At 39.6% G+C, this 218,286-nt stretch overlaps 2 protein-coding genes and 1 long non-coding RNA gene across 3 annotated transcripts; 2 read left to right on the forward strand and 1 right to left on the reverse strand.

Moving 5' to 3' along the window:
• Nucleotides 1-2,136: 2,136 nt before the first annotated feature.
• On the forward strand, nt 2,137-122,995 carry PIGK (phosphatidylinositol glycan anchor biosynthesis class K). Its single transcript, XM_063137268.1, has 11 exons — nt 2,137-2,255; nt 3,979-4,032; nt 6,422-6,513; nt 13,930-14,065; nt 16,108-16,219; nt 18,376-18,472; nt 19,437-19,554; nt 22,250-22,360; nt 28,269-28,441; nt 86,173-86,248; nt 121,532-122,995. The coding sequence occupies exons 1-11, from the start codon at nt 2,157-2,159 to the stop codon at nt 121,646-121,648; spliced, it is 1,185 nt and encodes a 394-aa protein (XP_062993338.1). The 5' UTR covers nt 2,137-2,156; the 3' UTR covers nt 121,649-122,995.
• A 7,754-nt stretch (nt 122,996-130,749) lies between these two features.
• Nucleotides 130,750-209,529, reverse strand: ST6GALNAC5 (ST6 N-acetylgalactosaminide alpha-2,6-sialyltransferase 5). Its single transcript, XM_063137279.1, has 5 exons — nt 209,422-209,529; nt 207,923-208,198; nt 144,482-144,891; nt 138,477-138,584; nt 130,750-132,735 (listed from the first exon to the last, which is right to left on the reverse strand). Exons 1-5 carry the CDS (start codon nt 209,434-209,436, stop codon nt 132,504-132,506), a joined length of 1,041 nt encoding a protein of 346 aa, XP_062993349.1. The 5' UTR covers nt 209,437-209,529; the 3' UTR covers nt 130,750-132,503.
• LOC134406048 (uncharacterized) lies at nt 209,443-217,831 on the forward strand. The gene is made up of 3 exons (XR_010025958.1): nt 209,443-209,762; nt 212,235-212,304; nt 217,748-217,831. It is a non-coding gene; the product is annotated as an uncharacterized LOC134406048 (long non-coding RNA).
• The last annotated feature ends 455 nt before the right edge of the window (nt 217,832-218,286 follow it).

Raw genomic sequence — 218,286 nt, forward strand, 5'->3', positions numbered from 1 at the left:
ACATCCAAATGCAGCGAGTCTCTTTCAATACCACCATTTAAAAGTATAGGTGTGTTAGGTGGCATCTGGTCACCCTAAATGGTTCTTAAATATGTGGAGCTAGCACCTTTGGTATCATATGCAGTTAACTCCAGCTCTTATTTCATGCATTATTTATTTATTTATTACATTTTTATACTGCCCAATAGCTGAAGCTCTCTGGGCGGTTCACAATGGATTCATTATATCAGGCAACTTGTGGCATTCCAGATGTTTTGGCCTACAACTCCCGCTAGCCCAAGCCAACGTAGCCAGTGGTAATGGATGATGGGAACTGTAAGCCAAATATATTTGGAAGGCCACAAGTTGCCCATCCCTGCATCACAACATTCCTTTGAGGTAAGATTGTCAACTGTTTGAATAGACACAGGATTTCTGCCTTTAAGAACAACTGTAGGGGGCACAGAAATAACAAGAGATGTTTACAGCTTCAATGTATATCTATACCAGAAAAAAAGCTGTGTTTATCATTTTGGTCAGTTTTGCAACTATTTGGAAGGGTCATAGATGAGAACAATCCTATTTTACAGTATGTATCTTGATCCTGGTTTTTCACTACACATTCCTCATTTTATTGCACAAAAGCTCCATTGCACACAGATGAGAGCTATTTCTGTGTAAACATAAATAGGATTGGGTTGCACTGTATTTCTGTCGTGGAATGCTTGAGTCTGGGCTGGTGAGCCAGTCTAGAAAAGAAATTAGTGTGCTAAACATAATTCTATATAAAAAGGATTTATCTTTCTCAACCTGATGTCCTCCAGATGTTTTGGACTACAATTCACAGCCTCCCTGACCACTAGCCAATGCTGGCTGCAGATGATGGGAGTAGAAGTTTAAAACACTGTAAGGCACCAGATTGGAGCAGGCTGCCCCACCCTTATGCATTTTAGTGGGGCTTATTTCCCAGTATGTGTCTATTTTGTTTATTTATGTATTACATTCCTATTCTGCCCAATAGCCAAAGCTGTCTGGGTGGTTTACAATTAAAACCACACAATAAAACATAATATAAAAGTTTAAAATTACAGTACAAAACCAAACTAAAAATAAAAATGAAACCTAGCAGCAATGCAAAAATTTAAAATGCTTTGAAAAACAAGCTCTTCACTTGCACTGGAAAGACCACAATGTAGGCGCAAGGAGGGCCTCTGTGGGGAGCTCATTCTACAACTGGGTTACCACAATAGAAAAGGCCTTCTTCTTAGTAGCCACTAACTTCATTTGGTGGGGTTCCCATAGAAGAACCCTGAAGATGAACTTAAGGTCCAGGCAGGTATATATGGGAGATGATCCTAAAGGTAATATAACCCCAAACCATTTAGAGTGTTGAATGTTAACACTGGTGCTTTAAATTAGGCCTGGAAGTGGACTAGTAGTGCAGATGGAAGAGTACTGGCATAATATTGACCAGTGCCCATTAACAAGCTCACTGTCCTATTTTGGACCCACTGATGTTTCTGGACCATTTTCAAAGACAGCCTCACTTACAACACATTGCAATAATCCAGACAAGAGGTTTCCAGAGCATGGATAACTATAGCTAGGGTATTTTTGTCCAGAAAAGGACATCCTTGATATAACAGCCTAAGCTGATAAAAGATACTCTCTATGCCACTGAGTCCACCTGTTCCTCTAAATGCTGGATACAAGAGCAGGCACAAACCTAATCCTTTGTGGGGGGAGTGAAACCCCTTCCGGAATGGGTTGAGCATCAATTAGTTGGGCAGACAAACGACCCACTAACATACCTACATCTTTGTCTGGATTGAGTCTCATCCTGTGTCAACAGGATAAGTAATAAACACATGGGTTTTGAAACTAATCAGGCAAACCAATCAGGAAATTAAAACAACCCCCAATATCATTCTTATCCTCCTTTCCTCCAGTCCAGAATCGCAATGATCCTTACGATCTACTCAGCATCCTCGGCTTTGAATTGATGATCGTTACTTAATAGCACCTGGAAATCGGACCAGCGAGGAGAAGCACGCATTTAAACGCCAGCTGCGCTTTTCATGCCGGCATCGTGGGCTTTAAGAAGAACAGGAGGAGGAGTTTCGTAGCGGCCTGCAGCCAATGCGGCTCCTTCTTCCTGTTCACGAGAGCTGTTTAATATGGCTGCCTCCATCGTGGCTCGCTGTTGCCTTTCTCCAGTAACAGTAATAGCTCTGTTGCTGAGCTGCTGTAGTTTAGGGATCGCTGATGGAATACAGGTACGCGACGGGGTGGGTGTGGGGATGGCTCTCTTAGCGACTTGCCCCCCGGGGAGATAAAAGTCTTTTTTTCCTTGCCCGCTGTGCGTATGTGTTCTCTTCGAGGGTTTGTCCAATGTTAGTCCTACTTAAGGGTAGACCCATTGAAATGAATGGGACTCAAAGCAGCCATGGCGAACTTGTCCCATTCGTTTCAATGTTGTTGTTTATTCGTTCAGTCGCTTCCGACTCGTCGTGACTTCATGGACCAGCCCACGCCAGAGCTTTCTGTTTCAATGGCTCTACTCTAAATCGGACTAACGTTGGACGCAACCCTTGGATAATCGTTTCCAGTGGCCCTCTTTTGCTCTTATGAGCAAGTTTGTGTGACCCTGGAGCAATTTCTTCTTGGTTGAAACCGGCCTGACGCTTTCCGGCCAAAAAGAAAACCTAAGCACAACAAACGATAACAGACAATGATAACGATAATGATGGAAACGCATCCTGTGAAATCCTGTGAAAGAGTAGTTCCGTGTGTACCAGAGCCGGTTCTAGCTTATGGAACTTGCCTTGGAAGGGTCCTGATCCTCCTCACTCCTCCCCACCCCGTCCCTCCACCCAATCCTACAGGACAGAAAGTGAAGAAGAGGGTAGTAGTGGGTTACACCTGGGCGTAAGGAGGATTGACCGTCTTCCCATGGCTTTTCGCAGATGGGGAGTTATCGCCTCTTCCTGGCTGCTTGTCCTCCCCAACCTGGGTGGCTCAGAGGAGAGGACTGTTCCCCTACAGCTGCCGGTCCGATCCTGGCCAGTGCGGCGGGTTCGCACAGGGAAAGTGCTGGCAAGTAGTGGCTCATACAGTAAACCGTAATCCTCCATGCTGATCTGCACCTGAACAAGCGGAGGCAGTGGCTGTTCCTCTCGTTCACTGGGTCCTCCCCTGCCACGTGACCCCCAAAGAGAGGTGACACCCCAAAGGGGAGGGAAAGTGAGCTATGCAAAGCCATGGACACTGTACCCTTATGCATCCGATGGGATTTATTCTCTAACATGCCTGTACAGGGACTTTCAAAGTACAGGGACTTTCAAAGTAATCAGGGGGTGCTCATCGGCAAATTAATCAGGCAATTAAAACAACACCCAGTATTCTCCCCTGGTTTCCACCATCCTAGTCCAAAATTTCAATGACCCATACTATTTATCCAAAATCCATTCCTTGCCCATTCTTCTTCACCGCACAGGTGAAAAAGAGGGCAAAGAAGCAATAGGAGGCAGTGACTTCTCGTGCTAGGTAGCAGAGGGCTGTTCTGGAAATCTTATAACTCTAGTCAAGCAATGCCTTTCGAGAATTCTCATTGCTTATTTCTATGCACACTGTACATTTTTACTGCTTCTTCCATCCTAATCATCAACTTTTCACATGATGAAGCTATGTGCATCTTTATGTCTGACCACCATTAAAATGGATTATTTGGCTCCCTGGCTGAACTGGATTCTTAATTTGGTTCTTAAGTGTTTGTTTTGTTTTTTATTCTGAATCCTGGAATTACCCGTACTGTCACTCATAAAATTGGATCCACTGGAATTCTTGGAACTACTGCTAGATTTTTTAGCTTTTAATAAACTGATTTTAATAAACTGATTATAAAGGATATAAATCCTTCCAGATATGATTCAATTAAACAACAATCAATGTTATTGCGTATTTGTTATCCTACAACTATTTTGTACATATTCCCTTCAGGATCAAGCAGAACAGTTTTTTAGAAGTGGACATACAAACAACTGGGCAGTTTTGGTAAGTTTCTAAAACTTTTCTCTTCTCTGTTCACTTCCTGTGTAAGTGGCTGCCACCAGAAAGAAATATTGCCTGCCTCTTGGTGCATGGAATTGGTTTTGCCTTTTGCACAGGGTTGGTGGATTGGAATGGATTGAATTGGATCCCAGACCACAAAGCAGCAGAGAAGCTTAAACAATTGCAATTAAACACTTTTAAATCAGTATCTGTTACCAGTGCTTTTAAAAAATAAAAGCTAATGAGAAAAAATATCCCTAGTATTAATCTAAACTGCAGCTTAGTAAAGCTGTGTGTTTAGGTCTAGGTTTTCCCAATGCTAAAGAAATTCTGAAACAGCGCTTATTGGACATCGGAATTCCGCAATGAGGAAGTTGAGTCCTAATCTTAAACTGTCCTCATTTAGTCCTGCAGATAAGACACCGTTATATTTTCAGCAGCTCACAAACCCTAAACATAGAACTGCCTTTTCAAGAGCACATCTCAATGTGCTTCTTTCTGTGGTTCTAGAAGGCCGCTTTAGGAGAACTCCATACCATAATCGAGTATGTATCTGTGGAGATGGTAACATCTACACCATTGCCCACGTGCTGCTATTTTGTTCTTTGTACAGAAATACTCATGAAGAGTTAGTAACCCCCTTATTATCGCCTTATCCAGGGTGTTCAACTGATTATTATGTGAACTTTTTCTTGAGGATTGCAACAGGATGGTTACAGCAAAAACTGCGAAATTTTTAGCAGTTGCTATTAAAATGAGGGCAGCAATTGCACCCTGAGTTTTAAATTATATAATTTTAGTCTTAACTATATTTAATGGTTTATTTGTTTGGAGACACTGAGTTTTTTATGTTAAGGACTTTGTTTTTTCTTGAACTCTGGACATTTATTGTCTGTTTTATGCCTTATGTTCAGTTAATTGTTCTAAATTGCAATGGCCAGTGGCTTGGTGCAAATAACATTTTGGTTTGATTTAATTTAAAGCTGTGTGTACACTATAGCTTCATTGCAGTCTGTGCACATGGAAAACTGCACACTGAGCACAGATACTTTTGAGTTTTTACTGCACGAACTTGTACTAGTGAAGAGTGAAACTTTTCATCAGTTTGAAATGAGGCTTGCTCCTTAATCGTAACAAGCATTTCCTGAAAACTTCAAAGAAAACCAACATCATACACAATTATTTTTTCTGCACCCATGTAGCTCTGTTGGCTTACAGCCAAACATTTAATTCCACTGCTTTTTCTTACTATACATATATAATTGTTTGTGGTTGACACTGATCTAGTTTTAAGAAGTGGTTGTATTTTAGTATGGATAATTGGTGTAACTGTTTTAAATTTTGGTTGTAAATTGCCTTGAATCTTATTTTTAAGAGGCTGTGAAGAAATGCCATGTATATGCTTTTGTTCCTCTGTAATGTTTCCTTTGTGTGGCCTAAGGCCTAGTATTATTACTGTGTTAAAGGCCTGTATAGTAGATGCTTAGTGGCATTTTGAAAGGGGAGAGAGAGACATTTTGAATATTTACAGATAGGGCCTGAATCAGGTAAATTCAATTTTGATTGGCTGGGAATTCTAGCTAGGCGGAAAAAAGCGGTTTGGAAAGGACAGGTAAGTAGTTGACAGATGAGTCAGTTAGTCTGTGGAGAATGGGGAAGAAGGTCTGCTGTGGATGTTGTAGAAAGACTAGCGGAGGAGAAAGTGAATAGTTAACCCTTGGATATTAGCCTGTCCAGTGAGGGCACTCTGAAGGGGAGGGAAGAGTCTGCAGGACCCTCAGGATAACTTGTGTCCTGGCCTCTCTAGTCTCCTGCCTTCTCTGTCCACCAGATTGTCCCCTTTCCTCCTCCTCTGAGGTTGATTTTCCAATCTGTTTTTTCTGCATTGGCTGCGAGGGGCAGGGGTTTGGATCTCTGACTCCCCCTTCTGTCGTCAGAATGCTCTCTCCAACCTCAGAGGGGTTCCTGAGCCATCCTATGGTCTCCCCCCCCCCCACACCCGGGTACTATACAGTTGTTCTCTAATTTGTTTATTAGTTCATCTGTTTTTGAGTGTTGGTGCCCATCTCATGCCTTAACCTCTGGCTCCTGGAAGTTTGAAAGTATTCGAAGATACTTGATGGCAGAGGAAAAGGGTCAGCTTGAGGAATCTTGAGTTATAGTTGCAGACAGTTCCTAAGGCCTTGAAATATAAGTATTTGCTGGAAATAAGAAATACCAAGGGTGGAATTGCCCAGCGAAGGAACAGTTTCCCCATAAGTGATGGCAGCGCTAGAGAGAAAATCCCCTGTATGTCATAGCAGCTTTGGGAGTGGAAAACCTCCTTAGAGGCGGATAACGTTTTAAATTAATAATACCAATAATACATACATATTTTTCTTAATCCTTTTAGGTGTGCACATCTCGATTCTGGTTTAACTACCGTCATGTGGCCAATACTCTTTCAGTTTACAGAAGCGTCAAGAGACTAGGAATTCCTGACAGGTATGAAAATTTGGAGAGTTGACTTCGGAGAGAAAAGAGAAGAGCTAAATTCAGCATTTGCGATACCATTGTTCAAATCTGCCCATGTTCCCCAGAAATGAACTTGACATGCACAAGAGCGAGTTATGCCCTTCTGCTGCTCCTATTTATTTCAGTGTTTTTTGTGTAGATAACAGGGGCTGTGCTCTTTGTTTTCTTTTCACTGAAAGAGGACCAGAGAAAAAGATTCTAGTGTTTCACAATTATTCCTTTAGCTTTTGCATGCTACTGGAGTGCTAACAATAGGTGTAACATCCAGCATAAGCCTGACTTAGAGTAACCGAGTGAAATAAATGGGAATAAAGTTAATCTTTATTTAAGTCCCATTCATTTCAGCAGGGTTTACATTGGATTTTACCCAAGGAATTTGGCTGTTCTCACTGTTGCATATTTATTAACATCAATCAGTAAACACATTTGCGCAAAGGAAAACCTTCCCTTCACTGGATTGAATAAATGGAAGATATACTTTATTCTAAGGTCAGGATGAATGCTGCACTCAAGGACAAAATGAGGATAAAAAATAAATGTGCTCTTCCACTGAGCCATAGCCCTTCTCCTTTCCATGAATGAGGGTTCAATTCATGCAGCCTCTAAACTTGAGGTATTCACTCTTCCAGCCCTTTACAACCCATCATATCTTATTTTTCACAATTGGTCCTCTTGCAGGCCATGCCTTTTTATATACCTTTTACCTTACTAGAGCACTGAAGATGACCTATGGTTGAGATGCATTTGGTTACTTTTGGTATTGAATTACAAAATTGTACGCTTTGGTTAGATTTTTTGCCAATGTATGATGACTGTATGTTTTTAGCCTCTAGAAGTAAATTAGCATTAACAAGCCTTTTGGATATAGCTTATTTTCACCAGTTTACTTATCCCAATTGATTAGTTATTTCTTGGTTTTGGGTTGAAATATAAGCTTAAACAGATGACAGTGCAAGAAGATGTTTATGTAAACTGGTAATATGACTTCTGCCTCAAATGTTTTTGGCTAAAGCTTTGTTTACTTCAAGTCTGTCATTTATGATTACAGCTAGGATAAAGTGGGGAAGCACTCATTCTGGATCAATTAATCCTGAATATAATGACACAATATTGTGAATATACCCGGAGGGGATTTCCCAAATAACAGATGTTTTTAACATTTTGATTATCATCTCAAAATTTCTTCTACCTTGAAATAATGTAGTAATTATTTTAATAAGTTAGTTTGTCAGAAGCATGACCATTGATTATTATTACTTTTTAACTGGGTGACAGCTTTAATTAAGAGCGATTAGTTTAAGTCCAAACTAATTCCCCAAATAACAGATATTGGCAGCCCAATACTGTTTGATTATATGCATTTAGATGAGAAAGGCTGGATTCTTGATGCAACCCTATGTGGTGAGATTTTAATATGTTAGTTAAACATATTTGTTTAAAGGTCCCCTGAACACTCTTGCTTTAAGACCTCTGAGGCTTGTGATGCTTCCCACTCTTGTGTTCTAGTGGTCCGTTCACCCACTGTTCTCTCCAATGTATTCTCTTTTCTTCCATGGGTGAGAGTGAGGGGATGGGCAGACGGATCGTTTGGGCACTGCCTCACTGCCTTAAAGCAACAAGCAAATACCAAGGCCTCACTTGCAAAGGCCACTTCAAGATGTTGACCTCTACATATTGAAGGTTGATCTCCTGATTAATACTTCAAACTGGAAGGGTTTATCATTGTTTTTCATAGATTAAAAGTAGATTACTTTGTCTAAAGAGTTATGTCTTGAGAGAGAAAATATTCTAGAATTTAATTATAGCTTACAGTGGAAAGTTTTTAGAGGATTAATAACTGTGACTAACTTAAAGGCCTGTGTGTGTTTGAAGTCTTGGTAAGAAACAGGACAGTCAAGCATATCATATTTTTCATTTTGGTTAAAGCTTAGTCCTACAAATGTGCGGAACGAATTATGGCTTGGATCCAACATGATATGCTGTGAGAAAAAAGGCACTTACACGTGCACAAGGCAGCTTCCCAATGTCTGTCGATTTCATATTGCATGTTCCATTCCACATCTGTGCTGGAGGATCCCTCAGTCCTCAAGAGTGGTTTTTCAGGGGTCGCAGGGGGCTGCAGGGAGAAGGAGAGAGTTGGAAAGCTATGTTGAGTTTGCAGAGTTGTGCTCACATATCTTGCGATTCAAGCATATGTGTTGTGTTTATTCTGTAACCAACATTTTATAGGGGGCATATTTTGGATTGAGCAAGGGCTGAAGGATCAATAATAGCTCCATCCAGTTACTGATTCCTTTTTGAGCTGAGGCAGAGGTCTCTATAACCTTGTCCTCTTTGTCACCAGCACAGACTTTGATGCACACTTGTTGCTGAGATGGGGATTAAGGGGAAGGTTTTTGTTCAAGTACAAATATTGCTGTGCAGAATTGGAGAGGGTAATTTTACGTGGGCTTAGACCAAAGTTCCTGGAGGCAGGTTAAATCCCTTGGCTGCCCTTTGCCAATCACTACTACTAAGTACCCAGTTGTCTTTACAAAAGAAGGGGTTTAGGTGCTGGAAGTCACATTTTCTGACCCAGCAGTCTTATCCCACAGTTCATGCCGGTGACCATGTGACTCAGAAGAGCGGAAGTCTCATGTTTGGAATCTTATCACTAGGATGTATGTTCGGAGAACAAACCTTTTATTGATGCAAGCCAATATACACAGAGTAAAATAGAATGCTGCCCTGAGTTTAGCCAATCACAATAATATTATCCTCCCTGATCTTTCTTGTTTCAAGCAGAACACCACAGATTTGGTGCATGCCAAGAAATACAAATAAACTGATGCCAGGATGTATCGCAGAGTATCAGTATGCTGATAAACCCCAGTTAAAATTAACAGGAAAGGTGGCTCTTTTGTGTAAGAGATAGATGGAATAAAAAGACCAGTGTTTGAAAAGCTGCTAGTACACTAAGTCTACTACAAAAATGCAAGGAAAACTTTTGTTACCAGGGGAGGAAAAAGTGTGATTCTTCTGTAATCTTAAGTAGGCCCTCACAGCTTGATTTTCTTTATGGAGTGTAGTGAGAAATGATGGTTTAAAATTTAAGTGGAGGTGGCCAGTACAGGTAATGTCCTTAGCTGCACGTTTTGCACTGATATTTATTTATTTCATTTATATCCTGTCTTTTTTCCTCAAAGGAACCCAAGGCAGAATACATAATCCTTCTCTCTATTTTATCCTCACAACAACAACCCTGCTGGGTGGGTTGGGCTGAGATTCTGTGACTGGCCCAAAGTCACCCAGTGAGCTTCGATGGGTTAGTGGGGACTACAACACAGATCTCATGACTTGTAGTGCAACACTTTAGCCACTACACCACACTGGCTTTCATAATAGCTACAGCTGCATTCTAAGCTTAATGAATGGTGTTGGAAAGATGCATCTCCACACCCTTTCTAAAAGCAAAGAGGGTTCAAAGGGGCAAGTGTAGTTTTTGAGGGAGTGGATTCCATAGTTTGGGAGCAAAACAGGAGGACATCCTTTCACACACGCCTGGCACTATTAAAAGGGTCTCTCATGCAGATATTAATACCCCGGCAGGTTCATAAGATGAGCATACCAGGTCCTAAGCCAGAGCTCTCCAAACTTTTCATGTTGGTGACACACTTTTTAGACATGCATCATCTTGCGACACAGTAATTCAATTTTACTAGCAAACCAGAGGTTAAACTAACCCCTTATAAGAGATTCGAACACATACATAAATTGTAATAATGAAATGTATGGGGACACAACATATCTCATGAAAACCTTTCATTTATATTTTTAAAAATATATGATTTGCAAGATAACATACATTTCCAAGACTTTTCACATTGAACCAATTTTGTCGAGCTGCAATCGAGCGGCAGTTGAGATAGTGTTCAATCAAAAAACTGGACCCATGGAATTTCTCGAATGCGTCACTTCAGGTGCAGCCACGTCACCGGAAGTGACATGGAATCAGCTGTTTTGACTCAATTATGCATACTTCGCATGCGCAGTACCTGTATGGTCCCTCAACCGTGGTGTGCATACACGGATACGATGGAAGGGGAATATACTAGTGCACCATACTAATCGGTACCTTTGCTGCGTAAAAATGCATGCAAGTTGGTATTGCTTATTTTACATAGACTCAGAGGTTTCTCGTCACGTTTGCGTGACACACCTACACACTGCAGCTGACACACTAAAGTGTCGTGACACACAGTTTGGAAAGCTCTGTCCTAAGCCATTTAAAAGTTCAAGCCAACACCTTGAATTGAGCCTGGAAAGGAATTGGCTACTACCCATTGCAGGTCTTTCAAGATAAGTATACTATGAGCCCAATACTGTGCACTGGTTAGAAGCCTAGCTGTCACATTTTGCACCAATTGTAGCTTCCATGCACTCTTGAAGGATGTCTAGAAGCTAAAAGAGCACATTGCAATAGTCTAAGTATGATGTAACTAAGGCATGGATACCTCCGGCCAAATCTGTGAAATATATTGCATTTTAGTCAATTTTGGATTTTCAATTTTGTGGTTATTTTGTTTGCTGCCATGGGTGTATTATTACAGAAAGGCAGCACAAGCATGCTGAAAATGAAATCTGAAAACCCTACTTATTGCCATAGTCGCTCCAGATGGAACTAGCTGTTATGGGAGATGTGCGACAGTCACTGAAAAGTGCAATCCAGCGCTGCCTCCACTTCTCTTTCCTGGTAACATCAAATAATCCAGCATTTGGTGTGATGTTGCTATCTTGCACACACTTCTGAACTCCAACCAAACCCAAATGCTACTGTGGTGGGATGGTGAAATTTGAAACACAGTGATCTCGTGTCACACTTTTTATTTCCAAGAACTGAAGAAGAGGAGGTGCTAGACTTCTGTTTTCGCAGTTAGTCATGCATGTACCATAATATCTAGTTCCGGCTTCATAAGAATGGGCCATAAATCACTTTTATTGCCATCATGCCACCAAAGATGAATTCAGCCAGTATTAATTTTTGTGTTTCAAACAATAGCAATGCTATTTTCTTTTAAAATTTAATTGATTAGGATCATTAAGGGCTTTTTTTTTAATTAATAAGACTTTCCATCTAAATGCAGGTTTTCATCAGAGCTTCAAAGAAAAGTTGTCTTGCCATTTAACAATAAGAGCAATTAGGAGAAAGCTTTTTAGTTCCAGGCATAACCGCCTATGATTTTTGCTTGTTGACATACCGCATTATGTTCCCACTTTCCATAGTGTCAGTGTTTTTTTATCTTTCTTTTTTTTCTTTTCTGTTATGAAACAGAAGAGGATAAAATTAGATTGCTTCTAATAATTAGGAATACATCCAGTATAATGATAATGGCTATTTGGAACATTATTTGGAACATAATAGAATGGCACAATGTTGGACAGGTGTTCCAGAGCAGCAAATTCCAGGTTATCAAACTTAAATTATTTCCCTAAATACAAAGAGTCCAATATGGTTAACAACCTAATATTTGAGGAACAATTCCACCCAAATCTGTATAATTCATTTATCTGCTTTTATAAGACTTTTGTATTTTTTTGTGAACTGTGAACCACCCAGAGAAATTCGGTTATTGGGCAATATAGAAATGAAATCAATCAATAATTTACATTTAGGATTCTAAAGAGCCTGAAGGCAATCAGGTGTGACCAAGTTGCGTAAAGGCATGATTTGTAGATCTCCAAATTATAATTTAATAATTTAGTCAAGTAAGTCCCCAAGGCTGACAACATGCCACAAAATTTCCCCAAGATCTGGAGGGGAGTTGGATGTGGGTGGGTAGGGGCGAGGCTTCCCAAGTTTTGCCAAGACAAAACTGGCTGTGTTTGTTCTTGTCCCTCGCTTGGGTTGAGTAAATCAGAAGAAAAATGTACCAAAGAAGTAAAATGTGTCTACACAAATTATGGTTTCACTTTCAACAGTCAGAGACTGTGTCTTGTGGGGTTGTTGTGTGACTGTGCATAGTTGCTCACAGAGTCTCATTCAACTGATTTGGCATTTGACAGTTCACCACTCCACCTCCTGGCCAAACTGCTTTGGTGCAGTGATCAGGGACTAGCTTACATGTTGCCCGTCAGCTGTCTGTACCATCTATTTTAGTTATATCGTGAAAGTAATAGCCATCTCTCTCTCTCTCTCTCTCTCTCTCTCTGTGACATTTTTCACAGTACTGAGTGCTTTACATTTATTCTGGATCCTTCCAAGAAAGTTGAGAGACACCTCTACCCCCACACTCCAGTCTCCTGCCCTTGTATTCTCTTCCTTTTTCACTTGGACAGGTTTATTGACTTTACCAATGGGGATAGTGAAGCTGAGATTATGTCTGTGTATTCTGTCTTAGAACAAATGCTTCAGGCCCTAGAAATGGCTTTTGCTTGGAAGAAGGAAATTGCGAATTTGTGTGCATGTGTGTGATGGTTTGTATTAGGGGAGGGTATGGACAAAATGTTTATTAAAAACAAAAGCATTAAAAATGTTATTGATACAAGCTGAACTGAAAGAGACATAGGGCTGGACCATATTTTGTGGTCTAGCATGGATCTAAACATAGGTTTCCCATTTCTATACCGCCCAAAGCTTTGGACAATATAGAAATGCAATAAATAAATAAATAAATAAATAAATAAATAAATAAATAAATAAATAAATAAATAAATAAATAAATAAATAAATAAATAAATAAATGTTCAACCCTGATGCCATCGTAGGAATGTAGGAAGCTGTTTTAGACCTGGACAGATTATTTGCCCGTCTAGTTCAGCATAATATGTTCTGACTGACAGTAGCTTTCCAGGATCTCAGGATGAGATCTTTCCCATCACCTGCTACCTGCTCCTTTTTACTAAAGATACCAGGGACTGAACCTGATACTTCCTACATAAAAAGCATATGTTCTACACTTTGTTCCCTCCCTACACGAATGCCATGCTAGTGATGCTGTAGTGATGTAGCAAGCTGAGGCCAATGAGCAGAACAAACACAACTGCTTGATATTTGCAGATTTACTTTCACTGTGAGGTAGCCACCTTTAAAAACAATGACACAAAACTATTTCTATTCTGCCTTTAGTTTTTGTGAACTTTAGAACTGACTATGCTGTCTTTGTCCAAATAACATTACCCTTATTAACTTTTAAAGGTTGTTCCTAGTTCTCTCTCTCTCAGTGTTAGCTTTTTCACCAAAAGTCTTGCGTATAAAATAGGATTAAAATGGCTAAGGTGGCTTTCAAAAGAAGCAGACTTTTTAGGTGTGCACCGTTTGGCTACCATGTTTATTATTATTATTATTATTATTATTATTATTGGTCAAAATCAGATTGTATAACTTTAATTTCTTTTCCTTTCCATCAGCCACATAGTCTTGATGCTGGCAGATGACATGGCCTGCAACCCACGGAATCCAAGCCCAGCTACTGTGTTTAGTCACAAAAACATGGAACTGAATGTCTATGGAGATGATGTGGAAGTGGATTACAGGAGCTATGAGGTTAAGTATTAAGCAAATTCTGAATGTAGTGTTTGCTACTTGGTGTGTTGGGACCCAAAGCAAGAGGGATTTGCTCTCAGAGACAATAGGTGAGTGTTGAACAACATTCAACCCCCCAAAACTTGAACAACTCATTTAAGAATTATATTAACATGTTTTTGTAACAAGTACATGTAATATTTGGAAGAGGACTTTACAATAACAATTTGGCTGTCGTGTGTTACAGCATTGCTATGTTGAAAAAATTATTTATTTATAATATTTCGAGGCAGCCTTTCAGGGCAGGAGGCCTCACAAGGAGTACAACAATAACGTTCAAATAATAAAATTCATGTAATAAAACTGATTCGATAGTAAAACCAGCAAGCATTCCAAGAAACAACAAACACCAGCATATGAAGCATAAGACAGAACTTACAACACAATTGTAGCTACAACCCAGTCTGAGATTACATAATCAGGGGAACTTCATGAATGAATTATTTTTGAGTGTTCAGAATAAGTAGCATCTGTAAATATTATTCTGCATTGATATTTAAACTGTTCTTTATTAAGCTTTGTTCACATTCGTTACCAAAAGTGTGAATAGCAGCTTTTGAAATTAGTTATATGAGTCTTGAAAACAAGAGTATAGAAGTTACTAGCACACACAGAACATATGCTAGTTATTTTGGCACATTGGTGTCAACATTCTTTCTTTTTTAATTTTTTTTAATTAATTTATTTTATAATACACAAACCACATCCATACTTATTCTATAACCCTTCCCGTTCCCTCCCAAGAATCGACATTCTACCAGCTCACAATTCTTTCCTTGTTTGTCACCTGGAGATAATTTTGTTTTATTTTAGGGGAACCAGGCAAGGGGAATAATACAAGCCTAACAGTTTTAAAATACGTTTTTGTGAGAGAACATGCCCAGATTAGTATTTTTATCACACAAAGAATTCCTTATTGGTGTGAGGTCTTACTGCTGTATGGGTGCCAGGAAAAAAAGATGATGAAAGATTAGGGTGGGGATAAGCCTTAGGTCAATTGACTTCTCTTAGTGAGAGTATGCGCATCCTTGAGTGTCGGAGCTATTATTCAGCTTAATGGGAAGGCTGGAGATAATTCAAAATTACATAGAAAATGAGGAAGTTATTTAGTAATGAGAGCACTTTAGCACTTCAAGTGCTCTGATAACAAAACCTTCAGAATACAAAATGTTCTTCCCATCATTTATAATTGGGCAAAGTTATAAAGTTCTGACCCAGGGTGTATCTTTTAAAGGACCTGCTATAAGAATTTACAGGTCCTTGAGCAAACAGGAGATGCATCCTCTTGGCATTGAGATTAAAGTATATACTTCTGTAGGAAGAAATCTACAAGAAGCTTTTGTTTAATTTTAATGTCTGAATCTTTATCTGGCTTGGAAGGGAATCGATCTGTCACGATGTGCGTGTTGAGATTTTTATTTTAGTTAACAGCTGTCACAAGCCTGATTACGTGAGTGCTTTTTGAGCCTTATAAATCTGTTTTCAGGACTTACAGACATGGTGTTTTATGGATATATATTTTTTACTTGCTGGCCAGATGGACAATCTCTGATCAGATGCCTCAGCCACTGGAATCTTATTTTCTCCGAGCCTCTCAGGGATTTTAAGCCTTAAAATATATGTATTAACATTTTGCCATGGTAACGCATAGGAATGTTGCTGGTTAAGCAAATGCGTAAGTCGATTCACGCAGATAAAGCCACACAGTGTGACAGGTGTTCAAATCAATGGAGGTATATTAGGAAGATTAGAATGGTGATAGACATGTGCTAGATAGCATAAGTTTCAGTAATAAATTTTTATTACTCTTTAGAAATAAAAAGTATTGAATTAAATGAATAAAAAAGAAACTTCATGCTTGGTGATAATGAAGTTTGGCAATGCAATCCGATGTATTGATCTGTTAATGAACTATACTAGGTATTAGTTCATGTTTTATTGGGCAATTATTTTTAAGAACCCTGTCTGTATACTAGTTAGAAAGGATGCTTTTCTACGTTTAGGTTACCGTGGAAAATTTCTTGCGAGTATTAACGGGCAGAATCCCCGCAAGTGCACCTCGCTCAAAACGTCTGCTCTCTGATGACAGAAGCAATATTCTTATATATATGACAGGTAATTGTATTTTCTTCAGTGCTTCCCATGGCATTTGCTGGAACACATTTATAGCAGTATCTGTCAAACAGGGCTGTTTCATTCTGTACTATTCTGTACTTAACCTTTCTGTATGGCTTCTTCTCCAATAGGTTGACTAAACTTATGAAAGTGATGTCAGACCAATTGCAAAATAAACCAAACCTGTTTTGTTTTATCAAGTCAAGTTAAATGTTGAATATGTTTTTAAAAATATAGAAAAAAAGTATTTTTCAAAATGTTGATTTTGGTGGGCTTTTTAAGTGCAAAGAGTCACATATAATGTAGCCGTGAATCAGAAAGCCATTGTTAATCATCATCGTTATGTATAATGAATGTTAACCATTATGCATGTGATGTCTACCAAGGCCCACAGCTAGATAGGCCAAAGATTATTTCAAATTCAGAACTGAAGTTCTGAAAAGAGACTGCATGAACTCTTCAGAGAGAATGGGGTAGCAGGGGGAGAGCTAGTACACTAAATTTTGGAGAAAATTGTTCACTCCAAAATGGCTACTGCCTGTCCTTCATTCCCTTGACCCATGCATAATACAAAAGGTATGAACTCCATGTTAAAATATTTAGATATCTTTCTAGTTTAGTTTTGAGGATCTGCTATATGCTATACTCTCATTCTGAGAGTATAGCATTTAAGCTATATGCTATACTGAGAGTGTGAAGGAAGGCTGGGGTCCACCCAACCTCCCTGCAAGGTAGGCTCTGGGCCAAATGCTTGGTAACCCAGATCCTCATCTCGCTAACTCCATACCAAGACAGTATTAGCCAGCTCTTTGGAGAATAACCACACACACCACAAGTTAAGGACTGAAGCAGGTTTATTTACACACACTAAATCTAACACGTAAGGCCCCAGTCAGAAGCACAACAAAGAAATGTAAAGGGAAGGAAAGAGGAGGGGGGATGAGGGGAGAGGAATAAGGTAGGTTTTAGTAGCAACCGAACACTAAACACTTAAAACATTAGCCCACCATAAATCACGCCACGAAGGCGACAAGTCTTCCCTGAGTGCCCAGGCACTTAAAACACAAAAAACCTTTCTAAAACGGAGCCATAACCCAGCTTGCCAGGGATCTCCCATTCCACACGTGTGTAGTTCCAGGGAAGATGGCTGGGCCCGTGTTGCCCACTCCTTTATCCCTTTTTGGGCCCGTCAGTACCATGACCCGTCCTAACCAATCCCAAGCCTCACTCAGGCCTCTGGCTCCCCCTCCCTTGCGCATCCCCCCCCCCGTTTGCTTTTCCCACAGTTGAAGTGAATCAGCACCCAATTAGCACGACCTTGAGCCAGGCTGATAACTTCCCAGGTGCTGTTGTCCAGCTTAATGAGCTGTTTTCTCAGAGATGGATGTTGAGAGCTGTTCTCATAGACTCCCCCCTCCCTCCCTGTTGGGAGGTCTGAACAAGACCGCAGCCATCTTGGCCGTTCTTCACAGAGAGTATAGCATATATGCATATAGCTATATGCTATACTCTCTTTTCTGTAGTGGCACCCGCTATCTGGACAACCCTCCTTCTTGCAGTTCAGGAGGTGGAAAATGTAACATCTTTTAAACGCCTACTGAAAACATATCTTTTCGCACAGGCTTTCCTGGACTGTAACTTAGGTTTTGGTTTTATATGGCATTTTTAACTTTTAAAGTTTTAAATTTATTCTGAATTGTTGTATTTTATAGTTTTAATTGTGAACTGTCCAGATAGCCTCAGCTATTGGGCAGTATAAAAATGTAATAAATAAATAAATCCTATACTCTCACTTGTCATGCTGGAAATGTGGGACTGATAGATCTGGCAAAGTACATCCAAGGTGGGCGCTGTTGAATGTAGAGGCAGTGGTGATGTTTCAGGGGGCAAATGAATAACATGGACTCTAATTATTATTTTTTTAGCCTACTTTGTCTAGGTCATGGGCTTGCTGAGGTTGGACTCTGATGGGCAGAGCTATTCTTCATGTATTTCTTTCTCTCCTACTGCTTAACTCCTTTAATCCAGATTCTGAGTGAAAGGGAGTGTTTATACATAGTTGGTTTATACAATGTAAGATGCATTGTTTTGAGGGTTGTTTTTTTAAGAAAAATTCTTTCAGTGGGTCAATTTACTTTATGTTTTTTCTCCACAAGGTCATGGTGGGAACGGTTTCTTGAAATTTCAGGATTCTGAAGAAATCACAAATGTAGAGCTTGCAGATGCCTTTGAACAAATGTGGCAGAAAAGGAGGTAATCTCTTATCCCTGCCTTTCCAAATAAATTCATGTATTGACACACACAAACACAAACACACACACATTTTTACTATCACCTCTAGTCCAGTGAAAATCAGTGGTGGGCTTACCCATTTCCAATTAACATAATCATTATTCCCTTGAAGTTGCTTCAGATTAATTTCATTGGATCAGGAATATATCCATGGGCCTTTGTTAACATGCAACAACAGAATAACTTTTTAAAAGCAGAAACTAAAGTGTGCCATGTATCTAAAAACCTCTAATTTTCTAGCCTTTTCAAAATGACATTCAGCTACTCTCCTAATTACTCAAAAGTTCATTTTCCCCGATACACCTTATTGAGAAAAAATATTCATATTGAAAAGATAGAGCACATTAAAATAGCAGACATACTGTACATGCAAATCTGGGGGAAAACTCAATAATTAACAAAGAAAGTAACTAAGTAATTTTCTATCACAATAAATGAGAGAATTATTTACATCAAATAAAATTTGTTTCTTAAGTTACGATGGACTGTCAGGAGTCTTACAAAAGGGAGAGATTTATATTTCTTTAAGTTGCAATCCTTATTTGTAACATTTAATCCTGATAAAATGGTGCTTGAAAGATTATTATGGTCTGTTAATGGCACAATGTAGTATGGCTTGGGGTGGACTCTGACTTGACTGATGCTTTGAACTAGTTTTTCGTTCATTCGGCTACATAAAATGCCACTGCTGGAGGGTGAGAGGAAGAAACCTGTCTTTTACCCACTAGAAAGGAATGTTAGCTTCTTTCTGAACATTTGTAGCACATGATATTTATTTATAGTTATATATAATAATTATAGACTGTTTAAAATGCCTAACTAGTTGGCTCCTAATCAAGGGTGTAAAAAAATACAAAGTGAACAGTATGAAGAGTGGTCCAGAATGAGAAAGGATGGACATAAAAAAGGGCTTATTTCCTTCCAGGTATAACGAATTACTTTTTATCATTGATACATGCCAAGGTGCATCCATGTATGAGCGGTTTTATTCTCCCAATATAATGGCATTGGCTAGTAGTCAAATTGGAGAAGACTCACTTTCAGTAAGTATCTAGCTTTTCCTGTAGTGTTTAACAACAAAGTAGGTGCAGAGGGTTTGGAATTCCATAATAAAAATGTTTTCCTGATGCCAAAGATCAGTGGCTGATCTACCTAAATGTGTGAGATAGAAATATTTCATTCTGCTGGCAAACATTCATTCCGCTAGTGGAATGAAAGCTTTATTAAATAAGAGGTCTGTGGAAAAAATGAAAAATAGGGCAGGGAATAGATTGCTGGGAATAATGATGAGGTCTCTTGTTTGATCAGTGGAAACATTTCCCAGACATTTATCTTGTTCAAGCATTTAGCAGAAACCGTGCAGTGTCAAACAAGAATGAATATATTTGTGTCTGTGTTCCCCCCTCTCCTAATGGGATTTAGGAAAATACAACGAACAATAAGGTACTTTTGAAACATTTTAGTAAGGGGATTACATTAAAGGGAAAGAGTAGTAGATCACTTAGAGGCAAAGATAGTCTTGAGCTACTTTTTAATGAGAGAGAGAGAGAAACAAGCTTTTCTACATAAGGCTGTTAATCTCTATTTACTTTTGGTTTTATCACAGAACTGAGATCTGAGTAATCTCTAGGTGGTATTGTGGTATGGCAGAATAGTGCAGTTGCACAAGTGGGAAAAGTGTTTTGTTTTGCTTCCACAATACTGCATTTCACTTGCTCTAAAAAATAACTCCCCAAAAGTGCTTTTTAAAAACAGAAGTGAAACGGGAAGGTTGTCATCTAAAGAACCTGTAAACGCCATGAGTAGGAAATGACGAGCACACAATAAATATCTTGTGCATGTGTGTTTCATTCACACAGAAGCCTAAAGGAGCAGTGGCCCAATTGCTTTCTACCTTTAGACTTGATATAGAATCCCCAAATGGATGGAATTTAAAGAAAGGGAGAAAGGTCTGTTAGCCATTTTAGTCACACTGAAGTATAACCATATGCTGGAAAGGAAAGTTTTGCCTCCAGTGATCTAGAACAGTAATCTCTCTCTTCACCCTGAGACCCATCGTTAATCCCAACTGTCAAAACTGTATCTACTTTTTATTGCATGTATAGTTTTCCTACTCATGAGGAAAACTATGATGGTCGGTTATAAGGTGGATTGGGCTCCCATACCTTATGTCTTTAATAGTTGTATTGTAGAGGGACTCTAAACAGGTGCAGTATAGGGAGGTTCTTTCCATGCATTGAAACAACATGTGAGGCGGATGGAGCTGCATGGGCTAGCCGTATCCCCATTGTGCCTGGGAAAACTCTGCTCTTTGTGAATTTGGAGCGTGTTGTGAGGGGCTCTACAGGCATACTAATGTATATGTGTAGAGCTCCTTAATGGGAAGGGGGACCCTCTGATTGGGTCAGGCTCCCCTCTTGCATGCGAGTGGGGTGGGGGACACGGCCACCAAGTGCATGAAACCTTATGCATTCTTTCAATGCCAGGAAGGGGTCATCTGAATCCACTCTTGTCAAGCAGCGATGAGAGAAGGTGCACAAACTGTGTACAAGAGAGATTATGAGAAATCTGTCTTGTACACAAATTTTGGCTTGTTCATTGATTCTATTTCTATCCTGCCATCCCACCCCAAGGGGAAATAACTCTTCCATACATGACAATTGAATTTTAAAAGAGAAGATTTTTTTTTTTGCAAACAGTTATAAGCGGAGGAGAACAGCCAGTTAAAATTACCTTCCAAAGGCTTTAACCTGCCTCCGGGAGATCAGGAATGAGCTTAACTCATGTCCTTCAGGAAAGAGACAATGTGCCATTCCCTTCCCACCCCTCCAAACCCGGCCATCTTTTCCTGTTGGTAACACTCATACCCACCTACCACGACCTTTTCTCTCTCCTATGGGTGGAACAATATGTTTGGGCTTTGTACATTTGGGAAGCCTAACCACAATTTCTCCAGTCAAAATGGCCATGAAGATGAGGGGACGTCAGCTTTGGGGAAAAGAATAAGCTGATAGAATACCACTGCTCTCCCCACATTTCCAGTCAGGGTTCCAGTCCCATGTTGGCAGGGTGGAATATGGTGTTTGTGTTTCAAGAGACACACGCAGTTGTCCAACTACTGCTTCTCCAAGGAAGTAACTCCTCCATTGCCGTTTCGCCTCAGAGGTGGTGGCTGGTATTTCCAAACCCGCTAGGGGTGCTGAACATGTAATTCCAACCTCCCTATCATTTCCTGAAATAACGTCCCTCTCGCATCGCCCTAAATCCTAAACTATAAAAAGAGATTTACAGGAAAAAAGACATAAAGTCCATATAGCAAACTTGTTACAGCATCACATACACATTATCTTTATAGGATTGTATCCTCTTCCATGCAGCCCCAAGTCACCAGCATGTACTAAGTATTGATGAATGAAAACGGGTCCAGCGTAGGCAACTGTAGGGATATTGCCGATTGATTTTTTATATTTGAGTTCTCATTATGACTTTTTAATAGTTAAGCATCTTTTTTAAAAAAATCATGCTTCAGATAATTAGGCTGTCCACAAAGAATGACCTGTAAGCATGGCGTTTTCAAGGTGTCCTTTTGCTCAGTGCTCATTACTAAACATTATTTCTGTCTAGCATGGCTCGCTGGGTGATGCTGGGTGTTGTAGTCTAACACATCTAGAGGGGGTCAAGTTGGGAAAGGCTGCTATATAGCATATCCAATAAGATCTGTGATCATGTTTTCATCAGCATCAACCAGATCTTGGAATTGGAGTTCATTTGATGGACAGATACACGTTTTATGTCTTGGAGTTCTTGGAAGAAATTCATCCAGCTAGCCAGGCCAATATGAATGACCTTGTAAGTATTTGTTAATTTGCTTAATCAAATGTTTACACAACAACTGATGCATAACTATTGTGTTTAATTCATATAATTTTTGTGTAGACTGTTTGACCTGTTTTTTTTAATATATAATCATATCGATCTGAGTGCTTTCCAATTAAGGGCTTCCGTCAGTGGAGAAGGGGCAATTCCCCCTCCCCTCTGCAGCCCATCCTGCACCCTCAAAACCTTCCCTGGAGATCTGGGGCACCCCTTGAACAGATTTGGGGGGGGGCAGGGGGCTGCAGGAGGCGTGGAGAAAAAAAGTACCATCACATTAGTGGACTTCAGGTATGCATTATTTGTGTGTTAATGTAGGCAAGCTGTGTGTATGTGTGTGATTGAGAAATAAGACTTGCTCAAGGTCTACCTAATTTAAGTTTAAATGCAGCATTCTATACACTGCACTGTTACAAAAACTAATCCTCTTTAGCTATGGAATCTTGGAAACAAAACTATGTATTGATTTACTAACATTCTGTACTGCAATTTTGGAAGTTGTTGGACCATTGCACGTAGTTCTGTCTTATAGCTTAATTATTGTAAAAGTGCGTGGCTTTTATACAAGCTTCGAAACAGTTGCTTCCTTTCCTGGGTAAATGGGAACCCTCATTAGCCCTAACTGCAGTTATGATTTCTGCCAATGTAACAATTAATTGCAGGTCATAAAGGGGGTCACAGCTCAGTGGTAGAGTGCATGCTCTGTACATCGAAGGTCCTAGGTCAACTCTTGGCATCTCCAATTAAGAAGGAATAGGTGCAAATGATGAGTTAGGTAGATAATACTGGGTTAGCTGGATAAATAGCCTGGTGGTATAAGATGGTAGCTTGAAATGCTTGGTTCATAGAAGGCATTTACGCTCCACAAGGGAGCAAGTGGGATGGAGCCTGCTCCTAATTGTGTCACTGTAAGTAAAGCAATCAGTAGCATAAATAGTGCAAGCAGGCTTACTCAAATGTAAGTCCCGCTCAGTTCAACAAGTATGCTTATACCAGCAGCTGATACTATACTTATTTATAAATTAAATGTTGTCACTGCCTAGCAGATGTTAGTCCCAGGTCCCTGGTTTATGGAGCCTACCCATAATGACTGACCGGTGCTTTCTGCACATGTTCAGGGCACCCATATGGCAAGCTAGCCAGGACATGCTGTAAAATTGCAACTGATAGCTAGGAGAAACAAAAAATCGGTTCCCTTATATGGCACCGTTTTTTGCAGCAGATCCTAGCACCTAAATCTATGCTCAAAAGTAAGCACTGAAAATGGATATTCTGCTTCACTAGCCATGAAGGTTTAGCGAGATTATATGAAATAGGAATGACAAATACCAGAATGCGTGTCCCTAAAGATAAGGAAAATCTTGTTTCCAAAAGGCTTTAGCATGTTTGGAAGGTGATTTTTCTTGAGCAAGAGATTCCAATGCACAGGCAATGCATTCAAATCCTGCTGTGCAAATTCCAGGGATAGGGCTTAGCTTAAATAAAGCCTTGCTGACATGCTGTTTCAAAAGATATGAGTTGTGAATGTGTGTATAATTTTAAATTTCCAATTAGTTTTTTAAGGGGAGTGGCCATGTAAAAGTATTTGCCAGAGTTACCTTATGGAGGTTGCTGCAACCTTATTGCTAGATAAGACGGCATTAATTTTGCAATAAGCAGCCCATAGCTTGGCTAGTGACACAGAACAGGGTCAATGACTAATGCTCAGCCTTCTCCCTACTGAGAGAATGAAGCTTTTATTTTTAAGTTGTAGCCAAATGCTAGCTTAACAAAGCAAAAGTATGGGATATAAGTTTGACAACAAGACACGTACCAGAACAATAACTTGATCTTGCCATTTTTGAATGAATTTTGGCTGGGACACTTTGTCTGTAGTCTGTGGGATTCATTGGCTTACCAGAAATCAACAGCAGTTAACAACTATGCACGTAGCCATCTGGGGAGCAATATGAGATGGACTAGCCAGTTAGAAACTGTAGACTAGAATTTGCTGATGGTGCCACAGATTTCCATATCCTTCATTTGTAATGGCTTTAATATCCCCTTTATTTTTAATACTAAGAAGAAACTAAGGCAACAATCCTGTGCATGCTTTACTGCCATTAGGCTCTATTGAATCATAGAATAGTAGGGTTGGAAGGGCTCTGTAAGGCCATTGAGTCCAACCCCTTGCTCAATGCAGGAATCTACCTTAAAGCCTACCTGACAGATGGTTGTCCAGCTGCCTCTTGAATGCCTCTAGTGTGGGAGAGCCCACAACCTCCCTAGGTAATTGGTTCCATTGTTGTACTAGTCTAATAGTCAGAAAGTTTTTCCTGATGTCCAGCCGGAATCTGGCTTCATGTAACTTGAGCCCATTAGTCCGCATCCTACACTCTGGGATGATTGAAGATAGATCCTGGCCCTCCTCTGTGTGACAACCTTTCAAGTATTTGAAGAATGCTATCATGTCCATCCGTCCCCAGTCTTACTTTTTCCAGGCTAAACATGCCCAGTTTTTTCAGTCTCTCCTCATAGAGCTTTGTTACCAGACCCCTGATCATCCTCATTGCCCTTCTCTGAACCCCCTCCAGATTGTCTGCATCCCTCTTGAAGTGTTGTGCCCAGAACTAGACACAATACTCAAGATGAGGCCTAACCAGTACTAAATAGAGGGGAACCAGTACTTCGCACAATTTGGAAGCTATGGTTCTGTTAATGCATCCCAAAATAGCATTTGCTTTTTTTGCAGCCGTGACACACTGTTGGTTCATATTCAGCTTGTGATCTACAACAATTCCAAGATCCTTCTCGCTCGTAGTATTGCTGAACCAAGTATCCCCCATCTTGTAACTGTACATTTGGTTTCTTTTTCCTAGGTGTAAGACTTGGCATTTATCCCTATTAAATTTCATTCTGTTGTTTTCAGCCCAGCACTCCAGCCTATCAAGATCACTTTGAAGTTTGTTTCTGTCTTCCAGGATATTAACTTCCCACCCCATTTTGTGTCATCTGCAAATTTTATAAATATTCCCTATACCTCCTTATCCAAATCATTAATAAAAATATTTAACAGCACTGGGCCCACGACTGAGCCCTGTGGTATCCCACTCGTTACCTCACCCCAGTTTGAGAAGGTACCATTGATTGGCACTCTTTGAGTCTGATTTGGTAGCCAACTGTGGATCCACCTTAAAGTTGTTCCATCTAACCCACTTTTAGTTAGTTTGCTGATCAGAATGTTATGTGGTACTTTGTCAAAAGCTTTGCTGAAGTCAAAATATATTATGTCCACAGCATTCCCACAGTCCACAAGGGATGTTACCAAATCAAAAACTGAGATCAGATTAATCTGGCAGGATTTGTTCTTGACAAATCCATGCTGGGTTCTTGTAAACACTGCATTGTTTTCAGAGTACTTACAGACTGATTTCTTTATAATCTGCTCCAAAATTTGCCCAGGGACTGATGTCAGACTAACTGGTCTGTAGTTCCCAGGTGCCTCCTTTCATCCCTTTTTGAAGATAGGAACAACATTAGCCCTTCTCCATTCGTCTGGCACTTCACCTGTCTTCCATGATTTCGCAAAGATAATAGTGGTTCTGAGAGTTCTTCTGCCAGCTCCTTTATTACTCTAAAGTGGCATTTATCAGACCCTGGAGATTTGAACTCATTCAAAGAAATTAGGTGTTCCTTGACTATTTGTTTATCAATCTCAAACTGCAATCCTTCCCCTTTAGCTTGTACTTCACTTTTGCCAGGGGGTGTGGTGGGGGTCATAGACCTGCTTTTGGGAGAAGACTGAGCCAAAGTAGGAATTGAGCATTTTGGCCTTTGTTGTTTGTTATTATTTTGCCATCCTCATTAAGCAGTTGAACTACCATTTCTTTCCTCTGTCTTTTACTATGCACATATCTGAAGAAAGCTTTTTTGTTGCTTTTAGCATTCCTCGCTAGCCTCAGCTCATTCTCAGCTTTAGCCTTCCTGATGCCATTCCTGCACTTCTGCGCTACCTGTCTGTACTCTTCTTTTGTGGCCTGGCCTTCCTTCTACTTCCTATATGTATCATTTTCAAGTCATCTCTAAGCTTTTTGTGGAACCGCATTGGTTTGTTCTGTTGTCTTCTATGTTTTTTACTTGTTGGAATTGTTTGCAATAGTGCCTTTAAAATTTCCTTTTTAAAAAACTCCCACCCATCTTGGACTCCTTTTTTCATTAGGGCCACTTCCCATGGGACCTTACTTATTATAGTTCTGAGTTTATTAAAATCAGCTTTCCTAAAATCTAGAGTAAGTGTATGGCTACACTCAACTTTTGCTTCCTTTAAAATCAAGAATTCAAGTATGATGTGGTCACTTTTTCCCAGAGTTCCTATAACTGCCACTTTATCCTTTGAGTCATCCCTATTGGTCAGTATCAAGTCAAGGTTAGCCAAACCTCTAGTTCCTTCCTCCACTTTTTGTAGGAGAAAGTTATCAGCCATATATGTCAGGAATTTCTTGGAAGGTCCGCTTTGGGCAGTAATGGTCTCCCAACAGATATCAGGGTAATTGAAGTCCCCCATCACTACTACATCACACTTCTTGAAACACTGGCCATTTGCTTTTCAAAAGTTTCATCCTTGTCTTCTCCTTGATTGGGTTGGTAGTAGACACCGACTGTCATGCTCCTTTTATTCCTTGCCCCATTTATTTTAATCCAGATACTCTCAATGGGGCTACCAGGTTCTTCCTCTTGTATTTCCGTGCAGGGTAAGTATTTTTAACATATAGTGCGACTCCGCCTCCCTTTCTATTTTTTCTGTTCTTTTTGAACACATTATACCCTTCAGTTGCTGTATTCCACTCATGAGAGTGATCCCACCAAGTTTCAGTTATGCCCATTGAGTCATATGTGACTTAGTGTATTAAGCATTCAAGTACTAATGCCTATATACTGGGCATTAGTATATAGACATTGAAGACCATGTGCTTTGTAGTCTGGCTTCTTTCCTATACTATTGTGAAGATTATTTTGGGGCGCTATTACAGCTGTTCTCTCTGTTATGGTGCAGAAGCCTTCATCCATTGTTGCCTCCAAGCTTACATCTCCCTCCCCTGTAGCCCTCCTGATGAACTTCTTCGTGCTGTGGCTAAACACATTCTTCCCAGCCCTTGTGAGGTGATACCTGTCCCTTGCCAGCAGTCCATCTTCCAAGTAGTGTAGCCTGTGGTTCTAAAATCCAACCATGGTTTCTCATTGTTCTCACTAAAACAACCATTGGGGAAACCATGTTTGTTTTAGTGGTAAACCATGGTTTCAACAATTTCAGTGTAACAACAATTTGTGGTTTCCCTAAACTAGGACTTGAAGGAAGTAATTGGAGATTGCAACATGGGAAGAAACAATTCTGCAAGCCTGAGGCATAGTCCCAATGGGCCAAACCATGGTTTGGCTTGTTATGTGTGCACAGTAAGGCTGTTATATATGCATGATAAGAAGCATTTATGCCCCAGTATTCTTCCCATTGGGAAATGGGAAACCAGAAGCCCCTGTGTCAGCTCTGGCTGATCTCCCCATTTACTTTTGGGAAAGGTGCCCATCAGAGAAAAAGTTGAGGCAAAGTGACCCACAAGGAATTTAAATGGAAGGTAGAAAGAGGTAGTAATGTATTTGGAGAAATGCCCAATGAATTAAACCCACCAAAATTAATTGTATTGATTTAATTAACATGGGAGCCTTATTTGTGAGGTAGTTTCATTAGTAAAATAGTAAGTGATACTTTAATCTTTGTAATATGTATCTGGCATTGTGATCAAAAACAGAATACTACTGCTTCAGTAATGCAGACCGTACATTCTTGTTTATCAGTATACTATTGGACAAAACACCTGTGAGGACTAATATCTTTTTGTCTCCTTTATAGTTTCAGGTGTGCCCTAAAAGTTTGTGTGTATCTACACCTGGACACCGGACAGATCTGTTTCAGAGAGATCCAGAGAATGTCCTGATAACAGATTTCTTTGGAAGTGTACGAAAAGTGGAGATTACAACTGACACGATTTCTCTGGATCCTAGTTTAGCATTTGCAGAGACCAGGTATCTTGTTGCATGTTTTTCCAAATTTTGATTTTCATAGATTGACAAATCACAAATGCAGACAAATATTTTGGGGTCTGAATTCTTTACCAATGTACAGGTGGACTGAGAATGTTAGCGTATTTATTCATTAAACAAAAAACCTATTGTTTACAAAACAACGTTAAGGCTCTGCAGTTTTCAACCAAAAAGCAGGGAAATTGGGAGTTAAGGCTCAAAAGCCTTAACGCCACATCCTCCCTAAGGGGCAGAAAGTGCAAGTAAAATTCTCATTCTCCCAAAGCAGATAAACCATGAGGATAGGATGGAGAATATGATATGCAGAGGTGACTGTGGGGTTGTGGAAAGCTGGTGACGAACCACTTAGAGCCACCTACTTCTCTTTTTTTTGTTTAGAGCAGCCCTTCTCCAACCTGGTGCCCTCCAAAGGTGTTGGACTACAACTCCCATCATTGCAAGTCAGTATGTCCCATGTTCAGGAATGCTGGGACTTGTAAACTCAAACATCTGGAGAGCAGCAGGATGGGGAACGCTGTTATGTATCCTTTCCAAATACAGGGGCTGCCCAATATTTTTCTTTACATTATAACAAAACAAAAAAGAAGAAGAGAGAAAAGAATTATGGCAGGCCACTGTGTTTACATCTGTTTTACATCTTACTGCAGGGGTGGGCTACCTGGTGGCTGTGGCATTATCACCTCTTCCTAGTGAGAATTCCCCTTCTCTAAGGCCTTTTCACCCCAAGGAGAAACCACCCTTTCTCACACACACTCAAAATCATTCTTTCAAAACAGCAGCTACAGCTAGGAGCCCTAACCATGGGACATACTGACTTGCAATGGTGGGAGTGTTTGAATGAAATGTTTGAAGCTTTCAACTTTATAGCAGTATGGACCAAATTCTTAGGAAAAAAAGGAAAGGAGCACTGTGGGGGGGGGGCAGGGGGATTAAAAGGAATGTATAGCTACAGTACCTATTTCAAGGAGAGGCCTGAAGACCAGGTTATCATGGATTCAGAGGAAGGCTGAAAGAGATATTTGCTGAGTTCTACACCTTGCTTCACCAGTGAGCAAAAAAGCAAACAGGCCTTGGGAAAAGATAGCCCAAAATACTTTCAGAGCCAAAGAAAACATGTTCCAAAACAGAAAAGAAAACTCTTCTTCTCTCAAAAGGGAGGCAAGAACCAAGCTGAATCTGTTTCTCAGAAAGCCAGGCCTGTTTATGAACTAAAGTTTCAATTCCATATCTTCCTTGTGGTAGGGTCTGAAACCAGGCTGCTTACTGGTTAAAGCAAAACTCAACAATCATAAGGAATAACTAAAAATTCATAAGAACAAAAAGGTAAAGGAAGCATGATCAAAAGTGTAGTACTTAAATATTTTTGCCCTACTTTTTGCAGTGTATAAGGCTTACAAAAAGTTGTTAATTGTAGGATTATTGTGCTGGAAAGGAGAGGAAATTCTCAGTAAAGTCTCTCACTCTCCTCTTGGCCAAGGTTCCAGGCAGTTTTTAAAAGGCTACAATCCCCGACACACTTACCTGCGAGTAAGACCATTACACTCAATGAAACTTACTTCTGAGAAGACACTGATGAGTCCACTAAGGAAATGTCTGTGCTAGAGGAGGCAGAGGGCCATTTTATTTTCAACATTCTAATCTAGCTGAGGCAGGAGGGAGGGGGAGAGCAATGCTACTGAGCGTGTTTTGTGCTATGCCTGAAGAAGGCCGCTGTATTCATTCTAATAGGATGAATAAATATTAATTAAAATTCAACCGAAGGGAGTTTAAAAAACAGAAAAGCTATTCAACCAACTAGAAGGAAGGAGGAAGAAGACACCACCAATGGATTAATGAGGCTCATTCCTCCAAATTTTGTGTATAAAAAAATCTCCAATCTAAATTCAGTAATCACAGTGAGTGTGAGAGGTTTTCTTTCCCTTTTCTTCTTTAAACTGCCCTCTTTCCCTCAATCTTTCACCAATCTTCTTAAAATTTTCAGGGTATGTAAAACCAACATTTCTTTCTGGCACATATAAATTTCAGGAAGATTGGTGAAACATTTTCAATTTTATGAATGTTAGAATGACACCCCCCCCCAAATTACCCCTTTATAATGGTAGAATGCTTTCTTTTCTTTTTTTTACTGTCCAACTTTAATTAGGGGGACACTGCCGTGTCTCTTTAAATAAACTGGATTGGCATTAAAATTAGAAAACATGGGGCAAGCTCTTCTGCCACCTGAGGTAGCAAAGCACATGCCCCACCACCACATTGTGCCTCCTCCCCTTACCACTGTTTGTCACCTCCTCCTGCTACCATGTTGTGCCCCTTTATCACTGCTGCATCACACCCCCTTGCTGCCATGTTGTGCCAAACAAGTCAGAGAGCAGGTGAGCTCCCAGGAGAACTGCATCAGCCAGAGGAAGCAGTTGGTGTGGCTCTTCAGAGAGCCAACCAGAATGCCTGGCTCTGAGGGCTTCTTTCCTATGAGCCAGGCATGGGAGGGGTGTCCCAGGAGACATTTTGTAAAAGCCACCATTTTTTGTTTTTAAAACGCTGCTTTTTAAAAGGTTTTCCCCATGTTTAATGAATTTTTGGCATTTGTACCTCTGTTGCTCAGGGTCCACAGGGGTGGAGGTTGTGGTAATGTAGAAGATTTGATATTATATGGATGCAAGGAAGAACCATACAAATGATCCCAATAGAAGCAGGAGTAGGTGTTTGAAGAGATTAGAAGGTCTAGGCCTGACGTTGAACAATAAATTGGTGAACCGTGGCAGTCCATTGTAATCAGACTCTACAGATCACAATGCATGCAGTGTGGTAAAAAGGGGGCAAGGCATCAGGCAGTAGCCAGCTGGCATAGCTGCAGGGATAAGCACAGGGGTCCTTCTCCATGAGCCCCTGCCAAAGGAAGTGAAGCAGGTGGCTACTAGGAGGAGGGCTTTCTCTGCTGTGGCACCCCGGCTGTGGAATGAGCTCCCCAGAGAGGTTCGCCTGGCGCCTACACTGTACTCCTTCTGTCGCCAGCTGAAGACCTTTTTCTTTTCTCAGTATTTTAACACCTAATTTAACTTAAATTTAAATGTTGCTGTTTGAATTCCATATTTTAAGCTATATCAATTTCTGCTGTTGTGCTTTTTGTATTGTATTTGTGTTTTTAGACTGTTGGTTGTTTTATTATGCTTTTTATGGTTTTAATTTTTGTGAACCGTCCATAGAGCTTCTGCTATTGGGCGGTATAAAAATGTAATAAATAAATAAGCATGCATAAGGTGCTGCTAATATTCGGCAAACATCATGGCAGCTAGCAGCTTCAGGTTACAGTGCAGCAGAGACAACAGTGTAATATTACACTAAGTTACCAATATGTTAAATACTAGCCTTGTGTATAGAGAACTGGAAAGGTAATTAGAGAATTCACACATGCATATTCAACACTTGCAGCTTGAAACAGCAACGTGTGAATCATCTGTTAATTTCTACTTTGCTGTGAGGGTGATCTCATTCTGGAATATACAGATTCAGATTACAGGATACTTTGTATGTAGTATTATGTGAAGATGTTTCTAGAAGCCACGGTCTAAATCTTGCCTTTACCTCTTAGGCTGATGTGTATGAGAGAGAAAGAAATTATAGAATGCCCCTATTAAAGTATTTAGCATTCAAAGAAATTAGACTTTCAAGCTACAGGTTGCTATTATTTATGGTTTTGTGTTGCCATCTGTTGGGAAGTGGTGGGATAAACAAGAATTTGGTTGCAGAGGTCCCACCATCCTATAACTTCTGCAAGTAGTCAGATACTGCAGAAATCTTCCTTGATTGCCCAAAAATGATTTTGCACGAACGTCTTGGTTTTGCATTTTTGAAATGTGTGTCTTTTTCAATGTATGATTGCAGTTTTGTCTAGATTGTGTCCACTAATCTTGTCGATGCATTATATTCCTTCATTCTGCAAATATAAATCTTCCTCATAGTGTAAACTAGATTTGCACCCTGCCTTTCCTTCAAAGGGCTCAAGTCTGTGTACATGCTTCCCCTACCTAATTTTACCCTCATACCAAGCTAGTAAGGTAGGTGAGGCTACAAGATAGTCACCTGGTGAGCTACATTGATTCCTGTACTAATGTTGTTCCCCGCCTCGATCCAAAATGAGAGGCGGGTAAGAGATGATGATGATGATGATAACAACAACAACAACAAGAAGGCTGCATAGGAATTCAAACCTGGGGCTCCTCAGTCCTAGTCTAACACTCTGACCACTAAGCCGTACTTATTATATGTTATATTATATATGACATATAAAAACATCCATCTCTTAATGTAAATTGTGTGTGGGGGATGGGAGAGCAGTGCTTCTTCTTCTAATAGCTCTCTGAGTTGCCTCTTCATAGGGGAACAAGCATCCCTATGGAGCCAGTTCCTTCTGATGCTGAAGAGTGGTAACTAAACTAGATATATATATGGGTGCAAGAGGAAGGCCTGTAGCCTATCTGTTTGCTCCTCCACTGCCTGCATTCAACTCAGATCAATAGTAGGTGGGGTTAGGAAAACCATTGCCATTTGATTATTCAGCAAGTTGATGGGCCATGTACACTTTTCCTTTTCTTTCACCCATAGTCATCTCAGCGCAAATGTAGAGGAAGGTAAGAGGCAGTATACTTTTTGATACGGAGAAAATATCCATTAAGGCTTTTCTGAGCTTGTTCGAGGGGGAAAAAACCAAGATACATATATTCCAGTTGCATTTTGCTTGAGCATAGATATGTTGTCGGGGTGGTGTGTGACCAACACAAGATCTCTGCTAAGTCAGACCAGAGGTCAATGCCACTGAATAGGGATTTTGAAGAAGTGGTTGGATTTTCCTAATTTTGAGAGTAATTCCATTTAAGAAACCCATGCAGGGCCAAAAAGAGAGCTCTCCAACGAAGGGAAGAAACATTACTTGTCACTTAATATATACAGATGTGTTCCTTGTAGCAGCTATATTGTTGTAAGAACCAAGATTTCTGTAATGTTTTGTCTTGGGTGGGGAGAATACACACACATCAGTGGAGTTCAGTGCCTACTCAGATGAAAGTCCCATTGAATTCAGTGGGGCTTTCTTCCAGGTAAGTGGGTAATGGTATTGAAGCCTATATGTGGATCTATATGTGTGTCTCAGACAACCAAGCAACTCTATTAAAAACAATTCTAAGATTGTTTATAGCTGTAGGTCTAACCCATTAAAATGTCATAATCCTGTCTTGGGACTCCAGCTTCTTTAATGTTGCATTTTTGCGCCTTGTTGCAGCAGCCTATAAATTGTGTAACCTCTGGAGAAGGAGTGTATCATGCTACATGATGTTATATTGGAAGAGAGCTGTTCTTTATTAATGTGGACAGTTGATATCCATATTTCATCACTGAACTGTGTCTGTGTGTATAAGAATTGCTGGAGGGTATATGAATGTCCACAGTGTCATGCAGTAGAATAAACAGATTTAGAAGTATGATGAATGGGATATAGATGAGTATAATTCTTGTGAGAAAGTTAGCATGCCACTCCAGGTGAATGGTTTTTAAAATAATTTGCTCACTTAATTTTAAATATATGTGGAGTCCCCCCCCTCCAATTCTGATACTTGTGTTTTTTCAAAGACTACTTGCTCTCCCAATTGGTTACTGAACATCTTTACTGCAGTTCTAACCGAGTGTTCCTTGAATCAGTTGGATGCCAAATCTTCCTATAGCATCAGTAGAATTATTATTATTATTATTATTATTATTATTATTATTATTATTATTATTATTTCCCTGCCTCTTCATTTTGATCGAGGCGTGGAACAACAGTAAATATGAAATACATAAAACTGAATTAAGAACATAATATACATTGTTAAAACATCCTAAAAACATCCTAAAATTCCACTGGATAGGCCTGCCGGAAGAGATCAGTCTTGATAGCTTTCTTGAATGCTAATAGACTGTCAAGTTGAAGAGTCTCGACAGTAGTAGTTTATTCCCTCGGCAAAGTATCTCATTAAAGTACCGTATTTCTTTGATTCTAAGAGGCCATCGATTGTAAGACGCACACCAATTTCAGTACCACCAACAGAAAAAAAGCTTTGATTCTTAGAAATAATAAACGCACCCGCGATTCTAAGACGCACCCCATTTTTAGAGTTGTTTAAATGGGAAAAAGTGCGTCTTTGAATCGAAGAAATACGGTACTCTTTGCTCTGCTGAGTGGAAGGGAATCCTTCCCCATTACCCTTATATGCCACTGTTTGTCTTCAAGCTCTTTCACAACAGCTTCTCAAGTTTTCACTACATTTTGGAGGGCACTTCTGCCATTTAGCCATGTCCCCCAACACATGCATGTTCAGTTAAATGCATGTCCTGTGTGCATAGGGGGACTTCATTCATGTGTGCAACTGAAGGTACAAATGTCTAGGGGGTGTGGCCAAAAGGAAGCTTGGATGTCAGGGGTGTGACTTGACTAAATTCAGGAGGACCTTTTGTGAAAGATGTTTTAGTCGCTAGGAGGAGGTATAAGTATGCTTTGATATTTATTAACACTATTTATAGGCTGCCTAACAATAATTGAAAATTCAGTAATGATAAAAACAAAAATACACTGAAGCATAAAAATTCAACTTGCAGAGAGTAAACAGTTCAAAGCTAAGAGCTGAAAAGGCCTGGGAAAATAAAAAAAGTCTTTGCTTGGTGCTGAACTGTCACCAAAGTAAGTGCCAGGTGAATCTCTCTGGGGAGGGCATTTCAGGGCACCACCACTGAAATGGCCTCTCCCATAGCTGCTTTCCATATCTTACTTAATGATGCACTTGGAGAAGAACCTCTGAAGATCTAAAGGTCCACATAGGTAAATCCGGAGAGAAATGGTCCTTCTGGTACTCTAATGCCAAGCTGTGAAGGTCCTTAATGATCAAAACCAGCATCTTGAATTGGGTCTGGAAAACAGACAGGCAGCCAGTGAACTTAGTTAACACCACCTACTTAAGTTAAACATTCACTTTTCTCTCTTTAGTGGAATAGTGCAAATAGCTTGCATATTTTTGGTGTAAATACACTGATTGAAGTGTGGGTACAAAAACGATCTTCTCCACATCAAATTGTTATTCTAAGTTTCAAGGTTAGCTAGAGATGCACAGGATTGATTCGATGTACTTGGTGTCAGTCACAAAGCTACCTCTAACTTTCCAAGTATATAGCTGTGCGCAATGCTGATTGGCTAGCTCTTGTGCCATCACAAAGCTGCCCCCCTCTTGTTGGCCCACTTTTTAAAGTATTGGCCTTCTTCTGAAATGCCCCAAATTTTGAGCATATAAACATGGAAGATCCTTGAAAGAAAAAAAGCATGGGAGAGGGAGCAAATGGGAAGGGTCAGGGAAGGGCCATAGCTCAGTGTGATAGAGCATGTGCTTTTCATGAAGAAGGCCCCAAGTTCGATACCGGTCATCTCCAGATAGGACAAGGAAAGATTCCTGCTTGAAACCCTGTAGAGTCATTGCTGCTAGTCAGTGTCAACAATACTGGGCTAGATGGATCAATGGTCTGTTTCGGTATAAGGCAGCTTCTTATGTTCCTAATGAGAATTCGATCAGGAGGCTGTGTATATATTACTAGAGGAGCAAAGTGGGGAATCAGAGCTCGCTCTGTAGGAGAAAAACCCACACTAACGTTCTTGGCCTTCCTGCATTGGTACATTTACAAAAGTCGCACAGTAATATCTCTAATGCAGTAGGTTTTTATGCAAAATTAGTGACGATTCCCAAATCTTTGAACTCTAGAATCTGCTTTGCTTAGCTGTGAGTTCTATTTATGTGCTATGTATCTTTGTCTCTTGGGTGACTCTATGTTTAAATTCTGAAAGGAGCCTGTGGGGAGTAAAATATCTTAGTTCTTGTACTAGGTAACGTTTTCAAATACTATTTTTTAAATAAAATAGGACTGTCTGATTTCTGTAGCAAAGCTCTGTAGCTTTTCAAAGACATTCTTTGCAGAATTTTAAATAGACTTCAAAGATACTATACCTCTTTGTACTGCATGCAATCTGAAGACATGTATATATGGGCAAAAATGGCCGTGCAACTTTGTGGGCCTGGTAAATAGAAACCATGTGGCTGAATCAATCAGAATATGAGATCAAGGGTGGCATGCTTAACGGTGGAATTCTAAGAATATGTGTTGAGAGGTAAATCCCATCTTGCTCCAAGGGATTTTAGGTGTTGCTCTGTTAAATCTTCCTTTCTGCCCAACCTTTTTTTTTAGGGGCAAGCCAAATAGTCTTGGGCATGCTAGCTAAAGGAGATATCTTCCATTTTCCTCCTGTTCCTTTTTCTTGGGAAGCAGAGCTTAATTTGAGCCAGGCCTTGGCCCTGAAATTTCAATGCCAAGGTCTAGTGCTTTGGTTTTCAGTGCTAGTGCTTTGTTCTGGACAATATGAGGTAACAGTACAACATAGTGGTTATGACCATATCCCGAAGGTCTTCTTTCTAAGAGAGACTGAGAGAAGAGATCTTAAGTTGTCATAGGCAGTGAGACTAAGGGAGGTTTCACAAGTAACGCTAAACCACTGTGTGCCCAAACAGAAAGGCACCCACTCAAAGCACCAGACTCACATACTCCTCTCACCTTCCTTCATATGACTAGAAGCAGGAATAAACCAGAATTCAATTTTGCTTTAGCGTATTTCTGCCTGCTTGTTTTGTTTAGATCAGGAATCATGTTTTAAAATATACTGTAGTCAGCATAGGCGTGCGCAGCACATTTCATTAGGTGGTTCGGCCAGGGATTTTTTTAAAAAAGGGTTTCACAGCACATAACTAAGACAAACCTGTTCTACTTAACATCTTAATGTTAAAATCACTGAAATAAAGAACGGGAGACATTCAATGTATCTGAAATTAACACCACTGGCTATGGAAGTTAAAGAACTATGGCAATAGGGGAAAGTTACATGTATTCCGTTAGTCACATTAGTCACCAGCAACACATCATATATATTTTTATTCTTTTACAGAAAACATTCAGAACTTAGGCCTACTAATTGGTTGCATGAAGGAAGGACTTCTTCACACAACACATAGTTAAGTTATGGAACTCACTACCACAGGATGTGGTGATGACCACCAATCTGGATGGCTTTAAAAGGGGGTTGGATAAGTTCCTGGAGGCAAAGGCTATCAATGGCTACTAGCCCTGATGGTTGTGTGCTATCTCCAGTATTTGAGGCAATAAGCCTGCGTGCACCAGTTGCTGGGTAACATGGGAGGGAGGGTGCTGTTGCACCATGTCCTGCTTGTTCATCCCTGACAGATGGCTGGTTGGCCACTGTGTGAACAGAGTGCTGGACTAGATGGACCTTTGGTCTGATCCAGCATGGTGCTTCTTTTGTTCTTAAAATACATCCACACCAATATCAGGAAAGCTGTCACACTTAAAGCATGTTCAATAGTCAGGAAATTTCTGAATCAGTAAAAGACAGCATGAGTTGGTAAAGCCCATCATGTTCATCTAGAAAGACCACCACTCGTAAGAAAAGAGATGATAAATATTAACGGCAACCCTGTTAATTTTTTAAAATGATGTTTTTAAGAAGGATGAACAGTTATTAGCAATTGTTTCAAAATATACATCATCCCAATTATATCAAACAAATTGGAGAGGAAGGTCAATGGGTCAAAATGCATTATTTAAAAATGAATTACTGTTTTCTAGCACCAACTAGAGTTCCACTTCTTCCTTTGCACTACTCAAGCGAGCGAGCCAAACCATATACCACAGAGGATGACTAAAAACAACTATCTATATCTATGTTGAGAAAGAATTTCCTTCATGACTCAAAATTCCTGATCCCACCCAGCAAAGGTTTTGGGAAATCTCGCTCATATTGGCATAGGTTGAGATATTTTGCTGGTCAAAATTACTATCAGTAGAACTCCAATGGAAATAACTTAATGGAAATGTCTTTGTGACTTTTAACAATTTTACTTTGGGCTTTCAGTCTAGAGAAACTGCAGGTGGATGATATGAAATAACTAACAATTACAGGAGAAGTGAAAAACCCTTCTCCATCCCACACGGAACCTGGTGAAATTTCCTCTTCATCACAACAGTTAAAGCTGCAGGTGCCCTGCCCTCTTTTAAATCTGGTCACTCTAGTATAGTTCCTGCACTTTACCTGTTGTGATGAAGACGGAATTTCACCAGTTTCTCCATATATAAAAATGACACCTGCTGAAATTCCCTTTTCTATGCAACTGTTAAAGATACAGGAACCTTGTCCTCCTTTTCATATGGTCACCCTACCCACCATGCCTATTGGCACAAGAGCTAATAGTTAAGTCCAAAATAAAATCCGTGAATTTGTTGGAAAACCTTAGGAAAATTTAAAGCAGTTCTGTGATTTGTATCACTGTTTCAGTGTGCTGAACTATCCTTGTCATTTTATGAAAGGGGTATGAATTTATTTATTTTTAGTTTCTTCTATTTTATTTCTATGGGGAAAATAAATGTAATGAAGTCCAGAACTCAGATGCAAGGAATGGAAGGGGGGAAATCAAGTCAGGGATTTGGCTTTTTAAATTGTTGAGGGGGGAATTTACAGACCTGATAGTCCCCAAACTTTTTGGCACCAGGGACAAGTTAGGGTTGAGTGGATGGTTTGGGGATGATTCATGCACACTACATTTATTGTGCATTTTATTTCTATTATTATTACATTGTAATATATAATGAAATAATTATAGAACTCACCATAATGCAGAATCAGTGGGAACCCTGAGCTTGTTTTCCTGCAACTAGGTAGGTTAGGCTGAGAGACTGTGTCTGGCCCAAAGTCACCCAGTGGGTTTCAGTGGCCAAGTGGGGACAAGAACCTGTATCTGGCAAGTCCCAGTCCAACACTCAAACCACTATGCCACATTGGATTAGACAATGGCAGGGCCTGTCCCCATAGAAAATGAATGGAGAACCTCCAGACCACAGGCTGGATGCAGCCCCTGAGGGTTGCAAGCAAGCTTCTTTTGCATCCCTGTGCAAGCAAGCTTCTTTTGCTGTTAACGCTGATCACTGATTGGGGATAAGAGGATATTTAAAAGCATTTAACCTTTCAATATCCTGCAAAGAATGGGATAGTTGCAAAGATTTTGAGCAGGGCTTTTTGCAGGCAGGAGAGCTGCTGCACAGAATTAAGATGTGCATTTTACAGACCAGAGACCTGCTTACTTGTGAGTAGACATGCAGAGACTTTGAATTTGGGATGCTCTTTAAAAGTGTTGCGGAGTAATTCATTCAGAAGTCTTGTCCTGCTTGCTTCTGAGTAGGGCTAGACACACAGAGAGAGATGCGCGGGCAGGCAGCGCTGCTTGCATGTGCCCGGTGGCCAGGTAGAGCGTGCTCGCCCAGAGCCCCCTTCCTCCTCCCTCAGCAGCAGGAAAGGAGGCGCTGCACCACCCACTACACTTGCGCACACGAGGAGGAGCGAGCAGCAGGAGGAGCAGGCGAAAGAAGGCAGGGGCAGCCGCAGCTCAGTTTCCCCGCAGTCGAGCTCTGTGCAGCCGCCTTTGGCCCGCGTTTTACACACACACACACACACTGCAACGGGAAGTTTCCCAGGCTTGAGATTCAGCGGTTACCTCGTTCCTCCTCAGTTGATGGCCCGGGAAGAGAGGCTTGCCTAAACACGTTTGAAGAGTGGGCGGGGCTTAGCAGCAGATTAGGGGGTTCTGTTGAACCTGTTGTCTGCACGCCAATGGTAGTCAGTTTCCTAAACAAGCCAACTACAAACACTGGATTTAGGGGTGGTGGTGGGTTGTTTAACAATCTAGAGTTATTTTAAACCACATTTCCTTGTTCCCACATCACAAAAGCCAGGAATCTGCAGAGAGATGAGCAACATAACAACAAATCTTTTGCAGAGCTTATACTTCGCCTGCTGCATGCATATATGTAAGTTTTTAACATTGATGTACAATATGATATTTTTAGGCCTTTAGACTGCATTCTTGTTTTTCTCTTGTTGCTTGGCCTCTATATGTGGAAATTAATGTTTTGCAATAACTTATATGGCTGCAAATTTCATGGATTGTGATATTACTGAGGAAATATAATGCTCTCATTCTGAATGGAGTGGGCAAGAGGATGCAGTTTCTGAGGCAACTGGGCAAATATCCTTTATTTTGCTGTGTTGCAACAGCACTTTCATTAGCTGCTAGCACAACACAGAAAGACAGGGAGTGTGTTGGTCCAGTTTTGTCAGCGATGAGCTAATGTAGTCTCCCCCACGTGCCTCCCACAAGAACATAAATAAATGGGAAGGAGTTTAAGGGAAAATGTTTCCAAAAAATAGTCGTTGTCCCCTCCACTGCAGCTTAGTCTTGGTTTCCTTGTCACTAATGACTACATTTTGAAAAACTGGTTGGTGACCATTTCATATTTGTCCAAACTTTGTACCTCTGGTCTTTATTTTTAATTGCGTGTGCCATTTTCTCGTGGAAACTTGAAAGGAAGAGGTTATGTTCCAGTTTTTAGTAGCTGTTAATAAGTTGTTAATAGCTAGTGTTCTTTAATTTGCTAGAATCAAGTCCACAGAATTGCAGGTTACAATAAGGAACAGATACACGCTAACCCAGTGTAGACATTACGCTCAACATGTTTAGGTGAATGGGAGTATCTTGCTGCCTGGTATTTTTTCTTCCTTTCTTCATACAAATTCTACCCTCCCTTCCATCTTTGGAGCTGTTTTTAGCATTAGACATGCACCAATCTTAATGCTAGCCATTCTTAGCTCAAACTATAGTTTGCAAATATGTTTTCCCCATGGTTGCAAGCTCTCGTTTGCAGCTTACCATCATTAGCTTTTATTTCAATACACACATAACACTAACATAATTTTGAAAAGTGAGGGAGGAGAAATTTGCATGCAGGAGGATAACGGCAGAAGTTTGTGTGGGTCTAACCATGGTTAGGACATCAAGCAACGTTCTGTTGGCACTTGGCATTTTGTCTCTTCTCATTTAGAATTTACCAGCAGAACTCCTTCTATGCTGGGATTGTCTAATGGTTACTCCTGTTACAAATGTTCATATCAACTCAGCTTTCCTTATATTAATGATGCCAGAAAATGCATATTTTTTGGCGTGAGCTCATCATGGTATTCAGTGACGATTAGCTTGGCTTTCTTTGGTATAGATTTCGAAAATCAGCTTTAGTAATTAAGGAACAATAAATCCATTCTTCCCACAGTCAAGTAGGACAAGAAATTGAATCTGAACCATGTTAATGTCAAAGACTTCAGTTTATAGATTCTGCAGGAAATGGATAACAAGTTGTCAGTTTTAGGAAAGAAATGCTAAGGACTGCAGTTAACTTTTTAGAAATATTTTTTTTTAGTTAATTAAAACAAATAGTACAATCCAGTGATAAAGAAGACATAAATTGTTTTAAAGAAGTGAATATGCTAGTTCTTTAGGTATTTTCACTGGGAAATCAGTCCTACCAGGCTCAGTGCAACTTACTACCAGATAAAAGTATATAAAATTGCAGATTAACAGTTGAATCTTTATGCACGGTTACTCGGGAAGAAATGTGCCCCTATGTTCAGTTGTGTTTACTCCTTCATAAGTGTTTTTTAGGATTACAGCCTATGTTTGAAACTCTCATTGTCAAATCCACAATTCTTGCCTTGTTTTCTTCAGTGTGGAAGACTCTATAGACTCTAGTGATGTCTATAATGTACATTTACTACTACATAAATAATATTATTTAGCTTACATTTCAATATGTGGATATAATTTTATCTGGTAAAATTTGAGAAACAGCATCTGAATTGCCAAACTGTTGGATTGCAGGTCTGTTTAACCCCATGTTTGAAACTGGACAAGCATATTCTGGCGAAATGAATTTAAGGAACGTTTGTGAGTCAGGGATGAGCATTTTATTTTTTTAAATGTCGAATTTGCCAAAAGCGCCCAAGGACATTTGCAGCCTACAAAATAATAATTGCATGTGGATATGTAGAAGTGAGGGAAGATCAAATGTAGAGCAAGTCACTCAGTCAAGGTCATGCCTCAGGGAGGCTCTGTCAGATTTTTTTAAAAGCCAAACTGGGTCATGTATGGGTGGGTGTCTTTGCGTGAGTATGTTTCAGATTTTGGACTTGAGATTGGAGCTAATTCCAAATTTAGGCTGCTGGCAGAAGGGCTTTGGTGGCTGCATTTCCCACAGATTATAGTCCTGTCTAGTAATGGAAAGGAAGAGAACTATACGTGTTCCTTACAGCTGCTTTAAAAGCTTTAGGTCAGAATGAGATGCCTATATTTTACCAGAAGATGGCAGTTGTGCCAAGCTAAAAATCTCTGGTCCTTTTTCAAGCACAAATAGTCTGGCAAGCCTGAAGGTTCTAAGGAAATTGCCTGAAGTACAACAGCAAAAATTAAGTCTGTGTTCGCTAGAAATTAAAAATATTTACTATTCAATCACAACCTTTAAGCCCAAGTAGCGGATTTATTGGGAATGGAAACAGTCAAAATTGTAGACTGTTCATTAAATAAAGGCAAGCAAATGATTTAGTTTCACAAGAAGAAAAAAGTGACACATTTTCCAGACATCCCAATCTCATCTTCCAACAGCGTACATAATGGCGGTAAAAAATGGTGGTTGCCCTAGAAAAGCTGTATTGTTGAGTGGTGGGAAGTGAGCAGGCAGGTTGCTTTAGCTTGAAATCCTCAGGAATCCTGTTTCTTCATTTTTAAAATTATGACCAGGACAGCACAGGCTTCTATTGGCTTAAGAGATATAGAACTTGCCATGGAAGAGGCAGAAAGGAGGTCCTGCGATTTCAGCATTGGGACCACTCTTCTCCTCAAGTACTGGCGTGAATAGAAAAGTTGTACCCTCACACTGTCTCCTATGGAACACTGGCTCATAGTAGGAGCTAATAGGAATGGTGTATTGGAGAAATTTAAAATGGGTTATTTTATAGCAGCCTTCCCCAGCCTGGCGCCTTTCAGATGTGTTGTACTACAACTCTCATCATCCCCAGCCAGCATGGCCATAGGCTGAGAGAAGCTGTTTTAGAGCATGATAATTTCACAGAAAAGATCCATGTCTGTATTGATTAGTGAATATCTGGGGACTGACAGATAATGGTTTAGTTTTGGGGTGTGTGTGCTTAAATATGTTGTCAAAAATTGAATAGAATGTTGTGGCATTTTTGTTTGACATTTGGCAATCTTTGCCACACCTGTAGTTTTCACATCAGCTTGCTTTCAGTTAAAGAACATGGAACTTTTGGTGGCACAGTATTTTAGAATTGGGCTAAAAATATTTGTTTAGCAAGTGTTTCTTAAAAACGTGCATGATAATATTGCTTGGCTCTCCTGTAATCTGCTACCGATGTATTTGTCTTTTCTCTTCTCCTGATTGGCAGTTAATTGGTTTTACAAGGCTGCCGTATACAGAACTATGCATATAATGGCAAATGGAAAGTGATTCAGTAGGGAGCAACAATTTTATCAATAGAACAAATACAATTGCAAAATTAATACTGTGCCGTGGAATTTGCATAGGTAAAAGTCAAGGGACATGAGTTGATACAAATGACAGAGAAGACCCTCAAGAGCTTTAAAAGAAAATGAAGGGACTGGTTGGATTTTGAATATACTTTGATAGTGTAGATAGCTGTTACCTTTCTTAATTTAGTATAGAAGATAATTTACTTTGGGCTGTTGTATTAAAAGCTAAAAAGAAAAACAATTTGAGAATCGGAAGTGTAGGTAGTTTTTTTTATTTATTTAAAGCAAGTCTTAATATGTTGATATACTGACATTAGTTTCACACATTAGGTTACATATTGCAAACTTGTGGCCCATGGGAATATATGGTCCCCATGGGTACCCAAGTTGCCCACTGACTTCCTGTCCTCCACCAATGGGGAATTTTATCACTACAACAAATGCATTTGCAAAATTAATACTGTGCAGTGGAATTTGCATAGCTAAAAGTCTCATGAGGAGAGTCAATTGTTTGCAGGCTGGGAGGACTGCTGCTGGGGTTGAGAAGGGTCTACTTTTCTGTGGCCCAACTATAGGAAGCTAGAATCACACTTTCAACGGGATTTCTGTGTGCAGTGAAGGGAGATTTAAACCTATCCATCCTTGCACCATGGAACTGGCGCTCTCTCTCTCTCTCTCTCTCTCTGTGTGTGTGTGTGTGTGTGTGTGTGTGTGTGTGTGTGTGTGTGAGAGAGAGAGAGAGAGAGAGAGAGAGAGAGAGAGAGGGACAGACAGACAGACAGACAGACCTGCTCTGTTTGAGGGGAAAAATAAAATCCTTTCTTCAATCTGCCCTCTTCTATGACTTCTCCCTCATTTCCCACCTTCCAACCAATGTTTTGAAATGATTGCCCTACACAGAGCAAGAAATGGGGCCAAGTCTGCTTTTCCAAATTTGATTCTCTGGTTCCTCCAGACCAAACTTCAGGTCCTGAAGAGGAGGAAAGGAATTCATGATCTCCTAATGTAGAAGCTGCATTCAGGAGTCACTGAGAACCAAGCCAGTCCCTATCAGTATATTCCTGCCCTGATTATGCTAGTGTAACATGGTGCCTTCCAGATGTTTTGGACTATAACTCCTATCAAGCAAGGGCCATGGGTGGATGGGAGCTGTACTTCAAAACATCTGGGGGCTGTATGGGTTGCCTTAGTATGTGTTATGGAATGTTGAGAGAGTTAGGTGGAATGTTAGAAACAGGCTTTTTATGTGTAGGTCCACACGCACAAACATATACACAAAAGGAAAGAGGTATTTTGTAGAATTGGGAGGGAGAAATAGCCATCTTGCTGGACTCACTACTGCATATCCCCCTACCCACTAGCTCCTCAGAGATTAGCTTACATAGTACAGATTGCTAAGTGATACGGCTTACTTAGCTACCACCTTTCAGTATTGTCTTGCTCCAGAGCCGGTGAATGCCCCAGTCAAGGCTCATATAATCCCAGGAGTCACAAAGAAAGAAACCAGGCCAGGCCAGGGTCATACACGAGATTCCAAATATGGTTAGCAGGAGAAGGCAGAGGCAAGGTCAAAGCAGTGCAGAGTTCAGTCCACAGGAGTCAGTCGAATCGAGCATAAAGGCCAGTCATGGGGTGTACAAGAGAGGGTTCTACATGGGTAGCTGAGGTCTAGGAATATGTGAAGATCCTGAAGAGCAGGGCAAAGTGCTATTGTTTGCAACAGAGATCTCCCTTCGGCTGTGCTGATTTATAACTGGTCGTTAATCAGCACAACTAGCTAATTAGGTCAGCGTGTTGCTTTTAAGGGAAGCCCCACTCTGTAGCTTCCTTTTGTTCTTTTGCTGCTCATATCTCAGCCTATGCTGTTCAGAGGGATGAATGATCTTAGCCTCTGATTCCTATATTTGGGGGAGTTAAGGAACGGCACTAGAGAGGCCAGGTTGCTCTTCTAATGGTTCCATGGGAGGACTGTCAGCCGAAGCCTCCAGTTCTTCACCTGGCTCTTGCTGGGGCCTTTTTTGCTGGCTCTCCCCCTCTTCTTCATCAGACAAATCCTCTCCCAGGTAGGGCATGTCATGTATAACAGGCAATGTTTCAAATAGTATAAGCATTCTTTATTAGGACCTTTGGCAAGTTGGAATGCCTGTTTGGTGAGCAGTTCTTTGTAACACATAAGCTCTTGTATCCCTCTGCTGACAGAATCTGGTCAATAAAAATATTACCTTGCCTGTTTTGTATCTCTTTCTCGCTGTTGGATGCAGCTATAAAGGACTGTCATTTTGTTTAGACTTGTGGGGAGAGAAGGTACTTAACTCTCACTATTTTCCTGATCAAAATTGCTCCTTTTAGTAGCTGTTTGTCCTGTGGTAGTGGTATGTTTTCCAGAACTCTGACTTCTTATAAGGTAAGAAATGGAACTGAAGACAATAAGAGAAGCCAGACTGCTGGGTAGGGAAAAAATCTGTCTTTTATTCCTGCCACATTTTGAGGTAACACTTTCTTATGGCACCCATTTTCTGAGTGCCCGCAGCACTCTTTCAACATTCCAAATGTGTTCATTGGCCCCAAACTTTTTGGGACCCCTGTTCAGCTGGAGCTTTTGACACTGATCAGTAAGAGTATAGGGATGACAAGGACATGTATTGTGAAGTGAAAGCAAAAGAGCAGTCTAGCGAGGTTCATCTCTTAATTCTTTCCTTCTAAACAGTTAGCATGTGTTGACATTATTCTTTTTTTGCCTGAAAAAATGGAACTGAGCATGTAACTATATATTCTTAAGAACTGCAGGCTGCAGGCAACCTTAATATTTTTCTCTTTGGCATTAAACCGTAGGCAAGTGCTCTCGATCTTTGCCTGTCTCAATTTTGTGAAAAAGCTTATGCTCTGGTTTTTGAGTACCTAAAAGAATTATCTTCCAGATGGTCAGAATTTTCCTCTCATCATGATCCATTGGGAGAAGCAGCAACTCAGACTGCACTGTGAAATACCACCTACACCATGATTACTATTGGGGTTTTTAGGACTGTAAACTAGATTTAATGTGTAGATCAAACTTCCCCAGCCTACTGCCCTCCAGATGTTTTGGACTACAACTCCCATCATCCCCAGCCAGCATGGCCAGCGGTTAGAGATTGTGAGAGTTGTGGCCCAAACATCTGGAAGGCACTAAGTTGAGGAAGGCTGGTATAGATTAATGAATGAAAACTTAATTGGGGGTTCAAAATTTGCACATTGATTAATTGATGGGCCTAGAACATTTTCCCGTGTGGATATGCAAACTCTCTCCTCTCTTGCCTTTGCCAAATTTGATGAAGAAACTCAAAGATGGCTTTTCATCCCAGCTCGTATTCAAAGTTGACTTTGAATCCCATGATTAAAATATGATGTCTTCGGTGGCTTGGAACTTTTTTTATTGAAAGCTGAGGTAAGAACAAAGCATATAAATGGCAGTAAAAGGCAACTGAAGTTGATTGCTCAATTGAAATAGATGTTAAGATGTCTCTCACTTCTGGATCATTCACCATATTGATGGATTGGCTCACTCTTGGGCAAATATTGGTACTGGGGAAATAGATGAAAGAACTACCATATTTCTTCAATTCTAAGACGCACTTTTCCCCGCATATAAACATCTTTAAAAACGGGGTGCGTCTTAGAATCGCAGGCGTGTCTTAGGGTTTTCTTTTCTGTTGGTGGTACTGAAATTAGTGTGCGTCTTACAGTCGATGGCGTCTTACAATCGAAGAAATACGGGAATAGTAAATATGATCTCTTCCTAACGATGACTAGTAGCTAGTTTCAATTACATTAGTTCCCTCATACACGAAAAACACCATCATTCATTTAATATCCACCATTGGGGTTTTAATAATTACAACTTAAAAGCAAGGTGACCAAATAAAAATCTTTAATGAGTTCATAACTGTTTTCCAAGTGCTTGTAGGGTATCTCCAGAAGTAACAATTAGAGAGATGTATTCTACCAAAGTTGTCTTGCAAGGAAAAGATGTCTGGTTATTTTATTTTGCTCAATATGGCAGCACTATCCAGAATAATGGTTTCTTACAGAAAGAGTATGTGGCTGTTATCATCCCTCCTTCTGGGGCAATTTTCAAGATAACAGTTACTTGATTGGGAGACAGAAGGTTCTCCAGATGTAGTTTGAGCCAAATAGGTTGGCTAGCTCCTGACAACTTCCGTTTTATCAGATTATAAAGTTTTATTCACAGTGAGGCCATGAGAGTGCCTGATAATTTTACCTCAATTTACATGTTGTGCCAGAATCTTAAACCTGACCTCTACCTGACTATTAGCCTAGCATAAACACAAAGAACAGTGCTTGTGTGATCTTGTCTCTAAGACCTCCACAGTTATGGGCTGATTTCAATTTAATTATTAGTGGAGTTAATTTCCATGGTTTTGTTGGTTTATCAATATTTATACTATAACAAAGTTAAAAGCTTTATGAAAAAGTTTTTTCGTTGTACATTGCTTTTGGTATGAACAATGGCATAACTGTTTCCTTTCATTCATCTTAGCAACATAGATGGTGGTTCCCTATTTTAAGGTGAGAAAATCATGCTCTGTCTCATCCAAAGGGAAAAGGGGGGTAAAATATACTTTCTATTGGCATTTTATGCATTTACTGATCTTGCACATAATGTGAGCATTATAGCTGCTGGTAACTTCTGCCCTGCAGCTGATCTATACAATAATAACACGGATCACTCCCATTGATTTGGTTCGCATATAACAACAATCCAAAGTTCGGGTTGAGTATGGGTTATCACTAAATTGTGAGTTGTTGTTAAGTGTGAACTGTGCATTATAGGTTAACCATGAGTTCACAACCCAACAACAAACCATAGGTTCTCTTCTTGGGTTGTTTGTGCTTAGCAACCCATACTTAAACCATAGTGCAGGGTTTGCACGTAACAACAACCCATAATTCAACAATAACCCACGATTCAACAACAACTGTATTCTGGGTTATTATTACATTGTTACATATTGACTCTATTTAAGAGCACATGTAGTATATTATGGATTGATTGCAACATTGAGTCACTGTTGTGCTGAAATATTTCCATAAGCGTCTATGTGGAGGTTCAAATAGTAGAACCAGACCTAAAAGTTGACCAAGATTTGGTATGGGGTTCTTACTAGAATCTGGCCAACTAAAAGCCTGTCTGAAGATAATCTACTTTTCACGCTAAAATTGCAATTTTAAGCATTGGTATCAAGGAAAGCTGCCTCGGCTACAAAAAAGTGTTTAAAAATGAAGCAGACTTCAATCTGAAGGTTTACAGGTTTGAAAAAAGCTACTTGCTTTCTATGCCAAGAAAACACACACCACATCACCAGGTAGTCACAGCAGGCAAGGGGTTGACTTGTGATGCAGACGTACAAAAGCAAGCAAACAAGGTCAAACTTTAAGCATTCTGGGTAACTTGAGTAGGGAATTGCTAAGAACACTCAAACAGAAGTATCATTCATATTGTACCCACTTTGATCATCAAATTCTGTAGTCTGATAATATTATGTATACATTCAAAAGGGAATTAGTGGCTGTGCTTATGAGCAAGGACATGTAGTCACAGTCAGGCAGACCAAATTCAAAATCATTAGCATTTATGCTAAAGTAAGGTTGACTGTCTCTGTAGGGACTAATTGCATTTTAAAAGGATCTGGCTAAATTGGCCAGCAATTCACTTAATGGCTGACCAGGCTACATTAATAACTTTTTGAATTTCAATCCAAATATTACAGACTGTGAAAAGTGTTTAATGCTCTCAGAGTCTTAAGACTTAGACCAAAGGTCAAAGTTAATCTGTGGAGCATATATCCTAGGTGGGCTTTTGTGTTAAATGTCAAATATTATGAGTTGGCAATGACAGTTGTCATGCTTGAACAAAAATCTATGATACTTAGGGTTTTTAACAGCCATAAATCTGTTACTTACAAAATAAGGTGCTTATTCTCTAATTATAGCTCTTTGTAAGTTTATCAGAATTAGCATATGTTAAGAAGAAGGTCTAGAAATTTCTAATGTTGCTTAATTGATATTGCTGTCATTTAATTGGGAATATTTGACATGTTAGGCCTCGGGACATTTAATTGCATACATAGGGCAATGTAGGATATTCCTGCATACTTATACTTGGTTTAACTTGTATCTGCAAAAATGTAGGTGTAAATTTCCCAAATTTGTGAGCGCACGTTCCATGAAAATGGCAGGTTGGGTTAAACATGGGTCTGAAGTTTGGGGAAAAAAATAATCAGGCTCTAGGTTAATTGTTACCTGCCTTTAGTGCAAGGCTACATAATTGGTTCAAGTAAAGCCTCCCCTAGATTTATTTGGATTGAAGTTTTTCCTCTCACTTAAGACTGACTGAAGTTCCATTACTTTCCCTAGAACATCCTGGTGCCCTCTGAAATATTGGACTATAATTCCCAGCATGCTCCAGCAAGTAATGTCTGTGGGATACTGGGAGTTGTCTGGCTGAAAGTTGTGGTACCAACACATCTGGTGGGCACCATAATGGGGAAAGCTGTCAGATATGCAGGTTTGTACATGTGATGGTTTCTGCTTCCATCATTTAACTGGGGAAGAAGACTTTAAATGTATAAATTGCAATTTACCCAATCCCAGTTGAAATGCATTGATTGGGACCAAACAAAAATTTGGTCCCAAATTTGGTCCCAACAGTATGCAGCATTGTGAGATAAGGTAACATGCATTTTTGTCAGCATGCTATAAGTCCGGGGTAGACAGAAAGCAGATCTCTAGTGTACCGGCCACCCCGCTACCTATCAAACTCCCCTGCCAAACTCATGGAACTGGTCTCAGAGTTGGTGTTGGTCCTGGGTGACTTCAACATCCCATTTGAGGCCAGTTTGTCAGGTGCAGCTTGGGAGTTCATAGCATCCATGACAAACATAGGCCTATCCCAACTGGTCTCTGGACCCACACATTCAGCAGGTCACAACCTTGATGTTTTCAGTTCTGAACAGACGGATCTGTGGGCGGAGGTGATAAATAACTCTGTGTTGTCATGGACAGATAATTTTCTGATCTGTGTTTCCATCTGCTCAAATTAATTAATTCTTTCTTTCTTTCTTTCTTTCTTTCTTTCTTTCGTTTTAAGTGTTTTGCTGGGTGTTAGCCATTTATTTGCAAGTATACTTTCTTTGATTAAATAAATTAGTAGCAGAAGGATCCAGCAAATACATTTTGCAGCCAAACTACTACAGGGAACTATTTATAGGTCATGTGACTTCTATGCAGTGGACATTTACAAGGCCTGATTTTCTCAGAACAAGGCATTTTGCTTTGTAGAAACATATAAATGTTTGATTCACATACGTTCCAGAAAAGGTAACTAGAACTTCATGATCAGCTCTAAGTGTTCCATAGAAGCTTCTGAGGATTATATGTCAAACACAAAGGCGTAGACGCTCTTCTTCCAGGATGAACTAGATCCATTTTTTGTACTCTAAATGAGGACTCAAAATTACAAGAAGAATGAGCCACCTCTGTGATGAATTTGCCCTAATTTAATGATCTACTACAGGAAACATGGTAACAACACAGTGACGTGCAACCCTAAACATGTTTGCTCAGAAGTAAGCCCCATTGAGTTCAGTGGTGCTTATTCCAAAGTAGGTCTGCATAAATTTGCACTGTAAATGTTTTAATTAATTGTATGATGTTGCATTTGTGTTGTGCCCCGCCTCGATTCGGAGAGAGAGGCGGGTAACAAATCATTGTTGTTGTTGTTGTTGTTGTTATTATTATTATTATTATTATTAAATCCCACTGAAATTGAGTTTTATTATACACATTGTGTAATAAAATCTATTATACGCATTGTCTCTGATCTTAAACCTGTGTGCATTCAGTGAATGGGAAAGATTTTCAGGCATGGACATTCTGTGTGGATAAAGTTATTACCCCACAACAAATTGTTAGGCCAGGTGTCCAACTGCACATAAGTGCAAAGAGCACAATCCAGCCAAATTTAAGCATTTTTAAAAGTTGCATTGATTTTTGCAGTAGAAAAGTTAACCAGATGTTTTTTACTTTGGCTACATCATGCCCAAATATGTATACTTTCCAGAGTTTTTAATATTCTGTTTTCATGTTAGTGTGACAATGTGAAAACAGTGTAAACTTTATTTCCTAAAGCAATGGGGAAAGCCCATATGTAAACCATATGAAGGCGTGAGGGGAGATGTTGTATGAACTGCAGTAGCTGTGCTTAATCATATTAAACTGGATGATGGCATAGCATATATTTAATAAATATAATTGTATATAAGCAGACAGAGCAGAATAGGGAAAATGCAGGGCTCATGATACAATGTGAAGCTGACTAGATTTTGTTCCTGCCTTGCATACAAAACTACCCCAGTTACATTTCGAAAGGTCTTTGAAGTCTAAGTAATATTTTGTTGTTTTATTTGAATTGGTTGGAGACAATTTTCTGTCTTCATGCATCTAGCAATTTATGGATTATCTTTAGGTTTGCTAGGAACTTAATAATAACATCTGTTTAACTATATGGTTTATCTCAATTTAGGTGTAGGATAACATTTAGGCTTTGTAGCTCCCCACTGAACACTTTCTGTTGCTTAACTTAAGAATTTGTACTGTAAGTATTTTATGCTAGAACAGAATAGGAATGAAGACTGCTGCCTGTAGGTCTAAATTTTATCTGGGGAATTGGAGCAGAACAGCCACCCACTGTGACTGAGTCTCGGTCATTGAAGACATAACCTTAGCTCCTTCCTTTGCTGTCAAACAGATGCCTACTTTTCACAAACGTGGTAAACCTGGGTCTCAAATGAAAAACATTCCTACCCCTAAAGAAACAGAATCATCGGGACAAAAGCTAGGCATGATCTCTTCTCCCTGACATTTAGTTTTGACCGTCACACTGAGACAGAGAGAATTCTCATTTCTTGGTTGCTCATCTGTGTTTCCTCTTTCCTCGAGTTCTTTCATAATGCACATATTAGGAAAGATTCTAAATGTCTTTCAGCCCATTCACATGCTTAAACGTTTTTAGAAATGTCCCTGAAAAATTATGCCCCTGTTAGTAATGCGGGCGTCCTGCATATAGATTTGTGTTACTGAGGCAGGGGGTGTCCATCCCATACTCCGGAGTGTATGCCAGAAAATCTTGCTTTGTGGAAAAAGCCTTGTCCTCCTGCAAAGCCGGCAAAAACGGATGGCTAAACCTGCAGGCTACCCCCAATGTAGCTGGCCCTCATGATGCTAGCATTTATTGGGCACAGAAAGCAGTCTCAGATGCTCAACCGACATTTATTTCGACCACATTATTTAAAAAGGGAGGGTGGAGAATTCTTTTGTTGCTGTTATTCAACATTTCGGAATCAGAAATTCTTGGGAATGTACTGTACAAAGTAGATTTGGATCTGCCTTCTGCCCACCCCTGCAATAATGCATTGGGACACTGAAAAGCAATAATGGAAGTGCATTTGAATTTTTTAAAACAGCTTTATGGTGGGGAGAGGGGTGGAAGGCTTCCCAGCATTAAGAAAGCTATGAATGAATTATGCACAATTTCTTTTGGGAGTTTAGATTATGGAAAATGAGAAGGCAAAGGTTAAACTAGCTCTTCCAAGTTTACTACATCTTATTTATTTGAAGCTACAAATTATTAGTGAAATGAATACATAGTCATGTCTTCAAAGCAGTGTGGAATGGAAAAGTGCTAAAGACTGATTTCCTAGAATGAAAAGCAAAACCCAGATATAGGCTGACATGCATTCATCTCTCTCTCTCTCTCTCTCTCTCTCTCTCTCTCTCAACCCCACCACCCCACTCTTACCCCACCACCCCATTGAGCAAAGCTTTTCAATTGTTAGGAGGTTGTGGTATTAAGATGGTCAGAGGAATGAGTGAAGTAGGATCAGATCCTGGTTTATTATTCTTGATTGGTTCAGATGTAATAGGGAAATCTGTCTTAATATGAATTAAGCTATGAAGCAGTAGATGAAGAGAGGGGCTTAACCGTAGCTCATGAGGTCTTGAACAATCACCCAAACCAGACCCCATGGTCAGGCGCAAAAAACTTCAGTTCATAGCTAGCAGAGTTAGGAAAGATGACTTTTTAAGAACTTCTGTCCCTTGGGATGGACAGCAGCGCCATTCAGGTGTTCAACATGAATGTGGTGGCCTGATTGATACAGGGACCTCAAGTTCTGAACATATCACTAATTCTGTCCCACTTATGTTGGCTGGCTGTATATTTCGGAGCCCAATTCAAGGTGCTGCCCTTGACCTATAAAGCCTTACACGGCTCAAGACAACAGTGAGTTGCAGAGTGCATCTCTTGTTATACAGTAACATGCCCATACACTACAATCGTCATCTGAGGCCCACCTGAGGGAGGGTTGGAGGACAAAAACAAGGGAGAGGACCTTCTTGCGAATGTGGAATGCGCTCCCCATTCCTCACTGTTGGCACCAACATTTTCATCTTTTCTGTGCCAGTTAAGACTTTCCTCTACTCCCAGGCATTTGACAGCATATAAGGTTTTTTTTAACAGGCTCCTGGGATTCTTACTGTTGATTGTTTAAAACTGTTTTATATTTTTGTAGGTTAATGTTTTTTATATTATGTATCATAATATATTTTTAGGGTTTTAATCTTAGTAAACCTCCCAGAAAGCTTTGGCTATTGGATGGTATAAAAATGTAATGAATGAAATGAATAGAGTAAGGAGTGAAACAATGTACCCCTTGCTCCATTTGCAAAATACTTATGGGTGTTCTCTACCCGTGTCCTTCCTGCATTGAGTGGGAAGGTCTGAATGGGGGGGACAGGACACATTGGCTGAGCATGCTGGAGCTGCCACTTCGGGGCGATTGGGTGCAGGGCTAATGTGTGTGGCACTCTCCCCTTCATGCATCCATTGAAATGTATGGGGAGGGCAGCAGGTAAACATCTGAATAGGGCGAGTGCTCACACAGAATTGAGATGGCTTGTGGGTCTGACTGAATATATGCTGCATCTTTATATCCATATAAAACAATGTCTTATTCAAGCATAAATGAGCTTCAGAAAGGACTAATTCATTCGCATGTGTGGGATAATCTAAGTGCATAAAAACGATTATTCATGCAGTGTGGGAGATGAGAAGTTATGGCTGTTTTTGTCACATATATTAGGGGAAACGGGGGTACTAAAATTGTGTTTTTCAGAATGATTACTCTTAATGTGGTATTGAGTCTTGTGCCCACGTACATTTGTTTTATAACACAGTTTAATAAATGCAGGGGATATCTTCATCATCTTGATTAGAAGTAGGGAAACAGCTTTGGAATATACATTGGATTTCAGTTTCCTGGTTTGTTTTTTAGGTAATGACAATATTTTGCATTTATATAACATTTTAGTGCAGAGTAAGGCAATTTAGGGCCCTCCAGATGTTATGGACTACAGCTCCTATATCCCTAGCCAGCGCGGCCAGTGGTCCGGTGTTGTAGTCCAAAACCTCTGAAGGATACCAGATCGAACGTACCTGATTTAGTAGCTACAAAGTGGTTTATATACATTACCTTTCTGTTTTAGGGGCAATTTTTGTTTTGCAAGGTGAAATTGTGGTTGTCCTTTGCATAGAACAAAATTTGCTTTAATCAGTTTCTTTCAAAAGATTAATTATCTTAAAGCAGAAAACACCAACAAATCTCACAAGCTGTTACATTATGAATAAATCTTTGGGAATTATTTTTTAATGAGCCCATGGAGCAGATGATGGGTGATGCTCTATGGTGACACAGATAACAAGTGACTGGCTTATTTCTGGCACGCAGCGAGAATCAGGCAGTATGACAGATTACATTTTTATATTTGGCTGGTACATGGCATCAGCTGTCACATTGTGTTGGGTGCTGGCCTCTGTGGGACTAGACCCAAGATCTAGTTAGGTCCAGAGATGGAAGCCTTAATCTAGATAGTCAGCTTGGATGACTTTGCAAGTACTGATCTTTGCCCAACTTGCTTGACAGAATCTTTCTCTGCAGAATACCCCTCAGTCCTTATGGGCTTCCAGATTGACTTTTGTTATTTATGCTCTTCTAACTCAGATCAACATCAACTTGGTGCATCCTTGGATGGAAGATAATTCAGAGTCTTTTCCATCTCTGAACCTTAACAGGCATAGTATTTTCAATTTAGGAAGTTTCTTTATTAATGCGTGTGCGCACACACACGTACATATACTTGTACTTTCTGAGGGAGTGCAACCCTGTCAAGAACAGGCAAACTCTCCAATTCCCATTCCTGAAAACCACCCAAGATTCAGTCTGAGTTTTGCTCCTCTGCTGATGATACAAGCAACCAAGATTAAACTAACTCTTTCCCCTCTGTGCCTAAACCCTGGTGTCATGCTGGATTTGATGGACCCTCGGTCTTATCCAGCATGGCTCTCCTTATGTTTTTATGTTAGATTTGTGTGTTTAGTGCACCTAGACATGGAATTGGTTAATATAAACCCTATTGGGTATTTAGAAAAGGACTGGGTTTGATTCATGAAGGCTATCATGATAGAACTACGGAATTTTAATAATTATCCTTGGGGCTCACAACCGTTTTCTCACCACTGTATATGGTGTAATGAGAGATGGACTGTTAGTTTTCCAAAACCACATGGAGAAACATTCATAAAAGTGTCATGACTATGCTGGTGTGACTTTCTGCGTATGCCTTTCACATGGAACTGGTAGCCCAATAGTGGGGAGGCAGAGGCGATCAGCTCTGCCCATGTGGTATTGTTCATCACACAGATACAGCTGCTCTATGAGATTCTGCCATGTGGAAGCAAGTTCCATGCTACTGGAAGATTTTGTGGTCCGATATGTAATCATAAAGTCTGTGGTAACAGGGTTTTCCTGCTGGTTCTGCAAAACTCCCCAGTATGTTTCACTGATGTATCTGTCAGCATGGTGCAACAGATGCAGTGTACAAGGCCTTATACAGGTCAGATGCTCATGGATAGAGCCACGGGTGCAAGACTGTGTGTAATCCTAGCTAGGGTCAACAGGGGCAGGGACTCCTCTTGCAATGGTGCAGTTGCTACAAAACGGGACTAGTAAGTGCTCGTGGAACAACTGTTTTGGCAAGCACCTAGGAACTGAGCTACTAATCTAGTATCAGATTGCCAGATTATTGCTGTTATTTTGAGTAAATAGCCAATATTCAAAGAATCCTTAGTGCATTTAGCGCATTCTGGGCAAATTGTACATAAATATACTCACTGCTTTTTTCTTCCTTTCTTTTGAAGTCATTCACAGCAGTGTAGTCTTGTCCTTATAAAATGCTGCAGTTTATAAGACGGATGAAGTCTGATTTTTCTAAGGCTGGAAAGGCATGAACACTATACATTATCTGCAGGAATAACTGAAGGATTAAACATTTGCACTTGGCAGCTACTGAGGAATACTGCTAATCCCTACCTCATTGTTCCTCACCTTTTCTATGACACACTGAACAATGCCAATAAGATTCCAGGTTTCACTCCTTCTCTTGGTTGGGGAACGACTTCCGGGAGAAACGAATGCTGGCGTGTAAACCGTGAGCTCTGGCTTTTATCACAGCTTTTATCGCAGTAATTGTAATTGTAAAACTTCCACTCCTTCTCTTTAAAGTGGTTGTTTAGTAGCCAAAGTCTCAAATTTACAGCCTGTACCAAATTCCTCCACCAGGATCTATAATGAGGTGGCAACATTCTTTGAATAATATGATTTGATACAGGGATGGGGAACATCTGCCCCTTCAAATGTTGGACTTCAACTCTCATAATTCCTTACCACTAGCTATGCTGGCTAGGACTGATAGGAATTGTAGTCCAACAATATCTGGAGGGCCACATGTTCCTGTATTAATATAATTCTGTCATAGTCTCTTATTAGTTATTAACTTAAAAGTTGTCTCTTATTAGTTACTAGCTACTTATCTATTTGCCTAAACTTCGATATAGATGTGGGGATTGTTGCATTCTCTGTACAGGTAAAGCATTGCAGTCTAGGTGCATAGCCCCAAGCTTTCCTCTAGATTTATTGACTGACAATCCAAACTTTAACACTCTTTTTAGATGCATGAACTGATAGGCCGTGTATGTATGGCGTGGAATAAAAGGAAGGCCCGGTATACTGTTGCAGTCTCTTTCAGCATTTCATTAACTAACGCAGTTTCCATGCAATTTTGTCATATGTCCAAATTTACAGTCACTCTAGCTCTGTTCAGTTTTCTGATACCCAAGGGTACAGATCATGTGAAGGGGCTTCTAAGAACACACCTGGTGAGACCAGCCACCTGGGTGCCAATGCATGCATTAGCCATGCCCCCAGTTGATACACAATTGGCATCAATCTGAAGATGGCCTAGAGGAGATGCAAGCCTTGGTTGATCACATTGCATTACTGTGAAGGGAGCACTGGGCATACATATTGGTATGCTGTTTATCCTAGGGCTGGCCCTGGTCATGTCATTAGAAGTCCTTTCACGTGTTTGGTAGCCACAGGCACTGAACAACTGAACAGGGCTTCTGCTGACCTGGATATCACAGGATTTGGGTATAACTAGGGTTTGCAACCATGTTGAAGATAACATACCTCTTCTAAATTTAAGCTGCTATTCATTTCGTAGTGATATTTTTGACATAAGACTATCAAATCTTAATTAAGCAGCCCTTTTCTTTCCTTTTCTTTGTGTGTGTGTGTGTATATGAATTGTATTGCTAATTCTTGTCATCTGGCAGTTCATGATTCTCCATTTATTAGAGAGAATCAGGGAGGTCCTGATGGATAAGTGCACTTTCCTCAAGGAACAATTGTACTGGACTAGCTGAGGTTTTGCAAAAATAATAGTTATTGGGTTTGATGGAAACCTGTGTGAACTTAGGGAGAAAGAAGAGAGCTACAGTTACCATAGCAACTACTAGAGCTTAAGAAAAAAATTGAGTAAAGGGTCCGAAAGGAGGAAAAATATGACTGTGAAGCACATATGAGCTAAGTGGTTAAGAGTTTAACAGAACAGAATGAACCTGCAAATATTACGAACATGAGTTTTATTATATTATTTCTTATACATATTTCATTAGGACATAGGCCAGGGGAGAGAGAACAGTAAAGACCATATTGCAAATTAGTACAGGGTTTCTGGCATAAGTGTGTGTGTGTGAATGAGTATTGTAGGTATTTATTTGAAGTAGAGCTGAGCTGAATTTTCATGAGGTTTGATTTTACATTGAAATTGTACATGCTGGATGAGGGTGAATCTTGCCTTGAACAGCTAAGCAAAAAACACACAAAAGTTTTTGGGGTTGTTTACATGACATGAGAGCCCACTGTGGGTTATTTAACCCATGGTGAGTCTGCAGTGGATGCTGCATGGGTACAGCTGCCATTTTGAATATGATGGCTAGGACTGATAGGAGTTGTAGGCCAAAACATCTGGAGGGCCACAAGTTGCCCACCCCTCATATAGATGGATTGGAGGAGTTGATAACAAATGGATATAGTGCTGGCCGTGTCGTTGGCATGTGGACTTCAGTGACTTATTGGATATAGGAGTATTGGGTGCTCAGAAATGCAAGTGCCCCTGCTCAAATGAGAGAACAGAAATGAGGCAGCACAGCCCATTGTGACCAAGGGCAGTATCCAATACTATCACAGCATCCATATTTGGTAGCAAATCACTGCTTTTCGCTTTGCATAGCAAACACTAACGATGTTGCACTAGTGTTGGCTCATGCTGCTGCAATGTTATTAGCGCTAGTGCTGTGAGAGCATTGGATATTCTACTTTCCTCAAACTTCTCACTCTGAAACAGTAGCAGGCAGTGAAGGGACCCACCTGCCTCTCTCCTAGCTGGAAAAGACAGATATGTCTCATGGGTTCAGTATCCAGAGCATGGTCAGCTGCTTTCAGAAATATAGTGTAGAAACTCTGGATGCAGTAGTAAGGCACACATCATGGCCACAACACACTATGGCCACAGCATGGCACAGTTGCCACCTCCTCTTATGTAGCCTTTGCATTGTGGCTATAACCTGTAGACTGACCTTCAGTCACCATTGAGAGGATATATACTGGTAAGGTTTCTCTTAGGTGAGTTTCCTGGAAGCATTTGCTTTGTAAGATTTTGTTTCTTTTTTGGAACTCTTTAAAATGTTTTCTAAAGCAGCAAAGCCAGTATTATGTGCCCAGTATGCCAATTTCATACCCACATATTTACCACAGTTAGATAATATAATGGCATCGTACATCCAAATAGGGTTTTGTAGCTTCCTACAGTAGATTGCAAAAAGCACAAAAAACATAGTGAAAAGTACCTTATTAGACAAGCTCCTTTGTATAACCAGGCTGTATGTCTGTCTAACCTAGGTATGTTGAGAGTGAACGTGCAGAATATATTTTGGAAGACCTTTTTGGGGAGGCAATTTTTGTTGCCCTGTTGAAATGAGCAGTTGAAAAATACTGTGCAGTCATATATCTTAATTGCCTTTTGCTGTGAGGGACATCAGACATTTTGTGTTCTGTCTTTTCTCATTGGCTTTTGAAAGTCACAGTTGCTGTTAACAAAGATAATGAGACTTAGCCAAACGTGAGACGGCCCCTTATGACATGTGACACTTGTTGAGATATGGTTATATTTCAATAAGGATTTCACTAGCATTGTATTATGATATATAGCCTTATCCACAAATGTTTTAAAACCAGCCACTTCAATTAGAGTCAGTTTGTTTCTGTTCATTTGAAATTGTGTTGCATTTTAAACCGGGTCTATAATTGATTTGTTGATTCTATGTAGCATTTTTGACCTGCTTTCTTATACTTCCTTCTTAAAAAAAAATGCTTTCAATATTCAAACCACTTACCCTTTCTGGCTTCATGTCAAATTGAAATTGTTTCCTAAGGGTTGTTATAGTTGTTTCTATAACATAGTTTCATAGAATAGAAATACTGATTTTAGCTGCTTGCTGTTATTGTTGTTGTTGTTGTTGTTACTATTACATACAAGCCATGAATATCACTATCCTTTATTGAGTGTTGTAATATTTGAAATGAAACCTTTAGCTCACGGAAACAGAAAGCATCAAAATTAATTTGTTCTCTCGTTTCGATCTTCATCCACCAGATGGTGCAAGCAAATAATCCACATTTTTCTTGTTTCTCTTTATGTAGCTCTTTCCTCAAACCTACTATCAGCTTGTTGTCCAGAAGCTACAATGCTTTGTGTGTATGTGTGTGTGTGTGTGTGTGTGTGTAAGTACTATTAGAACAGCTGCTCCACTCAAGGAGGAAAAAAATATCTGTTCTTAGATCAAGAATGGGGAATGGTTTGCTCATCCAAAATTGGAAGCCATAGGTGACAATGGGGAGAGCCATCCCATCTCTCTCTTTCTGCCTCACCATCTCTCTCTCTCTTGTTTCAGGCCCCACCTGCTGAGCAAGATGATGGCAACAGCATAGTGGGGCCTCCCTCTGCTTTACATTAACTCTGAAGAACTCTGAATAAAGGTAGCAGTTCTGTTGTTTTTTTAGCTCTCTCCCCACTACCCAGGCTGTTCCTTTCTGCTTTGTGAATCCTAGCTGCAGCGGAAAGGGAGGCAAAGTGGGGAAGTTCTGCCCAAAGAGTAGGGGCCCACCCAGGATCTGGGTTTATATTTTCCAGTCATGGAGCAGATAAAAATGAGACCAGTTCTGAGGTTCTCACAAGCATTCTGGTTTCCACAAATATAGTTGTATTGTTGTCAGTAGCAACCAGAAGTTTAATTCTGGGAACCAGAATGAAATATTTTTAGTATTCTTCATTACATTTCTACACCCTCCAATGGCCAAGGCTGTCTGGGTGGTTCACAAAAAATATCATGAGAGGTCTGCTAGTGTGTTACAGAAAAACAAAAACAAATTAAGTGATCATTACAAATCCTGCTCTTTCCCTTTTGTGTTGACCTGAACCAGTTCTGCTGATCTGTAACATATTAATGCATGTAAATCAGCAATGCAAAGGGAAGTTCAAACTTGGTAGTGGGTAGTCTGTCTAAAAAGTGTGTGGAAGGAGATGCCTGGTGACTTTGCAGTCCTGGTCAGTTTTGGGACACTTGAAAACATTTTGGATCGCTTATGATGCAGCAAACTCATAGATCTCATTTGGACATAATGCTAAATTACAGTTAAAGAGCATAAGAAGAACCATCCTGGATCAGACCAAGAGCCCATATAGTCCAGCGTTCTGTCCACACAGTGGCTGATGAATTGTTGATGGGAAACCCACAAGCAAGACATGCGTACAAAAGCACACGCCCACATATATTCCCAAGCAACTGGTGTACATAGGCTTACTGCCTCTGATCCTGGAATCAAGTTTAAAACATAATTGAAATGACAGTTTAGTGTTGTGTGTATGAGCCTCCTCTCCCCATCCAGTGGCCTTCTCTGGTGCATCTGGAAGGATGAGAGTAGAACCATTGCTTCTGTTTTCAACTAACTGCAGTTTGTCAGTATGTTTACAAATAGTTTTAATTATGGTTGATCTGAACAAGCCAGGTTCATAAGCCACAGTTTGATGTCAACTTGTTCAGATAACTCTAGTTAAAACTAACCACAGTTTTAACTATACCACGTCAGGCATAGTAATGTTGTTTGGACAGAATCATAGAATCATAGAATAGCAGAGTTGGAAGGTGCCTACAAGGCCATCTAGTCCAACCCCCTGCTCAATGCAGGAATCCACCCTAAAGCATCCCTGACAGATGGTTGTCCAGCTGCCTCTTGAAGGCCTCTAGTGTGGGAGAGCCCACAACCTCCCTAGGTAACTGATTCCACCGTCGCACTGCTCTAACAGTCAGGAAGTTTTTCCTGATGTCCAGCCAGAATCTGGCTTCCTTTAACTTGAGCCCATTATTCCGTGTCCTGCACTCTGGGAGGATCGAGAAGAGATCCTGGCCCTCCTCTGTGTGACAACCTTTTAAGTATTTGAAGAGTGCTATCATGTCTCCCCTCAATCTTCTCTTCTCCAGGCTAAACATGCCCAGTTCTTTCAGTCTCTCTTCATAGGGCTTTGTTTCTAGACCCCGATCATCCTGGTTGCCCTCTTCTGAACACGCTCCAGCTTGTCTGCATCCTTCTTGAATTGTGGAGCCCAGAACTGGACACAATACTCTAGATGAGGCCTAACCAGGGCCGAATAGAGAGGAACCAGTACCTCACGTGATTTGGAAGCTATACTTCTATTAATGCAGCCCAAAATAGCATTGGCCTTTCTTGCAGCCAAGAAAGGCTATCATAAACCATAGTTAAGTATTTAAAAAATGAGCCTGTGCAAGCCTTGGGTTTGAGAGTTCCCTCCTCCTCCACAACGGCTAGAAGGAGGAGTTTAGAAGCTTTTGCTTTTGAGCATCCATAAATTAGTGTTATATTCAAGCATGGACAAACTGGGTTTATGAAATAGGCTTGTTTGTGTAAACCATAATTATAATTAAGGGCCCAAAACCTGTTGAAGTAGCCCTAATCCATAGTTTAATGTTGCATCCAAATGCAACAATAGAATCTATCATCAAGTCGGGCTGGTAATATTACTTACAGCAATTTCAGTTCTAAAGTGAAATGAAAGGTGATGATAATCTGAGGTTTACCATTGGACTACAGTGTTGACAGAATACTTCAGTATGAGTGTTTGTTGGATCAGTCTTTTTATTACTTTCCAGCTAATGTTCGTTTGTTTTTTTAACGTTTGGAACTATCAACAATTTAAAAAGAAGAGAGAATTTTGCAGTGATGGAGAGAAAACCATTTTGTGAGACTTTAGGGAAGATGTGTTCATAACTTACAAATGATTGCTATTGGTTTGGAAGGGAGGGGTGTTTTAATTCAACTGTTCCACTATACTCCATATGTGCCATAATGTCTAGTATTCTCAGTCTTGTAGAAAACATCAATTTTTCGGCATAAGATTTTGCCTTTGTGCTTGCTCATTTTGGATTATTTTTCTGAACATGTGCTGTGCATCTCCAATTGTTCCGTTATTTGTGTAATCTGTTAGTCATAATAATCTCCAAAGGATTTCCAGTTTTTTCTATGATACAAACAGCAAAGAAGCACTTATAGTTATTTTTTTACTTCTTTTATGTGATATCACATAAATATATATAACGTGCAAACACACACATGTATTACACACATTAAGTGCATAAGTAGTAAATAAAGCATATTTATGGGTTTAAAACACCATATGTGTCCTGGCATTTAGTTTAGTGGTTTTTTTTGTTGCAACTAGAATCCATTCATGTGCAGTGTTGTAATTCAGGTCTACTAATATACTGCTCTGTGGGTTGTAACCACATTAGTAAGAGAGCATGATTTCATTTAATGGCAGGAGCTACTGTCACAAAAAGACAAATGTTAAGTTTAGTACTAATTGTACAGGAGGCAGAAGCAGTTACAGTTAAGGGTTCATGCCATTACATATATTTTCAAGCCCATAGTTCGCATTTAGAATGTAATGTTCTGTACGCTACCTCTCCTGGAATTTATCTGAAAACCGAAGAGGGTCTGGGCTATCAGAAATAAACAGTCAAGCTGTTTTCTGAGTGAGAGGACAATAGAGAAAATGGATTCTCTCCCCCCCCACCCTTTTATTTTGTTTGAACTAGATTCTACCTGAAAAGACTGACGCCTGAATGTATATAATTTGCTCTGATCACTGTATTTAAGCAGAGTGTGTGGTTTTGCTCTAAAGGCAACTGCTTTTGATTTTGCTGAGTCTGAATGTTTGGAAATTGCATACTGTGGCTTTATGGGTAGGTGTTCTTTAGATTGCTAAATGTTGTTTGTGCTTTTTAAAAAGTAATTTCCCCTCCTATGTATTGGAGATGCACATCCCAGAAAGGAAAGCACTTAAGCACAAAGACCACACAAATGAATTTTGTAAACTTTTTATCCACATACTGATTTGTAGGCTAGCACCGTATTTCATCTCCTTTCTTTTAATGTTTTGTTTATTGATGTATGGTGCCGCATAATATTCATCAACCACATGCACTATATCTTAACGGGCACTCAGTTTGCATCTTTGTTTGGACAGCCCAAAGGGAGATGGAGCTTTCCTAAAACTCAGTGGATGAACTTCTTATCATTTTGATATTGTATTCTGATTTGTATTTCCCATACTACCTTTCACTTGTCTATTTCCAGAAATTACTGAGCATCTTTGACATCTGCATAAGTGAACCTAGTTTAGGTCATTGTGGAGTGTTTCTAGAGCCAATTTTGGCAGAAGGCTAGACTTGGTTTCTAGTAAATTTGGACATCTGCCCACCATTAACTGTTTCTATTGACTGGCCTTTTTTTTTTGGTACTTATCAGGAAGTTGACGCTAGCAACAGCCCTCCTGGGCACATCAGGATAGTGTTGGTTTTAAGTACCCTCATTGCCCTTTTGCTCCTTTAGCTTCAACATAGTGGATTGTTTTACCATATTGCCAAAGGAACATTGTATTGCTTTGGAGGGGACAGTAGAGAAGTTTGACTGGTTCTGCCATGACAGCAGTTCCTGTGTCTGAGGCCCATGTAACATCAAAAGACACTTCGGATTCTATTTTCTGAGGCCATAAAGAGCCTGGCTTCCTTTATTCTACCCGAGGAAGCATTAAGTTGGCAACTATTTCACACCATGGCACAAAGGTGGGGTGAGCTAGCCTAGAAATGCTTATGATGGTGACTGCATTTATGAAAGCCAGTTCGATGTATTGCTCCAAGAGTTGTACTAGAATATTATGGTTGGTCATTTGCTTTTCCCAATGATGTTGCTAATGCGAGAAGCAGCCTATATTTGAACATACCAGCTTAATCAGAAATCTTATATTTGGTGTTCCCTGGCTTCTTTGGGTCCTGAAATCATGCCCTTTCATGATATATTTATTTGCTTTTGTAATGGGAGAAAATAGCCACTCCCCCCCACATGCAAGATATTTAAAATATCAATAAAATGTTGTTTGTTATTGATGTTGGTTGTTATTAATAACATTCATCTGCTAAGAAGCCATCAAGGCATTGTACAACATTTTAAACAATAAAATCATAAAGCAATAAAAACAGCGTTAAAATAGTGAAAACATGGAAACTACACATTTTGACAGGCTAAATTGGAAAGATGTGGCTTTACACCCTTTCTAAAGGCCAAAGGAGTCAGGGCCAATTGTAGTTCATAGTTTGGGGGCAACACAGCACAAAGAGCATTCCAGTTAATGGTCTTTGTGCTAATTTGGATTTGATGCTAAGACTATCTAACCTGTTTAACATTAATGTTTAACATTAAGCACTCTGATCTTTTTGTTTTCATATGAATCTAACTAATTGTGACTTGCCTGTGCAGCAGGGAAAAATAAGTTGGCACAAGTATTTAGGAGTTTATGAAGGAGCAACTTCATTTACATTCTGAGAGGAACAAAAGAAATTGGAATGGTAGAATCTATTTCCTTATTTAAAGTGGCATTGGAAGGTTTGCACAGCTAGATCAGGTTGTATTCCAGTTTTAAACTTGGTCTTTCTTACCTGCACAATAATTAGCGATGATGATGATATCCAGTATTACAGTTCACATTTTGACATCTGGAATTAGGTAAAAATAACTTGGATCCTTGAGAAGGATTCTGTTGAAAGCAGGAGTGCTCTGTTTGTTCCTCAGCAATCCTGCATTAGTAAATCAATGACTGGGTTTGGGTGACACGATAACCCACAATGGGTTAAATAAACCACTCTGATAACCCAGGGTTTGCGGTAGGGGTTATTTAACCCCTTGTGGGTCATCATGTTGTCTGTCGGGCACTGCGGGTTATTTTGGTCACCTACAGAGTCACATGACAAATGCAGTTCAGATCACTGCTGCTGCTCTGCTCCTTGTGGACATTCTACGTGTAAGAGCTCTACTGCAGTGTGGGGAAGCTGTCTGTCAAGTTTTGTCCAGTTTCTGCAATGTTTGTCCCAATCCTGTAAACTTTACAGACGCTACCTCCTTTTTTGGTGCACCCAGTATTTTCGCCTTTAAACCCATATACAATAGTGCAGTAGCAGGTTTCAACTTTCCCTCCATACAGTTGTGCTAATTCACTCTGTGGTTATACCGCAGTTGCCCATTTAAACCCAAAGCAGATACTGCAGTAGTCAGGGTGAGTTGTCCTCCATACCGCAGTTAATTCACTATTTTGCAATATCTCAGTAGCACATTTAAATCCATAAGCGATACTGCAGTAGCCCATTTAATTGCAGTAGTGACAGAGTGAATTAGTGCTACCACAGTATAGGAGACAGTTGAAACTGGTTACTGCAGTATCTCCTAAGGGTTTAAAGGCAAAAATTCTGGGTGTCAAAAAGAGGATGGTATCTGTAAATCCTTGGAATGTTGCAGGATTGTGACAAAACTTGACACACACTTTTCCCTGGTAGGTAGGCCCTCAATAAACCTTCAAAACCCTGCATAATTACACTCAATGGAGTAAAAGTTCCGGGGGCACCAAAATGGGGTGGTGTTTGTAAACCCTTGGAACTTTGCAGGATTGGGACAAAGTTGATACACAGATTTTCCTGGTAGGGAGGCACTCAAAACCCTGTGCTATTGGCATTGGTATTGGGAATGGCTTAAACCTGGTATTGTCTATAGGGCTGGAGGCATCAACAGACTTAGGCAGGATCTACACTACTGTATTATAATAACGGTTTATAACACTATTGACAACTGTTTGGGCCCAGGACACATTCCATATACTGTTTCCAAACCATATTCAAAGTGTCATATCCTGCTTGGTATAGTTCTGGCCTTAAACACCGCAAGGGAAGATGGGATACCAGAGTGGTTGGGCAGGCCAACTGCAGCAGGACGTAGGGCGGGAGGATGACTCAAATTACACATAGTAGCTTATTAGCCCATTCATGTGGCAAGGCATCGTGGAGGTTGAGGAAGTCTGCTGTAGGACTTCAGCTGGCATATCTCAACTATAGGATTGCATCCTCTTTTTTATTACCAAGTCAAACTGGGATATCACTGAGATGGAAAAGAATTCTTCTAAGCCTTCCCAATTCCAGCAGCAAAGTTATACTTTTTGTTAAATTAGCATTTTTTAAAATTACTATTATGTTGATTTTCTTACATTGCCTTTGAGAATACAGATTACTGCTCTAATTTTTCAGGATCTTTCTATCCCTTTCTCTGTGTGTGTGTGTGTGTTTGAATTAAAAGCTCTAAGGAATGGAAAGAGCAGATATATTATTTATTGATGAAAATGTATTGTATGGTTTTATAGTTTTCCATCCTGTCTTGTGAGCTTGAGCTGGTTAAGGATAAATGGATAGGCAGAAATTAATCACGTACAATTCTCCAGGTAAGAAATTACTAATGGATTACGGAATGGCAAATGCATGCTCTGCCAGGAAGATTACTCAGAAAGGTCCAGATTTATCCTGATTACAAAATCAAATATTAGAAAGTTCAGCTTGTAAAAATGTTAGTAAACCCACTTTTGGTAATCCTTATGAAAATCCTGATAAATGTTCCATGAGTTGGTTTATTGAGAAATGTCTGTCTTTGCATGCATATGTAAAATGCTACAAAGAAATCAGAGGAAGCGAATTCCCAGTTTATCAGCAGCTATTCACAGGAACTTTGGTATGGTTTTTTTTTTTTAAAAAAAAAAATGCTATTATTTGTTGCACAGTAGTATTGCAATTCTAAAACTGTTTAGTTGGAGATCATTCCCATTGCCATCACTGGTACTTTCAAGGTGTTTAGGATTATGCTTAAATGGTTTGCCTTCAAGAAAGAAAGAAAGGTACACCCTGAGAAAACAAGGCCAGAAGCCTTGATATACTTGCTCTGTATGTAGTGCACTGTATGTAGTTTGGTTCTTGCAAGTGAACTGCATGATGGGATTAGAATAATGTATGTGCCTGAATGTGCTATAATGCTAAAACTTCTATATCAGCAAGGAAATGCTTAATTGGAATTTCTAGCTGTCAAGACCTCTTGATATAGTAGAAGACAAATAAGCTAGCTTGGAGGACTGACCATCCAGGTCAATCTGACATTGCCAGAAGACATACTGGCCATCTGTTGATAAGGTATAAAGAGGAAGTTTTCTTTGAACTGTCTTAGTTTTACTTTAGAACTTAGCTGACTGCTAATTGGTTAAGATGCTACTATGTATAAACATACCTGCATTCCACACTGCCAGTTGAGAAGTTGTTTGTCTGTAGGACTTTCTCCATACAGCTGTATTACGCTCAATGAAACAGAGTTGCATTACAACTAAAGTGGATTTTTATCCTTGACAACACCCATTGCTTCTTCACTTGGTGGCTCTATTTCAAAAGATGCAGGGATATCTTTTGAAGGGATCCGAAGCAGGGAAACATTAAGAAGGTGATATTTTACCCATCACTGCAACATGCTAATATGAGAAGGTATGCTGGTGGCATGCCTTCCTCAGAACTCTTAAGGGGAACAGAAGACTTCTCCATTTCAAAACATGGTCATTCCAATACTTCAGATAAGCACGAAAATATCCCAACAAATCAAACATAAATCTTTTGTTTTTATTTACAATAAACAATGATATTGATCAAAAATAAAATCAAAACTATAAAAAGCACCAATAAAGTAAACCTGGCAAGAGCCAAAACTAAAACAGAAGCAAATACTATGCCGAAGATAAACTAGAAGCTTGTTGGAGTGTGAGGAGTTATGATGGGGATGGGGCAGGGAATGGACTGCTGTGTGGATGCTACACTAGAAAAGGCAGTCTTCCATGTCCCCACCAACTCAGCCTCAGAAGGTAAAGTGACAGGCCTCATTAGATGTTATCAGATAGTGGACAGATTCTGGGTGAGCACAAAATAATAACCCATACTCAGGGGTTGAATATGCAGTTGTAATTGAACTTGGGTTGTTGTTGAAATGTGGGTTGTGTTTTCTGAACGCCGCTATGATAACAAGCCATGGTTTGTTAAGCCCAAAGAACTCATGGACAGAACCCATGGTTTGTTGTTGGGTTGTGAACTGTGGATTGTTCATGGTTAACAAGCCATAATTTGTTATCACAGCTAGGTTCAGACCAACAATCATGGTTCAATGAAAATTCATGGTTCAACATCAACCCACATGCAACACTGAATATGGGTTATCATGTTGTGTGAATCCAATCATTGTGACATTAGTTCAATCTTTTAAACAGGATTTCTGTTCCATTTTATTCATTTCCCCCCCTGATAAGAGATATGTAGGCATTGGCTACCTGTTTATATTGAAGTAAGGGTAAACACCCTTCCAGGCCAGTCTTGATAACTGAGGCATAAACTGTTGTGAGGATGGGTCATTGTCGATTATACTGCAGATAACATTTAGTATGCTTGACTGTAATTATGGATCGTGAAAAGCTTACATATTATTATGGCAGCCATAGCTCCTGCCTCTCTTCGTCTTTGAATATGCACTAATTGTTTGCCCATTAAAGATATGACTTTCAGGCTCCACTGTAATGCTGTGCAAAAGATTCACATTAGCATTCTGCTAGGTAGTCATCCAAGGTCACCTAAGGTAAGCTACCAGCTGTCCAGTTTGCCATTGCACTAAGTAGGAATGCGGTTAAAATTATTCTTCCTCGTAGGTGCAGCTGAATTCAAATGTGCAAATCTTAACTTCCTTGGGGGGAAATCGTAATTTTTGCAATATGGTTCTTTTTAACAGAAGCTGATATATCATAGCTGAACTCTTTCTCTTCCTGGATAAGACAGAGGTTTTGAAATATCGATTAAACACTCATTTTATGATCAATTATAGGTAAATGTTAACATCTTTTAAAGCGAAAGAGAAGGAAGATTGGTAAGCATCTGTGTAGTAACATATACTGATTTCTCTCAGTAGGCATTTTCCAGAGTTGAAATGTGTATTTTTGTGGACTTGAAACCTAACCCTTTACTTTAAATGTGTTTATACTTAAAGTTGGCATCATACCAAAACTTAATTCCTCATATCCTGTAGTCTGGTTACTGTAAATACATTGATAATTCATCAGTGTTTTGTTTTTTGTTTTTTTTAAAGTTCATTCAAACCAGGAAGTGCCCTTCTAGTCTTTTCTGGGAAATCTTGATGGCCTTTTCTCAGTGCTGGCATTTTGTTTTTATTTATAATGGCCAAGATAAAAAACAACAACAAAAACATTTTATTTATGGGTGAGAAAGTGGCACATGCGGATTTAATAAAGTAATGGTTTTAGTACTTCCTTTCCTCACATCTACTCTGAAAATTCTGATTCTTGTCATAAAATGATGTCATTTTTCCAGACTATTGTGGTATTGTATCACTTAAACAATTCATCCTGTGTTTTACTGCTGAGAGATGTGCTCTATTACAGAAAACCATATAGGATTTATACAACCCCTCCCCCCGTTATAATAAGATACACTCAGTCTGTTTTAAGATGTGTTCATTGGTTTATGTGATCCATTGGAAAGATGTCCTCTGTTTTGTGTGCATCACATAGGCCTGGTGCAGAAATAATGGGGTTGTTTGTATGAAATAACAGTCAGGGCTGCATCAAGTATGGGGCATGTGTGGCTGCCATTTTGAATATGCATTCCCCACACAGGTGTGGTGGAACCCGAAACCACGGGTTCCTGTGTGGTTCGCTGAGTGGTGGTCAAAGACTCTCAAGACACAATTTCTCTCTCCTTAGAAGGTTTATTACGAGCAGCGCTGCAAGGTGGCAGTCTGAGGAAACTGCCCAATAATTTTAGGAAATGTCAACATATTTATAGAGTCAGTTCCCCTTAGATACCGTGGCAGAACTTTCCCACCAATCATAATACAGTTCTGAAAATGCAACAACCAATGAGAAGCTAAGCATTTAGGCATGTACAGAGTTTGAGTGCTTCTCTGACTAGAAGATATCACAGTTACAGAAAAACAGCAAAACATCTCTATCTGTTATTTTCTTGGTTATCTTTCCTTGCAGACATCCTCCACCCTCTGACTGCCGGGGTGGACAATGCCTATGTTGTCACATAGTTACAGCATCAACTTAACTCTAAAAGCAAAAGCAATTGCAGCGTTAAAAATAAGGTTTAAAAGAACAGGAAGCCATGAACTTTATGAACTATAGCTAAGGATGATAGGCCATTTTCCTATACCCATGGGCATAGCAAAAGAACCAGCTAAAATTCCACGACACAGGGTTGTCATGTCATGCGAACTCAGCAAGTGTGGGATTAACCCTTGCATAACCCACGCTTGTCAGGTTCACACGATACGACAAATCCCAAGCGGGGGCTGAATTTGCAGTCTGGTGCCCATGGGTGCTGCAGCATGTCCTGGGTTAAATAATCCACAATGAGTTACGTCTGGTCATCCAAACCCATTCAAACAGTCTTGATTGCTAATTATGATTAAACAGTTATAAGTAGACTGTAGGCCTGTGAATTGCATTTTCCATGCCCTCTTTCTTCTGAAATATGAATTCCACACTCTGGCAGGCTTAACCATTGTTAAATGATCAATCAGTACCAGTTTTAACTGAAATTAACGTAAAGTAGGTCTCCATTTGAATACCTTATGAGCTAGTTTTAATCCTTAGTTAAGGGGATCCTTGATTAGCCTCAGCTACGCTCGGTGATGGAGCCAGCATCAAACTTAACCACAGTAAAGAGTACCAGGAGGAAGAAATTTGTTCTCCAGAAGTAAGGGATGAGAGAAGTAGCACACAGTGGATTTGTGCTCTGAGATTTTACATTTGCTCTGGCCCACTGTGTGTCACATTATGTGCTAGTTTTGGATTAGGAATCATATTGAAACTGAAGGAAATAGGAACGGTGCAGTATTGGTGTATGGTTTTCCTTTGTTTAAATGGGGCTTGCTTTGAGAGCTTGGAGGAATTGCATCTAGTGCCACACAGAGGCAAAGAGAACTCAGGTTCACAAGAGGCAGCGAGCATTTGGATTTGGGACAAAGGCAAAATTAGCATCAGTCAAATAGTTTGGAACTACCATCGCACGCTGTGTGCATATGAGCATTCAAAACAGCTCTGAGATTTTGGTAGTCCCTTCTTAGTCAAACTGCACAAATAGTATGGTGGCTTCTCTGCAAAGTTCCCCTGCTTGTAATGCCCACCACATTAACTTACTTTCATTCAAAAGTGGCATAATAGTGTCAAAATACAATGTCTCTCCAACTGAATTTGCAGGATTTCTTTTCTTATCTTTCTTGCTGTTTCCCCAGTTCTTCTCTGATTTCTTGTCATTTTCAACCTGCTGCTCAAGAATAATAACTGTAATACATTAGAGAGAAAACGTGAAGTGACACAGTGGGCGGTACCTTACCAAGAAAAGAGTGCTACCAGTGCTGATAAGAAATTCTAATCATGCTGCAAGATTGCATATTTACTAGAGAATTGAAATGGACTGCGGGTGTTGTTGTTTTTTGTTTGGTTTCTTGAAACATGCCTATAATACAATCAAATTAAATGGCAAAGAAACAGAATATTGTGAAATTTTCTACCAAACACATATGCAATTTAATACCACAGCTAGCCACTGCATATGTACCTGGACATATGGCAGATGTTACCTACCTGGACTCTTATTACCTGGATCTCCTAATGAACACTAGTTCAGATCTAATGGCAGCATCCAGTGCAGATCTAGTGCCAGTCGATCATGGCGTTCATCACCTTGGAGCAAATAGCTTGCAAGGATTTGCAGACAGACAACAAACATTTCTTGTCTGTGCTCTCAGATCACCTGAATGCTTGTGCTGGGAGAAAATTCCATAGAGATCAATTTCAGGTTGGAGGATTTTAATTGGATAAGAAAAACTGGCATCCTTTTGTGCTCAGAATACTTTGGGGTAGACTGCACAGTGCTGTCTATTCCCAGTTGACCTTTGAGATCTTCAGAATAGGACTCACTGGTTGTTCTGCAAGCAACAGCATCTTGCCATATAACAGCTGAACCTGATAGCCACTTTGGACCACACTTGCCACCACGGGCTTCCAGGTGCAGCACCAGACACTTGAAGTGCCCTCTTGATTTTCCTGGGGGTAGATTAATTGGATCACTTTGCCATTAATGTTTCCACCTTGTCATTGAGCTGTAGTTTATTTAACCTCAGCCATTGACTCCAGAAATCCATGCAGGGTCATCATTGCCTCACTCTATGATGAGTCTTCAGCTAATGATCTGAGCTATAAATCCGGAAAGACCTTATTCAGATCTTATTGCTGCCATGATCTCAGGTAAATATTCTCTGGCAGTATTCAGATGTCACAATAGCCCATGGTGGGTTAGCAAGCTACACACAGTAGACTATTTTTTAAATAGTCCACGATCCCCCACCACACAAATGGCCTAATAAACTACTGTGAGTAGTTTATTAAGTTACTGTGTATAATTTGACTCTCCACCCACCCACACCACCCTCTGTCCTGCTGCAGTCCTCCTGCCTGAACAGTGATGCTGTTTCACCTCTAAAACACTGGAAGTTTATAGTTGGGAAGCACTTGATCCAACATCAAAACCCTGGCATGGCTACTCAGTGAGGAGTGAAAATCCCAAGTGCACCAAAAAAGGGGGTGTTGCCTATAAAACCTTTAGGTTTTGTAGGATCAGGACAAACCTTAACACATGCTTTCTCTTAATTGAGAGGCACCCAATCCAACAAAAAAATCCTGTGCATCTACTCACCAAGGAGCATTTGCGCTAATTCATACCTGTGCAGTTGTGCACTTTGGGCTATGGGGGAAATGCACATTTTGGGCTGTTTTGTTGTTGTTGTTGCTGTTGTCTTAATCTCTTGGGGGTGATGTGGTAGCCAAGACCTGAGTTATGAACTGGAGCGGTTCAGATCTTGACTCAGCCATGAGCTTGCTTGGTCACTAGCCCTCAGAACACACACACACACCCCGGCCATGTGGGGATAATAGTTGCCTACCCTACAAGTTTGTTTGTTTATTTATACTTTACAAGGTAGGTTACAAATACAACAAGAAAAGTGGTGAAACATTACAATAAACAGTAGTTTTAAGAATTACGAAGATAATGTATATATGAATCTCTCTGAATACTACATAAATGCAGTGAATTAATATTTAACTAGTTCTCAGAATTTAAGTTAGGACAAGTGCTGTTTCTTCAGTGGACAGCATTTGAAAATCCCAAACGACTAGTCTCCTAAAGATGTAGTGCTGAATGTCTAGAAATGAGAAATGTTATTCTGTAACACCACATCACTTACTATTATAAATTTGTAACATGCAAAAATAATATATTATTTGCTGTCAACTAAGATTTTTTTGTTCACATTTTTACTGCTGCCCAGTTTCTCTATTTCCTTTGTAAGCATAGTGAGCAGCAATCACCAGGGAGTAGAACTGAGGGAATCTTTTTCATTTCTTCCTTCACATTTCTTTCACTTAGATGACCCCTTCCACCCCAAGATAGGGGAGATTTGCTATGTTAGCACATCTCTGAGACTCCAGAGATGGAAAGTCTAGCCTGCTGTTTATAATGTTATCAATTTTAAGCTGTTGTCCTGGTCATATTTATTAAAAAGTAAATCTTAGAATGTGTAATTTCCCATTAAAATCAGTGCAAGTTACTTTCCAGGTAAACACAAAGTGCAATTCTAAGCATGTTTACTCCGAAGCACATCTGCCAAGTTCAATGGGACTTGGCCTACAATGGTCTATTTAGGACTGAAGCCGCAGTTCCAGTACCCTGTTGTGTTCATATTCCTCTTCTCTTTGCATAGTTTTTTGTGCTCCTATCCACTTCCTCCATTTCCTAGTCAAGTGTTGAAGATGATCTGCCTTGCTTATCATTTAATTCTAAGCTGAAAGGCACAAGCAGTTTTGTTTTGCTAATAGTGTATTCTGATGAACACTATGCAGTTTGACTACATTGTTATAGCTTGGCATACAGCCTTTAGAAGCCATTCATTGCCTGTACTTAAGTCTGGACCGACAATTGGTGTAGATGTAACATTGCCTGTTTAATTCAGAGCCACTTTTTAGGCAACTGGGGTGCCCTAGAGGGCTAGCATTTCTTATTACCAGCATTTCTGCCTACCATAGTTACCCCAAACCACAGTTTGCAAACCTGCTTCTAATCATGGTGTAGTACTGGCTCTGGTTAGCAAAATTGTTGGTGCATATGTAATGCAAACCATAGTTAGTTCCGAAATGGAAATGATGAGGGAGAATGTTTGCAGAAGGGGTGAAGATATTGAAAAGGTGCTGGCTATGTAATTTTGTTATTTCTAAACCCAAGCTTTGGAAATAGTGGTGACATGGGTTTGTAATATTAAATAACTGAAGTTTGTTGCTGTTCTTCTAGCTGCTTAACACAAAGCAGTTAATTATGTTCAGATGAGGTAAAGACGTCAGACAGGTTTCCTTCAAGCACCTGTACTTTTGGGCAGTATTGTTAGTGTCAACAAAGGCTCCTGCAGGAGTGGTTCTTCCGTCTACCATCCGCAGACATCTACAATTATATTTTACCTGCGGGAAGGTTGATAAGGCGGAGATCTAATGGGCATCAGATTCAACCTTCTATCTTTATGTTGGAGGAACTGGCCTGGCTCTGTTTGTCTCTCTCTGTCGTTAATCAAGGATCTGTGAAATGGTTTTTAAATTGAATGTAGCCTGGATAGAGAGCATTTGACTTGAATGTCAACTAGATAACGAAAATATTCATATGTTTGGCTTTTTCAATTAATCTCTGTTATCGAATCGGTGACTCAATATTATAAATGCTGCTTGTGCCAAAGCAGATATAAAGAACTCATATCATCTCCCTGTGTGTTTTATTGAACATAACAATGGCTTCCCCAATAGCTAGTTTACAGTACTACCACAGTTACTTGGAAGAATAGGTCCATCTGGCAACAATTTCACATTAAACTACTCCAAAGTGAAAAGAATGAAAGAAACATGGGTCTGAGAACTGCATGTATTGCCCGTGTATAAAGGATGAGGATAATAAATCCATCTATTGGACTATAAAGAAGCCAGTTAGTTGAGTGATCTATTGCAGATATTTCACAAAAATAACGTTCAGAAGTTACTTCCTCTTTTTTTCTTCAGGCAGATCTTGTACTAGCAAAGCTATAAAAAATTGCCATAGAGCAAGAGGTTGTGTCAAAAGCATTCACTGTCATTGAAATAATCAGTTTAAATCAAGACTGTTAATCAACTGAAAATCCTTTAATTGGTTAACCATTCTAACAATAACGCGCCTAGTGCGTGGGACAATGCCTATTTGCCAGTGATAAGCTTCTGCTTTAGGATAAAGAAGGGATTTTCCTCTTCTGCAATCCCTCCCTAAAACATGTCTTTGGCTCTTGAGAAGCAAATACAGGCATTACTTTAAAGGTGTGTCTAGCAGCTGTGTCTTTCTTATTTTTTTTACTCTAGAGTAGGTGAAGACCCCTGGTCTGCATAGTAAAAGCTCTCCTACTCCCACGCTAGGAGCATACTCAGTAGTGGCAGCACAGGAAAAATGAACAAAACAAAACAAAACCCTGGTTGCTAGACACACAGTAATGTATGTTTTGGCCCCAAGTGTTTTATCTGAATACTCCTTTTCTCCATCTTGTATTAGTCCCATACAGCACTGAATGTTTTCAACTATAAAAGCAAAGGAACTAATTGCTTGCATAAAGACATTTACCTCAGTCTGGCATCTATGGGGGCATGAGCAGGGAGGACAGAACGTATATGGAAAAAGCAGCAGCAGATTATATTTGTTTAAAAACAAATTGCATCCCTTAACAAAATAATTGTAATGACAAGCTGGAAAGTAATAGGCCTTGGGCAAAATCTAGTAGTACAGAACGCTGATAAGAGCTTCTGCTGTTAATACTTCATTAAGTCTCTATTTTGCAAAAGCTGTAAATAAACTAACATTAATTTTACAAAAAGCAATGTAGATTATTTACTGAGATATGGCGGCGTGTAGGTCCTAAATAATTAAAATCATCTGTACTTGCCCAAATGAACAGAACTGCGTTCTGAGGAATTACGGTTCATATAGTCATTGGGAGTCCTCAAATTTCATAAACTCTCAGTGGGTCTCTTGGTTATTAGTGAGCATTTGCAGTGCTGAAATGCACCTCCAGAGAGTTTTCAAACAGCAGTATGAACATTTTGGCTGTGGAGTTTTCTTTCAAGATTAACGGACTTTTCTTGCATGCAGCATTTAGGAAACAGATGCTCATCTGAGTGAAAAGTCTCATCAACTAAGATGTACAGTTAAATCGGTCTCTTATCAATGGAGAGCAGTGTTGCATGGGCTTGTGCTAATAGGCTAAAATACAAATTCAAAACAGTTTTATGGACACTACATGAGAACACATTTGGCTAAATCCAATGTTATATGAACAGACTCCTGCTCATGTAACGGGAGTTTACCTTCTCTCCTCCCATCCCGTCCCCTGGAGGAGATTTCAGGAGCACATGGCAGGACAATGCTGAGGGGAGGGGAAATTAACTCCACTGGTGGTATCTGTTCCACTGTCATGTTTCCCAAAACCTCCTGCCTTATTTGGTGATAATAAAGAGGTCTGCCACGTAATCCATAAAGCTTTATTCATGCAAGAAACATCTCTTCCCACCTGCAAAGAGTCCAAACTCTAGGAACTTTCCTCTAGGCAAAACTATGCAAACTAAACGAGGCAACTGTCCTTTCAAGAAGAATGGAAAGCCTTTTCCCAGAATGCTTTAACTTCAGGGAGGCTGGTTCTGAAGACGCCTTTGGCAAGAAGCTAGCCGAGCTGACCTCTCACCTTCCTTTAGCTGTGCCCATTTTAGTCTGCGGCGAGCGGCGTACTCTAGGATCAACTAGCCTTGAACTGCTCTCCCCCTCAGAAGAAAACTGATTTCCCACAGGCTGTGTGTTGTTAACGTTTTCAGATAGAAGTTCTGGCGAAGGTTCATTCACAGCTGGAGAAGAGCCCTTGAGAGTCACCTCCCCCACTGCCCATATAGGCTGGTATGTTTCTGGCACCATCTCTTCTGCTTCAGAATCTGATTCTGATTGATCACCTGAAACTCCTCCCCCCAGCCTAAGGGGAACAGGCCTAGTCATGACACTCACTGGCAGAAGGGCACTATTGGATACAACCCATTTTGTTTTTCTCCAAAGCAACTATTCCTGTTTAGTTCATCCTGAAAGTAAATCCAGGGATGCTGAGCAGAGATATTAATGGAAATAGTTACTGTTTCTCTGCTTTTTAAATACTTTCTATCAAAATCTTTCTTCTGATATAGCTCCTGTCTTGAAACTGTATTTTTTTAATAACGATTTCTTCTCATTCCTTGTTGTTAATACAGATTATATTACCAGCAGGGAAAAGGTGCCTGACAATTCAGGAAGAGGAGGAAATTGACTATACCCCAAATGCTGGCAATTGTACAAAGTAAATTGAAAAAAACATAAAGAAAAAATTCCCATTACTTTTCAGTTTATAGCAATTTTACGTGTTATGGGTAGCTGCAGCCAAATACAATTTTCAGAATGAGCAGTGATTCTGGCCCCCTCTTGGTTTGTAGAGAGACCCTTTTAAAGATCACAGGAATGTTATTTGAGAGTCTAGTTAGTATTTTTTCCTTAAGCACAGTGCATGAAAACACGGGTTTGAACAGAGGGACATATGTAATATTCCTGGATAATTGAAGCTGTATCATATTTATTTATTTATTTATTACATTTTTATACCGCCCAATAGCCGAAGCTCTCTGGGTGGTTCACAAAAATTAAAACCATAATAAAACAAGCAACAGGTTAAAAACACAAATACAAAATACAGTATAAAAAGCACAACCAGGATAAAACAACGCAGAAAAATTGATATAAGATTAAAATACAGAGTTAAAACAGTAAAATTTAAATTTAAGTTAAAATTAAGTGTTAAAATACTGAGTGAATAAAAAGGTCTTCAGCTAGCGATGAAACGAGTACAGTGTAGGCGCCAGGCGGACCTCTCTGGGGAGCTCATTCCACAACCGGGGCGCCACAGCGGAGAAAGCCCTCTTCCTAGTAGCCACCTGCCTCACTTCCTTTGGCAGGGGCTCACGGAGAAGGGCCCCTGTAGATTTATTTATTTATTTATTTATTTATTTATTACATTTTTATACCGCCCAATAGCCGAAGCTCTCTGGGCGGTTCACAAAAATTAAAACCACAGTAAAACACCCAACAGTTTAAAACACAATTACGAAATACAGTATAAAAAGCGCAACCAGGATAAAACCACACAGCAAAGTTGATATAGGATTAAAATACAGAGTTAAAACAGTAAAATTTAAATTTAAGTTAAAATTAAGTGTTAAAATACTGAGTGAATAAAAAGGTCTTCAGCTGGCGACGAAAGCAGTACAGTGTAGGCGCCAAGCGGACCTCTCTGGGGAGCTCGTTCCACAACCGGGGTGCCACAGCGGAGAAAGCCCTCCTCCTAGTAGCCACCTGCCTCACTTCCTTTGGCAGGGGCTCACGGAGAAGGCCCCCTGTAGATGATCTTAAGGTCCGGGTAGGTACATATGGGAGGAGGCGTTCCTGCAGATAACCTGGCCCCAAACCGTTTAGGGCTTTAAATGTCAATACCAGCACTTTGAATTGGGCCCGGACCTGGACTGGCAGCCAATGAAGTTGTAAAAGGACTGGCGTAATGTGATCTCGCCGGCCAGTCCCTGTTAATAACCTTGCTGCCCTGTTTTGCACCAGTTGAAGTTTCCCGACCGTTTTCAAAGGCAGCCCCACGTATAACGCATTGCAGTAATCCAAACGAGAGGTTATCAGAGCATGGATAACTGTAGCTAAGCTATCTCTGTTCTGATAAGGGCGCAGCTGGTATATCAGCCTGAGCTGATAAAAGGTGCTCTTTGCCACTGAGTTCACCTGTGCCTCAAGTGACAGTTCTGGATCGAAGAGCACCCCCAAACTACGGACCCGATCCTTTAGGGGGAGTGCAACCCCGTCCAGGACAGGGCAAACATCACCTCGCCGGACAGAAGAACCACCCGCTAACAGTACCTCCGTCTTGTCTGGATTGAGTTTCAGTTTATTAGCCCTCATCCAGTCCATTACCGTGCCCAGGCACTGGTTCAGAACAGCCACTGCCTCACCTGGGTTTGATGAAAAGGAAAGGTAGAGCTGGGTATCATCCGCATATTGATGACACCTCAGTCCACATCTCCGGATAACCTCCCCCAGCGGCTTCATGTATATGTTAAACAGCATAGGGGATAAGAGAGAGCCCTGTGGAACCCCATGGCTTAGGTGCCACGGCACAGAGCAATAATCCCCCAGCACCACCTTCTGGAATCGGCCATCCAAGTAGGAGCGGAACCACTGCAACGCAGTACCTCCAACTCCCAGCTCAGACAACCTATCCAGAAGGATACCATGGTCGATGGTATCGAAGGCCGCTGAGAGGTCCAGGAGAACCAACAGGGTCGCACTCCCCCTGTCTCTCTCCCGACAGAGGTCATCCCACAGGGCGACCAAGGCAGTTTCTGTTCCAAAACCAGGCCTGAAGCCCGATTGAAATGGATCTAGATAATCCGTTTCATGCAAGAGTGCCTGGAGTTGTCCTGCAACCACCCGCTCAAGCACCTTGCCCAGGAAAGGGATATTAGCCACCGGCCTGTAGTTGTTAACATCTTCCGGGTCCAGATTAGGCTTCTTCAGGAGTGGTCTAATTACCGCCTCTTTTAAAGAGGCCGGCACCACTCCCTCTCTCAAGGAGGCATTTACAACCTCCTGGACCCAGCCGGCGATCCCCTCCTTATTTGATGTAATGAGCCACGAGGGGCAAGGGTCAAGCACACAGGTGGTCGACCGGACTTGGCCAAGCACCTTGTCCACATCCTCGGGCCTCACTAACTGAAACTCATCCAATAAAACTGAACCGGACGGCGCTCTGTCAAGAGTGCCTGGAGTTGTCCTGCAACCACCCGCTCAAGCACCTTGCCTAGGAAAGGGATATTAGCTACCGGCCTGTAGTTGTTAACATCCTCTGGATCAGGGATATACGAAAGTTGTTCTACATAAAGAAAATAAAAGTTTTATATTGTGAATGATACATGGACACAAATAGCTTTTTCCTTGCATATAACACTATTGACATGTACTTTAGCGCAGTGGTTCCCAAACTTATTTTTTTCAGTGGACCACCTAGAAATTGCTGGGAGTCTTGGCGGAACACTTTTTTGTTCTTCAAATCAAAGCACATGCATAACTTGTATTTTAATAACGACTTTTCCTCAGCAACGGCATCATTAAAATCAGGGCCTTATTATGAAAATGTTAGCCTGTTGTTAGCAATCTCCCTAACAAGAAGTTAGGAATGGCTGGCCAGAACACTATGGTTAGAATATATAAAATGGCTTTGATTATATGAATAGTCAGGATGTTTTGCCTTTATTCCTTTTCCCTCGCTCCCACAGCTATGGCAATTCCCTATCCTCTGGTTGAGAGCACCTGATTTACATAATCACTCTACTGTTGTTTCTTAATAACTATGCAAAATGCAGATCTTGTTGTCCTGGTAGGCTAATAATGGCTGGCAGCCAATCAGAGTGCAAGGATTTCTATAATCACTGAAATTATTACCCTGAAATCACACAGTGGTTAGTCATATTACTCTGATTACTGCAGTTCCTGTGTCCTGATTGGCTTTGGTATTTAAAGTCTGTAACTGGCTTGAAGTGAAAACACCTTGGCGGCTCTTTTCTGAGAAAGCAGACAGATTCCAAATTGTACATGAGGAAAAGATGAAAACGACAACTAAAAGCATTCGAAACCATTCAAAGGGTGCATTTCCTAATTTTTTCTTGGCCTCAGTCTTTCTTCACTGAGGACTAATTTGCCTCCTAGAAGAGGTAGACACTTTCAAAATGTTTCGACAATGTAGAATTCCTTCAGGTAGTCCCAGAAGGGAGCAATAGAATTGTCCTTTTACTCTTTGGAGTAGGGTATGTTTAAAGAAGCATGTTTATGCTGGTCACTTTTATTTTGAAGGGGAAAAAGGGAAGCAAAGCAAAGCAAAAGGAAGGCAGTCACCACTCAAAATAAAATCAATGACAACTTTTATTTCTCACTCTCCTGATACCCTTTCTTTTTTAAGGATTTTGTGCATAAGCTCTGGGTCTAGGCTTCAAATTGATCCCACCATATGTGACAACCATGTGTCTGGACCTCTAACATTGTGAAGTATGGCAGGCTACAAGGCACTACCTTTGTATCCGTCAGGGGCAGCCCCTCCACTACTCCTGTATTATTTAAAACGTGTGAGAAGACAGATATGACTTTTATATGCAGAGAAGGATACACCCCTGTTTAAGAGCCCCCTTTAAACTCCTTAAGAGTTAGTGTGTTTGCAAAGAAGACTAGAGCATTGATAAAACCAACTCCACACCAAGTAGTGTTCCCTCTGGGTATCTAGAACATGGAAGAGTTATGCCTTGAGTTTTTTCTAATCACCCAAAAGTCAAAGAAAAGATTTCACAATGACCTGGTTCACATGATCACCAGGGCTTCAATAAATAAACCATAGTGGGTTGTGGCTTTTGAAAATTCAAGCCGCAACTGTGGCTTGTTATGTTGTCTGAACTCGGAAGAGGCGAATTGCACGATGCTTTAACAAGCCACGGGTTATCTGAGGTTTGTTTAACCCTCCCACAACCCACCCCCACCAGTTTGGGATGGCATGTTAAGCTGTAATCTCAGTTTGAATATGGACCCAGCATATGGCCGCACTGGTGGGCTGTTTGATAAGCATGGTGCACTGTTTGGTTATACAAACTGGCCCAATACAGGAATCTGGAGAGCTCCCAGGGAGGGGAAGTTCAAACTGGCAGATAGTGATTCTGGGAGGAACTATTCTACAAGACCTACTTTGCGTTAACTGGGTCAGCCTGGAATGAATAGTGATGTAAATGTTGGGTTTTTCTGCAGTCTTCCCTGTTCTTTATTAATGATCATTCCTGAAAACGGGTAGGAATACAACTGGTTTATCACAGCTCTTTACTGCAAATAGCACCTTTGGGGGCAAGTAGGAGCTTGATAAGGGGAATTTTCAGCAGAAAAACAATGCAGGGTCCTGTGATTCCATTTTCTCCAAAATAAAAGTGGTCAGGTTACGCGAGCATGTTTTAATCATGTGACTAAAGTCACATGTGGTTTGGCCCTAACAATTCAGTCCTCAAGGTTATTTCAAATCAGACATGTTTCCCAGAGAGTCATTGTATCCACTTGCCTACTGGACCTAGTATGCACCTCAAGCACTCTTGCTTTCACCTAGAATGCTTTTCAAGCACTGTCTTTCAATATAATAAAGAGTACATACATCAATTTCTGTAGAGTAAAGAAACTCATTTGCAACTTTGATTAATGCTAGAACACAACATTTATCTCCTTGCATTTCAATTGCTGTGAGTGCGTGACAAACACACACATTCTGTGATAAAACCTTATCACCTCTCCCCATGTATCTGGACAATGCAGGAGGCCTGATCTTTGCATGATTTTCCTGTAACACAAAGAATAAAACAGCTGATATGTATTGTAGGCATGTGGAATTTAAGGCATGTACAAAATACAGAGAGATTCAGGCTCAAAAAGGCCAAATGGTGTTTAACTGGGTGCATGTACCATTTTAAAATATGACTATTTTATACCAAAAAATATTGGTGAGGATTTTATTTATTTATTTATTTATTTATTACATTTCTATACCGCCCAATAGCCGAAGCTCTCTGGGCGGTTCACAAAAATTAAAACCACAGTAAAACACCCAACAGTTTAAAACACAATTACGAAATACAGTATAAAAAGCGCAACCAGGATAAAACCACACAGCAAAGTTGATATAAGATTAAAATACAGAGTTAAAACAGTAAAATTTAAATTTAAGTTAAAATTAAGTGTTAAAATACTGAGTGAATAAAAAGGTCTTCAGCTGGCGACGAAAGCAGTACAGTGTAGGCGCCAGGCGGACCTCTCTGGGGAGCTCGTTCCACAACCGGGGTGCCACAGCGGAGAAAGCCCTCCTCCTAGTAGCCACCTGCCTCACTTCCTTTGGCAGGGGCTCACGGAGAAGGGCCCCTGTAGATGATCTTAAGGTCCGGGTAGGTACATATGGGAGGAGGCGTTCCTTCAGGTAACCTGGCCCCAAACCGTTTAGGGCTTTAAATGTCAATACCAGCACTTTGAATTGGGCCCGGACCTGGACTGGCAGCCAATGAAGTTGTAAAAGGACTGGCGTAATGTGATCTCGCCGGCCAGTCCCTGTTAATAACCTTGCTGCCCTGTTTTGCACCAGTTGAAGTTTCCGGACCGTTTTCAAAGGCAGCCCCACGTATAACGCATTGCAGTAATCCAAACGAGAGGTTATCAGAGCATGGATAACTGTAGCTAAGCTACAGTTATTTGAGGTGGATTCAGGATTTGATGTGTATATTTATTAACAGAATACTGCATAGCTTGGGGTTCTAAGGGAATATACAACAACCACAAATTTCAATAATACATTTCACAGCTATATTGTCAACAGTATGTAATTATAGGAATGAATGCATATGTACGTAACGATAGAATGCTGGTCAAAATCTGTTTCAGCAAATTGTCTTTATCAAGCCCATATCGGTAGAATTTTAATCTTTGGGAGAAAATATCTTCTGGTCTACTTTAAATTAGTTGTTGCTGGGATGTACCTCTCCATTCTTAAAACCAAATCCTTTATAAGCCTACCTTGGAGGAAAAGATTTAAGATCTCATTCCACATTTCAGTCGTTCAAAAAATAATTATTTGCTAAACAGAGGAAGTTTATTGCAAACATTTTTTACAAACTCCAGCTAACTGAAATGTTTCTGTAACTCCATCTTAGTGGGACAAAATGAACTTGACTCTCAAGTTATTCTGATTTATATCAACTGCATACTGCCTTTCAGCCTACCTGGTACTTAATCTTATTCATTCTCTTTATTACACACTGTTGTCAATATAGTTCTGAACTATATTATTGGAGGTTGTGGTTACTGAATAGTGTATATTTAAAAGCCAGTAGTAACTGCTACCTTGTGGTTTTGTGCTTCCCTATATTATTTCAATGTCTGATCAAAATTAATTTCTTTTTCAGGCATGCTGTGGATGAAATAGCAACAGAGCCATTAAAATATGCAGAACAACTTCCAGTTGCACAAATAATACACCAGGTATTTTATTTCTTTCATTCATATTTGGCTCAAGACTAAATAAGGACTTCAGACTTGGAAATAAAATACTTCTGGAAGCTTTTATTGACTGAATATGTTTATATTTTCAAGTTCTGTTTAGATATTTTTGTTTAAGTAGCAACATTATTGGGAGCACAACAAGTGAAGATCTTTATTGGGTGTCATAAGAATTATTGTTTTCCAGAGTAGAGTTTCTGTTGTTAAATACCAGAGTAATCTAGACATTGTAGCAAAGATAAAAGAAGATACAGTCTCTGTCCACAGGCTTGCAAATTATTAGCACTGGTAGCCAGCCAGGAGCATTCATATTGCAAGTAGCAGAGATGGTAAGAGTTTGTGGCACCCCTGGACAGGGATGGAAGGCAGGACACAGAATTAGGCCTACACTTTTGCCCCCTTCTATAGAACTGCTGTACTCTCTCTCTTATGACAGCTTTTTCGATTAGCCGCAAAACTTCCCCAAGGCAAAGTGGGCTATACATGTAGTACATGTATTGTGTAGCTAGCCTGCCTTGCATTTGTGACTTTAGTTTCATCTTTTATAAAGGAAGGAAGTTGTTCCCACTTGTGCCTTGAGCCATATCACACCAAGTGCTGTTTGCTTAGTACATTTTTTTAAAAGTAAAGCCAATCCATTTAAAAGCAAGATTGAGAGACATTCCTCTGAGTCGAATGGGGAAAATGAATTCGATTGCCACAAGAGCCAGCAAATCAGCACTCTGCACAGCTGGATGGATGCGAGGTGGATTAATGATTTTCACAAATTCCAGCCAATCAGCACTCTTTACAGCCAGCTTCTGCTGAAAACTTGAAGTGGTTTGTTTATTTAAAGCATTTCTATACTGCGCTTCATCAAATGAGATCCAAGGGCAGTGTACAACAATATAGGTAATTCTTTAAAACCTAATACAGTATAATAGTACACTACAATGTTAACAGGGGCAACCACAATAAAAGGCAGCTGATAAAAATTATGAGGCAGACTGAGGGATTATACAAATTAAAATGCCAGGATAAATAAAAACAGCTTAACCTCATGTTGAAAATATTGTAAATATCGCCTTCTCCCGTACAATCCGCCCCGTACACTCAGGTCCTCTGGGAAGAATCCACTTCAGCTAGCAAAAACTAGATTAACAACTCTTACGCAGAGGACCTTCTCTTCTGCTGCTCCCAGACTGTGGAATGGCCTGCCGGAGGAGATTCGTCAACTTGACAGTCTTTTAGAATTTAAAAAAGCAATAAAGACTGATCTATTCCGGCAGGCCTATCCAGTGAAATTTTAGAATGTTTTCAGGATGTTTTAATCATGTATGGTATGTTTTAATTCGTTTTAATGTGTATTTTTATCTCATGTTTTTATACTGTTTGTTTTACACTTTGAATTGTTTTAGTTTTTGTGAACCGCCCAGGGAGCTTCGGCTATTGGGCGGTATAAAAATGCAATTAATAATAATAATAATAATAATAATAATAATAAAGTAGGTGCCAGACAGACATTCCAAAGCCAGGGCAGGATCTACATTACTGCTTTAGAACGGTATTGAAGTGCATTGACAACTGTTGGGGCCCATGACACATTCCACATATCGCTTTCAAACCACTTCCACAGTGTAATATCCTGCTTGGTGTAGATCTGGCCCTAGCTGCTCCTGGACGTAATTATCCAAGAGAAGTTGTAGGTATGTTATTATTATTATTATTTATTTATATAGCACCATCAATGTACATGGTGCTGTACAGATAACACAGTAAAAAGCAAGACCCTGCCGCATAGGCTTACAATCTAATAAAGTTGTAGTAAACAATGAGGAGGGAAAGAGAATGCAAACAGGCACAGGGAAGTGTAAATAGGCACTGGGTAGGGTGAAGCTAACAGTATAGAGTCAGAACAAACTCAATATTTAAAAGCTATAGGGAAAAGAAAAGTTTTTAGCTGAGTTTTAAAAGCTGTGATTGAGTTTGTAGTTCTCAAGTATTCTGGAAGAGCATTCCAGGCGTAAGGGCAGCAGAAGAAAAAGGACGAAGCCGAGTAAGGGAAGTGGAGGTCCTTGGGCAGGCGAGAAGCATGGCATCAGAGGAGCGGAGGGCACGAGCGGGGTAATAGTGTGAGATGAGAGAGGAGAGATAGGCAGGAGCTAGACCGTGAAAAGCTTTGAAGGTCAACAGGAGAAGTTTATATTGGATTCTGGAGTGAATTGGAAGCCAATGAAGAGATTTCAGAAGTGGAGTGACATGGTCAGAACGGCGGGCCAAGAAGATGATCTTAGCAGCAGAGTGGTGGACAGAGACCAGCGGACTGATGTGAGACGAAGGAAGGCCAGAGAGAAGAAGGTTGCAGTAGTCCAACCGAGAGATAACCAGTGCGTGAACGAGAGTCTTGGCAGAAGAGACAGACAAAAATGGTCGAATCCTGGCAATATTATACAGGAAGAAACGACAGGATTTAGCTACTGCCTCGATATGAGGAATAAAGGAGAGCGAGGAATCAAATATAAAGCCAAGACTACGAGCTTCCTTGACCGGAGTAAGCGTGACATCGTTGACAGTAAGAGAGAATGAGAGATGAGGAGAAGGTTTAGGAGGAAAAACAAGCAATTCAGTTTTTGCCATATTAAGTTTCAAACGACGATGAAGCAGCCAGGCTGAGATATCTGAAAGACAAGCCGAGATACGATCGTGAACATCGGGGGAGAGTTCCGAAGATGAGAGATATAATTGTGTATCGTCGGCATACAGGTGATATTGGAGGCCATGAGATTGAATAAGATTACCCAAGGGCAGCATGTATAAAGAAAACAACAACGGGCCAAGCACCGAGCCTTGTGGAACCCCTACTGAAAGGGGAAAAGAGGAGGACGAGCTGCCGTTAGCCGACACGCTGAAAGAGCGACTCTCCAGATAGGAGGCGAACCAGTTATAGACAGAGCCACAGAGTCCAAGGTCATGGAGGGAATCTAAGAGAAGATCATGATTCAAGTTACGTACATTGTACTTGGTCATAACTGTTATGAATAGGGAAATAGTCTCTAGGAAATATAATTCTGAATAAGATTTGAGCAGTCTCTAACTTGAACAATTCTAATCTCCTTTTAACACAATTGTTATCATGGAAAAAAGCAGCATTTGTGCAGGTATTTCATTCTAATTGTGACCGCATTTAACTGCTGGCATGCTAGGCCAGATGCCGCTGCTGTTGTCTAAATGGCCCATTAAATATGTCTGAGCGTTTCAAATACAGCTGCCTTTGAACAAAGGTAGATCCACAGGAAAAATGGAAGTCCACCAAACCACAAAGTTGCTTGGAATATCCTCTGGGCATTAATTATTATTGTAACTCTGTTTCCAAGTATCTTTGTCAATCAAAGTGGCTTCCTGCAGTTGAATTTGCTTGCTGGAGGCAATGCCAGCTTTAGCTTAAAGGAAACATGAGCTTTATTTTAAAACTTTCAAGTGTACAGGCCTTTCCTGCAAGATGTTAAACCCAAAGGAAATTTAAAACTTTAGGCTGAAATCTGCACCTCCGGGAAGAATATCTGATGTGTTCAGAACATGGAAGATTGGAAATCAGGACCAGTTTGTATGTCAGGAACTCCCTTGGTGTTGGCAGAGCTTCAAATGACCCAGCAAGCCTGCAAATGTCACATTTAAAATTCTGTCTTCATGCCTGACTCTCAGCATAAATGAATTAAACAGCAGAGCAGGCAGTAAGTCAATATGTTCTTAACAGTGAGAGTGAGCAATGAAACAGTTTGAGGATTGTTTGGAATAGGTAAATAGGAACTGCACAGAATGGCTCACCTACAGGAATATCTGGTACAGGAAACAGAATTAACCTTTAAGATGGTTGACCAGACGAAATGTCACAGTAATATTTTTACAGCACAAAGAAAGTAATATAACCCTGGTGGGTTTATCTGGCTGCTTTGTGCCATATTGCAATGGAATACTTCATTGAACAGAATCTAAAATGTGGTGTTTCTTGTATTTCGATCAATTTGTAGTGCAAACAGTTACTCATATATTTCATAGGGAAAACACATAGCTGGATCCCATTATTTGTGTGGTCTGGCGTAGTCCAATATGGCGTTATCTTAAGGCCATTGTGAGTAGATTTAAGGGCTCAGCTTTTTTTTGTCAAATATTGGCCTCCAACGTTGAATAGAAAAAAAACACATAATTTACCAGCTTTTTACTTCAGGCCCATACATTTAGGCTTTTTGTCACAACACTTTAATAACCATCTTGTTATCAAAATCTACACAAAAAATATTTGCATTGATGCACCAAGTTTTTACATTAACTTAAACCAGGCAAGGTTCAGGAAGGTATTCCCATGGACATGTATTGGCATGGCAGCTGGATTTATGGTCAAGCAATTCATGAGAACAGTTTTCACACAGATCTGTGTTATGTGTGACTGCAAAAATCCAATAATGGGGTCACTGTTTTGAAGTATGCCTCTTTGAGAAAATAGCTGAATTAAGAAAGAAATACTGAATTGTTATATGTCTCTTTTCACACATGATAGAGAATGGAAGACTTTGGTGGACTCAGAGAAATGTTTGTGATATCAAAAGAAGCTTTGTTCTCATTAAATTTGATACTGGGGACACTGTTCCAGGACATTCTTAAAAATAGAGCTGGAGTTCAGCCAGTGGACCTGGACTACAAATGAGTTGTATTTTGCTTAAATGGAATCCAGAGATTTTATAAAATATGTTTCCTTCTAATATAACATTACCTACCCCAAAGTGGGGGAATCAATTTTATTGATGAAGGACATGTTTCGGTCAGTGTTGGGTCTACTGATTTTATTTTAATTGAAAACTCCAATAAATGGCAGTCATATATCAGCATCAAGTGCCTCTTCCATAATGGTAAACTTCAGGTAGAGGAGAATGGGAAGATGCAAGATATATATGGTATTCTTCTCCCTTAATATGGTGCATTCTTAGCCCTTGGAGATTTATCCATATCACTCTTTTTTCTTTTTCTTTTTAGCACTTCTTTTAGGAAAGACACATGGTCAGGTATATGAAAACAGACGTCAAATGTTACATATAAAACTTAGATTTATTCAGCAGTTTACCTTGCTGAGGAGACAATACATAATTCTCCATATTTCTGGCACCAACTTATATCCTTGTTTAGAAGATGCAGGTCAGCTATTCATTTTAATATGTGCCCTATATTTCCTCAGAGTTAGCAATAAACCAAGTCCAGTTTCAGCAGAACTCAAATTATTAATTAATGTATAGAACATGAGCTGCCGTGTTGAGATGCCTAAAGGTAAAGCAACGTTTAACCTAATTCAGAAATCCTTTAGCAGGCTGTTTCCTGCAGAATTCAGAAAACAACTTTGTCAAGTAACAAGGTTCTTTGCTGAAACTGGCTAAGCACTTCTAACATGAAGGTTGAAGGCTGACAAAGTTCTGGTTGACAAATACAGTTACATTTACTTTGAACAAGGCCAAACTGTGTTTAGCAAATAATGCTTTCTGACTAGTAAGCTGCTTATGTAGCTTCAGTTACAAGACCCATGTCAGATTTTGATATAAGTGACATGAATATATGGCAAAACATTTATTTCTACAGTTTATATTCTGCACCTTCAATGTTGATTGGCATTTGCAGGGCAGCTTTCGTCAAAAAAAGAATAAAAAGGACAAAAATTACAATATCAATCCAGATCCAGGCTTCTACACGTCTGTCAGTTAAATATTGTATCTTGCTCTTCCTCCAAGTATCACAGGGTAGCATAATTTGGTTCCAGGTAGCTCCTGTGTAGGGAAATAAATCTAGCTGTATGAATACTAGCTCTTAAGCAAAGAACAGATGATGTACTTATAAACTTCATTTTCTAATAAAAGAGCAGGGTGTCTGTCTGTCAGCACTGTAGTGCCAAGACCGTGAAACCTGGACACCTGAAACTTGGCGGGCAAACTAAGGTATATTAGGGATGTGCAACTCGGAGTATTTCATTGTTAAAACACATTAGTTAATTTAATTTAACTCTCCCTGACGAGGCTCGCCTGGCACCAACGCTGCTATCTTTCCAGCGCCAGGTTAAGACTTTCCTCTTTGCCCAGGTATATTCTCACACTATTGCCCCGCTCGTGCTCTTCGCTCCTCTGATGCCATGTTTCTCGCCTGCCCAAGGGCCTCTACTTCCCTTGCTCGGCTTCGTCCATTTTCGTCTGCTGCCCCTTACGCCTGGAACGCTCTTCCAGAACATTTGAGAACTACAAGTTCAACCACAGCTTTTAAAGCTCAGCTAAAAACTTTTCTTTTTTCTAAAGCTTTTAAAACTTGATTTTGTTCTGACTTTATACTGTTAGTTTTACCCTACCCAGTGCCTGTTTACCCTACCCTGTGCCTGTTTGCATTCTCTTCCCCTCCTTATTGTTTTACTATGATTTTATTAGATTGTAAGCCTATGCGGCAGGGTCTTGCTATTTACTGTTTTACTCTGTACAGTACCATGTACATTGATGGTGCTATATAAATAAATAATAATAATAATAATAATAATAATAATAATAATAATATATGGCGGCACATCTTAATCACCCACATGTTTAGTTTTTTAACGGTTTTTAATGCTTTATGTGTGTATGTTCAGTGTTTTAGAATTTTAAATTTTGTATACTCGTTTTTATCTTAATTTTAGAATTTCTGTAAACCGCCCAGAGAGCCCTGGCTATGAGAGCGGTATATAAGTGCAATAAAATAAATAAATAAATAAATAAATGTATCCTGGTGCTTGAAGCCTGCAGTACCATTGTCAGTCACTAGGTGTCAGACTTTGCATAACTTTGCAGTTGATACGTTTGAACCCAGGCTGGAGTAATCTGGGGAGCAGAGTTATAGGGGTCCCCCTTCTTCTCCTGCTGTGACGTAGCCTTCCCTCAGGGGAATGGAGTTGACAGACCCCTGCATCAGGGAGCTTTAAAGGTGCACCATAGCAGGGGCTATACTTAGGGCTCCTTACGCCCTCACTGACATGGGACAGGCACTGCCTGTCCTCTGGCTTGAAGGCTTCTCTGTATCAAATGAAGGAGTATTCTAAACCCGTGCAAAGCTGGGTCTGTTCGCTAGTAAGCATATAAGATTTATTTATTTTAGGAAGATTAACTCCTGTCTTATTCCATGTAGAGAAACAGTGAGTTTCTCTGAGGGCTCATCTACACCAAGCAGGATATTGCACTATGAAAACGGTATATAAAAGGCAGCAGCCACACTATGGCTTTATAGTGGTACTGAAGTGCACTGACAACTGTTGGGGCCTATGACGCATACCATATACCGCTTCCATACCGCTATATCCTGCTTGGTGTGGCTCCTGCCTTTTATATACCACTTTCATGCCGCTTTCTTAGTGCAATATCCTGCTTGGTGTAGATGAGCCCTGTGTGTGCCTATTGATTCAGGCCTGCAAAGGTTCTCTTTAAGCGACCCTTCAAATACTTAGGAGAAACCATGTCACTCCTCCTCTTCAAAGTGTAAAGGTGATATCGTCATAGTGTCATGCATGTCTGTCTCCAATCAGTTCTTTCTCACTGATCCAAAGTGACTCCATCTGCATAAACAATTTGCTTTTTATATGTTAAGTGAGTTACTTTATTTTTTTTAAAAACCAACCATCATGAAACCTTTTCGCTAAGAAACATAGGATAGCATTTCTGTGTGCAGCAGAATGCCTGTCTCCTAAGGATGAATGAAGCACATGAATAGGAAGTGATGCCCATCAGCTTTGCATGAATGCATTAGTACTTGCCATTTTAACCTTGTCAGCGATTGCTGGGTTTATCTGCTGGGAAGCCTGTGTCAGCAGTGCAAGCCATTGACTGAATCTACTTAGAATGGGGCTGTGAGAAAGAGAGAAATCCAAAACAGGTTTCAAAAGAAGTTATAGCTTGCAGTTTCTTAACAGACGTTAATTTACATTAAAGATAATCAGCCCCTCTGAAACCGCAATCCGGATTTTAGTCTTTCTGTGTGGGGGAAGGGGGAAGAGTCACACTTCTTCCCACTTGGTTAAGCAGCAACACACAGATGGGTCAGAATACATTTGTTTACAGATTAACAGGTTCATTTCACTTTAATTTGTTGAAAATAAAATGGTGATTAGCACGCTATAGATTTTTATTCATCTCTTATAAAATCAGTTAAGGGTGTTTAAAACTTTAATCAAGCATGCAAAGAGCTTAATAAGTGAACAAAAGGCGGTACAGGTTTCAGCTAGATGGAAGTGCTGATATGCTTTAGTTAGTACACTTATCCTGCAGGTGAAAATGCACTGGAAAAACTGATAAAAGAAGAATTCAGAAATCAGTGATGAGTGATCATACTGTAGATTAGGCTGATAGTTTTAAAGAACACCTGCTGATGAGCCATCTTAACATCTGTGAGCCCAATAGTTAGACACTTTTTTAAGCCATGCCTCTTCCTGAAATAGCAGAAAGCTTGTAGTCTGAAATATTTAGTTAAAATGTAGATATACCACCTCTTATCAATGATTTTAAGGTGGCTTACAAAAATTAAAACTAATAATAAACAAAAGCACAGTTAAAAGACTAAATTTCTAAAGGTTAGCTAGATGGAGGCTGGTGAGTAAGCCTGAGCATTTCTAGCTGGCGTTTTTCAGGTTGATGTAAGCTGGCATCTTGTCAAATTTGCTTGCAGACTTGAAAGTACAAAGGTTAAGATATTGTGGACTCTTGGGCTGAAAGCTGATGGACAAATGGGTATCCTCTGTTTTTCAGATTGTGTCCCTCATCTCTTTTTCCCCAGTCCTGTTTTTCTCCGGAGAGTTGGTTGCAACCATATTTCAGTGAGTGATGAAAATAGCCACTTGAACAAATGGTCTAGCCATGCCCAATTTGTAAACTCAAGTAAGATCAAAGCTCCTCTTCTGTGAAAACACACACATTAATTCCCAGAATGCACCATTGGCATAGGCGTCAAAGTTTCAAGGCGGTGTCCTTGCTTGAAGAACTATTCCTGAATTCTTGCCTCTAATCCATCCTAAGGAGCTTTTGATTGCTCCAGTGTGAATCGTAACTTGATTGGCCGCGATCCAATCTTCTATTTCCATGCTGAGTTATTGCCTTGATTTTGCTTTATGAACAAGTTATCACCCTGTTTATTTCTGCTTTACTTCTCTCATTCATATGACTAGGAAAATGGTTCATTCATTTCACTTCCACATAAGCCAACGGCTGCTGGTATGAATAAATTGATCAACCATATGAAATGAAATCAATGTGGGATGTGACATAAGACTCTTCCTGTTCCTGCCCCTGGATATAATTCTTCTTCTTTGGGGTCTCTCTGCATCACACATATGGACTCTGTGTCTGTGCAGAACCACTGTTGGAACTTCCGAGAACTGAGATTTTTAAGCAGGACGCTCGCCCCTGTCCCCTCCTGCGCCTGCCTAGAGGGCGGTGCTCTCACCTTCCCCCTCAGTTTCCCATCGACTGCTGCAGCATCAGCATCACTGAGAGTATCCATATTAAATTTCTCATTCAGTATGGCAATTGAGCTGAGTCTTCTTCATTTTTATTCTTCTGTACCTATCGCTCTTTTTCTTTGGTTGTAAATCACTACCATTGTGGGTTTTTTCTGCAATGGTCTATGGCCCTTCGACCCCCTTTCGTAAGTGTGTTGAGTGTGGGAGCAAACCATCGTAGACCGATGGGCACAACCTCTACCTTTTCTGTTTGGGTGAGGGCCATGTGGTAGAATCCTGCTCTTCTTGTCAAAGTTTTACCAAACAGGCATGCCGAAATCATTCCTCCCGCCTTACTTTAGGAGCAAGCCCTACAGGCTGTGGTTTCAGCTAAGCGAGATTCATTTCTGAACAATGTTTTCCGCTTGCATGGCACTTGCACCCAACTTTGACTTCCCAGTCTGAATCACACAGTGGCTGCTATCTCAACCCTTTGAGATGATTCATGAGTTTTTGATATTCTTTATTATTCTACCTTTGGCTGGAAGCTCTGAACTCTTGTCACTTTGGTAGGCCTACTCCATCTTTCGAAAAGTTCTTATACTGAAAAGAATGTACATTTCTTATTGTACTTTTAAAAAAAAAAGTATGTCTGTGAATCCTGAAAAATTCTGGAAAGACTACTGTGAAATCAGTTTATTTTTATACCTGGTATAGTAATAGCACATTTCCAATGTAAACTATGCTCAAAGCATCTTACAATGAAATCAGAAAAGTTTAAATTATAAAATATAATTATTACAAGACACCCCTTTGTGGGCACAGTTATCCACAGAGGTCTATTTGGTAGGCATTTGTGAAAGTTTTAATTGTAAATTGCCCAGAGAGCCTCAATTATTGAGCAGTATAAATATGTAATACATAAAATAATCAAATTAATAAATAAAATAAGTGCTTTCTCCAGTGTAGCCCCCCCTCCCCGCCAAAAAAACCTCCTGTAGAATGTGTTCCCTCAAGAACCTACTGTTAGCTTCCACTATCACAGCCTTTACTAGAGTGTAAAAACACATATTTTCAATCTAGGTTTTTAATGTTTTACTGATTTTAATGTTTTTGTTTCTTATTATTTTAAGATTTTTTATTGTTTTAAATGTTGCACTCCACATGCTTGTTTTGTCAGTATTAACTGTTGGGAATGTGTTCCTTTTCTCTGAAGGCTTTTTTTTTTAATGACATGGTTTTGTTGTGCTTGATGTTTCTAACTCTCTTGTAAACCATTCTGTGGAACCATGATGGATGAAAGAATGATAGTAGTTTAAATGAATACATTGTAAAACTGCATAAAATGTGTAAATGAGAACAGGTCATATGACTAAGTGATGGTACAAAACAGGCCTCAGGATCTTATTTATTGGAAAAATACTAGGATAATTGCAGGATATATGAATGGTTATTTTTATTTGCTTAATGTTTGGGTTTTATTCAAATTGTTTTTAGGATTGAGCCAGTTGGGCAGAAAGCTGAGGTAAAAAAATTAGAATGAACATTTGCCAGAAAACATACTTGCTTGTAAAACATATTTGTTTCTTCTTTTGATTCTTGTGTACTTACAGTTTTACTGCTGTTTTTATTTCAGAATTGTTGGGACTTTTCTGTCCCCTCAACATTTCTATTGCCTTGAAGCCTAATGTTTATTTATTTGCCCAAGAGCAGCAAAATGAAGTCTTTGTCAAAAGTAGGAAATGTCAGTATTCAGACCAATGAGGCTCTGACAGTTCTGTGAATATGGAGTATTGAAGGGGAATTACAACCATGGATGGGTGTGCTCACGTGTGTGTGTGTGTGTGTGTGTGTGTGTGTGTGTGTGTGTGTGAGTAAGAGAGAGAGAGAGAAAGTCTGAGCAAAGTCAGGCAAATACGTTAGCACCTAGTACAGTTTTTTATTTTCTATCTTGCGCAAGTGTGCAGGATAGTCCAGCATACGAATATTCCCCTCTTGTCAATGTCCTTGTCAATTTCATCCCTCCCCCCCAAACTTCTGTGCAACCCAACAAGTCATGGGTTCTCTGGGTGGCTTGTTTCTGGAAAACAAGCCACATTGAAAAATGGTCTGGGTCAACTGTCGTGGCAAGCTATCTGAAACAACCCATGATGACAACCTACCATGGGTTATTATGTCGTGCGAATCAGGTCATTGAATTTCAAAAGAAATTTTGTGTTTATATACAGGGGTTGTAATTAGATGTTTAAGTTGAAAATAAAGCCTACTGCTTCCCCTGAACATGAGTTCATCCTTCATGCCTAATAATGTCTGTAATCAATTGCCTTAGACTCAATCAGCAGTCACTGGTTGAGTTCAGATAATCATGTGGGGAAAAAGAAGCCCCCGTGGCTTCTTAACATGGCTTGGGACCGCAATACCTGATGGAACGCCTCTCCTGACATGAACCTACCTGTACACTGCGCTCAACATCTAAGGTCCTCCTCCGAGTGCCTACTCTGAGAGAAGCTCGGAGGATGGCAACAAGGGAGAGGGCCTTTTCGGTGGTGGCCCCCCGACTGTGGAATGATCTCCCCGATGAGGCTTGCCTGGCACCAACATTGTTATCTTTCAGGCGCCAGGTCAAGACTTTCCTCTTCTCCCAGGCATTTAAAGGCATTGAACGCTAAGTTTGTTTTTTAATGGACCCCAGAATTGTTGTTTTAAATGGCTGCTGCTGTTTTTATACTGTTTTCATGTCTCTGATGGTTTTTAAATTTTGTATATTTTTAATGTTTACTGTTTTTAGCTTTTGTGAACCACCCAGAGAGCTTCGGCTGTGGGGCGGTATATAAATGTAATTAAATAAATAAATAAATCAACATGCTCCCTGGTGCCGTACATGGTGGAGGGTGGCTATTTACCCACCCTACAACCCTTACAAGCCATGGGTTGTGGTGTGGGTAAGAAGTCCTCTGTGCTGCACACTGTGCCAGGTTTGGATGACAAGGCAACCTGTGCGGCGGTCTGGGTAATTATGCAAATGGAAGGCATGTGCAGCACACGCAGGGACAGATGAAGAAACCACAGTGGGTTCTCCCCCCCCCCCCATGATCATCCTAACCCAGCCACTGTCAATCTTAAACCAATTGTAACTTTTTACTTCTTTTGAAGGTATTGGAAGGAAATGCCCACATGCCTTGTTTTATGGATTTGATCAGCATTTGCAATATATATATTCAGTTTTTTAATGTTGAAAATATTGTAACAACTACACATGTGAGTAGGGATAATGTGACTTTGCTTTAACTTACTCCAGTTTTCTAGGGAGTTCAGAAGAGCCAGAGATGTTGGATGCTCTTCCCATCCATCATTCTCAAGTCATGCACTCCCAAGTTATAGTGTTGTCTTTCTTCCAGTTCTGTTGTCTTCATCGGTGCCGAAAAAACTCCAGTGTACATTGAGGATGACAAAGCCAACTCTCTGATGTAGCATGTGCTATAGGCATCGATCAATGTCAGTCACCCGTTGTTACTCTCTCTGTTGAAAGGGCAACTGTATTATTGTTACTAAGGAAAAAGGGAATGCTTGCTTTTGTAAGGTTGAGTATATAGCAATGGTTAGACAGTTAAATTTTCTGTGTACCATTTGAGTCCCTGAGTGCATAACTGCTTTATCTTTTTGTTCAAGATCCTATCAATATGTATTTTTTTTTTAAAAAAACTTTAATTTTCTACAAGGGCTTTGTCCTGACTTCACCTCCGATGACCAATTAATATGGCATCTCATGGTATATATATATTAAAGGGATCTGATAGAAATTCCTGGAAGTCTTGGGGGAAATTGAAGCAACTAAACTTATTTTCAAACTGGCTTAGGCTGCTAATGCATTACCTTAAGAAATGAAAGATGATATTACTTATAGGAGTTATGGATTGGGCTTTATATCCCTTTGCTTTACCTTAGTTTGATGCAAAGATTTTCATATGCTTTCACTTGTGCACACAATTAAATTAACACACCAACTTTTATAAGCAATGGTTAGAGCACTTTCCGCTTCTGAGACTGGTGCCAGTCTAACTGCCTAATGTTGTAGGATTCTACTGATTTCATTGTCTACATTCCAGATCAGCTTCTTCTTTTTTTTATGAACCAAGATGAAGATGTTTCATACAGATATATGTAACTTTTCTCCTGATTTAAGAAGTGGGGGAAGATGCTTAACATTTTCACTGCCAGCTATTTTCCACTTAGAATTCCTCCAACGGCTTTTCTTTGTCTGGAATAACAGATATTGATGCTCATATCTTTCCCCTGCCAGGGGGTAGGGAGAGATCTTGATTTGCTGATGGGAAAGGTTTAAGCACCCCTCCTTGCTACCTCTCAAATTAAATTCATAACTTCCTGAATCTGCTTTTAAATTTAAAAAAGAAAGAAAATAGAAAGTTAAAGCATTTTCATTTAATATCTAGTTCATACCTCAGTTACATCTCCTAAGCTTCTGTTTCCCAAGGCAATCTCCATGATCTTCATTTTCTTTCCTATATCCTATGGGGAGCCATTTTCTTAGCTTCCTTCATTTTAAAGCGAAGGCACAAATTCCCCAGTCCGTTCAAATTGGATTTCTAAGCTTTGCTTTTTAAAAACACACACATTCCTTTTCAGGATTTTGAAATCTTTCAAAAGGCTTTATAATGAAAGGACAGACACCAGATACAGAAGATGTTTGTAGAGATAGATGCTTTAAGAAATGTGTCATTTCAGCTAATTTTTGTATAAAATTTTAAAATCATATTCATTCATTCATTTTTTTAAATTACATTTCTAATCCATCCAATAACAAATGTTCTCTGGCAGATTACAAAGTCTTAAAAATATAGAATACAAAGCAAATATTAAAAGAATACAGTACAATGCAATGCAAAATAACAACACATGAATTGATAAAATAGCCATACATATTTAGAACAAAGTCTCTAAAATGCCTGGGAGAAAAGAAAGTTCTTTGCTAAGTGTCGAAAGATAGGGGAGTTCATTCCGTAAGGGGCATGCCACAACTGAGGGTGCTCTCTTGTCTTGTAGCCAGTTGTCTAGCTTCCTTCAGCAGGGGCATCCGGAGAAGGGCCTGTGACGATGACTTAAAGTTCTAAGCAGGTACATGTGGGAGGAGATGTGTTCCTTTAGATAAACTGATCCCAAGCTGTATAGAGCTTTAAAAGTCAACACCAACACTTTGAATTTGGCTCAGAAATAGACTGGAAGCCAGTGCAGCTGACAAAGCAGTCTGAAAGCCCTTGAGTTTAAAAGTCCACATCAATATTAGGTTTTGTTTTTTTAAGATTGCCTGAGCTGACCTATTCTCCAGCAGAGCTTTATCAATATTTTAAGACTCCCCCACATGGTATTCCCCCCCCCAAATTCTTCATTTTGAATTTAGTTATGACTTATTTAGTTATTTCATCTTTGTACCGCCCAATAGCTGAAGCTCTATGGGTGGTTCACAAAAGTTAAAACTGTTGTTTTTATGCTGTTTTTTATGGTTTGATGGTTTTTAAATTTTGAATACTTTTAATGTTTACCATTTTTAATTGTTGTAAACCACCCAGAGAGCTTCGGCTGTGGGACGGTATATAAATGTAATAAAATAAATAAATAAATAAATAAATAAATAAAATAAGTACAGCATAAAATATAATATGAAAGCTTAAAACCAAAATATAAAACTATACTACAAAAGTACAAACAGAATAAAACTGAGCAGCAATGCAGAGATTTAAAATACAGATTTTAAATCTATAAAATGCAGTGTTATGTTTTTCAAATACGTGTTACAGAAAAGGTTATGTTCTCAGTCACCCACAACTTTAAATCAGAAAAACTGCACCTTGGGCAATACCTGTATTAATTAATAGTGCAATCTTTTGTATATTTACTCAGAAGTAAATCTTACTGTGTTCAGTGGGGCTTACCCCAGGAAAGTGTGTATAAGTTTGCATTCTAAATTGTCAGTATACTATTTATGTGGTCACTTGGGGACAATTCAGTAGATACGCTTCCTAATTTCATAGTACATAAAACATGATTCTACCGCATTTAAAATATGTTCTAGCACTTAACATTCCATGGAGAAATACATTTGTTTGTAACAAATGACATTTCTAGCAGTGACTTGGTTCCACCCCAAAAGCTTAGAGATCCAGTTCTAGAACTTGTTTTCAGTTGTAGGGCTTGGACCTAGAATAAGTGAAATAGTAATTTAAAAAGAAGAGTGCCTCTGAGCATGTCCAAAAAACCTACTGAGATTACTCCGCTCATTCACATACTTTACCTTGATTAGGAGTTAATATTTTGTCAGAAGCTCTGATTTGGGCTCTGCACCTCTTTTCCTAAAAATGAAACAATGCACATCGCTTAAGGAACTGCCAATGCTGTCATGCCTTTGGGGTACCATGCTATGTAGCTAAAGCCCATGACTGGGTTTGGTTGATTGTAGGGGCAAAAGAAGCCATCGTGGCTTTTCCCCCTGCCCCCCCCCAATGTGTGCTATATGTGCAATCACTATTTGCATAATTACTCATGATGTGGCATGGAGTGCCATGTTGTTCAAATCTTGCACGGCGTGCAGCAGGGGTGGCTTCTTTCCCATGCCACAATCTCTGGCACGTGTTGGGTTCAGATGACACGGCAACCTGCATGTCACGTATCCCCTTTCCTCTGGCATTCACACATGGTGGCAAACTGACACATGACATCCAATCAGTGAGACTTCTTTTATTCAGGGAAAGCTCACAGTGAAAAACTTAATGGTTACACACTTCAAAAATACTTAAAGCAGACAGATGGTCAGAAAGCTTTAGGCTCCAAGATAACATACTGTCAAAATACTACTCACTACAATAACAACCTGGTTTCCTGGTTGCCATTTCAATGGTTCCAAAAACAGGTTCCAAACCTGACCAAGTGAGGGGAAAGACTCCTGATATGACCCTTCAGGCAATTACCATGGGGAATCCTTGAAAGGCTTAACAAACCATTCCAAGGGAGCTAGTATAAACATGACCACATGTAACTGAGGGAACATGACCAAAGCTTAAACAAGATCATGGGGTGAGTAAAAATCTCAGGCACAAGAACTCCCGTGCACGTACTTTAGCTTGACCGCAAACACACAATCCACAGCAAATGCGAGTTCAAGCCTATGAAAAACCTCACCGTACTTTTCATGGCAGTCTTTAGAAATCCAAAGTCCAAATAGAAGAGAATCCATGTGCAGAGTACTTTCAAAGTCCTAAACAATGATGGATCCAAACAAGGAAGGATTTCTGGCCACAAGGCTAAAGATGATCCTAGCAAAGGCTCATCACCTTTGCTCCAGCTTATAAAGAGAGGTGTGGGCCTGTTCAAAACTACTTGACAGGCAGGGGCTCGGCCGATAAATCATGCCTGTGTCCAAACAGGGTGGCATTGCTCAGCCCACCATGATGATGCTACAATCTGAGTGTCTCCAACCAGCCCCCCCCCCTTTCTAAGCACTCTATCAGTTCCACACAGAAGTCTTACAGCTCCAAGGTCAAGGGAGGGGGGGATGTAACTATTCCCTTCTATACTTCCCCTGAGAACCCTGACAGAGATAAGCTTGCACAGCATCTGACATTCCAAACTAGCTCTAATTCAAACTACCTATACTACCTGCAAGGCCTCCTATACCTGACACCATTGCATTGTGGTTAATTATGCAAATCACTGGCCTTCCTTCTTCTCACATCAGTCTGTTGGTTTCTGTTCACCACTCTGCTGCTAAGATCATCTTCTTGGCTCGCCGCTCTGACCATGTTACTCCACTTCTGAAATCTCTTCATTGGCTTCCAATTCACTTCAGAATCCAATATAAACTTCTCCTGTTGACCTACAAAGCTTTTCACTGTCTAGCTCCTTCCTCTCTTTCCTCTCTCATCTCACACTATTGCCCCGCTCGTGCTCTTCGCTCCTCTGATGCCATGTTTCTCACCTGCCCAAGGGTCTCTACTTCCCTTGCTCGGCTTCATCCATTTTCTTCTGCTGCCCCTTACGCCTGGAACGCTCTTCCAGAACATTTGAGAACTACAAGTTCAATCGCAGCTTTTAAAGCTCAGCTAAAAACTTTTCTTTTTCCTAAAGCTTTTAAAACTTGATTTTGTTCTGACTCTTATACTGCCTGTTTGGTGCATTCTCTTCCCCTCCTTATTGTTTTATTATGACTTTATTAGAATGTAAGCCTATGCGGCAGGGTCCTGCTATTTATTGTTTTACTCTGTACAGCACCATGTACATTGATGGTGCTATATAAATAATAATAATAATAATAATAATAATAATAATAATAATAATAATAATAATAATGGGTGTGCGGGGATGAGGGAAGAAGCCACAATAGCTTCTTTTGCCTCTGCAATCACCCAATTGTGGCCAGTGTGTATTTCTGACAACCCACCTCCCTCTCCATTCTTTTAAGGACCTATGTTACCGTTATCACGGCTGTTTTAGGTGTGGCTATGTGTAATACTGTTTCCTGGAGCATTGAGGTCTGTATCTTCTTTGCCTTGGCTGTGACAGCACAGTAGAGCAAGACGTTGTAGGTCTTTGTTCTTGTTCTCTGCTGTAATAGAACTTTCCCATTAAGCATATAATTTATTTTTCTCCCATTCATTCTTTGCTCCTCTGAGACTCATTATAGTACATTTGTCTGCATTCATCTGCATTTGTCATTTATTAGCCCAGGCTCTTGCTTAACTGTTCTCGTAGTCTGTGCATCTGTCTGCATTGCTTCTCATTTATTTGGTGTTCCTTCATATTTTGAATCAAAACAGTGAATGCTATTTAGGTCACTCCTGTGAGTCGTTTCCTGTGGGAATATGGGGAATAGGCTTGCTGGTGCATAATAGTATGCAAATAATGTCCTCCTAAATCGCACAGGAATAGATTCCAATATATGTGCAAGTGTTAATGACCGTAATAGCTTTGACAGCATCTTAATATACCATACACGGTTGTAAGCATGGTGTTGGATATATATATATATGTGTGTGTGTATATATATATATATATATATGCCTACCGTAGCTGGGGGCGCAGGAATCCATTTCAAAACATTTCTTTTACACCGAGAATTTAGTATGTCAGCAGCATACTGTACTCTGTACAGAAGTGTTAAAGCCAGCAGTAGGTCTGATTTACCTCACCAGCATTAAGCCACAGGAATAACATTAGGCACCAATAATAAAGCTGAAGATGCCTATCACATTAGCTTAGAACACTTTAGTTGGCTTTTCAGGGGTGTTCTCCCATGCATGGAGAAGAAGATTAAACTTAAAAAAAAAAAATTAATCCACCCGCTATGATGAATTCCATTTTGGATCATGCCAGAAGTTCTCATTGTCATCATCATTGTCTTCTTTTTCTTTTAAAGATGCTCCTTAAAATTGCTTTTTAGAGTTTTTCCCATTTCAAAAAATAAGCTCACTGTTTTTCAGTTTGTAAAGTGTTCCTTTCAGTGGATTTTTCCAAAATTTAATCGTCCTCAAATTTACTCTTATTTCTGCCAGACAAGGATTATACTATATGCAAAGGCCTCTTAGTGATTTAGGCCCTCCATCCAATAAACTTTGCATAAATGAAATGAGTGGATTTGACTCTCTACTTGGATCGTTTAAACTCATGATCCCTCTATTAGGTAGTCTTGATCAGAGATGCAACATTTATTTATAGAAAAACTTAGTTATTTTCCCTCCAAAAAGGATAAAAACAGACGCTAAAATAAAAATAACAATGATCCATTGTTAAAACAAGATTAAAAACATTTACCAGATTGAGAGCAAACAACACAAAGAGCCCAAACAAATAATAAATAAGTTAAATTAAGTAATAACAGTATCAAAAGCTTGTTAAAAAAATGTTTTCAGTTATCTGTGGAACACAAATAGAGAGGGCGATTTGGGCTGGGAATTCCACATACACGGTATAGTCACCAACTGTGGCTCAGAAGTCAATGACACGCACATAAGAGGGCTGCAACAGCTCATTTTAAAGGATGAGCAGATTCATATGGGAGGACATGGTCCTTCATGCTGCTTGGTCCCGATACATAAACCTTGCCCCAAAATGGCTGATGGCGGAGTGGGGGCTAAGATTAAGTTTTGCTTAAGTAAGAGAATGTCAAGCCAATCATGGTAACTGTTTTGACGTAGTATAAAATAGTTGTTCTTAGAAGAATCTTAATTGATGTTAGTTCCCCACCCCACCCACCCCCACAGACACAACCCAACATCAAAACATTAGTTTGGATACACCAGGAGGTTTTCAGACCAAGTAGGTGTGCTAATTAAGTAGTTGACATGTTTCATACCTTTGTGAGCGAATTTGCCTAATGGCCTTGAATAATATGCTACAGAACAGATTTGTCCTATTGTTAATTTCATCTATTTACAGATATCAGTATGAGGCGTACACAAATTAAAAACTATCCCAGTGCTTTTAAAAGTATCTATTGGTTTTAGAAGTGTTATTTCAATTCCCTTCTGCAGTTTCTATTAATCGAGCAGCTCTGTATATAAAAACGTATTTTCTTTAGCTATATAAGCATTTCTCTTTTATGCTAAAGAGAAAATTAAAGTGAATTCCAGGGAAATTAAAGGCTGTTGTTGGTAATGTTTGGAGACCAGAGCATTAATATTATAGGATTAAGATTTTAATATAGGTTTGGTTCAGGTGTAACAAGAAAACCATGGTTTTCCACTTTGTGCACATGTGGGACTCCCACTATGTGACCAGGAATTGGATTTGGTTCCCTCTCCTCTTCTTTCATGTGTCAGAGGAAGAAATTGTACCTTGTGTAACCAGTGTTAAATAATGCACAGTTTCCAAGACATCCAAATTTAGGATGTCCTCCCCCCAAGACCGCCCTCTGATGTCATTTGCTCCCCAGCTGAAGCTTTTCCAAGTAGTGCCTCAGTTGGGGAGTTAGCTTCATCTCCTTTGTCTTCCCTATGCGACATTCCCTGTACATTTCCGAGCCTGATTCAAGGTGCTGTTTTTAACCTATAAAGCCTTACACAGCTTGGGACTGCAATACCTGACAGAACGCCTCTTCCGACATGAACCTACCCGTACACTACGCTCAACATCTAAGGTGCTCCTCCAGGTGCCTACTCCGAGGGAAGCTCTGAGGATGGCAACAAGGGAGAGGGCCTTTTCTGTGGTGGCCACCCAATTATGGAAGGATCTCCCTGATGAGGCCCGCCTGGCGCCAACATTATCTTTTCGGTGCCAGGTTAAGACTTTCCTTTTGTCCCAGACATTTAACAGCATATGTTGAGTTTTAACTGACTCCAAAACTAGCTTTGGTCTGGCTGAGTGTTTAAAAATTGTTTTAAATGTTACCTGTTTTTATGTTTTTATTGTTAAATTTTGTATATTGGTTTTTAATGTTCAGTCTTTTTAATCTAATCTTTTAAATCTTTGTAAACTACCCAGAGAGCTTTGGCTATGAGGCTGTATATAAATGTAATAAATAAGTGCCAGTTGAGAGCACACGTCATCACTCTTTGGCAGTATGAAGGGCTTCAGGTAGGGCAGGGGCCTCTTCTGAGCCCCTGTGGTATGGTCTGGAGGGCCGAAATTGGCCCGCAGTCTAGAGATTCCCCATTCCTGACCTAGACAAAGTTTTGTGATGTTCTAGTTCTTACATGTTTCTCCCCCTTGGATTCATACCTGAGTACCATATACCTATATTGTACACTAATATGTTAAACTTAAACATATTTAGAAATAAAAAATATACCTACATATTTGCACCAAGGGAAATATAAAATATAATTTATTTATTTATTAAATTTATATACCGCCCCACAGCCGAAGCTCTCTGGGCAGTTTACAAAAGTTAAAAACAATGAACATTAAAAAGTATACAAAATTTTAAACCATCAAAACCATAAAAAACAGTATAAAAACAATGGTATCCATTTAAAAACAACAGTTCTGGGGTCTTTTTTAAAAAAATACTTAGCGTTGTTAAATGCTGTTAAATGCCTGTGAGAAGAGAAAAGTCTTGACCTGGCGCCAAAAAGATAACAATGTTGGTGCCAGGGAAGCCTCATCGGGGAGATCATTCCATAATTGGGGGGCCACCACAGAAAAGGCCCTCTCCCATGTTGCCATCCTCGGAGCTTCCCTCAGAGTAGGGATCAGAGATAAGGGAAGGGATCCCCTTATTAGCACTAGCAAATGAACCCCCAGGAAGTGCCACCACAATTTTTTTTTCAGTGGCAGAAGATGTAGGAGGCTCTGTTGGGCCAATAGCAATGTCTTGGTGACTTGCATTTGGCCAGCATTTTTTTGTATCCCTGCTGTAAACAAACAAACAATGCCAATTGCTAAGTTAAACAGAAAATGCCAAATTAAAGAAAATATTTCATTTCATTTAGCCAATTAGGTGACTTTCTATTTAGCATTTCATAGCTGATGTGATAGATGATCATTCTGTTTTCAAGGTCTAGTATTTCCACATTGCCCACCAAGAAAGCCATGTGACTCAATCTTCTCTTTCTAGTTGCGTCCTGCAAAATGTCCAATGTTATTTACAAGCAGAGCATGCTGGTGATAATTATCCCCAGTTGCTAGGTCTTTTGGTATTCACAGTATTCTGGGTCTGAACAGGGGTGATCGTTGCTCTGTGTAAATGATCAATTGTAGTAGTAGAAAAACCTTTAAGAAGTCAGGGGGTTGCTAATATTCTCCACTTTATAAACTGAGAGTAAACCAAAGCAATAAAATATAATTGTTACTTACGAACCCGTATCAATGTCCTGTTGCTCCACCCATACAGTGTGTGTGTGTGTGTTGCTATGTATTTGATTTAAATTTCACCAAGTTAATTGAGGACTGGTTAGAACTGCTGGGTTAGCATTTTACCATTCTGGGTACTATTAGTGAAATGCAAAGTAGCCTGGTTCCAAGTAGTTACACACATTAATCACACTTTAACCATCATGTAATCTTAATGAGATGGTGTGCTGGTGAGTTCTTGTTGTTTATCCTTCCATAGTCTACTGTTAGGCTGTGGCCATGCGACCCACAGGCCCATCGTGACACAGTTGATGAATAGAGAGGAAGAAAGATATTGGCAGACTGCACACCAGGGCTGCTTCCTCTAGCATTGTTTTCCTAAATTATTCAGAAAGGCTGGCATTTTCATCAAATTATTTCTGGTTTTAGAATGAATAGCAAGGAATAAATGGAGACAGCAACAGTTGAGTGTTCGTGTCTTTGTTGTTGAACAGGCAGAACAGTATTGTGAGTTTGTTTATTTGTTGTTTCAACCATCATGGTCATATCAACTTTACCGATACAGTACAGGTAAGCACATAAAAACTACAATGCAAAGAAGTAAAATACAAAAAGGTACTAAAAAGGTTTTCATTAGAAGGTGCCCACAAATATGTAAAAGTTCATTTTAATACAAAGAATTAAAATAAGAGACACTAAGAATTTACATTAAAAGGTCCATAAACTCACAGAACAGTATTGCATTGTTTGTAGCATAAATGTTCCCAAAGTTATGCTATGTTAGCTTCATTGTTTTGGCTTTTTTCTTGGTGTCTTTCTCTTGATCCTGAGGGGACAATGCTTGCTTAAGGAGACAGTTAATTTATACTCCACCAAGTACATAATTGCTAGGCGTTCCTTCTGGTGCTCCTGAGATAGAATCTTTGGTTCCAGACATGAAGAGATGTAAATAGAGTTGGTGGTGATGGGGACTGAACACTATGGAGGAGAGGATGCAAATGATTTTTATTGCCAAGAGGGCTAGAAATGTTCAACACGTGGGCTTTGGAAAAGTGGGACCAAGTATTGAGATTGGAATTGGGGTGACGTGAGAAGAAGGGATATTTCGAAGTTAGAGAAAAGAAACGGGCTGGGTTGTTAGGAGGTGTGCCGAGTATAGGGCGGGTGGAGAAAAGGTGACACCAGGACTTTAAGTACCTTGGCAGCTATATCTATAGAGGTTTTGAAAGAATTTGGTGGGTATTTACTAAAGACTAAGGGATATCATGTTAATGGTTGCTTGTATTTTTTTATTTTATTCATGTTAGTTCCAAAGAAAGATAAGACCCCCAATTTTATTTAGAATAACTATGTGGGCAAAACCAGGTAGCAGTTTGGGAGTTACAGTGCATTCACTAAGCATCTCGAACACTAGTTGTTATATAAATTCAAAGCTCTGTATACCTGGTGTTTATTATTCTGCAGACTTTCTGCATTTAATAGCAGCCATCTAAATTATTCCTTAGCCCCAGTTTTTAATTCTGGAGCGCCCATGTGATGAATGTGTTCTTAGGAATAGTTGTCAGGTATTTCCTGAATGAAGATTTTGACTATGTGTAATGGTCCTGGGTCTGTCCCATGGCATTTTTTTTATCCCACCCTATCTCCTCCTTTGTTTCTTTGTTGGATTGCTTTACCCATTCTCCTCAGAAAAGTAATAGGGTCTGCACATCTCTTTAAGCCATGATGGGTTATATAAGCTACTCAAAGTACATATGTGATACTTTGGGAGGTTGCAGAGTACACTGGTGGGGGAAGGGCTAGGGTAGGGTTGGGCAGCAAGCGCAATCTGTTGCTAGGCAGATCTCAGAAACAGATCTGCTGGCTGGAGCAGAGCAACAGCAGCAGTTTTGATTGCTCTTGCCAAGTGACTCTGTAGCCAATCTTTAAACCACTCTTTAAGCCAGTGTGGGGCGACAGACAACAGGATAAGCCATAATGGTTTAAATAAACCTCACTGCATGCCATGGCTTATTAGAGTTGCTTATTTTGGCTAAATAAGCCACCGCAGTGGTTGAGGACACTGCTCACAGATGGCATGATAAACCATCATGGCTTATTCATAAAAAACCCAACCTTGGCTTATTGTAATGAGCCAACCCAGTCGTAATGTTTGAGTCATACAGACTAATCCGTAACCAAGATGCATGAGTTTACTTAGAATAGTATAATGTTCAGCTCAAAGTGTGAAGAAGGATCTTTCCATTTCTAACTCTTTAGATCTATTAAGATGTTCTTTATGTCTCTAGAAGTGAAGTTTTATAAAGACAGAATATTGATTACGATTCCAAACTCTAAAGTGTAGCCTCATGGGTATTGAACACCTGCCATACGTGCATGTGTGAATTCATTATATATCAGTATCTACTTGTGGGATATCCCAAAGAATGGCTAGTAGGAAATTCAATAGTTTACTAAATCATTCCTTTGTTGTTGTTTTTAATTAAAGTAAACTTTATTAATATTTATGCAAAGGTGACACATGGTACCAAAATATTTGGACTGTGCTGTTCGTCTTAGTGACATTCAGAGATAAAATAGGCGGGCTTTGCTCTCAGTATTAATTCTATAAACTTCTCCAGAAAGGTTAATAGCCACTTTATTTGATGCTATGGTGGAGGTACTGTTTTATTCTCAGAATTCTGATTTGAGTTTATAATGTGGATCCTAAAAATCTTTGTCATTTTGATTGATACCATTTTTCTAGGAGGGAGTTGATGGCATGTGTTTTTCTCATCATGTTTGTGGAGAGTCTTGTATATTTATAAGACTGAAAACAGCACACTGCCAAAGGGAGATTGCATCTACGCTGCAGTCTGTTTACTGCCCCTACATCCATTGTATAATCAGAGATTCAGATTTAGCATGAATGTTCATCGTATTCCTGGTATACTGCATTTGTATATAACATCTCAAAAACTCCATAATATGAGGTAATGCTTCCTGCCATAAGGGTTGCAATAATTTGGGTTGGCTTTATATAATAATTTCTCATTGTGAAAACATCACAAGACGACTCTCATTGTCCTCCTGAAAAGCTTTCTTTCAGGTGTCATCACATATTGGGCCTGTTCAGATGACACGCTAAGCCAAGGTTAGGCCGCTAGCCCTTATGCAGGAAATGGTTAGTGAGTGTGTTTAAACCATGGTTGTGCTTTTTATATTGTATTTGTGTTTTTAGATGGTTGGTTGTTTTTTATGCTCTTCATGGTTTTAATTTTTGTGAACTGCCTAGAGAGCTTCGGCTATTGGGCGGTATAAAAATGTAATAAATAAATAAATAAATAAATAAATAAAATGTAGACACCATGCTTAGGAATGGTTCACATGAAATGCTAAACCATAATATTTAGCTCAAAATGCGTATCCACCATGGCTTAGCGTGTCGTCTGAACAGGATCATTATGAGACATAGTTAACCATGGTTTGAAAGTTGACAGTAAATGCAACATTACCTAACCATGAAGAGCTAATCACACTAGGTACAGCTGTAAAATGCTTCACTTATGCTGGAGGCATAGCTGTGTCCAAAAAGATGGTTCGTGGATGGAGTTCCAGCTGCCCCAACTGTGCTTGGCCAAGGGAAACCGAGTCCAGAAAAATTCAACTTATAGCCCTGGTGGCAAGTTGCTCCCATGTAAAGGGATCAGCCATACCACAAGCTGGCTTAGCCTAGAGCTGGGATCCCTTGTATAGCACCTGCAAGCAGAATAACACCCAAGAAGATCTCTCCGGGTGCCTACGCAAAGCCCCTCCGCACTTTGGAAGTGGGAGGGGAGCAATCTCAGCTTTATAACATACATAGAGGTGAGAGAGGAAGTAAGGAGAACATTCTTCTTTCCCACTTCCTTTCCCAACTCTGTGTACTTTTCCTGGCTAAGACGAGCAACCAAGCAGAAAGCGAAGTAACCACAAAGAAAAGTGCCTTGTACATATGTGTTAAAAGAAAGACAGTAAATGGTAAGCTTATTGGGAGGGGACGAAGAGTAAACAACCTACCAGGTGGAAAAAGGGAAAGGAAAGAGCAGAACATATCTGTGTTTTCCTTTCTTCCCCTCTAGGGGTGTGTGAGTGTGTGTGTGTGTGTGTGTGTGTGTGTGTAGAGGTGCCCCGCTTTCTCAGTGCTACCTCTCCTTTCTCTTGGCCTGTTTTTCCTCCTTTCCTATATTTAAGAGATCCTCCCCAGGTGTGGATCGGTTCTGTGATATCATCTGCCCCAAAATCTCTGTGTGTGGTTTCTCCCCCAACTCTCTGATTGTGACAAATGAAATCTTTTGCTCTTCCTTATAGCACATGTCTCTGAACAAAGAACAAACCTAGGCATGTCAGACATCTGTAGGTACGAAAGTTAGTACATACTCCCAAATAGGGCTGATTCCTACCTGTTAAATAGGTATATGCAGGAATCATCTGAAAGGCGCATGATCAAGGTAAGTTCAGGCTATTGGTCGTTCATTTTCAATTTTCAGTCTCTCCCTTAGGCTTAAAAACTTCTCTAGAAATATCTGAGATTGTTAAATCTTCCTTTTTTCTTCAAGGGACTGGTGAAGTGTCTAAACTAGACTCTTCCTTGCTGCACAGTCCAAGGTTTGCACCACCCCCGCCACCCCGTCCAAGCTGCTTTGATAAGTTATCCTTAGGAATTGGGTCCTTGATAAATAAGATCTTAGCTAATTATTTCTGTGTTTTATTTTAAAAGCAACTGACCATCTCCGAAGCTTTCTCTGCTTGATTCTTAAATAGATATATGCCCTTGTAAACTGAAATTGATTTTTGCATGGTCTGGATTGGCCTTACCTAGATCACTTGGTGCATTCTACAATCTACCATGGTGCTACAGAGATTAAAGTTGCTCTGGGAGCTTCTCCATAGCTCCCAGACTTTCCAAGCTAGACTTTCCAAAACTTGTGCCCCCCAGATGTTTTAGACTACAACTCCCATCATCCCTGACCATTGACCATGCGGGCTGGAGCTGTTATAAATTTCTGTCTAAAACATCTGGAGAGTTCCAGGTTGGGGAAGACTGCTATAAGCACTAATGGATTCCCATGTGTTCAGGCTTAGTGTCATTATTAATCACGTAGGTGGCGGCAGCCCTTCTTCTCAAATATGCAGTAAAGGGTAACTTGCAGGCTGGCCTACTTTGCATGGTTGGAAGAGCAGACTCTGGTTTGACCTAGTATTTTTTCTATCTCCGCCCTGGATCTGCGTGTGTATATGTACTTCCCCGCCCCCAACATCTCTCTTTGGATCTGTATGTATATGTCTCCCTCTGCTCTGTGTGTTTATTTATTTATTATTTATTTAATTTATTTTATTACATTTATATACCACCTCACAGCCGAAGCTCTCTGGGTGGTTTACAACAATTAAAAATGGTAATCATTAAAAGTATACAACATTTAAAAATTTAAAGTTTGTGTGGGTCCCCACCCCCTGCTCTCTCTGGGGAAAAATTAAGCGTCACCCTTTCCCCTCTTCTCTCTCCTCCACCTATTATGAAATTATCTCAGGACTTCACCTGTAGATATTTTATTGCACTATCGCAATTCACAAGCGAAAGGCACATTCCCCCACTCAAAAAGTATTTTCATTGAAACTTTTCCCCTTGATTTTCTATGGCCAGTATCCAATGCTGTTGCAACGCTAGCAAAAATGACCAAACTGGAAACTAGCCAAAATTTGCATTTCTGGAAAGGGGAAGTCAGTAGCGCTCATGGAAGGGTGCTGGGCTGACTTGTTTCAGAAGTGCAAATTTTGGCTAGTTTCCAAGGCTGTACTAGCAAGTACTAGTCCCCGGTTGCACTAACGTTATTTTCTGCAAGTGCATTGCGTTTTGTGGTTGCAGACTGCCAGCACTGTATACTGCACTATGTGTAATATTGTATTTGTTTGTAACATAGCAATATATGTAATATATTTGTGAAATGTGACTTTATTTTCTCCCTGACAACACAAGCAGTTCCTTACCATCACCCCACCCCAAAAGAAAGAATCAAACAAAAATCCTGACACATGTCAAGCAACATATTATGGTAAAATATGCAAGCTTACAATTTGTGTGGTTTTTGGGTCATGAGGGGAAAAAAATAATTCCAACTATCTGCTAATAACTTAATCCTCTTTCATATTCATAGTAAGATTAAAGTCCTAACAGAATTCCAGCATAAAAGATGCCTGTTAATCTATGAAACAATTTGGAGCGTTTTTGTCTAATCCCTCCATTTCTGCTTATTAACGAAATGTCATAAAGACTGATGCTCAACAGTCCTTCACCAGTAACAAAGCTCTGGCAGATGTGCTGGAAAGAATTTCCTTGCTATATTGAAAACAAATAGTGGGCACGATCCAGATCATTTTAAGCTCCTCTGCTTTCCCTGAGAAAGTTTCATGTCCGTGCTTAACTTTCCAATTTATTTCAATGGATTTAAATGTGGTTTTAAAACCATTCTACAATGTGATATTATGTTACAATTGATTTTAATTTGAAATTTAATTCATGCAAACAATTTCTCTAAAGCTCCATAGTACCTTCTCAGTATTTCTAAATCTGCTCTGGTAACTACTGCATTATGGTTGACACATGCAGTATTCAGTCATGATAAATCATTTATGTTATAGTTGGGAATTTAATTTATAAGCTGAGGCATTTTTAACTTTCATCAGACGAACACAATGTGTATCATTGTGTTCAGTAAAGGAGAAGTGCACTGATTCAGCATTTCAAATTAACGTAATGGTCTTGTATTTAACAAGTTTTATAAGATGAATTATCCAAATGGCCCAAACACATCAAAGCTACATAGATTTGTTTGCATGAATTATTATTATTTATTATTATTGCATTTGTATACTGCCCCATAGCTGAAGCTCTCTGGGCGGTTCACATAAGATAAAAACACTTAAAAACAATATACAAAAATTAAAAACCACAAAAACATGCAATATGCACATACATTAATCAAGATATTTTCACAGTACTTCATTGATAAGGGGTTATGTGGAAGGCATGGAGTTTTGATTAGATAGCCAATGATGAGAGATACAAAAGTTCAGTGTTCTAATATTACTTCCAGTAGTTCTAATTTGACCACATACAAATCTTGATGTTTGGCATAGCGCATCTTATAAATATATTGTAATATTGTAGTCATATATATAGACAAGTGAAACTTGTTGCTTCTGTTTTTGGAATAGTTTGGATATGGTGTATTTTACTCAAATGCCCATTAGAACTTTTGGTTCATAATTCTAGAGTCTAGCAGTGCAATCCTATACATGACTATTCAGAACTTAATCCTACTGAGTCCAGTGGGATTTACTCCCAGCTTATTGGGTATATAGGATTTCAGACTAAATGAATCTGAGCATACCTGGGCCTAGTGAGCAGCATCGGTCAATCATAGTATTGTTTCGTAGGGGAGTATGTTTCTTGATCCATGGTAGAGTCCAGTAACCATCGCTCCCCTCCACAGGAACCCCTCAAATACAACTGAGGAATTCATGGCAGGCAGATTCCAGTTATTTCCAGAGCTTGGATGCAACTCCAATCCTATAACCGTTTATGAGGTTACTCTAGTGTGACTTTCAGAGTGATATGTGCTAAATTAGCAGGTCTTTGAAGTAAGTCTTTTAGGTGTTGTTAGCTCTATGCTTCATGGCTTAAATCTAGAGTGAGTATTCATCCCCCACCTAACCTTAAGAATTAAGATTTATTTTAGCAGGTTGGCCTTTTTCTGTGCTGATAAACTGTGGCCCCGTTCAGAAGACACCTTAAACCATGGTGGTTAAGGCTTTTTTGTTAAAAAAAAGAAGAAGAAGCCTTAAACCACTGTGGTTTAAGGTGTCTTCTGAACGGGGCCTGTGACTATGAAACAGGTTTAGACCCAGCTTTTTATCAGTCCTGGCCTCAAGGTCTATGTCTTAAGAACTGTATCAGTGTCACTTTTGAATGATCATGCAGAAGAGTAATAGGTTGCCATGGATCTCAAGATTCATGTTTTATAGTTACAGCACTTCGTTCAACATTGTAAGGACTTGTACAATACTAGCATATGTGACCTTTTAGTGTGACTCAGCAGAGCTACTGTACAGTAAATAGTTGGGACAAATCAAAGTAAGTCCCATTGATTGCAGTGAGAGAGTCAAGCATATGCTAGACTAGATTGTGCCCTAACGATTATAGAAGCAATTGTTATTGCTTCTTATATTGGGTTGCCTTAGCATAACTATATGGATCTTATATGATAATTGTTCTCATAAAATCTAAATACAGAATTTTAACCCCTATATTTTTAGTCCATTTTAAAGCTATGTCTGTTGAGTTAATGGGAATAAAATCTGAAGGACTGGCACCTTATTAATTTTCTAGCATAGCATTTCTGCCTGTGAAGTTTGAATGCAAAGGGCTGTAATCTAAACTTTTATCCTAAATTGCTACTTTTTAAAAAAATAAAGTTACATGCTTAATTGCTGCTGCATCTCTAAGCATGTTTTCTTTATCATTCTTTTTCACACAATGCATTTTACTCTAGTAACAACATGTGCTATGTGCTTTATGAAAAGCACTCACTGGAAATCTTGGACATTTTCCATTGGGATCCCTACAGACCCATCCAATTTGAAAATACTGTTTTATCCTCTCCTTAATTACAATAAGCAGAGCAGGGTTCTGTTAACTGTTTTGAAGTTCCACAGAATAATGATTCTATCCCAACTATAAAGAGTATGACAGAAAACTATTCACAGTTGGAAGCCAGCTGTTGCTTAGCTACCTAGCTTTTTAATTCAGAATCTCCTCCAATTTAATAATAACCAGCCCTTAAGCTGCTAAATGTATTCGTTCATGATGCATTGTACCATTTTGTGCATGCTTTTTCACCTGTTAACATCAATTATAGTGGGACAAAGGGTGCATTTACTAAGGGGTTAATATGTGGTGTAAATCCAAGATCTATAAAAAAAACCTGCATTCAAACCCCAGTAAAGTTGTAACAATTCCATGCCAGTGGAATTGCCAGGCAGAAAATTAGTTGGAAGAAACCATGAACCTTGTTTAGCTGGTGTCATTGGGCCTATTTATCCTGAGGTGCAGCTGCCTCAGTTTATCTTGTTTGCCACAAGGCATTTTCATTAGAAAACAAGAGCGTTTGGCCATTGTACTTTAGCATAGAGGCTGACATATCATTGCTTGGCAGGGAAATTGTGCATCCAGGAAAATAAGGACATAACTATTACAGCTGTGGATAGGATGCAATGGTGCTCTTGCATGGTGGGGGGGAGCAGAGGTGCTGCCCAACTCAGTTCAAAGCGCCCAGAGGTGCTGAACCCAGCAAGGCAGAGTATGTACAAGAAAGCAGTGTCAAGGCAAGTCTCACCTCAGTTCACATTAAGCCTAGTCCACTCATGTGGATGATCAGGACAAGAAAGATCTTGACCGATCAAGTTCCATTGTGCCAGGTTAGGTTAGGTCAGGTCAGGTTTGGTTTGTTGAATAGCAAGGCAACTTCAGACTAGGCAGGATCTTTCAGGACCTTGGAGAGCTCCAAGTTAGCTGAGAGTCTGTCAAGGAGATGCTGTTGCCTGATTTTATAGCTGCTGGCTCCTATCCAGTGGGGTGGTTAGGGATGTTGCAAGCATCTGAGTAGGTCTGAGAGGTCTGGCGGACTTCCCCGCATCCCCACCCTGGACCCGCAAATAGAGCTTCTAAGATCAAATTTTGGGTGTTATGCAAAGTTATGTAGTTCCCAAATCCCTCCAGCTCTATAATGGGATCACACTTTCAAAATCATTTCTCTGAATAATCTACTGTATTAAAAAATACAGTAGATTGCACTCCCCTCAAACCTGCAGCCCCTTCACAGAATTAATCTCTTCCCCCCTCAAAAAAGTGATGGAATATTGTAGTATTGGAATAAAGGTTTGGAGCAGATGGACTAACTAGCCTCTCTGCTGTAGAGTAATAAACATATCCCTAGAAGTATGCAACCACCCAAAAGGTTTACTCTCCAAATATATTATATCTAGTCCCTGTAAACACACACACACACACCTCCCTTTCTTCTGTTCACTGCCCTATCAGGAGCTTTGTGACTTTTAGGTAAATAAAGCCCTTCCTACAGCAATGCAGTCCCTCTTCCCCAAGCATACTTACCACTTTCCTATTACTCTCCAGTATTCTCCTGAAGCAAAACCATTGAGGCCCAAACAGGCTTTACTTTAAATCTGTATCTAGGACTCTGTCTAGGACTTTTGTTCAGTTTTACTCGAGAGCAGATGCAGGTCCTCCAATTTGGATCTTAAAATCCCCCTTATCCCCCTGGTTAGGGTCCTGATCTGAATCAGACCCCCTGCATCTACTCTCTTGTGAAAATGAAGACATTGTACCTGCTAGACTCAGATTTGAAGTAATGCCTGTTTTATTTATTTACTTACTTATTTATTTATTTATTTATTACATTTTTATACTGCCCAATAGCCGAAGCTCTCTGGGCGGTTCACAAAAATTAAAACCATAATAAAACAACCAACAGGTTAAAAGCACAAATACAAAATACAGTATAAAAAGCACAACCAGGATAAAACCACACAGCAAAATTAAAATAAGATTAAAATACAGAGTTAAAACAGTAAAATTTAAATTTAAGTTAAAATTAAGTGTTAAAATACTGAGAGAATAAAAAGGTCTTCAGCTGGCGACGAAAGGAGTACAGTGTAGGCGCCAGGCGGACCTCTCTGGGGAGCTCATTCCACAGCCGGGGTGCCACAGCGGAGAAAGCCTTCCTCCTATTGTCCCTAACAGAGCATTGGAGCCAAGAATGCTGGAGGGTTAGGACCCCAGTAGGCAGCTAATGGATGAAAATGAAGACTTCCCCAGAGGGCATCCCTTCTGAAGGAGGGGAAGAATGAAGGGAGAATGAGTGGCAACTTCAGAGAAAGTAAGTCATGTGCCTTTATTTATTAAAATGCTTGGATCTTGCCTTTGTGCTGAAGATTCGATAATTAAAAAAGGCAGATTAAAATAATCACATAAGCAGCAAAGCGCTACTACAACCACCAAAGAAAGGAAATGTTCAGCACAATCCATTCTCAGGAGGCTCCAGACCTCTTCTGCCACACTGTACCTTCCCAGTAGCACTTGCTATAGGCCTGCATTTAATGTTCACACTGTAAATCTCTAATCCCCGATATCGAGGCATGTGTCTTTCTTAGAAGGCAGTGCATTCACCTCTTCCAACTATTTTGTTGTTGTTGTTGCTTTAGCTCCCCCCGTCCAATAATGTATCCAGTGCATTTAAAAGCTGTACTGTTCAGCTTTGAGCAGATTACTTGCATGCTCTTGAATTCAAATATAAAAAGCCTTCCTTTTGCCAAGGCCTCCCTTGGAATTTCAGCAGCCAAGGGAGGGAGGGAATCTTTGGTGTGTAGTATGACAAGATGTAAAACTTTCCACCCAAGTTACCTTATAAATATTTATTCTGATAAATTTCTTTAAAGAAATTAAATTATGGGTTCTATAGAAAAATAGAAGAGAAAGGCTTTTAGTGTCACTGGCTGCAAATTGGTGTCATTTGTCTAGGAGGGTCAGGTGCCACTTTGTGGTAAGGATTTGTCTGAGATCCAAGTGAAGAAAGATTGATAGTGTGAAGAGATTGATGAAAAGAGCAATGCAATATGCATATGAATTTCTAGGTTAATTAGGAAAATTTAAACCAGAAAGTTTCCATTGTGTGAAATAGTGTGAAGTAGGAGCTGTTACTTTCAGTACCAGGTTGTGCTGGCAGACTTGTATATTTTGTCTTGATTCCTTGAGATATTTTAGTGGGAAATGAGTGCTTGTGAATACCAATAAGGAGAATGATTGGTGCTGCATACGTTTTATTGTTAATGAGAGTCGCTCAGCCATTTTTAAGGTGAATATACATTGCTGTTGTCGTCGGCTTTGTTCTCATTAATGTAAACCGCAAGCTATCTGCATTTTTCACTGCTTGAAATACTTTTTTTTTTTTGTACAAAAAAATAAAAAACCCAGCACAATTCATTTCATTGAATCTCCTGCAAAAGTTCCATTTTCTGTTCCCTGAACAGATTTGTAACGGGTTTGAAATACTATCTGAGGTTATGAACTATTATCATTTGTAGACTCTTTGTCAAATATATAGTAGTAGAAGAAAGTTACAAATTTCGTTTTGCTCTCTGTGGAATTCTTTGCAAAGCAAAAGATTTGCTTAATCTTCCATAAACCAAATAGACAACTGTACTTATTTTGCATCTTCCTCACTGTTAAGAAAGAATACAACAACCAGTGTGGTGTAGTGCTTAGAGTGTTAAACTAGGACTGAGGAGCCTAGGACCTAATCCTTGCTTGGCTATGAACTCTCTGAGTAACCTGAGTAACTTTAGGCCATTTAACGACTCTCAGTCTACCTCACAGGCTTATTATGAGGATAAGATGAAAGGAGGATCTTGAGCTACTTCAAGGAAAGGTGGGACATAAATGATATAAATAAGTAATAAGTTTTACTTCTCACATCTGAAAGGGAGCATTTGAGGAAATGTGAGAAAGTGCCCATATTATTTGGGAATAAGATGCCCAAGATGTAAAAAAAAAAAAAAAAACTTTTGAGTTCACTGAGCTGTAAGAATGAAATAATGTTTTTAAACAGGTAATATAAGTTTTTGGCACTTGAAAAAAGAAAATTATAATTAAAGCTGTTGGTTCATCAGAACTGTTGTGTCAACCTGGCCATAAAGTATTGCTACATTACAATATACTTTGGCTGCAATCCTACACGTACTTTCTAGGGAGCAAATCCCATTGGACACTGGGATTTACTTCTGAATAAACATGTACAGGATTGCACTGTTCATCTTTTTTTTGGTGGAAGCACAAAGACTTCCTCTCATGAAGTTTTTAGTAAGTCTGAAGTAGCAAATATTAATTATTATTTTAATTTATCACTTTACAGAAACCAAAACAGAAGGACTGGCATCCTCCCGGAGGTTTTATTTTAGGACTCTGGGCACTCATCATCATGGTCTTCTTTAAAACCTATGGAATCAAACACATGAAACATATATTTTAGAACTTCAGAGCAACCAAGATGGTTGCACTTGCATGGAAAATACCACTCGTATGGATAAAAGAGTATTGAAGTCTGCTGCCTGGAAGTTCTTTTGTTGTTTTTCTTCTCCTCCACTCAAATTCTAATTGTGATCTCTACACCTTTTATTTCACATTTTATCTTGTTTAAGTATTCAGAATGCAATTTCATAAAAGTTCAGAGACTGTACACACGGAGTTCCCTGCCCAAATTAGAATTCCTTCCCCTTCCTCCTGTAAAATGGGCAACCCAATGCAACATATGAATGGACACCCCAAAGCGTAGAAACAGGATTTCAGTAACAAATGTCTGAAGTCTACTGCAAAGAGAAAACCTGCTATGTCCAGTATACAAGAGAGCAGCAATGATGTTACTGCCTTGAATATGCATTGCAGAACAGATTATAAGTCTTAGAATTCTTGGCTGTGCTGTTCACCCTTTGAAGTCAAGTGTTCCTCGCCCTTCCTTCCTTGAAAACATGATTAGCACCTTCAGAACTGACATTCCTGACCAATTTCAAAAGAGAGGATCCTTGTGTGCCGAAACAGGTGCATAACCTACAACTTCATGAAAAGGACTCAGGCTGGAATATTTATATTGTACTTAACTACCTCTGGATCACTTTGCATGAGTGAACAGATGGGCTCAGAGGAACCCCTAAATATTCTATTAAAGTCTTTTTGGATGTTTAAACATCTTCTGAGTTGCAAGAACAATAACGTTTTTCTCTATTAATTCTTATAAAATACTTGCCCCATCACTGAAATGAAGGTCTAGACAAATATGCAGAACCTTATTTAAGATGTCACTTCATCAATATAAACTTAAGTCACTTTACAGACTTTTGCCGTGACATATTGAACACTTGCTCAACAGAAACAAAAATACTTTAGGGATTATTGATTTCCACTGTTAAATACAGCCCTTTAGATCAATCCTTTTACCTAGGGCAATTCTGCTTCTTGGATTCCATGAATCATTCGAAGCAAAAACAACAACCGGTCCAAACAATGACCTCCCTGAATCTGCTCGATGAGTGAACCCACTGACCGTTAGAAAATATGGCTGTGTATTCAGCAGAAGATAAATGTTCTTAGAATTTCCCAAATCACATTATGTCCTTCAGTTTGGTAAATGAGATTTGCCGTGCATTAATACATGGCTGTGTGCGTAGAAGAACATGTTAATAGCCGTTATGGAATAAATTCCATTAAGTCTTTGTACTTGAAACCTGAGCTGTACTTTTCGTTGTGTGTATTATTTATTTGTTTTTGATGGTTCTTGAATAACTAAACTTGGTAACAGCAAAAATAAAAATGTGGATGAGAATGGTTTGCTTCAGAATATTTTTGGAGGGCCATAATAAGCCCTGTTACATAAGTGATGACGTTTATATGGAAGATTACCACATAGTATGCAATTTGTATAGCTGCAGGTTTTTAGTTCTTGTTCTTAGGGCACAATAGTTAGGATGTTAGATAAAAAGCAATACATCCGAGGTGTTTTGATACAATAAGCCCTTCAGGTAACTGTAATATACTTCTGCACGCAAGTGGTGTTCCTTTTCCAAAAGCACAAGAATTTGGTAAGTATGCTATACTGTTATGTGGAATGAAATTGACACGTACAGAGTAGTCTTCATTTCAGACATTGATTTTTTACCTCTGTATGTTTATATGATGCTGTAGAGGGGAGTGGGTGAGTTGTGTGGATAAAGCCGGACTTCTAAAGCTAAGTTCTGTTTATGAAGAACCAAAGATTTTGACATGGAGTCCTTTCGCTGAAAGCCTCTTCTCCTCACGGAAGATTTTTTTTTCTTATCTAGAGGAAGAACACTGCTTGATCTGATATTGGGAAGTGAGGAGATAGCCCTTTTCTGTTTCTTGCTGATCTATAAATCTATGGTTCTTGAAAATCGATTCTTGGCCAGAAAAACATTCATAAACTGATACTGTAATCTAATTATTGTGCATGCAACTAGAGAGGTCTAGATCCACAATAAGTATAAAATAGTCTTTAATATCTTTAGGTATGTGAGAAAATGGTAAGCAAGATTGTTCTTTTTAGAGGTAAATGCACTTGCAACTAATAATGGGCAGACATGAGCCCTATTCAGGTGTTCTAATGCTTGTTATAATAAACATGCAAAGAAGAGGAGCACCCTAATCCTGCCCCCGCCGTTACTGTATTCATCACTCTCTACACACAGATGGTGACTTGGTTAAGAGGAGAATCTCCTGTCTGTGGAAGCTCCACAAGGCAATTCAGAATGCTGGTTTTGCAGATCGCATTGAGAACCCCCACAGATAGAGGAGAGTCTCCGTGGCTAAAGGGCGATGAACATGGTGACAGGAAAGGGCAGGGATACTGTGTTTATTATACCCAGGATCAGACCATCTGAATAGGGGTACAATGTTGTTAGTTTTGTTTATGAGATACAGGCTTCTCAAGATAGTTGGCCCAAACTTCTTTGAAAGCAGTTACAGACATCCACAAATGTAGTTTGTTTTAAAAATGAAATAGCAGACATAGGGCCTGTTGAGGCGACACACTAAGCCATGGTTAGGCCTCTAATCCTTTTGTAGCAAATAGTGAGTGTGTTTAAACTGTGGTTATGGAGCTATCATGGTTAGGAATGGTTCACATGGCACGCTAAGTCATGGTTCATATAACATGCTAAGCCATAATGTTTAGCTCAAAATGCTTAACCGTCTGAACAGGATGTGTCATCTGAATAGGTTCATTAGGTCTTAGAGTTATGCTTTTTTAAAACAAAAACAAAACAATTTTAAAACGTTTAATTAATATATCAATGCATCATCCACGGTACATTGAATTTGTCTTTAAAGAACCCCTCTTTATTATTCCTTGGTTCAGGTAACTGCTAGTTTTTCTGGTTTTTTCTTCTTTCTTAAATTATTTATTTATTTAATTAATTACATTTATATACCGCCCCACAGCCGAAGCTCTCTGGGCGGTTTACAACAATTAAAAATAGTAAACATTAAAAGTATACAAAAATTTAAAAAACATAAAAACAGTATAAAAACAACAGTATCCATTTAAAAAACATATTAATCATTATCATATTTTTAAACTAATAAATCTGTTTTATAGACAGAAGTTGTCACTGTGAAAAAAGATGGATAAGATGAAATTAATTGAGTCTTGTTTCAGTTGCAATTAAACTCTGTCATTTCCACTTCGTAGGCCTCATCAAGGCCTTGTGTTCAACCTAAAGACTGTCCATCTAAGTAAAAGCAGCAGACTCTGGATGGATTCTGAGGAGACGTGGAGATACAAGTCAAGACGTCCTTCTGAAAAGATAATCTGCTTAGGGAAAAAGAGGCAATTAGGTGGGTTATTAAAATGCAATTTATGAAACGGAAAAAGCAGTAAGTATGCCGGCAAAGCTGATTAACAGAGGTGAGGAAAGCAATTAGATTGAAATGCAGCAATCCATGCTCAATGAGTTTGAGGGTACGATTTCTTTACGCACAGAGAATGGAAGGCAATTGTAACACCCACTGTCTTTTCTGATGCTTGCAGTTTAATGTAGAGAAGCTTTTCATAGTGTGTTCCTGTGAGCTCACTGCAGTTAGGTATGTAACATTCAAAGGGCAGCTGTGCTGGTGAAATCCATTGCAACTAGATTGTGGTTGCTGTGCTGAGCAATGCTTGGTGATGACAAAATGGTGAGTGTTGTGCGGGAGGGAAACCAGGGTTGAGTGAGGTGGGAGGAGAGGGAATGGCATGGGATGGAATGGCCTGGAAGAAGGGCACGGCTGGCTAGAATCATAAATAGGATCACGCCACACTGCAGAGTTTTGTTGCAAGCACCAGTTGTCTCTGTTCAGTTCATATACCACAAAAGTGAGATTTACTGGTAAAACCCTGCTAAATCCTTCATATATTGTACTAAGCACTTACAATGGGATTGCAATGGGCAGATAGCCTAATGTGAGGAAGTTGTCCCATTTGTTTCATATAGGAAGCTGCCACTACCACTAGTGTCTGATGGTTTAAAGTGCATGCTAACAGCCAAATAAAACATCAAGCCACCATCACTGCCATCTCCATAAACATCCCCCCCCCCAGATTATCTAGATTATGGTCAATCTTTGGCCATAGAGAATGAAAGGTCTTTGATCAGCAACACAAGATGTAAAATACTGAACTAAGCACTGGTCTTGATTTCTTTGGTCTTGTGCAGAAATAAAGGTCTTTTCCTTAAATTTAGAAGCTTCCATTTTCGTTAACGTATCCAGTAATTAACATATCCAGTATGATTTAAGTTCCTTCAATGGACCAGATTAAACAAAAGATTTTCATTTACATGTCACCATGTTGCTTATAGGAGACCTATTTATCCTTGTGGAAAGAGCAAACTGCTCTGGGTGAAAACGTGTGGGGAAAGCAAACTCTTGGAGATTTTGCTCCAAAGGAGATTTTTGCTGGTCCAAAATGGCCATTTCTTGCACCAGAGCAGGGCTGGGAACTTCTTTTTACCCCAAAGGTCAAATTCCTTTGTGTGTAACCTGCTATGCCAAAGCCAAAAGGTGGCGGAGCCAATCCACATAAACACTGCAATCACACACATCCCTACACTTCTCCAATTCACACACATCCATACATCAATAAACCCTTATTCACCCTCGACACACTATTCTCCCCCCCCTTTCTCTGACACCCTTCTCCATCTATCCTCTCTTTCACACTCCCTTCTTCCTCCTCCTCTGGAGCTAGAATGACCCCCACTCCACACAGCGCTCAGCCCTTTTGCCTCAATAAAAAAGTCCATCATGCACCTCCTCCTTTTAATAATCTGTCTCTGGTTTTGGGATGGGTAGGCGGGGTGGGGGAAGTAAAGTAAATCAGACTTGGAGCGTCATCAGATGTACATTTTATAGCATGCTCATTACTGGCCACTTAAGGATGTTCCCGGGAGCTTTTGACAACAACATCCACCTCCCATGCTTCTCCCACTCTATCTGGTCCTTTTTCTGTGAAAAAATAACACCTATAAAATCTGTCCTTTTTGGATTGAAGTGAAACTTGCTGCTATTTCCTGCTGTGTGCAGGAAAAATGGCATGATAAAAACGCTCACTAAATGGGCCACGTGGTCTTTATTTCCTCTTTCTTCAGCATCTGAAGAGGGAGCTGCTTGTCCCTGTTGTGAGACAGAAGCATGATTTAAAGGGATGGGAAGGAAATGTATTCCACCCCCTCCACCCTGTCCAAAGAAGCTCTGTCATCGCAAGGATGACAAAGCAGAGAAACTGCAGTGAGATAGTTTTGTTTGAGCCAAAAGGGTGGAAGATGTTTGCAATCTGAGGAGCCCCTCTTCTCTGGCTCTTGCAGCTGTTCCCCTATAGCAAACCAAGGTAGTACAAAAGTGCCATAAAACAGATTCAGAGAGATGCTTGAGAAGGCCCAAAAGGGAGATGTTTGTAAGTGGCAAACTTTTTCTTTTCTTTTTGCAACTGCTGCAGCATCACTCTGGGCTCCTCACCCATGCTTGTGTCTCTGCCTCAGAGTGGCTTTTTGTTGGTGCACAGACATATAATGTCAATGGAGCTTTTGGGGGGAGGAGCACTTTGGGTGTTTTTTGACATGATATGCTATTTATTTATTGATTACATTTTTATACACTGCGTGATAACTGAGCCTCTCTGGGCAGTGCACAGTTAAAACCATCAAAATACAATAAGTATACAATACATTTAAAAGTGTGCAATATAAAATTAGATCAATTACAGTTCAGGGCAAGCCTGTGTGAAGAGGTACATTTTTAGGAGGCGTTTAAAAGCGATTACATTTTCTGCCTCCAGAACTAGGACTAGGTGAACTTAAATGGCCATTCCAATTCTTATTGTTCTATGTGGGTGGTACTGGTTGCTAGCTGGGTGCTTCTAATGTGGAATGGTAGCTTCAGTTGCATAGACTCCATATATCTATTCCAGTGAACCCACAAATCTGGGACGTAGTTCCACCCTTCTGCCACTGACATCCAGCCATCTCCAAGGTAGTAGTGAAGCTAGAACAAGCCACAGCATAGGATTCCATAACATACACGTATTGCCTAAATACATCTTTCCCCAGCATTTTGGAGCTTGAGTGAACCTGGAAAACCTTAACACATTACACCAAAAGGTATTTTGTTAACTATATAGTCATGTACATATGTGTACACAGTCACACACAACATCCTCACTGCTGTCAGTGCCTGCCTTATATTTTAAATGAACAGTAGTGAGATCCAAATAGCTCTAAATGAAAATTCAAATCGAAACATCATTATTATTATTATTATTATTATTATTATTATTATTTATTTATTCATATAGCACCATCAATGTACATGGTGCTGTACAGAGTAAAACAGTAAATAGCAAGACCCTGCCTCATAGGCTTACATTCTAATAAAATCATAATAAAACAAAAGGAGGGGAAGAGAATGCACCAAACAGGCACAGGGTAGGGTAAAACTAACAGTATAAAGTCAGAGCAATATCTAAGCACATATGCTCAATTTTTCACTTCTTTGTCCTTGAAAGCTTTATCAACTAAATATTTTGCAGTTATTTTCTTAATGAGATGTTCGATGTGATGAAGCATTTCTAGAAATGGTAATTATGGTGATAAAAACAAACACTGCAAAAAAAGAAAAAAAGGAAAGCTAAGGTGTGTTTCAAACCTTTTATTTATGACTACTTTTCAAATATGTTGCTTTCCTCCATTTAAAAGCTCACTGCTATGCACCTTTCCTGTACTTTTGCTTGAGTACAAAAACTAACTCACAAAGGTGCTTTCAAGGCTATGCTGAAAAGAACCGAGGATTTCTATTCAGAAAAGCCAGCATGTCTGAGTTCACAATGCAAACATTAATGAAGCTGGTGAAAAGCAAGTCCAAGTAGCTATTAAAATAAACATGTTTTCCTCTCAGCATTCAATCCACTTTTCACTTTTCAAATCTCTTACCTTCTGTATGAAATAGGCAAATCTTCTGAAGTTAGGTGTTCTTGATGTTTCATTGATTTCATGAAAGTTATGTGGGTGCGGAGTCTTTTCCATTGTAATCAAGGTTTGTTAAAAGTTCTTACTGTTGGCTAGGTTGTGCCTGGTGTATTACTTCTTCAGTCCATGAATTGAATCATTATACTTCTTTAAAGCAGAATCTTAGTGTTAAAAAAAATGCAGGAATCCCGGTCACTGGATCTCACAAGATCATGTCTCATTTTTGCTCTAAGTATGAGCTTCATGTGGGTTACTTTCCAGACTGGAACAGTAGTATTATGGGAGATGGTGTTTGATTCTTTCATCCTATGCCTTTCCCCACAAATAAATCTCTCCTTTTCACAAGCTGTTATTAGTTCCATATGGGGGAAAAGACAGGTAGACACATCTGTCCTTTCCCCTCCCTGGCACCAGTAGCAGCTTTCGGGGTGTGTATGTGTGATTTACATTCAGGAATGCTGGTTCTCCGATCCCCAAAGCAATTGGGGAATCTGCTAATTCCCGCAGGGAATTCTAACCACAAAACTCCCATATACTTCCTATTTGGTTCTTATTCAGGAAATAAATGGGTCCTGACCCATCAAGGGACCATACAGGAGTCCCCACATATAGAAAGTCCCAGAAATATTGTTCAGCTGCCAGAACTGTGCACTGGGAGTCTTCTTCAAAAAGCAGTCATGCTTTGGATACTTTGAACTGAAGGCAGAACATGAGATCTGGGCCCTTTCTTCACCGAAGGGTTATCCCAGGAAAATGGAGGAATCATCCCTGCCTGCTCCTGGGATCCCCTGTGTGTCATTGACAATCCCGGGATGATCCCTGGAAAAAAGACAGGTGTAGAAATGGCCTTAGTCCTCCCACTCCCAACTCTACCAAATAGATACTCAGTGGAATTATTGCTTTTTGAAGCAATAATGTTCAGTCAGAGCTGCTCCTGATGGATGCTAGTTTGATGCAGAACCCCAAAGTAACAAACGGAAGTGACACGGAACCAAATAAGAGGTCAATCTTGCTGTCAACTACATTTTCTATCTAGCTCACAGGGCCAGCAATTGTCTTGCAGCCATACTCATATCACAATTCCTTGTATTAAACTAATGATATAACAGCTAAGAGCTAGGCTATTAGGATATCATTGGAGCCACTGCCCTCTTTAATGAAATAATTTCCAAAGACATTAAAATTACCTGTAAATCAGTTTATCAATGTTCATCAACCTCCCATGTACACTAAGCTACATCTACATTGAGTCCATCCTTGTTTATAAGTTGTACTAGCTCTTCTGTTCTTTAAGAGTGAGCAACCGATGCTTGAAAGGAAATATGGACTAGAACTCTGCAGAAAGGTTAAAAAGCAACATATTTGTGCAACACTCTTCTTCAAAGTTACCACTGCGTTTTCCTACTTTCTTTCCAGTTCATAGTATTCCATTCAGTAGTCAGATGCAGGTGCATGCCTGATAGATGCCTGTCCTCAATATAACCAGGAGTAGGCTGTTATCTCTTACAGAAATGGTCCTATTTATTTATTACGTTTCTAATCTGCCCAATAAACAATGTTCTCTGGGTGGATTACAAACACTTTTGTTTTCCTTTCTCTGTGAAGCACCAAGACGTCAATGGTAAGCATCAGGGTCCAAAACCACAACCTTTCCTTTCCCTGATGCTGGAATACGGAATCTTAATTAGGATGCTTGTTTTTTAGGAAATTTTAACAATGTATATTATGTTTTTAATCAGTATTTTATGTATTTTATACTTGCTGTTGTTCCCTGCCTTGATCGGGATGGAGAGGCAGATAAGAAATATTATTATTACTACAGCAAAACGCTCTGATGTTCTGCTCAAACACTACAAGTCTCAACTCCTGTGTATTGTAGATTATAAACTGAACAATTAATGACAACTTAGCTCTATTTTTAGTGTCTATGGTATGAAAGGATTTTATCGTTTGAACAACTGGTGTACAGCAGTGTGAATAGGTCAAGTAATTCTTGGCAATTACTTCAAAGAAGTGATTTGGCTTCTAGCATTTGTGAGGTAAAAGGGCAAATAACACTCCAAATAAAATCCTCTTTATTCACGTCAGGTATAATCCCACAAAAACGTAATTTGCAAGTATTCATATACAGAACTATTAGTGCCATTAAATCTAATTTCCAAGAATTAGATATTTGCGGCGCATCTCAAAACCAGCACATTTTATCGTTGTGTCAGTCAGGACCAAATGTTAGAGCCATATAGTTCATTGGACTCAAGAACTGAACCATATGGTCTGCTTCCTATGCCTTAAAACATACATGGTGTTGGTTCATAGGGCATAAACTGCCTTTGGAGATCTTCTCTCAACTGCTACTTACTTACACGTGAACCCTGTATATACAACTGGACTCTACCATTCCCAAAGAAGGCTGCAGTCAAGCTGCGCCTGATTACTACTACACCTAATTCCCCCCCATGTGGGTCTATCTGGCGTATCCTTCAACCTCAGGGCCAGCCCTACTATTAGAGTGAAGTAGTCACCTCAGGTGGCAGATGTTGGGAAGTGGCCAAGGTGTTGGAGGAGATGCATGTGCACCATGTGACCTCCCCTACATTAGCCTGCTGCCTTCAGGTGTAGGGGAGGATGCTGTTTCATCATCCTTGTTGAAGACAGCTGGTCCAGTTGGCTTTTGTACATGGAATAGAAGGTAGTACAATCTTGTTTTTCATCCCAGACAGAAAGAAAATGTCTTGGGATGGACCTGCTCACCCTTGGACAATTACCCTTTTAACAGTGCAATCCTATACATGTCTAAGACCCACTGAGTTCAATGGAACTTATTCTCGTGTGTATACTGAGCAACTGCTCAGACTGCATGTGCAGAAAACACCCCAAAGCCTTGTTCCTTAGGACAACTTTCAGTCAGATGGAGCTGCCAGGACAGCTCAAGGCCAGACTGCTGCTCTATGGACAGTGAGTTACTAGGAATACCAAAACACTAAAAACAGATGAGACACGGAAAGTCCTAAACTGGTCCTCCATATTTCTCTTAATTATGTGCATGATACCACATATTATAGCTGTGGGCACCATTTTCCACTGGAGCTTCACATAAGGATGTGCTTGCTGTCAAATGGCTTGACACTGGAACACAGCCCAAGAATAAAAAATTAAAAAATAAAATACATCACTTCCAGATCAAATATTAATTACATGCTAGATAGAGTCACCCTATATTTCAAAGACAAAATGTATAAACAAGAAGCTGAGCCTTAAACCAGCAGCAATATAAATCCTCAGTTTTGGAGGGACTAGGAAAGATAAATAACCATATCATTGTGAAATAGAAAAATACTGGATTGCATTAAAAACCTTCACTAAGTAAGTAACTCTTAAATGTCACTATGAAAACCCAGTGGCAATGTGCCTTAAAAACATAATGAATTAAACATCTCTTGAATTATGCTCATTATACGATAGGCCTCTTCATCTTTTTCTTCTTTTTAACAAATCACATACACATATGCGAGTTCAATCGACCGAAGTTAAAAGTATTTGCTTAAGATTATTTGCTTAAGTATTTGCTTAAGTATTTTCTGTAAACCACCCAGAGAGCCCTGGCTATGGGAGCGGTATATAAGTTAAATAAGATACAATCAAGATACCGAACGTCCTTTTAAAGTATTCCTTTGCAATAACTTCCTGAATATTGTAGCAGTTTTCATCCGCAAACCCTGTTAACCTTTCTTTTTTAAGGTTGGCTTGCTGTGATATGATGTTCAGTCCCCTGAAGCCTGGTAGGAGGTGATTGTGATTACAGCCTTGTGAGTCTGTTCCTCAGAATACCAGTTTAATCTTGGTGTGATTTAGAGGAAGCGATTCTGGTTTCCAGTCTGGCTGAAAAAAGTGAATATTGAATGTCCGGGCCCAATTCTCAAACACACGCTTCTCTGTGATGAAACGATGGTGACTGCCCTTCCTTCCCCGTTCATGTGAAATGTACATTGTACATTCATCAGGTCCCAGAGGTTCATAATAATGATAAGGTACTGAAGGATGATTAGGATCCCTGCAGAAAGAAAGAGAAAATAGGTGGAAGGCCCAGATGTATGTACTTTACTGATTGCAAAGAGTATCATTAATAAGCTGGCAGGCTCTGAATTGTTTTTTCTTTGTTCCAGTTCAAGCTGAATTTTCAACATTCTTTTAAAAAGCAGTATTTTGAGCAGCATTTAAATTATTTTACCTGATGTAATTAAAACATTGCCACTCGAAAAGAAGGTGGTTGAGTGCACTAAAGTGCCCCACATTGCACTTGCTCACTTGAGCATGTGAAGCTTGATGCTTACATATCTGCCTTGTGTGGAGAGAGAACCTGCAGGGACATTCAGAGCAATGAATAGGTCTGCCAAATGGGACGCTGATCCCAGCCCTTTGATTCTGTGACTCAAACGCACATGAAAACCCTGCCAAGCATGGTGCATAGAATAATAGCACACCTCACTGTAAACCCCTAGCTATAGCCTGTCAATCAGCCATTGTTGCATGGCTTTTTAAAAACTGAAATGAAAGTCAATTACAATTTTTTATTATTATTTCACAGTAGTCACTTTAAATAATGTGTTTGCATTTGAATATTACAGCAACCCACTGCAATCTTGGGGGAAAACTGTACCCCCCAACCTATGCTATCCTGCAGGGTATGTATAACTTAGTATACAGCGTGTAGAAGATTCATCCCAAGTGGTACCAACTTTTGCTATGAACTCATTCAAATGTTTCTCCTCTCTGTATCCACTGTACTTTTTTGGAAGGAAAGTATCAGCCTTTAAATTCCAACAGGTTTATTTCTCTTTTAGGCCTGTAGCTTTGGTACAACTTGATCCATCTCACCAAAGACATGTCCAATATAAAAAAAACAAAGACAAGACAAGACAAAAACCAATCTGGCAGAATGAAACATGGGCAGGTGAACACTAGAGAAGGAAAACAAGTGGATCTTAGTACAATCTCTCATAACATAAGATACAGCTGCGTCTACACAAATATGAAAAGAATTCAGTTACGAAAACAGCATACGAATTACATTTTAATAGTTACAAAACTCAGTAATCATTACTTCAATTGGTTATTGTGTGACACTCAACTGTGCAATGCAGTTTCTCATTTTGTTATTGACCACTCTCAGTATTATGTGTGTCCTTAATATTACTTCTGGTTCCCATTTAGATCAATGTTTTAAATTCATTCCAATTAGCTTAGTAATATTAAAACTGAATTTCTGAATATATGAGTGTTTTAGAACTTACTGTTGGAAAATGTATGAATAATAGCATTTTACCTGTAAAAGCCATATTTTGAAGTTAAAATCGGTATAGATGCATTTAACGATAGGAAGTATGTCAAAATATGTTGTGAGATTCTGGCTTAAATTAGTTCCAGATTCCATTTTAAATAAAAATCATTCTAATCAAACACAGATTTCACTTAGACATGCATTTCTACTCCGCTCTTGAGCCAGAAAGGCTCCTGGAGTGGCTTACATATAAAAACAACAACAATAGGGCAGTCCCTGTCCTCAGATTTAAAAGAAAAAAAAGATGCAACACAAAAGGGAAAGGGTATGGAGAGGAAAAAGGGGAAACAAGGAAACTTGACCACTTGTTCTTAATGTTATAATGACCAACTATAATGCAGCTGTGATGCTGTAATGTTTGTAATTCCGATGGACATCACTGGTGGTCTTATCGCAACCAATTGGAATGGAAATAGCTGAAAGAGGGAAGGAGTCAAACATTCCTGGCCTTTACCAGGAAGTCCTTTTTTGTATTTGGGCATCTGTATGTGTGTGGCATTTCACATCCAACAGGTAGCTGTGCAGTGCTCTTGCATAACCAAATGACCGGAAGCAAGAAGTTTGCCCTCTTAACTCTGACAATGCTGATCGCTGATTTAAGAAGCTACTGATTTCTGGCATTGTCTTCCCCCACTCATCACTTTCCAACAGGTAACCTGCAAGAACATCCCACATGTCAGAACTAGGCTTTACGAGAAACACAAGAGGTGCCATTGCTTTGCATTTCTTTCTCCCCTCTATCGTGGTAATGTCTAATATAAGATGTGAAGTGACATCATTGCACTGTGCCTTTCCTTGTCCACAATGACAACAATCAGTGATGTGACACAGTAGTGGGAAAACGCAGGGGGCAATGAGGCCACATCATGTATTGTGTTACATTACATGTTCCAAGGAAAAAAACCAGAGAGGCCAGGGAGCTGAGTATTGCTTGGAATATTTGTTTCCACCGAGAATGACATGAGAGGTGGTTGAGAGGAACTGCTTTTCCCCATCTGAGTGTCGAGGAAATGCAACATCTGGATACCCTACAATAAGAGAGTAACACATGTGCATTTATTGCACTAAGGAGTGATCATCTGGATAAAAAGGAGCAACTTTCATTACCTTAACGTCTCTGCCGTTGTAATTAACACAATGGGTCCTACCAGAAGATATCTCATCTGTAATACTGATCCACCCTCACCCATCTCAAAATCTTGGAGACATTTTGTTTTACTGGGATCCTATGTCTCTTGAGCCAAATCACAACTCCAGTCCTAAACACTTTAAAATAGAGTTGGGATATACATGTAAGCATTTTAGCTCTCTAGTTTGAATAACCCAGATCAAGAATAGTGTGTTAACTCCCCAATTTACAATTAAATTTTGATGCTAGCAAATGAAATGCATGAGCAATTTATATGAGGAAGTTGAAAGTCATCCTCGTTTATTAATATTAAAACAGATGCTATTTTACTACTCTGTGATACTGGACATTAATCAGTACTTTGTCAGAGTTAACATGCTTATTAATATCACAGCTGGGAGGTATTTATAGATGGCAGTTTGTAAAATACACTAGTTTCCTGCAGTGAAACTATGAAATAGTCCATAGATCCACTGAGAGTACACACACATACAACAGGAGGGTTTAAAGTGACAGTGATAGGGGCAGGACAAAGGTGCCACTCAAGTGGCTCTTCCATTCGACCAACTGAGCGTAGAACGCTTGCAGAATTTTATGCATTACTTTTGGGAGAGAGAAATTATGCCATCTCTACTATCTTGATTACACACATGTAGAAATGATTCTCAAACACACTAGAAAAAGATTTAGGGATTCTTTTTGTCCTTGTATCTCCCAACAACAAGAGAGGCTATTAATCTGCTGCATCTACTTTTGGTTTCATCACAAAATTGAGATCCAAGCACTACATGAGGAACATTTCCTTTTCTGCTATATATCCTCTAGATGGCACTGTGGTATAAGGGAATGGCACAAATACACAAGGGGAAATTGCGTATTCGTTCACCATCAGAAATAATACCTCATTTTCCCGGCTATAAAAAAAAAAAAGTTGTGGGAAGTGTTGTTTACAAACAGAAGTGAAACTGGAGGGTCACAATGTTGTCTAAGGAGGCTGTAAACAGCCATTCGTAGAGAATGAGGACTGCCCAACAAATGTAGAAAAGCTCTTGACCTCACATACCTAAGAGGCAACACTGTACAGATGCAGCAGCCAGGTCAGCAGAGGAGCAGGTAAGCATTATTTACATCTACCTCCTGCTCCTCGTTACCTGCTGCTTTGAGAGAGTGAAGCATTGCCAGCAGGAGATACTCCACTGATCAGTTTCATATGGCTTTGTGTTAAGTTCTGAGGTGTATATCTTATCAGCCCAGCATGTGCAGTTCTCAGAAGGACAACTTCAAAAGGGGGGTCCCTTTGGGGAAGCCACTTTGGGAGGGAATGATGGTGAGGGACCTTATGTTCTTGGTGTTGGGTCTTTAATGGGACAGGGATATTGGCAGGGGGTGAGTTGCCTGCTTGGTAGGAGAGTGATTGCAGGGCTGAGTGTTGCTGCTGCAGGGACAGCTGAGCTGGTACTTGCTATACTGCATCAGCTAGTTCACTGGGGTATGAGTGGTCATTGTGCCTGGCTGGTTATGCTCCATGAGTAAAGGTGGTGATCTCTGCCTCTGTTAAAAATCTATTTTGTTTTGTTTTTAAAGCTGGGCTCGGTATGGGTTTGGGAGGAAAGAAGGGTATGATGGTGCAGATGGAACAGGCCAGTGAAAGAGTAGAGAGAGAAGACATCTTGTAGCTGTTCTTCTTCTGGTTTCCCACGTAATGGTTTCCTGATTTGCCCATTACTCTTAATGCCAGGTCAGAAACCAGGATTTAATTCTAGATGAACAAACTGACTTAACATATGAAACTAAAATGTGGTTGAATGAAGATTGGGTGTGTGTGTGTCAATTTAACCAAACTGTAACCACCAGGTTTTCAGGTGCAGCAGCAGCTATGATCTGATGGGCAGTTAGGTGGAGTTGCAATGATCTCTCATGAATCCATTCCACTATTAAGGCATCCTGTACAACAATCACCAAGATTCGAATGTGTGCACCTGGTGATGGAGCATAGAGGTAGGGTTAGGATTCTATTGGTGTAACCTCCATGCCCCAGTTGCCTTCAGTGGCAACCATGGGATTTATTCTTTCATTTGTTGATAATATGTATAAATCACAAATTCTCAAGCAGTGAACAGCAACAACAACAATCTAAATTAATATGTGGCCCTACACGTGTAGTGAGGCACACTCTTCAATTTGGTGCTTGCTGAACAGGATTAATGTGATCTGTAATTAGGGAAGTTTGAAAGACGCCAATGTCGTGGACACATAATTATTTAATAGTGTTCATTTGCTGGGACTCTAAACCTCTACAGGGAACACATTAAAATAGTCTACCTTCAGAGCTAATGGATCCAGAAGGATTCCTGAATTTTCTGGAAGATTTTCCAACAGCTAGAGCTTGCCATCGTGTTACAACCCTGACTGATTAATCCAACCAAACGTTGGGTAGAGCCCATTTTAGGGCCTGCTGAGTGTATCTGCTCGCACACACATTTACATATTCACGGAGAGAGAGGTGTACATACTCTTAGCTTGCTTCCTGAAAACTTTGGGTTGATGCAAGGTATAAATATAGATGAAATCTTTAATTTATGGTATATTTTAACATAGTTGCAATGGTTCTAATCTAAGATTTCTTAAATATAGCCTTCTAATTGAGCTACCTAAATGTTGATTATATAAATAAGATTCACCATGGCTCAGCTCACACGGATTCCTTCATGTTGATGGCAGGTATGAGGCTGAAGCCACATCTCTTCCACCCATAGAGGTTTTATAGTAGAAATTAAAAGTTGTGTACAGTAAGATATTCAGAAAGGCTCTGCATATGAAACAGCTTTTTCCAGCGCCCAGCAGAACATGGCTACTTGGTAGCTGAAGTTTCTACCAATCTAAGTGAACAGGTCTTATGCAAGAGAAGACACACACACACATGCAACATCCATTTAGAAACTGAAGTGTTACTTGCTAAGAATAATCTGTTTGAAAAATAATTTAAACCAATATTTCCCAAAGCTTCCTTGTCTCCCCTTCGCCCCCCACCAGATTAATTTCATGCCCACTACAGCATTACTTTTAGCTGATAAATATTCAGAGGCTAAAAGAAACTAACAAGATGTGGATTAATTCACTCACAGTACAAACAAAAACTTTTAATAATTTATGCAACATAATTAAATGCTGTTTGTTGTTTTCAGAACCCAATCATGGAACCTACTAATTGAGAGCTTCAGGAAAACCATAGACATGTTTTATGGATAGTGTAAATAGATTCATATATTTATCCATAACATTGAGTTTTGCATTGAGTTTTTCATAAATCCAGATTAACATTTACCTGCAGAAATCTGGTGGTACCATTCCATAGACGTCTATCCTGTCACATAGCTCTAATGCGATACTCATTGTGAACCATCCAGTGCTAAGCCAAGTGTTAGATATCTTCCTAAAAGCAAAAACAATTAAGTTCCTAGGGTGACAAATAATACTTGAAATAAGTTAATGTTAGGATGCTTCTTTAGTTATCTATTAAAATTCATAGAAAAGGTTATACACATTTGGCAGCCAACATTTATTGTACTCCCCCACCATGTAATGGGCTTAACTATGTCCTCCTGGTTGTGAACTAATGTATTTGGTAATTGCATTTTTCATTTTAATACTGCAGACGGAATTGGTATTATTTATCTGAGCCTTTTGTTGAATAATAGTCAGACTACAAGCTTTGTACTTGCATTACTCCCACCGATTAAAGAGATGAGAGTTCATATTTGTAGCTGGATAGTAGAAGAATTACTAGATGGATATGCACACATTGTCTTAGTTCACATGCCACAGCCACAATTCTTGGGTTGTTTAATCTAGGAATTGTGGGGGTCAGTGGAGCAACTCATTCCTGGGTTGTTTCGTGACATCTAAACCTGGAAACTCTGTGTTGTTTAAGGTTAAACAATCCAGAGTTAACCCAATAATTGCCCATGGTTTGTTGTTTGCCCAGACAAAGAAATTCTTGTCTCTGAAACACGTTGGGCTTAAATAAAGAAATTTCCATTTATTCCCTTTTTGCATTTCATTTAGGCTAGCACCTAGCCATCTACTTTGCAAAGCTCTAGATGGGTGTTGGTGATGGTATGAAGGAGTATTCAATCATGTAAGCCCCCATCTGCTCTCAGAAGAACTACTTGCTCAGACAGAGGTTCTGCAAATATATTCACATATAGAAAAGTACTTCTATCTGCTGTTTAGCTGTCTCCCCTGCTAAACCAGGACATGTATCCTAAGGGGAAATGCAAACACTGTAAACTTTCTCAATACTGAAGTTAAATAAATTGATTAAGGACAATCTGAACAAGACTTCTAAATGAAGAGATGGCTGTAGGCTTCAATGCCATCTTAAGAAAATTAACCGGTTTCAGATAGAATAGTATTTCTTATGGAGAACTTCTAAATTGCCTCTGATCAAGATATGTTCCTTATAGGCACTGCAACATGCAAACATTTCTCTCCATACCTCCCAGCCCCTGCTCCAAAGAAAAATAGCTACTTGAGCTATTAGTGCTGGTTACCTGTGAGTAAAGGTGATGTGTGGATTAAAGCCCCCAAACAGATGATTAGCACTATCACAGCTGATTGTGATGAAAACCTATAGAGAAAATCTGCAAAATTTACCCTACAATATGCATAGGGAACTGGTTCCGGAAACATGATGTGCCATCTTGCTTCTGTGCATGATTTGCCAGTTATCCACAAAAGAGTATATAGAACAGAGTGGGAGAAACGTATGGAAACGTACAGCATGTCTGATTAGAATGTTAACGTTATTATTCTGTTTGTTATTTATGGCCGAATTTACGATTTCACAAGTCAGAAAAGCAAACGATTGTATCCAACGGTGTCTAGCCATTGGTGGAATAGATTCCTGTTCCTCCCTGCAGCCCCTCAGCATGACCCCCACCTCCCGGATCTGCTCTGGAACAAATTCAGGGGGCACATGGGAAAAGAGGAGGAAGGAGAGGAAGGGGACCATTCAAGTGTCTTTTTAAAAAATAGGTTTCTTTCAGATGAATGCAAACAAAGTCACAGGGTTACATTATTTTGTTTTTCGTTCTAAAAGAACATCTTCTAGTTTTACATGTACCAAGTTGTAAAGAAAGAGAATGAAGGCATGCCATATGCTTATTAGAGGGTATCATATACTCTTTTATGTGATGAAGTAACACACTGTCCTGATAATTCTGTGGAGCATACTAAATTACAATTAAAGCCCTTTCTGCTTCATCACAATCTCATTTATAATCTCTATGGAAATGCTCTTCCTGCAAGTTATTTCATTTATGCTTCTTTTATCTAATTACTGTAATATTGGTTCTGAATCATATTTTCTTAATGGACCTTTATTCAATTATAAACTTATTCTCAAGCACAGTTACTCTGTAATATGAAAGTACATGGTTCTGCAGGTGGTGTCATTTGCTATCCCATTTAATTGCTGCTATTTTCTAAATGCCGCCCCCACATTTTTAAATTAAGTGTTTTTAATAGGACATAATGCATGAGGTAGTTTTTTCAATCACAATACTAAAGATTATTATAGAAAAGTGTGGGCTATTGTACCTCCACATTCTGATTTGTATAATTTATTGTTGCAATTCAGAGCTTGTTAAATTTTATCCAAAAATGAACCTATTCCACTTAGTATAGTATGTCACTTACAAAAGCTTTTCTTATCCCATTTCTCCTTAATCTCGCCTTCCTTTATTAGACAGTTAATTTTAACTTTCTTCATCCAATTACTTCAAGTATGCCACATGCCAAATCTAGAAGTCTAGATGCAATATAATTTAGTATTGCAATGTTTATATCAAAAAGCCCAGTTGGCCTACAAAATATATTATGTATCTAAAAGCTACATTCATCACAACAGATTGCTTTTTAAGAATATATGAATATACTGGATATATAAGCAGGGACAGAACAGTGTTTCAGGTTAAGACATACCTTTAAGCACACAAGTTCAGTGGGTAGAGCACCTGCTTGGCATGCAGAAGGTCTCATGTTCAATCCCCGGCATCTCCAGGTAGGGCTGGAAAAACTCCTGCCTGAAACCCTGGAGAGCCACTGCCAGTCAGTGTTGACAATACTGGGCTAGATGGACCAAGGGTCTGACTCAACATAAGGCAGCTTCCTATGTTCCTAAGGAGGGAAATGAAGGTTAGGGTGATCCTGAACCTATTCTGAAGGATGTTTTGGAGAGAATTAGATTTGAGACAGGGAAAGGTAGAATCACCAACCATGACTCATTGGCTGGTCTCAAGGTAAGTCACAATTTCTCCACCCTATCTATAAACTGGGTAATCTGCCTTGCAAAGTTATATTAAGAGATACTGAAAAGACCACGCTGACATGTCTAGTGTAATTGCTATGTGGATCTTCCCAAGTGCATGGAGAAAGTTAGAGCTAGCCATCCTCAAATCTAAAGACCTTGCGGTTTCCTGGCCTCAGGTGCTCTTCTGGGTTGTTGACTGCATCTGGCGTTAGACACTCCACATGTCCCGCTCCCCCACCCAACTCCATGATTGTATCTCTCTGATTTAAGCTGGCTATGAATGTTCAGAGTCAACTCTTATCTCCTTGACAGAACACCAGTGGCTGAACAAAATTCCCAGGCCCACTACGGAATGACCAGAAATGAAATGATCTCTTAAAAACCAAAAACACTTAGTCCCCCTCATTCCTGAGCAGCTGAGACCTCAGCGAGGCTCCTCCAGGGACTCAGCCCACTGTTGCGGTACAGGCCCTGGCAGGAACTGGCATCGTCCTCTGATGGAGCCTCTAACTCTTCCTCTCCCTTGGAGGGGGCATGACAGGCATCTGGAGACAGGACATAAAGAGCAATGGCTCTCGGACTGCTAATCTTTCCAAGAGCCATTATAGTAGTCCTTGGAAAGATTACAAGTCCCAAGGGTCACTCTGCTTCAGTCATGATGGAGAGCCAAAAGGGGGGGGGACCCTCTTTCCTCCTTGCTCGCTGCTGCAACTACTACCATTTCCACATGCATGTTTTCATGCCAATAAAGTAGGCCTGCCAGAAACTCCTGGTACTAGTACAGACACTGTACAATCATGGATGATGTAATCCCAAGTAAGATCAAGGAAAGGAAGTCCAGCATTTCATTACAGCTAACTTGGGCCTAATTCACTTCTTTTTCCCCAGGAAGCTTCTTCATAACAAAGATTCAATTAACTGTGGCCATTATGTGCCTTGCTGCCCTCAGCAAGCATTTACCCAGGCCTAACATCTGAGCCTTACATATAATGTGAAATGGCTCTTATTTGCAGCAAAACAGCACACACAGGAGTGAAAAGTCTGAACACATTCCTGTGGGCTTATTTTGCTTTGTGGTTATATCCGAAAATAGAGTACCTGCTCCTTACACCATTATGTAAGTATTTCTAAACACCCAGTACCAATACTCAGCTCTTCCAGTGGTACAGGGACAGTGCGTTTCATTAAAAAATGATAGTGTGACTGAATGGTGGACTTTGTAAATTGAAAGCCAACACCTAGCTGCCACATAATTACCATCTTGTGTGTTCACATATGGCACAAAATGGCTCTCACATAACTGTGTGTGTTGCAGTCACAGCTGTTATATCTAGAAAGGCAATGCAAGCACATCACCAAGTGTACTTTCTCATCTAAGGAAGAGAGGAGAAATGTGACTGAGAAAAGGCCTGGCTGCATCATCTGCATCATCATCATCATCACTACATTTTATACTGCTCAACAGCCGAGGCTCTCCAGGCAGTTTACAATTAAAACCATAACATACAAAAGTCAAAATTTAACACTTTAAAAAGATCATATATTGGACAATGTTGCTATAACTTAGGATCCATCATTCAGGGAGGAAAGTAATTGAAGGCCCGGATTTAAAGCAGGTGTGATCCTTTCAGATGTTTTGGCCTAAAACTCCCGACATCTCTGACCATTGGCTGTATTGGCTAGGGCTGATTGAAGTTGCAGAACAAAACATCTGGAGGGCCACGAGTTGCCCAATGCTGATTTAGAGAGTTGTATGGCTTTGTTCACCCTTAGCCTGAGTGAGAGTCTTGCTCAAGGATACCAAGACCATGGCCTGACTCAGACAATAAATCCAGCTTTCTTAACTGACATTAACTGAAAATTCCCCAGTTCTGATGTAATGGGCAACTCTGGCTTGATACAGACCAGGATCTTCACACCAAAGCCAACGTGCAATGGGAGGAGCTGAGGGAGGCGTGCTTGGCCTTGAGACTCATTTAAAGCCTAGAATGATTGTCCACCTCAGGCCTTTGTGTTCCAAGCTGAGTACAATAAAGTCCATGACTGATTGGCTGTTGTGGTACTCTGCTCAGTTTGATAAAAATCATAAGAAGATGTGTTCACTGTTAAAATAAAAGAGTTCTCCAGAGCATACAGTAACCTGGGAGGCAGGATGCATTTTTTTCACTTATCAGCAGAAACTCATAAGACTTCCACTGAGGATAATGGTGCATTGAAACAGAAAGAGCATGTATTGTTCTCTAAAGTGAGCTCTTAATTTATACATAAATGTGTTAAGTGCCATCATCACATTTTTACAATGAAAAAAAAACATATTGAGTACATAGGTAATAAAAAATAAATGCATCTTTTTTGAGCAGGGGGTCTAATTTTCAACACCATCTGTAGAAATATGCTAATCATATAGAGGGTCACTTATTAAAAAAACGATTTGAAGATCTGTTTGTAAGCCATAAATGGTCTCATAAAGGAGGTAAGTATCATAATAACTTGCCTTTTCCCAGTTGGAAGTATAAGATGAGCGATTCTGAGACACCTAATATATGAATAATGTGTATTTGTTTTACAAGAAGCTTTATTGCTGCAATGTTCCAAGAATGCTTATATTCAATAAGTAGCCATTATAATTCACAGAATGGCAGCACCGGCTCCATAAAGCAGAACCCATCAATTCTGATTTTTCAAAACCAGTAAAAATCTGCTTTGAGGTGTATTACCTAAAGTGAGATTTAAATTCTTTATCTACCTTCCTGCAGTGCTGCGCTGTGGTTCTGCTTAGTTTTAGTATTCAAAGCTGATGTGTAAATACATTATTTGATTGCATATTTGCACTTACTTTGCAAAAGCTAAGCATTATTATTTGACATATAAAATAAAATTACAAGTTAGTAGAAACCGTTAGTGGAAACTAAAGCAAGACAAGCACATTGTGTCAGGTGATCCCACTGGTAAACTAATATTCTGCTAAAGCCATGGAAATAGATCTCCAATATATTCACATGCAGTTTTCTTCTTACCTGTCTTTTCCCGTTTCCCGTTTAAAGAGATCATCAAATTGAAGCATCTTGTGCCGGGATATCATGTATATTTTTAACTGAGGTAGTATCTGATTCATCAGCTGCAGATTATTATAAATTAATCCTTTTCCATCTCTCCTCATGTAGATGCTGGGTCCCCAGAAGATAAACACAGTCCCTTGGCTCATATTTAACAGTTCATTGCGATTTCGCAAAATTCTCTGGATACTTGAGTGAGCGATAACTCGCAAGCTTGTCTTGTTTCCAACATCTTTTCCAAATCCCCGGGTGGGCGCATCGTTCATTCGTATTACACACTCTGTCTGGTCAATCTTGTTGCCTTGTTGGCTTCGCAAAAGGTGGCCAGAGCTTGTTACGAGGGCACAGCTCGCACAGCGCATTTTCAAAGGCTGCAAAAAATATACGTCTCAGTACAATATATGTTCAAATCCTATGAGAATTATAGAAAACATAAAGAAACTTCATAAAAAGCATTAACTGAATGCAAAGGGTAGCCTTCCAGTACCATTATGAACCCATCCTTGAAAGAATCAATATGGCTTGTCAGATCACACCCAGTCTGGTAAGCACAACGGAAGTCATGGGGCTGGATCTTGAGTTGTGGTTAACAGAATTCTGCTTATGCTGGAGGAATGGGGTAGGGAAGGAGGGAAGGGATTTTTGCAATTCCTCCTTCCGCCTGCAATTTCCTGTGTCACTTCTTACATTGCTCTGGAGGGTCTATGCGGCAGGGTCTTGCTATTTACTGTGTAATCTGTACAGCACCATGTACATTGATGGTGCTATATAAATAAATAAATAAATATAATAATAATAATAATAATAATAATAATAATAAGGTGCAGGGGCTGCACTGGGGAAAAGGAATTTCAAAGAAGATCGAGTGCTTTAGTACCCAACAATTTTTGGAATTAAACCTTTAACAGCACACTAATCACCTGTTCGTTCACTGGGAGGTATGGAGGCAGAGAGGAAAGTTTACTTTGACTTAGACCAAGTGTCCAAGACACAACATGTCTCCAAATAGCATAAGACCACCTGCTCAATATTTTCCAGGAGTCTTTTCCCCCAGCATCAGGCAGAAATATGATCCTAAAGTCAACAAAACAGTTCCACCTGGTTGTATCTCCATGAGGTAGATACAAACCTCAGGTATTTTGTTGAGATATTGGATCTTAACTGCTCATTCAAGAGCAAGCCACCCCCAAATACTTTGCCTTACAACAGGGATAGCTCACAAGATTATATTGTTGACGGGAAAATTATTTTCACCCAGCTAATGGGAGAATTGCAGTTAAGTTCAGAGGGAACAACCAAGTCTGAGTGGGGTAACAGATGACATCATTGTCCCTGCTAATCAAAATGTGCTGGTGCTTCAACCCTCTGAGCTGTGGCTCCACTATATCACTGCTCCCACCATCAAGGCCTTCTTGGAACTAGTTATTACAAAACATTTTGCATCCATTTGGGAACCATTCTTTTATATTCATGCACAGTGAAATGTTATTCCTAAATGTGATATCTATGCAACTTACTTAAGGGCAATTCCATAGGATAATATTCAGGGCTCATATTCACAACAAGTTACATGATAGTCTTGCCTGATTAACTGTTTTTGTGTGTGCAAATGATCCCAAAAGTCCACATGAGTGCAAAACATCACAACAAAGCTAGTCCTTAATCCCCTGCCTATAGAACCATTCATTATTGTGATAGTTTATTTATTATTTATTTATTTAGAATATTTATATACCGCTCCCCATTGAAAAATTTTGGAGCGGTATACAAGGTAAAATGAAAATAAAAACAGAATAAAACAGTTAAAACAAAATTTAAAAAGAAGCAAAAATCAGAAAACCAAGGCTGCATGTTAAAGAAAGGCTTCTTGGAATAAAGATGTTTTCAGGAGGCGCCGAAAGGAGTACAAGGTCGGAGCCTGCCTGACCTCCAGAGGCAGGGAATTCCACAGGAGGGGCACCACCACGCTGAAGGCTCTTCCCCTGGTGGATTCCAATCATCAGAACATAACAAGGTTTTTCTAAAATAACATTTGGTACCAGGGCTTGAAGAATCTGTCTCTGGTATATTGCTATCTCCTGTCTTAAAGAATATATTTTGCCCAATTTCACTTTCTTTTATCTCATGGCCAATCACAGGGTACTTTTACTTGTTAACCGGATGAGAAGACAATAATCAATTACCATAAATTACACCGTAAAAATCAAGATCTAAACTTAGGCCCCGACTAACCTTAAAGTTAAACCTTAGGACCTTTTCAAGAAAAGTTGGGGAAGGCATCTGTTATGGATGGCTTAGACATAGGTAGATTTGAGTCAAAAGGAGGGCAGCTTTCACAAAAACTTTCAACAGAGACAAAAATCCCCATCTTTCAGGGAATAGTACATTGCCCTCACTCTGAATTATCTTTGCCCCCAGTGATGCTGTCACATAGACAATATAATGATGCACCTTCATCATATTCACTATATTGGCTATAACTATTTCTATTAAAAGACGACTATCCTTTAAAAAAAAACAGTGCTGAATTTGCAACAGAACAAAGATCACCAGGGAAACTGTTATTATGTATCATTTTTAATACAATTGTTAGGTATTTTGACAACTTTATGGCAGCCCTCACCAACCTTGTATCCTCCAGAATGTGTTACACATTTGTTGTTCACTATAGTTCTGGAGGGGAACAATTTTTGACCTTTAGGTGATCATTTAGATGGGTAATTTTATAAATTTGTATGTTTTTAATTAAGCTGTTATTTGATATTGTATTTTCTTCTTCGTAAATCATTTTGGGACTTCTTTGTGTTGTGCGAAGCAATTCATAAACGTAGCAAAACTACAACTCCTATCATCCCCAGCCAGGTGTGTGTACATGACAGAGAAAAAGGCAAATTCTTGAAACTTAGGCCCTGTTCAGACAACACACTAAACCAGGATGGTTAAACGTTTTGAGCTAAACAATATGGTTTAGTGTAACATGTGAACCATTCTTAACCAGGCAACATAACCATGGTTTAAACATGCTCACTAACCAACATGTCTTAGCGTGTTGTCTGAACAGGCCCTCAGACTTTCTCTCTCTCTCTCTCTCTCTCTCTCTCTCTCTCTCTCTCTCTCTCTCTCTCACACACACACACACACACACACACACAAAGAGTAACATTTGTTACATTCCTAGGTAATAGATATTGAGTTAGCTCGATATTTGACCCACCATGAAAAGGGCTCCTTTTGCTGGTGAAATGAACCAGAATCTAGTAAAGTATCCCCACTGGAGGTAGGGCGCAGGGTGACAATTTTCACTAATTTATCTTTCCCCTTGTAGCCCCAAGCACCACCTCAAATACTGTTCTAGAAGGCCCCACAACTCCTGAGAACAAAATTTCATGGGCCTAGGAACAAAATTTCAGGCTGAAGAAGGGAGGGAACACTGGTGTAAATCACCTCCCCTTCTGCCTAGGGATCATCTAATTTATGGAGTTTTGCTCCATACATCTCTGGCCCAACCCAAATGAGAAGGTTGGTGATCCGCTGGGTATCTTTTCTGCTTATAAGTGCATCTGGAAACTGGTACATAAAAATGGAATATATATTTTCACATATTTCCTTCCAATGTTAAGTGAGTTCCCAAAGCTCTGAAGTATCAGTTAATATTATCTCCCACCAGTGTTGGTTACAGCAACAGAGACAGAAGAAATGTCAAAAACATATAAAGAATTTTGAGTTATTAAGTTCAAATGCCTTAAGAGTAAGTGGTGCCAATAAAATAGTAATAACTTGTCAACTGAGATGTTATATTTTACTGCAGGACATGAGAATATGTAGCAAGTATTTAATCCTTTAGGGAGGAACAGCCCTTGTCCTATAGTTATTGCTGCCACCGTGTTTCTAAAATTGTTCTAGTTTTAGCTCCACTTCATTTTTTATTGTACCATTTCACTTATTTGAGTAAGCTGGATCATGGACTATCGTAGAATTCTTCTACCAAATTGGAAGCATTTAGAAAAGTCTATCAATATTAGGGATAGGCAACTTGTATGGCCCCTCAGTTCCACATGAGGAGTTGTTAGGAGGGCAACCCAGGGCCACATACACTCATACAACTGCTGGGATGTGGTGATATTAAAGCCCCCACAAATATCCATATATACAATCATAGCCTTTCCTCCCCATTTGCTCTCAGACAAACACACTCCACTTACTCTTACTCTCTTTCCCCGCCCTACCTCACCACCCAGTCCAGTGGAGTGTGTGTATCAAGATCTTCAGCCTCTCCTCCCTGCTAGGAGATGACAAGTAGCTGTTCTAGCCAACCGACTCCATGGTTTTTCTCTGAATATTAATATTGAAAGGGAAACCATTGCATTTGGCGGCCTAGAGCAGCCATCTCTCCTTTCTTTGAGAAACCATGAAGTGAAGCCAACTACAGTGGCAAAAAGTCTGAAAAAAAGATACAGCGGGAGAGGTGTGGACAGGAAAGTTTTTCTATTGAAATCAGTAGTACTTGCAGCACAACCCCTCAGGGGTCTTCCCTATGGCCCATGAGTGCCCTAGCTGTGGCAGCTAGGGCACCCATGGGCCACAGGGAAGGCTCTTGAGGGCCACATCTGTCTCATTGGTCACATGTTGTCCACACCTGACCTAAATTATGGAACATTAAAAATCCATTATCCATAGGCCCAAAATTCCAGAGTTCTTTAGTTTTCTGTACAATTCCCAGGTTAAGAACTTTTAAGACTGTGAGGCCTATACACTTACATGGGAGGAAGCATCACTGAACTGGAACTTATTGTGCTGCAAGTACTACTATTTTTGTGAACCGCCCAGAGAGCTCCGGCTATTGGGCGGTATAGAAATGTAATAAATAATTAAATAAATAAATAAATACTAATTTCAAGGGGGGATGTAAACACATACTTAAAGCTCTTCCATTTAAATCAAAGGGATTAAACATTTAACTTTTGGATGAACCACACCTTCAAAATAAAAAGTCACTTAAAAAGAAAAAAAAGAAAAGAAAACTCTTCAAATCCAACTGAGATAAACTTCCACCCAGAAAAAGGAGTTTTACATTTTACCGTTGAGCTTTACTTTGTAGCTTTGCTGGAAAATATTTTGGATTATAAATCGGTTTGTTTAACACATAGCATTAATAATTCCCTTTTTCGAGCATTCTGATGAGCAGTGCACTGGTTGAAAAGAAGGGCCACAACCAGCTCACTTAAAGCCCACTTGAAAGTTAGCTGCCCAATCCTATATGTGTCGACTCAGGGGTAAGCCCCACTGAGTTCAATGGGGCTTACTCCAAAGTAATGCACGTAGGATTGTAAACTAAAAGTATCTATCTATGCCCTCCTGGATTGTGGTCCAGATCTTTTACTGGACACACACACACACACACACACACACACACACACACCTTTAATTTCTTGGCAGCTTTGTGAACGGAAATGGTATTATTGTTTTACATGAAGTGGCTCAAGGCACTGTAGAGGGAAATCTGAAAAATATAGTTTTCTCATTTTAGGAGAAAGAATGCCTTCCACGGCCATTAAGGTCCACAAATAGTTTGAGGAAAAATATTCCCAGCCTCTCTGCATCTGTCTAGTTTGCAATCCAAGCAAGCATACCTTCCCACTAACTTGTCATATTTTGATTAGTAATTATTGGGTGGCGCCATTAAGGGCAGCATCTATCTGATCTCTAAGGGAGTGGCCCAGCATGGCTAATTTTATTATACAACCCTTCAATTACCTGATCAGGGAGACCTGCCTGCAGTTGTGTTTTTTTAACATGCACATTCATGGATCAATTGCAATTCCTAGGGCCACAATTGCTTTTGTTTAGATGCTCGAACCACATAGAAAGCTATTGCGTTTTCACCATTAAAGGCTCGCTCCTACAAGGTACTGAGTATATTCCGTGTATGACAGATGGCTCTTAATACCTTATGAAATTAGCTCCCATGATTTCCTGTGGCAGTGAATTATCTATGTGTCATTAGACACACAGCTAGCGTGTCTCCATATATTGATCTCATGCGTTCCTTACACTCCTTAAGAGAAAAAGAGCTGAAGTCAGCATGGTGACATATCATTCCATTTAGCATGAGAGACATATATGTATGAAACTATTTATAAAACCAGTATTCCGTGGTGTAAATTAGCAACGATGGCTGGTTTTGCTTTATGGAGCAGAAGGCAAGACTAACAGCACCTTCAAAAGGCCTCTAATGCAGACCGTAATGCCTGGGCAGGTTCATATTAAGACAGGTGGTCCCTGAGATAAACAGGTCTTAAGCCATTTGGCCACTAAAGATAAAACCAACACCTTCAATTGCTCCCTGAAAGCAATTGGCAACCAGTCTTTCAGGATAGGTGTAATATGATCCAGATACCGTGTACCAGTTAGCAGACTAGCTGCTGCATTTTGCACCAATTGAAGCTTCTGGTCGCTCTTCAGGGGAGTGCCATGCAACTGTCTAAATGTGATGTAAATAAGGCATGGGTGACTGCTGCCGGGTCAGACCAAATCAGGAAGGGTTGCAGCTGGCACACCAAGCATAATGTACAAACCCACCCATTCCATCACCACCACTTAAAGAACCAGGGTCAGTGTAGGCTCACGGACCACTCCCAAGCCACAGATCTAATCAGGGGAATGCAACCCCTTCCAGTAAAGGTTGAATCCCTGGTTTTCTACTGACTCACAACACTTCCTGTGAAAATAGTATAGCTTTAATCAACAATCTACATGCACAAATGCACCTTGTCTTGGTTTAACTGTAGCTTGTTCACCCTCATCCATCCCTTTATCAAACTCAGGCAACATTCAAGGGTTTCAACTGCTTCCTTGGTGTTACGTGACAAAGAGCAACAGAGTTGGATGTCATCAACATACTGGTGGCACCTGACTCTAAATGAAAGTTTGTGCAACCTAAAACAAAACTTAAGTCTTACAATGAAGTAAATAATTCACATGCTGGCAGAGTAGCCTTATAGAGTGGATGCTCTTACAGATCTAGGTCTATTTTCATTTATTTATTTGATTTATTTAAACTGCTTATATACCACTCAATATCATAAGATGCCTAAGTGGTTTACATAAGAAACAAATAAGCATTCCTATATTCCTGAGGGGACTATCACTGTGGCATGGAATATGCACACTTTGCGAACTGCAATTCCTAATGAAGTATTTACATACTTTTGCCTTTATACACTAACATGTCACTTTGATGAATTAGCTACCAGAAGGTAGAAAGGTAAACTAGCTGCTTTATCATGATGCTTGGAAAGGCAAGATAAAGTGCTCCTGAGATTAAGGAAAATGTAACTGGCACCAGTGTTGATATGAGTTAGAATAAGCACATAGCAATATATTTTAGTCCAAAATAACCCCCCATTATTCTTTGCCTAGTCAGCAGCAATATCTGTTTTCACTGTATCTGTGTGGGGACTCTGAAGAGTTCTCAGAAACTGAAATTATGATATAAAATGTAGCTGTTGATTGAGGAGGGTCACAGAGACCCTATGTGGCCAATTCTGAAACATTTCCATTGGCTTTCAGTTGGTTTACATGCCCAATTTAAAAATTCAGTTGGTTTACATACCCAATTTTTACATGCCCATGATAGAAGGTGGGGCTTTGCAGTGTGGTCCCACTCCTCATTGTATGTTTATTTAAGATGTCAAGGATGCATGAATAGTCAGAATGTGATCACATTCTAGCTCCTCCTCCTCCAGTATCATGTTCTGAATAGAATGTGATCAGAGTTCCAAATCATGTGTGCAGACAACAGGATTCCCCATACAGATGTTTCAAAGTGTGGATGGTGGAGGCGCTGGCATGTTGCCAACAGGCACAGCGCCGCCTTCCCTCTCCACAGAATTTCTCAATTTACACGGAGGGGAATGCTTGTAAAACGTTCATATCCCAAGGGACAAGGACAAGCTGTGAACATGCAAACTGTGCAGTTAGGCAGAGCTGAAGAAAAAACGCACTTTCTCGGCAGAAAAATAGTAGACGATCAAGCTGCTCCCCCCTCCTCCACCAAATCCCCCTAAAGTAGCAGGAGCATGGTAGCTGTGGGCCACAGGGCAGTAGTGTAAGCCTACACATATGTGCCAGTGATAAGCTGGATGGGGAATCTGGGAGGAAGGCTGTGTGGATGTTAGGGAAAGTGAGTGGAAAGCAGCAGGCATAAGGATGAATTGCTTGAGCAAAGTAACACTGATGCCTTGAATCCAGCTCATATTTTAAACGTTCACCACTGGTTCTGCATAACTTCAGTCACACAAAATCCCTGTCTCTTGCTTATTGGGCATCTTCAGAGTAACTCCCTCTGTGTCAGTTTGGTCTTACCATATTATGCTGCTGATTTCATTTACTTGCTCTTCGAATAAATCACACAATTTTAACAGAGAACACTTAGTTCAAAGTTCAAAATGCATCAGCTTGGAAGGGCAAAGTGGCTCTACAGAACTCTAACAATGCAATCCTATACATGTCTACTCAGAAGTAAGCCCCACTGACTTCAGTTTAAATTAGATTATTCCTAGCTCTGATTATTGACACATACCTTAGTTCTCTCTACCTGTCAATGAAAGCAAGAGTGTTTTGTGAATGAGTCATTATCTGCATTTTCTGAATTGACAATCTCTGCTGTCTTATGGTCTGGAAACTTTTAAGAAGAGGAATGGTTTTCAGACACACTGAAGCACGGTGCGTGAAATTCAGCAGAAACATGTTCTGCTGCGAAGTTGATCACTCACAGAAGCAACAGGGTTTTCCTTTATGCCAAAACTGAAATATCAGAATAACTGTCCAATGTCCTTCAAGTAAAACATTCAGAAAAGAATTTACCTCCTTCAAGGAGTTAATACTACTCACTGCCCAAGGTTACATTTTAAATATATCTAGATTGGAATCAACACGCAGCCAGGACTCATATATGGCAGATATACTTGATATTATATTATCTTAGGATTTGGGGGAGAATTTTGAATTTGTTCATGGTGCAGAAGGACATCCAGCTCTGCGAAATTTTCACCCCTAGGATCTACAAGGCAGAGTAACTCCTACTCCTCTGCATTCGATAATGAATGAATGAAATTGGTGAAAACCCAAAGCAATCTTTATCCCATGGAGACACATTTTCTATGACAGATCCCACCTCTTCCCCTATGCCACGTATGGAATATATTCCATATGAGATTTTAGCTGAAGGTAACGTTGATCACGCTGAAGAAATTTATCTTCATAGTGCCTGGTGAATGCATGAATTGGAGCTCATATAGATGCTCTAGAGATTTGTTCTGGATGGTCCCTCTACCAGCAGGATGCTGAAGTTGCCAGTTTCTTTACTGATTGAGCCGAAATCATCTCCTAGTACTGTATGGTCAGATGAAAAAAGGGCCAAATTATTTTATCTAGCTAGTTGTTCGTTTGCCAAATTTGTATCCAACCTTTCCACAAAATAGCTCACACTAACAGCAGTAACAAAGTAAAAAATATAGAAAGTCAGGTAAAACACATCTATAAAACCATTATTATTATTTTTTTAAAAAAATCAACTTTATCATATTTACAAAGGCCACATAAGTGGTCAACTTATGGGCCAATAGTCTGTCTGAATAAAAACATCTTTGCCTGCCAGCAGAAACTCATCAGAGATGAAACTTGATAAGGTCCTTGAAGATTCTCCCTAACAAGGTGGCCCACAACGATACCATGGCCAATGGTATTGATACAATATTGGTGGAACCAATAAGGACGCACTTCCCCTGTCCAGTTCCCATCATATTGTCCACCAAGGAAACCAAAATGACTTTTCAATCCTAGTCTGACAGTCTAACCGTTACACTGTTACTGGCACTTCTGAGGGATGTTCACTTAGCGTTCACTCTTAGGTCTTTTCAGCACTAGATAAACACTTTTTATTTTTCCCCAGCCAATTTAACTTTCACCAATATCAGCTTTGCAAATAGATCTGCTGTTTTATTCTAGGGAAGTTTTTTTAAAATTATTTTACAGTTTGATTAGTTTTTATTTTTGTTACTCGCCCAGGAAAATTCTTATTGAAAGGCAGAATATAGCTCTATGAAGTAAATAAATAAATAAATAAAAAATCCTATATTTACCCCTCTCCTTTGAGAAAACTGATAATTGATGGCATTTCCCTCTAATAAAGAGGAATGCTATTTTAATAAGCAACTACTTTTTTGCAAACTGTACTCACGTGGCTTACTACAATCTTTACATAATGATAATTTGTTTATTTAAAACTTACCAAATCTTCTTGTAACTATCAAGTTCCTTGTTCCCACAGTCCACAAAAGAAGGCCAACCAGGATGTTCAGCCACTAGCTAGAGACATTGTTAAATGGCTTAACAAATGTTTCCATTGCATATTCTATGACAAAAAGCTTTCTATGATCAGAATTCTGCATCCATCCATCATGCCTCTGCTTTTGGGGAACTGGATACAGAGGCTCTTAAGATTATGCCACAAATAACTATTATTACCTAATTCATAACTGAAGGTCACATTTGCCATCAATAGCAGATGTCAAGAAAATGGAAGAGGTTAGGAGGCGTTGCTTTTCCTTATAGTGCTAATCCTTATAAATAAATACAACATGTTTTAAAAGCTCCAGCAGGCATGTTTTTAAAAGATAAAATGTGTAACTAAGTTCTCACTACTCCTTTGTGTTTTTCAGGCTGAGAATTAAGAATATGCAAACGGTGAAATAAACGTTGTTTCTTCTTTGCTACTAAATGTTAATTAACATGATTACACCATTGGACACTGATTTCATTATCTAATAATAAATGTGTTGATCAGCTTCTGACTCGCCCCAGGAGTGATCACAGTCCATGCATGGGGTTGATTTTTCACTTTCTATGAATGCCTTCAAGCTTTAGTCACAGGCTCGTTATTACAACTTCTGAAGGTACTTTTTATAATCCAACCAGTTTGAACTGTCTTACTACAAATATTTACCAGTTACACTACATGACCCTTATCTCAAGGTGATAAAAATGGCATGCTTCATAAAGCTTTCCATGCAATAATTTCTTTTTAAAAAAGTATTGTTAAGCAATGAAAAGCCATTTGCTTAGGGAAAGTGTTTTCCGCCACATTAACTCCTTTCAGGGGTTTGCCTGCTAGTTAAAGCTTCCATTAGAATAATTAAAATGCAGCTCCTCTCTAAAAATACATGTGAAAGTCTGGTTCCTGAGAAAGAACCCTGGTTTCAAAGAGTTAGAAGAATGTCATCAGAAAGAAGAGGGAAAACAGCTGCTGGCCATATATCATGAAGATCAGAGTAGAAACAATGAGCATGATGCAGCTGTTGGTTCTTGATACAATAGCACAGCATCACTGCATTCAAAGACACATCTGGCCACATCAGCAGGGTTCAGATAAGCATCATAATGTGGATGTGTATCACATTAGCAATGTGTTCCAGTCCTTCTCACTGAAAATAGATTTAAATAAAGGAAGAAAGGCTTGGTTTAAGTGTTACGATAAATATCCTAGTAAAAAGGAGCACTTCAAGGCAATATGCTTTGGATTGCGGAGAATCTTTTGATATATGTTTTATGGCAGGGATCTATTTTGTTTTTTTATTTTAATCTCAAGTCCCACCAATTGGAGCCAGGTGCAAACTAAGGGCTAGAGAGGAGGCAAATATACACCTAGAATCAAAGGGATAGATATACCTCTGAGCACTCAGATCAAGTATTTGGCTCATGCCTAGTATTTATTTTCAGTAACAGAACTGAGCTCACAATCATTTATTAAGGCCAAAAATCCACACCTGGTTTCCTCCCCAAATTCTTCATTTAAGCAACCTAATTTGGTGATGGGGGGGGGGGGGGCTTATTGCTAAGCAATTGGAAGTCAGAAGCCCTTATGAAATATACATCTGGGGAGGTGGAACTTCTTCAGTTATTGTAAACCCCAACTAAGGCTCAAGCTGATGTCTTCTAATTCTATGAGCCTATGATATTATTATGGGTAAAAGCAGACATGAGTTTAAATCATATCTAGCAGCTGCATCTCCCCCCCCCCCCATTTTTACTGTAGGGTAGTACAGTAGTACACGACCTAGGCGGTTTGAAAAGGCTGAGGCCTTGCATTATTTTCAAATGGGAGCGACACCCTCTATCACTTAACTGTGAGAATTGTAAAGTCAGCCCAATTAAATCTCCAGGGAGCATACAGCAGCCCACATTGGCCACTGATGAAGACTTCATGTAGAAATGCATTTGGCCTTTTTATTCTACGTTGTTTCTGCTTGATATTTGTTTTTGTGCAATATGCCATTGCACTTTTAATGCAACAGTATTGATAATCTTAACTTTATTCTTGTACATTAAATACTATTGTTCTACTGTATATAGGGTGACCAACTGTCAGGATTTCCCCGGATTTGTCCTGGTTTTTGTTCTTTCCATGGTGTCGGGGGATTTTCTATAATTTTCAATAATGTCCTGGAATGACACACCTTCCCCTTTAAGGCTGCCATTAGCATGGCAGGAGGGAATGACATGCTTTCTTGAGGCACATTATTCCCCCACCCCGAGCTCCAATTGAGGTCTTAAAGGGGAAAGTGGGTCATTCGTGGACATTATAGAAAAGGCCCCAATTGGAGTGGATGGTGGTGGTGCAGAATGAAATCCTTTCCCCTCCTCCACTCCAATCGGGTTCTTTAAGGTGGCGGGGGAATAACGTACTTTCTGCAGGACTCAGAAAGCTGCTTCCCCACACACATACTAGGTGTCTTCTTTTTTGGTTTCCCAAATATGGTCACCCTAACTGTATATATCTCCTTAACTTTTTGTTTAGTATTGCATGGTTGTTTGTTAAGGACTTCATCTTTCCTTGCTCAGGGTAGGGCCCCTGATCTGTATCCTAAAAAACCCTTACATCCCATGCTAGGGTTCCAATCCAGATTGGGCTCCCCATGCCTGAGAGAAAATAAAGATGAGATGTATCTGGTACATATAGATTTAAAACAACGTTCGCTTTGTTTTTGTTTAATCTATAAACTACACACTAGAATAGAACACAGTTGAGAATAGGCAACGTTCTGGCAAAAGAAACACATTTTTATAAGCAAGCATGATTGCAATGTGCTGACGTTTTTCTCACAGCCCTCATCTCTCCCACCCTCCCCCACAACCACCTGATGATAATGTAGGGTGCAACCTTGTAAATTGTCAGTAGATATAATGCTAAGATTTAGAGAGTAGTTTCCATCCAGCATCCTATAAACGTGTCCCAGGAGGAAGATTAGTATCAATCATGAGCTTATTGGAGAGGGAGATAGGATACAGTGATAACCTGAAGCTATCAACCAAGAGTAATGGTCTAAGGAGAAAAAGCAATCAGAGAAGAGAAAAGAATATTTGCAATGAGAAAAAGAGAGAGAGAGAGAGAGAGAGGTGGGAGTTGGGGACTGGAGGGAAACAGAGAGGAATGTATCATGCAGATATAAATGAGCTGATATACAAGCGAGAAAATCGTATGAACTGTATAAGGGCTCTGAAGAAATAGTTACAGCCTAATGTTTATCTTTAACAGTGTGCAAATAGACATCGAAATTACATTTTAAAAAACTGCACTACCTTTGTTCTGTAGCTCAAGTAAATAATACTGAAATACAATAAAGCTACAATCACCTATATGGATTCTTATAGCTTAATCCCTCCCCTCCCCAGACAAGAAGTAAAAAGGTGTATTGGAGCAATGGAGATGCAAGAGACATCAGACATTTCCAATATAACATCTTTAGTTTGTGTGCTTATTTTCTAGCTCCACCATTCATTGTGTCTGTCCAACGCCCTACTAAACTTTCTCCCACCTACAACTAACTGCCCACCATCTGAAGTTGTCTTCTGTGCCACCTTCTGCGGCTAGGCAGGAGGCTACTATGGAACAAGCCCAAACTGTGGAATTCCTTACTAGGCATGGTAACCTGGTGCCAGAAGAAATCCATCCTGTTCACTTGCCATTTTATAGCAGCAGTGGGGAACCTGTGACCCTCCATATGTTGGAATAAAACTTCCATCACCTGATCTTCTGGCTGTCATTGATTAGAATTGGAGTCTAACATCTGGAGGATCATGGGTATTATAGTTTTCACTACTTTAAGACCTGGTTAACACCACAGTTTTATAGCTTTTAATACTTTAAGATTTGGTTTACACATGACATTAAGCTACATTTATTTAATGCACGGTTTGTTGCCTTATCCAGGATTTGTCTGCCAGACAGTCAAACAGACCATTGTTTGTTTTATTAATCCCCGGATTGTTTATTTCCTTTCTTTGCCTCCTCCCTTCCTGTATCCCAAATGCCTTTGTGGTGCTGTAGGATTGGCAAGTAGAATGGGTGGTGGCTTTTACCACTCTTGCCTGCCACCTCTGTAGTCTGGTAATACAACCCATGGTTCTGGGTTCACTCATAACAACAAACCATATAGTTTAAACAACTTGGAGTTCACAACCCAACAACAAACCATGCTTTCTCTTTCTGGGTTGTTTGTGGTTAACAAACCACATATCACGACAACCCAGAATTCGGTAACCCAGGTCATTGGTTAGCATTATGTGCAAACCAGCCTAAACCAGCTTTCTCAAAATCAAAAAGCAGGGAACACATTTTAAAATAAATATTTAAAAAATGAACCATCTGTTACAATAGTGGTATTAGGTGCTGTTTTTTTGTTTTGTTTTTAAAAAAATGAAATTTGTTGTAATGTGATTTTGGAAACAAGAAAAAGGAGAAAAAATATTTATTGCATTTCTATACCACCTTTCTGGAACAAATGATTCAGTTTACAAAAATTCAGAAAACAAAAATCATAAACAAATAAAAGACATAGTAAACATGAAAAACAACCTTAAAAATGTAATAATTAATTACTGTAAGTGCCATCAGGAATGCATCAGAGATTAAGCACATACAGTATGGCAATGGAGACATAAATAAGGGAAGCATTGAAAAGCATCAAAGAAACCTCCACCTCAGTGGTTGGGAATGACACTTGGTTGTACATATCACTTATGGAAAAACATTATATTTTCATGGCGGATGGGCTGGCATCCACAAAATATGGATTACACATCTGGATCATTATAGATCTGGATCTAGATCCATATGGATTAAATATGGATTATGGAACTATCCCAAAATTAGCAGGTGGCAGGGAGAGAAGTTTTCCAAAATATTGTAGGATTGGAACATTTTCTGGTGTTTTAAAACCAACGGGGATATGGTTTAATGTGCTTTACAATAAATTAAGATCTGATTTAGCTTAGATTTAGTCAATTAGAATCTGATTTAACTACAATTTAGTAAACAAAACTAAAAAGTGTACTATCGTAATTTTAAATGCTGTATAAAGATCTCAAAAGGTTTTTTCCCCCCAATAATAAAAAATTGAACTGAAATATTTAATCTGGGGAAAAAATCAGCAGGTGAAATTCTTTTATTGGAAACATGAAGAGATTTTAAGACATGCTAACACAACATTGCTTAACATTTTAAGAAAAATGGTTATAGTACTGAAAACTGTGCTAAAATTAGTTTGTTAATATAGTGCTGTGATTGTATACTAATGGTATTCACTAATCTACTTCAACCGAGTTTAACTTTCACTGAGGGCACTTTCAGATTCAGTTTTACTGTCACCATCTGTAGAAGTGTTTATACTACTTCTTAGTTCCAATTCAGAATGTGGTAGGATCTCAATTAGCATTGCCTTTCACCAAAGCATAGTTTGCCTACAATCAGTAATTTAACATGCTGTATCTTCTTCATGACTTGTGCTTGTACTTGATGCAACTTTGAAAACTGCCCAATTTGACTGGCATTGTATCATTATGAGACTTCTTTTCTTTTCTCTTTTAGAAAATGTATATCCCACCCTTCTAATGCATTTGCATCACTCAGAGCAGCTTTCAAGAACTGAACTATTGCTTTTAAATTATATATTGTTTTAACTTGGATCATGGTTTAATTTGTTTTTAACTGTGTATATTTATTGTTTTATACTGTATGTTTTTATCTGTATGCCGCCCTGAGATCTTGGTGATATAGGGCGGGATATAAATATTTTAAATAAATAAACTCAAGACTTTTCTCTTTCCCCAGGCATTTAACAACGGTAAGTTTGTTTGTTTTTTAATGGACCCCAGAACTGTTGTTTTTAAATGGATACCGTTGTTTTTATACAGTTTATGTTTTCGATGGTTTTAAATTTTGTATACTTTTTAAATGTTCACTGTTTTTAACTTTTGTAAACCGCCCAGAGAGCTTCAGCTATGGGGCGGTATATAAATGTAATCAGTCAATCAATCAATCAATCAATCAATCAAAACAATCCCATAAAAGAAATAAAACGTCAGCATAAAAATGTGAACAGGATCAGCAGATAAAAACGTTCTGAAATAATCTCATAGGCAAGACAAATGCTTCCTGGAACAGGAAAGATTTAACTAGTTGGTAAAAAACAGAGCGAGGCCAAATAGATCGCTCAGGATAAAGTATTCTACAATTTGGAGATGGACGCTGAGAAGGCCCCCCTCTCTCTTGTCCCAACAAATTGTGTCTCAGACATGGACAGGACATGGAGAAGAACCCAATAGATCTTAGGGAATAGGCAGAATGGCACAGGAGGATATGCTCCTTCAGATATCATTAACCCCAGTCATTTAGGGCTTTAAAGGTAACCACTAACACTCTTTTCCATATTTCTATTATAGTCAATGTAAGAATATTGCTCCATTAACTTTATAATGGTGGGAACAAATGTCCTCTGCCAAAAAAATGGTATTACAGGGAGGCAAAAAAAAAGTGAGAATCCATAAAAGGGAGGCAAGCAAAGTGAGAATCCAGTGACGGGGTGGGGGGCAAAATGTGAGAATCCATAAAAGGGAGGGGGAAGTGAGAATCGAGAGAGGATGAGAAAGAAAAATGAGAACCCAAGGAAGGGGATGGTTCCAAGATTGTACATCAGTCCTATAGCAATCTGTGGTGCTGCCTGAGACACTTCCAAAATGTCAAATGTGTCTGCAGGCCTCAAAAGGTTTCCTACTCTTGCCCTACATCACTAGCAGAAAGTTCTTACACAGAGACTTACACCATGACGTCCCAGCATTAAAATCTAGGAGAACACCTGGATTAGACTATGCCCAATTGGTGTATCATGTAGGGCTACTACCTCTTGACATTGGTTTTCTTGCACTTTCCTTGTAACTATCCACTGTCAAGGCACTGTATTAAATAGCTGAATAATGTGGTGTACTGTGAACCTTTTTTCTATTAAAGAAAAAATGTAAGAAGAAAACCTGTTTTTAATGTTATCATGTATTCCTTATTCATCACCCTTTGAAGGACTATAATAAATCTGCCATGTGCCTCTAACTAATTGCCAGTAAATCACCAAAAAAGAACACATTCTACAAGCTTATCCAAAAAGCAAAGTCTGACATATTCCAAGAGCTCTAAGTGAGAATTCCTGCTATATTATGGCTGAACTTATAGAAAGTAAATTATCTGTAATGATCACCAAGTCTAAAAATCACACCACCACAGGGGGACAGTCTGACAAGGTTAAGCAATTATAGGACGCATCAATTATGGAGTGAGGATTAGTTTCACCCTGCATTTAAAGGCTACAAATATTCATTCACTAACATAAAAGGACACATTCTCTCATTGATTAGTATGGATTACGCAGGACAACAAAGGATGCTTCTATCCAAATATGTCTTGAAATGATCCTACCATAATTCTATCCACCGTTTGACTCAGAAGTATGATCTGTTTTTATTTACTGTACATTGACTTTCCATCAACTGACCTGCCAAATCCTTGATTGAATAATTAGTTCAAGGTATGGGAATCAGGTATTACGTACAATGTCTTCAAGGCAAAATCCTAGCATCATCACAAAATGACAATCATTGTGGAGCTGCAGCTTTGATTGCTTTCCCTTCAGTTATATGGTTATTGTGCCTTATCATCAAAATATAATTGTGCATGGAATGAGAAAGTAAAACTCAGAAGTCTCAGATCTACAGTACTTTATGCAAAACAAATATTGATCTAAAAACAAATATGTACCTGACTTTATAGCAACTGCTGGCAGCCATTCTTTTTCAAGTATTAGTGGCTCCTAAGACATAGGTTTCAGGTTGGGTTCAGACATAACACAAAACCATGGTTTGTTTTAATCAATGGATTTGGACATGTTAAACTGGTTTAGTGTTACATGAACAGCCTTCAAACTTGCCATCTCCCCCTCCTCCAGCAGGGCCACAAGCAGGAAGCTTTCATTTTTGGTGTTTTTTTTAAAAAAACTGAACACAGTTTAGCATTATGTCTGAACCCAGGCAAAGTCTTAGGTATGGGGTAAAAGAAGTCATTAAGAGGCTTCTAGCAGCAACGGTGTCTGTTAAGTTCTTAAGCATTGTCACTAAGCAGCCTTTTGAAAACCCCAAAGTAAATATTATTAATCCCTTATGTACAAAATATCCCTTCGATAAGGTTCTTGTTTAATAATTCATCTGATCAATTGCTGTCCATCTATAGTATTAGTGTCCATCTCTTGCCTAAGCCTTATACCAGCTACTTGGAGAATTTAAAGCATTCAACAGAAGTGGTGGCAATGGAAAAGGGTCGTCTTCTGGAACTCTGAGTTATATTGACAGAGAGCCCCTTAGCCTCTGAAATATAAGCACTTGCTATAAATAAGTAATCCTGTAGGTGGAACTGCTCAGTGAAGAAGCATTTTTCCCATAGATGGTGGCAGTGCTGGGGAAGCGAAATCCACCAAAATTGTACATTGTTAGGAAAATGCTGTGGGCACTGCAAGCTCCCCTTCAGTTTCTCAGCTTTAGATCTAAATTTTAAAAATGGGGCCTAAATCTCAGGCCAAGTCACTTCCCTTCACACACTGACTAATCTGGATGGCGTGTGAAGGAGGCACCTGACTGGCTCAGCTTTGCCTGACCCACATCCTCACCTAATGGGAGGATGTGGTATTCCAATGGGAGAATGTGCCCACACCACTGGAATTAAATTCTCCAGGCCTGAGTTAAAGGCTCCCCTCCCCAATCTTGACCTAGAGCCACGAAGCTCTGAGCCAGATTGCTGTTACATCACTGCTTTTAGTAAGTTAATAGCAGGGAAGAAGAGGAAAAGTCAAAGCCTCTCCCATCCAATGAGCCAGCAGGGAGGGGGAATGAATATGACAACACAGGGCTCCACAGGCAACATAGAAAGTGGCCAAGGGCTACAGGTTGCCCATATGGATGATAGGTACCTGGTTGGTCATTGGAGGAAAAGAATACTTAGAGTTGATCTAGCAGGACTCTTCCTATGTTACTCTTCCTATGTTACAAATTGAATACAGTAGCACTGATGAGGGGTGCAGCAATTCTGCTTTGATTCCGACAGCAAAAGGCTTGAAATACTATAAAAACACTACATACATAAACTTTCCATGAACACATTCCATTTCTCCCCCCTCCAGATAATGTATCTAAATATTTTGCAATTTATTTCATCTGAGAAGAATAAAGCTGCCAAGAATGTAACATTTATGAGAATGAGTACTGGGCCTGAAGTAATAATGATTATTAAATAATGGGCAGATAAACCTTTTAAAATAAATTTGCCTCTGGGATAGGAAAATTCTGAATTTTGTTACTTAATTCTGAAATATAGTACACATGAGTACTTTATATATATATGTGTGTTCAATTCCTTTACACAATAATACATAAATATATATAATAAATTTTATTCTTGAATACTTTTTACGCATTAACACCTCAAAGTACCAGCATGGCTTTTCTTGTCTAATGGTTTTAATAACTGACAGTTTTTCATTCAGCTAAAGCTGCACATCAAATGCTATAAAAATGACAATTGCTTAGCAGGTTGGATAAATAGAATCCAATGGATAAAGAAAAATCCAGGTATTTCACAAGATATCTGTAGCTTGGGGGGTGGGGTGGGGAATTCCAAATGGATTCTCTTCAATAGTAATTTTCATTCACTAAGAAGTCAGTAAGGAATTAAAAGCTTATATTTTATATTTTTGCATGTGAAAATTAACACAGGATAATCAGAGATTCTTTTTCTTCCACCATCAAATTTTGAATCAGTAAAGCAAAAATTTCTGTTTTCATGTCTGTTTGTCATTGCCTTAGCTAGACCTACATGAAAGTCCGGGGGAGGGGAGACCTCACATTGCAATTAACGTGAGGTCTCGCCCCCGTTTACACGTAAGGCATGACAACCTCAGGAAGAGAGACGTTGCACCTGCCATTTAAAAAATTTTCTTAAAGGGAGAGGAACGCACGAATGGTCATGCGCAAAGGTAAGTGTTGTTTAAATTTAATTTAATTTCCCTGCTCCCCCCCATCCTAACCCTGATGGGTGCAGATCCTGGCGGAAACGGGCCACACGCTCTGTGGTCTCAGGCTCTGTGGTCTTAGGAAAAAGCGGGCCCAAAGGGGAGGGCTGTATCCTGGGGCAAGGGAAGGATGATCCCTCTCTGATCCCAGGATCCCCTGTGTGTCATCTGGACACAGAGGGATGATCCCGGGGTTCGCCCTGGGAAATAGCATGATCTAGCTAAGGCCTGTCTGTCTGTCTTAGTCAACAATTCTCACATTCTATACTCCATTCTAGGCTTTCAATATCTTTTGCACCACTTTCCTACAGAATGCTACCCATCCTCTCAAAAATGTTCACAACTGCTTCTAACATCCCAATCCTAAAACAAATATGGTTGGATCAAGAGGTGAGCACATAAGGGCTATTTTACATCTTGCACTGGAGCACTGTGCAAGGAAAGTGAAATGAAATCTTGATGCTATAATGCTGCCAGAAAAACAACATAATGGTGCTATTCGGAAACATTTGGCACTAGTTGAAAATATACATAAATAATTTCTTGGAACAAAAGACAGATTTACATAACTATGACAAATTTAGGCTGCCCTTTGAACATCAGGGTGCTTGTAAAGGTGTGTGAGCAAAAATGACCTGCAACAGTTTACTTATCAATTTATTTTCTGTGCCGTTCTGAAAGCATGGGCCAATTGAGGGGAAAGCTTTTTAAATATATAGTTTCCCAGGACTTATAAAACAGGAAGAATGTAGATTTATCCATTCCAATCTGCCTCTCTAAACAAGGCTATGTTCTGTCATAGCACTAAGATTTGATTGAATGAACATATATAAAACTAAGAATTTTTAATTTTTAGCTTCATTTTTAATACCCAGAAGTGCATTTGTTCTGCACACTACACATTTCCCCCTTCCTCCCTTTGTTCCATGATGGTCTGAAACAAACCACAAAAGAAGGATTCATTTGCAACACATAATACAGGCAAGTTTCACCTTTTGCCCTCAGTGGCTCTAAGAAATTCACTCAACCTTCCAAATGTGACAGGTATCCAGTGATATATGCTTCAGGACAAGCAAGGTAACATTGTTTAAGTTGACACCATGCCAAGGTTAGCTCCGAGTTCTTGCTACGAAAAAACAAAAGTGTGCTAGGAAAAGAACTGTAAAAAGAAGAAGAAAAGAAACAATGTCATTTGTAAAGTGGGTTTTCTTTTCTCCTGGTCCACAAAGAGACAGAAAGAGGTCAAAATCTATGGACCAGTCTGCACATTACACTCTTCACATAGAGGTTGCTCCACTCTGGTGGCTGTAATTTCCTAGAAAGATTGAACATACAGACTGCCAACATCACTTGGAAAACGTCCATGCCACCAGCAGTCTCTGCATCTGTCCATGGAATGGAAACTCTTACAATGGTAGCAATCCATAAGTTAGTCCATTCTAGATGCTAAGCAATTTAACTGTTATTAAATCAAGGCTGTTTGCAGTGGCTTTCATGTAGAGAGTCCAACATACAAATCACCTCTAAGACTCCTTTCCCAGTGTAGTCAACATCAATATTTACCATGCTGTTACCATAGTTGCAGTGTTTGAAAATGCTTCCACTATCATTCTCATAGGACACATCATTGGATCAAGAAGTTTAAACTTCAACGTATCTTTAATATCACTGTTTCGCAACCAAGCAATCATGTCAGATGCTATAAGATCTTTCTCATCATACTGGCCAGCAATATTTCAAATATCACTTCTAATTTACTCACACCTTACAGTTGTAAAATTCTGCCTGCTTAGGTTGAATTATCTTGAGTTGAGTTTGGGTCTACTTCTTAAAGGTGTACTCTTGAGTGCACTTTTAAGAATCACAATAGAATTATATCACATTTCTAACCAAATATCAGTGTACTTAGAACCAGAATTCCCACGGGTAGTCATGTTATTCTCTTGCCCATGCTCTGAGAACTTCTGGGGAGGCCTTTCTCTCAGTCCCACCAACATCCCAGGCACGCCTAATGCAGGAGAGGGCCTTCTCAGTGGCTGCTCCAAGGCTCTGGAACTTCCCAGGGAGGCAAGGCTGGGTCCCTCTGTGCTACACTTTTGGAGACAGGCAAAAACTTTTTTGTTTTAGCAGGCTTTTGGAGCTACTCTGGACCTGTGTTAATGTATTGGATTCCCTCCCCCTTTTTTTATCTGTTACTGTTTTAAAATTTTTAAACATGTTTTTAATTTTACTGTAGGTTTAATTCTATTTTAACTTTTGTAAATTTATATTTATATGTTTCAATTGTACATGTTTTAATTTTGTAAACCGCCTTGAGTCCCAATACTGGGAAAAAGGCAGGATATAAATAAATATAATAATAATAGTAGTAATAATAATATGACATAAGCTTTTGTGGACTCACTCTACTTCTTCAGATGCATTTTTAAGTCTAAGAGGATCCACAAGACTTGCTGTTCTTTTCTAGAGCCAGGAAAAACTGAATCTATAAAAATTAAATGTCCTCTATGGAACTCAGCCAACACTTTACGTTTAATCTAGATGACATGAAAAGAATTTAAGTGAATGCTCATCACTTAATTACAAGATTGTTATGCTTTATACATTTGAAGAGCTGGTTTACACATGTGGAAAATGATGGTGAATTTCCCACATGTGAATGCCATTGTGCTTGCACTAAGCCATGTTCACATGGAGATATAGCCTGCAGAATGGAACCATGCATGTACACATGGCTGTTGCTATTGCTGCATCTGCCACGATCTGTTTTAGAGGATTGCCTCAACTGCTGTAATTGCTGCAGTTAGGTATACTTTCTGGTCCTCATCTTATTTCTTCGATGTGGCCATGAGGTCATATGCATGTTGGAAATATGGCAACATCCATTATATATGAGAAGGAACTGATCCAAGGTAGCCATAAAAATGAGAACTGGGGGAATAAAAACAGAAACTCTCCTGGTTTGAAATCTTTTACATTCAGATGTGACCCAAGATTCATTCTGCTCTTTGTTTGGAGAGTGAGGAATAAGCCAATAACTACAACTTTCCAGTGTTCTCAACAGGACAGCCTATGAACATATCCAAAAGATACGATAGAATAGGGAACTACCTGAAACCTGGGTACTTGAGGACCACCCTTTTCCATATATTCTTCCCCACACTTCAGATTATCCAGCCACATGTGAAAAGCAGGGGTCCCGAATGGGGTGTCATGGCACAGAAGGAATTTCCAACAGGTGCCTGCAACGATATCTACTCCCTATCCCCTTCAAATATATATTAAAATTTAAGATGCCAGGTTCTTCTTCCTATACCTGAAACTGCCACAGATCAGCTGTTCAGCGGGCAGGAAGAAAAGAGTACTTCCTAGCCCCACGCAATCTTCCTCCATCCACACAGAATTTCTCTCTTTGCTTTCTGTCTCTCCACTCCAGCCTTGCTATTTCAGTTTGGCATGGATGATGTAACTGGGTTCAATAAAAAAATATTCTCTACAAAAGCCAGGAAAGCCATTTAGAATTCCTTGGGAAGTGATGAGATCCAAGAGCCTTCCCTATTCCTAAGCCTCCTTCTCTCTCCCTTCCTAGCCCCATGCCTTGCTTTCTCTCCCACCCAAGCCTTTATCTTCCTGCTTCTCTCCACTCCCGGTCTCTAGCCTTGCCATTTCTGTTATGCTTCTTTACCTCTCTGTTTCTTCCCCGTCTCTAAACTCGCTCTTCTTCTTCCTCTCCCCTATACTTTTCTATTTCCCCTACTCCCAGCCTCTAGCTTCCGCTATTTCTCCCCAACCTCTTTTCACAAGCCACCCCCCATGGAAGCCATTATGGGACTAGTGACATCCAACTATTTTTTCACTGCCACCTACCATTGTGAGCCATGCCCTGCTAACCTCCTATATGGACTACTGCAATGTGGCATAGATGGAGCCACTTTGTAGACTGTTCAGAAATGCAAGCTACTCTGGTGATTGGGACAAGGCATGCGAAACATAACTCACGAGCCTTAAAACAGCTGCACTGGGTCCTTTTTCACTTCTGGACACAGTTTAAAATGCAGGTTTTAAACCTTTAGAGCTGTAAACATCTTGGGGCCCAGGTACCTTAAGGGCTGCCTTCTCTCACATGTACCTGCCCAGGTTTTGCAATCATCCTCAAAGGCCCTTTCCCATCTCAGACATAAGAAAGAGGGTTTCTTTGTAACAGGACTCTAATCGCTCCCTAGAGAGGTATACTAACACTAAATTTGTTTTCCATGCAGCACCAGGTAGAAATGGTTTTATTGGTCCCAGAGCTTTCAGATTGCTGTTTTATCACTGATTTTTTTTAAGGTGCTCTGCTTTTAATGTTTTATTTTTGCTATTTTTTTTACACATTGCTGTGGAAGCCCTTGGGCTGAACAGCAGGGAATAACATTTTATAAATAAATACTTTTTTAAAAAAATTGTAAAAGACATTTGTACAAGAGAACTAACATTTGGATCTGGGGTCTACTCATCTACAGCCCATTTTGTGTTGCCCAGTTTGGTATGCAAATCCTGGTATCCAAAGTATACAGTATCAGTTCTATGATCAGGTTGAGTTCCATGCATGTGCACTCCCATGCAAATGTAAGCACGATCTTGTGAATGGTAGGTGAGATGGTGCATGCAAAAGAGCTGAAATATACTAGCATGATTTCAAACTTTCACTGAGCATAATTTGAGCATTTGCATACATCTAATATATGTCCAGTACCAAATCAGACTATTGGTCAATTTAGCCACATGGCAAAAACTCTACAATCTTTCTCAGACCTACTACCTAAGTCCTTCTAGCTAGAAATGCTAAAATTTGAGCACAGAATTTTAGGTGTGCCCTTCCCTAAAGAAAAGAACAGGGATGTTTCAAACAAGAATTAAAATAGCCTGATTGGACATTCCTACAAGAAGACATTAATCTACTTCAGCTCCTGTTTTGCATAAATTCATTAAACTCTGACATCAGCAGCCTGACCTAGAAATGTAAATAAGCACTCTGCCATTCCTCTTTGATTCAAAGGTACTAATAGAGAATTATAAATCTCCAGTCACTTTGGATACAAACCAAATGCATCACCAAGGCAAAACATACCATTACAAAGCTGTGTTTTATATATATAAAAAATGTTCCTGATTGAAATGTCAGCTGAAAATGTGATTCTTGTTTCACAGACTGTGAATTACTGGCTTCATGTTTCAGCATTTATGACTAAAGATAGCATCAAATAGAATGGATGTGTGTGGAGCTGTGACTCTCCAATCCACATACACCCCTTTCAGAATGGATTTGTTTGGACTATAAGGCGAGAGGCAGGGCTCTGTTGTTTTGTCATTCTATGTTTTATAGTGCATGGTACCTTTTTTTAGGTGCTTAATAATATTTAACATCACATTTCCATAACTCTTCTTCCACGAAGCTGAGTTCATAAGAACATAGGAAGCACTATGCTGGATCACACCAAAGGTCCATCTAGTCCAGTATTCTGTTCACACAGTGGCCAAAAGCCGTCGGCCAGGGACGAAGAAAGCAAGACATGGTGCAACAGCACCCTCCCACCCATGTTCCCCAGCAGCTGGTGCACACAGGCTTACTGCCTTGAATACTGGAGATAGCACACAACCATCAGGGCTAGTAGCCATTGATAGCCTTTGCCTCCAGGAATTTATTCAACCCCTTTTTAAAGCCATCCAAATTGGTGGCCATCACTAAATCTTTATTTTATTATTATTTAAAACATTTGTATCCTGCCCTATATCATTAAATTCTCAGGGCGGCATACAGATAAAAGCGTACAGTATAAAACAATAAATATACACAGCTAAAAACAAATTAAACCATGAACTCACATCTTGTGGTAGTGAGTTCCATAATTTAACTATGCGCTGCGTGAAGAAGTACTTCCTCTTATTTGTCCTGGATCTCCCACCTATCAGCTTCATGGGATGACCCCGGGTTCTAGTATTTTGAGAGAGGGAGAAAAAAGTCTCCCTACCCACATTCTCCATACCATGCATAATTTTGTACACCTCTATCATGTCTCCCCTTAGCCTCCTTTTTTCCAAGTTAAACAATCCCAGTTGATGTAACCTTCCCTCATAGGAGAGATGCTCCAGCCCCTTAACCATTTTAGTTGCCCTTTTCTGCACTTTTTACAGATTTAGGATAACCTTTTTTTAGATATGGTGACCAGAACTGTATACAGTAGTGTGGTTGCACCATAGATTTGTATAAAGGCAGTATGATACTGGCAGGTTTATTCTCAAGGACAGTGAACATGGGAGTTACCACATTTTATCATCTCAACAACCCTGTGAGGTTTGTTAGACCAAGAGATCATGACTGGTTCAAGATCATGACATGAGCTTCACGGCCGAGCAAGAATATGAACCCAAGTCTCCTTGGTCCAAGTCCAATACACTATCCACTACATACATCCTGGCTGTAATCATAAAGGACATCCATTTTATTTCTGTACTGTCTTAGGGCTCATCCATGCAGTGCCAGTTCTGGAACTGGGAGTGTTGTTTCAGAACTCTTCTAGATATGTTCTGGTCTGCCACTCAAGAACTAAATTCCCTAGCATGCACGCGCACACACACAGCTTAACTCATCCACTAGATAGTTGCCCAATTACCAATATGGTAAACATGAAATTTGTTCCAAACCACACATGAATTAGTTATGTTGGGGCGGAGAATGGTGGGGCCCTGAATTCAGGTTTGGAAAAGATCATGATCGTTCAGGGAAACTGCTTGTATTTGAAATGAAACTCCATACATTGTTATTTTTTTAAAAAGATACATTAATTTGGAACTACTGTTGTTTCTCATTAGATCCCCATTCAACAAAGCACTCAAATGCATGAGTGAAGCTTAAGACATAAAACAATTTGTATAGAAAATACTTGACAAATCGGAGAGTCTTTTGGATCTCATCACTTCCTAAGGAATTCTAAATGGCTCTCCTGGCTTTTGTAGAGAATATTCTTGAAATGGATCCTATATTGTGCAAATCTGGGCTGGTGTGAAATATCAACAAAGTCAGGCACCTGCTAGGCCCATAACCCACAGCTGAGCAACCGTCAAGGGCCCCAGAACCTGCTGCTTCTCCTCATCACTGCCATTTGTGTACTCACCTGCCCTCCCACTCTGGCTCAGAGGAAGTGAGCAAGCAAACAATGGTGGTGGTGGTGGTGGTGATGGTGAGAAGGAGCGGCAGCTGCTGCTACCGGCTTACTTGCTGGCTCGCTCTCTAGCTGGTAAGTAACAATAAGGAGCAACAGCGGCAACAACAACCAGAGGGTCTTATTGACCAGTGAATGTTATGATTGGAAATAACTGAGGGATGGGGGAGGGCGTCTTGCTTCATTTCATTTATTATATTTCTATACTGCCCTATAGACAAAGCTGCCTGGGCAGTTCACAAAAGTTAAAAATAAAAACTATTAAAATACACATGCAAAGTACAAGAACCGTTTACATAAAGACATAGAAACAAATAGTGTACACAAAAGACAGCATATATCTAAAAAAAGTTGTTGTTATGCAACACTGAACCACATGGGTAGGCATATTAAACATTTCTGTAATGTTTTAACTTTCCTGTTAAAACAAAAAGGCAGCAGTAACCGTGTCATCTGCATAAAGGGGGGCGGTCTTCAAATGTTAAAAGACAGGACCCAAGAGACATTTATAGGTTTGACTAATCCTGCCCCACACCTATTACTTGAAAACCAGTGTAATAGGAGGGTTCTAGTCCTTTTTCCAGTCCTCTACTTCTTGTCCCTATACTTCCCATCCTCCCACTTATTGACTCTGGCAGGACATGGAGAAGGGACACCGTTGAGGTGCAAAAACTTCTGCTGATCCCAATGAGAAGACGATTTTATTCTCTCAAATGTGTTTCAGGTTACAGTTTTGCAATGCAATCCTATGCAAGTTTATTCAGAAGTAAATCCCGTTGTATTACCCTTAATTTGTCCCACAGAACTCGATGGAAGCCACTGAGAAACAAAGCCAGAATCTACCTGCCTGCTAGATGCCTGGATCTGTTTTTTTGGTTTTGTTTTGTTTATTCACACTATAATGGACGACGCTGCCAACAGTACACTCTGCAGCCGCTTGGTAATTCTGCCACCCTCTGACATTTGGTTTGCCTGTTTCAATAGATCCATCAAAAGATAATGGATGTGGCCTTTTAGATAATAGCAAACGATGAAAATACAGTGGGAAATTAATTATAATCTTATTGTAGGTGTTTATAGGATAATGAAGAATGAAAACATTGGCATTTTGTTTGATTTCCCTAAATAAGGAGGTCTTGCTCCAAATCAGTAGCAAGTTAAGGATACCACTAAAAAGAATAAACGTGTTTTGTATTTTCTGACAACAACTGTGTCAAAGTCACTGAATTCCTATCATGGAAGGAAGTTGCTCTAGCTCATACACAGCCTTAAGAAGCCCATGTCACTCTATTTGCAACTCTGACAGACAAAGACAGACATGGCTTTGGGCTGCAGGAGAGCCAGGCTTTTAATGTTCTGCAGTAAAGTAGCTACAAATCTCCCAATTATTTTGTAAGCCAAAGAGTAATGCTAGTGATGGGATATTCTGTTTCTCCTCTTTAGGCAGTTTAATATCTACCATCTTTTATTTTCTTTCCCTCTCACTATCCTGTAAAAAGCCAATAAATCCTTCTGTTCTTTAATCTAAGTTTAATTGAGTTTTTGGCTGTTATCTGGGGAAATTACTTGCTAGCATTCCTAAGGGAGACAGAACAGAGTCTTGCTCTCAAGAGAGTTGAACTTAAGAGTTGCTGCACTGGTCAAGGACAGGGGATAAAAAACCTGTTATTTTCCTCTGAGGCAGTACCTTAGAAGATCCCAGCTTGCTATTCTGAATATAAAGAGAGCCATTTTGGCATGAACTCTAGAAAAGTCATAACAATTAAGCACAAAGCTTATTTCATTGGGTTTAGGTACACCTGTACTTAATGAATTTCCTCTAGACTTTGAGTTAAAAGGTTAGTGAATCTCTTCAGATTCATGTCAAGTTGAAGGATGGGGCATGTTTACCCGCATTGCAACAGGCTTCTTGGGAAGTATCCTAATTCTAAACCAGAGCTTTCCAAACTTTTCATGTTGGTGACACACTTTTTAGACATGCATCATTTTGCGACACAGTAATTCAGTTTTACTAGCAAACCGGAGGTTAAACTAACCCCTTATAAGAGATACGGACACATGCATCAATTGTAATATATTCGCGTGACACACCTACACACTGCAGCCGACACACTAATGTGTCACGACACACAGTTTGGAAAGCTCTGTTCTAAACATTTACATTGTAACATTTACACTAAACATGTACACTGTAACATTTACATTGTAATACCACGTTCAGAGAAGCTATGTTACCACAGTGATTAGCATTCTTTTTCTGTAAGTCAATAAATGGGTTATGTTCTTAGGATTGGACTAGAAGTCAACTCTGTCCTCACCATTAAACATATATACTGAGATGTTTAATTACAACTTCAGTTTAATTACAGTGATATTAAGCCATTTTAAAATACCAACCAAAAACACAACTGAGAGATTAACTTTAGGCTTGTTCATCACTATGTGTCAGTTTTCTTATTATTACTTTTAATAGCTGCTGCATAACTAGTATGCAGTGCTGTTATGTTACAACAATCATTTCTATCAACTAACAACTAACAAATGGTAGCCTTGTGTGGCGCAGAGGGGTAAAGCAGCAGTTTCTGCAGCTGAAACTCTCCCCACGGCCTGAGTTCGATCCCAGTGGAAGCTGGTTTCAGGCAGCCGGCTCGGGTCGACAGCCTTTCATCCTCCTGAGGTCGGTAAAATGAGTACCCAGTTAGCTGGGGGAAAGGGAATAACGGCCGGGGAAGGCAACAGCAAACCACCCCGCTATAAGGCCTGCCAAGAAAATGTCAGCGAAAGCTGGTGTCCCTCCAAGAGTCAGTAATGACTCAGTGCTTGCACGAGAGGTTCCTTTCCCTCCCAACAACTAACAAGCGAGATGAAAACTCTACAATATAGTCAACCCCTCAGAAGCTCATCTAATAGTCACTAGCAATTTTTCAAATCCAATTTTTATATCATATCCTTCTATCCTTAAGGGTCATTGATGGTGATCAAAAGAATATTACTCATGAGCTGACAGTGTGCAAGTGAAATTCTGGGTGGTTTAATGCTGTAATAGATTTAAAAACTGAAGTCACAAAACATCATCACTGCAATTTGAGGTGACAAAAGAGAAAACATGGTGCTAAGCAAAGGGATCAGGCCTGCTGTAAAACCCACAAGTGAATGAACTCCAAGATGAGTTGTTACTCAAGCAAGTTTCAAATCTTTTTTATATACATATGAACAGATATTTTAAAATATATTCCATTTAAACATCAGTATCTAGAATAATCTGTGTGAAAGGCACAGTGCACATGCCATTTCTTATTAAGGGCTTTTAAATATGTTCACACACAGTCTGGGTTTGAATGACATGATAGTGGTTAAATAGTCAATGGTGGGTTAAATAGTTAGGTACAAAAGAGAGGAAAAAGAGCCCCAATGGACCAAGGGAAAAAAAGAGAGCCAAGCTTTGGTGCTACAAAACAATCTTTTTCTTTATTCTTTAATGAGTTCTACTCTACTTGTTTCAGAAAATATCCTTCATCAGGAGCTACATGTAAAACAAGTATAACTATAAATTAAACAAGCAACAACTTAAAAATGAAATGTTAAACAGTTTGAGATTAAATGCTGAAGAACACCCTTATCAGATAATGAATGACCTTTTTAAAATCCTTTGCTAACATCAAAAACTAGAACTAAACATTTGCCCATTCACCCAAAAACACTAACCTGAGGAAAAAAGCACTTGACTATGACTTCACGTACCTTAGCACAATAGTCAAAACTATAAAAACAATAAAACCTTAATGTTCTTGGCTTGTTGGGCATCCCTGCAAAGCATCTGCAGTATCTCAAAGAATCTCCTCTTTCTACTCAGAAGCCAAGGTTAAGTAGTCAACAGTTGACTATTATGTCATCTGGCAGGACTTTTTCACACCACAGTTGGTTATTTGGCCAAAATAACCAACACAAATAATCAACGCTGTGCAGTTAATTATTTGAACCACCATTGGTTACTGTGTTGTGTGGGGAGCGTTGTTGACTCCTTCAGAGTGCACAGTTGGTTATTTTCGCCGGTTAGAGTCACCTAGAGAGAGTAGCCAAAATGGCTACTGCTGCACTAGTACAGCCACAACTTGCTTCTGAAATCTGCCTAGTAACAGATTGTGAGCAGAGCTTCGTCTCAACCTTACCCCACCCAACTGTCAGATGCCCATGCTGTTCCACGCCTTGCACTGCACAGACTTCTTGAGTTCACTTCTGATGGGGGGGGGCGGAGCTGCAGTGGCAATTCCACATGCGCTTCTCAATATAAACCTGAAAATCCACCATAAATGGTTTTCCCCCCCACACTCCTTGAAACTCTCTGTCCACAATGTGCCATTCATGTTTACCTAAACTCCCTTAATTCCTTGTGGAGACATAAGCATCACCCCTATTGCACAGCAATGCTTCTTTCCCCCCATCCTGATAGAGTGGAAAACGGGATGGGTGGGGAAAGGCCCTGGCAGCATGGGAATTGGAAGCAGCAGATCCTGGCAGAAAGTGGTGGGGAACTGGAATGCTTACAGCCAAGAACGAGCCAATTGTGGAGGAGTGGTGATATTTCTGGATCGTGATGGCTGCCGGGATAGATTTTGGGCAGCAATAGCTGATGGGATACCAACGGGAGGGAAGAGGGGGAAGCTGTGTCAATTAAACACAGTGTTGACTAATAGTCAACTTGACGCTGGCCGTAACACACACAACGGTTGACTAAAATCATGTTGTGTGGGGAGTACCCCCTAACTAGTCAACCGTCAATAGTCAACTGTATTAAGTAATGGTTGACTATTGTGATGTCCAAACGTGCCCACAGACAACTGCCACCAAATTTTGACTAAAATGAAATTCAAAGCAACTTTGAAAGTTCCTTCTTCCATTAAACATCAGTGGAAATGCATGGGAATTTTGATAGGATGAGCAACATTTGTGAGGGACCGTAATGTATCTTTGCTGCAACCAGGATTTTCCCGAGGTGAATTTGAGACAAATCTGAATATGGAGGTTCCTGCTTGGATAAAATCTGAGAAATTTCACAGGAAATTCAAGGCATTCCCTCAAAATTCCTAAATTTGTTGTTTGTGGCAGGGAGGGTGTAGTCCTCTTTATTCAAATTTGGTTTTCTGAAATTGTTCACCCTTGACATTCTAAAGAATGCTTCTTTATATCATTTCTAGTACTGATGCTAAACACAGTGGTACACTGCAGTTGATTATAATACCACAAGCTATTAAATCTCTGTGGGTGTAAAAAGTAACCTTTTGCATCACATAACCAGAGGGCTGTCTTCACGGTGCCAAACTGGCACCACTCTGCCACCAAACGCTGTGGTATCACTGGTGCGGGGTGGCGGCAAATAATCTAAATGAAGGGAGAAAGCGTGGGTTTTCTTGTGGCCATTATGCTTGCTGGGCCTACCCCTTGTTCTCGGCCCTGGCAGACAGTGACCAATCAGGGGTCACCCTCCACCATGACTCTGGAGTAAGGAAGATTACTCCAGAGTACTCGCCTCATTCTGGAGAAAAAATTGGGGTAAGTTCCTGACTTCTTTTCTTTGCAGTTTCAATGGAAAGCCCCAGGATGGGTGCATGGTGGGTGCTGCATCGTATAACTGAAATAGCGCAGCCACTCCGGGGCTTTCCATGCGTTTAGACCCCAGGCTATCTGGAATATTTTTCAGAATATATACTTCTTTTTAAAATATATCTCCCTGCCAGAATACAGAATGTACAAATAGAGTAGTAGAGGGCCTCCTTAACTATTGATAAGGAAAAACCTAAAGTGTCTACAATGTAAACAAGGCTACAGAAAAGGGCTTTCAGACAACACTATCTTACTTGTGAGCAGAGTTAAAATTAGCAATTTGCTTATTACTGTGCAAAGAATGTTAAATATTCCCATGTCTCACTCGAAAAATCAAATTGCACAAATACTAAAACAAACAAATAAATAAATAAATAAAAATCAGTGTTGGGATGGGAGTGTACAGTTTTAATTTACTTCTCATAAACTCTCAGGAGAATTCCATTACCAACGGATAATACACTGAGTAAAAATGTGCATACTACACTCACAAACACACACACACACACACACACTCCTTGTTAAAAGGTTTTTGAAAGGAAGTACTTACAATAAAGTAATGTATTAAATTCAGTACTTGGATCTTCACATGGCCTTGGGATATAAGTCCTGCACTGAGAGTGATCTACTAGGTTCTCTAGTCTGTTCCTAGCTGTCCTAGACAAAACATCCTGGAAAAACACACAATATTCACAATTCTACTACTGCTATTTCAGAAGATTGCTTTGGAGGAAATAAAACACCCCTGAATCAAACTTCGCCCTATGAATTATTCTGATGCAAATCTAGGCTCTAAAGCACACTATGCGATAAAACAAAGAAACATAAATAAAGGAGGGAATAGTTTTGCTTTTGGATTTACAGAATCCATTATGATAAAAAAAATTGAATACATCCACATTGAATACTAATTTAAAGAGCCATTCCAAAAGAAAAAGAGATCACAAATCATGTATCAGTATGCTCCTTTCAGAGCCAGAAATCAAAGTCTAGGCTGGTTAGCAATTAATAGTTTTATTTATCCAAGTGAATTTGAATGTGTGCACTATTTCACAAAGTGGGCTAGTTTCCCAGATCTGCTTAGCTGATTTTCTTTTATAATATTCCTTTATCATTCAAATTGTCAGCACCTAGACGTCATATAAAATACTGGTCAATGAAAATGCTCACTAGTAAAGTCTCAAATTTCGTATTAATTTAACAAAAAATGTAGTTTTGGAAGAGCTACACTGTTAGTTGTTGTTATAAAGAGCTAGACATGTACTTCGCATATGAGCTGTATTTCCATTATCACTGTTTAATCCTATGATAGGAGCTTAAACCAAATCAAATTTCTGTGTTTAATATACTAGTGGATTGACACTAAACCATTAACAGCTCATTTCAAAGCATGAGTTCAAAGTCACTTTTCATAGAAACCATACACCCAAGTTCCACTGATTCCTCTCTCCTTATTTAGCAATCCCGTTCCCTCCAAGCGTTAGCCTATGGCTTTCAAGACGGCCCCTGAACCTGAAGAGTAGATGGGGGGATTCAGTGGGGATGGGGGGGGGTATGAAAGCCCTGTTGTGCTTCACTGACATTCCTCTGTATCCCACCCTAAGACTCATATCAGGTTATTAAACACAATCAATTTAAGGAACTGATCTTTTCAACAGCCCGGAAACCTCAGCTAGTCCAAAACAAGGCAGCAGGGTTGCTAATGAGGACTGGCCAACAATATCATATTATACCAATACTTTTCCAGCTGCACTGGCTGCCAGTCCATGTCCGGGCCCAATTCAAAGTGCTGGTATTAACATTCAAAGCTCTAAACAGCTTGGGGCCAGGTTAAATGAAGGATTGTCTCCTCCCATATGTACCTGTCCAGACCCTAAGATCATTTTCAGGGATCCTTCTTCTGGAGCCAGTACCAAAGGAAGTGAGGCAGGTGGTTACTAGGAAGAGGGCCTTTTCTGCTGTGGTATCCTAGCTGTGGAATAAGCTCCCTAGAGAGATTGACCTGGCACCCACATTGCACTCTTTTCAGTGCCAGGTACAGACTACACACACACACACACACACACACCAGCATTTTAGCATTCTAGATTTTTTAACTCTGCAGTTTTAAATTGTATTTTAAATCTCTGCATTTCTGGTAGGTTTATTCTGGTTGTACTTTTATATAGTGTTTTTAAGCATTTTTATTTTATTTTATTTTATGCTGTACCTTGACATTTTATTTTTGTGTGAAACATCCAGAGAACTTTGACTATGGGGCAGTATAGAAATATAATAAATAAATTTCCAAGAGTCCTGTCCGATCCTGAATAGGGCAGAAAAATAAAACTTGCAAAAACAAAACACAACACTACTACACTACAACCTAATACAGGATTGTTGGATCCCTATATTGATCCCAGAAGGATCAATTTGAAATTTGCATTCAGAACTAAACAGTCTGGGAGTAACTTCAAATCAATAGAAAACAACAAGACAATAGATCTAAAGGACGAACCTTGCAAATTCACATTGGAACTTACTACAGAGTGCATTTCCCCCTTCATTTCTTTCAAATGCAGTTTTACATTAATATGTTGAACAAAGTAGGAAGCACTCCATCTTTATTAGTTAGAACTAGTCTTGACCCTCATTTCATCCTAGCTGGAGATAATTACTTGATATTAATGTAAAGCACCAAAGACATTCTTGAATTTCATTGAACATTATTAGATAAGGCTTTGGTTCAAATCTCCCTAAACACTTTGGTTTCCTTTAAAAACACAGACCATAAAACCCAACCAACACGCACACACTTGCACACATTGACAAAAGGTCCTGGCCTTTCATTATTTATTCAGGCAGAACTCAATTACTTCAGAGTCAAAGCTCTAATGTACTACACTGAATATTTTGCGTTTCTGGATATAAAGGTTATTTTTTAGACTTCAGTTTTACATCTTACATAGATGTACAACAGGTCATACACTATATTGTAGGCTGTGTAGTGGATCCTACATATTTCTTCGTTTGGATATACTTGCTGTCAACAGACGTGGCTGTCAACCACTAGAAGTGAATAGCTGGAGATCAGTCATGTGTCAGTGCACAACTACTTTACTTCGTAGAGTCTAGGCTGAAAGTCTGTAAATGAATATACATACATTTGAATCAATTATTTCTGTGCATTGTTCAATCACTGTGCTACTGCAACTATGCTTTATGCTCTCATACGGTAATCCATAGCATATTAAATCAAAGTACTTGCACTCAAAGCTTGGTGTGACACACTGAGGTCATACTATCAAAAGTGAAATCGTCTAGCTGAAACTGGGGTTGTCAGATCTTCACCTGGAGATGGTGCATGTTTCTTACAAAGCTGTGCAGCAAACCACTGCTCAAGGCCAGTTTCAGGCATGCGTGGGCCCTTGGCATGTCCCACAACTATGCCCATGATCTCCCCAGTACAAGAGGCAAACCCAGCTCATTTCACTTGGCTATGTGTCCCTCATCTTATAAAACTTTGCTTCCAGCTGATGGACAGGACGTCCCAAGGCAAGGCTACAGTGGACAGGAGGATATCACAGGGGCATGAACAGTGTAAACAGAAGTGGAAGGGCAGCGGTCCAATACACACAAGGACATTGGGGGCTAGGGTCAACATATGCAGCTCTGTCTCTGTCACTACATTAACCCTCACGTATTCTTTAAAATGCCTATGTAGGGCTACGCTATGCTTTACCTTGCCAAAAAGAGCCACATTTTCAGAAAGTCATCTAAGGAGTTAGACGTTCCAGCTAATGTAGCTGCACACTTAAAAATCAGTCTGGATTATTCTCTTCTTATCCTATCATGAACCAGGAATTTGGACTGATTGGTCATCTCTCTTGCTGTCTTCCACTTCTCTATGGGTGGTTTCTTTTGGCCATTTAAAGTAGAAAAAGTTGCCTCCATTAGTGGATCAGTTTTTGGTAATGACAGACATGGAACCTCTGATCTGGATCAGATCCACAACAGGAGACAAAGAGTTAAAGCCCCTTACACACACACACACACAATATTGTGGTATGGATCAGGCCTTCTGCATTTACTTTAGAGTAAAAAATAAAGATTGACAGAGCAGCAGGCTGGAGTTTCCCCCCAAGTTCTTCTTGAGAGAGATGGTTGTAGCATTCCCTTCTGCCAATGTTTTTAAAAGGAGGTCCTGCAACCTGCCACACAAGAAAAGCTGGCTGGAGCCTTTCACTACTAACAATCCATTCTTGAATTGATGACTCATTCTTGTGCTACTCTTTGCATTCAACAACTGCAGATGCATAAAAGGAGAACCGATTAAGACAAGGATGGAAGTGCTTATTTTTCTCTCTCTAGCTGAAAAGATATCAGCTAGAGAGTAGAGTGTCCATATGAAAAGGAGGACAGGGCTCCTGTATCTTTAACAGTTGCATAGAAAAGAGATTTTCAACAGGTATCATTTGTATATATGGAGAACCTGGTGAAATTCCCTCTTCATCACCACAGTTAAAGCTGCAGGAGCTATCCTAGAGTGACCAGATTTAAAAGAGGGCAGGGCTCCTGCAGCTTTAACTGTTGTGATGAAGAGGAAATTTCTCCAGGTTCTCCATATATACAAATGACACCTGCTGAAATTCCCTTTTCAATACAACTGTTAGAGATACAGGAGCCCTGTCCTCCTTTTCATATGGTCAGCCTACTAGAGAGAGTAAGACAAAATAAGGACTATTGTACTATATATATTGCACTTATTTCAAATGACACATAAACCCACATATTCTGCTAGGAAAGTCTCCATTTCACTAGCGCTGACTGCTAAACCACATTGGAATCACACGTTCCATTCCAGACTGCATTTAAATGATATAATGGTGTTACTTAATCATTCAGACTTCTGAATTCTGAAGTTTCTTTCAATTGTCGAATGGGCATGTATCTCTTTATTTAAATTAATGTATTTCAAACTGTTTAAATTTGGTTTTGTTTGTGTGTGTTTTTTTAAAAAAATCCATCACCTAAGATAGGAGCTAACTCAACTTCCACAGTATGTTTATATACCTACAAAAAATTCCCTCTGTCTCTTAGAACACTAGCATTTTGTACTATTCTAATCAAAATGATACATGGTTATTTTTGGCTCTAGTTTTTTTCTTATCTTCTTTCTTTTCTTTTTCTTTTTTCTTCTTTTTTATGTAAAATCGTTTCACTTGCTGGCATACTCTTGTTTGTATAGCACACTTTGCAAGCAAGTTTAAGTATCAAGCAGCAGATGCAAAAAGGTGTGCTTCTATGTTGATTTTACTTGTCTAGGAAGCAGAAATTCCTTTTTGTCTTATTGGCGCCACGTACACTTTGCTTTTTTGCTAACTATCACATTATTTATTTTCCCAAACAAGAAAAGTCAACAACATTGTGCCCAAGGAGTTGAATGGCAATATCTAGCTTTTAACCAGCCTTAAAATAAATTTCTGTATGCTCCACCCTCATTTAATCAATGCACATGAATACATTTCATCAATGTATCTGTTTTAAAAACAGCTGGGTCTTATAGAATTACTTTCTTCTTCTCCAAGTTTACAAAATCACATCGAAACATATTAGTTATTACTATGCAGAATATACTAAATGTATTTGCATACTTCAAAGTAATATTGTATAAAATGTAAAAAGAGAGGAAGAAGGGTTTTTTTTAAAAAAAATAATATGTTGAGGCTTTTCCGTTTCACTAGTTCCAGGCATTTAGCACCTACCTTTTTGTATTTTACTACAAGGAGAGAAAAATAATAAAAGGTTGTAAATATTTAGATCTCAATGGCAGCTTGTTCCAATAGAAAACCTGGACTTGCTTTGAACTATTCTGAAATGGTCCAAGACAACCTACGCTCACCATGGGAAGATGAAACAATGGTTACATTATCCTAGCATAACAAACAATTCATCAGTCACCATTATAGTTCCAAGCCAACAAGGTAATCAAGCGCATACATAATTTCAAGCAAAGGGAGTACTCCTAAGCTCCAGGTTAGCCACATGCTTCTGCATCTTTGGGGACTGGAGACTTTACTTGTAATCAGAGTCCATTCTTCATGCTGGCAAGTACTCAACGCAACTGATGGTGCTGCTTGAACAGAGTCCAAAAATGTCTAGTCAGTTCATTCACTGAAGCCAATAATGGCGGATGGTGAGAAGCCACATCCTGCTAGGAAATGAACGCAATTACGGGTCAGTGTTCCCAACATCTTGCATCATTCTGTCCTTCTTATGCATGTCGGAGGAAATCTCAAAGGAACGCACAGTCACTGCGTTGTTGTAAAAACAAAGAAACAACAACCCAGGATACAGTACCATGTCTAATGAAAGAAATGTAATGTTCCCAAAAAAGAAGGCATTTTACATTTGCTGTTGCAGTCTGTCCAATGCTGCTCACTTGTTTTTGTTATTAACAGTTATTTATTTATTGCATTTTTATACTGCCTAATAGCCGAAGCTCCCTTGGTGTTCCCCCCTTTTTTCAACGCAATAAAAACTTTCTATATCCTGCCCCCTTCTCCTCATATCCTCCCCTTTAGATTTCCTTCTCCCCTTATGCAATCACGCTAATGCTTCCCCACGATTATGCATCCAACCCAGGTTGGCTTTGTCTCAGGGTGTCATAATGCTCACTTTTTAATAACTATTTAATAAAAATATTAATATTTGGAATTTGAAGACATAGATCAAAACTTTTAGGCTGCAAGCCTAAAAATTAAGCTCAGTGGAAATTTCTTACGAATAAACATGCATAATGTATAGATAGCATTGGCATAATTATCACACCAGGAGCAAATGTAGTTGGTCAACATGTTCTGGTATATGACAACTCTAAAGTGACTCATTTTAATAATCTCCAAGCAATATTGTCAAGATGTCCAATCAATTACTTATTTTTACTAGTAAGGCCAGTTTGAACACAACAAAACCCATAATCCAAACAAGAATAGTATCATAATACTTTTGTTAGGGCCGACTAATTACGGATAAATGGGTTAGCTCTTGACTGTCAACAGAACTCTTCTTCAGGCTTTCCTATAATAAAAGGGACTGGGCAAAGAAGCAAGCAAGCGAAGAGGCATAAGTTCAGTAAGTATGCTTTTTTCCTGGTATAGATCACAGTAGTAGATCTAGCTCTTTCCCTTGAATTCAGTTGTTGCCAGCCTTGCACTTATAGCACTGTAATTATGGTTGATTGGTTTGCCACCCACATCGTTCAGAATTTCTTGCAACAGAGTTGTCCTAGAGCAGGCAACCTTGTTGCCTTCTGGGAAAAACACAAGGGTTCTCTCCCTGCCTCTGTTGAATATGGCATACTCCATTACTACTACTACTACTACTACTACTACTACTACTTATTATTATTATTATTATTATTATTATTATTATTTTATGTTGATCTTATCTTATGAAATAAGCTGAAATACATTTCTACTCTTAAACTACCAGGCTATCACCAAATATCCTTTTCATGACTACATTCATTAACCTAAAAAAGAAGAAGAAAATGTAATACTCACATTCCTGTCATATTAATGGAATCGGATTAAGTCAGGTAAGTAATAAACAATGCTGAGTATTAATCAGAAATAGTACTGTCTCCCAAAGAAATAAGCAACTTTATTCCTACACAGGTAAAATATACTTTTGCATATTCAAAACCTTACTTAATGCCAAACAGTACAAAATTGAAGACTATAATCCACTGAAACCTGCTGTTTTGTGAGCCCTACTAAAATGAATGGTGTTTCTGTGGAAGCATTGCTTGGTGGATTACACTAGTAAAGAGATTGCTCAAAAAGAGGGATTTTCCATTCCCTCCTAGATTATTTACTAGCTCTCATGAAAGACTGAGAAAATACTCACTGCTCATTTATCCTGTTAATGGGTACCATAATATTCACTGTGTTCTCAACTTTTCTATATCTCCTATATCATCATTATAAAAAATGTGTTATTCTTGATAGAATTAATTATATGCGTACAACAGTCTACACTATTCTTGTCAAAACTCTATATTTCCTTACAAAGAAGTATGCACACCAAGCATGCCAGCAATCAAAACTAATATCTGAACATCCTGAAAAATATATCCCCCCATTTAATGACAAATGTTGCACAGTACAATGTAATAAATATCTGCATCCTCCATTAAGTTCTGCAAAGGGAATTTTTGTCCACTTGTTCCTCTCGTTCCTCAATGAAATATTTTGGCAGCAAGGAACAAGGAATACAGCTGGGTTCATATCTGAACCATCAGTCCCATCATTTTTTGAAATCCAATTGGGGTATCAAACTTAATGCTTTAGGTGTGATATGTGCAGGAGAAATAATTTATAAACCAAATTAAGCAGACCTCCTGTTATCTTGACAGACACCTACTTCCTGTCTATATCTTGGTCCACAGAGATGTGGTTTTTCCGATGCTGAGAAGGACTCAATCATTTTACACTCAACACATTTATCTTATAAATAGATACTCCATGACTATATTATAAACATTTATTAACAATAAGCAGGCATTATTTAAGACAACTATAGAAAGAAATGGATACTTTAGTATTTGTTGACAAAGCACAGTACATGCATTACCAATACAGATTTTTGCAAGCAGAGATTATTCCCAGCTGGGATCAACCCCCACCTAGTATCTTCCCTTTGTTTTAATAGTTTTATACTTGAACGTGATATATGATGTGATTGCTTTCTGTACTCTTATTAGCTACCACACTACTTTACTCTGCCTCTTCATATTTATTCATATTGGATGTTTTGTTTTTACTTGAACAATTCTATAGAAATTTCCCAACTTGTCCCCTGTGGTGACCTGTCTGGGGCATGAACCTTATGAGCAAGAATATTTCACATAGTGTTCCTTTTTCCCCAGGTCAAGCTTCCTGCCAGTAATAGGTCGAAAACAAACTCTGGTTCAGAGAGCCAGTTTAGCTATGCCTCTTTGATCTGCCTGATATAACCACTGCTGGAAAATTGCCTACATATGTACTTTCCTTATGATAACTAGGCTTTCTTTATATCATCATAAGCAGTGCTCCCGAAATTCAGATGTCCAAATAAACTGTCATTTTAAAATAATATGGTTCGATCTAGACTTAGGCCTTAGCTAGATGAGGGGTTATCCAGATGATGCACAGGGGATCCTGGGCTCAGGCAGGGATGAACCCTCCCTTGCCCCAGGATAAAGGGCACCACTTGTAGCCTGATATTTCCCACTCTGCGGCTTCTTCCAGCTTTGGCGATTACTCATGAGGAACTGGGAGAAACCATGCACAGTCGCCCCCATCAGGGGCAGGGTGGGGGGAGCGGAGAAAACTTTTTTTAAAAAAAACCCTGACCTTTTCTCGTTCGTGCGCTCCTGCGCACCCGGCCCTTTAAATTAATAAAAATGGCATACACAACTGGGCTTTCCTTTAGCCCATTGCATCTGATGTGAAGACTAGGGTGACAGCCCGCGATAGTTGTATCGCAGGCTCGCCCCTCCTCCCGCCCGGATTTCAAGGTAGGTCTAGCAAAGGCCTTAGTTATGCTTAGAAGACACACAGAAATCAATGGGAATTAAATTAGTCAAATCCAACTTGTCCCATTTATTTCAATGGGTGTACCCTAAGCATTATTTGGGGTCAAACTGCACATTAAGTTAATTACATAGTTAGGATCAGGGCCCTGATCCAAACCACAATGCACAGGAAATGGATGTTTAAGTTGCTTCCTTCCTGAACCTCCCCTCTCCTCTGTATGGGAGTTAAACAGAAAATGCCACTATTGATCTCAATAGAGGCTCTTGTCAAGCAGGAAGCAGCTGGGGGTACACATCACAGCTGTTAACAACACCCTCATACCTCTACAAATTTAGGTCAGGGCTAAAGCTTGAATGTACAAAGATCAGATTAAAAAATCAACAGACAATGAAGAACCATTTGGCTAATCACACAGAACACTTCATAAACAGCAATAAAAGGAGAATAATTCTGGCCAGCTTTGAAAAGGTTTGCCTGTAAATTGAAACATTTCATTCTGACATACCTTAGAAGTACTGTTGATATTTAAAGTGTATCAGAAAGCAAAAAGACATTCTTCAGCTCCCCTTTCACCTTTATATCAAAAACAGGTTAAGACACAAGAGGAGGTGAAAGGCCTACCCTGCATATCAGCAGAGCTGTCAAGGGAAGCAAGGGAAGGTTGGCTATTGAAAAGAAAGTGCCTGAGGAGAGATCAGCACTAACTCCAAATACTACCAGATGATACCAGGGAATATAACTTCATATTCCTATGCACTCTTTCCCAATTCCTGCTGTGTGCATCCACAAAGTTTAACAATTCATTTACCTCTTGATGTATTTGGACTGTCGAGGGCCTTCACCTGAAACTGACTCCTTTTGTTAAGAATTTGTGTAGCCTACGGATACAAGTCAATCAATTGGAAGAAAAGCTCAGTGCTTATCAGATGCAGAGGTAGATAGTCTTGGTGTTTAGCATTCCAGCTTGCTGTGTTCCTCATGGCCCTGCCATAATTCGGAACTTTCATACAAAAGTCAAATAAAAGATATAGTCCCTCCCTAAAACACAAATTTGCACAAGGTACCAAAAAGATTGCATAGATTTGTCAAGAAATGCAGATCCCTTTTCGTGCAAACAACCAAGTTATCTAACATATCATGCATGCTAATTATATTTCTCTCATCCAAGCCAATGAGGAGCCCACAGGCTTGGAATCACACAAGCTTATAAGCAAGATACCAAAGAGAGGGAGCCAGAAAGGCTAGCACTAAAGCCAGGTGCTAAGACATGATTTCTGAACAGCAACAGAGCTATCAACAAGGTAGCCATAAGCTGCATAGGACAATATAGGTGTCACAACAGCTGCAGCCAGGCTGTCCAGTCCAAGTCCAGTTTAAAGATAAAGAACCATAAGAAAGTTGAGCAGAAGGCCTTGAAGTTGCCCATCAACAAATAGCACCTGGACAGCAGACTGAGCAAGCACACAGCTCAGCTGGTCAGAGTCTTCTCCACGATGATGAGATGTATAGTAATTATTTCTTATATGAGCATATGTGAATGTTTTGTAAATTGGTATCCTCCTTTTTGCCAATGCATAACTGGCTAGCCTAACATCAATGTTCTTGGATTTGGTGGAGGCTAAAGGGAGAGTGTACTTCTCTACCAGGAGAATTGTTAATGTTTGTCTGAACAGTTCTCCTCCTCCTCTGAGGAGGAGCCATCTGACTTAGCCTCTGGGACCTATTAGATCCACTGACATGTACAATACAGTACAAATTTATTTGTGTAGCAAAAGCCATTACAAAGAAACAAGACACATAGAAACAAAAGTAAAATACACATCGGTTTAAAATAATGTTAAAACCCCACTGTAATGGCTTATTCATCAATACAGATCAGCTTATCGCAAATTTCTCTCCTTAAAATTGCTGCTCTGAAGGCAAACTGGGCCACCTTTTCAGAAACCTGGTGCAATCTGTCCCCCAGTAAGAAGTTAATCAAATACCCATCAGCCATGTAGAGAAAAAGGATCAACAGAATAAAATGTGATCAGAGCCAGATGAAGACAGTTTGCTCCCTTCAGCAAAGGACAAGATGGTGCCCCCTCATTCCATGTACAAAAGTGAACTGGACTACCAGTTGAATCTTATTTCAGCAGCACTGGCGATGGAACTTTCACTGCACCTGAAGGCTTACCCCGGGATGTGTTTGTGCTACTATGAACAAATGGGTGGTACTCTTTCCAATGGTAGGTTGGCAAGGACACCAAGGTGGTTTCAGCAGTGTGGACCCAGATGAATGGAACCAATCTAGTGAGCCAGCACACTGAGAGCTCAGATCTTGGAGCTCTTATACTATTTATACAAAAGTTTTTGTCACTTTTTATCTATCCTTTGCATATTTTGTATTGGTTTTGCTGGTCTGCGACCATAATAAATAACAATTGAATTGAAGAAAAAGAATGTCATACCAGGTATGACAAAAATACAAAGAACCTGTGAAAGGTTTTCCAAGTCATCCTAATAGCCATTCCAGGCTGAAACAACAGAGTTGCAAATGCTTTGCCAAATCCATCTCACATGTAAAAGACGGGAAACTGCATTGAGAAATTTCTGATCTTATGCCGGGAAGGTGATCTGATCATGTTTTAGGAGGGGAACAACTCTGAGGCTTGCCAAATGCATACATAATTACATTAGCATTTTGCTTATCCTAAGGCTACTGAATACCTGCAGCTCTGATTAGATTGGTATTGCCAGATCTGACCTTACCTATGTGACCGACAGAGCTATAAGGTAAGATTACTTTGTTGTCACCTTTTCCGCTTTAGCTTAAAAGATTTCTTAAAGTGAACACCTCCTAAGTTGCCAATTCTTTCAGGAGCCTACAGTGTTTGCCCTGCTGCCGGGCAGTGTGCAACAACACACAGCAGCATACTACGGCTGCCTCACTCTAAGCACTCTCAGGGCTCATCTACACCAACCAGGATATTCCACTATGAAAGCGGAATGAAAGTGGTATATAAACTGAAGTGTATTAACAACCGTTGGGGCCCATGACACATCTACACCAAGCAGGATATAACACTGAATGTGGTATGAAAGTGGTATATGGTAAGTGTCAATGGCCCCCAACAGTTGTCAGTGCACTTCAGTACCGCTATAAAGCAGTAGTATGGCTTCTACCTTTTATATACCGCTTTCATACCACTTTCATAGTGGAATAACCTGCTTGGAGTAGATCAACCTTCTGTCTCTTTCAGTGAGAAGGGGCAGAAACAGCACAAAATAGTGAAAGATGTCTAGATGTCTTTACCTAAGAAATAATGTGGAAAAGCAAATCAACTGCATCTGAACTCAGGGCTCACACATACAGTAACAAGGCTGTATCGGGGCACTTGGATGAATCTTTATTCACCAAAGGCAATGAAGCATTTTCTAAATTACATGCAATATGTGAGTTGCTTTATCTAGCAATATTTGGCACATGCCTTGTAATCTATTTTAATACACTTTTCTTGAGCTCTCTATATAAAGAGGTTTTACAGTTCTCAACACCCCCTCCTGTTGCCAATACCTTTGTGACTTTTTTCCAAGCTGCACTGACACAAACACCTGCCTGTCCAAGAAATGATCTCCTGCTTATTAAGAATGATGACTATTCATGTAAAATTCATCTCAAGCGATAAATGCAGCACTTCACAACCCTAAAGCAGCACAAAATGGCAACAAAATGAGCACAATGAGTAGGCCTATACTCATTTCTCGTTGATTTTAACAGGACTCAATGTACCATGTCTGATAAATTATATTAAACAGCCAATGCAATGCATACAGCATGACATGAATACTAATGGATAATTGTTCCTATTTTCTGATTTTTTTTAAAAAAAATTTTTTATTCTAATAGGGTTGAGTGTTTGTTTGTTTTTAATGATGCATTGATTTCCATATATGCATTGTAAATCACACCCTATCGTCACATCTTATCAAGTTTAACCAGGAGTGAAAATAAGATTATTGAAAATAATTCAAATTAAGATGAAGATGATGACCTTTTAGAACTCCCCCCTCCCTGCACAATTTTCAGTATGTTGCTAATAAAGGCAATAAACTTGATGATGAATGGAATAACAGCAAAAAAGTGTGACCTGAATGCAGAATCTCTCTCTTCAGTAAGACAAATAGAAATAAAAATTCCTAAGAACATATTAATGAGAACCCTTATATGGGCAATGCCATCTTAAAGTGATTGTACATTGAATATACAGTTTTCCTCAGTTCCTGAAGATACAGCATTGATTGAAACATTGGGCAGTATCCAATGTGACTTTCCTCTTTGCCCAGGCATATGGCAGCACATCTTAATCACCCACATATTTAGGTTTTTTTAACGGTTTTTAATGCTTTATGTGTGTATGTTCTGTGTTTTAAAATTTTAAATTTTGTATACTTGTTTTTATCTCAATTTTAGAATTTCTGTAAACCGCCCAGAGAGCTCTGGCTACGGGGGCGGCATATAAGTGAAATAAATAAATAAATACTATTATCAGAAATCATGTTGCACTACCATAAACAACCTCTAGTGCAATGCCAATAGCTCTTACAGGCACAACAGGTTTTTGCTAGTGAAACAGGTGTAATTTATGTCAGCGGTAGAATCACACATGATACTGCAATAGTGAGATTGCCAATGGACTCCCAAATCTATGAACTTAGCATTGACCAGGTATGAACACTTCTAAACATACCAGCATCTCTCAGACATGGTGAAAATTGCCCAGTGTGCCACTGTTGCTGATGTCATTTTAAAGTTTGCATAATCAAGCACATGAAGCACATTACGGAGCGGGAACAAATGGATTAACTGATGGGGTTAATTATTTTGATGGAATGAATTTTCTGAGGTGTGAGTGAGAATAATTCACTCATATTAATTGACTATGGGTTAATTAAATTATGAGGGGGAGTAAAAGGATGAACCAACACTGCTGTTGATTGAATTACTTTCGTTTATACTGGGCTTGGGAGGAAAGAAGAATGAATTAACGGGCCAATAAATAACATCATAGAATATAATAATCACAGATTTGTGCAACTGGAAGGTACATAGAAGTCATCCCTTCCAAACTCCACATTCACAAAGAAGCAGAAAATAATATGCTAAAAATGCCATTAAAAGAAGGTGTGAACAAAGCCTTTGTGTTTTTCCTAGCTCTTACTAAACTCATTCTTTTTCCATTTATTTTCAACTAACTAAACATTAAAAAGAAAAAGAAAAAAAGACTGCTGATTTTATGCTTTTTTTTAACATTCTAAAGCTCTTCTGCAGTCAAAACAACTCCAGCTTGAACATGTATTTCTCATACAAAGTACAGCATGGGATTTACTCAATCTAAGTCATGTTAAAAATACAATAGCTTTACCTACAATAGAACTTTAACACCTCTGTTAATTAGCTTATTATGTGATTAAATTATACCCTTTTTCTTAGGGGAGACTTTGCCCAGCTTCTGTTGGCTGCTTGAAAGGATTTCCCTTTGCTGGAATCACCTGCTCCTCTCCAACTGACCACTCAAGACAACACAGAATAATAATGAAGTTTCTGTATTAATTTTACAAAACAATACAAAGACCACATAACTCTGTGAAGTCCAGAATATTAAATGCATTCTGGATATATTATTTTATTGTTACATATATCTAAATACTAAGGCTGCAATTCTGTATATCTTTACCTGGGAATAAATCTCACTGAATTTGATGGGACTTACTTCTCAGTATTGGCTTGCGCTATAAGCAACATTGATACCAGTATGGCAATATTTATAAACCAAATCCTTTTTGTTTGTCAGATATTCAAAAACTAATACATTAAAAAAAACCTCACACTATTTTCATTTCGTTAGCACTGGTTTATAAATGAGACAAAAGGGTTCTTGCCAATTACAACAACATAAAAGTGGTCTCTTTTCAATACTTGATTCTCAACACCTCTTTATCCCAAGCGTTGTTTTGATGGAGTAGTGTCCTGCATTTAGTGTTGGCACAACGCAAACATGTCCCCAGTGAGAACTTAGAGGAATGCTTGAGCAAATTGTTTAAGACAGAGACATAAGTATTCAGCATAGGAGCTGTTAAATTTCCCATAAGATGAAGGTGCTGATAGTATTCCATTTCCAACTGTTTCTCAACAGCCCCTTTAGGAATTTCATTTATTTATTTGGATGTTAAATGTAACCTATCCTGAGGACTTGAAGAGTGAAAGTTAAGTGCTGAAAAATGGGACCTGAAGGGAAGAGTAAACAGTTTTAGCAGCACCTGATGCATGTATTGAAGTGCCCGTTTATGCCTGCATATAAATGAATCAGAATCTACCACATTTGAATGTACTCATCAATTCCAATCACGTATTTATTTAAAACAAACATACCAAAACTTAACAGGAACTGGAGTTCAAACAGGACTGTTGCCGATTTCCCCCTGGCAGGACTCCTGTTATTTAATAACTATATGGCAAGCAGCTACACTCTCCATAAGAAAATGCAGGGACAGATTTGTTTTAAGGTTCCCAGGGTAACTTTTTATTTTATTCTCTCCACTTTTAGGAATGCATTTACATAACCACTGATAAGTTAGAGGATATTCAACAACAATCTTGGCTTTTACTTGGAGTTCTTTCCCCCCATATCCAGTACCCATTGGACCAGCCTGGACAGTATGATAGAGCAAGCTGCAGTAAGACTTAACCTTGAACTCTCCCCTCACATTCCTCCTTTGGAATGGTTACAAGGAGGATATTGTAAGCTTTTGCTTGTTTTTGATTATGTCTAGAAATCATAGCATAACACCTGAACCTAAAGTATGTTTAATCTTAACTATGACTACTTGAAACAAGCTAACTACATAACCCATGGTTGGAATTTGGCTCATTTTGAACAAACCATACTTTGGATTTGTTGGGTTTAGATGAAACAAACTGCAGTTGAATAAAAAATGAAGCCAAAGCTTCCAACTCTTGTGGTTGTGCGAGAGGGATGGGATAGGGTGTGTGTGTGTGCGCGCACACGCAAACAGAGGCTCGCTGTAGCTTATTCCCATCTAAACCAGTGGATTAATCTTTTGCTTAACCACTTGATTTTACCAGGACTCTGCCTTGATGTTTCCACTCTCATCTTCTGACTTGCCAGAGATACTGTATCACTGAACATCTCAGAGCTATTGCAACTGTGCATACTGCCTTAAAGAGTTGAGTGAGGCATGCCATGATATGATAATTATATAAGAATGCCTCTGACTGTAACATAGTAGGGAAATGTTTTCTTGTTTTTAAATTAATCATCCATTCTCACTCCTGATATTTTCTTTTGCTGTGGTCTTCAAGAAAGCAAGCACCAATTTGGATTAAAAAATCCAAAAAGTCTACAAAGTACAAAATGCCATAGCTCTTGGAGCAGGACACTCTGAGGAAGAAAATAGCCCCCTGGTGTATCTATTAAGATATATTTATAAAATAAAGAGAGTCTTCTTCAGACCTTCTCATTTTAAGGTGTTAAGTCCGGGTGGGTGGGTGGGTAGGGAGCACAGGATCTCCTTCTGTGGGTGTTCCTGGTTCTGGTAGAATCTGTAGACCCCCTTAGTACTTTAAGCACGGGGCAGGGGCATGAACGGCCTTGGATAGGTGAAAGAATAGCCATTGACTCTGAGCCTGGGGAGCTTGCCCCAAAAGACTGGGGTAGAATGAATGTTTCTCTGTCACAATCTGGTTGAGTACATGTGCTGGAGGGAATTATGTTAAGGTTATTTGCAGATCCCTTATGCGTAAATAAAGGCATTGCTCTTGTCTTGTCTCTTCACTCTGTTGAGTATGGATGCAAAATATCTGTGCTATTCTCAGACTTCCTTGGCCCATAAAGTAATAAAAATATGAATATTCCTTACTGAATATACTAAATACTTTGCCCACAAGGTTGGGGGCAGCGTAAGGCAATCCCTGTGAAATGATATTTATATGCAGAGATTCCATTTATCTCTGGCAAAATCGCAGAGAAGCTGAAACCAACTACGGTACAATGCTCTATATATTCATCTGTGTTCCTAGGAGAGGGTTATTATTGTTTACATTCCCATAATGTCAATGCTGCGCTCTTGTCCTGTATTTACTACATATCTAACCCATCTGTCACTTCTTCTCCAGGCCCCCAGTCTCAGTTCCTTGATTACCAATTTCTATTAACCCAAAGACAGCAGCAATTCACAAAGATAATCAAGAAGAAAGGTCAGTGGCTTATGAAGGAAAGCACTGACCTTTTAGAAACCTCCAGGGTTGCAACTCAGAGCTAGCTTGAAGTATTAAAATGCTGGGATTCCATGGTGCCTCAGTAGCACATTCTAATCTTGACACCACTAGCATTGTGCTACAGCTGTGTGCTATTGCTGTAAGGCCAGGACTGAATGCAAGTTACCATGTATGAGCTGTCAGCCCAGAAAGTATGGGAGGCAAAGGTTGAAGAAGCACTGAAAGGGGAAATCCAAGACAACCAGCATTACAAGTGCATCCTTCACATTTGTACTTTGACCAAGGCCTTGGAAGCATTACTCACAAAGAGAATGAGTGCATGACATTGGGGTGGAGTGGGGGGAAACATGCCTGGAGAACACCTGAGTGGTTGGAACACATGATGAGATATCGGGAGGAAAGCCTAGGCTGGATACTCGTGCTTTCCATTAAAAGACAGAAAAAGACCAAGGGAGAAGCTAATAAAAAGGAACAATGTTTTTAGGAGGAATTACTTCCATCCCCTCTCATTGGGTGTGCAGTCCTGCAAGGCTGGGAGTTTGAAAAAGTGAGGTAAATTAAATCCGAGTGTGTGCAGGTTCCCCCATTCACTTCATTAGAGGAAGGAGTTCTGCAATCATACAAGTTTGCTCCTCCTTCCATTAAAGTGAACAGGGGAGATCTTGTTGGCAGGTGGGATTTGTGACTGTATCTGCAAGCCCTTGTGCACTGTTCATACACTCCACTTCCCTGTCTAACACTAAAGTTTCTCTTCTAAAACTCCATCTTTTGGACTCAGAAGACTGTGCACTACTGTGCGTTCATTATCCTTTAAGAAGGAATAAAGTCAAAACTTGCACTTTGTCTGGGAAGTAGTAAGAATAAAGAGAGAAAAATAGTTTTATGAAATGGTATTCAGTACATCCTGATATTTGATTTATGGTTTGCATAGTATTATATTGGAGAAGAAAACAAACACACACACACACTTTAGAATTCTCTTCATTCTACACCAAGCAAATTATTAGGAGGGGTGGACTGCCTGTACTGAACCCACTGTGTGGTACCAACAGGACAACAACATTCTGATGAATCAATATATTTGTGACAATAAGGCCTTGTCTACCTATGTAGCAGAATGAATGGAATCATTTTCAGACAGCAGACGGGCTAACCATGTTTATTCCACTCCAATATAACACCATATAAGTAAATAATAAAGCAACCTAAGTGAAAGGTTCTAGCTTAACTTAACTCTTTGGTGCACCAGTTTTCTACATGCAGGGATTTTTAAACACTAGGATCATTATCTTGAGGTATACAGTCTATTCTACCACTTTATTACCTCCTCATTCTATGGCATGAATAGACTAAGGCCCAGTTCTGACCATTTAAAAAGATGAGCACAACATGTTTCTACAAGTGAGCTGGGCTAAGTAAAGCATAGGATCAGTTCTGACAATGTACCTCTTCCAACTGGTGCAACACATGGAGGGAAGGGAGTTGCATACAGCTCCTCCTTGTGCACCTAGCGTGCTGTAACATCTACTGTCCCTGCCTATACACACATAGAAGGATCATCCCATTCACTCCGATGCATGTACAAATTGCATGGGATCACCTCGTTGATTTCTTTAGGGTCCTTCAAGATTTGTGCACACGTAGTTATCAATTGGACAATATATCTATGTGTACAGGCAGGATGGTTGTTTTATTATGGTTTTAATTTTTGTGAACCGCCCAGAGAGCTTCGGCTATTGGGCGGTATAAAAATGTAATAAATAAAATAAATAAAAATAATAAATGGGGAAGAACTACATGAACTTGCTCCCCTCCACATACTGACTGGTGGGGAGAGGCAGTGAATTAGAACTGTTACTATGTTCCTGTTATTCCAGTTCAATTGCAGGAAAAGATTACTGGAGTACTTCTAGATGTCACCTTTTAAAAAAACACCTCTTACAGACAGTTCTTCTGAAGTTATGGAACAGGCCGTTACAAGTAAGAACATTATATTTATCCACTTGAGCCTTAAATATGCAATATGCATAAGCCTATGAAGGCAAACCTTTAAATATCACTATATCATGCCCTGTTAAATCTAGAAATTGAAAGTTTAATCCTTGGCTCTATATTGAACATTTTAACTCTAACTATTCCTACAATTTGGGAGGGGGTATTGCAAATATTTTAACATATTGCCTTGTCCAAATATACCCTAGAACTGCAGCACATTCTTCCTAGTGACTTAATGTGCAATTTAGAAGGGGAAAAAATAAAAAGAGTAATTACTGATGTAATAAAACATGAACATACTGGAGACAACTCCATGGAATTTTAATTAAGGAAAACCAGAATGTGTTATGATTTTCCTGTCCCCAAATGTACATCTCATTTTCATGGATTTTTCCCAAAAAATGTAGTTTCATCTTTCAAGTGTAGAGACATAAAAGGAATTATGATGCAGCTAAATATAAGCTCCAGTCTTCTTATAGAGGATATTTAACACAGCATCCCCCTTTTATCCTTTGCTCTATGGAAATATGGTAAAACATAAATATCTGAGAGGTTGATTCCTTTTAATTTATTTGCACTTACATGCTGCTTAGACTAAGACCACAGCAAGCCAAGCTGTGACAGTAGAAGATTAACACCCCTGCCATAGTAACATGCTTGAAAAAGAAGCTTAACTTTATCCTTAAGGCACATAACACATCTTACGTGCATTACTGTATAGAGAACAACTTTCATAAATCCAATATAATACAATTTGTTAACTTTTCTTCAAAAGATAGGAAAAATATGGTTTATGAAAAGACCTTAAGAACAGAATGTAAATATTATATCAGTTGTTGAAATGTTTTCAGAGACAGAGAGGAAGAAATCATTATCGTTTGTAAAGTCTGATACAAAAGGACACTTCTGGATACACAAAAATAAGGACACCTTTGTCAGCAGAACCTAAATGTAACACACCATGTCAGATTAATCTTGTCAAAAGTCTTACCTTAATATTGCTCTAATATTACCACCTTTTCCCCCAGACACACAGTTTCCATGGACTTCACATCAGTGCACTGAACAATTTTTAAAAGTGTCTGTTAAGAGCTTCCAAGACTGTGTTTAATGTAGCCTCCTTTAAATCTAAGCCTGCGCTTTCAAGTGGCATTAATCTTTCTTTTCCATCTGTTACAGGCTTTCCAAGATTATCATGGCAAGAGAAAGTTAAAACATGAATTATTCTTTAAAACATTGTTTTTCACTTACTATAACATAAATAAGACATACTCTGCTCATGCATAACACAAGAGGCCATAGAAGATGCAGAATATAAAGATATATTCAACAAGCTGATGCAAATATATATATTGAGACAGCTTTATAAGACTTTATAAGACTCCCCATGACCCAACAGAAATATCAAAGTGTTGCATGCTGCCTTTAGGAGTTCATATTTCTGTTGTTAATCCATTCCAAAAGATTTTAAATTTGGCAGTTTTTAAAAAATTTGCTACAATACAATAAATCCAGCCTCTAAAATTTATGCAAAAGCTCGAACATCAACTCTGATCTCTCTAGCTGCTACCAACTTTACTCACAAGGAGCCGGTATGTCTGTTTTTGTCTATTGTCTGTTTTTGTCTATTGTCTGTTTTTTATGCTTTTTATGGTTTTAAATTTTGTATATTTTTTAAATGTTCACTGTTTTTAACTTCTGTAAACCGCCCAGAGAGCTTCGGCTATGGGGTGGTATATAAATGTAAATAATAATAATAATAATAATAATAATAATAATAATAATAATAAAATAAGAGAAAGTTAATGCATGTTTCTCTTCTATGTATTACACCTCCAACAATAAGTTTCCACTAGAGCTGCAATGGCTTGATTATTTAAGTAAAAATCAATAGAAAGCCATTTGGAAGAATATTTTTTAAATTTACTTCTTAAAAACAATTTTAATGTAAACACACTACATACAAAAATTGGCAAGCACCATCTGGAGTGTATGAGGGGGCAGGATGAGTCTTCTAAATAAGGAGGATTCTTGCTATGAAACATTACATTATATTAAAAATGATGCCTGCTATTGAAACTTTATCAGTTAAAACTCATACAATTAATCAACTGAGATTCCCAAGCCCCAGTTTTCGTCCATCTTGTTATGCAGCTGTAACTGCCATGTGCACAGTTGTATATTTTAAAGGTAATCCAGAGTGCAGCTTTGACTCCATTGCTGGTCTGTTAGACCAACACCCAAGGACTCCAGGAACTTTGAAAGAAGTAAGGAGAAGAAAGCTCATGAGTTGTACTTTCCGGAGACCTGTCCAACTTGTGGACCACTAAGCCCCTTGAGAGGCAGTAAAAACCGGTAGGCTGCAATTTTGGCTTGTTACGTTACAACTTGTGCAGTCTTGGCATAATAATAAAAAGAGGGAAGGCAAGCTATGTCCACAGATTTGTAACAGCTATCCTGTGCTATATGTAGATAATGGAGGTGAATTTCACTGGAACAGAAGAGAGGTGTACACACAGAGAATGACATTAAAGTTAGCTAGGGAGATGGGGGAAAGGAAGAAGAAAAACAAGTTGGGATACACACTCTGGAGCCTCAAGCAACAGGGTAAACATGTTTTATCACTATCTGGAGGACTGGAAAGAGAAAATGTTGCTGATAATGAATACCATCTCCAGAAGCACTGTGTCCTTTTATACCTGATTATTTCTCACTAAACAATTTCCGAAGTACAGCTCTTTTCCCCGAAGGTCCCTATATACTCTGTGCCTCATATATAGATGTAGATGTTTCTACAGCTCCTCGGTGCTGAATTTTATTTTCCCTCAGAGAAAACTGCTGGGACTAATGTGCTATCCAGTGTTATTACAACTGTTTCATCTACTCTTGACCTTCCCATAACCAAAGGGCAAAATTTATTCAAATTTAACGTAAGGCAGAGGGTGGATGTTACAAAATATTTATTTTATGGCTACTAAAGCCATAGAAAATCTAACATGTACTAATAACACACTTGAACACACTACAAACTGAAGGTTACTTTGACATGGCTGGTAAGGCAAATTTTACAGTCTGAAAGAAAAAAGCAAGGCATATTCACAATTCATAATTTGCTGTGTTCCATTATCTTCTCAGTCTTCCATGCTATTTCTTACCAAATAGCCTATTTTATAACACTGTTTTAAACTACATCTTCAACTGCACTTGTACTTTCAAAGGGCAAAATTTCTAACCCGTATTATTATCTTCCTTAGTTATTAAAAAGGAGATGTTAGAAGAAACTATTTATCTTTACCACTTGTGCTATGTGCTTTCTCCTTACAGCTTTCATTGACACAATATTTATTAAATTTATTTGATTTATACCTCACCTTTTCAGCAAGAATATGGTGCTCAAGTCAGCTAACAATAATAAGAAACCCAGATTAAAATTACCTTAGTTAAAACAACATATTACATTAAAATATATAACATATATTACATTATTAGCAGTTACAAGAACCCACATTCCAGAGGACTGTGTGGGCTGCATGGCAAAAACCTCATGCTCTATATTCATTATTCCACAGTACTGCTGTTTAGAACACCACAAAGCCATTCCCAGTGTGGTGTAGTGGCTAGAACGTTGGACTGGGAATTGGGAGAATTGAGTTCTAGTCCCCACTCGGCCATGGAAACCCATTTGGTGACTTTGGGCCAGTCACAGACTCTCAGCCCAACCCACCTCACAGAGCTGTTGTTGTGAGGATAAAGTGGAGTGGAGGAGGATTATGTACTCCACCTTGGGTTCCTTACAGGAAAAAAGGCAGGATATAAAAATGCAATAATAAATAAATAAAATAAAAAGTGAAACTTCTCAATGCACGCAATCCTTTCTGAAGAGTTTTTCAAATATTAAGACTACTGAAGAATGTTGGTTTTAAATACAGACATTTGTTTTTATACAATTTCCTAATTAAACAGGCCTCAAAGAAACAGGAAAACCACAAATAAAGAGGCCTTTCATAGGACAGAAGCAGAGGCAAGGCAATGTTCGGCCTCACCTTGAGAGTGGCCTTTGTGCTGTCACATCAGCTTATATCAGCACCAAAGCTCAGCTGAGTTGATTACACTAATTAGGAGCTAAATTAATACACCATAGTCCTTAATATCAATGCCACCTTTGTGTCACGGGTGCCATGCCATTATCTGTAAGCATTACTGAGCAATGCAAGGCAGGTTAAAACAGAAGGCCAGTAACAAAAGAAAGAAAGAAACTCAAAGCTAAAGCCCATATTTTTTCTTAAGCAAAATGCTACTGGTCCAGAAAATTCTATTTTGCCTGTTTGCATTAAAAGCCAGCTATGCCCCCTTAATTTCCTTTCGCTGTTAGCTGTGATATATGGTATGAAAGGGGTGTGGAGGAAGATGTCTGAACTACACTGAGGTAGAATACCTAGCTAATATTCAAGCAAAACACATTTCTGAACATTCTGATGCATTTGTAGAGTTCTCAATCTTTTGAAGCAATTCAAACCTTTTGATCTTTTCATCCCCAGTAACTAGGATTTTCCCAGACTTGTGGGAAGATGTGGGCAATGAGTAGGCCACACCACAGATGATGAATTTATGTAGAAAAACATTATGCCTTGGATGTATGATGTGGCCAGAGGCTGAGTAGCTGTAACTACCCGATTAGTTTGCATATGTAGCATTACAGCACTTTTTGATGATATAAGTTATTCCTGCTGGTGGAAAGAGTGTAGAACTTTTCACCCTAGCAGCTAGAGGCCTATATGATTTTTTTCCCACGTAGCAGCAAAAGAAATATGGTGACCAGCTCTACATTATGCAGAACCTCTGGGATCACCCTTGCTCTTATGTCTGAATAATCTTTGACTACTACTTCATCTTGCTGTTGTTGGTTATGTGTTCTGTTACTATGCCATGGCCCCAATTCCCTTTCCCAGTCTCTGAATTCCACATACTGGCTTGCTCCATGGACTGTTATCAATTCATCCACTTCTACACGAGAAATATGATCATATTTCTGACCTCAGTGTGTCACTTTACTGCGTATATAACCCCAGCCATACCACTGGGCCTTAATTAAACGGCATTCCAGCCTACCAGCTACACTCAAAATTACTTTTGTTGGGGCAAAGCCTCACTGTTATAGTTGAACTACCCAACAAATGCAGTAAAGATACTACAGTAAGAATAGGAGAATAAGGTCCTATAATTTCCCACAGCAAATACATAGCAATGTGAAATTTTATCTGTCTTAACATGTTGAGCTGATTGATACATAGTTAGCAACAATAATGGATAAAGTACTTCAAAAGATTACAGACAGAGTTGGTGCCAAGTCTAGGGCAACTACTGCTTGCAAAGAAACTAGAAATCTGGCATGTAGCAAAAGGTACTATTTTCTATCTTTGTTCCATTCCTTTGTAATACAGACAGAATGTTATCACTTAATGCACACTGAAAGTTTAAACAAGTACAATCGAAATGAAATGAACCAGGAATGCAATTTCTCAAGCTGAGAGAAATAGTAATGCTGCAGTGAACTAAAACAGGAACACACACATACCCACTCAACATACGAATGGATGTATGGTCTGGCTGATTCAGGGCCTGGGTGCATATTCACTTGTGGGATGAATATGTCTAAATATGTGGTGAAGCGACATGTAGGGTATGCTTGCTTTTGGTCAGCACTGATACTGTTAAATGAAAAATGCAGCACACTAAGAAATCCAACTTAGGTTCAAGATAAAGCAGTGACCACATCACTTTACAAAAGCTAAGTAATCTGGTTTTAAATAGCCATGGTCTAAACTCTAAAACGTACAAGAAATGTTGATGGACATCCATCCTCACGGACATGGAAATCCCATTTTCTTTTTGCTCCCCTCCCACCTCCGATCCCCAGAAATCTGCTCCAGAGGATTCACCAACTCTCTAGAGCAAATTTAGAGGGTGAGAGTAGCAACAGTGGGGAGGGAATTCTGTCTTACCAGTGTTGTCTGTTCTGCTGGTGGATGAACCAGTCGGATAAAACTCTTCAACATATTTCAAATCACTGTTTCACTTTTCAAGACTTGCTAAATTTAAATTTATGGTGCTTGCTATCCAAGTTCGAAAGAGAAATAATAATTTTTGTGCCAAATGCCTTCACTTATGAAAAGTCTGTTTAAATGACTCATCCATTAATCAAACTTTTAAAAATATAACATTTTAATAGGAATGTAATTGTCCTTTTCATACATTTTATACTGATGTAAATTATCTCTTTGCAGAGCTACCCATGCACAAAAGGTTTCACACACAACTAATACCATGTGTAATAATTTGATGTGAATATTTATTCACATCCAGAACCTGAGTTGGACAGATATTTGCTGTTGTCAATTAGTGGCTAATAGTGATGTTTCCCATCTGCAGCAGTATTGTCCACACTGGTTGTGGCTGTTTAAAACCAGATTACTGGTCTTTTGTAGAGTGAAGTAGTCACTGCTTTATCTTGAGCCCAAGTTAGATTTTGGGCACGCAGCAGTATCTGGAATGAGTTTGTGGACATGCAGCAACCAAAGACTGGACTGAGGTTATTGTTGTGAATATTCTCAGTGCATGCCCTTACTTTGAACAATACTGTTTCCCAACAATATATGATTTCCCTACATTATTTGACTAAGATGAACTGTTTTATTCATTAAAATACCTCCAAATCAGGATGATTAGGTTGCAGTCCTATGCATACTTACTAGGGAATTTGCCCCATGAATTCAGGGAAACTTACTTCTGAGTAAACAGGCACAGGATTACATTGTTAATCTATTAAAGCTAAAGATGAGGTAATTAAGCATCTAGATGGATCCTTGATTCTTTGACCTATTTCTCCCCCCCCCGCACATGCACTTTTTATGCTAAATTACTTTAAATTTTTAATTAAATTTTGACTTTTAAAAATAAATAGCTATTTCATTATCAAGGGGCCATGAAAGGAACTATCTCCATCTTCTTCTATAAAACACAAACCTGTGGATAAATAGGTTTGTCAACAATACAACAAACCCATACAAATGAGCTATCCTTACTTCAGCCTTCTCCAACCTGGTGCCCTCCATTAGACCAGCCAGCACAGCCAATGGTCAGGAGTGTTGAGAGTTGCTTTCCAAAACATCTGAAAGTTACCAGCTTGGGGAAGGCTGCCTGAGATAAACCCTTTCACCTCATAGTAGCTTCTTTGATTGAATTAATAGAGGGATGGAAAGGAAACAGGGCCACTCCATCGGCTCTGCTTAGGAGGCACCTCTTTCACGCTTTTCCTCTTCCTTAACTCCTATTCAGCAACTTCTCCTCCATCAGGCTACAGGAGAGGGAGAGAATGGAAGCAGGCCACTCCATTGGCTCTACAGAGTGACAAACAACTTTTAGCTCCTTCTCTCCTTGAACTGTTTCCATTCTAGCTGATCATTATAAGAGCTGCCTAAGGCCTGAGTTTTCTCCACACACCCCTCCTTCCTATTTCCCCCCTTTTGTGTTAATGTCTTTTATACTGTAAACCTGAGGGCACCAACTGTACTGTTAGTGACTTTTGTTAGCTGGTCTGGGTGCATTTTCAGCTGTAGAGTGGTGTTAAAAAGTTTGAAATAAATATTATTGTACCTAGTGAAAAACAAATCAGGGACATATGTATGGTAAAAATGATAATCTGTAACCACCCAAAGATCCCAGGTTTTTCTGGAATAAAGACTCCCCCTGGTGGATCTATTATATAGCAAATGTTCCATTAATATGCTTACTTCATAATAAAATGTCTCTTGCATGTTTTAAAAGCTTCACTCTCCAGCACGATGAATTTAATTGATATAAAGCTTAAATTGAGTCCTAGATATATTCCATCATCCAATAAGTAATGGCCTTAACTTGCATCAGAAGAAATGAAGCAGCAATTCTCAATAGATTTCCAACTATATTTTATATGTATTACAAATAGGTCTCCATAGAACAGAGTGAAGGGTATTTTCTTTATTCTCAAATACTAGTGATTTAGTAATTATGTCCCAAACTATGTTCTTCTATATTGGAGATTATGGAGGTTCAGAACTATTTGCAGAATCACTCTTCACCAAACACTTAATTAACTGTACTGTTCTCTGCTCCATTTCTCTTTCTCTCTCTGCATACTCATTCTCATGTACACACACATAATTGTGGCCTAATTAAATCTAGTATACTGGCCATTATGTTTTCGGAAAGTATTTAAGAATATATTCTATGTCTCCAGAATTTTTTGTAAATTCTTTGGAAAATACAAACTTATTTATACTTTAGTTTTTTCTATGGGAAGAATCCAAATATTAGGTCAGATAGAAGAGCTTTAACTAGCTAAAGAAATGGTTACTTTAAAGTAACAAGTTTCTTTTATTAATTCATTTTTGCATGTTAATACATGCAAATGTATTAACTTTACATTGTTAGACTTTATTTTTATATCAGTTCTGTTCATATTTACTTTAAAATGATCCACATTATCTTTTGTTGCCTCTTGTTATTATTAATAATAAATAAATAAAAATTCTTGACACCGACAGATTCATTTTTGTTAAGTTACTTGAACATTACAGTGGCATTTATTTAATTGGCATATCATTCACTTTTATTGGAATCTACAATCTTCTATGAAAAGAAGGGATGAAAACTGCTCTTGACTTTTAAGATGTAGTCAGAACTGAACCCATGAGAAATTATGTATGATACTTTGATAAAGAAACTATAATATAAATAACCCAATAATCATGCAAAATTGAAATGGAAGTTCTGCAACCTTCTCCATGCTAGCGTTCCTGTCAGACATATGATCCAGCACCTGATTTCTAAATATATTTTCAGTATTTCCGCAGGAGGCATTTTCTCTGGCATTGCCATCCTTTCCTCACTCACTTTTTATGGAGTACTCACATTATGTCACTGTTAGCCTATTGCTTTCCAGTATTTTTCGCGTAATCCTCCCATGTTTTTTCATGCTGTTTGTGGATAAAATGCAACTGCAGCCCCAGCTAGCCCCCTGTGGCAGACAACACACAATTAAGGCTTTCAAGGATTCTGAAACTATAAATCAGGGGGAGGAACTTTTTCCAGTCCAAGGGTCAAATTCCAATCTGGGAAAGGCATTGCGGAGGAGGGAGCATTCTGACTGTGGGTGGGACCAAAAGCAGAATGGGCAGGACCAAATGCGATTCGTACTGATTTTAGCCGTACCAATTTTAACAGGATGTTGGACTACATAGACCCTCTTAAGACCTTAAACCAACCTTCCCCAACCTAGTGCCCTGGAAATGTTTTGGGCTGCAACTCCCAGAATTCCTGATCTTTGACCATGTTGGCTAGTGCTGATGAGAGTTCAAGTCCAACAGACGGCTGCCATAGAGTGTGTACATAGCAAAGCCCTTCAGCATCCTTCACCCAAGAAACTATGAGTAGGTCTTAATCTCCATGCACAATACAGCCTTGAAGAGCTTTTCTCTTGTCTTTGCAAGTATTGATTGTCTGGATTCTACAGAGCTCCAGAAACTAACATTTCAGACTTTGCTCTGCTGGAAGGCAGAAGTTGCCTATCACAAATAGACCTACAGGAGCAGCTTACTTTAAATTAAAGGATGCCCATTAGACTGCTGCCTTTTTACAAATCCCTCTTCTGCAAATGGGAATGATCAAAGACTACTTATCTGTTCAGAAAATTTAGCTCCTGTCAGAGCTCTGTCTGGACCTTTTAGGGGTAGAACCAAAGCTTCCAGAACCTGCTGTATATAAGATACAACCTAACTTTCTTGAAACCAGCATGCACAGCTGCCAAACCAAACACCTCTCTAATAAAAACAGCGGAAGAGCCGTGGTGTTTGTTCTGTGGGATTTTGTCAAACAGTGTTAAATATATAAAAAGGCTGTTATTAATATTCTATTATGAATGGGTGGTTATCCAGAATACAGAGCAATCCTTCCAAAGGCAATGTGTGAGCCCTAAAAACATTGCACCCATGCTCAGTCCAAATGTGTCAACACCTTAGAGAAGAGCAGGGCTTTTATTTTACAACACCCTCCGAATTCCCACGGTGTCCTCCTCGTGGTTCAGCGGACAGTTATCTTATTTCTGCCCTCAGGTCTCCCTGGCGCATTCCTCCTTTTCAAACCATCTTATCAAGTCGCCCAAGGGCAGGAGGCGACTCGAGGAACTCATTCTCTGGCTCACGTGTCAATCATTTGCCCTGTGCCCAATGACAAAGCGGCGGCTGGAGCAGCCCCCACCCATCGTCGCCGCGGCGGCTCTCGGCGCTCACCTTGTGGTCCAGGACGCTGATGTAGCCTTCCAAGGGGCGGTCGGGAAACCCGGGTAGGCGTCGCTGGCTGGTGCTGGCCAGTTGCTGCTGGTTCTCCGGCTTCTGGCTGGCTGTCACCGCCACCTGCTGCTGGTGGCTTTGCTCTTTCCGGCCTCCGCTGCTGCTGCTGCTGCTGGTGGTGGGGCTGCTAACGCCGCCACCGCCGATACTGCCGTACATGAGCAACAAGCTAGTGCACATGGTGGTGAGCGCTAAAGACACAGCCAGCCCATGTCGCTGCAGGGGGAAAGGAGACACGCTGAACGGACGCGCGGAACCCGGAGGGTCTGAGCGCGAGGCGGGCAGCGCGGGAAAGGCTGGAGACCCAAACCCACCAGTGGGGGCGGCGAGGAGGGCCGCCAGTCCAGGCGGCGGCAAGTTCTGAGCTTGCACGAGCTCCGTTGCCACCAACCTGCCAGCCCCCTCGCTTCCCCGCCGCTCTAGCGCTGCCCGCTTGGCACAACAAGCCCTCTCCACCTTCTCGTTTCCCGCCGCTTCTCTCCTCCCCACCTTCCACCCCACGTCTGCAATTTGGCAGCGACGCCAGTAGACGGGGCGTGGGTGGGGGTGAGGATGCGCCCAGTTTGGTTAATTATCAGCAAAGAAGGCCATTGCCTGCCTCCCCCCCACGCCACTTCCAAGTTTCTCGACAGAGCGGGAGGGAATGGGCGCCCTTCTGTTTCTCCGTAGCCTTTGGAAGTTTTGACTTCTTCTGGACTGGTTCGGCACTTTCTAGTCGTACCCAGGGGGGTCTTGAAAGGGTGCTGTGTGCGCCCGACAAACGTTCTTTCAATTGCTCCCGAGTTGACATTTTACATTATTGAACGGAAAGCGGGGTGGTCGCGGGGGCGGGGGGGAGTTGAAAGAGAACGTTTCTATTTGCAGGCTCCGCAACTTCCAAAAGCAGAGGAGCCCTACGAAAAGTGCAGCTGGCTGTTGGATGTCGCCTCACTTTCTCCTGGGTCCTTTCTCTGTCCCCCTTCACTCCCCCCCCTTCCCTCACTCTCTGTCTCGAGCTCCTCTCACTCGCCCAGTTTCTCCTTTTACTACCGTTCTCTTCGGACATTTTTCGCTTGTGCGTTTGACGCGCCTGCTCGGAATTGTTGCGCTTAAGCGCCCACAGACTTTCCTATTTCCCACCCGCAGCCTTGCCGAGCGGAGCTGCAAGGCTGGCTGGTCCTCCCCACCATCCCCGAAGGCCAACCGTCGCACGAAGGTGTGAACCCAAAAGGAAGGGCAGGCGGAAAGTTCTTCGCCTCTTTCTGCAGGCTTTAGCCGAAATACCCAGCAGCAATAAATAGGACAAGCCGCACTCGCGAGCCAGCGCGGAAACAAATCAGCCCGCCCGCCTGGTACAGAACGGCTGGGATCTCCCGGCAACTCCCACGCCAGATTTGGTGGGTTTCCTCTCGGGTCCTCGGGGCGATCTGGGATCATTTTAGTTCCTGCCACTGACTTACCATCAGCGTCTTCATGTTTGTGCGCCTCCTTTATACCGCGATCTCAGGCTCCACCATCTCAAACCACTTTTCCCTCTAGGGCTTCCATTGCAAAGGAGCCAGTGACATGCTTTCTGGCGGCGATTGGGAGCGAAATATCCAAAACCCCGGTCAGGATCAGCCCAACCTTGAGCTGCTGTGGGAAGCGCGGCTGTTGCAGAGATTAGAGGCAGAATTAAAACTGGACCCTTTTAGAGTCTCCCAGTGATCTGCACAACTACCGCCTGACGAGGCTTTCTGGGTCCTAAACCACGCCTGTTCATAGCTCTTCTTCTTCTTCAACTCAAGACTAGAGTTTCAGGGTATGTGGAAGTTAACAGATGCTCTTGTTTATGTTGGTAGAAATCTGATGTAAGAAGCTTCTTCTTTCTCTTTATTGGGGTGGGAAGTCATCCCAGAAGACCAAGGTAGAAAAATAAACCCTACGTTATTGCACTCACAGCTCTAAAATGTCATATTTAATCAGTGGGTGGTTTCCTGTTCAAAGGAAATAGCATGCTGTAATAGTGTTACATCCTTGCAAGCTGGTACCAGCTTTATCTTAAAAAAAAAACTATTTTAAACACAACTCTCCACGAAATAATTTTTTAAAATCTGTTTGAAGATTAATTGGCATGACCATTTACATTGCCTTCCCACCCAAAAAATATGCTATGGGATGCAATTTTATATGCACTTACCTGAGAGTAAGTCCCATTGAACTCAATGGGAATTCCTTCTGAGTAAATTATTGTGCATTAGTGTGTCTTCCAAAGAACAATGTAAAACTCTTGTGAGATATTTTCACTTTCTATTCATAGTGCTTGATTACTGAACTGTAGTTTACCTTTTTTAGCTTATGTGTATGAAACAATAATTCATATCAAATATTTATTATTTCTTTAGTTTATATCCCACCTATTTACTAAAAAACGTCCTCAAAGTGGCTAAATAAGATAAAATGCAGACAGAATACAAAATAATAATTAAAACATCCTATCATAAAACATCACTCCTAGCATAGCATATTCTGTTACTCTTCAAATGATATATCAAAAGCTTTAAAATGTTTGGATGCTAATTTTAGATATCAGCTCTATAAATAAACTAAAATTCTTTTCCCTTATTTTATAAAGTAGTGTTGTTCCCCCCCTCAGTTATGCTGTATTAATGATGCATTATTTCATTTGTATAAAATGTTAATAAAGTAACTTAAACTATATGCATTCCTTTTTCTAGAGATCTCATATTTAAATGTGCAGCCCTTCAGGTTGGTTTCTTAAGAAGTAATTAAAATGGTTATAAGATATCCTTTAGATGATATGCACTTCTTAATTATGTACAATTTTTTCACCAAATTGCACATAGAAAATTATAACTATAATATATAGCATCACATCTTACCTATATAACTATACAGTATTAAAGATGACATTAAGGAGAAAACTATCAGCGAGCTAACTCATCCATGGTCGCAAGTTGTATCTATTTCAAGGCTGAAATTGTCACTGAAATCCATTTTTCATCTTTATCAATTCACTCATGGACTACCAAGGGAACAAACACCATATTTAGTACTGCACTTACCAGTGCAATGTGGCTTACTTATTCAGAAATAAGCCACATTGAGTTCAGTGGGATCTACCCCCAGGTACATGTGTACAGGATTTCACTGATCACATGGTAAATATATTTTATTTTATTACAAAGAATACCGCTGGCACTGAAACTATTCTTGCAATTCAAATTGTGGTTTTGAACTGAATAGTATCACCAGACAGGAGAAGCAATATGAAAAGAATCTTATCAGGTCTTTGAATTTCGTTATCATGTGGTCTCATTTGACACTCAAATTAGGAGAACAAAGAGCTAGCTTGATGAATCATTGAAAGTGAATTAATGGTGGTTCTCCAAATCTTCCTGCAATGGGCTACAAAAGACAGTTCATGCATTTAACAATACTTATCCTTCCACTATCAGCAAGCAATTTGCTGGCAACTAAGAAACTTTTCCCATCTTATACCATGCCAAAGTACAGCATCGTATTTATGATTAAGGCTCATAGCGGTATGTTGGACATCTGTTACACAGTATGTCTAACCAAGTCATCAAGCTTATGAGTTGGGTGATAGCTAGATAGAGCTAGTTGCTGAGTCTTGATTAAGTGGCCAGGCTAAATTTTGTAATTTAATGCTGAGCTTGCCTTGAATCATCTCCAACTGTCTGACTCTCAGATATTTAATTATATTGCCATGATGGACATAGGTACAATCCTTGGCAACCAAACTGGTACTGTTACAAATAAATACTGCAATGTACATTCTGCAATAATTTTTATGTATAGACATGGTGTGTCAAGGGAAATTTATAACTAAATTGGAAAAGAGCCAAGTTACCCAATTTAATTTTAACATTACAAAAATTAAGGGTTTTATATCTCTGGATATTTATTTTGCAGTATTTGTGTCCACATATATGTGCACATGGAAATATGAACAGATACATTCCACGTAATAATTAAATTTGCAGGAAGTAGCAGTATAGACTGAGTTCATAAACACTTAATTGACTTGGAAAGAAGTCAATAAAGCATTTTTAAGAGTTCATTTAACTTACTGGGTTCAGTATAAAGTGAATCATAGCAGTTGTAATTTATTTTTAAAATGCAATGGACACTGAAATAATTACTTACTGTTCTGAATTGTGCCCAATGTCCTTTATACAAATAGTTTCTGATCAATAATCTTGCTTGAAACCTTGGCCATTTTATGCATTACTGTATTATTATGTTCCAGATCCTCAATTTGCGCCTCCTAAAATGAACACAGGTTGCCCACCTGCCTTGCACCCTTGCCTCCTAAAATGGTAATGTTTGAAATACACATTTTCTGCCTTCCCCTCACAAAATGAACCCCTACAACTCAGGGGCAGTTTCCATGGTATACATGGAATGCAACTTGTTTCAAAGACATACATGAGATCATTGGGGGGGGGGAATGTATGCATGGGTTCACAAATACAGGTATGCAATGCATACCTCTTAAAACTTCAATATGCAAAACACTACCCATCATACTATATAACTGATCAGTATTCCCTAATGAACTGGAACTCATCAGGAGGTTTGTTACATTGGTATCTTTCTCATCCTAGTTGCTCAAACAAGCCTGTGTACATAAGATTTGTGGATATTCTCTTATCTAGGCCCCAGTTGGGCAGAGATCCACTTCACGTCAGACAGCAGATTGCATAAGGTGCCCAGAGTTCAGACTATTCTTGCAGTAACTTTTTGGGTGGATCATCACTGCCTAGTTCTCACTGAGGTTCACATGCAGTCTGTCCCTGTTCCCTATGAGTTTAGCTGCAATCCTCACCATAGTTATGGGTGGGGAATGGATTTTGCTACCAACCATATAGGATTGTGAGCTATTTCTGTTGCAATGCAATGTATTGGTCACACCTGACCAACAAACGGGCTACTGCAAGTAATGGTGCCCTCAAAAGAGCATCTCCTGCAGATCTTAATATTCAGGCAGGTTCATAGCAAGTCAGGGGGTCCCTTAAATAAGCAGATCCTAAGCCTTTTTGGCTGAAGAGTGACATAAAATTCTTCCAATAAATAAATAAAGCCATTTAAGGCTTTATAGGTTAAGACCAACACCTTGAATTGAGTCTGGAAAGCAGTTTGCAACCAGGGCAGGTCTTTCCAGAAGAGTGTAATAAGGTCCCAATACCATCCCCACCAGGAGAATTTTAGTGCCATACAGCCCTCCTGTCCAGGCCTGACTGTTAGCCCCAAACCTAAAGGTTGTACAGCACTGAAGTTCTATAAAGCAGAGAGAAGGTTTGAAGAAAGTTTTAAGAAAAAGAAAAAAGGTACCTCTACTCTACAATGCAGTTGTCATAAACCTCCCCTTGTCTGTTTAGTGCCTTGTTTCATAGCCCCACTGTGCAGCATAGTACCGGCCATTTGACTATTCAATCATCAAAAAGCTGCCAGTTTAAAAGACAAGAAATAGGGCTACATCATGTTGGTCCAAGCTCTAAAATGTCAGGAAACTGGAAGCTAAAGCTGATGCCTTAACTGACATGCCAATCAATGCTGCTGCTGTGCAATGTCACAAAGTGTGCTTGCTTAGAACTTACCTTCTGTACACCCACACTTTTCCTGGGTCTTTCAGTCCCAAATCCAGATTGGGAGGATGGCATGTCTGGGACTAGCAAATATGCTCCATGCTGTTCTGGTCCTATATTGCTTGTGAAATATCTGAGCTTTACTGTGAGATGATCCATGCCTGTTTGTTGCTTTTATCAGTAGCTTGGAAGATGGGTTGAACAGGAAAGGGAGCCCTCTTCTTGCAGCCCTCACCATCATTATATTACTGTTCTGGATTTTGAATTCCTTCATCATGAATGAGACCAAAAAACAACAACACCGCACTGAGACTTCCACCAGCAGGCATGCTGCAATATTTGGGGGGCTGCTTTCTAGTATGAGAAAGGTACCTCAACTCCGTAATACAGTAGTCATACGTCTTCCTTTATCTGTTTATGGCCCTGATTGTAGCCTCACTATGCAGCCTGGGACCAGCCACTTTAGTGCTAGAGGAATTCTGAATGCTCCTGGACCACATACAAATTATGTATGGTGAGAGCAAGAGTTTTGTTTGCAAGTGCATGTTAGACCTTTGAATTTCTCTTTTAGGGGATGTTTTATCATGGGACGTATCTCCAAATTGCGGAGATATTTGAAAATAGATAATTTTCATAGACCAGTTGCATTTAAAGAGCCACACATCTCTTACTTAACACCACTCCATTGACATTTTGGTGATGAGCAGCTTTAGGTTGATTCCAATACTTCTACGATGGCTTGGGATAATGTGGAAAAGGAGAATAAGCAAGATTTTTTTTTTTCACTTTCTCAGCACCAATATATAAAATAATATCACCACTTACACAGAGCAACATATGAATTAGATGAGAATTGTCCTTGTTTTGGGTTGCTCAAGTAGACATATTTTCCTCTAATACTCTTATTGTGTAATGGGGGTTCCATTTCTGAGCACGCAAATGCTTTCGCCATAATAACCCCAGAGTCAGCCTGTTAGCATCTGTCCTCTGCATTCAGAATGCCTTCAAGCCATTGCCATGCAGAGTCTACAGCTGTTCAACTTCATCCTCTTCCTTTCATCAATCCCAGATCTTACTCTGAAATGTTTAACTGTTTTGTGCGTCTCTGTGAGCCACATTTTAATCTCCACGTTTAAAAAATTGGTGCGGATACTTAGGGCACCATATATTACTTTGGTTGATCTGTATTTATAAGATAATAAGATAATTTCCTATGCTAGAAGGGCAGGGGAGGGGGAGGATGAGTTCCTCCTCGTGTGGGGCACAACTGTGCTTTGAAGCAGAAAAGAATACAGGATAGATGGGTGTGGAATAAAGTTCACCAGTATGAATGATTTCCTCATGACATTTAAAAATCAAGTGGTTGTTGGGGCAGGGAACTTCAAAGTTGCAGCCTCTTATATTATCTCTGCAATACGTTGTTTTCTTTTGCATCATTTTAACAGGTAGTGGCAGGAAGGGGGGAATTGACATTTGTACCCACAGCGGGGAGCAAAGCAGAGAGACAAAGGATAGGATATACACAGAGAACTGAGTTGAAACATGCCACAACATTATTGTATACAGCTTCTATGTATTTAGCAAAACACGGGCAGGGATACACTCTAGTGTTTCTGACAGCCCATTTTTTGATTGTGCAAGTACCCACCTTGCAGGTTACTAGGGGAAAAGAGTGGCTTAAATTAAGTCAATAGATGGTGGGAACCCTGATACTACCAACCTGGGAATACAGTGGGCTGTCAGTCCTCATGGTGAACTGCCTGTGGACCTAAACCCCAGAAATAAGGGGGGACCATAGCATGCTTTGGTTGTGACAGAACCAAAAGAACACACTACTATAACCATAACAAATAAGAGGACGGCAAAAAACTCAACCCGTCATTTACCACTCAGGTGGTCTGATCAAATTCCTTCTCTGCCCCATCAACTGACAACCAACTAAAGTCCACAGCAAAGGAAACTAAGAAACATCACCCAGACAAACCTTGCCAGGCAGGTAAGAGGGAAAGCAAAATGCACCTTGGAAATTCATGCAGGTCAGACCACTGTATATACCCAGACTGAAGAGGAATTTCCACTCTGAGCTGCTCTGTCTGCCTCACCACTGGGCCTGCCTGCACTCAGCTAGCTGACCACCCAGAGAGCCAGCCAAGCGTCTTTGGCTGTGATTCAAGAAAGCAGGTTCAAGTTGAGTGGCCATGAGCTGACAGCAGCCCTATTTCCACTCATCTCTTATTACAGGGATGGGTAAGATGTGATTCCCACTGGCCTCAAATAAAACTAAAAAAACGAGAAAATGGTGTCCATGGTGGCTACAGAGCACCAAAAGGGCCAGGTCAAGCTTGTTTGCTAAATGTAACCCTTGTAGCACTCTGCAGTGCTGCAAAGTTGTTTGCGGTCAAATTTCAGTGGCAAACTGGCACTCTCCTCCTTTTAAAAAACTTGGGAAGGAAGAGGACAAAAATGCCCCCTCGTCCTCCAGCAGTTGTCCACCCCTGCATTCCCCCCTCCCAATTTGGCATGAAGATGTCCCTGTACCAAAAGATGACAAGGTAGGTTTTTAAGTGACTTTTCAAAATCATTTAAATCAAATTTAAAGTCAAACACTCTGCATAGCAAGCTTGAGATTCTAAAACCCAGCTTATATTCCTTTGTCCAGAAGCACATCATCAGAGTCATGAGTCTCAAAGAAGGCATGTCATCTTTAAATATCAAGTCCGTGTTGTTACCCTAATGCGGATTTAGCTTTTTTGCAGTTTTTGTAAATTTTAAAGTAGATTGTGATGGAGAAAAGGGGGGACAACTCTTGAAGCTCTTTACCTCTAAAGCTGCCTAAAACCTCAACCTGTGCCATCTTATGTCCTGTTGGAGTTTGCATGGGCCCAACCATCTGAGCAATCAGAATGTTTTCTTTGACTTGAAGCATAGGTTTCCCATTTCTCACACAGTAAGACATGTGTATTCTTTAGCCATAAAAGCAACCCAAAATAGCCTGTTGTGGACTTTATGTATGATGGCCATATACACAGGAAATTCATCACCAAAACAACAAAGGACACCAGTTTGTGTAGCATGTGCATATTCTAATTTATGTGTATGGATGCATATCTAGAAATAATTATAATTTAATTAGAAATATAATACATCTCACGATAGTGGAGGAAGACTGTGGCCAGGTGTGCTGTGTGTCTGCTTAGTCTGCTGTCCAGGTGCTAACTCTTGATGGGCAACGTCAAGGCTCCTGCTGCTCTTCCTTTTTAGGGTGCAATAATAATAATAATAATAATAATAATAATAATAATAATAATAATAATAATAATAATTTATTTCTTACCCGCCTTTCCCTTTGGATCGAGGCGGGGAACAACATTAGTACAATACAGTATAAATCAGATACATAAAATTAATTAAAAGGGCATATAAAATCAATACATCATCAAAATAGCAATCAACAGATCTTAACAATTCTTAGGTTTGACATTCATCTGGGTAGGCTTGCTGGAAGAGATTAGTCTTTACGGCTGTCTTAAACTCGGAGAGAGTGTTAAGTTGATGAATCTTCTCCGGCAGGCCATTCCAAAGTCTGGGGGCAATAGAAGAAAAGGTCCTCTGGGTGACAATTGTTAGCCTAGTTTTGGCTGACTGAAGTAAGTTCTCCCCAGAGGACCTGAGTGTGTTGGGCGGATTGTACGGGAGAAGGTGATCCTGAAGTTAACCTGGACCCAAACCACGTAGGGCTTTAATAATAATGACCAACACTTTGTACTTCGCCCAGAAATTGGCAGATTTAAACTGCACTTTGGCAGGGCAGCCTTTCAAACAGTACTATCCTCTGACAGCTGTTCAAATAGAGGACTGTCCTGTATTAATTAGGGTAATTGGCCATGTAGGAAGCACTTTTGAGTTGAATTGATTTTGAAGAAATGTGTTGGGTTTTTTTAGATATTGCAATGAAAGAGGTTTAAAATTTGGTGGAATCAGGTTAATGAATTGACAGACCATACAAATATATATATATGTGTGTGTGTGTGTTAAATGTGATTCATAACATTCGTATCTCTATGTTGAATCAATGTATTGTATATTCATTTCTGTACAGTATATTTTATGTAGGGATGAAATGTGAACATTATGATTATGATTATGATTATTTCTTTTTCTTTTCTTTTTGCAGAGATAAAGGCTACAGGAACCAGTTTTGAATTGCAAACACAGCCAATGGAAAACACTCAGCAACCCGCATGGTAATGAGCTCATTTAATAGATTTTTCAAACTGCACACTGATTCATGAAATGCTTTTCAAAATTGGGAATGTGCATCAAGAACTGGTCAAAAGGGGGAGAAAACAATATGCTGGATCAATCAATACTATCTCCCTTTTATGAAATTGGGCTGTCTTTGAACTTCTGACAGAAGCAAACAGCTAAAGAATGAAATATTGCAGAGAAGGAAGAAGTGCAAATGAAAATGCATGGGGGGAAAACAAGATAAGATCTGCTGATTCAGCCATTTTTGTGCATTTTCTTCCTTAGGTTTCTTCTTATTCTGAGTAGCATAAATAAAGGCAATGGCTATTTGAGAGCAGCACAGAAGAAATGTACCAGGCAAGAGACAATATGCAAGTTATGTTGGGGTTTTTTTGGGGTGGGGGTGGTTTAACAGTTGTAACTTATGCATTTTAAGTATCTGGGATAAAGAGACTGAACAATCTG

This window comes from Elgaria multicarinata, chromosome 1 (genome assembly GCF_023053635.1).
Source record: "Elgaria multicarinata webbii isolate HBS135686 ecotype San Diego chromosome 1, rElgMul1.1.pri, whole genome shotgun sequence".
NCBI lineage: Eukaryota > Metazoa > Chordata > Lepidosauria > Squamata > Anguidae > Elgaria > Elgaria multicarinata.

What these genes read in the sequence shown, in the direction of transcription:
- PIGK (XM_063137268.1), top strand. Translation starts at nt 2,157, where the DNA reads ATGGCTGCCTCCATCGTGGCTCGCTGTTGCCTTTCTCCAGTAACAGTA. An exon ending in AGGCCAATATGAATGACCTT is followed by an intron (nt 22,361 to 28,268) that starts GTAAGTATTTGT and finishes TCTCCTTTATAG; the next exon opens with TTTCAGGTGTGCCCTAAAAG. An exon ending in TTGCACAAATAATACACCAG is followed by an intron (nt 86,249 to 121,531) that starts GTATTTTATTTC and finishes ATCACTTTACAG; the next exon opens with AAACCAAAACAGAAGGACTG.
- ST6GALNAC5 (XM_063137279.1), bottom strand. An exon ending in TCAGCGTCCTGGACCACAAG is followed by an intron (nt 144,892 to 207,922) that starts GTGAGCGCCGAG and finishes TATTTTTTGCAG; the next exon opens with CCTTTGAAAATGCGCTGTGC. An exon ending in GTACCACCAGATTTCTGCAG is followed by an intron (nt 132,736 to 138,476) that starts GTAAATGTTAAT and finishes TTCTTTCTGCAG; the next exon opens with GGATCCTAATCATCCTTCAG.